Raw genomic sequence first — 280,914 nt, 5'->3', positions numbered from 1 at the left:
TAACACTATAGATGAACTCAAAATACAATGAGAATCTGTTGGTATAGAAAGTAAAATTGAATTATTTAATCCTCTGTCACCCAGGTCTGGGTTTTTAGAATTTATTATATTCCATTTGCAATTAGACAGTCTGTCCACCCCCATTCTCAATGTCTTATCTATTTGCTCGGGCAAAGCAGTCAGTTTTAGAGAAAGGATAGAAATTCTGTGTCTCTTTTGTTAGCTTGAAGATACAAAATGGAGTCTGGTCTGTTTAGCAATGACTTCAGAATATAAATTTTGTATTTCTATCATAGCACAAAATGTCTGCCGATATAAATACCCTGACAGTATATAATGAATGCAGTGCAGTGTGTGTATATGAGTGCAGTGTGTGAGTGTAGTGTGTATATAATGAATGCAGCGCAGTGTGTGTATGAGTGCAGTGTGAATGCAGTGTGTGTATGAGTGCAGTGTGTATGTAGTGTGTGTATGAATGCAGTGTGTGTATATAATGAATGAAGTGCAGTGTGTGTATGAGTGTGAGTGCAGTGTGTGTGTGTGTGTGCAGTGTGTGTGTGTGAGAGTGCAGTGTGTGTGTGTGTGAGTGCAGAGCATTGGTGGGGGTGGGCATTTTATTAATTATTATTATTTAATTATTATTATAATATATTTTTTTTAATGTTGTTATTATTATTATTATTTTTTTATTTTATTATTATTTTTTTTATTTATTTTTTCGTCCCCCCCTCCCTGCTTGTTAGCTGGCCAGGGAGGGGGGCTCTCACTCCCTGGTGGTCCAGTGGATGGGCTGTAGGAGGGGGGCTGTCAGGAAGCTGTAACTTACCTTCACCGCAGCTCCTGTCAGCTCCCTTCTCTCTCCTCCGTCCGTGCAGCTCCCAGGTCAGCTCCCTCTACAAAGTCTCGCGGCCGCGCGGAGCGTTGCCACGGTAACCCGTGGCAACGCTCTGACCCCGCGGCTCTCGCGAGAGTTGCAGAGGAAGCTGACCTGGGAGCTGCACGGACGGAGGAGAGAGAAGGGAGCTGACAGGAGCTGCGGTGAAGGTAAGTTACAGCTTCCTGACAGCCCCCGGTCCTTGTCTGTATTATGGCAATGAAAATTGCCATAATACAGACAACTGACTCGAGTATAAGACGAGTGAGTGTTTTTCAGCACAAAAAATGTGCTGAAAAACTCGTCTTATACTCAAGTATATACGGAAATAAGGAAATAAAATCACCCTGAGTGAGGAAGTAACACTTTTCTTTTGGAATTCTATGATCTACAAATATTTCCAGCATGGCTTCTCTGGGACACATGGAGAAATTTGATCTGGCTAATCCAGCCTCATGGGACTCATATGCTGACAGGTTAGTGTTTTTCCTGGAAGCTAATAAGGTGGTGGATGCTATTCAGAAGAGAGCTGTGTTACTGAGTGTTATTGGATCCAAGACTTTTGATACTGTCCGCTCACTGATATCTCCTGCTAAACCACAAGACTACTCATTTGAAGAAATACTGGCACTGTTAAAAAATCATTTAGCACCCACCCCATCTGAAACAGTGAGGCGTTTCCATTTCAATAGACTAAATTAGAAACCAGGTGAAAGCATTGCAGCATACATTGCAGAACTGCGCAGGCTCTCTGAAAATTGCAATTTTGGTGCCAGCTTAGAATCCTTGTTAAGGGACAGGCTTGTGTGTGGGGTGCAAGATTAAGCATTGCAGAGGAGACTGCTTGCAAGACAGAATGTAACTTTTATTATTGCACAAGAGGAAGCGCTTGCAAATGAGGCTGCATATGTCCATTAAAAAGAGATACAATCCTCCTCCAGCAAAGAGAACTCACCTGACATAAATCTAGTGAAGAAGACTGATGTTAAATCAAAAGACTTTTCACCATGCACTGATGTCACAGCTCCATTTAAAGGAACTTGTTATAGTTGTGGTGGAAAACACAGGCGTAATACATGTCGTTTTCTAAATGCAGTTTGCCACACATGTAAATGTACAGGTCACATATAGACAGTTTGCCAAAGACAAGCCAGTGGAATTCAGACCAAATATAAGAATGTGAATCAAATACAAACCACAGCGCACTCTTTTAATACTCCACATACCATTTCAGAAATGACTGCAGGTGTTTACTCAAATGACTATGTGAATAAAGTGGAAAATTCGCCATCATGACTGAAGATTTACACTGAAATTGTGCTGCAAGATGTTCCGTGCAAAATGGAAGTAGATACTGGGTGCCCCTATTCTTTGATTTCAGAAGAGACATTTACATTGTTATGGCCTCATAATTCTTCTTCAATAGTACCTTGTGATATTCATTTGGTGGACTACAACAAACAGGCTGTGGATGTTAAAGGGGCTTGTTTTATACCAGTAAAATATGGTAAATTCAGAGGACACTTACATTTAATAATTACTAAGGGACAAAGAGCAAGTTTGCTAGGTAGAGAGTGGTTTGAACCCTTAGGAATTTCATTAACTGGAGTTAATGTATCCACAGATATTCTACAGAATGTGATTGATAAATTTAGTGCAGTTTTTGAAGAAGGTCTTGGCCTGTTTAAAGGCCCTCCTGTTTCTTTTGTATTAGATTCAACAGTACCCCAATTCGTATGAAGCCTCGCAAAATTGCACTAGGTCTCAGACCAAAAATAGATGCTGAGATTACATGTCTTGTGGAACAAGGTATACTTGAACCCGTAACACACCCAAAGTGGTGTACACCCATAGTTCCGGTCATGAAACCAAATGGGGATGTCGGAATCTGTGCTGACTACAAATGTACAATCAACAAAGCGTTGCAAGAGCATCCCTATCAAATTCCAGCTGTTAATCATATTCTTACTACTTTGGCAAAAGGAAAAGTATTTGCCAAGTTGGTTATGGCTCAAACCTGTGGATGATGAGGCTGCTGATGCACAAATGATAACACACAAAGGAGCTTTCCGAGCAAGACGTTTGCAGTTTGGAGTTTCCATTGCTCCTGGCATATTCCAGAATTTAATAGAGGAGCTCTTATCTGGACTTCCAGGTGTAGTGCCTTATTTTGATGACGTTCTTATTGGAGCAGATTCTATACAGTCATTGGCTGCACAGCGTTTTATAACGTTTTCTTGATGCTGGTCTTAAACTTAAAAAAGAAAAGTGTGTTTTTGGTGTAAGCAGCGTGGATTTTCTTGGTTACCGAGTTGACGCACAGGGCATTCATCCAACTGATTCTAAGGTTCAAGCTATCTACAGAGCTCCGGTTCCAACAAACAATCAAGAACTGCAAGCTTTCCTAGGGTTGCTTAATTTTTACCATTCTTTTCTGCCTGATAAAGCCACTGTTGCTGAACCTCTGCATCGTCTACTAGATAAAGATCTTCGATGGAAGTGGACTGACGTTCATACTACCGCTTTCAGCGCTGCAAAAAAACTGTTGTCTTCTGACAGTTTGCTTGTACACTATGATTTGGAGAAACCGCTCAACCTCACCTGCGATGCTTCTCCGTATGGCATAGGGGCTGTATTGAGCCACACTTTGAGAAATGGGGTTGAGGCTCCTATTTTATTCACAGACTTTATCTACTATAGAGAGGAATTACGCCCAAATTGACAAGGAGGCTTTAGCTATTGTGTCCGGTGTAAAAAAGTTTCATGATTATTTGTATGGGCGGAGGTTTACTATTATAACAGATCATAAACCTTTACTGGGTCTGTTTACCAGCAATACTCCCACTCCTCACCACGCATGCTCAGGTGGTCCCTTATGCTGAATGCCTATGATTGTGAGTTCAAGTATCGTCCTGGCAAGGATATCACACATGCTGATAGATTAAGCCGATTACCTTTGCCTTCTCCTGACTTCCATGTTCCTCCTATGTCTGAGGTCCTCATGTTGGAATCCGTTACATGCAAGTGACATTGCTTGTATGTCTGCCAAGGATCCTTTGCTGTCCCGTGTGCTCAACTGGGTTTGGAGGGGGTGGCCAAAATCAAAAGTAGAAGACAAGTTCAAACCATTTGTAGTGCGCCAACATGAACTATCTGCCTATAAAGGGGGAAACAGAATTGTAATTCCAAATGCAGGACAAGCTCGAGTATTGCATGCTCTTCATGAAGGACATCCTGGAATAGTTCGCATGAAAGCTTTAGCTTGGTGGCCTAAAATGGATGAAGTTATTGAAAAGTGGGTGAAGAACTGTGTACCATGCCAATCCACTCGTCATGCTCCACCTAAAGCCTCAGTACATCCTTGGGAAGTGATTAGGTCACCTTGGTCCCTTTTACACATAGATTTTGCTGGCCCTTTTCACGGACAGATGTTTGTTTTAGTTGTTGACTCCTTTTCAAAATGGTTAGAAGTTGTTCCAGTTACATCTGCTACCTCAGTCACAGTCATAAAGATTCTAAGGAGGCTGTTTGCTACACATGGGTTTCCAGATGCAATTGTGTCTGATAATGGAACACAATTTACCTCATCAGAATTCAAAATTTTCATGGCAAGTAATCTTATTCGACATGTTACGATTGCACCATTTCACCCATCGTCAAATGGTAAAGTAGAGCGTATGGTTCAGACTACCAAAGACTTATTAAAGAGAATTATTGAAGGAGATTGGAATCGTAGACTTCTGCAACAACATGTGACACCTTGCTCAAGCACCGGTAGTAGTCCAGCAGACTGGCGTCTTAAAACTTGTCTGGATCGTTTACATCCTGATTTGACAACTGAGTTACAAGAGAAGCAAGAATTGCAAGTCAATAAGAACTATAATGCTTCTACTGTGAGAGTATTTGCACCTGACAGTGCTGTCTATGTCAGGAACTATGTTTCTGGGCCTAATGGATACCTGCAAAAGTACTTGTGGCCACAGGACCTTTGTCATACAAAGTACAAATTCCCTATGGTAGAATATTACGAAGGCATGTCGATCAGATTCGGGAACGGAGTGATGAGATTGTGCCTGCTGCCGGTCCCAGTCATACTGGGTTTTCTGTGATACCAGATGATGTTGAACCACTGGATGATACAGGTCTCAGTTCTCCAGGAGTTGTTGTTGAAGAGCCAGTTCTGTGTGGTCCATCTGACAGAGCACAGGAAGAAGGGATGGGCACAACTGAAGGTCCAGGTGAAGCAGTTCAAAACATGGTTTTGGTGCGCCCAAGACGAAATATTAAACCTCCCAGTTATCTCAAAGACTTTGAGGTCTAGGGGGGAGGAGTGTTGTGTATTGGGGTTTATGCAGTCCACCTTCCAGTAGATGGCAGCATAGTGAAGTTGCACAAGATGCACTTGTTCTGTTGTTAGTCTCTCTTGTGTTATGTAATCATGTGTGTGTCTGAGAGCCATTTTGTGAATATTTACCATGCTAATACACTAAAGTGTGTGAAGGGGCAGTCTGTGTGTGTGTGTGTTTGTGAGGAGGCAGTGTGTTAGGGGGCAGTCTATGTGTGAGGGGGCAGTGTGTGTTTGTGTGTGAAGGGTGCATAGGGTCTATGATGTGTGTAGGTGAGTGAGATGTGAAAATCTATGTTAATGTCTCCCCCTCCCTACTTCTTACTTTTTACCAGGGAGGATGAACATTATGCTGGTGGCATGTTCACTCTCCTGTCCTCCTGTGAGCACCGTACTGTATCGGAGCGTTGCCATCGCGGAAAGAACACAGAGCCTCCCAGGCCCTTCTCTCCCTCTGCTGAAATGAAGTGCCAGTGTAGCGGGCTGGTGAGGGAGATCTTTGATCTCCTCACCAGCCCGAGAGGGCTTACAGCAAAGCTGGCTCTGCATGGGCAGGCAGGGGAGATGAAAGGGTCTCTCTTGACGGCTTTGGTCCAAGGCCATCGAGGCCCACTGGCCGTTTTCTGCAGAACCCACCACTGCCCACCTGAAATCCCAAACCGTAGGGACTAAGTTGACTAGCCCTGCATTGCATAATGCCTGCTAACATTTGAAATTGACAAAGAGGGTCAATTTAATTTTAGGGGTGTGGCCAGGGACCAGCTTTTATGAGAAATTTTAAGTGCCTTACTATTAACAATTTGTGGACCTAAAACATATAGAACAAGAACATTTTATCTTATTTACATAGACTGCTTTCTGAACACAATTTTTTTTAAAATTTCTTTATTTTCATTTTGACATATGTAACAGCATTACATTTTACAGTGGCTTGTATGTTGGTCGAGTTACAGCATGGGTATACTGTGCGCATTTCTGTAGGAGGTCAGTAGTGTTGTTTACATTATTACAGTTGTCTTGCTGAACATTGTCAATTTTTCTATTATATCATAAAATTAACACTAACATAAAATTAACATATATAATAATGCCTAATATAACATCACATTTCCGTTAAGTGCTTGAGGGCTGATAAAACGTGTGGTTGTCTATCGTCTCGACAAGGTGAGCTTGTATAAGAGTGCAGATGATATTTATGCGATTCAGTGCCCCGTCTGGTTTGGGTTTCTTTAACTGGTTGGCTTTGTTTATGCCTACTTTGGGGTGTAGGCCCTTATTCCCGTTCTTGTCATTTTGGGGTCTTTCCCGGGGCTGATGATGTTGTGTGTGATTGTCCCCAATGGTCTGCTCGCCTTACCCGTGTTAGGCTGGCGTTTGGGTAGGGTCTCTGTGCGGATCATCTCGTATAGCCTAACAGTGTTGGTCATATATGGGTTCGTTTTCTTAGGTGTGTCTTGCTGTTTCAACCTATCAGGGCCTCACTCTTTCGTATAGTGAGTGTATTCTACCCATTTGGAGGGGATGGGGTTGCACTCCGCTTGGTAGGTCATGTGGGCGCTGTTACCTTGTTTGCTTTGTTATTTTTGGTGTGGGTAAGGGCGGGGGGAGAGGGGCAAAGTGAGGGGGAATTGGGAAGGCAGGAGAGAGAAAAATAAAATAAAAATAATAATAATCTGCTGGGGGGGGGGGGGCGCGCGGCGGGCCCTGTCTCTGTCCGCTCCCTAATCCCTGTCCCTGTGTGTTTGTGTGGGTCTCAGTCATTCATGTACTCTTCACAAGGTTGCCAAATTTTTTTAAAATGTTTTTTCTGTGTTCCTGCTTTGGGCTGTGAGTTTATCCATTAAGTATGTATCTTTGATCTTCATTATAATGTCATTTTCTGTGGGGACTGTGGGTGTCAGCCATGCCTGGGCTAGTGCCCTTCTGGCTGGTAGAGTAATTTTATTGAGGAGTTGTTGTTCTTTTCTGGGGAGACCATCTATGGGCCTAGACAGCAGGACGGACCATGGGTCCTTTTCTACCTGTCGTCCCATGACGTTTGTCAGTAATGTCTGAACTCGTTTCCAATATCCGTCGATAACGGGGCATTCCCACCACGTGTACGAATGTTCCCTTACTCCCGCATCCCTTCCAACATGTGTCTGTCATGGTTTTTCCCATCCTATACAGTTGGACTGGTGTGGTGTACCACCTCATCAACATTTTATATGATTCTTCCTGGTGTAGCACACAGATCGGTGTCTTTGCCGTCGCCTCCCATATGTCCACCCAGTCCTCCCCCTCAAGCTCACCTCCCAGGTCCCTCTCCCATTGGCTAATGTAGTTGGGGTCTTTGGTGTTTTTATCTGGTGCACTCAGTTGCGCGTATATCATTGTAATCAGTCCCTTCTGTTCCGCTTCTGCGTTACACATTTGTTCAAAAAATGGCATTTGGGTTTGTGATGCTCTTTTGACCTCAGGGCCGTTGGCAAAGTTTTTAAGCTGTATGTATCTGAATACGTCTATTGTGGTCAGGGGTGCTAGGGTTTTCAGGTGTTCGAACTTTTTAAAGGTCCCCTTGTCGTACAGATGAGCATATCTCTGTATCCCCGTGCTCTCAATGCCCTGGAAGTCTTGCACGCTCAGCCCTGACTCAAATGCTCCGTTGTGTAGGTACGGGGTCATCGGTGATGGTGTATGTTTTAAGGCGTGTTTGTCAACCGTGAGGTTCCAGATTCGTATTGAGTTGAGTATCGCTGGGCATGTGGTGCGGAGGGGTGGTCTGTCCTGCCTGGGCACCCAAATCCAAAATTGTGGTAGGTCAGTGCTCATCAGTCGCATTTCTGGCTCTACCCACCTGTGGGAGCCCACCCGGGAGTGCCAGGCTACCACCTGGGCAAGTTGTGCAGCCAGGTAGTAACAGTAGAGATTTGGGAGTCCCAGTCCTCCCCTGGTTTTTGGGCAGTACAGTACCTGTCTGGCTATGCGGTGACGTTTTTGTGCCCATTTAAAATTATCAATGGTTCTTTGTAATGGCATTAGATCTTGCTTGGTTACTTTGACAGGTAGTGCCTGAAACAGAAATAACAGACGCGGGAGCAGTGTCATTTTTATGGCGTGGAGTCTGCCTATCCAGGAGATTGTTTTTTCCTGCCACTTGTCTATGTCCCGGCACAGTGATTGTATACTGGGTGTGTAATTTTCAGTGTATAATTTGTCCGGATCTGCAGTGAGCCTGACGCCCAGGTATTTAATGTTGGTTTTCACGATCGCAAGTGTGTGGTCTGTTCTTAGGCGCTCAATCTCCCTTGGGTCCATTCCAAGGGGCATAGCCACCGATTTTCCCATATTAATTTTGTATCCCGATACATATGCGTATTCCTCTAAAAGGGACAGGAGCCGAGGGAGCGAGTGCTGTGGGTTGGTCATCGTGATCATGATATTTGTGGATTTCTCTATCTCTGCTGCCAAAAAGTGCCTGACCTCCGCCAGGGATTGAAGGATTTCTCCGTGTGTTGCCTGTTGTGGTTGGTGGCCGTGTTTCTTGGCCTCCGTGATGGATGGAGGGTCCGCGCTCTCCAGGCCGGCGCCATCTTTAGTTGTTTGCGGCCTGTGTGTGTTCAGCATGTCCGCCACCGACGGGGTGCCCTCCTTCGTTTTTTTGCCGTATTTTTTGCCGTATTTTTTGTTTGTGGTCGTAGCAATCGCCTTCCCTTCGTCCTCGGGGTAGGTTGTGGTTGTGTTCCCAGGGGTAAATCGCTGATTACTGTGTGTTTGTGATCGGTCGGGGTGCAGAGCTCAGACCCTAAGCTGCCATCTCTTTCGGCATCAAGCCATGCCCCCTGAACAAATTTTTTGTATTTTAAAGACATATTACTGCAGGGCTCGACAAATCCCAGGTGTTTGTCAGCCCATTCAGCGGCTATGGAAGAACGAAAGTGGCCGACCGGCTGTTTGAGAATGGAAGCAGAGACAGTGAGGGACGGCTGATTTCTGTGCTCTTCTAGCTCTGCACCCTTGCGCACTCTGCTTTAATGCAGAGAGCTGGGTTATAACGTCACTGCGGCCAAGGCATCACTAAATGGCGTGCGTAGAAGCAGAGTAAGAAGAGCTTGTAGATTACAGCAGCCCCACTGTACTTAAATAAAAAAATAAAAATAACAACACTCTTTGAGTGCACGAGAAAATGTGTGTGTGGCTGTCAGTGTTTGACTGTGTGTGTATGTGTGTCTGTCAGTGTGTGACAAATCAGTGAGTGCATCTGTTTAGGTGACCAGCCTTTCTCCAATCGCATGGTAATTGTGTTTTTACTCACCTTTTTTCCCTGCCTCCATGTTTGAGATCATCAATATTGATGATCTCAGATAATCCAATGCTTTCCCATAGGAGGCTATTGTATATGTGCGGCAAAACGCTGCACCGGTCAAATCTTCTCATATAGATGCATTGAATCAATGTACATCTATGGGGAACGTTCTGCACCTCCACACAGTGAGTGGAGAAACTGAACACTATGCAGCACTGGACTAGGAAGCACTTCTAGTGGCCGTCCGAGTTAATGTCACTAGGCAGTGTATCCAGGGATATTGATTATGCAGAAAAGACTCCTATTGTTAACATGACAATGGATGATACTCTTAGAATTTTTGGGAACCTATCCAACATTCGAAAGAACATAAGGAGACATGGACCATTAGCTAGAACTGACAGATGGGAGTCACCGTGTAAAGAATTGTGTAATCCTGTATTACAGGAAGAGCTCCCAGGACAGGGACGTGCTTTAACAGGTGCAGAGGAAAGGAGACTGCTACGGGAAGAGATAGCTGTTGTTAGCGACATACTGAAACAGACACTTAACAGAGGCACTGTTATTACTGCAATCCCTTATGGACTAGGAGCTCCTGTAAATTACGGTATTCCTATGTCAAACATAGGACCCACAATAGGAGAATCCTCTACTAACTTGAAAGACATACCACTATGCCTAAACAACAGTATAAACTATTTAGATGGGGTTTATCCAACACCCTGACCAACAAAGAAAAAAAAAGGCTTATCAATGAATTCTTACCACAAGGACTTTTAATATCTTTAAAAGATTCTAGAGATTGGAATTCAGTGATAAGATCACTTTATGGTAAAACACATGGCACTTTAACTCTTTCATCACTTTCTGACACACAAGTTATTAAACAAAGTGACATTTTAGCTGCATATTTATTAGGATATACATCTACAGGAAATAATCATGATATGGTATGGGAATGCCTAAAACCTTCAGTAAAAGGTCAGGGATTAATTATTGATATGGAAAGACCAGTTAAAGCATTGCCAGCACCAGAGAGACATTTGAGAATGCCAGATATTTTAAAACTAAATTATATTAATTTAGGGAAAGAGTTAAATTGAGATAATGATAAGAATTCCAAATCCAGAAAAGAGGCTAAAAAGACTAAAGTTTCCAATGGAAGGGGAGGAAGATTTAATCAACATAGGAAATCTTCCTCATCATGAAGGATTGCAGGATGAACGTCTGACAGACCCTCTACGCAGTATCGGGAACAGACTAAAGAGAGCAGAAACAATAAGTTGAGGGATTCAATACAACCTAAACCAATTTCAGGAGAAGGACAGAGAAGCCAGAAATGTCAAGAAAGATATGGTCCATTATAGGTAGACCTGAGGAGAAAATATAGAAGTAAGGGAGCCACAGGTGTCCAATTTAAACATAGTGAAGTTGCAACACCTATCACTTTCCCAGTTGCTACAAAGGGGGTAGGGAAGGTGAAGCCTGTAGATCTAGTTCAGGAGGAGGAGGCAGAATCATCTTCTGAGCAAGAACGAAGTCTTCAATCAAGATTGTGAATATGAAGGATACTCAAACAGATGTATCTCTAGTACAAAAATGTTTCTCACTTTAAGAATCACAAGGAAATATAATTAAAACTTAGGACGGTGAAGGGTCATATTGTTCTTTTTACACCACTTTGAAAATGAACTGTCAAACTCTATCTTTAGAATTAGTGGAACACCCGAACTTATATTTTCCTTTTCTTATTGCTTATAAAGATATAGCACATTTTGTAAATAAATTGCTCAGAATGCACAAATTTAATTAACTGTAAAAATAGATATAGATGCAAGAACAACTTAGAGAGAATGCAGTCCGTACACCACATAAGTTGGAGACATGCTTAAAAACAAACATACTAATTTTCCAGCAATGGCATGATCACACAAGACATAGGATGGGTATCAGCCATCACATTGCTACTGGGACTTTAACTCCCAAAAAATCAGGAACAGTATAGGATTAACTACCTGGCTGTACCCAGGGCCAGACTCGGGATACAAAGCAGCTCTGGAAAAAAAAAAAAAAATATATATGCCAGTCCCATAAGTCATTGTGCCATGTAATGTGTGTAATTATATATATATATATATATATATATATATATATATATATATATATATATATATATATAAGATTCCAGATAGCACTCCCAGGACTTGTCAAAAAGTAAAACTTAGCTTTTATTTAGCTTCAAAAAAATGAGTCCTGATGAAAGTTTGTGTATAACAAACTGAAACGTTGATTGTTTTATGTGAAGCTAATTAAAAGCTAAGTTTTACTTTTTTGACAAGCCCTGGGAGTGCTATCTAGAATCTTTTCTATGGATTTGGCTTGACAAGCACCAGGCAAGTATTTGGATATGTGGAGTGCAAGGTTCTTTTTCTATTTTATATACATATATATTACACACAATACATATATATATATATATATATATATATATATATATATATATATATGTATACACACACAAACAAGACAAAACCTCTTGCACTCCTACTTAAGAAATGTAACCAGGTGCCAGGTCCCAATAATATATAAATCAAAAAAGTATTACAGGCACTCTTGGAATAAATTCATCCAGTTTATTTGTAGGTAGAACCAGTCTTTTACGTTTCAGCTTCCGGTCGGAGCTTTCATCAGGACACACAAGGCATAAAACATTGCAAAAGACAAACATATATAAGACATCTCATCCAATAATCACTCACCAAATCAGCTGTAGCTCATCGCTCCTCCTGCACGGCGTGTACCCGGCATCACAGCGCATGTGCCGAAGCAGTCCACACTTCCGCATCATGTGATGGAGGGTGTAGCGGAGTAGAGGTATGATCCAAGGTATCTCCGCTGGTAGACAGGAACAGCAATCCAAGACAGGTACAAGACAGGTAGCGTAATTACAATCCCTTCCCTCCAAGAACTAGACGACACATAGCTTGGAGGTCAACTGTCAGCTTTATTCACACATTTGCTTTTATGTCCTTTTCCCATGCAAGGGAGGTAACTTACAGTATCCAATCACATCGTGGTCACCTCCTCTCCCTCTCCTCCCCTTAGATTAGCACTTAAACTCATTAGTGGGAACAGAGTTTTCCCCAGTTTCTGGATGTCCCCTAAATACAGGGGGTACGGAGACAGACAAGGGGTCTGTTCTGGGTGAGCAACATACTCAAAATTCACCCAGATCAGACCAGGGGTTCGGGAGTTACAGACAGTTAAAGTTTTGACCGACCGCAGGGATTCGGTAGCCGAAAACAGCTCCATGGATTCTGGCCCTGCGGTCGGTCTATTTCAATGAATAAAAAGTACCGAACATCTTAGCCATCCGGCTCTAATTCTACGTTCGGATGAATCCCCTAATCTGGGGGATGCATCCTACCGAACGGCGGACCGTTCGGTAGTTTGAATCGTACGTTTCTGTGGTCCTGGAGGTCTGAGCGGTGTCTGGGTAGTCGAGCGTCCGATTTTAGTTCCAGACGCTCGACGACCAAACACCGCTGTTCGGGAGTTAAGATGGCCGCCGCCACGTGTGCGTTATGCGAACGGCGGCCACCCACGAACCCAGTTACGGATATTTGCAACATTGTTGCCTTCCATTAAGGTGAGGCACACGACCACAGCAGGGTGGTCTTTCATTCGGTACTTCAATCGGTTCCCGAACCGGCTAAGAGTTTCTGGTTCGGGGACCGATTACATTAACATGCAGTTCAAATACAATATAACATTTAGTGTAACAGTCTCTTGTGGCTGCTTCTGCCACAGAGGGGGGGCCATATGTTAATCCAGGAGGCGTCATAGTATCCTAGCAACCTCCGATACGATCGGCCATGGTTGCTACTATGTAAACAGCCACCGGTAGGAGAAAATCTCCTTTCATAAATAACGCCACCCACTTCATAACGTAGCGGTCGGTTGCTATGACAACCGGCACTAGCCGTGTCAGCAGGAGTAGATGAGAACGAGCAGAGCCAAGACATAGTCTATGTTTCAAACTAAGGGGAACTATCAATATGTGACACATAAATACAAAACAGAAAAATGATTAATGAAAAAGTGAACATAAACAATTTAAACTGACAATCATGCAGTGAGGTTATCACACAATTAGTTAACTGTGCCCAGGGCCGGCCTTAGGCATTTAGACGCCCTGTGCGAAAAATCTTCACAGCGCCCCCCCGTCATCCATGTATGCTGTAATGTTTGTGTTGTCTGTGTATGTGATAGTAGGTGTGATGACTGTGTGTGATATGTATGCTATGTGTGATATTTGTAATGGGTGTATTAACAGTGTGTGATATGCGTGTATTGGTTGTATGTGACACACACACACACACACACACAGAGTCAGACGGCCATACACACACACACACACACACACACACAGGCAGACAGTCATACACACACACACAGACACACAAAGGCAGACAGTCTCACACACACACACACACATACACACACAGGCAGACAGTCAGTCATACACACAGACACAGACAGTAATACACACAGACACACACAGAGGCAGTCAGTCATACAGACAGTAATACACACAGACACACACAGAGGCAGACAGTAATACACACAGACACACACACAGTCATACACACAGACACACACAGAGGCAGACAGTCATACACACACACACACGCAGACAGTCATACACACAGACACACACAGGCAGACATAGGCGTGCGCAGCCTATTGCATTAGGATGTGCACCCTAAAGCACAAACACACGCCGCGTGTATATGTATGTGTGTATATATATATATATATTTACACACACACACACACTGCTGTGTGTGTGTGTGTGTGTAAGGGCGCTGTGTGTGTGTGTGTGTGTGTGCTGTATGTGTGTGGGTGCTGTATGTGTGTGGGTGCTGTATGTGGGTGTGGGTGCTGTGTGTGTGCTGTGTGTGGGGGGGTGCTGTGTGTGTGGGTGCTGTATGTGTGTGTGCTGTATGTGTGTGCGTGCGCTGTATGTGTGTAGGTGCTGTATGTGTGTGTTTGCGCTGTGTGAGGGTGCTGTATGTGTGTGGGTGCTGTATGTGTGTGTTTGCGCTGTGTGAGGGTGCTGTATGTGTGTGGGTGCTGTATGTGTGTGTTTGCGCTGTGTGAGGGTGCTGTATGTGTGTGGGTGCTGTATGTGTGTGGGTGCTGTATGTGTGTGTGGGTGCTGTATGTGTATAGGTGTTGTGTGTGTGTGTGCTGTATGTGTGAGTGCTGTATGTGTGTAGGTCCTGTGTGTGTGTGCTGTATGTGTGTGTGCTGTGTGTGTGTAGGTGCTGTGTGTGTGGGTTCTGTATGTGTGTGCTGTATGTGTGTGCTGTATGTGTGAAGGTGCTGTATGTGTGTGTGTGCTGTGTGAGGGTGCTGTATGTGTGTGTGTGCTGTGTGAGGGTGCTGTATGTGTGAAGGTGCTGTATGTGTGAAGGTGCTGTATGTGTGCTGTGTGAGGGTGCTGTATGTGTGTGTGTGCTGTATGTGTGTAGGTGCTGTGTGTGTGGGTGTGTGTGCTGTATGTGTGTGGGTGATTGTGGGGGGTGGAGGTGACTCAATATCCCCCTCCCTTCTTACCTTATGTAGGGAGGGGGGATTCTTGTTCCTGCTGCCTTCCCTGGTGGTCCAGTGGAGGTGAGGTGCCGTTTAGTTAATATCCCCCCTCCCTTGTTACCTTATGTAGGGAGGGGGGACCATGCTACCGCCATCCCTGGTGGTCCAGTGGAGAGTGAACTCTACCCTGCGGGGCTAGAGTTCACTCTCGCGAGATTTGAGCGTTGCTGCGGCAACGCTCAAATCTCGCGAGAGGAACCCGGCGGAGCTGCTGGCAAGAGCTCCGCCGGTCCTAACCTGCCTCCCTCCCTGCCTGTGGGTCGGTGGGGAGGGAGGCTGAGAGCAGAGCCGACGCTCGGATAGCGCCGGCTCTGCATGAGCCGACAGCAGAGATCCTGAGATCTCCCCTGCCGGTCTCAATACATAGGCGTGCTGCGGGGATTAGGGTGTGCCCAGGCACACCCGGCACACCCCGTGCGCACGCCTATGCAGGCAGACAGTCATACACACAGACACACAGAGGCAGACAGTCATACACACACACACAGACAGTAATACACACACAGAGGCAGACAGTCATACACACAGACACACACAGGCAGACAGTCATACACACAGACACACACAGGCAGACAGTCATACACACACAGAGGCAGACAGTCATACACACAGACACACACACACAGACAGTAATACACACACAGAGGCAGACAGTCATACACACAGACAGTAATACACACAGGCAGAGAGTCACACTCACCTGACAATCACTCATTGTGGAGGCAGTGCAGCTCCTGGTGACTGTTTGGTGGGGAAGCAGGGACTCCTTCCTGCTTCCCCTGCATCAGTTTTCCGGCGCTTTTAGCTCCGCCCCCGCCGCACGGTAAGCTCCGCCCCCGCCGCAAATTTAAAAAAAAAAAAATTTTTTTTTTTTTAAATCCCGGCCGGCTGTGCGGCCGCACGGCGCCCCCTGCTCCATGGCGCCCTGTGCGGCCGCACAGCTCGCACACCCCTAAGGCCGGCCCTGACTGTGCCACTGAAGTATAATCATAAGTGAATCTATTATACTATCATATAGTGTTCTGAGTTTAATTCTGAATATCAATATATAATTACCTAAAAAAAGGAGATCCCTAATATAAAACAATCACAAAATATATGTATGAACCTACTATAGATTACATAGTGTATATCCCTATAATTAATAGGTGTGATAAATTATTATTCTTGTGATAATGTGTTAATGGTTAAGGAAGGGTTATTTGATGTTTAATACAACCCCTCATATAGTGCAATCTAGATATTCTAGATGTGATATAGAAAAAAAATCAAAAAAATTAATTAACTTAAAAAGACCCCTGTCTGCCCTAGTGTTTATGCATACAGCTGTTGATGAGTGTTAGGTTGCCATACTTTACAATATTATAAATGCATAGACTAAATTCATAACATAATAATTTTAAAATTAATTTTAAAACTAAAGAAAAGTTTCTCCAGGGGATCATCGCCAGGGATCATCTTCCCTAGTGAGGTCCCTATGGAAAAAAACATTATTTCTTTAGACTCCAATAGATTCGAAGGATATAGTGATGCAGTAGTGGTTAAAAATTTATAGGAACGAAATAAAGGAACATTTTTCATTTAGGCCTTTCGGGGCCAGCGTGTCCAACTCCAATATCCAATAAGTCTCTCTCTGTAAGAGAAGTTTTCCTCGATTTCCCCCTCTCGCCGACGATGGGATATGATCAAACGCCACACACCGCAAAGCAGAGAGTGGGTGTTGCTTTTCCAAGAAATGTCTGGCCACAGGTTTGTCCGATCTGCCATCTCGATAGGCAAGACGGATATTTGACCTGTGGCCTCTGATTCTCTCGCACAGAGCTGTCTCTGTCTTTCCTATATAACTCAGTCCACAAGGACATGTGAGTTTATATATGACAAATTATGTGCGACAGTGTATCCTATGAGCAATCTTATACAATTTCCCCGTATGTGGGTGAGAAAGTGTTTTGGATGGAATTATATGCCCACAGGTTACACACCCTAGGCATCTGATACATCCATTGTTTATCTTCCCTCTTTGAGGGACTATAACAATGGATGGGATCTGTTTTCACTAATAAATCCCTTAAATTCCTATTTCTCTTGTAGCAGAACATAGGTTTAGATGTAAATTCTTTTGGAAGCGTCGGATCTTGTTGTATCATATTCCAATTCCGGCTAATGGACTCCGTTATTTCCTTACTTGCGGAGTGTAATTTCATGGGAAATACTACTCTAGTTACTGTTTCCTTTGGAGGAATTCTTCCCTTGTTAGAATATTGTTGCTTAGCTTGACATAGAGCATTTTCCAATAAAGGGCGTCTGTATCCCCTCTTAGCAAACTTTGCGTACATCATTCTTAATTGTTCTTCCCGTTGCTCTTCTTGAGAGTTGTTCCTATATACTCTCAAGAATTGAGAGAGTCGTAATGATTTTTTCAAATGTGGCGGGTGGAAACTTTCGGCATGCAGAATGGTGTTCCGGTCCGTGGGTTTAGTGTACAATTTGTACTCAAGTTTGTGATTGATAATAGAGAGTTCTATGTCAAGAAATTGGACATTTTTCGAATCTATGTGTGAGGTCACTTTAATCGGTGTCGGTAAGTTATTAACATATTCAATCAGTGTGTCCGCTTCTTCACGTGTTCCATTCCAGAGTATTAAGATGTCATTGATGAATCGATAATATTGTACTATTTGGTTCTGGTATCGTGTCAAAATGTATTTCTGCTCAAAATCAAACATGAACGTGTTGGCATACATGGGGGCCATCGCTGCCCCCATAGATGTGCCTGAGACTTGTAGGAACCATTGGGTCTCAAACCTGAAATAGTTATTTCGTAATGCCAATGACAACAATTCCATTGTGTACTCTATGGGAGGTCCACAGTAATGTGCAGAATTGGACAATAATTGCCTCATGGCCTCAATACCCTCTTCGTGCGGGATAACAGTGTATAAACTGTTGACATCCATAGTAATGAATAACCCATCAAATTCTTCTATTTGTCTCAGATTATGTATAAGACTGTTTGTGTCCTTAATACATGTTGGAATCGCAGTGACTGGTTGTTTAAAAAGATGATCAAGATACTTGGCTATGGGCTCCAAGATGCCATCCACTGCCGACACAATTGGTCCACCTGGTGGGTTGGTTGGATTTTTATGGATCTTTGGAAGCGTATATAGCACAGGAGTACGAGGGTGCGTTTTCTGCAGATATTCAAACAGATCCGTTCCAATAAAACCTGCCCTCAATCCAAACAGGAGTGTTTCCTCAATTTTCTGTGCAATATCGCTAGTCGGATCTCTATCCAACAGTTGGTAGGTTGTTTCTACTGCCAGTTGTTTATGGATCTCACTCGCATAATAGGAGTAATTGAGTACCACTATACCCCCACCCTTATCTGCGGGTCGAATTATAATTGTTGGATCTGACGCCAATCGACGCACCAGTGTATGTTGTTCCTTTGTAAAATTCCAATATAGTGGTTTATGTTTCTTTAAGGCATCCAAGGTCTCATTCTTCACAGTGGATAAAAATGTTCTGATCGTGGGTTGGTTTGTTGGAGGATCGAATTGGCTAGGTTTTCGAAAAGATTGTTGGTTAGGTTTCAAATTCTGATCTCCAGGTTTTTGATTTTTATTGAAGAAATCTTTCAACCTAAGTGTACGGCCAAATTTATATAATTCCACGTTCCACTGGAAATGGTTTGGAGCCTTGGTAGGTATAAATGATAGTCCCTTATTGAGAATGTCCAGTTCCTGATGATTAAGTGGTCTATCCGATAAATTAAAGACGGGGATTATTTCCGAACTGGTGGTTTCCCTCTGAGTCCAGTGGGTCCGTCCTTTTTGTCCCCTTCTAGTGGCAAATCTTTTTCGTTTTTGTTTCTTGTGGAAATTCTCTGTGGAAGTATATTTTCCGAACGTACCTCCATTTCTAAAAAATCCCTTGGCTGAGTTAAATGACGTCCTTCTTTTTCTGACCCTGATTCACCTGAGGTGACATCTATTGTCATAACGTTAGGTTTGATGATTCGTTTTCTAAATCTTCTTGGGCGAGTGCGTTGTTCTCCCGACAACCATCTATAGACAGTGTGCTCAGAGTAGTCTTGTTGTATACGTTCCATTTTCTGCCTTTTAAACTTTATCAACTGATTTTTATATTTTAGCAACTCCTCATTAAGTTTAAGTAGCATATTAGTTCCTTCCTGGGAGTTTAATAAGATTGCCTCCTCACTCTCAAATAGTTGAATTTTCTTACGGATTTCCATGAGATCTTCTTTCACGTCCTGTATGGTAATCAACATCAGATCCAATGAGCACTTATTGAGTACAAGGGTCTTGCATACTTTAGATTTCATTCTGCCAATAGTTGGTATATTATGGACTCGAAAGCCCCTTGGTATTTGTTTGGCCCTATGATAATCAGATAAAAAGAGTCCGTGTAGGTCCAAATCTATTTCTTTCTTTTTAAGTTTCAAAAGTTTAAAGTATACATCACGTGTAGTGGTTGTGGTAGGTAAAGTCAAACTTGTTGAGTCCCATAAGATTTCATCAGCCTTTTCATTAGAGAATTGAAGAGTATTTGCCTGGGTTGCATAGGCTCCTGAGTCTTGGAGAAAATTATCCATAATCAGGGGATACCACTTTAAGAGAAAAAAAACTTTCAAAACAGCACTTGAGCAAAACAAAACCAGTTCTTAATCCTTCCCTCAGGGGGTACCACTTTAAGAAAAAAGAAACTTGTCAACCAGCACTTGGTCAAACAAAAATACTTTATATCCTTCCCTCTTCAATATGGAGTTAGTAAAAAGTTATCCACTTTTAAAAATTAAAAATAATATGCTTTATTGGTATGGTATTGTTATTGGTATTGACTGGTTCTACCTACAAATAAACTGGATGAATTTATTCCAAGAGTGCCGGTAATACTTTTTTGAGATATATATATATAGCGAGGGCTTGCACTCCTGGTGTAATCCTGTGGTGCCGGGTGCTGGTCTGGCAAGGATCATGTAGTCATAGCAGAAATGACCGCACTCCAAGGACTTTATAGAGATTTTCAAATAAAATTTAACTTTTATTCAACCCATTTAAAAAGTCAACGTTTCAGCTCTCACATGTTTTGTCCTAATGAAAGCTCCATGTGGGAGCTGAAACGCTGACTTTTTAAATGGATTGAATAAAAGTAAAATTTTATTTAAAAATCTCTATAAGGTCCTTGGAGTGCGGTCATTTCTGCTATGTATGAAGTTGGCTGCACTCCGGTCTTTAAGATTTCAAATATTTATTGAATCAAAGAAATAAAAATGATCAACGTTGGACTTTCCTCAGGATCAAAACATACAATGCATACACATAACAAACTGCTGTAATATATACACCCGTACATAAATAAAGTAATTTACTCACCCCAGCTGTCATGCATCACTCCCGGCATCTCCCAGTGTGCACCACGCATGCGTGAACGTGCTCCACCCCCTGGCGGCCGTGATGACGTGTAGCCGTCTATTCTGTTACCATGGCGACGCGGGATACCGCTATGTCGCCATGGCAGCCTATAAACAACAATCTGCTTTGGTATTATGGGGGAATTATATTTACAGACTCATGGACATTAAAGATCATTTGAAAATATGTAAATTATCAAATAAACATTGTGTTGTATTTAAGTTCTAGCATCATTCTCTGTATCCACAAACAAGCTTAATAACTGCTCTTAAAGTGAAAGGACTCTATATACATGTGTATATTTAAATTCAATGATAATAAAGTGCATATACCGTGTTTGTATCATCAATCTGATATTACTTTCCATAAAGTGCCTTAGTGCTATGTGCTACTAAACTGAATTGCTAATTGAAGTACTATATAGTGAAAAATTAGTGATTAGATGTAAACTTGTATCCTAATTATTATAAAGTGCAATCATATGCATTTTATCGAGAAGTTTAGTGAAAGTGGTCTATTAAAGTGCAATGTGTCTATGTTTAAGTGATACTGATTTAAATTTATATACAAATTTCAAGAATTAAAACATATAACGCTATATAGTGAATGATAAAAAAATATTCTTCAGAACAGAACAGTTCTTCAGAACTGAATGATAAGGTATAGTCTCATTTAGTCCCTTAGGGGCTACTGTATCCAATTCGTGCATCCAGTAGGCTTCCCTGTTGAGCAGCATTTTGCGCCTATCACCACCTCTTCTTGGTTGAGGGACGTGGTCAATTCCCACAAATTTTAAAGATGCCAAAGGATGTTGTAATTGCAGAAAGTGTTTTACAACTGGTTTATCCGAATGTAAGTCTCTGTACGCCAATCTTGTGCATGAGCGTCACTTACATTAGTCACTTACTAACTAATGCAGTTTCAGTGATTTTCACCTTTCTGATATAAGAAAGGTATTTTAATATTGAGAGACCATATAATTTAAGGGGATACTATAGTCACCAGAACAGCCGCAGCATTATGTAGTTGTTCTGGTGAGTATAATCATTGCCTTCAGGCATTTTTATGCAAACACTGCCTTTTCAGAGAAAAGGCAGTGTTTACATTGCCTCTAGGGCAGGCATAGGCAACCTTCGGCACTCCAAATGTTTTGGACTACACCTTCCATGATGCTTTGACAGTATTATTGGTGTAAGAGCATTATGGGGGATGTAGTCCACAATATCTGAAGTGCTGAAGGTTGCCAATCCCTGCCCTAGGGACACCTCCAAGTGGCCATTCCGCAGATGGTCACTGGAGGTGCTTCCTGGTTCAGTGCTGCACAGTAGGCAGCAGTGCCGTTCAGGGTCTCCACGCTCTGCATGGGGACGCTGAATTTTCCTCATAGAGATGCATTGATTCAATATGGGGAAGCATTGGATTGGCTAAAAATCGGCAATTCTGATGATGTCACCAAGGGGGCAGGGCCATCACCGGTGGACCCGTGGAGAGCTGAAAAAAAGGTGAGTTTTAACCCATTCTGAGGGGGCTAAGGGGGGCGGGGGGTGGGCAAAACACCTAAGTGGTGGGTGGGTTTTTACTATAGGGTCAGGAATACATATTTGTGTTCCTGACCCTATAGTGTTCCTTTTAACCCCTTAAGGACCACACTTCTGGAATAAAAGGGAATCATGACCTGTCACACATGTCATGTGTCCTTAAGGGGTTAAAGGAACACTATAGGGTCAGGAACACAAACATATTCCTAACCCTATAGTGTTAAAACCACCATTTAGGTGGCTTGCACCCCCTTAAAAGGTAACAAAACGTACCTTATTTCCAGCACTGTGCATGTCCGCCGGGGCTAGCCCCACCCCCTATCCGCCTCTGCTGACATCATCAGAATTTAAGATGTTTTGCAAATCCAATGCCTTCCCATTCTATGAAAAAGCAGTGTTTGCATGAAAATGTCTGCAGTGAATGATTATACTCACAAGAACAACTACATTGAGCTGTAGTTGTTCTGGTGACCATAGTGTCCCGTTAATTTATTTCTACTGCTATATCTGATTTGACAAGTATAGATGAGGAGCCTTAAGCAGTGATATTGCTAAATCAATTAACATCCATGATATTAATGCTTAGTAATAATAATGTTGACAGTAGTTTGTTAACCCCTTAAGACCGTAGCCAAATGTACAAGTTGTGATCAAAATGTAAACAAAACCTGGCATTTGCATTATATGTCTGTCCAACCGTAATTCACCTCTTTCATATTAAATGCACCCACACTTATTATATATCTTTTTATTCAGGAGAAACAGGGCTTTCATTTAACATCAAATATGCAGGTATGGAACATCATTTAATATAAATAAAATATTTAAAAAATGGGAGAAAATAAGATTATTTTTTAAATTTTCTTAGTTCTACGTGACATTTTAACTGTGAATGTCAAAATACTGTTTGCTTTTACTGCAATAAAATACACATATTTGTATTCAGCGATATCTCATGTGTAAAACAGTACCCCCTATGTACAGGTTGTATGGTGTTTTTGGAAGTTACAGGGTCAAAAATAACGTGTTACATTTTTAATTTTTTTTACATTGAAATTCACCAGATTGGTTACGTTGCCTTTGAGACCATATGGTAGCCCAGGAATAAAAATTACCCCCATGATGGCATACCATTTGCAAAAGTAGACAACCCAAGGTATTGCAAATGGGGTATGTCCAGTCTTTTTTAGTAGCCACTTGGTCACAAACACTGGCCAAAGTTAGTGTTAATATTTGAAAATGCGAAAAACTAATTTGAACGCCAATTTTTGCCAGTGTTTGTGACTAAGTGGCTACTAAAAATTCCCTTTAAAAGGGCTGCCAATACACTCCCACCTTACTGTTACTGGTCTGGCGAGTCTGAAACGTTACTTCCGGTTCAGACCGCCATTTTGGATTTCCTCTTACCTGTTCCATGTTGTCTCCTGGTCCTGTGCTCTCCTGCGTTGTTCGGACTCTCCAGGGCTCCTTTTCCCGCCGCCGACATCCGCACAGCTTTTCCGGTACTTGCTGCCGCTAAAAAAAACGTAAGTTGGGCCCGCCGTAAAGCAAACCGCTTCATATTTACGGCTTACAAGGCGGAGCCCCATTCGCATTCAACCGCATTCGGTACTTCTTTCGTTTAAATCACGCCGCTCAGCAATGTTATCACTCGTGTCATTTAGCATTGAACTAAACGAACGCTGCATTCGGCCATACACTTAGCAATTTTCTACCCAAACTAAAACGTATCCATTTGTATGTAATCACACTCCATTTAAATTCGCGCTTTACTCACGAATTATACACGATTCTGCATCCACTTCTTAAGGGGAATTTCGCCCCCTACCGGTCAAAAACGATATTACACCCAAATTTTCTATAAAAAAAAAATAAAATAAAATGCTACACTTAGAGTCCTGATTTTCTGACATCTTCCCACGGGTTTCCTTATCAGAGATTCATATTAAAATTTGGGGACCCTGAGATCGGTATAATTTATACTTTATTTATAGGTTGGTAACATTGTCATATGATTCATGGATATGACTATATAAACATATGATATTAGTTAAATATATAATTTACTCTCCTAGGTTTAGTCATTGGAATGGTAGCTTTTACAAGCAAGAAGCTGGTCAATTTCTCTCGGTTATATCTCCTCTGCAGTTTATCGGGTAGGTTCTGGTTCTAAGGTCCACGATCTGGCCTAACCACTACCCCATATTCAGATATTTATTTATCATCTTATACCCACAGGTCAACCACCCGACAATATCACAGTTACTCTTCATTGAGAGATCAACCTGACTCACTTTTTCAGGTACTACGCCAGAATCCACTATTTCCTAAAAAATCTCTGAGGGGTACTGGTCCTAGGTTAGGTGGCCCAATTAGATAAAATATTTTCCGGTCTTAATCCATAGGCTAGTGGTCCCGCGAGGCCAACATCCCCAACCTCATACTCGGAGGTAATACTTCCCTCGGGCCAAATCATAGCTAGCCGCCTCGCAACAATGCACAGAGAGGGCCTCACCTGTCACTCCCATTCTTTCTTATGCTTTAATTGACACCGAGAGGCCAACACCCCGCCACAACGTTCGGTGGCCTCAAACTTCCCCTCGGGCCCACGCATAGATAGTGCCTCTCAAGCCGCTTGGCAACTAGCAGGGACTCATCTGTCACGCTCAAAAGCATAATTGTTTCACCACTTGGTATTTAGCTAGCCCACCAGTACCCACCCATTTAATTTCATGTACAAACCAACAAACCACAGCATTTTTCACCTAAACACTGACCCCTATCGATCATTCGGTATACTACATGCTTCTTAGACATTTTGCTTTTCATGTACAAACCAATAAACCACTGCATTTTCACCTACACAGTGACCACTACTGGTCATTCAGTGTACTACAGGCTTCTCAGACATTATTGCATTTCATGTACAAACCAACGAACCACTGCATTTGTGCCTACACACTGACCCCTATGGGTCATTCGGTGTACTACAGGCTTCTCAGACATTATTGCAATTCATGTACAAACCAACGAAACACTACATTTTCACCTACATGCTGACCCCTACTGGTCAATGGGCATACTACAGGCTTCTCAGACTTTATTTCATTTCATAAGCAAACAAACTAACTACAGCATTTTCACTTTTATACTGACTCCTATCTGTCAAATGGTATACTACAGGTTTTTCAGACATATGGTTATTCCCCTCATAACATTCCCACTATAATTATAATTACACAATAACACTTCCTTACAACTCATGCTTGCTATGATATAATCATTCTGGAATACCTGCCTACATAGGCATTTAGTTACATTTACTGACAATACGCATACATTTACCCAAGAATGCACATACTATTTAAAGCACTATGCAGGATTCCAGAGTCTAATACAGTATATTTGCATGGTTGCACGCTTAAATATAAGTCCTTCCAATGATGTATTTTTACATATTAGGTTATTCAGCTGCTAGTCATGGTTCACTACACTCATGTTTCGGGGTACAGTTGTATTCCATATCACACCTGATATAACACAAGTTAATTTCCTTCAAACAGGGGCATTAACAAGCATACAATAAACATTGGGACGGATCACTTTGCTCTATTAAAGTTGCATAACACACATATGGGTATACGCTTTTAAATGTCTAGATTACATTTTCATTATTTTACCCGTCCGGGATACAGGTATTAATAACCCTTGCGACCAGTAAGGGTATCTAATCATACTACCAGGTACATACACCTGCTCATGTGGTATATACATACATTTTCTGTTTCTCCCTGGGTATATCCTTAGCGTACTGGCAATTAGGGACTATAGGTTTCCAATAGGTATTCTCCTTTCTTGGCATCTACGCCTGTCGTATAGTGGTCCCGAGAGGCCAACACCCCGCCTCAACGCTCGGAGGCAAACACCCATCGGGCCACTCGTGAGATAGCCGCCTCGCATGATATATAGAGAGGGCCTCACCTTTCACTCCCTTCCCCTTTTTTCTGGTTACAGTCACCGAGAGGCCAACATCCTGCCACTACGTTTGGTGGCCACAAAAAATCCCCTCGCGCCACTGCATAGATAGAGCCTCTCATGCCACTTGGCAACTAGCAGGGCCTCACCTGTCACCAAACAAAGGATTAATTGTTTCGCCATGCGGCTTTAGCTAGCAAGCCAGTACTAGCACACTGTGTGTTCATATAATAATGGCTATCTTCATGGTTTAGTATGTATCAAGCAGGTGGTAAGGATTTCTCTCTACCTAACACTCCAGCTAGAGTCAACACACTTTCACTTGGAGAAGATGTTGCTAGTCCCACACGACAATTTTGTCCCAACACAGCGGACAATCACGTTTCAGGCTCTAACACCTCTGGTAGTACGTAGAGAACTATCAGAAACAAATTGGGTTGTCTCATTCTCTTTGGCAAATCCCAGATTTGCAACAATTTCCATGTTGGCACATGTAGTTTCAGTGCATGCAGACTGTTGCAGATATGTTCTCAATATGTCAGGGCACATGCAAACCATGTGTCCCAATAAATGTACCCGGAACCTTATTTCACATATGTAAACATAATGCATTTCCAGTACTGTCTAACTCATCACCCTTCCAGACATTTAGTCAATTTCTTAACCTACGATTTTAAAGGCCTTCCGTACAGGTATTACCATATACTCTTGGGGGAATCTAGAATGCCATAACTTGCAGTCATCACAGCAGCATCCAACTGCGGGCATTACACTCATGGCCCAAGAAATGGCAGGAAAATTTCTACCGGGGCCTCTCCGATCTACACCATTTAAAGCATGGCGCAATCCCGTTGGGGATTGTCACAGGGAATCTTCCCTCACACTATAACTAATCACAGACTTCTCTGCACCTCACGTCTCTGCTACCCCAAGTCTCAAACTCCCTCATACCCTCCGAGGAGTTTTCATGACAGTATGCCATCATTGTTCATACCATTATTCAAGAAATTCATCACCGAATTCCACATCCGCGACAGGTTCACGTTAGAATCCATATTGAGTTTCACTTCTTTTTGCCACATTAACCTTAAACTATAATTTAACACGATAAAACTGTACCTGGTATTCAACATCACATGCTTATCCAACAACCCAACGCTACAGGTTTCCTGTCCTCATATCAAATTAAGACAATACTTAAAGACATTAAAATGGGACGCACATGTCCCCTCACAAAGACTACCCATAGACAACAACATATTCCTTTCACTAATCATTTATTAGATTCTTCTCCTTTTGAGCCCATAACTAATATGGTAAGAAGACGGCTATATATTTAGCCTTCAAGGATTCCTCCAACCCAACGAATTCACGACTAAGACCATTACAACCCCCGACTACCTAAGAACTATGGTCTTGCAAACATAACGACCGTTACCACTAATTTTAAAACAATCAAACCAACGCCATAGGTCATACTGTTACAATCCCCTTGTCTCCTACTAATAATAAATGGTGCCCTGTACAAGTTTGACGCTTATCTTCTTTCACTCCACAACAACATTTACAACCTTTGCTAGAACTGCATGGTAACATTCTGACTACAACAAAGTTTATGCTTTATGTACGTCTACTATTAACTAGGCTTGGCCTAAACCCCAATCATTTCTCAGGTCATTCTTTCCGAATCGGGGCAGCATCTACAGCATCTGCTAATCACATACCCCCGCACATTATCAAGACAATGGGACGCTGGGAATCCTCAGCTTACACACTCTACATACCTAATCCTGTTAAAGAATTAAGACAAGCTGTAACGGCTACCCAGGTAGAGAGAGGGTATCTGCCGTTGGAGACGTCCTTTTTCCTGCAAGCTGCTGTGGAGAAGTAAAGCTGGTGTAATCCCATCCACGATATCCAGAGAGAGAGTCAGGTTCAGCTGAAAAAGAGCAGAGTAATATTCCCAAATAATCCCCTTCCAATAACGAGACGAGGCTACGTTTTGAAGGGTCAAGAAGAACTGAGGACTGGGACACCCAGTTTAGGGGAACAACATGTCCAAATTTCAGCTCATTCGGTTGAGGGGTTCGGGAGTTATGGGTCTTTGAAGTTTTGACCGACCGCACGGATTTTCTAGCCGAAAAGAGTTCCACAAGTTTTGGCCCTGCGGTCGGTCTCCGTTCGCCTGTTAAAACTCCACGAAATCCTTGTCATCCACAACTATCTCGGTGTTCGCTGAACTCCCCATAGAAGATTAAGTGTAACTACCGAACGGGCCGTTGTTCGGTAGTTCCAGCACGAAGTTCTGGGCGCATGGAGGTCTCAGCGGTGTTCGCCTGTTTGCGTATCCGTTTTTAGTTCCATGCGTTCACAGGCAAACACCGCTGTTCGTGCGTAAGATGGCCGCGAACACGTGTAAGTCCCGAAATGGTGGCCACCTATATTTTACACACGGAGTTCGTGCTGAATGATACGAATGGCTGGGAACAAGCTGGGAGGTAAAATATGCTTTTATTACACATCAAGGCAGTCCGGTGTTCGGTAGAAATATACTGATAAAGAAACGAATCAAACTACCGAACAGATGATTTATAATGCAATTCACTGTCTTATTCCACAGGGCTTAGGGGATGATGAAGTTCTGTTACACTGCTCCCCTTTTGTGGAACACCCCGGCAGACCTGGATTGATCCTTTTCGGGTCAACTTGGGGCTGTCCGGTCAATTGTTAGGGCAAAAGTTCAGTTTGTCTGGACAGACCATCGGCATTCCCATTAAACTTGCCAGGGCGGTATTGAATGGAGAAATTATATGGCTGTAGTGCTAGACTCCATCTCAATAAGCGTCCATTATTTTCAGCTACTCTGTTCAGCCATACCAGGGGATTATGGTCGGTGATTAGGGTAAATTCTTGTCCGTACAAATATGGGGTAAGTTTCTTTAGTGCCCAGACCAAGGCCAAACATTCTTTTTCCACTGCCGCGTAACTCACTTCTCTAGGTAACAATTTTCTGCTGAGATACGCGACAGGGTGTTCGCCCCCATCTTCTCCGATCTGGCTTAGAACTGCCCCCAGTCCATACATGGATGCATCTGTATGAACGACAAATCTTTTGTTAGGGACGGGGCAGACAGAACAGGTGCATGAATTAGAGCATTTTTTAGGGCTTGAAAGGCGGTTTCACAGGCGGGAGACCACAGGACTATCCTAGGCAAGTTCTTTTTGGTTAAGTCTGTCAGGGGTTTGGCGATGGCGCTATAGTCAGGGATAAACTTCCTATAGTATCCTGCCGTCCCTAAAAATGCTAAGACCTGAGTCTTGGTGTGGGTTGTGGGCCAGTTAGCTACAGCTTCAACTTTAGCGGGTTCTGGGCGCTGCTTCCCACACCCCACCCGGTGTCCCAGGTACTGGACTTCGGCCATGCTGAAGTTACACTTTTCTGGTTTCAGAGTCAGGCCTGCGGCCCGAATCTGATCCAGTACAGCCTCTACATGCCTCAAGTGTTCTCCCCAAGTTTCGCTATAGATCGCAATGTCATCCAGGTACGCGCAAGCGAAATCCTGGAAGCCATCAAGGAGGCGGTCCACTAAGCGCTGAAATGTAGCTGGGGTGTTTTTCATCCCAAATGGCATGACCTTGAACTGGTACAAGCCAAATGGGGTGACAAAGGCCGACTTAGGGATAGCCTCCTTGGCCAGGGGAATCTGCCAATATCCTTTGCACAAATCGATGGTGGTCAGATAACGTCCCCTGGCAATACGATCTAATAGCTCGTCTACTTGTGGCATGGGATATGCATCTGTCACGGTTCTGTCATTGAGACGTCAGTTATCGACACAGAACCGGGTGGTCCCGTCCTTTTTGGGAACTAGGTCCACGCAGGGCCGGCCTTAGGCATTTAGACGCCCTGTGCGAAAAATCTTCACAGCGCCCCCCCCCCCGTCATCCATGTATGCTGTTATGTTTGTGTTGTCTGTGTATGTAATAGTACGTGTGATGACTGTGTGTGATATGTATGCTATGTGTGATATTTGTAATGGGTATATTAACAGTGTGTGATATGCGTGTATTGGTTGTATGTGACACACACACACACACAGAGTCAGACGGCCATACACACACAGGAAGACATCCACACACACACAAGCAGACAGTCATACACACACACACAGGCAGACAGTCACACACACAGGCAGACAGACACACACACACACACAGACACACACAGGCAGACAGTCAGTCATACACACAGACACACACAGACAGTAATACACACAGACACACACAGAGGCAGACAGTAATACACACAGACACACACACAGTCATACACACAGAGGCAGACAGTCATACACACACACACACACGCAGACAGTCATACACACAGACACACACAGGCAGACAGTCAGTCATACACACAGACACACACAGACAGTAATACACACAGACACACACAGAGGCAGACAGTAATACACACAGACACACACACAGTCATACACACAGAGGCAGACAGTCATACACACACACACACACACGCAGACAGATACACACACAGACACACACAGGCAGACAGTCATACACACAGACACACAGAGGCAGACAGTCATACACACAGAGGCAGTCATACACAGTCACACACACAGAGGCAGACAGTAATACACACAGACAAACACACAGAGGCAGACAGTAATACACACAGACACACAGTGGCAGACAGTCATATACACACACACACACACGCAGACAGTCATACACACACACACACACACAGACACACACAGGCAGATAGTCATACACACAGAGGCAGACAGTCATACACACAGACACACACACACACAGAGGCAGACAGTAATACACACAGACACAGTGGCAGACAGTCATATACACACACACACACACAGTCATACACACACACACACACACACAGGCAGGCAGACAGTCATGCATACACACACACACACACACAGAGACACACACAGGCAGACAGTCATACACAGGCAGACAGTCATACACAGGCAGACAGTCATACACACACACACACAGACAGTAATACACACAGACACACACAGAGGCAGACAGTCACACACACACACACACAGACACACACAGGCAGACAGTCATACACACACAGACAGTAATACACACAGGCAGAGAGTCACACTCACCTGACAATCACACAGTTACCTGTGGAGTTCATTGTTGAGGCAGTGCAGCTCCTGGTGACTGTTTGGTGGGGAAGCAGGGACTCCTTCCTGCTTCCCCTGCAGCCGTTTTCCAGCGCTTTTAGCTCCGCCCCCGCCGCACGGTAAGCTCCGCCCCCGCTGCAAATGTAAAAAAAAAAAATAAAATTTTTTTTTTTTTTTTTTTTTTAAATCGGCTGTGCGGCCGCACGGCGCCCCCTGCTCCATGGCGCCCTGTGCGGCCGCACAGCTCGCACACCCCTAAGGCCGGCCCTGGGTCCACGGGTCACCCCCAGTCACCCCCAGTCTAGGTCCACGGGTCACCCCCAGTCTTAACATCGCTTGGATTTCCTTCCTCATCTCCTCTTTTACTGCCTCAGGGATCCTATAGGGAGTTTGTCGGAGAGGGGTTTGTCCTGGGGTTTCTACATAGTGAGTTGCTAAGGGAGTGTACCCGGGCTCCTGGGAAAACGTCAATCCTTTCTCAGTTAGTAACTGTCGGATCTGCCCCTTTTCTGCAGGAGTTAACCGCTCCCCTAGCTGTATGGTATTGAGCAGGGTTTTAGGTTCCGAGTCAGCTAATAGGTCGGGTATGGGTAAGCTGTCAGGGTCTTCAGTGGCTGGGATACATATGGCGGCTATATCCTCTGGTCTTTCCTGATACTCTTTTAATAAGTTTACATGAAAGGACTTCTGGATCCTTTTTCTTTGCTGCTGGCAATTACAAAAGTAGTATCGCAGACTTGTGCTACTACTTTGTAAGGGCCCTGCCAGGAGGTCTGGAGCTTATTCCCTTTGACAGGTCTAAGCACCAGCACCTTCTGGCCTACTTGGAACGTTCTCTGGTGGGCGTCCTGATCGTGCAAATGTTTCTGACGACCCCGGGCCGCATGGAGATGGTCCCGTGCCATCCGGGCTAACTGTTCCATAAGGTCCCGCATTTCCAGCACATATGGTACGATGGGAACACCTTCGTGTTCTGTCTCTCCCTCCCAGTGCTCTCGGATGAGGTCGAGAGGGCCTCGTACTCTCCGTCCATAGAGCAGCTCAAAGGGAGAGAACCCTGTGGATTCCTGCGGTACCTCCCGATAAGCAAACAGGAGGTGCGGCAAGAATCGCTCCCAGTCTCTGTATTCCGCTGTAAAGGTCCGCAGCAATTGCTTTAGGGTACTATTAAAGCGTTCACAGAGACCGTTAGTCTGAGGGTGGTACGGTGAACTAAGCAGGGTTTTAATACCACAGACCTTCCATAACTGCTGGGTTAGGTCTGCGGTAAACTGAGTCCCTCTGTCAGACAAGATTTCCTGAGGAAAACAAAAGAGATAATACTCGAAGAGGCTGGAATGAACCAGACTAGTCGAGTATATTCCTGGAGAGAAAAACGATAAATAAATCAATGAATAAATGAATAGATAATTAAATAAATAAATAAATAAATAAATGTATATACAGAATTGCTACCGTGTACTCTGAAATAGGATCGGTAGATTAAACCAACACACAGTGTTATCTAGCCTTAATGGCTCACCTCCATTAGTTCCCTAGTTACCTAGTATCCTAATCACTCTCACAATCACAGCTGGATACTGACTTTAATCGGCAAATTAGCATGGTCAAGTCCAGTGGATTAGAGTGTAAACCATAGGTAGTTTGTCAGATAGCTGACCCGGGTATTCAAGAGAGGTCACTAAAGAGTCTAATATATGGGTAAATGCCGTGTGGCTATTCGTTGATGCCAGTACAGACAGAGCCTAAAATATTACGGCTACGGGTAACTGGTTAGATCAAACATACGCCCAAATACGGCCTTTGCAATGGCATGTAATTGCACCTATACCTAGTAGCTATTGAACTATAGTGCTAACCTTTGTGTGGTTATCATAGCTATAGAGAGGTTCAACATGCTTGAAAAATTCTTGCCATACAACCCAGAGGAAATACCTGGGTAGACTCCAATGTACAAAGTGACCAAACAGAGAAAGGAGGTGAAAGATATAATTAAAGTGCCTCCATGTGCAGAACCATACTTAGAATGTTGGTTGCCTGCACATGGTGATAGATAGCTAAGGGTGAAAACAAAATGTGTACGTGAGAAAAGAGCCCAAAGAGCCCGACGCGCGTTTCGGTGCTGTCTTGCACCTTCGTCAGGGGCTGACTGGAGACTAGTCCATAGTCTCCTTTTATGTGTAGTCAATCACTTAGACCTCTAGGCTGTGTCCAATCAGAAAGCCGGTAGTCCGATCATTCCGGCGCCAAAAACCCCCACGTGGTGGTATGTAGATGAGCTGCCTCCTTTAGCCAATCCCATGTCAGTGTTGATCTATCTCGGTAACAGCCTGTATTAACCCTCTCAGTGCTGGGTTAATTCCCTGATACAGAGGTGGCTGTGTAGCGACATTACAGTGAATACTGGGACTCACAAATCGTAACTCTGGGAACATGGTCGGTTCCGTTCCTAGAATATGCATATAGATTCTGTATCTTAGCATTGTTGCTAGAACCCGAGCATGAAAAAATGATATTTATCATCCCAGAATGGATAGAAAATAGATGTTCTTCATAAAGCCTAAACGTAAGAAATAGAAGAGGATGGGTTATATGTGATAGAGAAGTGCCCTGTAAGCCCTATTTAGTATTTGCGACAATGTAAGTTGAAATCACCTTGAGGAATCTGTCAGCGATATGCCCAGTCCTGTTCACTAGGAGAGGAAATTATTCTGGGCCGAGTGGATTAACCATCTGGGTGCCGCTTGGATATTCGTCAGAGCGACGGCTTCCAGGTAGCGAGTAGCATAGTCCACTACGGTAAGAATATATTTCTTACCAGAGGGACTGGGGTTAGGTAGGGGTCCCACTAGGTCGACTGCCACCCTGCTAAATGGTTCCTCGATCACAGGCATAGGTGACAGTTGAGCTTTAGGGTGATCCCCTCTCTTCCCTACCCGTTGGCATACGTCACAAGTACTGCAGTAACGTCGCACATCCTTCGAGACCCCCGGCCAAAAGAAGGTCTGCGTGATCCTGAAGGTGGTGCGGTTACCCCCTAGGTGCCCTGCCAACGGAATGTCGTGGCCAATTCGAAGAAGTTCTAACCGGTACTTTCTGGGTACCACTAGTTGGCGCTTCTGCGAAGGGACACAGCCTCTCTTTCTGCCTTCAGTCAGTCTGTACAGCCTGTCCCCATCCCATATAAAACTTTCCCGTTCATCCCCTCTACTGTCCGCTAATTCCCGATACCTTTGGAGGGTGGGGTCCTCTCTAGTTTCCCTCCCAAACTCCTCTGGGGTGTCCCAAGCTATGGGTCTTCCTATCGTAGTGGGGTTACATGTGGGTGCTTGGCTTACCTGGGTCTCCCGGCCTGTGTTAGGATCATCTGTGACACGGGTCTGTGAGCGGGTGGTTACGGGACAAGCGGCAGCAGGTGTAGGCAAATAAGCTGAAGTCAAAGGGCCAATGTCGTTGCCCAACACGACCTCGGCAGGCAGGTTGTCCATAATGCCAACTGTGGTCTTCCCCGATCCGACTCCCCAGTCTAAGTGTACTCGGGCGGTGGGCAAGCGAAATACAGCGCCCCCTGCGACCCGAACAGCAACGGTGTGAGTAGACACATTCTCCGGCTTTACTAGATGCTTCTGGATCAAAGTGATGGTAGCCCCGGTATCTCTTAGGCCTTGTGCTATTTGTCCATTCACCCGAACCTCCTGACGGTGATGTTGCCGGTTATCTGGAGAAGCAGCTTGTATTGGATCTGCTTCATACAAAATCCCCAGACATTCCTCAGGGCCCACCTCGGTTTCTAGGCAGTGAGCCGCAGAGGGACATGATGCAGGGGCCTCTGTGTTGGGGGTTGTGCGTCTCCAGTTGTTGTTGTTAGATCTTAGGGGACAATATCGGGCAATATGTCCTGTGTTGCTGCAGTGATGGCACGTCACCCTTGACAAATCTCGGGGGTAGTTGGTAGGTCCCTGAGGACGTGGTGGTCCTGGTGGGACTGGGGCCTGAAATTCTGGGCGTGAGACGACGGCTGGGGTGCGCGGCTCTGCCTTATGAGCTTGTCGTGTAGTACCCTGGCTTACTTTCCTTGTCTCGGCATATTCATCGGCTAGCCGAGCCGCCTCGTTTAGGTTAGCGGGGCGACGATCTCGTACCCAGTCTTGTATGTCCGCAGCCAAATCTTGGAAGAAATGTTCCATTAGGAACAACTGTAATACTTCCTCCCCGGTGTCGGCCTTGCACCCTTGGACCCAATGTGATGCCACCCTTTGTAGTCGGTTGGCCCATTCCATGTGGGAGTCCACAGCTTTCTTTTTGGACTCCCGGAAACGGCGACGGTATGCTTATGGGGTCACAGCGTACCTGGTGAGCAGTGCCTCTTTAACCTTTTGATACTGCGAGATCTCTTCTGTAGTAAGTGCTCGGAAAGCCTCATTGGCTTTTCCTGATAGTTTCCCCGCCAGGATAGTGACCCATTGCTCCGGCGGTACTCGGTGTAGTGAGCACTGCCTTTCAAAGTCAGCCAAATACCCATCAATTTCTTCTTCACTTTCCACAAAGGTTTTAAAAACAGTAAATGGAATTTTCTTTACCGCAGCATTGGGTGGAGGGGTAGGAACTGTATGTGTAATGGGCTGTCTCGCTCTTACCAGTTCCATTTCTTGTTCCCTCTTGGTTTGTATCTCTTCCCTTGCTTCCCGGAACAGTTGATTTGTTAGTTCCGCGGACGTGACTGGATACAAAGATAATCTCCGCTGTACAATCGCAGTAATTACATCGTCCTCGCTGATGGGTGCCATGGGCTCGGTTACTTCCATGGACCTATCCATCTCGTCCAGCTCCAGCAGGTCAGCTATCAGCTCCCTCTGTGGTCTGTTGCTGGCACTCCTACCACGACTCTCCAATAAATCCTTTAGTGTGGGCCTTTTCAGCTTGGCATACTGAGACTCCATTCAGCACTTGTTCTTTGGATAAAAGGACCATCCCGCCGCGGCCACCAATGTAACGGCTACCCAGGTAGAAAGAGGGTATCTGCCGTTGGAGACGTCCTTTTTCCTGCAAGCTGCTGTGGAGAAGTAAAGCTGGTGTAATCCCATCCACGATATCCAGAGAGAGAGTCAGGTTCAGCTGAAAAAGAGCAGAGTAATATTCCCAAATAATCCCCTTCCAATAACGAGACGAGGCTACGTTTTGAAGGGTCAAGAAGAACTGAGGACTGGGACACCCAGCCTGCTTTTTATTACACAAAAGTACACACAGGACACTCCCAGGGGGAGGTTGAAATTAACCAATCACATACATGGTACCACCCCCACTTCTCCTCCCCTCAGATAAACACATAACATAATTATAACATACAGTATTCTACCCAAGTTCTGGATGTACCTCAAAACCAGGGGGTACACCTTTAAGCACCGCTTGATAGTTCTTGTTTAGGGGAACAACATGTCCAAATTTCAGCTCATTCGGTTGAGGGGTTCGGGAGTTATGGGTCTTTGACGTTTTGACCGACCGCACGGATTTTCTAGCCGAAAAGAGTTCCACAAGTTTTGGCCCTGCGGTCGGTCTCCGTTCGCCTGTTAAAACTCCACGAAATCCTTGTCATCCACAACTATCTCGGTGTTTGCTGAACTCCCCATAGAAGATTAAGTGTAACTACTGAACGGCCCGTTGTTCGGTAGTTCCAGCACGAAGTTCTGGGCGCATGGAGGTCTCAGCGGTGTTCGCCTGTTTGCGTATCCGTTTTTAGTTCCATGCGTTCACAGGCAAACACCGCTGTTCGTGCGCAAGATGGCCGCGAACACGTGTAAGTCACGAAATGGCGGCCACCTATATTTTACACACGGAGTTCGTGCTGAATGATACGAATGGCTGGGTACAAGCTGGGAGGTAAAATATGCTTTTATTACACATCAAGGCAGTCCGGTGTTCGGTAGAAATATACTGATAAAGAAACGAATCAAACTACCGAACAGATGATTTATAATGCAATGCACTGTCTTATTCCACAGGGCTTAGGGGATGATGAAGTTCTGTTACACAAGCTTTCTGTGACTTATCTAAATAAAGAAGTTGGTTACCGTATTATGTCTTATGGTATTTTAATTTTTGCCCACTTTTATTACAGACCTACTGCTTTGTCGGTTCCGGCACACCACAACCGACTGGTTCCAACTCATTGATGTTATGGTTATTATATGCTAGATTTCTGTATACGGCTATATTGCCCCGACCACAAATTTAAGGGCTTGGCCTGTAGTTGTGGGAGGGGCTTGAATTCCCTTTAAAAGGGCTGCCAATCCACTCCCACCTTACTGTTACTGGTCTGGCGAGTCACCCCACCCACCACTCCCTCTATTCATAAACACCCTCTAAGTTAGGCCCACTTTTATTACAGGCCTACTGCTTTGTCGGTTCCGGCAAACCACAACCGACTGGTTCCAACTCATTGATGTTATGGTTATTATATGCTAGATTTCTGTATACGGCTATATTGCCCCGACCACAAATATATATATATATACACACACACACACACACGTATATAGATATAGAAATTATTTCATTCTACATGTATTTTGATATCAATATATATATTAATTTTAAAATACAGTTAGAACGAAATTACACATGTATATATATTTAATTTATTTATTTTTTAAATTTTATTATTTAACGTATTTACATATTTATTTGTTATTTAAATATAAATGTATATATATGTAATCAATATCATATAATTATGTATATATTAATATTAAAATACACGTAGACAGTGTATGTATGTGTGTATATATACTTGGATTTTATATATATATATAAAAATATATATATATATATGATCTAAGTATATATTATTTATTTTTACATTGAATTAACATTTTTATTTTATTTTCAGACAGCAGGGGGAGTACCTGTCATTACAGGCACTCCTCCTGCTGGCAATGCCTTGGATGGCTATGCGATCACATGGCCCATGGGGGCCGAAGAGGTCGGAGTGGGACTCCCTGGGCTCCCAGGTGAGTCTCCATATTGCGATCGCCGGTGTGGGATCGCCGGCGACCGGGTAAGTACATAAGATCGCCATCTAAATAAGGACGGCATAGAAAGCCCTTCGGTCTTAAGGGGTTAAAAGGGACACTTTAGTCACCTGAACAACTTCAGCTTAATGAGGTTGTTCAGGTGAGAATTATAGTTCCCTGCAGCCTCTCATATGTAAACACTGTATTTTTTGAGAAAATACAGTATTTACATTGAAGCTAGGAACATCTCCAGTTGCAGTCACTCAGAGTGAATCAGAGGGACTTTGGAGTTGATGGAGGCATAGTATGCCTCCATCCACTCAGATCTGCTGTCAGCAGAGCACAGGGCAGCACTGTGCACAGCATCCTGGGATTCAGTATCTCCTCCCTCTGCATGCAAACACTGAACTTTCCTCAGAGATTCATTGGTTCAATTCATCTCTATGAGGAGATGCTGATTGGCCAGGGCTGTGTTTGAATCATGCTGGCTCTGCCCCGATCTGCCTCCTTGTTAGTCTCAGCCAATCCTATGGAGAAGCATTGTGATTGGATCAGGCTACTACTTTTGATGTCAGCAGACAGCTTTTTTTTTTTTGAGGCAAACAGCATGCAGATCTACAGCTTCAGACTTGAATACAGTAAGATTTTGCTATATTTATGGATGCATGAGGGGCCCAGGGAGGTGGTAGGGGGGGGGGGGGGGGGTCAGGAATACATGTTTGTGTTCCTGACCCTTTAGTGATCCTTTAAGTATGGATGTGGATACTAAACAACTTGGTTTAAATGACAGGCAGTCTAAAATACTGTTACATGTATCAAAGCTAAATGTTTTAGGTACCGGTCTCAAACTGGTTGCAGCAATAATAACGACCCATCAATTAGTATTACAATATCAATTAGTATTACAATATTACAATATTCTGATTACGGGTTGGCTATACCATGACAAATTCTAACTGAGCATAACTAAGTGTGGTGACAATCTAAACATATACAGGCTCGCCTGGAGGCAGGTATAATAAATAAATTGTAGGCATTACTCTTACTCAGAAATTCCCCTCTTCCTCAGGTGGGAAAGGGTGGGAAAATACCTCCTGTCATTATTAAAATTAAGATTATAAGTACACTAGCATAATCTTCAATTTTATCACATGACAGGAGGCTTCCTATTTTGCATTTTTTAACGCTGTTGTAAGAGTGCCATGGCCGCACCGGGGTTCGGGCGGAAGTAGAATTTGCGGAACGTGGATTCTCTTGACCAGTTCGCAGAGCGTAGGATATCAGATAGCGATGCACCCGCCGCAAAGGCTGAGGAAGCCGCCGCGCCGTGTACTAAATGGGCCCCGAAAGAAGCGTCTACGCCTGCTAGAGACAGTATCCAACGAACCCATCTGGCGAGGGTGGTCACTGAAATGGGAACGTGTGGTCTAATGTATGATACCAGGAGTTGGCCTGAGGACGAGGTTCGAATCGGCAGCGTAACCTCCACGTACCGTCATAGGGTGGAGACGACGCAGAGTTGTGGATCCGAGGTGAAGAAGAAGGGGTAGAAAACCGACGTAGAGTCCGATTTTGTGTGACAGGATACTCGGGGGCTGTTGTAGTCGGATGCCCCTTAGGAGTCGACACACCAGTGGGAACGTGACCCACCGAGATAGCGGAACGGACTACATTAAGTGATCTGTATGATCGCCCTGTCGAGAACAGGTGAGATAGAAAGTTTAAACCGGCTGGAATAGTGGATTGAGGTTCCGTTCCATGCACCAAGTGGACCAGGAATTCCAAGCAGATAGGTAGCATCTTCTGGTTCCTGGAGCCCATGAGTCCCATAGGAGGTCCCTAGCCACCTGCGATAGTTCGCCGACTTGCCAGGCACCCTGGAAAGAGTCCAAGCAACCAGAGTGAGTCGATTGTCCAGAATTAGCGGGTAAAGATTGCCTTTCGGATCTGTGAGGAAGAACGGATGATGAGGTTGTCCCCTCCATAAGGGAGTGATGAGCAATAGAGAGACATGTTGACTTTTCAGGTAGTGGATGGTCCTTGCTATCATGGCAAAGGGAGGGAAAGCGTATGCTCCCGTGATCAGCCACGGTTGTAGGAATGCGTCTACCGCTTTGCTCTCCGGATCTAGGAGCCAGCTGAAGTACACTAGTGTTTGCCTGTTGTTGCATGATGCAAACAGATCCAGGTGGAACGGACCCTGGTGTTCTGCGGTTGAAAATCTGTGGATCCAGTCTCCAATTGCTGGTGTCTCGCCAGTGGTGTGAGAACCAGTCTGCCGTGAGGTTCGTCTCCCCTGGGAGGTATTCCGCTTTGAGGGAGATGTTGCGGGGTAGACAGAAGTCAAAAATCTCTTTAGTTAATTCTGACAGGAGACGGGACCGGGCTCCGTCCAGGCGATTGATGTAGCGGACTGCGGAGATGTTGTCCGTCCTGAGGAGGATGCAGCAGTCCGTCTTGTCTTTTGCCAGGCTGCGGATGGCGAAGGATCCCGCCAGAAGCTCTAGGCAATTTATGTGCATGTTGAGGTCCTGGGAGGTCCAGGTGCCTCCTATCGGACGTTTTGTTCGTCTGATCGACATCCTCTATTCATTTCCTTTAAGGCTCCTCATCAGCCGGTTTCGACACCGACGCTAGCGCGTTGGATTTGTTGGCTTTTATCCCTAGCGGGTATAGACACGTCTATCTTCACGCCTCATTCTGTACGGGGTGCTATGGCCTCGAAGGCATCTACAGTTGGTTGCCGTCTGGAGGACATCATGCGCGCAGCGGACTGGTCTCGAGAGTCGACCTTCAGGGACTTCTATTTCAGACCAATTGAGCACATCGCATGTTTTACTAGTAACATGACGTAAAGTCATGATTTTATTAAAGACACGGAGGCGAGTATTATTCCCTCCCACCCTCCCGGTGTGGGGTCTGCGAGTGAGATGCGTTTTGGACTATTCAGGTAGGTTGCATATTGGTCCATTTTTTGTGGTTTATTACGTATGCCTATTATGATAGCTTGATACTAATCATATTTAGTATTTTCAGATTTCAGTTCATTTCTGTGAATGACCAACAGTTTTTGACTGGTAAGCACACAGTTTTGAGTTTGGTTATTACCATATTTCTCTCTCTCTTTTAGCTTGAAGTTATTGGAGTGCTTCCGTTTCCTGTTCTGACTATGTTGTATATCGTTCGTCTTAGCTGGTCTTCGGTTTTCGCAAAGAAAGAGGAGGATTGTGGGAGACACAGGCCTTATATAGTCACTTCCTCTGTTATACTATTGGTTGCCTGTGTACTTATACAGTTTTTTCCTTTCATTTTGATAATATTTATATTCCTCTATCTTTGCTGCTGAGGAAATAAAGAAAGAGTTATGCATAATACTCGCCTCCGTGTCTTTAATAAAATCATGACTTTACGTCATGTTACTAGTAAAATCTGGGAATTGGTAAGTAATACATATTGTACATGTGATAGATTCTGCAGGACATGTTGCTTTGTTTAAATATAAAGGGACACTATAGTCACTGGAACAACTACAGCTTATTGTATTTGTTCTGGTGAGTAGAATCATTCCCTTCAGGCTTTTTGCAGTAAACACTGTCTTTTCAGAGAAAATGCAGTATTTACATTATGTAACTTACCTTGGTTGGGAGTCTGTAGCGCAGATATATGCTCACCCTTGCAATTAAACACAGGTCACGGTGGTCAGGGAAGAACTCACCTGGCCTGTGAGTCTGTGCACAGGGGCTGTGCAGGATGATGCTCCAAGTCGCAGTACAGATATGGACATAAACAGGAGAATCGTTGCGGGTAAGCCAAAGGTCAGTGGGTGCCAGAAATCAGGATAAACGAGTAGAGAGGTAAGTTTCAACCCTGTTTAAGGGGGAGAAAGGGGGGGGGGCAGTCACCTAACATGTGTTTTTAACACTATAGGGTCATGCACGTTTGTATTCCTGACCCTTCAGTGTTCCTTTGAGTTATTACAGCCTGTTTGCTACAATTAAAAAAGTATGGAAAGTAATATAGATCTACCCATGTGATTATTGATGATTTAAATAAAATGTTTAAACAGTATGATTAGGAGTTGATTTACACATTGGAGACACTCATACGTGGATAAAGACTGTAGGTAAGATAAATGTATATCTTACTACATTTTCTATCATAATTAGGAGAAAAGCTTGAAAATATAGATAGTGGGTTACTTAGGGGGATATGAAGTTTGTCTGGACTTATGGGTTATGCTAAAACAATCATTATGATTACTGTTGGCATCATTATTGTATTTGCAGATTAATTGGAAAAAGATAGACCGGGCATATCTAAAAGTTGGATAAGATAATGATTGATTAATTTTCTAAAGTTTTCTGATTCTGATTAATGAATGATTAACTTTGATATAATTGTAACGAACAAACGGGAGAGAACTGGAAGCCTGAAAGGAGCACTCGAAGGAAAGGGGTTAACCCTAGGGGAACTACCAAAGTAGTATGAGAAGGAGAGAGGAGGTTGAGTGCCCTAAATTAATTAATACATAACCTTTAATATTATACTTAAAATGGATGTGGAAATCGCCACCATAAAGGTTAATAAACTTCTCAAATGCTATCTATTAGATGTATCGGTGTTTCAAGGTAAAGCAACAAACAAAAAAGGTAAAGCAACAACAAAAAAGTATCCAAAAAAAAAATATATATATATATATGTAACGTTTCCCTGGTAGGGTGAATAAAAGAGGACCTGTTCAAAAGTTTTCAGTGTCCTCAATACAGAAATCTATTGCGCAAAAAAAATTTTTGCCCAATGAAGAGACATAAGTAAGATTGTATGCTAGAACCTCCTAGATGACGGCAGCAATACAGTTACTTATTCACACTGACATATAGGCTAGTATAGTGCACTAGTGCAGCTTCAATCTAATGACTAGGTAATAGTGAAAGGCTGAGACCTCCGAAATGGAGATCGCTAATCTGCCCGACGCGCGCGTTTCGCCCGCAGCTCATCAGAGGGGAGCCGATGTGCGGGAACTGGACCGATATTTAAAGGTAGGTGACGTGAAATCATTGGTGGAGTTCGTGAAAACGTCATACGTTATTAGCCTATCATGGTCAGGCTGAAGAGTGATGTAACTGAAAGGGATTAGAATGGAACCAATTAACCCCTTGTGGGTGTAATGATTCGGAGACTCAGATCACGGAACGAGAATACTTATAAGCCTGACGGTGAAGTAAACCCGGTAATGTCATTGCTGCAGATAATGTGCAAGCGAGAATAAAAATATAAAAATATATATTATTATGGCCCGTCCTGGGGATAGGTGTGATATAGAATGGGCAATATTAAACAACTGCTATTGTGCAGTAAAGGACGAGTATATTAATAGAGACTTTAGTGGACACAACAAGTAAGAACTCTGAGATGCTCATATGTTGAAAGGGTCCAATTATAGCAAAGAAATATGCCAATTTAGAGCTGGGTGGATGTCTGAATAAGTCGGGCATGTAGTAGATATGTAAAAAATCTCAGTGCGAAAATGCCGAACAGACTTTTGATGATGTAGTCACTGGTATTATCCTGTCCTGTGAGTAAGTGTCACCTCCATTGGTCGAACAGACCGTGAATGACCTCAACACGGAACAAGATGTTTAGGGTGTGGAGAACCAAGCGGGCTAGTGGATGAATGGTGTGAAGTTGAATTCTTCGTTCATGCCCCCTGGGGTTAGAGTTCTGAACTCATAGATCCATTTGGACTCTTTTTGGAGGAGGGTTAAGTTGAAGTTACCTTTCCTAGAGTTCAAAGTGACTTTCTCTAAGGCTTGGAAGGATAAGTGATTAGAATTGCCATCGTGAAAGTGGCGAACATGATTCGCTACAGGAGTACTTAAATTCAGATTGGTAACAGAATTGACATATTGGAGAATACGTCTCCTAAATTCCTGATACGTTTTCCCAATGTATTGGGTACCACATGAGCATGTTATCACATAGATGACTCGGGTAGTGCTACAGTTAATAAAGTGGTGCACTTTAAATTCTTTTGAAGTTTGACTGCATCTCACCATTTTCGAGGTTTTGATGAATTGGCAAGCCTTACAGTGGCCGCATTTGTGAGTCCCCATTGGTGCAGTCAGCCAATTTTTTGTGGGTGTCTTTCTTTCCAAATGGCTGTGTACCAATAGGTCTCTAAGGTTTCTTGATCTACGTGCCGTGATGTTTGGATAAGGAACTAAGTTGGTATCAAGATCCTTGTCGTATTGCAAAATTGGCCAGTGTCGAGTAAAGATGTCTTTAATGGGTTGCCAATTGGCATCGAAAGTGCCAATGCATCTGATCATTTGCTTTGTGGAAGTAGGTCTTGTAGACCTGAGGCTGGTGCTTCTTGCTTGTGTTAGAGCTCTTTGGAAAGCTTTTTTAAGGATCCGGTTAGGATATCCTTTGTTTTTAAACCGGATTCGTAGTTTGTTGGCCTCAGATCTGAAGGACTCGTCACTAGAGCAATTTCTTCTTGCTCTCAGGTACTGGCCATATGGAATCCCGGCCTTAAGCCGGTGCGGATGGAAACTTTGCCAATGTAAAAGGCTGTTCGATGCAGTACTTTTTCTGAAAAGTTCAGTGTCAACTGTTCCATCGAGGTTGAGTAGGAGCCTAAGGTCTAGGAATTCCAACTGTGTCTCGTGGATCACATATGTCAGTTTGAGTCCAATTCGATTGTCATTGAGCTCATTTACCATGTTAGTGAAAGTGGGGATAGAGCCAGTCCAGAACAACAAGATATCGTCGATGTATCTAATCCATTTGTGGATATACTGATGGTACTGACTGATATCTTTAAGTGTTGTTTCTTCCCACCACCCAAGATATAGGTTCGCATAGCTGGGGGCACAAGCTGTGCCCATCGCAGTGCCAACTAGTTGCAAGTAGTAGGTGCCGTCAAAAACAAAATAATGATGGGTTAGGACGAACTCCAAAATTTCTAGTATGAATTCAATTTGATCTGAATTATATTTACTGGATTTGAGTAAAAAGTAGGATGTAGCACACAGGCCTATTTCGTGTGGAATGTTGTTATACAATGATACAACGTCTAGACTTGCGAGTAGAGTGTATGGTGGGACCACTAGGTTTTCCAATATTAGCAGTGCTTGTTTGGTGTCCTGTACGTGTGATTCCAAATTAATGACAAAAGGATGGAGTAGTTTCTCAATAAATTTGCCGACTTTTTCTGTCAGGGAGTTGTTACCGGAAATGATCGGTCTGCCAGGAGGATTAGTGAGACATTTATGAACCTTCGGAAGGCAGAAGAAAGTTGAGATAGTTGGATAGTTGTTAGGAATCATGAATTGAAATTCTTCCTTCGTAATTATATTCATTTCCAGTGCTCTGGTTAACATGGTTCTTAGTTCAGTGAGGAACAAGCTAGTTTGATCCTGAGAAAGTACTCTGTATTGATTGGTATCTTTCAAGTGTTCCATACACATGTCAAGGTACATTGTTTGATCCATAAGCACTATATTCCCCCCTTTATCAGAAGGTTTTATAATTAGTTCTTTGTTACTAGTAAGTTCCTTCAGTGCTTCCCGTTCTGCTCTGGTTAAGTTATCCCTAATTTTATCAGGTGGTGGAAGTGATTCTAAACATTTCGTTGTCATCTGGACGAATAAGTCCACGCTTGATATTTCTTTAAAATTAGGGGTATACCAGTTCAGAGGTTTGCAGTTAGTGAGAGGCTGTTTGTCATCTTGTTCCTCAAGGAGGGACACCATTATTTTGAGGTCTTGATATTCCTCATAGGTGAGGCCCAAATCTTTGGCTAACTTGTTGTCTTTTCTTTTATGGGTGACACTCAAAGCCAGTTTGCGTCCAAAGAGATTTGTATCTTTCACCCAGTCAAATTTGTTGGTAGTGGGGGATGGAACAAAGGACAACCCTTTATTAAGCAGAGATGTGTGCTTGTCTTCCAGATTAAAGGTAGATAAATCTATAATCAAATTGTCATCCATTATGTTATAGTTCATTGGTTTTTGTATCCCTCCTTGTTTATTTTGTACCCCCATCTTTTCCTGTCTCTGAGTTTGCCCCGCTGGGGTTGGGGCCAGTCCTGATCTAAAAAAGACGCTCCTGATTGAGAAGGTGTAAATGTGATCGGTGTGTTGCTGATCGAATCTGGGGGATTGGTGGGTTGAGTATCCGGAAAGGATACCGTTTTTTCGGCTGGTTTTAAGATGCTTTTCCTTCGTTGGAAGTTGTAAGTGGTTCTGGTGGTGCTTCTGCCTCGCCTTTGAGAACTAGAGTCAGAGTTAGACCAGTCACTGTCATCTGATGTAGAATTATTTTTGCTACTGAATCTTTTCCTGTAGTTATATCTTGGCCTAAAGATAGTACCCTCCTTGAAATCCTTGTGATCTCGTTGATACTTCAAGTGTTTCTTTTCCCTGATATGTTTCTTAAAACTGTCCAAATTATTGTTTAATTTAGTCTCCATTGGTTTAAAGTCAGAGTGAGTATGAAAGACTTTAATATTCTTGATTTCAATTTGAAGATTCTGATTGACAGTCTCGAGATGGGATTCCTCTAACTTGATTAGAAATTCCATTAATCTAATAGAACTGTCAATTAGAATATTGTTCCATTCTTGGATTTGAATATCGGTTTTAACTTTCTCTGGTCTGGAAATGTCGGACCTAAGCCCTCTAGGGACTAGCTTGTCCTCGACATATTTGCGTAGGCTAGTGATTTTCCAGTGTCCTTTAATCTGTTGTTTGTACAAATCTTGGATATCAAAGAAACTTTCATTAATATCATTTGAATTGTGTTTGATTAAAGGTTCAAGGGAAAAGACATTATCGATGTCTATTGTGCTTAAATTAGGATTAATGACATTACTCAGATAAGAGGTCATAATCACAGTTAGGTGACTGATCTGTTTGCTTCCGGGGAGTGTGTTTTTAACACTATAGGGTCATGCACGTTTGTATTCCTGACCCTTCAGTGTTCCTTTGAGTTATTACAGCCTGTTTGCTACAATTAAAAAAGTATGGAAAGTAATATAGATCTACCAATGTGATTATTGATGATTTAAATAAAATGTTTAAACAGTATGATTAGGAGTTGATTTACACATTGGAGACACTCATACGTGGATAAAGACTGTAGGTAAGATAAATGTATATCTTACTACATTTTCTATCATAATTAGGAGAAAGGCTTGAAAATATAGATAGTGGGTTACTTAGGGGGATATGAAGTTTGTCTGGACTTATGGGTTATGATAAAACAATCATTATGATTACTGTTGGCATCATTATTGTATTTGCAGATTAATTGGAAAAAGATAGACCGGGCATATCTAAAAGTTGGATAAGATAATGATTGATTAATTTTCTAAAGTTTTCTGATTCTGATTAATGAATGATTAACTTTGATATAATTGTATTATTTTATTGTGAAGGTAACATTTTTATTGTTAATACATACAGGTTTGAAATAACATGAAAACAAAATTTCTAGGATCACAGTACTTTCTTCTGTCATCGACTATTCTAGGATCACAGTCATTTCTGCTGTCATTGACTACCCTGTAGTTTTGGTGTAGTGACCAGCAGATGGCGGTCTTTGGGACACATAGCTGGATTTATACCATATTTACTCGAATCTAATGCGCCATCGAATCTAATGCCCACCTCAATTTTTGAAACTGAAAAATGTTTTTGCTGGCGACTGCAATCCGCATTTATACAAAAATATACTAATATACAACATCATCACCAACATACAACATACAATGAAAAAATGTATTGCCATATACTATAGTAACATTGATAGTATATAAATTTTAGTGTTACATGTTAAGTCTTTTCTTTCTTAAGCCTTCTTTCAGGAAAAAAAATTGCCTTCGTGAATTAGCTGGAACTAAATTAGCCTGTGTGAATTTGCCAGAATGCAATTTGTCTTAATATTTCGAATTTGACACTGAATGTAATGCGCCATCAAATCTAATGCGCATTCAAATTTTGGAAATTGATTTTCAAAAAAAGGTGCATTTGAGTAAATACGGTATATTCCGGATTCCATTTGAGTGTTTAGAGGGAGTTTAGAGCTGATGAATAAAGTGAAAGACACCTTCTAAGCAGTGAGAGAGGCCTGGGATTGAAGTCTGCTTGCTATACTGCTTAGAGAAGTGCTAGAGTATTTTAAAAGTGCATTCAAGCAGAAATCTGTAATCAGCCCAGGATACAGAATTGTTTGTAACAGAGATTGCTGTGAAAAGGGAAGAAATATTAGCAGCAGTTAAAGTGGCACTGTCATGGCAACATCAGTTTTTTTGAGTTTTTTTTAAACACTGTTGCACATAAAAGGCTTATCAATAAACTGTAATCTTTGAGTCTAGATTTTAATATTATTGAATGGATTAGGCAGTGACAGGTGACAGGCAACAGAGGTTGTAGTCACTCAGCCACTGTCTAACCCATTCAATAGAGGATTGTAGTCAATGGAGTATATTCGAAGCAAGGTCTAGTTACCAGTGGGGTTCTGTACTTGGATCCATTTACTTCAATATTTTTATTAGTGATTGTAACGGACCGTTTCACTTACAAGAGGATAAAACCCAGTTTAGGCGATATCCCCCTTTTCCATAGACCAGCAGCTACAGCAATCACCAATCTCCCGAACTGCAAACTGTACGAATTCTGGAAACTCCCGAACTGGAAACACACGAACCCTGGAATCAGCTGAACAGGAAAGGCATACAATCCGCTTACACTCCTGGCAGTCAGCATACAATCCCATTCCCCCAAAAACGAGACGACACATCGGTTTGAGGGTCAAGCAGAATCTGAAGTCTGGAACACCCAGCCTGCTTTTTATTACAGTTGTGCACATACAAGACACACCCAGGGGGAGGCATAAAACAACCAATCAAGTAACAGTACAACCCACACATCCCCTCCCCTCAGATAAGCACTTAACATAATAATTACATACAGTAAAAATACAGTTTCCACACATACTCTGTAACTTTAAAACCATACATCACATTCACATAAAAAATACATATCCACAATCAATCCATTCAGGGGAACAACATATTAAAAAATGGCATGAATTAGACCAGGGGTTCAAAAGTTAGTAAACGTATCTTTTGTTCCCCCTGGCTGGCAGTATTTTAATCTGGCTCAAACAGTAAAAGTAAAACATCCCCACAATGCATCCTGGCTTCCTCCCTTCTGCCCTGGAGATAATTGGAGAAGTAATCCAATTATCTCCCAGGTCAAAGACAAAACTCCATTACACATGTGGGGACCTAAATACAGGATTATGTTTTAAAATATATAAAGTTACTTTTTATACATCAAACACAGACATGTAACATATCCCCAGATAGCTCAGGTCTGCGTGCACATTATTAGGTGAATGGCACGCAGACCACACAAATACAGTTGAATTGCCATGGAGCCAAAGTCTTTCCCATAGTCTTTCATTATATGAATAGGCTCCATGGCATAGCTATCTGGGGGTATCACTGCTCACACAGGGCAAGTACCGAATGGCCCCACTGTGTTTAAAGGGCCAGAATGAGTGACATGCACTCTGTTAGGGCCGAATACGTTTTGTAAAAGGGCCCAATCTCCCAGGGCCATAGTCCAAAGGCAAGAGGCGGGCAAGCAGCCCCCTCCAAGGACACGTGGCGAGGTCGGTTTCGCCACACTTCTCCCCTTTACCCCCCAGACTAACAGGGTATCTGACCTCCTGCCGGTCAGTGCCCTGGTTAGTCCAGCAACCCACCCACGAAGCACAAACAGCAGTACCTCCCACCCACAATAAATGTTTACTCCACCTGGATAAAGTAGCAGCTTGTCCAGGTTCAGGTTCCTCACCACGGCTGTGCGGGGAGCTGGTAGACTGCCTTGGTGGGTTGCTGAGTGGGCAGAGACCAGCGGTACTCTGCCCTGGTGCCAGCGCTACCACTGAAGTAGCTTGATTGGAGCCTGGTTGTGGGAGGGGAGACCGACCGTCTCCCCTCTGGGTACACAGCTCTGGGACTGGGGGACAGGACCAACCGTCCCTACCCCTTGGGCTGTAAGTGCAGAGACTACGGTCCCATCTGCACAGTTGCGGGGCTCAACATCTCCCCTTGGTGGGTTAGGCTGCCGCTGGAGAGAGGGTGTAACAAGCTCCTCTCTCTGGACTGTCAACTGCCGCTGGGGAGAGGGGTTAACAGGCTCCTCTCCCTGACACTCTCCCTGCTGGTGGAGAGGGGGACCAGCTGTCTCTTCTTTCATTATTTTGTCCTGCTGCTGGGGTGTGAGACTGACGGTCTCTGCTCCCTGCAGGACACACTGCCGCTGGGGAGGAAGGACGACACCTTCAGCTCCCTGGGGTACACACTGTCTTTGGGAAGGAAGGATTGCACCCTCAGCTCCCTGGGGTACATACTGCTGCCGGGGAGGAAGGATTGCACCCTCAGCTCCCTGGGGTACACACTGCCGCTGGTGAGGAAGGACGACACCTTCGGCTCCCTGGGTTACACACTGCCGCTGGGGAGGACGGACGACACCATCAGCTCCCTGGGGTACACACTGCCGCTGGGGAGGAAGGACGGCACCTTCAGCTCCCTGGGATACACACTGCCGCTGGGGAGGAAGGATTGCACCTTCAGCTCCCTGGGGTACACACTGCCGCTGGGGAGGAAGGACGGCAGCCATCCAGTTAGAAACAGTCAGAGACACTAGTCAAGAGGGACGGGGAGAGATCAGGAGAGGACAGGTAGATTTGCGTGTCATCTGCATAGAAATGATATTGGAAGCCAAAGGAGCTAATGAGTTTATAATAAGTACCTGCGCAGGGTCAAAGGACCTGGGACACTGTTCCCAGATCACTTCAATGAGCTGAAGTGGTGTGGGTACCAATAGTGTCCTTTTCTATCCAAGAACCCCATTTTTCATCTAAACCAACCGATTTCAGTTTTAATAGTAACCTTTTGTGTGGAACTATATAATTTTTTTTACTTTTCAGCAAGGGCATCTCCTGCATGTTAGTATGGGGTAATTCTGGAATAAAAATTGAAAATGTGGAAGGGAAAATAAATGCATCATCCAGTCAAATGGCAAAAGGGTGGTCTGTGGGAACCATGGTTCTTGCCACATCTCTCCCAAACAGTTTGACAAAAAAAAAAAACAAAGGGCAACCATCCCAGGCTCACAGTACCCTACCTGACTCTCGAGAACAGCAGAACACACTACTTTAGACACTGAACTAGACCTGACGACAACAGACACACCACGCCAAGGGGGTTACTGAGGTTCCCACCATGCTGACGCCCTGCAAGCTATAACATGGCTCCATGTTTACAATTCTTGTATTGTTACTATATAATGAAAACTCAAATAATTTACTTCTAATAAACAGAAATTTACAAAACGAAAAACAAAGGACGTCAACCCATTAACTCATCATTACTAGTTTATTGGGTGCTGTAGAAGTTACTAATCCTGAGGAAGTCACTTCCATGACGAAACGCGCTGGACACCGACTATCGACTACTTTGTTGGACTTTTATTTTATTCTCATTTGTTTTTATTTTCACTTATTTTATTTATTATATTGTCCAAATCCTTCACTCAAATTGGAAGTCCACACTTGGTCCACTTGTCAGTGGAGACAAGCCTGTCTTTTTATGCTTATGTAAGTGCAACCTGTAATTAAATTTTTTATATTTTAAACAATTTTGCACTATTTTGTCCCTGTCCTTTTTTGGAGGTTCGTGGCTCCCTCTGATAAAGATCTTCACCATTCTATGTACCCTTGAGGGAAGACAAGCACATTATTCCTTACTTCTTGTAAGTTCTCTAACTCGTGGAACTATTTATATTATCCTTATGTACTTCACCATATACTGCTCTTTCTATTTCTAGATTTATATTGTGCCAGATTGTGGATTCACATGTTGTATTGTTGGCTATCAATCAGACAACTGGTCCTGTTACTTACTGGTAGTTTATCTCCTTGGAGCTAAACTCGAGAGGCAGCAGTTGCTCAGAGCACCTACCCTGCAAAGGTTTCTCATTGAGCTGCATTGAGAAGTCTGTGATTGGACAGCCACAGAAAGTCTGGGTGGGAATAAATTATTACAAAGAGCCTAACCAAAGCACACTAAGCAGCTAAAATACATATCATATTTAAAAGAACTCTGTAAATAATAACCTTACATTGTCCTATTTAAATGTCTTAATTGTTACTATACATTGTGCAACTAGAAACATTTATTTATTACATATATTTAGTACATATTTTATATTAAAGGAACACTCCAAACACCATAAGTGTAAGTGGTCAGGGCCAGTGCAAGATCATTTTGCGCCCTATGCAAGACAAGCTACATGCACCCCCCACCACCACCACTCCTCCCACCCCAAAAAAATGAAATATGCCAACTTTGTGAGTCTCTTTCTCCTCCTAGCCCATTTGAGTGTATCTTTCTCCCCCAATTCCATTTTGTTTCCCCTTTTCCCTTCCTCAGTCCCTCTGTGTGTCTCTTCCCCCCAGCACCTTAGTGGGTCTCTTTCAGGGCCGGTGCAAGGATTTTTGGCGCCCTAGGCAAAAAAAAATTTGCCGCCCCCCCCCCATATGTCCTGCCCACCATGTGACATCACAATGCCCCGCGCATATGCTCTGCCATATGGGCCAACGCCAGTCTTCACAAAGGGTCTTTTATCTGAAAAGACAGTGTGTTTACATTAAAAAGCCTACAGGCACAGGCTATAGACACCAGAACCACTACATTAAGCTGTAGTGCTTCTGGTAGCTATAGTATCCATTTAATGTGAGGTAAATTAGAGATTAGTGCTACTAATAATATATTGGATTGCCTACTTACCACCAGATGAGGACAGGAGGCTGATGATGGGCTCAGTCTGGCTCCACAGGTCTGGTGTAGAAGAGGCTCTCTGGAGACTGTTTTTAACAGTGCTCACAACAATTAACGAACAGGAAGCAGCTCCATTTTGTAGGGCCCCTTACACAGCTCAAGGTCTGGGCCCCCAGGGGGCATACGCCTACAATGCCCACCCATAAATCCACCTACATGGCCCATCCATGAGTTGGGGATTTTTTATGTGTGCAGTTTGTGTAAGGTATGTAGTGTGTTTATATGGGATGTAGTGTGTGTTTGCGTGTAAGGAATGCATTGTATGTTTCTGTGTGTGTGTGTAAGGGGTGCAAGGTTTGTTTCTGTGTATGTAATTGAATGCAGTGTGTGTCTGTAAGGGGTGCATTAATTATGTAAGAGAACGTAAGAACGTATTGTGTGTGAGTAGGAATGCATTGTATGTTTCTGTGTGTGTGTGTGTGTCACTTAATGCTCTCCCTTGGCCCCCTGTCCCTCTGCAGTCCCCCCTTGGTGGTCTTCTCACTCCCCTCTCCCCCCCTTAGTGGTCCTCCCTCTCCCAAACCCCTTAGTGGTCCTCCCTCTCTCAAACCCCTTAGTAGACCTTCCCCTACTCCCACCACCCCCTTAGTGGTAATCTCCCCCCCCCCTTAGTGGTCCTTACCCTCCTTCCCTCTCCTTAGTAGTCCTCCCTCCTTACCCCCCTTTGGTGGTCCTTCCCCCCCTTAGTGGTCCTCCCTCTCCCAAACACCTAGTGGACCTCCCCTCCTCCTCCCTCAGTGGTCCTTACCTTCCCACCCCCGTTCCCCCTGTGTTCCTTCACCCCCCTCCCCTAGTGGTCCTGACTCCCCCCTCCCCTAGTGGTCCTTACCCTCCCCTCCCCTAGTGGTCCTTCCTCCCTCCTCCCCTCCCGTAGTAGTCCTTACCCTCCCTCCCCTCCTCTAGTGGTCCTTCCTTCCCCTCCTCTAGTGGTCCTTACTCTCCCCTCCCCTAGTGGTCCTTATCCCTCCCCCCCAGTGGTTCTTACCCCAGTGGTCCTTACCCACCCCCAGTGGTCCTTATCCACCCCCTCCCTCCCTCCCCTAGTGGTCCTTATCCCCCCTCTCCCTCCCTCCCCTAGTGGTCCTTATCCTCCCTCCCCTCCCCTAGTGGTCCTTACCCCCCCTCATGATCCTTACCCCCCCTGGTCCTTACCCACCCCCAGTGGTCCTTACCCCCCTCTCCCTCCCTCTCCTAGTGGTCCTTATTCTCCCTCCCCTCGTGGTCCTTTCCCCCCCTCATGGTCCTTTCCCCCCTCATGGTCCTTACCCCCCCAGTGGTCCTTTCTTACCCCCCTGGTCCTTAGCCCCCCCGGTCCTTACCCACCCCCAGTGGTCCTTACCCCCCCTGGTCCTTACCCACCCCCAGTTGTCCTTATCCTCCCTCCCCTCCCCTAGTGGTCCTTATCCCCCCTCTCCCTCCCTCCCCTAGTGGTCCTTATCCCCCCCTCTCCCTCCCTCCCCTAGTGGTCCTTATCCCCCCCTCTCCCTCCCTCCCCTAGTGGTCCTTATCCTTCCTCCCCTCCGCTAGTGGTCCTTACCGCCCCCTAATGGTCCTTACCCCCACCCAGTGGTCCTTACCCACCCCAGTGGTCCTTCCTTAACCCCCTGGTCCTTAGCCCCCCCCCGGTCCTTACCCACCCCCAGTGGTCCTTACCCCCCCTGGTCCTTACCCACCCCCAGTTGTCCTTATCCTCCCTCCCCTCCCCTAGTGGTCCTTTCCCCCCCCCCCTGGTCCTTACACCCCCCCAGTGGTCCTTACCCACCCCCAGTGGTCCTTATCCCCCCCTCTCCCTTCCTCCCCTAGTGGCCCGTTATTCCCCCCCACCCCCCCCTCCCCTAGTGGTCCGTTATTCCCCCCCACCCCCCCTCCCCTAGTGGACCGTTTTTCCCCCCCACCCCCTCTCCCCTAGTGGTCCGTTATTCCCCCCCCACCCCCTCCCCTAGTGGTCCGTTATTCCCCCCCCACCCCCCTCTCCCCTAGTGGTCCGTTATTCCCCCCCACCCCCCCTCCCCTAGTGGTCCGTTATTCCCCCCCACCCCCCCTCCCCTAGTGGTCCGTTATTCCCCCCCACCACCCTCCCCTAGTGGTCCGTTATTCCCCCCCACCCCCCCTCCCCTAGGGGTCCGTTATTCCCCCCCACCCCCCTCTCCCCTAGTGGTCCGTTATTCCCCCCCCACCCCCTCCCCTAGTGGTCCGTTATTCCCCCCCACCCCCCTCTCCCCTAGTGGTCCATTATTCCCCCCCACCCCCCTCCCCTAGTGGTCCGTTATTCCCCCCCACCCCCCTCCCCTAGTGCTCCTTTATTCCCCCCCACCCCCCTCTCCCCTAGTGGTCCGTTATTCCCCCCCACCCCCCCTCCCCTAGTGGTCCGTTATTCCCCCCCACCCCCCTCCCCTAGTGGTCCGTTATTCCCCCCCACCCCCCTCCCCTAGTGGTCCGTTATTCCCCCCCACCCCCCCTCCCCTAGTGGTCCGTTATTCCCCCCACCCCCCCTCCCCTAGTGGTCCGTTATTCCCCCCCACCCCCCTCTCCCCTAGTGGTCCGTTATTCCCCCCCCACCCCCTCCCCTAGTGGTCCGTTATTCCTCCCACCCCCCCTCCCCTAGTGGTCCGTTATTCCCCCCCCACCCCCCCTCGTGGTCCATTATTTCACCCCCCCTCCCCTAGTGGTCCGTTATTCCCCCCCCCAGTGGTCCGTTATTCACCCCCCCTCCCCTAGTGGTCCGTTATTCCCCCCCCACCCCCCCTCGTGGTCCGTTATTCCCACCCCCCCCTCCCCTAGTGGTCCGTTATTCCCTCCACCCCCCCTAGTGGTCCGTTATTCACCCCCCCTCCCCTAGTGGTCCGTTATTCCCCCCCCCCACCCATAGTGGTCCTTACCCTCCCCTCCTGCCCATGTAGCGTGGCCGGGCGGCGCGGAACCCGGGACAGGAACCTCTGTTTCCTGTACCCGGCCGCCGGCGGACTGACAGGAAGTGTTCACTCAGTGAGCGCTTCCCTTCAGTCCGCCGGCGGCCGGGTACAGGAAACAGAGGTTCCTGTCCCGGGTTCTGCACCGCCCGGCCACGCTACTTGGAGAGACCGGCAGGAGGGAGCGCTCTGCGCTTCCCTCCTGCCGGTCACTGAAACCCGGCCGCCCTCCATGCAGCAGTGCTGCGCCGCCTGGGGCTTGTTAAAGCTCTCAGGCGGCGCAGCATGAGGAGGCACAGCGGGGACAGGGATCCGGCGCCCCCTGGTAAGTTGCGCCCTAGGCGGCTGCCTAGGTCGCCTTACAGGTGGCGCCGGCCCTGGTCTCTCTCTCTCTCAGCCCCTCTGTGTGTCTCTTCGCCCAGTCCCTTCTGTGTTTCTAGTTGTCCATCCCAGCCCCTCTGTCTGTCTCTATATCCCTTCAACCCCATTGTGTGTCTCTTTTGTCCCCCAAGCCCCTCTGTGTCTCTTTTGTTCTCCTCAGCCCTCTCTGAGTCTTTTTGTCCTCCCAGAGATCCTCTCTGTGTCTTTTCTTCCCAGAACCTTTGCGTGTCTCTCCCCCCCTACCTCCCCCACCCAGCACCCTTTGTGTATCTCTCATCTATCCCCGGCCCCTTTGTGTTTCTCTTTGTCCTGCCAAGCATCTCTGTATGTTCCTGTCACATATTCATCCGCTTATAAAAATGTGGTTAATGACATTTACTGTCCACACAGGAAAAGTTGTGCCGAGCAGCAACCTAATCCACAGAAGGGTTAATGCTGAGCAGCAATTATGGACGTCCGAAATACTTCTCCATTGTCTCCAGGAGAGAGGGCTGTGTAAAACCGGTCTGAGCCGGAAAGCCATGCTGGCAGGGGTTTTTAAAAGATACTTTACTAACTTTTGAACCCCTGGTCTGATTCATGCCATTTTTTTAATATGTTGTTACCCTGAATGGATTGATTGTGGATATGTATTTTTATGTGAATGTGATGTATGGTTTTAGAGTTATGAAAGTTGGGTAGAAAGTATGTTTTAACTGTATGTGTAATTGAGTTTCCTCTCAGGATAAGGGGAGGGAATATGTGGGATGTAACTGAGATGTGATTGGTTGTTTTATACCTCCCTGTGGGCGGACCTGTATTTGCAACAACTGTAATAAAAACCAGGCTGGGTGGGCCAGCACCTGAGTTCCTGCTTAACCCTCAAAGTGAAGTGTCGTCTCATTATTGGTGGAGGATTTATTGTATGCTGTTCCAGTTTGACTGCTAGGAGTGTAAACCTATTCGTATGGTTTCCTATTCAACTGTCTACAGCATTCATATGCTTGAGAGGATTTATACGCTTCTCTGATTCGGTGGTTGTGTGAGTCTGCCAGAGTGCTTGGAGTCCTCAGGAAACGCTAGGAGCATCCTTCAACGGAGGTACCCAGTCGGGGTGCCAGGCGATCCGTTACAATATTCACCTCCGGGTGCCTTCTATGAAATTGGCTCCCCGCTTTATTGGTCCTTATCGTATTTTGCATAAGGTTAATCCTGTTTCGTATACCTTAGGTCTTCCTAAGAATCTGCGTATTCCTAATGTCTTTCACACCTCGTTGTAGAAGCCTTACGTACGCAACCGCTATACCCGGCATACTCCTCCTCCCCCTCCTGTCTCTGTGGAGGGTCATGAGGAGTTTGAAGTTTCTGCTGTTCTTGACTCTCGTTTCCTTAGAGGTCGACTTCAGTACCTGGTGCATTGGAAGGGCTATGGGTCTGAGGAGCGCAGTTGGATTTCCGCTGAAGCTGTTCACGCTCCTTGCCTTGTGCTTTCTTTCCATTCTCATTTTCCTGCCAGGCCTGGCCCTCCCCACCCGGAGGGCGTATACTCAGGGGGGGGGTACTGTAGCGGTACTTACCCTTTCCAGGGGCCGGCCGGGGTCCTCTGTTCGAGCCGCGCGCGGTCCTGCAGCTGCACGAGCCGCGCGCGGCTCATCCAACGGCTGGAACAGGAAAGCGGGCAGTGACCGCGAGAAGCGGTCACGTATCCCGCCTGACTCTAAGAGCGCGCCGCGGGTCTCGGACACGCTCTTAAAGGGACAGTGGGAGCCTAAATTGGAAAAGGCCTCCCATTGGTCCCTGTCATGCCACACTCCCCATACACTTACCTTTTGGGGGCATGGATATGGCAGGGGCCAATCAAAATAGATGTTTAGTTATATATACTCACCTTTTTCCCTTAGTTCCTTGCCCTATTGTGGTTTCTGTTTCAGTTCCCTTTAGCGCTTGTTGTATTCAGTTGTGTTCCTTCTGTCACGATTCTGGAACCAAACACGCTAACAGGTCACAGAGAGGAATTATGCTATACCGGTCCTTAGAGTGGCCGGGCTAAGCACACTAAGAATGGTCAGGAGACAAGCCAAGTAAAGGGAGCCAGAAAACGGGAGAACGAGAAACAAGCCAAGGTCAAAGGAGAGGAGAAGACAGGATAATCGGAATAACGAGCAAAACAATCAGTAACCAGAGAGCAACACGAGAAAACTGCACTACAGGTATCACAAGACCACAACAGGGCACTGAGAGACAGGAAAGGTAAGTATAAATACCCTAGGTTTAATTCTGATTGGATAACTTCCAATCAGAATTAACAATCACACGTGGGAGATATCTACGCCTCCCACTGTGATTGTGGTACTGTTGCTTTAACGCCGGGTCACTCACGTGACCTCGGCGTTTGCATAAGTTAACGACCTCCCAGCGTGCAGCGTTATACAGGCGTGGAGGATGCGAGCGGCGAGCGGCGGAGAGGAGACGCCGCTCGCCGACAGGTAGGAGGAGGAGAGACCGCGGGCGGCGATGGACTGAGGGTGAGAGCTGCAAGTTGCGTGCAGCCTCCCCTCTTAGCCGCCCGTGGACCCCTGACATAACCCCCCCTCGAGGACCGCCCAACGGGCGGGAAGCCGAAGGCTTCAAAGGAAACCGCGCATGAAAGGAGCAGATCAAAGAGGGCGCGTTCAAGTCAAAGGAAGAAACCCAGGACCGCTCCTCAGGGCCGTATCCCTTCCAATCAACCAGATACTGCAAGCGACCCCGAGAAAAATGAGAATCAAGCAGAGCAGCCACTTCGTACATGTCACTAGAGACAGCACGGAGGGAATCCAGACGCCTGAGAGGACCAGAGAATCGATAACAGAGCAGGGGCTTCAAAAGGGAGGTGTGAAAAGTGTTAGGTATATGCATGGAAGGAGGCAAGGCCAGGGAGTAGGACACAGGATTGACCCTACGCAATACCTTGTAGGGGCCAAGGAACCTGGGCGCGAATTTCATCGAGGGGACCCTGAGGCGGAGATTCTTAGAGGACAACAAAACCCTATCACGTGGGACATAAGAAGGAGCAGCAACTCTACGACGATCAGCAAATGTCTTCTGAGTAACAGCCACACGAGAAAGAGTAGCATGGACCTGATCCCACATCTTCCGTACGGAGGTGAGGTGCTCGTCCAAAGCGGGTATTCCCTTGTCGGAGAATACGCCGGGAAGGACAGAGGGTTGGAACCCATAAGCAACCAAAAAAGGACTTAAGCCAGTGGACGAATGAGTCACAGTGTTCCTGGCGAATTCAGCCCAGGGAAGGAGGTGAGACCAGTTGTCCTGGTGTGCATTCGTGAAGCAGCGTAAATATAACTCCACAGATTGATTCGCCCGTTCGGCAGCTCCATTAGATTGTGGATGATAGGAGGAAGTAAATGACAAGGAAATCCCCATCTCAGCACAAAAGCCCCTCCAGAACCGAGAGACGAATTGAGGACACCTGTCGGATACGATATCCTGTGGTATACCATGCAAGCGGAAAACCTCTTTGGTAAATACCTGAGCCAACTGAACCGCAGAAGGTAGTTTTTTAAGTGGAATAAAGTGTGCCATCTTAGAGAACCTATCAGTCACAGTCAAAATTACTGTCATTCCATCGGATGAAGGAAGATCCACAATAAAGTCCATGGATAAGTGGTCCATGGTTTCTTGGGTACGGATAGAGGCATTAGGAGTCCGGGGGGTTTAACAGTAGGGGACTTACACTGTGCACAAACACGACAAGCCTGCACATAATCCACTACGTCTTGCTTAAGTGAAGGTCACCAAAACTGTTGAAGGAGACCCTTGTATGTTTTGGTAACCCCTGGGTGACCAGCCGTTTTGGCGGTGTGAAATAAAGCTAACAATTTCTTTCTATCTTTTTCTTTCACATATAATCTATCAACAGGTGTCTCAGAGGGTGCTTGGGTTTGGTATGCCTTGATACCATCAAGGAAAAGGGACGAAATAACCAAACGGGTAGCGGCTATTATCTTAGACGTGGGTACAATGGGTTCAGGAGTGGGGGCAATAGACTCCAAAGGTTTGTATTGTCGGGAGATAGCATCAGCCTTGACATTACGATACCCAGGCCTATATGTGATAATGAACTGAAAGCGTGAAAGAAATAAGGACCATCTGGCTTGACGAGAGGACAACCTTTTAGCATCAGCTATATAGGAGAGATTCTTATGATCAGTTATAACCAGGATTTTGTGTCTGGCTCCTTCTAATAAGTACCTCCACTCTTTAAAAGCCATCACAATAGCTAATAGTTCCCTGTTCCCGACGTCGTAATTCTTTTCCGAATCAGATAGTTTTTTAGAAAAGTAACAACAGGGATGGAGGGGTTCGTTATAGGATAGTCTTTGGGATAATACAGCTCCTACACCTGATTCTGAAGCGTCTACTTCCATTACAAAGGGAAGGGAAGGATCGGGATGGTGTAGCACAGGGGCAGTGGCAAATGCCTTTTTGAGAGTCTCAAAGGCTTTAATGACTTCAGGAGAGGAAAATGGTGATAGCGTGATCCGTAGGCTTGGATGGCCTTGGGAGCGCTAAGGGGTAGTTCTGCAGAAGTTGTTCTGCCTTAGGTACCAATCTTAAAAAATAACTTTATTATGGGCATCATAAACCCTGAAAAATGAAAATAAAACTTAATGCACCAACACCACTAAGGATAAAATATTGGGGGTGGGGAGGACGATATAATCTGTGGAAATATCCCAGATCCAAAGGTAGTAATGCTAATGGAGTCTTAAGGGAAATGAGACTGCGTGACAAATAGCTATGTGAGTATCACAAAATGTCACAAATGCAGGGTAATCCCAAGGCTCCAAGAAAAGAGTGAGTCCTGCAGTAGCAACTAAAGTGTGATTCAGTAATTGCATGAAAGAGGAGTATCCCTGGGATAACAGCTGTATCCCTGCCACTTCATACAATGAGCTAGTGCACAGTGAAATGGATCTATCTGTAGAGATCCTACTGTGTATACAGAGCTCATGTGATGGCTGTGGAACAAAGCAGATACTCTTCTAGAATCACACTGCTGGCTGGTTCAATCACTTGATAGAGTTTGCAAGTGTATCATATACTGAATACCGTTGTAGAGAACCTGCTGTGTATGCAGGGCTTGGTACAAATCACCTCTCTGTGTTGCTGTAAAGGAAAAAAGGATTCTACTCTGAAAGCATACTACTGGTTCGTTCTAACTGATGGTTAGTTACCAAAGCTGCCCATTCCCCCTACACCAAAGTTCACATCAAACGTGCATAAGCTAAAAAAACGGACCTAACGTACGTTTCGGCGCTGCCAAAGCGCCTTTGTCAAAGGTAAACCAGGTACTGAGACAGTTGGCATTTACGTACGCCCTGTGAACGGTCCAGCAGCCAATCATAGTGAGAGGTGTGACTCCTCTATGCGCGCCGAGCCAACACGCTGTGCGAGCTGTCAGTCAGCATGTACGTCCGCCCACGTGGGTGTAGACGGGGCGGGACCTGTGAGCGGCGAAAGTGTCGGCAGAGAGAGTGTTATTATTAAGTGATAACACTGCGACCCATCTTACGCGAGTGCGATCTTTTGTAATCCCCTGACAAGCACCATTATGTGTAGGGAAGTGGTATGATCGCACAAGCTAAGTATAGTGATACATATCATGTCAAAAGAGTCTGGGATGCCCAAATGAAGTGCATGAGTATCAGTTATCATCTAGATGGATTATATGGAGACTAAGCTGGAAATTAAAGGCATCCTCCCCTAACAGTCACCATTATGTGTAGGGAGGTGGAATGATCGCACCAGCTGGGTATATTGATACATATCATGTCAAAGAGAAGTACATGAGTATCAGTTATCATCTAGATGGATTGTGTGGAGACTGAGCTGGACATTAAAGGCATAGAAGCCCTATTTGAATGTTGAATAGGACTTAAAGAGAGCTGTGCAGAGTTATTCAGGTCTGAAGATACATCTATGGGAACAATTCCATCCCACTATAGATGATGAGTGCCAAAAGATGAAGTCTCACCATTCATGGTCCATTGTGTAAAATCACTACAGACTAAATTTTACTTAGAGAAAAGAAATATCCAATTGATGTGCTCAGTCAATGTATGATCTATGGTTGTATACTGCTGCTGGTTTGGTGGTACCTGGTTAAATAGGGATCATAGTGTATAGAAAGAAATGATTAAAATAAAGAGAGACTTAAGGTCAGAACATTACAGCACATTGACTATATACATATTTACAGAGATAGAACATCATGTGTCTATAAAAGGGGTGAAGGTGAAGCCTTCATTCAGACCTCTGGGGGCTAGCGTGTCCAGCTTAAAAATCCAGTAGCATTCCCTCCTTTTGAGGGTCTGATCTAGGTCACCCCCTCTTTTGCCTAACTGAATTTTTTCAATGCCCGCAAATTTTATGCACTTTGGGGTATCAATATGATTGTTTCTGATATGCCTGGCCACTGGTGTGTCCCTATTGGAGGTCACGGAGTGGATGTGTTCCATGATACGTCTTTTGAAGGGGCGTATAGTCTTGCCCACATATTTCATGCCGCATTTGCATGTGAGTAGGTAAACCATACCAAGGGTGTTGCAATTGAAGAATTGTTTTATGGGGATTTCTATGGAGTTGCTAGAGTCAAAGATAGTTTTTGATCCTTTTGCTATGTGTACACATGCGACGCATCTTCCACACTGATAGGTGCCTTGTATCTTCATCCAGGTGCTGTTTTTCTTTTTTGGTGCCAAAAAATGGCTGGGTACCAATATTTCTTTCATATTTTTACCCCGTCTGGCTGTTATTGATACTTTGGTAGTAATTACTTCCCTGAGATGTGGATCCTCAGTAAGTAACGGCCAGAAACGCCCCATCACCTTCTTCACTTCATTCCATCCCGCATCATAACTTGCTATGCATCTTATAGCTTTCTTGGGGTCCTCTTTGGGCTTATTGGTGAGTAATTCTTCTCGTTCAAGGTTAAGTGCTCTCTGATAGGCGTGTTTTAGGCACCTATTCGGATATCCTCTCTGTTTGAATCTTTTGCGCAAATCTGCGGCCTGGATTTTGAAGTCATCAATGGATGAGCAGTTCCTTCTTAATCTCAAGTACTGTCCCACTGGAATTCCTCTTTTGAGAGGGATAGGGTGGTGGCTCTCCCATCGTAGCATGTTGTTTGTAGATGTGGGCTTACGATAGAGGGTAGTCTCTATACCAAGGTCCTTGGTTATCCTTAGAGTGCAGTCTAAGAAGTTGAGTGTCTGATCCCCAAATTCCATGGTGAATCTTAAGTTGAGATTGTTCATGTTTAGTGTTTCTACGAACGTTTCAAAGAGTGGTTGGGTGCCTGTCCAGTTTACCGGTTTACCTACTCACATGCAAATGCGGCATGAAATATGTGGGCAAGACTATACGCCCCTTCAAAAGACGTATCATGGAACACATCCACTCCGTGACCTCCAATAGGGACACACCAGTGGCCAGGCATATCAGAAACAATCATATTGATACCCCAAAGTGCATCAAATTTGCGGGCATTGAAAAAATTCAGTTAGGCAAAAGAGGGGGTGACCTAGATCAGACCCTCAAAAGGACGGAATGCTACTGGATTTTTAAGCTGGACACGCTAGCCCCCAGAGGTCTGAATGAAGGCTTCACCTTCACCCCTTTTATAGACACATGATGTTCTATCTCTGTAAATATGTATATAGTCAATGTGCTGTAATGTTCTGACCTTAAGTCTCTCTTTATTTTAATCATTTCTTTCTATACACTATGATCCCTATTTAACCAGGTACCACCAAACCAGCAGCAGTATACAACCATAGATCATACATTGACTGAGCACATCAATTGGATATTTCTTTTCTCTAAGTAAAATTTAGTCTGTAGTGATTTTACACAATGGACCATGAATGGTGAGACTTCATCTTTTGGCACTCATCATCTATAGTGGGATGGAATTGTTCCCATAGATGTATCTTCAGACCTGAATAACTCTGCACAGCTCTCTTTAAGTCCTATTCAACATTCAAATAGGGCTTCTATGCCTTTAATGTCCAGCTCAGTCTCCACACAATCCATCTAGATGATAACTGATACTCATGTACTTCTCTTTGACATGATATGTATCAATATACCCAGCTGGTGCGATCATTCCACCTCCCTACACATAATGGTGACTGTTAGGGGAGGATGCCTTTAATTTCCAGCTTTGTCTCCATATAATCCATCTAGATGATAACTGATACTCATGCACTTCATCTGGGCATCCCAGACTCTTTTGACATGATATGTATCACTATACTTAGCTTGTGCGATCATACCACTTCCCTACACATAATGGTGCTTGTCAGGGGATTACAAAAGATCGCACTCGCGTAAGATGGGTCGCAGTGTTATCACTTAATAATAACACTCTCTCTGCCGACACTTTCGCCGCTCACAGGTCCCGCCCCGTCTACACCCACGTGGACGGACCTACATGCTGACTGACAGCTCGCACAGCGTGTTGGCTCGGCGCGCATAGAGGAGTCACACCTCTCACTATGATTGGCTGCTGGACCGTTCACAGGGCGTACTTAAACGCCAACTGTCTCAGTACCTGGTTTACCTTTGACAAAGGCGCTTTGGCAGCGCCGAAACGTACGTTAGGTCCTTTTTTTTAGCTTATGCACATTTGATGTGAACTTTGGTGTAGGGGGAATGGGCAGCTTTGGTAACTAACCATCAGTTAGAACGAACCAGTAGTATGCTTTCAGAGTAGAATCCTTTTTTCCTTTACAGCAACACAGAGAGGTGATTTGTACCAAGCCCTGCATACACAGCAGGTTCTCTACAACGGTATTCAGTGTATGATACACTTGCAAACTCTATCAAGTGATTGAACCAGCCAGCAGTGTGATTCTAGAAGAGTATCTGCTTTGTTCCACAGCCATCACATGAGCTCTGTATACACAGTAGGATCTCTACAGATAGATCCATTTCACTGTGCACTAGCTCATTGTATGAAGTGGCAGGGATACAGCTGTTATCCCAGGGATACTCCTCTTTCATGCAATTACTGAATCACACTTTAGTTGCTACTGCAGGACTCTCACTCTTTTCTTGGAGCCTTGGGATTACCCTGCATTTGTGACATTTTGTGATACTCACATAGCTATTTGTCACGCAGTCTCATTTCCCTTAAGACTCCATTAGCATTACTACCTTTGGATCTGGGATATTTCCACAGATTATATCGTCCTCCCCACCCCCAATATTTTATCCTTAGTGGTGTTGGTGCATTAAGTTTTATTTTCATTTTTCAGGGTTTATGATGCCCATAATAAAGTTATTTTTTAAGATTGGTACCTAAGGCAGAACAACTTCTGCAGAACTACCCCTTAGCGCTCCCAAGGCCATCCAAGCCTACGGATCACGCTATCACCATTTTCTAGTCTATGTACAAACACAAGAGTTATCCCCTATCAGTTCTGCAGACACACTCTTGTTCCCACTAGCTGGGAACCTCAGCACTTCGGTGCTTCCTTTTTTTCTAATGACTTCAGGAGTCCAAACCCTGGGGTGCAAACCCTTTTTAGTCAGTTTAGTGATAGGAGAAATGACTGGTGAAAAGTTTTTAATAAACCTGCGATAATAATTGGCAAAGCCTATAAATCGCTGTATTGCCTTAAGGCCTTGAGGAAGAGGCCAAGACAACATGGCTTCTAATTTTGAAGGATCCATGCTGAACCCCTGTTCAGAAAGGATGTACCCTAGGAATTGTACAGATTTTTGATCAAATAAACATTTCTCTAATTTACAATAAAGACCGTTTTGTAGCAATCTCTTAAGTACCTTCCTCACATGGGCATGATGAGACTCCAAATCAGGAGAATATACAAGTATATCATCGAGATAGACCACGGCACAGACGTGTAGTAAATCTCTAAGGACATAATTTATGAGGTCCTGAAAGACAGCAGGAGCATTACACAGTCCAAAAGGCATAACTAGATACTCGTAATGGCCACTGCGTGTATTGAACGCTGTCTTCCATTCATCATTTTCTTTTATACGAACCAAGTTATAAGCCCCCCTGAGGTCTAGTTTGGTAAAATATCTAGAACCTTTGACACGGTCAAACAACTCAGTAATGAGAGGGATAGGATAAGCATTTTTAACTGTTATATTATTCAGGCCCCTATAGTCTATACATGGCCTCAAATCGCCCTCTTTCTTGGCAACAAAAAAGAAACCAACACCAGCCGGAGAGGAGGACCTTCTGATAAAACCTTTATGTAAGGATTCCTGTATGTACTCCTCCATGACCTGGTTTTCTTTCTCAGAAAGTGGGTAGACCTTGCCCCTAGGAGGCATCGTTCCAGGTAACAGGTTTATGGCACAATCATAATCCCGGTGTGGGGGTAGTTTATCAGCTTCCCTTTTTTTCAAAGACCAATGCGAGGTCTGCATACACAGGAGGGACAGAAACAGAAAGTGGTTTAGCTGTAGGCACATTAAGTAAACAAACGGGACGTAAACGGGCCATACACTCTTGTTGACAGGATTCCCCGCAGGAGAGTATATCTAAACAACCCCAATCAAGTACCGGTTTATGCTTAACTAACCAGGGGAAGCCCAGTATGATGGAAGCTGTAGGGGAGTCAATTATTTGGAAGGTTATCCTTTCTTTGTGTAAGGCACCCACGGCCATAACCATTTCTTGGGTCTCATGGGTCACCAGAGGTTTCTCAAGTGGTCTACCATCTATGGCCTCAACGGCCAAGGGTGTGGCCTTTTGGATCAGATTCAAGGCTGCGGTTTTAGCAAAGTTCTCATCGATAAAGTTGTCTGCAGCACCTGAATCGATCAAGGCTTTAGTTGTTACAGTGGTTTGATTGACCTAAAGAGTAACCGTAATGAATGGTCTGGAGATGGACACATGAGGGGAAAAACCATAACACCCGAGGCCGACCCTTCTCTAGGCCTTAGGTGCTGAAGTGTAACGCTCAATTGTTGATAAGATGGAAACAACTGCAGATTTCTGAATTTGATAACGTTTATTACTTTAAAATAAAAAAGATAATCAATTTTGAACTGTCTCTTTAATTCCTGGCAGGTTATAACCAGCAGCGGTGTTTGAAGTTGTTTTAGGATAAGGTAACTTTAACACAACCAGCGAGAAGTTCCAAATTAGGATGCAGATAATTAATAAGTGGAGCAGAATGCAAACCACTTAGATTAGAGATGGTTTTATATTAAACTTGAGCCAATCTGGTTTACTTAACTTATGAAGGAGAGATAATCCAAATTGGTGATGGAGGTTCCACAGAGGATCGAGGTTGCAACAGGCAAGAGAATGTCCAGAAACAGTCCGAGGTCGTAGGAGAGGAGAAGGAGGGTAAATGATTAAACAGTCCGGGTCCGATACACAGTAGAAGTAAATATCCAGTTTGAAGTTCGCGGGAGCTTTCGAGTTGATCAAGCACTGTGGTGTTGGCGCGGACTCTCTATGAACCCTGGGAACGACCACGTCATAGGAGGGGGAGTGGCCGCGCTCCGAGAACCCGGAAGTCCACGGTTAGCGAATGCCGGAAGGTCTGACAGAACCCCCCTCATAAGAAGCAGCCACCGGATGCTGTCAACGAGGTCTGGATGGGTAGCGAGCATGGTACGCGTTGATAAGTCGACGAGCATGCACCGCGGAGGACGACACCCATGAGTCTTCGTCAACACCGTAGCCCTTCCACCGGACAAGATATTGTAAGGAACCACGATGGATTCGTGAGTCGAGAATCCTCTGAACCTCGTATTCTTCTTCACCTTGTACCAGAATGGGATCAGGAGTGGTATGAACATCCCTCATGAAAGGGTCGGAGTGGTGTGGTTTAAGCAACGACACATGGAAGACTGGATGCAGTTTCATGGTAGGTGGAAGTTTCAATCTAACCACGTTTTCGTTGATGAGTGACAATATACGAAAAGGGCCAAGGAAGAGTGAACTTAGTTTCTTTGAGGGACGGTTGGTAACAATGTTTTTTGAAGAGAGCCATACGAGATCACCAACCTTGTAAGTAGGGGAAGGTCGTCTACCAGTATCGAAAAACTTTTTCTGAGCAGATGATGCATTTTTAAGGTTATCACGTAACTTGAGGAAGAGGGCAGACATGAACGAGTTATGGTTGGAGACGTATGGATTAGAAGAAGGAAGTCCTTGATCGGGAAATGAAGAAGGATGGAATCCAAAATTTGAGAAGAATGGAGTCATTTTGCTACTAGCGTGTACCGAGTTGTTGTATGAGAACTCTGCCATTGGTAACCACGTGATCCAATCATCTTGTAAATGAGAGCAATAACACCGCAAGTATTGTTCAAGACATTGGTTAACTCTCTCTGTTTGTCCGTTGGTTTGAGGATGATAGGCTGAAGATAATTTACGTTGAATGTTGAGGGAGGAACACATCTCATTCCAGAATTTGGAGGTGAACTGTGTTCCTCTGTCTGATATGATTTCTTCAGGAAGACCATGGAGTTTCACGATGTTGTTGATGAATACTTTTGCAAGTTCAGATGAAGAGGGTAATTTCTTTAAAGGAATAAAATGGGACATCTTGGTGAAACGGTCTACCACCACCAGAATGGTGGTATGATGTTGCGAAGGAGGGAGTTCTACCAAGAAATCCATTGAGATGGACTGCCAAGGTCTTTCTGGAACAGGTAGGCTCAGTAATTGACCGAATGGTGGATGATGGTCAGATTTTGATCTCAGACAGGTTGGGCAGTTTTTGACATAAGATTCTATGGTTCTGTCCTGGCGAGGCCACCAGTAATATCTTTTAGACAGCTCCAGTGTTTTTCTTGTACCAGGATGACCAGCCAGAGGGGAATCATGAATCAAGGAGAGTACTTTATTCCTAAGCAAGGGAGGAATGTATAACCTGTCTTTGAAGTAGTACAACCCGTCCTTTTTTGATAGATTGTCTTGTTTGGGAAGTTCAAGATCTTCTTCTTTAAGATGTTTAATCTCATCAGTTAATGACGAAATAATACCTATGATTTTAGGAGGTTGAGTTTCGTTTACAGGAAGATCTTGGTGAATTCTGGACAGGGCATCTGCCTTTTTATTTCTGGATCCAGGTCTGTAGATGATTTGAAAATTAAAACGGGAAAAGAAAAGATTCCAGCGTACTTGTCTGGCAGAGAGTGTTTTGTTGGAATGAAGATATTCAAGGTTCCTGTGGTCGGTATAAACAATTACAGGAGTGCGTGTGTCTTCAAGTATGTGACGCCAGTTTTCGAATGCAGCTTTAATACTTAATAATTCTTTTTCTCCTACAGGATAATTGCGTTCAGCAGGAGACAAAGATCGTGAAAAAAAAGCTACTGGATGGAGAGGATCTTGAGGCGTTTGGTGTTGAGAGAGTACAGCCCCGATAGCTGTATCAGAAGCATCCGTTTCCATGACGTAGAGAAAAGCAGGATTAGGTAGTTGAAGAATGGGAGCACTTGTGAATCTCCGTTTTAATTCATCAAAGGCTGCTTGAGCCTCTTCGTTCCAAGCAAAGGATCGTTTACTGCTATTGAGCAGGTTGAGGGGATGAGCAACCTTAGAGTAATTTTTAATGAACTTCCTATAGAAGTTGGCAAATCCCAAAAAACGTTGTAAGTCTTTAGTATTAGTAGGAGTAGACCAGTTGACAATGCAATCTATTTTGGAGGTATCCATACTTATTGAATGAGGGGAGATAACATATCCCAAAAAAGTGATTTCATTGACTTCAAATATACATTTTTCTGGTTTTGCGTATAATTTGTGTGTTCTTAATCTGGATAATACCCATCTCACGTGTTTTCTGTGTTCTTCAAGGTTGTTGGAGTAGATGAGAATATCATCTAAGTAAATGATGACACAAACGTCTAGGAGATCTCGGAAGATATCGTTAATGAAATGCTGAAAGGTTGCAGGGGCGTTACATAGCCCGAAGGGCATGACAAGATATTCGTAAAGACCATATCGGGTTCTGAACGCCGTTTTCCATTCATCATTGGCCTTGATTCTAACAAGGTTATATGCTCCACGAAGGTCAAGTTTAGTGTAGATGGTAGCTGTTCTTAATCTTTCAATCAACTCATTGATCAGGGGAAGAGGGTAACGATTCTTAATAGTTATTTTATTTAAAGACCTGTAATCGATGATGGGGCGTATAGTCTGGTCCTTGTTTCTCACAAAAAACATGCTGGAAGCGGCTGGTGAACAGGAAGGTCTAATGAACCCCTTCCGGAGGTTTTCATCTAGGTATTCCTTGAGGGTTTTTAGCTCTGATTCAGAGAGGGGATAAATATGTCCAAAAGGGATAGGAGCACCAGGAACAAGGTCAATCGGACAATCATAGGGTCGATGAGGAGGAAGTGTCTCTGCTTCCTTTTTACTGAACACATCAGCAAACTCCGAATAGCTGGAAGGTATAGTGGATTCCCTAGTAACATGCAAAATGGGGATGTGTTGTAGACATGTTTTCTGGCAATATGCAGAGTTAAACGTGAGAGAGAAAGGAGCCCAGGTAATAAGTGGGTTGTGAGTCCGTAACCAGTCTATCCCCAATATTATAGGATAAAGAGGAGAATTTATGACATCAAAAACAAGAAATTCAGAATGGACATAATTAGTAGTAATCCTTAAAGGGACAGTTTCAAGGCGAATGGGCCCCGAGGAGATTAAGGAGCCATCAATAACTCTGACAGAGACGGAATTACGTTTTTGAACACAAGGAATTTTATTTTTTGTAACAAAGGATGAGTCCAGGAACACCCCATTAGCACCGGAATCAATAAGGGCCTTAGTAGTAATTCTTTCTTTGTCCCACTGTAATATGAGAGAGACAGAGGAGAAATGAGAGGTTGGTTTAGAAGGAAGTACACTCATTATAGTCGTGGTAGAACCATGCTTACCGCCTCTTGGACGTTTCAATAGGGGACAGTCTGGGACCACATGTTCTTGCGAAGCACAGTACATGCAGAGGTTCAGTTGTCTTCTTCTGGTTCTCTCTTCTGGAGTAAGAGGACTTCTCACAACCCCTATTTCCATAGGTTCAGCGGGAGTTATAGGTTTCTCCGGTGCCTTTGAAGAGGTGAAGGGTTTTTTCCATAGAGAGCTAGTGAGTGATTTCTCAGCTTTTCTTTCCCTAAGTCTTCTGTCGATACTGATTGACAGTTGAATAAGTGTATTTAGTGTAGTAGGTAGTTCAGTTCTGGAGAGCTCATCTTTGACAGCTTCAGATAACCCAATACGGAACTGGTTACGTAGAGTTATGTCATTCCACTGAGTTTCAGGTGCCCATCGTTTAAATTCAGCAATGTAATCTTCAACAGGCCGGTTTCTTTGCTGCAGTGTTCTAATGGTTAAATCTGCAGTCGCTTGTTTGTTTGGGTCTTCGTAAAGGAGAGACATGGCTTCAAAGAATTCATCCAGAGAATCCAATATGGGATCATCATTCTCAAGAAAGGAATGGGCCCAGGCCATGGGTTCACCTCTCAAAAATGAAATAACAGAACAGACTTTAGATCTTTCTGTGGGATATGATCGGGGTTTTAATGCAATCAACAACTTGCAAGAATTGATGAACTCTCGGTATTGGGACCTGTCTCCAGAGAATTTTTCGGGGTTGGAGACAGCAGGGTCACTAGCCGAGTGTGTAACTGTGTGAGGAGTATGGGTTTGCAAGTCCCTTACATAAGTAAGGATTCTTTCATTGGTGATCTGTAGATCTTGCATGCCTTGAGTGAGAGTATCCACCCTTTGGTTTAATCTGGTGATTTCAGAAGTGAGATCTGCTGTATCCATTAATTAGGCTTGATCAATCTGTAACGCTCAATTGTTGATAAGATGGAAACAACTGCAGATTTCTGAATTTGATAACGTTTATTACTTTAAAATAAAAAAGATAATCAATTTTGAACTGTCTCTTTAATTCCTGGCAGGTTATAACCAGCAGCGGTGTTTGAAGTTGTTTTAGGATAAGGTAACTTTAACACAACCAGCGAGAAGTTCCAAATTAGGATGCAGATAATTAATAAGTGGAGCAGAATGCAAACCACTTAGATTAGAGATGGTTTTATATTAAACTTGAGCCAATCTGGTTTACTTAACTTATGAAGGAGAGATAATCCAAATTGGTGATGGAGGTTCCACAGAGGATCGAGGTTGCAACAGGCAAGAGAATGTCCAGAAACAGTCCGAGGTCGTAGGAGAGGAGAAGGAGGGTAAATGATTAAACAGTCCGGGTCCGATACACAGTAGAAGTAAATATCCAGTTTGAAGTTCGCGGGAGCTTTCGAGTTGATCAAGCACTGTGGTGTTGGCGCGGACTCTCTATGAACCCTGGGAACGACCACGTCATAGGAGGGGGAGTGGCCGCGCTCCGAGAACCCGGAAGTCCACGGTTAGCGAATGCCGGAAGGTCTGACATGAAGTTTCCCTGCAAACTAGGACAGTTTCTTCGGAGATGCCCCCTCTTTCCACAATAAAGGCACAAGCCCTCCCTTCTGCGGTACGTTCTTTCAGCTTCAGATAAGCCTACAGCACCTAATTGCATGGGTTCGGGAGGTGGTTGATCAGGGGGAGGTAATGCTAGAAGTACTGGGTAAAGCAGGTAACCCCTGTGTATTCATCCTTCTTTGACTACGCCTCTCTCTTATACGGTTGTCAATTAGAATGATATAATCTATTACATCATCCAGAAGAACCCGCAATTCCCTGGATGCTATTTCGTCTAATATGTAAGCGGCCAAACTCTCCTGAAAAGCTGTTACGAGAGCGTCATTATTCCAAAGCACTTCAGCTGCCAGAGTGCGGAATTCAATGGTATAATCCGCTACTGATCTATTGCCCTGTCGGATCCTAAGCAGAGCTTTGCCAGCAGAAGCAACCCGGCCGGGCTGATCAAATGTACGTTTAAAGCTGTTAGAAAGTCTGCAAAGGACATTGGGGACATATTCTCCCACATGGGGTTGGCCCATGCTAGAGCTTTCCCGGACAAATGGTTGATCAGAAAAGCAATTTTGGTTCTGTCAGTGGGGTAGGAACGCGGATTCATGACCAAACGAATATCAATTTGGTTAAAGGAAACCACGGCACGATGCTGGATCACCGCTATAGCGCTGAGGTGGTGTCATGTGAATCACGTGAGGAGGAGCGGGTACTGGATCAGGACTGGGTTCTGGCCCAGCAGCAACAACTTCTTGAACGGCAGGTTGCAAGTGGGCAGTACGAGCCAGTATGGTTTGTAAAGCCTGGGCAAACTGATCCATACGATGGTCTAAACCATCCATTCTAGCCTCCTGATTAACTAGGAGCTGTGGAATGTCAGCTAGTTCCATTATGGACCTGTTGTAATGTCACGATTCTGGAACCAAACACGCTAACAGGTCACAGAGAGGAAGGGTGCTTTACCGGTCCTTAGAGTGGCCGGGCTAAGCACACTAAGAATGGTCAGGAGACAAGCCAAGTAAAGGGAGCCAGAAAACGGGAGAACGAGAAACAAGCCGAGGTCAAAGGAGAGGAGAAGACAGGATAATCGGAATAACGAGCAAAACAATCGGTAACCAGAGAGCAACACGAGAAAACTGCACTACAGGTATCACAAGACCACAACAGGGCACTGAGAGACAGGAAAGGTAAGTATAAATACCCTAGGTTTAATTCTGATTGGATAACTTCCAATCAGAATTAACAATCACACGTGGGAGATATCTACGCCTCCCACTGTGATTGTGGTACTGTTGCTTTAACGCCGGGTCACTCACGTGACCTCGGCGTTTGCATAAGTTAACGACCTTGCAGTGTGCAGCGTTATACATGCTGCCGCTGGGAGGCGTGGAGGATGCGAGCGGCAAGCGGTGGAGAGGAGACTCCGCTCACCGACAGGTAGGAGGAGGAGAGACCGCTGACACCTTTGTACTTGACCGTGGCTTTGTTTTCTGACTACGTTATATCTTTATCCTTATCTGTTCTGTTTGCCGGCTTGCTGTTTTCTGTGTACCAGACCACGGCTAGTCCTGGTTTACGCTGTCTCTTTGTGCCCCTGACCTCGGATCGTTCCTGACTCTGTACTTCTCCTATATACGTCGAGTCCGGCCACTCTAAGGTCCGGTAGACGTATCTCCCCTCTGTGTTGTCTTCTGTTTAGCTGAATCCTGCGTGTTGGGGTATATTTTCGTTACACATAGCTGCTTGCGAGAGGAAATTAGAGGAGAATGATCACCGCATGGATCAATTCGCTCAGGCTTTCAGTACGCTACCCGCTAGAACGGCGCATCTGCAGCCTGCAGCATCTCCTCCTATAGAACCTCTACCCTGTGTACCTCCACTCACTGTTACTAGGACTCCTAGCATCTCCTTATCACCATCCCTACAGTTTGATGGCAATATCCAGGAATGCAGGGGTTTTCTTAATCAGGTGGAGTACCATTTTGAGGCCTCACAAGGGTCGTTCCCCACGGACAGAGCAAAAATTGGTTATCTAATGAATCAATTAAAGGGCAAGGCCCTTGCCTGGGCTAATCCATTGTGGGAGAGTAATTGGAGCATTGCTCATAATTACCAGGAATTCCTTGCTGAATTCAAGCTCACGTTTGAGCCATTGGGTAGAGAGGATGACGCCTCCACTGCCCTAATGCACATCAGACAAGGTAACCGGTCTATCTCGGATTATGCTATTGAATTCCGTACCTTAGCTCTGCTGGGTTCACTACTATTTTCATGGTTGTAGACAGATTTTCTAAGATGGCTCACTTCATTCCTCTCAAGAAGTTGCCATCTTCGCAAGAATTGGTCCTAATTTTCATACGTGAAATTGTCCGTTTGCATGGCATCCCTCACAATATTGTGTCTGATAGGGGCTCTCAGTTCTGGAGGGCGTTCAGTATAACAATTGGGGATTGATCTCTCCTTCTCCTCCCCCTACCATCCACAGACCAATGGTACAGCTGAGAGGGCTAACAAGTCATTAGAAGTTTATTTGCGTTGTTTTATTAATAGCACACAGGACAATTGGTCCAAACTACTCCCGTGGGCCGAGTTCGCTAGAAACAATGCTGTTCATGACTCCTCTGGGCGCAGTCCATTTTTTTTTCAATAATGGTAGGCATCCTACGGTTCTCCCTGCAGTATTTTCTGATACTGCCATTCCTGCTCTGGATGAGCGTCTGGCCTCCATTCAGGATACCTGGGTTAAGGTTCAAACTGCTCTAGGGGCTGCTGCTGAACACTTAAAAACCGGTGGGGGACCAGGTTTGGTTGTCATCTCGCAACATCAAGCTTAAGGTCCCTAGCATGAAGTTTGCCCCCAGATTCCTTGGTCCCTATAACCTACAGTTATAACCTAATAACCTACAGTTGAATATGAACACCATAAGAAATAAAAGAAATGTGTTTTGCCTACTAACTCGTGTTTTCTTTAAAAATGGTGCATATGATTACCAATTCTCCAAGGGTATTCAAACTTCGATATATATATATATATATATATATATATATATATATATATATATATATATATATATATATATATATATGGTACTTTGACGTAGTTGGCAGGCTTATGCAATGTATGATCATATAATGTAACTAAACCCCTATCATTTTTTGCCTAGGTGAGATGTTTTTAAATAAAACTATTACAATCTCTAAGATTTGAAATCATTGTTTAGTGAATAAGCGAGTGCGCTGGATTCTGTATTTTGTATATTTTGGCCCCAGCAGCACCCTATAATGTATGCATGTTCAGGTGAGTGCAGCCCTCTTGGTTTTGTTTATATATATATATATATATATATATATATATATATATATATGGGAGTCTAGCCAACTCCTTGGTTTTGCACCCCTCCCTGTGACAGGTGCCTTATCCCAGGGCCCTATTTAGCCTTGTACTGCAGAGAGCCTTAGATGGAATTTTTTCCCCTAAGTAAGTGGGTTAATCTCATAAGAGCAGACATTAGACTGTGAGAGTAGGACCTGCCAAAGATGGGGTACATTGACGTTGTGGCAGGCTTATGCAATGTATGATCATATAATGTAACTAAATCCCCATTATTATTTTTTGCCTAGATTAGGTGTTTTTAAAAAAACTTTTAAAAACTAATAAAATCTGTCAACATTGAAGTTGCTGTTTAGTAGATAGGAGAGTGCGCTGGATCTTGTGTATTGTTTATTGTATAATATGGCCCCCAGCAGCACCCCATTTAAGCATGTTCAGGTGAGTGCAACCATCCCCCCATGTTTCATTTATATATATATATATATATATATATATAAAATCAGTTTTGGTTAGACCGCACATGAAAGTTCTGCCTTGCTGTGTAATACGTTGGCATGCTGTAGGAGGGAATTCTAAGAAATAAATAAAGGAGGGATTGTAACAAACTGCCAAGGTGACTAATTTTTCAAGAAGCACTTCTCATGCATTGCCCATTAAAATCATGTTAAACCGGTTCAGAGCTCTAGAAAATGTACGGATGAATAGTTTACAGAGCTTAGCAATCTATCAAATGCATTTGCTGTAAGGGGAACAAATTAATCATATACATCTCTTTGACAATCCCCTAGGATTCTCAAGGCAGGTTGACCGTGACCCATTTTTTATCCATGTTGTTAGATAAGAAGAAACAAGAACTCCTGTGTAAAGTCTCAGTTATGTTTGGAGCATGGGTTTTAGGGATCTGAAGTCCAAATATCAGCATTATACCTATGGCAGCAGTAATCTGCACTACAACCCCCTTGAGAGAGAGCTGTACACTTTAAAGGGGAGACAGCATGAAATGAGTATAGTATATTAAAATAGTGGAGGAGAGACAGTGGTGCCATAATTGAGGTGCAGACTTTGTTTTGTTTGTTTTGCAATGCCAATGTAAAGTTTAAAATGCAAAAAATATACTTATTTTAGGTTAAAAGTAGGGTTGCCACCTAGCTGGAATTTGAGGCTGTGTGGCTGGTGTTGGTATTGCAAGAAAAGCAGCAATGCAGAAGCCAGTATTTCTGACTGATAGAACTCTGAGAAAGGGAGAGTGAGAAGAGATACATAATTGCAGATATTGGAGTTACTCTTAGATTGATGTTTAACTCCACCCCCTTCCTCTTGTTTCATCTCCTCTCTGTCACACTCACACTCAGTGCTCTCTGAGTGTGCTGTAGCTGCCTGCATTCCGAGCACTGAAGAGGCGGAGAGGAGCTTTGTACAGCTCTGCCTGTCTGCAGTATTCACCCCCCTTCACAAACAGACACAGAGAGATAAAGTTCTGAGTAAGTAGTCAGGTATCTCTGCTGGGAGGTTTTATACCTGCTCAGTGGGAAGATGGGGACACTTAGAGACATAACAATTACTGTATGCCTGAGTCTCAAGATGTATATATCACAGTGTCTGTATGACAGTGTCTGCATGTCTCTGTATGACTGTGTATGAAAATGTATGTGTATAACCATGTCTGTATGTCAGTGTATGACTGTGTCTGTGTATGACAGTGTCTGGATGTCTGTGGATTACTGTATGTCAGTGTATGACTGTGTCTGTGTATGACAGTGTCTGGATGTCTGTGTATTACTGTATGCCTGTGTATGACAGTGTCTGGATGTCTGTGTATAACTATATGTCTGTGTCTTTATGTCTTAGTCTGTATATCTCTGTATGCCCAAGTCTGTATGTCTCTGTAAGACTGTGTAGTTATTTATTTATAAAATATTTTACCAGGAAGGATACACCGAGCATTCGCTTGTTATCAAGTATGTCCTTGCCCTACAAACATTCCATTGTTACAGTAGGGTACAATGTAATATTAAAATTACAAAATAATATTAAAATATAGATATATAAATTTAACACAGAACAGGTAAGAAAAATAATCAACCATGATTAAAGATGCATTCTGTATTGAGTTCTGTTGACAGAGATCTCACATTTTAGACTAGAGGAAGATTTAATTGTGTCCTGGAGGTTATTCCATAATTGTTTTGTAGGAAAATGAGTATCGAGCCACTTTATTTTTGTAAAATATTAAGATATGGGAAAAAAACGTAAAACTGGTGCTACTATCACTTAAGTGTGAATCACTCCACCACACGAAATACAAGTGCATAAACAATAAAAAGTTTTAGTGAGAGCACTCAATACATGCAAAAAGCTATATTACCAGTATCGTCCGGAGTAAATAGCTAAAACAGTAAAAATAGAGAGAAAAAAGAACATAGGGTAATATTGTTTACATTTATAATGTGACCATATATAATTGGTTACACTCACATGCTTCTGAGTCACTTATGTAAGCTGACAGACTAAAGGCTTTGGTTAGAGATGAAATCTTTTATGCTGGACCCCTTGTATTGGTATGCAGAGTATAGATGAGTTGTCCCTGGTTACCTCTGGTTGTCAGATTGAAATATTCCAGGATACCGGATCAAATTGAAATTATTTATTAACTCAAAACTCTAAAAACATATAAAATCAAATACAGGTAAAATTAGTCCATCTGAAGTACCACGACGCGTTTCGGCAGGAAAGCCTTTCTCAAGTGGTGTTATAAGTCCATCTCCAAAGTGCCTTTTTATGTTGTGTGAAATTTGCGCTCTTTCCCGCGTTTTCCGTGTTTCTATACTTCCGCTTTCGTCATCGGATGTCGATGGACGTGTCCCACACGTCATGACGTCATTCCGGCTTTGTATACCGGAAACATTAAAGCAGTAAAAGAGGATAATACTATTATACCTATTATTTTTAATTACAGTTCAAATAGTCAGCAACTACAAAAAATAATTAAGAGAAATTGGTATATTTTAGAACAAGACCAGGATATGCAACAATATCTAGGAGCCAAACCTAAAGTTATTTTTAGAGGAGCAAGAAGTTTTAAACAAGTTTTAACCTCCAGTTTTTTTTAAAAAAAGATGAAATTTTTTTAACTATGTTTAAAAGAGATAATGGTTTTTATTATTGTGGAACTTGTAAAGGTTGTATATCAAGAAACCACAAAAATAAAAAAGTTAGTGAATTCCATTCCTTTCATAACAAAAAATTATATGATATTAAATCTTTTATAACCTGTAATTCGAAAAACGTAATTTATATGATCACTTGCCCCTGTGGATATCAATACATTGGGAGAACATCTAGACAACTAAAAATAAGAATTCAGGAGCATATATATACTATAAATAGAAAATATACCCTACACAATGTATCCAAGCACTTTTTAGAAGTCCATGGAGGAAATATACAAGGTTTTGATTTCATAGGAATAGAATCTGTTAAAATCCATTGGAGGGGAGGAAATATAGAAAATCTCCTTAATAAAACTGAAATGAGATGGATTTTTAACATGGAAACTTTGTCTCCATATGGTCTTAATATTGATTTCGAGGTTAATTCATATTTATAAAACTTTTATTTTTTAAAACTCTTGTATTTTTTTTTACTTTCATAATATACACTTTTAATATAAGTTCTTATGTATTCATCCGTTTTTTATTAACTTAACATATATATGTTTTGGTTATTTAATTATATATGCTTTTATTAAAGCTATTCCCTTCTATTTAAAATATACTAGCATTCTTATTTCTCCTCCGATTTATGTATTTATTATCCTCCCTCTTAGAAGGTCTTATGTAAAGAATTCACAGTTTTTTAGGTATAAATGAACGTGCCAGAACAGACTGTAAAATAAATGTAATTCGAGGACTTTTAAAAATGGCGCTGATAATGTTTCCGGTATTCAAAGCCGGAATTGCGTCATGACGTGTGGGACATCCGGTGACGAAAGCGGAAGTATAGAAACACGGAAAGCGCGGGAAAGAGCGCAAATTTCACACAACATAAAAAGGCACTTTGGAGATGGACTTATAACACCACTTGAGAAAGGCTTTCCTGCCGAAACGCGTCGTGGTACTTCAGATGGACTAATTTTACCTGTATTTGATTTTATATGTTTTTAGAGTTTTGAGTTAATTAATAATTTCAATTTGATCCGGTATCCTGGAATATTTCAATCTGACAACCAGAGCTAACCAGGGACAACTCATCTATACTCTGCATACCAATACAAGGGGTCCAACATAAAATATTTAATCTCTAACCAAAGCCTTTAGTCTGAGTCAGCTTACATAAGTGACTCAGAAGCATGTGAGTGTAACCAATTATATATGGTCACATTATAAATGTAAACAATATTACCCTATGTTCTTTTTTCTCTCTATTTTTACTGTTTTAGCTATTTACTCCGGACAATACTGGTAATATAGCTTTTTGCATGTATTGAGTGCTCTCACTAAAACTTTTTATTGTTTATGCACTTTATTTTTGTATTGAGGTAGACTAAATAAAGTGTTGGTACTGGATTGGAGGTTATAGGAAGTGGGAACAGCTGGAAAGAGCATTTTGGTCAGGTAGGGTGAGTCTGGACTCCAGTGTTAGCCTTAGCTCATTTAGCATGTCACAATGGTGGGTCATGTAATTACATTGTAGCACAAAGCGGCAGAACGAGTTATACAATGTAGTACGCTTATGAAGGTGAGTTTGCAACACAGGTGCATACACTACATTAGCATTTGTTATACAATTTATTTTCTTACTGTGAGGCTTAGACAGGATTTGTTTCTGTATAGGGTACCTAGTTTTGGATAAAGTTTTAATGAGAGTGTTTCACTGTGGACTCCAAAGAAAGGAACAGACTGTGGTCAGTGTGGTATTTGATTTTGTTCTGAATAGAGTTGAGTGGACACCTGGATGTTCGGGTTCACCGGGTTCGGAACTCGAACTTGACCTGAACTTGACCCCGAACCCTGTTGAAGTCAATGGGGACCCGAAGTTTTGGGCACTAAAGTGGCTCTAAAAAAGTCCTGGAAAGGGCTGCAAAAAGGAAGTAAAATGGGGATAAGAGTAGGACAAGTGCCCTGCAAACAAATGTGTATAGGGAAATCACTTAAAATAACATAAAATTTATAAAAATTAAAATTAATAATCTTGAACTAGGAGGAGGAGGAGGTGGGTGTGGAGTAGGAGGTTGAGGAGGCGGTGACTGTGGCGGTGTTTTATATTGGGACATATAAAAAAGAAAACCAAGAATAAGTGCACTTGAGTATAACAATGGCTGGGTGAGGCCGGTATAAATGTCTATTCTGCACAAGGTACAGACAAGTCTGGTGGGATCCATGCCTGGTTCATTTTAATAAACGTAAGCTTGTCCACGTTGGCTGTGGACAGGCGGCTGCGCTTGTCTGTGATAACGCTCCCTGCCATGCTAAACACATGATCAGACAATACACTGGCTGCAAGGCAGGCCAGCACCTCCAACGCATAAAGGGCAAGCTCAGGACATGTGCCCAATTTGGAGACCCGTGGCAACGCTCTGACCCCGTGGCTCTCGCGAGACTTGCAGAGGGAGCTGACCTGGGAGCTGCACAGACCGGAGGAGAGAGAAGGGAGCTCATAGGAGCTGCTGTGAAGGTAAGTAACAGCTTCCTGCCAGCCCCCGGTCCTTGTCTGTATTATGGCAATATAAATTGCCATAATACAGACAATTGATTCGAGTATAAGACGAGTGGGGGTTTTTCAGCACAAAAAATGCTTATACTTATACCGTATATATCGAGTATATACGGTAATGTGAATTTTTCAAAGTGCGATGTAACCACAGTATTTGACGGTTCTATTTCACTCTCAGATATGAAGTGCACGCCCCAAATTTACTTTTTAGCATAAAAAAATGGGAATTAGTCAAACTGCAATGTCACAGCAGTATTTGACGGTTCTATTTGACTCTCAGATATGAAGTGCATGCCCCAAATTTACTTTTTAGCACCAAAAAAATAGGAATTTGTCAAACTGCAATTTCACAGCAGTATTTAAAAATGCCTAGATGTTGCCCACTGAGCTACCAGAACAGGATTAAAGTAATGTGCCTGGCACACATGCAGTTGCAAGTGCACTGCACTTGCAAAAATGGCAGCCGACACCCACCTAACAAACAGACTGATTGCTTATTTTTCTGTGGCACTGGGCTCAGGGCAGGGTACAAAAATGTAGTATAACAACCACAAAAATAATAGCTGTAATATGGAGCCTTGGGGAACACCACACGTGACTGGGAGAGGGTGGGAGGCACTGTTAGAAATGGATGCATATTGTGATCGACCTGATACATATCATTGAAACCAGCTTAGCGGATGACATTTTATGACAGTGTCTGTATGACTGTATATGACTCTGTTTGTGTGTCTGTGTATGACAGTGTCTATATGTCTGTGTCTTATGACTATGTCTGTTGTCATAAGATAGTTAAGGGAATAAGATCCACTAACTTGTGGCAATAATGGTAACTGATAATGTAGATTTAGTCGCTGTTACTGAGACATGGTATAATGAGAAAAACTACTGGGACATAGCAATGCCGGGGTATTCTTTAAATAGAAAAGACAGAAAAAGCAAGAAAGGGGGAGGAGTGACCCTGTATGTGAAGGATAACATAAAATCTAGTGCAGATAAATTGTTTACAGATACCAAGTATGAGCTCAGTGCGAATTAGTAAGGTACTCTAACACCCCGGTGGGGTCCCCTTAACCTTCACCAACAATAGAGCACACAAACAAGAAAATAAGGTGGAGTATCTTACATGCACTTATAAGATGATTCTTTACATAGGTACATTCCTATAGTAAAGTATATGGGAAGAAAAAATAGCAGATAATAGTGCAATATCACCTATACTGTTTATTCTATTATCCAAATGTTGTTCTAACGAATGCAAACTCAAGAGTGGAGCCACTATATACTGGGCTCAAATGTTTCGCCTTGTGGGGTGTATAGGGTCCACTCCCTCCTCTGTATTCCAGGATCCTTATGAAGGGTGATCACAGATATGCAGATGGAGTATAGTAAAGTGCTTTATTCTTAAAGTGCACAATAGAAGGTAACACAATAATAAAACAATAAAATGACCTTACAGTCTCTGCTGATAGGTCCTTAAAATATAGTCCTTGTAGTCCTTGTAGCAAAACGCGTTTTGCCCCTTCAGGGGGCTTCCTCAGTTGCTGATCTTCTTACTAAACCTCTGTTAGTCCTTTTAAATGCGATCTCTTACCGCTTTTTTCCTTTATATCTGGTCCCCATTATTTCCGGTTTCCGGTCTATGCGTTCCACCCTTGGAACGCATGAATGCCGTACATTGATTTCCTGTAAAATCTTACGTCCTCATCACTTCCGGCTTCGTATCTGTGCGTTCCACCATTGGAACGCATCGATATCTCGCGTTGATTCCTTCTTCATTTCTCGTTGGGACGCACTTTGCACTTCTCATGTGTAGCAGTTTCAATCTGTGTGCAGTCCCACTTATTTATATTTCGCACACAAGCGCTAATACTGTCTTTGTTTCTAATTATAATTGCTCACACATACGAAAAAAGGGGGGGGGGAAAGGGGAGAAGGAGGAAAAACATATCAATGTAAGAAGAGATACAAAAAAAATATATATTCTTAAATAATCTTAATCTCAGTATTAGAAGAGATACAGTGAAGAATATTCTTACATAAAAATATATTAAATATATATATTCTAATATAAGTCTTCTCCATCAAACTACATATTAATTTAAATAAGTAATTTAAAAATAAAAACAGGGAAAAAGGAAATAAATAAAATAATTTAAATAGATAAGATAAAATGTACCCAATAATGAATAAGAAGACATAAAAATAAGTTAGAAGTGACACACCTCAAAATCAGTATTAAGACCGCGTGGAGATAATGTGTTAAAATCAAATATACATTTTATTTCTTCTTTTCCCAACTTGCGTATATAGTCCCCCCCTCCCTCCCCCTCCAGTCCCTTTTAACCTCTTTTAAAGCACAAAAGAATAGTTCCCCTGGAATCTGATTGTGTACCATTTTAAAATGCAGCGGAACACTATGAATTTCCAACCCATTCTTAATATTTCTAATGTGTTCCGCTATTCTTATTTTGAGGGGTCTAATAGTTCTGCCTATGTATAGTAAATCACATGGATACAAGATATATATCACTCCTTTCGTGTGGCAGGTTAGATGATCTTTTATGCAATAGGGTTTCCTAATAATATGTCCTATATCTGTTAAATGCCTTTTTTTTTTACTATTGGTCGTTCTACAGGGAAGACACATTCCGCACCCATAAAATCCTTTCAATTTCTGTAAAAAGTGACTAGGTTTCTTTGGACTAAGATAACTTTTAACTAAAATATTCTTAAAATTATTTGCACCTCTATATATAATTTTAGGTTCAGATTGTAGAATCTTATTTAGGATAGGGTCATCTTGTAATAAATGCCAATATTTTTTGATAGTTTTCTTTACTTGTTTATTTCGTCCATTATAACTACAAATGAAGGATATGTCACTGGCATTTATCTGCTCTTTTTTGGTTTATATTTAATAAGTTCCTTTCTCTGTACTTTCCTTACTTCCTCAAAATTATTTTCTAAAACCTCTCTATTGTATCCTTTCTCTATAAATTGTTGCTTAATATAATTTGCTTGTTCCATATAGTCTGAATCTTTTTTGCAATTTCTTTGAATCCTTAGGAATTGGCCTCTGGGTGCGTTTTCAAGCCATGAGTTATGGTGACAACTATTCCTTTCTATATAGCCATTCGCATCTACTGGTTTAAAATAATTCCTAGTATTACTCTTCTCGTATTCTATGTAGATGTTCAAATCCAAAAAGTTTATCTCCATCTCACTACTGCAACTTGTTAGGTGGATCCCCCAATCATTAAGGTTGAGGTAGGTGATAAAATGATTCAATTCTTCTTGGTTGCCTGTCCAAATAAAGAAGATATCATCTATGAAACGGCAATAGGACACCAAGTTTGCCCCCCATTCATGGCCCTGGGTAACAAACGATTCCTCCCAGAAGGCCATGAATAAATTTGCATAACTGGGGGCAAACTTGGTGCCCATCGTCGTTCCACATATTTGCAGGTAAAAATCGCCCTCAAACCAAAAAACATTGTTGGTTAAAATAAGGAAAATGCCCTCTAAAATGAACTCAATCTGTTCAATTTTAAAATCTGATCTGGATAAGAAATAACGTACTGCTGCCATCCCTTTCTCGTGTGGTATTACACTATAGAGAGAGGTAACATCACAGGTTACTAATGAGTAGCCCTGCCGCCAAGTTGAATCTTCCAAGATTTGTAGGACATGTATCGTGTCTTTAAGATGTCTAAAGGTTCCAAAATAGTGTCTATACACTCCGATACTCGTGTAGAAATGGAGTCTATGCCTGATATTATAGGTCTACCAGGGGGCTTTGTGGCGTTTTTATGCTCTTTTGGGAGATGATAAAAAACTGGAATTTTTGGGTTGGCTACAAAAAGATATTCTGCTTCTTTCTCATTCAGTATCTTTAATTCCTTCCTTTTTCTATATATTCCTTGAACTTAGTGGTAATCTGCTTCAAAGGATTTTGTGTGAGTTTTTTGTATGTTGAAGAATCTGACAAAATTCTTATAGCTTCCTCTAAGTACTGAGATCTATTAAACATTACTACCCCCCTCCTTTATCCGCTGGTTTGACTACCAGGTCAGTGTTGTCTCTTATATCTTTCAATGCTTTCTTCTCTCCTACAGTTAAATTCTGTTGGTATTTATTCACTTTTGTAAATTTACCTACTTCTTTCATGACCATTTTTCGAACGTTTTTATTTCAAGAGAAATCAAGTGACGCGGGAAAAATTCTGATTTCTCTTTCAATGACGTATGTTGGTACTCATCCATATTCTCCTTAGGCACTTGTTCTATCTTATTATAAAAGAATTTCTTTAAACATAATTTCCTAATAAAATGATTCATATCTTCAAAGAAGTTAAAAGCATTAAAATCTGCAGTAGGAGCAAATTTAAGACCTTTCTTTAAAATACTTATGTGTTCCTTTGTTAATGGTTCATCTGCAAAATTAAAAATTCCATCTATACTGACGTTTTCCCTCTCTTCTCTCTGTGACTCCTTCCTATCTCTTCTCGAGTTTGCATTCGTTAGAACAATATTTGGATAATAGAATAAACAGTATAGGCGATATTGCACTATTATCTGCTATTTTTTCTTCCCATAGGCTTTACTATAGTAATGTACCTATGTAAATAATCATCTTATAAGTGCATGTAAGATACTCCACCTTATTTTCTTGTTTGTGTAACATAAAATCTAGCCTAATAAAATGTTAGTGAGGCGCACATAGAGTCTGTTTGGGTTTTGTCAGAATTTGGTAATCACACAACTCGTATAGGTGTGATTTATAGGCCCCCAGGACAAAGACAAGAGTTAGATAATCTACTAGTTGAGGAAATGGCTAAAATGACAATGAAGGGGGAAGTTAACATCTTTAATCTTCCAGATTTGAACTGGAAAACCAAAATAGCTGCTTGTGCCAGGAGCACACATATTCTAAACTCCTTACTGGGACTATCTCTAAAACAAGTTGTTGAGAAGCCAACTCATGTTAACAAATGGAGATTTGGTATCAGATATTACTGTAGGTGAAAGTTTAGGATCCAGTGATCACCAGTCAGTGTGGCTTAATATAAGAACAGTGACCGAGTCACTCCACACAAAAAAACTAAAGTTTTAGACTTTAGAAAAACAGACTTTTCTAAAATTAGAATGTGTGCAAAGGAGTCATTATCAGACTGGAGCTGTTTAAATGGAGTCCAAGAGAAATGGGATTATTTAAAAGTTGCACTACTGAAGGCAACAGAAAATTGTGTTCGGCTTGTCAGTAAGAGCAAAAAATGTAAGAAACCAATGTGGTACTCCGCAGAAGTGGCCAAAATAGTAAAAAACTAAAAGTTAGCATTTAGTAATTATTAAAAAAAAAACAACCAGTGAGAAACATAGACAGATCTATAAGATTAAGCAGAAAAAGGTTAAGCAAGTTATAAGAGCTTCCAAGTCACACACAGAAGGGAAAATAGCCCAGTCAGTAAAAAAGGGGACAAAACATTTTTTACATACATAAATGAGAAAGGAAAGTAAAACAAGGATTAAACAAGAAATGAGTGTCCTAACAATTAAACTTAACTTTTAATGATTCTATTAAAATTATTTTTGGTAGCTCAATAAGGATAAAATATCCAATATATATAGGTAGATATTCAAAATAATGAATAATAATAAAAAAAATACCAATGTGCTGTTACTGACTATTAGGTATCAGTAGATCTCATATACATTGTTTTAGAATCTTTTCAAATAGGTCGAGAAAGTACATCGAATTTATTCTTAGAACGCTGAACTTCCTTGTGCAAAGAATTGAGCATTAAACAGAATAAGATTCTCTTAAACTAGTGAATTAAATAGCCATAGATTCACCTTGTGCAATAAGTTAAGCACTAGATAAAATAGAATTTTCTTAAATTAGTGAGTTAAATAATCATAAATTCGATCTAAGGATATGAAATGAGATGAGTAGTGGGCGAAACGCGCGTCAGCGGCACTCAGGGACTTAGAGCATCTGACATCTAATATCTGTATATTCCATTTGAACGCAGCTCGAGCCCTGAGTATACATTCTCTTTATTGCTATTACAAATTTTGGAGGATTAGGGCTTTTTTTCTTTATTATGTCTGGCCATTTTTGCCATTGTCAATATGCACCTCTAATAGAAACCCCCTTTTCTCGGTTCCCACAGCAATAACGTTTTGTTTTTTGTTTTTTATCCACGGAGGAAATATAATAGAACCTCTAGGTGGATAATTCATAGTGCACTTGGAAAATTTTTTTTATACATCGCAAATAGATACAATTACGAACAGATGCTAACTTTTCAGTGCACTTTGATACTATTCATTACATTTCTATTTGGATATAAGAAATAAGAGATATAATGATCATTTAGAAGATAAATGAATAGTTTTTTTGTTTAGATTTATTAATGTGTGAGAGTGCAAGAGTGGAGACTATCCAAAATGAACCATTTAGTAGTTAACACCTTATAATTTGATAACTGCAAGAATAGTCTCTGCTTTGATCTACTAAATGTGTAAGAGTGCAAAAATTGTGACTATACCAAAATGAACTCTCTTATAATTTGGTAACGGTGGATTGCAAATTATATTTTGCTCCAAAAACCTGGGAAGTAGGTTTCTGAAAACTTCTGAACAGAACCTTTTCCCCTTTTTTCTTACTAATCCTTTTTGTTATTTTTCATATCCTTAGATCGAATTTATGATTATTTAACTCACTAATTTAAGAAAATTCTATTTTATCTAGTGCTTAACTTATTGCACAAGGTGAATCTATGGCTATTTAATTCACTAGTTTAAGAGAATCTTATTCTGTTTATTTTTTTTATAAATTCTTTATTTAAGTCGTGCATGAGTATAACAAACATGTGTGCGTAACCACAACGGTTGTCGTACACAGAGCATAAAATAAAGGATTGTAAACATGTGGTATTAGAGGCTAGGCACATTTTTTTTTTTTGAGAAAGAAGATAGTAACAATATTCTGGTCTAGGCTAGCTTTGTCTTATACATTGGTCAGAAAAGTGTCCCACTAGCGTGCTCATAGGGAATGTTTGCGGCTATAGTCCGTGCAATATTGCGCAAGGGTACAGACGTTTATGTATGCAAATTACAGAAATGCGTTTACTTTTCCCTGGTGGAGTAAGATAAACATAAAATAAAATAACAAGGTATAATAAAGTGGTGAGATTCCAAGGCGCTACTGGGGATAGACATGTAATCTGATTCCTCAACCTGGATGGTATAGGTATCTCTATGGGTGTTACTGGCTTTTATTCGCCGTTGAGACGCTACCAGTGATTTCTTGTATGGGTCATTATGTCTATCTCTTGTGTTAATTACGCCCGTTAATGACAGACTCGTGATCTATGGAAGTACTAGGCTGTGGACGGGCGGGGGGGAGGCAAAGTGGTCGGTAGACCTTCTTATTAAAAGGAGTGTGGCTAACATGCCAATATCTGTAGCAGCCTACTAACTTAACTGCGGCTGTAAAACATATAAATATACGTAACGGTAAAACAATTAAGTCCAGCATATCTCGGCTCAGGTAGTCACTGTCTCGATCAGGCCAGTCGTAGGACCGCGGGGGATGAAGGGCATCACTCTGTCAGGGTTCCACCTGTGTGCCTGTTTGGATGTGGCTTGTGCCAGGGCATTAGTCAGAGCGTCCTGAGGGAGTCCCAGTGTGGGGAGTAGCGTTGCAGCTTCCTGGAGGTCTCGTACTTCGTATGTGGAATCTCCATGCAGTATCATCAATTTGTGGGTCTGGTGCCATTTATATTTTAATCCACGGTTCTGCAGGAGTGTCGTGAGTGGTCTGAGCAGCCTTCTCCAGGCCAAGGTGCCCCCAGTGAGGTCTGCGTACATAGATAGTTCCATGGATTCAAATTTGTAGGGGGAATGATTTCTAGCTGCCGCCAGGACAGCAGTTTTGCCTGAGCTTTGCTGGAACCGGACAATCAGGTCCCGTGGTGCTACCGCTGGGGCCGAGGCCGGCTTTGGAGCTCGAAAGAAGCCGTCTATGGTAAGTGCTTTCGCCTGCCGTTGTGACAGTAGGGCCACCAGCAAACACCTCAGGAGGTGTGGTAGATCGGCCTGTGGGGTAGTGTCTGGTATGCCCCGTATTTTGATGTTGTTGGCTCGGCGTATATCCTCTAATGACGAGAAACGTTGTTCATGTTCGGCATTCTTTTTCTGTACGCTTATAACCTCCTGTTGTAGAGAGGTAAGTTGGTCCGAGCAGACAGTGGAGGCAGACTCTAATGCTCCCATGCGGCCTGTCAGGCCCTGTATGTCGTTGCGGAGTGAGGCTACATCCGCATGGATGTTCCCTTGGAGGTCTGCGAGAAGCGCCTTCAGTACCTCTGTTGTTACCGGTGAGGTATCCGCCTTTTGGACGGTTAGATTAGGTCTCTACAAGGGTGTGAAGTCTGCTGCATCTTCCCCTGAGGAGAAGTCATCAGATAAGTCGGAATAGTTTTCCGGATAGGCGGCCATCTTGGGCCTAGGGGCCTCGTGTGTCTGTTGCAGGAGATCCGCAATCGTAGGTCCCTGCCTCGGTTTTTCGGGTTTTATTTTCTTGCTCTTGCGCCCCATCGTGTTACGTTGTCGCCACTGGACCTCGAGAGGAGCCCAAAACGGGTTCAATCGTCTGTAAATGGTGATTTTTGGCCCGAAGATGCGGGAGCTCTTTTGACATGCGACTGTTCAGCTCGGCTGCTTGGCTCCGCCCCCTCTTATTCTGTTTAATGCTCAATTCTTTGCACAAGGAAGTTCAGAGTTCTAAGAATAAATTCGATGTACTTTCTCGACCTATTTGAAAAGATTCTAAAACAATGTATATGAGATCTACTGATACCTAATAGTCAATAACAGCACATTGGTATTTTTTTATTATTATTCATTATTTTGAATATCTACCTATATATATTGGATATTTTATCCTTATTGAGCTACCAAAAATAATTTTAATAGAATCATTAAAAGTTAAGTTTAATTGTTAGGACACTCATTTCTTGTTTATTCACTTTGGTCTATGGGATAACCCCTTAAAGAGTGTTCCTTCAGCTTCCCTTTTCTCTTACTTTTTTCTGTTTAAAACAAGGATTAGTTAGATTAAAAACAAAAGAAGGTAGGTATGTAGAAGAGGATAAAAGTCTAGGTGACTACCTCAATTAATATTTTTGTTCTGTATTTACAGATGAAAATGAAGGAAAGGGACCTCATTTAGGAAAAAGGACAAATTAGTTATTTGTTACATGTGAATTTAACCCCTTACTCACCGTGGACGTACAGGGTACATCAGCCAAAAACGGTAATTAACAACCGCTGATGTACCCTGAAAGCGATCGTGATCGCTTCCAGCTGCTCTAAGGGTATTCCATGATGCCTCGATATTGAGGCATCGTGGAATACCCCTCTACACTGCCAGGCACCCGAGTGATCGCTTTCCCGGAGCAATCACTTCCGGGTGCCCGCACATGGCACCAGGCAGTGTATAGCAAAACATCGGAAGTCTTCAGGCAGGCACTCAGTAATAGTTAAACATAAATAAATAATACAAAAATAACCCTCCCTCCCTCTTCCTCCCCATGTACTTACTAATCGCCGCCGTTCCCCCACCGACAATTGGTCGTCTTCTGAGGGGGACTGTCTGGGCTCAGCCCCTCTTCTTTGTAGGACCCCCAGGGGCCATTTGATCGCTCTAAAAGTGCGGTCACATGGCCGCAATAGGTGTCCACAGTGCTGCCAGCAGGGGGACTGCCTGAACTGACAGGCAGAGAAGAGAAACACAGACAGGAATCACTTATTCATATGTTTTAACATGTGATTATAATCTTCAATTAACTTAATTGGACTTAGGGTTATTTAAAGACTGCTGTTATGTTGTATCCCTTATGCATGATTAAAGGGAAACTCCAGTGCCAGGAAAACAATCCGTTTTCCTGCCACTGCAGGTTCCCTCTCTCTCCCACCCCCCAATTCCCGGTTGCTGAAGGGGTGAAAACCCCTTCAGTTACTTACCTGAGGCAGCGACGATGTCCCTCGTCGCTGCCTCCTCCTCCGCGCCGCTCCTCCAACTGACTCCACTGGCCAGGGAGACCTAATGCGCATGCGGCAATGCCGCGCATGCGCATTAGCGCTAGCCATAGGAAAGCATTGAAAAAGATTTTCAATGCTTTCCTATGGGGAATTGAGCGACGCTGGAGGTCCTCACACAGCGTGAGGAGGTCCTCACACAGCATGAGGACGTCCAGCGACACTCTAGCAAAGAAAATCTTTGCTATAAATCATGAAGTTCCCTCTAGTGGCTGTCTAGTAGACAGCCACTAGAGGTGGAGTTAACCCTGCAAGGTAATTATTGCAGTTTATAAAAAACTGCAATAATTACAGTTGCAAGGTTAAGAGTAGTGGGAGTTGGCACTCAGACCACTCCAATGGGCAGAAGTGGTCTGGGTGCCTGGAGTGTCCCTTTAAGGCTCTGTGGAGCCGAAAAGGGACGCACTTATTTTTTGGTGAGCTGGTGAACCCACAAATAAATTGACATTCATTACCCTGGAGTCCTGCCTGTGTTTCTCTTCTCTGATACTGCAATGGTGGATTTGCCAGAGACCCCAGCAGTCCCCCAGTAGCAGCTCTGGCCACCCCGGCCCTCCAGGGCCATGTGATCACCATGATCATATCGCCGCAATAGGACTCTAGGAGCTGCCAGCAGGGGGACTGTCTGAGCCGTCAGTCAGTCCTCCAGGCTGCTAAAAAGTAAAAAAAAAAAATGTTATACATATATTATATATGTATAATATATTATAAAATAATTAAAGCATTTTATAATGTATTATCAGTGGCGTACCTACCAGGGTCGCATGGGTCGCAGCTGCGACCGGGCCCCTCACAGCAGGGGGCCCGGCCACAACCCCTGCGACTGTGGGCCGCCTAGATGCCCCCCAGGCAGGCGGCAGAGTTCCTGTCAGATGCGGCGAGAGCTCTGCCACCTCGCGCGCCGTTTGCTGATGCCAGGAGCCGGGATATGACATCATATTTCAGCTCCCAGCATCAGTAGACAGCCTGCAAGGGAGCAGAGCAGAGAGAACCCTGCTCCCTCACTGCGTCTGACAGGAACTCTGCCGCCCACTGCACTGAAGCCCCACTGGACCCTTGAAACAGATCCACGCCAGCTCTCCAGGTAGGGAGGCTGGGTGGACATTTAATATTAATAATTTGTGTGTGTCTGTAAGTGTATGTGTGTGTGTGTGTGTGTGTATGTATGTGTGCCTGTGAGTGTGTGTGTCTCTAAGTGTATTTGTCTGTAAGTGTATTTGTGTCTCAGTGAGTGTAGGTGTGTGTGTGTGTCTGTGAGAGTATGTCTGTGAGTGAACATGTGTATATGAGTGTATGTGTGTGCGTCTCTACATGTGTCTGTATGCATATATGTATGTATGGGTCTCTGTATGTATATGTCTGCATGTGTATCTGTTTGTCTGCATGTGGGGGGCGGGGACGTGTGGGGTAGGAGGTAGATTTATGGGCGGCCCCAGTTCAATTTTCGCACCGGGGCCCCGTGGTTTCTAGTTACGCCTCTGTATGTTATACATATATAATGCATATATATGATTTTATTATAAGTGTACTTTAAGATATATATACTCATATATCTCAAAATACACTTATAATGAAATCATATATATGCATTATATATGTATAGTATATTATAAAATTTTGAATTATATTATACATATATAGAAAATAAGTGTGTGTGTATATACCGTGCTCACAAAAATAAAGGGAACACAAAAATAACACATCCTAGATCTGAATGAATTAAATATTCTTCTGAAATACTTTGTTCTTTACATAGTTGTATGTGCTGACAACAAAATCACACAAAAATTAAAAAATGGAAATCAAATTTTTCAACCCATGGAGGTCTCGATTTGGAGTCACACTCAAAATTAAAGTGGAAAAACACACTACAGTCTGATCCAACTTTGATGTAATGTCCTTAAAACAAGTCAAAATGAGGATCAGTAGTGTGTGTGGCCTCCACGTGCCTGTATGACCTCCCTACAATGCCTGTGCATGCTCCTGATGAGGTGGCGGATGGTCTCCAGAAGGATCTCCTCCCAGACCTGGACTAAAGCATCTGCCAACTCCTGGACAGTCTGTGGTGCAACGTGACGTTGGTGGATGGAGCGAGACATGATGTCCCAGATGTGCTCAATTTGATTCAGGTCTGGGGAACGGGCGGGCCAGTCCATAGTATCAATGCCTTTGTCTTGCAGGAACTGCTGACACACTCCAGCCACATGAGGTCTAGCATTGTCTTGCATTAGGAGGAACCCAGGGCCAACCGCACCAGCATATGGTCTCACAAGGGGTCTGAGGATCTCATCTCGGTACCTAATGGCAGTCAGGCTACCTCTGGCAAGCACATGGAGGGCTGTGTGGCCCACCAAAGAAATGCCACCCCACACCATTACTGACCCACTGCCAAACCGGTCATGCTGGAGGATGTTGCAGGCAGCAGAACGTTCTCCACGGCGTCTCCAGACTATGTCACGTCTGTCACATGTGCTCAGTGTGAACCTGCTTTCATCTGTGAGGAGAACAGGGCGCCAGTGGCGAATTTGCCAATCTTGGTGTTCTCTGTCAAATGCCAAACGTCCTGCACGTTGTTGGGCTGTAAGCACAACCCCCACCTGTGGACGTTGGGCCCTCATGGAGTCTGTTTCTGACCGTTTGAGCAGACACATGAACATTTGTGGCCTGCTAGAGGTCATTTTGCAGGGCTCTGGCAGTTCTCCTCCTGTTCCTCCTTGCACAAAGGCAGAGGTAGCGGTCCTGCGGCTGGGTTGTTGCCCTCCTACGGCCTCCTCCATGTCTCCTGATGTACTGGCCTGTCTCCTGGTAGCGCCTCCATGCTCTGGACACTACGCTGACAGACACAGCAAACTGTAATGCTTACATGAATTTAAATGGAACACAACTGCAGATATCTCAGGATTTAGATTAATGACTAGGATATTAGAGAATAACGCAGGTACTGTATCTTTAAGTGGATGTTTGTTAAACGGAGTAAGCAGCTTCTGGTATGCATGCAGTATAGCAGATAAGAGTTTGCCAGTTCATGGAAACGAAGCAATAAGAAATGAAAGTTGCAGCAGGTATGAATTCGTTTGGAGTTAGAGGTAAGCAGACTTGCAAGCAGGCAGTATCCTATTACGGTTGCAATTATAACTTAGCTTTTCAATGGTGGGAGTCCAGGTTTTCCTAAGTTCTCCTCCGGGGAGGGAAGAGGTTAAGCAGGAAGGAGAAGGTCCTTTTACAATCCGCGGTCGAGGTGAGGAGAAGGTGGGTGAACAGTTTCCAGTCCGGGTTCGATGCACAAAAGGGTTTAGAGGAATCTTGCTAGCCGGTTTTGATTTCGCGGTAACGCTTTTCAATAATCCAGCATCTTGAATCTGGCGCGGTCTTATTATGTAGCGTGGGGAGACCGCGTCAGAGAAGGGGGTGTGGCCAAGCTCAGTCTACCTGGAAGAGTCAATGTAACGGTAATGCCGGCAGTTAAGACATGACACAAACCTTCTTGCCACAGCTCGCATTGATGTGCCATCCTGGATGAGCAGTACTACCTGAGCCACTACCTGAGGACTCTGAGGTAAAGTCAACGGGCAGCTTAATTCAAGCTTTCCAGAAGAGAAGATCTGCTTCTACTATCTCTAATATCCTCTTCCAAGTTCTCAATCCAGATTTTCAAAGCCCTAGATACTGATGTGAGGGCTATTGCAGGATGAAAGCCTGTACCTGCTGCTACATTTGCTTTTGAAAGGTGTAAATCCATCTTTTTGTCCATTGGGTGTCTGAATAAGCCTGCATTGTCGACTGGTAATGTGGTGTGCTTTGCCAGTCTAACTACTGCTGCATCCACCTTCGGGGCATTATCCCAATGGCATGAGTAAGATTTCCCAAATGGGTAGAGGTTTGAGATTGTGCCTTGTGCTGAATTTTTTTTATCTGTAGTGGACCATTCGTCCTTAATCAATTCTTTGATAGTATCATGTACAGGAAAGGTTGCTCTTTTTCTCCTTAAGTCTGAGAAGTAACGATTGGAAGTTGATGGTTCCTCTTTAGTAGCTTCTTTAAGACTCCATGATTTACAGACTTTGGATATAAGATTATCTACTTGAGCTGGATCTAGGGAATCTGGGGGAGCCTGAGATTCTTCTTCTGAAGAAAATAATTTTTCTTGGTATGACTCCATATCCATGGATTCGTCTGATGAATCATCCTGGGAATAATCCAAAGGGTCATGGAACCTGGGTCTTTTGGTTCTTGTGCCTGCTTCTTTAATACTTTGAGATACCGCTTGTTTTATAAACTGCATAATACCAGTTGAAGGATTAGATGTTCTGCCTGCTTCCGATAAACACTCTGCACATAATCGTTTGCCTTCCAGCGGTCTTTTATCACAGGCTTTGCATTGATTCTTTTTTGGTGATTTTCCGTTGGATGAACTCGCCAGTTTCATTCCCGTAGAACTATCATGAGAGGGAAACATCTCATATTAGCTCTCATTTGTTTTAATTTGTAACATATTGAAACTGACAGAAATTATTAAAGTAATAACATGGCTTACCTATAACTCTTAGAGTGTGACCTATTTTTATATCCAGAGGAGTCTGAATCAGAAGAGACTGTTATCCTTTTTTTCTTTCTCCAAATTGGTATGAGAATAGCTTAAAAAAAGGGAATTGACATCAGTATGCAAAAGTAGAAGGAAAAAGAGAGAAAAAATATATATGTTTATACCCCTTAAGGACACATGACATGTGTGACATGTCATGATTCCCTTTTATTCCAGAAGTTTGGTCCATATGGGGTTAAAGATGTAACCCCTTAATGGGTTTTGAGGTGATGTCAAACTAATCTTATTGATTTTTGGGTAACTATTATTATTATTGATATTGATTGGGTAACTAAAATAATAGATCAGGGTGGTGCGGTAGACATTGCTTACCTAGATTTTAGTAAGGCTTTTGACACTGTCACACATAGAAGGCTTATCAATAAACGACAATCTTTAAGTTAGGATTCCAATATTGTTAAATGGGTTAGGCAGTGGCTGAGTGACAGGCAACAGAGGGTTGTAGTCAATGGAGATCCAGGAGGGATAAGCTAAATGGCAAATGATTTAGGTAAACTAGAAAAATGGTCAGAGCTGTGGCAACTGACCTTTAATGTGGATAAGTGCAAGATAATGCATCTTGGATGTAAAAACCCAATGCCAGAGAATTGAATATTTAAATAGAGTCCTAACGTCAACATCTGAGGAAAGGGATTTAGGGGTCATCATTTCAGATGGCTTAAAAATAGGCAGACAGTGTAATAGAGCAGCAGGAAATGCTAGCAGAATGTTTGGTTGTATAGAGAGAGATATTAGCAGTAGAAAGATGGAAGTGCTCATGCCATTGTACAGAACACTGGTGAGACCTCACTTGGAGTATTGTATGCAGTGCCGGAGACCAAATCTCCAGAAGGATATTGATACTTTGGAGAAAGTTCAGAGAAGAGCTACTAAACTGGTTCATGGATTACAGGATAATACTTACAAAGAAAGGTTAAAGGATCTTAACATGTATAGTTTGGAGGAAAGACAAGACGGAGGATATGATAGAAACATTTAAATATATAATGGGAATCAACACAATAAAGGAGGAGACTATATTTAAAAGAATAAGAACTACTATGATAGAAACATTTAAATATATAATGGGAATCAACACAATAAAGGAGGAGACTATATTTAAAAGAATAAGAACTACTACAACAAGAGAACATAGTCTTAAATTTGGGGGGGGGGGTTAAAAATAATATTAGGAAGTATTACTTTACTTAGAGGGTAGTGGATGCATGGAATGTTGGCAGGGGAGAAGCGTAGGCGGAGCCTGACCCAGCGCCAAGGGACATCGATTTTAACCCCTCCACCAACTTGGGATGGGGGGGTGGGAGGGAGAGGGGACCTGCAGTGCCAGGAAAACGGTTTGTTTTCCTGGCACTGTAGAGTCCCTTTAAGCATGCGTGAGATAGGCATAAGGCTATCCTAGACTTCAAGATAAGGCCAGGGACTAATAAAAGTATTTAGAAAATTGGACAGACCAGATGGGCCGAATGTTTTTATCTGCCGTCACATTATTTGTTTCTATGTTTCTTTGTTGTAGTGGACAACAGTTAACCCGACTGGTTACTTCCGCTAATTCCCTTCCTTCAGCCAGTTAGGAACCATGTAAAGTACCAATAACCCCATTTAACTCCCAGTAACTGGACGACACACAGTCACAAACATGCAAGGACACATCACAAGATCCTCCCCCCCAGGAGTCCTAGCACGGGAAGGGACTCTGCTCCTTTTGTCCCCACAGCCCACCACTAAACCTACAGGATTTCCTACACCAACTGCCAGAGGTCTTCTTCCCAAGAGCGTCTGTGCCTGGGAGTCAGGGCGCGAGAAAATGGACCATCTTTTTGTCTCCCAGGCACAGAGAAGCCTGCCTGCGGGAAAAGAGGGTCTCTTTGTCCCTCAGGCTCCTGAGTGCCCACCAAGCTCACCAGTGCCATAAAAGTGCCCACACTAATCTCAGGGACCCTAACTTCAGTCCCTCCATTGACTAGTCTCTGTTCGCAAGGTCCTTGTGTGAAATCCAGACAAGGGGGATGAATGCTCCCCCTAGCCGGCGTTCATCTATACGAATGGCGGCCACCCAATGAAGCACTCATTAATTACTTCCCTTGCGGTTTCACACCTATGTTGCGAGTTCTGATTAATTGGTGTGAACGTTTTAATGGGGCACTGGGGAGGTCCTCGTTTGGGAGATGAACGAATCGGGAAACAATCCACGAAGGCTCACCCAGGGAAGCACTCATTAATTGTTTCCCCTACAGTTTGTGGTTTTGACACTTATGTTGCGAGGTGTGAACATTCTAACCTAACATTCTAAATGAGGGATTGTGGTGGTCCCCATTCGGGAGGTGAATTAATTCCCTTCACGGAAACACTCCCGAACGGGGAGCGGGCACAATATCACATGTAAAAGAGAGGGAAAACCCACGAACAGGCAGCGGTTCCGCAACATATGTCACTGTATGTCTGTGTCTTTATGACTGTGTCTGCATGTCACTGTATGGTTGTATGTCATTGTATCACTTTGTCTGTATGTCACACTATTATTGTATGTCTGTGTAGGACAGTGTCTGTATTACTGTGTCTGTATGTCACTGTATGTGTGCATGCATCTGTATGACAGTGTCTGTGTGTCTCTGTATGACAGTGTTTGTGTGTCTTTATGTCTGTGTCTGTACGACAGTATACCTGTATGTGTAGATTGTATGACTGTGTGCCTGTATTACTGTGTTTGTTTGATTGTGTGCTTTTTTAAATGTTGCTGTAATAGTCTCGGAATGTTTTGGCTATATCTTCTGTTTTATCATGGCGCACGCCTTCTGACGTCTTAATGTTTGATATGTATGTTTTTTGGTGTTTGTCTTTTAGTGCCCTGGCTAGGTATTTCCTGCTTTTGTTACCGTGTGCGTAGTATGTCCCTCTGGTCAATTGAATTGCTCTATGGGCCTTCACTAGAAGGAGGTTGCATAGTTCCATTCCGAGGGCTGTTAAGGTGTTGTATGTTTTGGGTGAGGAATCAGATTTATGTTTCAATTCTACTTTGGAGATTTCATTTGTGAGTGACTGGATTTTAGCTATTCGTTCTTTTTTAATGCGTGCTCCCCATTTGATCAGGATGCCCCGTGATATGCCTTTGTGTGCTTCCCATACCCACGTGTCTGCAGTGCCCCTGTCTGTGTTTTCTGAGAAGTATTTGGGAATGGAGTCATTAAGGTCCAACAGGGACTCATTGAGACGCCATGAGCTGTCCCGTGCTCCCGAGTCTATGAGGGACAATGTAAGAAACACCGGGGCATGGTCAGAACAAGTGATTTGACCTATGGAGGCTTCTTTCAGGAGTTGCAGGTGTCTGTGCCATATGAAAAACATGTCTAGTCTAGAGTAGCTATGTGCCACCTAAGAGTAGTATGTATAGTCCCTCTCTTGTGGGTGTGAAATTCTCCAACAGTCCACTAGTTGGTTGGCATGTAGTGTCCTTTGGAAGAGGGATCGTTGGTGATGTTGAGTGTCCTTACTTGTTGTGGACAGGGCCGGACTGGCCTACCGGGATACCGGGAAATTTCCCGGTAGGCCGCCAGCCCTGGGGCCGCTTTAACATTTGGCTGCCCTGGGACCGCTTTAACATTAGGCTGCCCTGGGTCCGCTTTAACATTTCTGTTACCCTATGCGGCCGTGTGGCCGCAGCCACACCTGAGCCGGCCGCTGCTGCTTCCTGTCAGCCGCTGGATGTGAGCGGCAAATGACGACATGACGTCACATCCGGCGGCTGCGCGGCGGCGGCTCTACTGAAACTGCATCGCGGCCTTTTTTCCCTGAGCTGTTGGAACTTGTAAAGGTAAGTCATTAATGTATTGGGGAGGGGAGGGGTGGTCATTAATGTATTGGGGAGGGGAGGGGGGGTCATTAATGTATTGGGGAGGGGGGGTGGTCAGTAATGTATGGGGGAGGGGAGGGGGGGTCAGTAATGTATGGGGGAGGGGAGGGGGGTCAGTAATGTATGGGGGAGGGGAGGGGGGTCAGTAATGTATGGGGGGTGGTCATTAATGTATTGGGGAGGGGGGTGGTCATTAATGTATTGGGGAGGGGAGGGGTGGTCATTAATGTATTGGGGAGGGGAGGGGGGTCATTAATGTATTGGGGAGGGGAGGGGGGTCATTAATGTATTGGAGAGGGGGGTCATTAATGTATTGGGGAGGTGGGGTGGTCAGTAATGTATGGGGAGGGGAGGGGGGGTCATTAATGTATGGGGGAGGGGGGTCATTAATGTATGGGGAGGGGAGGGGGGTCATTAATGTATGGGGGAGGGTGGGGGTCCATTAATGTATTGGGGAGGGGGGGTGGTCATTAATGTATTGGGGAGGGGAGGGGGGTCAGTAATGTATTGGGGAGGGGGGTGGTCAGTAATGTATGGGGGAGGGGGGTCAGTAATGTATTGGGGAGGGGGGTGGTCAGTAATGTATGGGGGAGGGGGGTCATTAATGTATGGGGGAGGGGAGGGGGGGTCATTAATGTATGGGGAGGGGAGGGGGGTCATTAATGTATGGGGGAGGGTGGGGGTCCATTAATGTATTGGGGGAGGGGGGGTGGTCATTAATGTATGGGGGAGGGTGGGGGTCCATTAATGTATTGGGGAGGGGGGGTGGTCATTAATGTATTGGGGAGGGGGGGTCATTAATGTATTGGGGAGGGGGGTGGTCATTAATGTATTGGGGAGGGGAGGGGTGGTCATTAATGTATTGGGGAGGGGAGGGGGGTCATTAATGTATTGGGGAGGGGAGGGGGGTCATTAATGTATTGGGGAGGGGGGTCATTAATGTATTGGGGAGGTGGGGTGGTCAGTAATGTATGGGGAGGGGAGGGGGGGTCATTAATGTATGGGGGAGGGGGGTCATTAATGTATGGGGAGGGGAGGGGGGTCATTAATGTATGGGGGAGGGTGGGGGTCCATTAATGTATTGGGGAGGGGGGGTGGTCATTAATGTATTGGGGAGGGGAGGGGGGTCAGTAATGTATTGGGGAGGGGGGTGGTCAGTAATGTATGGGGGAGGGGGGTCAGTAATGTATTGGGGAGGGGGGTGGTCAGTAATGTATGGGGGAGGGGGGTCATTAATGTATGGGGGAGGGGAGGGGGGGTCATTAATGTATGGGGAGGGGAGGGGGGTCATTAATGTATGGGGGAGGGTGGGGGTCCATTAATGTATTGGGGAGGGGGGTGGTCATTAATGTATTGGGGAGGGGGGGTCATTAATGTATTGGGGAGGGGAGGGGGGGTCAGTAATGTATGGGGGAGGGGGTCAGTAATGTATGGGGGAGGGGGGGTCAGTAATGTATGGGGGAGGGGGTCAGTAATGTATGGGGGAGGGGGTCATTAATGTATGGGGGAGGGGAGGGGAGGTGGGTGGTCATTAATGTATTGGGGAGGGGGGTGGTCATTAATGTATTGGGGAGGGGAGGGGTGGTGGTTCATTAATGTATTGGGGAGGGGTGGTGGTCATTAATGTATTGGGGGAGGGAGGGGGGTCATTAATGTATTGAAGAAGGGAGGGGGGCTCAGTAATGTATGGGGGAGGGGAGGGGGTTCTGTAATGTATTGGGGGAGGGGGGCAGTAATGTATTGGGGAGGGGGGGTCATTAATGTATTGGGGGGTGGTCATTAATGTATTGGGGGAGGGGAGGGGGGGTCACTAATGTATTGGGGAAGGGAGGGGGGCTCAGTAATGTATGGGGGAGGGGAGGGGGGTCTGTAATGTATTGGGGGAGGGGGTCAGTAATGTATTAGGGGAGGAGGGGTCAGCAATATATTAGAGGAGGGGGTGACAGCAGTATATTAGGGGAAGGGGGTCAGCAGTGTATTAGATAGGGGGGACGGGAAAGATCTGACTAGGGAATTTGAGATGAGGCAATGATTATATTTGTGACATTTATATTTGTGGCCCAATGAATATTATATATATATGTGTGTGTGTGTGTAGAAGGAAATGTAAATAGAGGGGGCTACAGGGGTGAGGGAATTATATTTGTAATATATTTATTAGGAACTGTGGAGGGAAGGGGGTTGGATGAGAGCATTAAATATTATAGCATTAAATATTATAGCATTAAATATTATATTTATGGGGCAGGAACTGTATTATATATTTTTCGTTTAGTGCAGGGGTAGACACTCCCTTTGTTTTTTTACTACATCTCCATTAAGGCTTGCAAAGCATCATGGGAGGTGTAGTCCACAACATCTGGAGTGGCAAAGGGTGTCTACTCCTGGTTTAGAGCATAGGTGTATAACCATTTGGCTTCCCCAGGCCAAAATAACCCCTTAAACTCTTAAAGGATCACTATAGTGTCAGGAAAACAAAGCGGTTTTCCTGACACTTTAGTGCCCTGAGGGTGCCCACACCCTCAGGGTCCCCCTCCCGTGGTGCTGAAGGGGTTAAAATCCCTTCAGTTACTTATCTTAATCCAGCGCCAGGCTTCCTCGGCGCTGGTGACCTCTCCTCCCTGTCTGACGTCAGCTCCCCGTCCGACGTCACTGGAGCTGAATGCGCATGGCTGCGCACGCATTCAAAGTGTCCATAGGAATGCATTTCTTAATGCTTTCCTATGGACGCTCTGCGCGATGGAGGCGAAATGTGCCTCCAGCGTCGCAGATGCGCCTCTAGTGTCTCTCCGGAAGACAGCCACTAGAGGCTGGATTAACCGCAAATGTAAACATAGCAGTTTCTCTGAAACTGCTATGTTTACATGTGAAGGGTTAAAACCTGAGGGACATTGCACCCAGGCCACTTCTTTGAGCTGAAGTGGTCTGGGTGACTATAGAGTCCCTTTAACGCTGTTACGGCGTTATATGCCGTCCGCATTTTAATGGGCTGTTAAGCTGAATTCTGATGACTCCGCAATGCTATGGGGCTGGTATGTAATTTTTTCCAGGGCTGGTTTTCATACCCAGTCCGGCCCTGGTTGTGGAACTGTCTGTGGAGAGGTCTACGACTATGTTCCAGTCCCCCCACAGTACCACCACTCCCTCTGCGAATTTCTCCAGTTTCCTTAGACATAAATTTATGAAGGATACCTGTTTGGTGTTGGGTGCATAAATTGTTGCTAGTGTGACCAGCGTGTTATTCAGCTTACCTTTAACAAACAAGAATCTCCCTGTGGGGTCTGACTTGGATTCACTGTGTGTAAAGGGTCTGCGGGATCAGAATGGCCACCCCTCTGGATTTGCTTGTTGTCGTTTTATCTCCTGCACTAACACTGTACGTTTTTCGGGTGTGTTAAGTCCCCTAACATTTAGGGACTTAAGTCTTAAGTCAGCCATTTGTAGATAAGCGTGTCTGGGTGTGTGTATTGTGTACCTGTACCTGGTTGAGGAGGTGGGAAGGGGGAAAACGGAGGGTATGTTTAAACTTGGGGAACTATGTACATAAAGCATGTATGGCACATGCCTTGAGCAGATGGTGTCTAGCACACAAAGGATCAAGCGGATCCTGTGTGCTCCCTATGACACCTCTTGGGGGGTTAAGTGGTCCTGGACTGTCAGGACCTAAGACCTGTAATCTATGGCATAAATCATATTTAACAATTTACATCATTGTTACTGTTAGCTTATGTTATCTTGGTTGCAGGTATCCATAAGTATAGTGATAAAGATCAGTTCCCGGTTCCCGTGTGGCCGAGACCCAGGCCCTTGGGGGCACAGATCACGTCCACACGGAATTCCGGCAGCATCGATGTGAATATATACATTAAGCAATTTAGAACGTGTGACATGGCATTAATGAAAAGTAAATACAAGGTGTAATGAATAACAAATAATAAAAACTGGCAGCTACATACGTTCACAAGCGACTAAAATTGAGTGATAGCTCAAAAAATAAAAGAGTATGTGCGCTCAGAAATAAATATTTAGAAAATATATAAGCTGTATTTATTGAGGTAAAACTCATATACGATAAATATAGTTAAGATAAATCAAAACAAACACTAAATAAATAAAAATAGAAATAAAAATCACAGTGAATACATGAACCCACTAATATAGATAATGTACCAATGAACTTTATATTATAGGTATATCTATAGGAACCCACTATTGTAAGGGTGTACCGATAAACTATATATTACAAATACATAGTATAAAGAAGAGTATCAAAACAGCTGCCTAAAAGGTAACACAGTATAAGTGAAAAGAGAAATCACAAAAGATATATGTGAAACACGAAAAAATTTATAAAAAACAATAATAATAGTACCTGCCTCGGTGTGGGCCCCCCACCGAGGTATATGTAGATGGAGATCGATACTTGAAGAGAGAACCAAATAAAAAATGATAAATAAAATATATAGAGGAGGGTGGGAGTTCTGTGTGACAAGCCTCCGACCCACTCCAAAGGGGATCCGTCAGAAACCGATGATATGCACCGCGGTCGAGATCTTCAAAAAAGACCGCGGTGTAATTAAGGCAGACCACCCACAGATGCTGCTGGTAGATCACACATGAGCTGGAAACATATACCGCGGTCGGAATCTTCTCAAAAGACCGCGGTACAGTTGGATGAAACAGCTAAAGGTATCTGTAAGTCCTCTACTTCCAGGGGTCAGGAGTGTGTAAGCACTAAGACTCTCACTCACCAAAAAAGTCAAAGACACAAATACAAATAAAAATAAAAAAATTGAAAACGACACTCAAAGGCAGTCGAAGGATACCAAGTGTGTCCAGTAGCAAAGTGCAGACACGTCTACGCGTTTCATCCCGCCCACGGGACTTTCTCAAGACTGGATAGCTGCAGAAAAACCTGATTTAAATACCTCCAAGGTAATGAATCAATTAAACATGTAAAAACACCCTCAATTAGGTAAATCAATCAAATATACTTAACAAAATCGCAAAAAAATAATAATATAATACACATCTGTGAGTGAAAGGTAAAAATACACTTTCCTCAAAAACAAATTAATGATATATAACAGTTAGGCACTAAAATGTAATTAACTAAACAAAATAATAAGCAAAAAATACAAAATTATATATAAATGCATAAATGGTCGATCACAACACCATTTAAAGGGACAGACCTCATTCTTCCAAAATGTAATTGGAGACCCTTAATAAAACTTGGGAGGTCACTAAGAAATTATTAAACATATTGACATGAGAGATTATATGAGATAATAATTTCCCCACTAGACATGAATGAAAGAGAAACTCAGAGTGGACTAGGGTACTTGTCACTCATTGGAGCAAGGGAGTAAAAAGAGCATGGGTACTTCTGGAATGTCACTACCAGTGACCAAAAAACAATATATATATTGATAAAATAAAGGAGAGAACAGATATCCCCACCAAACATAAATGTGAAGAGAGCCCAGAATAGACTAGGGTACTTATCACCCAAAAGGCAAAAAAGAAGGGTGAACATGGATATATCAGAAGAGCTCTAACTCTTCGTTCAAACCATTAGGTGTCATGGTATCAAGCCTAAAAATCCAAACTGACTCGGATTTCACCAATTCTCTTTTCCTTTTGGCGTCATCTTGGTAGGGGGGAATATGGGTTATCCCCATCAGCTGTATACCTGTCAGGATCGGGACAGGGATCCAACACGCAGAGTACAGACAGTAGAAAGGTACGTATACCGGACCTTAGAATGGCCGGACTAACGTACGGAGATAGAGAGAATGGTCAAAGACAAGCCGAGGTCGAGGGAACGAGAAGACAGGTAAGCGAGGAACAAGCCGAGTCAAAGGGTAACAGAGATAAGCAGAGTAATACAAACAAGCCGGGTCGGAACCAAAAGGATAACTGGAATACAAGAGCGCTGGGTGACTAGACAGGCTAGAACCACGACAGGGCAATGAGCAAATGGAAGAAGCACTGTTAAATACCCTGGCTCAGGAGAGTAGACACGCCTCCGACGAGTCCTGATTAGTCTCCAGACAATTGAGTGACAGGTCGGTCCGGGTTGGCGTCATGACGTCGAGTGCTGGGCGTCGTGTTACAAAAGGAAGTGGATCCCTCGCGGCCGGCGTGTAAATGACCGGAAGGACCGCGAGGAACGGAGGAAACAGCCCTTCTGGACGGATAAACTTCTAAGTCTCTGCCTCTCTCAGAGGTAGAGACTTCAGGTACCCTGACAGTACCCCCCCCTCTCAGATACGCCCACCGGGCGGAAGGAACCGGGACGAGATGGGAAGCGGGAGTGAAACGCCCTGTGGAGGCGAGGAGCATGAACATCCTCTTGAGGTACCCAACTCCTCTCCTCAGGACCATATCCTTTCCAGTCGACCAGATATTGTACTCTCCCCCGGGAGATTCGAGAATCGATGATAGAGTTGACCTCATACTCCTCCTGACCCTCCACCTGAACAGAGCGAGGAGAGGATACCGTGGAGGAAAATCTGTTGCAGACTAGCGGTTTCAGCAATGAAACATGAAAGGAGTTAGGGATGCGTAAGGCAGATGGGAGAGCTAGACGATACGCAACTGGGTTAATTCGAGTCAGAACCCTGTAAGGTCCAATATAACGAGGAGCGAACTTCATGGAAGGCACTTTTAAACGAATGTTTCTAGTACTCAACCATACTCTATCGCCTGGAACAAAAACCGGAGCCGACCAAGGAATCAAACCGACCCAATCGTCCTGGTGTTCGGAAACAAAACAACGTAAATATTGTTCAATCTTTTGGTTGGTGCGTTCAGCAGCTCCGTTAGACTGAGGATGATAGGCGGAAGAGAAATTCAATTTGATACCCAGTTGAGAGCAGAAGGATCTCCAAAAACGAGAAACAAATTGGGAACCTCTGTCAGATACAATTTGGGAGGGTATCCCATGTAAACGAAAAATCTCCCTTGCGAATATCTCTGCCAACTCGGGAGAAGACGGAAGTTTAGGCAGAGGAACGAAGTGAGCCATCTTGGTGAATCTGTCAACCACGGTGAGGATAACAGTCTGTTTTTTAGATATAGGTAAATCGACAATAAAGTCCATAGCCAAACAGGACCACGGCTTTTCTGGAACCTCTAAGGGATGCAGAAATCCACATGGAAGCGTATGAGTTTGCTTGGTCTTAGTACAGACCTCACACGCACCGATGAAATCTTTGATATCCCTACGTAAAGCAGGCCACCAGAAGTCTTTAGAGATCAAAGCGCACGTCTTGCGAATGCCAGGATGTCCAGCCACCTTGCTGTTGTGGAAACATTGTAACAGTTCCAGTTGAAGAGCAGGAGGAACGAAATGTCGACCCCCGGGAGTCTGTTTAGGGGCTAGATGTTGCAGCTTTAAGATCTCGGCAAGTAACGGAGAGTGAATCCTGAGATTCGTGTTAGCGATAATATTGCATTTCGGAACTATAGAGGAAAGAACAGGTTCGGATATAGTAGAAGGTTCATATTGGCGAGACAAAGCATCGGCTTTAGAGTTCTTAGAACCAGGTCTATAAGTAAGCACATAATTGAAGTGGGTCAGGAATAAGGACCAACGAGCTTGTCTGGCGGACAGTCGCTTAGCCTCCCCAATATAGGACAAGTTCTTGTGATCCGTTAAAATGGTAACAGGATGTAAGGTCCCCTCCAATAAATGTCTCCACTCCTTTAAAGCCATAATGACCGCTAATAATTCCCTGTCACCGATGTCATATCTGCTCTCAGGGCCAGACAGTTTCTTGGAAAAAAAACCACAAGGGTGTAGTGGTTTGTCCACCCCTAACCTTTGTGACAGAATAGCACCTACGCCTGTCTCAGAGGCATCGACCTCGAGTAGGAACGGCAGAGTCGTATCAGGGTGGACTAAAATTGGAGCAGAGGCAAAAAGTTCCTTGAGAGTCTTGAAAGCAACGAGAGCTTCAGTAGACCAAGTCTTAGTGTCAGCCCCCTGTCTGGTCATATTGGTAATAGGCGCAATAATAGAAGAGTATCCCTTAATGAAGCGCCTATAATAATTGGAGAAACCAATAAACCTCTGAATAGCCTTGAGTCCCTTAGGCAATGGCCAATCTAAAATAGACTGGAGTTTGTCGGGATCCATCTTAAAGCCTTCCCCAGAAATCACGTAACCAAGAAAGTCTATCTGAGACTGGTCAAAACTACATTTCTCCAATTTGCAGTATAACCCATGTTGAAGAAGTTTGTGTAATACCTTTCTGACTTGTCTGTGGTGGGTCTCAATCTCTCTAGAGTGTATAAGTATGTCGTCCAGGTACACAATAACACAATCATGTTGAAATTCCCTGAGAACTTCATTAATCAAATCCTGAAATACTGCCGGTGCGTTACAAAGACCAAAAGGCATGACCGTGTATTCATAATGCCCATAACGGGTATTGAACGCTGTCATCCACTCGTGTCCTTGCTGGATTCTCACCAAGTTATATGCCCCTCTGAGATCCAACTTGGTGAAAATTTTAGAGCCCTTTAGGCGATCAAACAGCTCGGTAATCAAGGGGATCGGATAGGCATTTCTGATGGTTATTTTATTCAAACCTCGGTAATCAATGCAAGGTCTTAGGGAACCATCCTTCTTTTTAACAAAAAAAAAACCAGCCCCGGCAGGAGAAGAAGATCTCCTAATGAATCCTTTGTCTAGATTCTCCCGAATATATTCCTCTAGAACTGAATTCTCTTTGGTGGATAGAGGATATACATTGCCCCTCGGAGACATGGTACCAGGTAGTAGATTAATTTTACAATAAAAAGTCCTGTGTGGAGGTAGAGTATCAGCATTCCTTTTGTCGAATACTGCTTTTAAATCCAGGTACAGAGGCGGTATCTGTAAATCTGTAGACTGGGTAGAACTACCTGGTATGTTAATTACACCCAATGGAGAAACCCTCCGTAAACACCTCTCCTGGAAACCCTGGCCCCATGAGAGTATCTCCCCTAACTCCCAATCAATAATAGGGTTATGTCTCTTCAACCATGGGTAACCCAGGACTATGGGAACAGAAGGGGACGAAATAAGCATAAGCGATAAGTTTTCCTCGTGTCAGATACCAACAGTTAAGTTAACGGGTATGGTTTCACGAAAGATAACAGGCTCAAGTAAAGGTCTACCATCTATGGCCTCAACGGCCAAGGGTGTATCCCTTAACTGGGATGGGATAGTGTGTTTAGTAGCAAAGGCCTGGTCGATAAAATTCTCAGCAGCTCCGGAATCTATCAAAGCCATGGTCTTTAGTACTCCCTTCTCCCAAGTTAAAGAAACTGGTAGCAGAAGCCTGTGATCTTTATAGTTATGAGTAGAGGACAAAATAGAAACACCCAAGGCCTGTCCTCTAGAGAAACTTAGGTGCGGGCGTTTCCCGAGCGATTAGGGCAATTCAGGCGTAAGTGACCTCTGACTCCACAATACATACACAATCCCTCCCTTCTCCTGTACTGTCTCTCCTCTTCTGAGAGGCGAGTATTGCCTATCTGCATAGGTTCAGGAAACAGTGAGGTAGTGGAATCAGGGCTTTGAAATGCGGGAGCTAATTTAAAGGAAGGTCTAAAGTTCCTCTCTCGAGTGTTCTGTCTCTCTCTTAAACGCTCATCAATACGAGAAATGAACGAAATTAAATACTCCAAATTTTCAGGAAGCTCTCTAGTAGCAACCTCGTCAAGGATTACATCTGATAGCCCGTTCAAAAATACATCTATATAACCCTGCTCATTCCACTTAACTTCTGCCGCCAAAGACCTGAACTCTAGTGCATAATCCACAAGTGTTCGGTTCTCTTGTCTCAGGCGCAAAAGTAATCTAGCTGCATTGACCTTTCTACCAGGAGGGTCAAAAGTTCTTCTAAAGGCAGCTACAAAGGCATTATAATTATATACTAACGGGTTATCATTCTTCCATAATGGGTTGGCCATCTCAGAGCTCTCTCAACGAGTAAGGTGATAATAAATCCAACTTTCGCCCTATCTGTAGGATAGGAGCGAGGTTGTAATTCAAAGTGGATACTGATCTGGTTTAAAAAACCACGACACTTCTCAGGTGAACCACCATAACGTACTGGTGGGGTAATACGGGAAGAGGCACCTACAGTGGCTACCTCTAGGCCTGAACTCACAGAGGAAATAGAAGTAGTACGCGTCTCCTCTGGTGGGTTATTGGCTCGAGATAATAACGCCTGTAGTGCTAGGGCCATCTGATCCATTCTGTGTTCCATGGCTTCAAACCTAGGATCGGAAGGACCAAGCTGACTGTTTGTACTTGCAGGATCAATTGGCCCTGTCGTAATGTCAGGATCGGGACAGGGATCCAACACGCAGAGTACAGACAGTAGAAAGGTACGTATACCGGACCTTAGAATGGCCGGACTAACGTACGGAGATAGAGAGAATGGTCAAAGACAAGCCGAGGTCGAGGGAACGAGAAGACAGGTAAGCGAGGAACAAGCCGAGTCAAAGGGTAACAGAGATAAGCAGAGTAATACAAACAAGCCGGGTCGGAACCAAAAGGATAACTGGAATACAAGAGCGCTGGGTGACTAGACAGGCTAAAACCACGACAGGGCAATGAGCAAATGGAAGAAGCACTGTTAAATACCCTGGCTCAGGAGAGTAGACACGCCTCCGACGAGTCCTGATTAGTCTCCAGACAATTGAGTGACAGGTCGGTCCGGGTTGGCGTCATGACGTCGAGTGCTGGGCGTCGTGTTACAAAAGGAAGTGGATCCCTCGCGGCCGGCGTGTAAATGACCGGAAGGACAGCGAGGAACGGAGGAAACAGCCCTTCTGCACGGATAAACTTCTAAGTCTCTGCCTCTCTCAGAGGTAGAGACTTCAGGTACCCTGACAATACCAGATGGATTATTCTCGTGGAAAATAGAGAAATGGCGGGCTACTGAAGACCTAGTATCATTACGAATGATAGCTGTTCTATGCTCACGAAATCTACATTTTAGGGGTCTTGTGGTTTGGCCCACATATTGACGCCCACACGGGCAAGTTAATAGATACACCACAAATGAAGTGTTACAAGTGATTTCAGATTGAACTGAAAAAATTACATCAGAATTCTTAAAGGGGCTAAACGTGGAGCTCTGATAGCAAATAAACTTGCATGTAAGACATATATTACGACCACAACATTTATTGGGAACACCTTCTTTATACACCGCTTTGTTTATTTCACTGATATGGTGTGACCCATCTTTATGTACCCCTTTATTTTTCTCACTAGAATTATGTAATTTGGAGGGGCCAAAATATTCTTTAGACTTGGGGCCTTTTTGAATGTAACCTTTGGGATTTCAGAGATACAAAACGATAGCCAAGGGTCCTTAATTAGAATAGGCCAATACATATAAAATATATTAATGATATCGTCAAAACCTTTGTTAAACGTGGTAGAGAATATAGGTGTAGAACCTTTTCCCACCTCTTTGGTACTGATATTGTACTTAGCTCTTTTCAATGTGGAGACATGGGATTTTCCCAATAATTCAAGGATCATATAATGCTCATTTGTGTGGAATATATGTTCAGGGGTCGATGATGCTGTCAGGGTCAAATTTGAGTGGCTCAAAACTTGAGACCTAGGCTCAAGTGTATGGTTAGAACTAAGCACTTTCATATAGGCCTTCAACATCTTATTGGGTGGATAAGATTTTTCTATAAAGCGCTGACACAGCTTCAGGGACTCTCTCTCATAATCAGCCGCAAATGTACAATTTCGCTTGATTCTGGTGAACTGCCCTAGGGGAATGTTCTGGATCCAAGTAGGGTGATGGCCACTGTTGGCATGTAGGTAACCATTCACATCTACACTCTTTAGATATGTTTTGGTGGTAATACGCCCTTCAGAACCCGTAAGAGATAGGTCCAAGAAATCAATAGTGGACTTATGTTTCTTATATGTAAAAGAAAGGCCCCAACGGTTACCATTGATATAGGACATAACATTTTCCACCTCATTCCAATCACCCCTCCAGATAATAAGGATATCATCGATAAACCTACGATAGAGAGCGAGTCGCTCCATCCAATATGGTTCATTGAGTATCATCAGCTGTTCCCAGTGACCCATGAACAAGTTGGCATAGGATGGAGCAAAACTCGCCCCCATCGCAGTACCCTTAGTTTGGAGAAAAAACTTGCCGTCAAACTCAAAATAATTGTGTGTTAACATAAATTCGGTGAATCTGATGATATATTCGGACTGTTGAACTGGAAGGAGAGGGTCTGATCTTAAATATGATGAAATGGCTTTTAGACCCAAAGTGTGGTCAATATTGGAATAGAGTGCTGCCACATCAATTGTTAGCCAGCAGTAGTGTTCTCGCCATTCTACTTCCTTGACAATGGACAACACATGTCCTGTGTCCTTCAAGAATGAAGGCAAATGTGGAACGTATCTCTGCAGATGTAAATCTACCCATTTTGAAATGGGTGATATCAGTGAGCCCAGGCCCGATATAATGAGGCGCCCCGGTGGATTCGTGAGGGATTTGTGCACCTTGGGGAGATAGTAGAAAATGGGGATCTCCCCTTTGGCCGAGATGAAAAAACGTCTCTCTTTTTTGTCAATAGCCCCGTTCAAATATGCTTGTTCTATGAGCTCTCTCAAATCCCTCCTAAAATGTGAAGTGGGATCACATGTCAGAACCTCATAGTAGTCTGTGTTACCTAGAATACGGTCAGCTTCCTTTAGATAATCCACTTTATCTAACAGGACAATACCCCCTCCCTTGTCCGCTCCTTTAATAATTAGATTATGGTTATTTTTCAAGGTGGACATAGCTGTTAATTCCGATTTCTCCAAGTTATTACAGACGTTCGCTTTTTTCTTTTTGAAAGTATTGCAGAGAACCTTCAACTCCTTTAGGACCAACTCATAAAATAGTTGAATGTATGGACCTTTGTCCGCCTGGGGGTAAAAAACAGAAGGTGGTTTAAGTCCAGATGGGATATTCGCCTCTAGAATATTTAATAGATCCTCATTAGGATCTGGAACATCTTGTTCCTCCAAAAGGGAAATCAAATTATAAAAAATGATTAATGGCATTAATGAGACATCAATAGTGTGTGCCAAGGAGGCATTGTCAGCAAATAAAAAGGATATGGTACGTTTTCATGGCGTTCTGTGTGTTGCGCTCCTTGGTGTCATTGTAAGTTCATTGCCCGATTGGGCTCGCTTTGGTGTCCATGTTAGATTTATTACATATTAACTATGTTACATATACAGGTATTGCATATTAACTGGTCAATGGAAAGAGTCTCACATCAGGGCATTTCTTTACCCTCGGGTGCTGCACATGGTCATGTTAAATGTCTGGTAGAATGGAAGAAACATAATGAGGTACGAGGCTAAATCATTTTTTTGAAAACACAACATAATTAATTTCCACACTGCATATTCTGACACATCTCTGTAACAAAGTGTAATCATGGCAGTGGTTTCCAAATTATGTGTAAACAGAATATGGGCAGGATTTAACCAGAGAATGTTCATTGTAATCTCTTTCAGGTTGTAAATGAAGAGATAGTCGAGACTATGAGCTCCCAGATGACAAACCTCCTTGACAAAACTGTGGAAGACACTCTGCAATCATACACTAGAGACAATGTTGCCTCTGTGCCAGACAAAAAGCTCAGGTCAGGCCTTGGTGAATGAGGGAAAGTTTTATCTAGACATGTTTTATAGTCTACAGTTAGTTATCTTTAAGGTTATATGCAATAACTATAGAAATAGAATCCATTAAATGGCCTATTCTTACAAACCCTTAATGTCCTATGCAAATCTATCTTAAATTGTGTTGTCTTTATGAACATTTGAACATTATATACGTACCATCTAGCAGTAAAATTGGAATTTGGTGTGCCTCTGACAGTTTTACTTTTTAAAGTGGTTCCTAACTCCTGGGTGGAAGCCAAAAATGTAATATTAGTGGAGGCCACATACTTGAAAATACACTTAATATTCATCAGATCTCAAGCAGTTACCTACCAGATGTGGAAATTCAGTTTGGTATTTATCCGAATTTTGATTAAACAAAAAGTGCAATGGTTGGTACGATTTTGTTCATTCAGAATTTGTTTTACCGCTTACATTTGGCATCAATTCTGAATCACTAATTTACAGTTTGAGTTGTTTTTTGTTAAATGAACACTACGGCCCCTTTTTAATTTATTGTAGGGCTTCCTTGAAAATTCCAGTTTGAACTAAACCAAAATTTTGATCGGTATAGTCTTCATTTTGACAACCCCAATCCTGCTCAGCCAAAAAAAGTGTGGCTTGGACTAATCCTCCAGATTTCCCCGCATCCAAGCCAACGGTGGATGAAAATTCACCTGGTACAATTGCGCAAGTTCCATGGTTATCCATACTCCCAAATATTTCAGTGAAGACTCCGATTATTGTAAGGACTGCCTTCGTTGAAGTTTCCTCGGCTGGGGCTTAGGAATGGAAACATTAAGTACTGTAGATTTTGAAAAATGTATTCTAAAGTTTAAAATGGAGCCATATGCTTCAAATTTCAACATTATATGTGGCAGTGAGGAATCTGGGTCAGTTACAAAGAGTAGTGGATCATCTGTACATGCCACGACTAAGAGCTTGGTTTTACCCACTAGCAGCCTCTTGACTCATTCTGTGTTGAGGCTGGTTCGGGGACAAGGACAAAGAGCAAGGGCAACAATCAACATCCCTGTCGGGTACCATTAAGAATCAGAAAAGACTCTGTGGGCATCCCATTGGTACAAATTCTAGCAGTATGGTATAAGTGGACTTAATCTATCCCAACAGGTAAGGACTCATGCTCAGGATTTGCAAGCGAGCAAATAGAAAATCCCATCTGACTCTGTTGAACACCTTCTCTGCATCAATGGTTTGCCATAGAAGGCTCTCTGACACCAGCTGTGAGTGATGGAGAAGGGCTAGTGCCCTGATGGTATTGTCCCATGCCTCTCTATTGGGGATAAAACCCATCATGGTGGACCAAGCTTGTGAAGTATTGTTGCAGTTTCTGAGTCATTTCCGGGTCAGCGGAGATCACATGTCTCTATTAGATGACGTCTTTCCGGTTTTACCGGATGATGTTCATTATCAATGCGCATGTGCGCCGAAGAATGTAAACAAATGTCCGGATAACTTCTCAGACTCAAGGAGAATTAAAATAAACAACATATAAAATTCATATAATATCACTCATTGTTCAATAGAAATATATGTATTAAAATATATATATAATCCAAAAATTTAGATTAATAAGGATCAAATAAAATCAATGTAAAAGGGGGGAGAAGGAGGAAAAAAGGAGAATACAGGTTAAATAGATAAATAATAAATTATAATAAATTCATAAAATTGGTATTAATTTGCATACCTATTTAAAAAGCTAATTCATATAAAAGATAAAATAAGTGTAAATGTATCATAGGAAGGAAGTTATCTCAAAGTCCACATTTAGACCATCAGGGGTTAAGGTATTGAGGTTAAACGTCCACCTCATTTCTGATTTACTTAAAATTTTCTCCTTACAACCTCCTCTCCAATGGACTTTAATTGTTTCTATTCCTAAAAATTCTAAGCCTTCTGGGTTTCCTCCATGTTTTTCGGCAAAATGTTTCGATACGCTATGATTCATAAATTTATTTTTAATATTATTAATATGTTCACCTATGCGTATCTTAATTTCCTAGTTGTCTTACCGACATATTGCTAGCAACATGGACAGGTTAATAAATATATAACGTCCATTGTTTTACACGTAATTAGGGTTTGAATTTTATACTCTTCATTTGGAAATTTTCTAGATGAAAAGACTTTAACATTTCTATTCGGACTATGTCTTAATTTGCACCCTATACAATTATTACAATAATAAAAACCTTTATATTCATCTAAAAAAATGAATGTTCCTCTTCTCTTTTTCTAAAAAACTATTTGTTAAGGGCGGAGCCTGACCGCGCAAGTGAATGGCAGCCTAACTCCTGAGCTCTGCCGAGGCCTAGCCCGAATCTAAAGCAATCTTTAGCACTTGAGCCCCCTCAACCCCCTAAAAACCCTCTCCTGTATACCCGCACTCACCGCCTCCATGGGCGGGGGGAAAAAAAACGACAATCCTCTGTGGCACCAATCTTCCGACGGACGAAAGAGAAGGCCCAGACGCCAGCATCGGAGCACTCACAGTCGGAATCCAAATCAGAAATGAGCAGCCAAACTCCTTCAGAGAGAACGGAGGCCCCTCTCACCCGCAGAAACATGCGGGGATTTCTGGCGGACTTTCGCAAGTCGGTAGCGGAGGAGCTGGACAAAAGGCTCAACCCCATACTGGAAAGCATGGCGGACCTCTCAGCCCGCGCCCAAGCCACAGAGACCAATATGGCGCAGGTGCAAGACAAAGTGCACACACACGACGGGGTACTGCATGACCTCAGAGAGCAGATGCGCATCCTGGAAGATACAAACAAAGACCTCAACAACAGAACATGCTGCAATAATATCCGGGTGAGAGGAATCCCGGAATCAGTAACCGCCGAGCTCCTCACGGAAACCCTAAAAAACGTGTTCATACACCTCCTGCCCGAGGCCACGACAGCAGACCTCCATATGGACCGAGCACACCGGGCACTGACGGCCCTCAGCATGAATTCTGCCACCCCACGAGATGTCATAGTGCGTATGCACTTTTACCATGTAAAAGAACGGATCATGCGAACCGCCAGGGAGACCCCCATAGAGGTAGAAGGCGCGCCGGTACAATTATACCAAGACCTGGCGCCAGCCACCCTCAAGAGAAGGCGGGATATGTGGCCTCCTACCCAACATCTTAACCAACATGGCCTCTGCTACGCATGGGGTCACCCCTTTAAAATCATCGTCCGTAACAATAGCAGATTCCATACCATAGTGAGACCGGAAGAAATCCCGGACCTCCTAGACCAACTAGGCCTTCCTCCTCCACCGGAGCTGCCCCGCATCACTCACAGCTCCACAGCACACCAAGAGCCGACCCACAACCTCCCTGCAGGGAGCAGAGTCCGCCTCCACCCGAATACGGAGCAACGACACCCTGATGCAGCGCTCCCGTAAAGCGACAAACCCGTCAGAAAGCTCACCCACCACAGCACCCACACAGGACCTTCACAACACACCAACCAACCAGCAACGAAAGGGCCGCAAAACACCTGAAGCACGCTACAGCACCAACGCAGAAGCACAGACGTATTCACCAGACCTCTGCCGAGCCACGAACCTCTACCACAGCACGAACCTCCCCACGAACCAGCGGGAAGAGCACCGAACTGATCCCAGCCAGCTGGAGAGCACATGAGACAAAGAGAGTCAGTACTTGTCAGGGACCAGGAACCAGACAGAGACAGAAGTAGATGCAAACACACCTTTATTAATAAATAACAAATAATAAACAAAAGCAAAGTCCAGGAATCAAGCAGGGGTCAGTCACCAGAGCGGGTAGTCAGACAAGCCAGGATCAGGAGCACGGAGAGCAGCGGAGTCAGGAACAACGCCGGAGTCAGGAACCAGGAGCAAACAGGAAACACAGGAACAAGGAGACTTCTGGGGAACAGGAAACCATGCAAGGGCAAGGAGGTTCTGGGCTTAGCTGCTTAAATAGGCAGAACTGATTAGCAGCAGGGTTGATTACTACTCACAGGTGAGTAACCGTGGCAACGAGCAGAAGGAGCTCATAGTGATTGCAGCTGAAACTCAATCACTGAAACAGAAAAGGGTTGCTGTTTAAAACAGCAAAGAAACTCTGACAGTACCTCCCCCTCAACGACTCCCCCCATCTCTGTTGGTGGGTCCGGGCTTCATGGGGAAGCGGGCGTGATAGGAACGAAGGAGGGATGGTGCATGGACATCAGAGGCTGGAACCCAGGAGCGTTCCTCTGGACCGTATCCTTTCCAGTGCACCATGTATTGGATCTGTCCTCTGAAGACCCGTGAGTCAATGATGCTGCGTATTTCATATTCCTCATGATTGTCAATCAGAACAGGACGTGGACGTGGCACTGAGGTGGTGTAGCGATTGCAAACCAACGGTTTCAAGAGGGAAACATGGAAAACATTTGAGATGCGCATGTTAGCAGGAAGGTCAAGTGCGTAAGCTACAGGGTTGACCCTTCGAAGAATACGAAATGGCCCAACGTATCGGGGTGCCAGTTTTTGTGAGGGAACACGGGTTGCGGGAAGACAGCCAGACCCTCTCTCCGACCTGATAGGTAGGTGCAGGAAGGCGTCTGCGGTCGGCCGGTAGGTGCAGGAAGGTGCAGGAAGACAGCCAGACCCTCTCTCCGACCTGATAGGTAGGTGCAGGAAGGCGTCTGCGGTCGGCCTGGAGTTTGTAGTTCTGCATTGCGCGTTGCAAAGAATTCTGAACCTGCACCCAAGTGGAACGGAGTTCCCTGAGATGTTCCTCCAATGCCGGTATCCCCTGTGGCAAGAACGTATCAGGTAACATGGACGGTTGAAACCCATAGTTTGCCAGGAATGGGGATAGCCGGGAGGAGGCATTAATCGCACTATTGTGGGCAAACTCCGCCCAGGGTAGCAGATCAGACCAGTTGTTCTGGTGGTCAGAAATGTAGCAACGCAGAAACTGTTCCAGTGTTTGGTTAGCTCGTTCCGCTGCACCATTGGATTGCGGGTGGTAGGCCGAGGAGAAGGAAAGCTGAATTCCCATTTGCGTACAAAAAGCTCTCCAAAATCTGGACACGAACTGGCTACCCCTATCTGAGACTATCACTTTGGGTAACCCATGCAAACGAATGATCTCCCGAGCAAAAATTGTTGCAAGTTCCTGGGAAGTTGGTAGTTTTTTCAAGGGAATGCAATGCGACATCTTCGAGAATCGGTCAACAACCATGAGAACGACTGTATTGCCACGGGAGACCGGAAGATCTACGATACAATCCATAGACAAGTGGGTCCAGGGTCGTTCACCATTAGGTATGGTTTGCAGGAGACCCACTGGAGGGCGTCGTGGGGTTTTATTTTGAGCGCACACAGGACAGGCAGCTACAAAAGCGGTGACATCCGAACGGAGACTAGACCACCAAAATTGCCGGGAGACGGACCAGATCAACTGGTTTTTGCCTGGATGTCCAGCTGCTTTGGGGTCGTGGTATGTACTCAATAGTTTCGTACGGAGGTTAATAGGTACAAAACAACGGCCATTAGGTTTCTCTGGAGGAGCATTACTTTGTGCAGCCAGAATCTCCTCGCCTAGGGGTGAGGTTAGGTTAGTACGGATGGTTGCCAGTATATGGTCCGGAGGAATCACAGGAGTAGGGTTTATCTCCTCTCTAGATGGAGGGAAGAACTGTCGAGACAAGGCATCAGCCCGAATGTTTTTAGTACCGAGCAAGTAAGAAACCACATAATTGAATCTTGATAGGAAGAGAGCCCATCTAGCTTGCCGGGGGGAAAGTCGCTTAGCTTCAGAAAGATATGTTAGATTCTTGTGGTCTGTGAGTATGAGGATTGGCACTGAAGTACCCTCAAGAAGGTGCCTCCATTCTTTGAGAGCTAAAATTATGGCTAGAAGTTCTCTATCACCAATCTGGTAATTGCATTCCGCCGGGTTCAATTTCCTCGAGAAATACTCGCACGGATGCCTGGAGCTCTCTGGGTTAGGACGTTGAGACAGGAGGGCGCCCACTCCTGTCTCAGACGCATCGACCTCAAGAATGAATGGTAAGGCAGGGTTAGGGTGTGCCAGTATAGGAGCAGCAGCAAAGGCGACTTTGAGAGACTCAAAGGCAGTAATGGCTTCCTGTGACCAATGCTGTGGATCAGCATCTCTCCTGGTCATGTCCGTGAGAGGTTTAACCAAGGAAGAAAAGTTGCGTATGAACTTCCGATAATAATTGGCGAAGCCCAGAAAACGTTGTATAGAGCGAAGACCCGTAGGTCGAGGCCATTTTAGTACAGCCGAAAGTTTCTCCGGATCCATAGAGAATCCAGCATCTGAGATAACATATCCCAAGAATGTGACCAAAGGGCATTACTAGGTATTCGTAATGGCCGCTCCTGGTGTTAAATGCGGTTTTCCATTCGTGGTCCTCTTTTATCCGGACGAGATTATATGCCCCTCTCAGATCAAGTTTGGTGAAGACCGTTGCTCCCTGGAGGCGGTCAAATAATTCAGTGATTAATGGAATGGGGTAGGCATTCTTAATAGTAATGCGATTGAGACCCCTATAGTCGATACAGGGTCTCAACTCGCCATCTTTTTTCTTTACAAAGAAAAAGCCGGCCCCGGCAGGAGAAGATGACTTCCGAATAAAACCCTTAGACAGTGCATCGGTAACATACTCCTCCATGGCTCGATTCTCTGCTACAGACAGTGGGTAAATCCGGCCCCGGGGAGGATTGGTACCCGGTTGGAGTTCGATACCACAGTCATACGGACGGTGTGGTGGCAGAACGCTGGCTTGACCCTTGTCAAATACATCTTGGAATTCTTGGTACTCAGCGGGTAAGGAAGAGGCAGAACATGCGCCCAAAACTTTGACCGGTTTCTGGAGACATTGCTGGGACCATGATAATATCTCAGCTTTGCGCCAATCAATTGTGGGGTTATGCTTCTGTAACCAAGGGTATCCCAAAACAACCTGGTAATATGGAGAGGAAATGACCTGGAATTGGATCGTCTCATGATGTAGAGCCCCTACAGCCAGAGATATGGGCACGGTTTCTTGGGTCACGTGGGTTGGCTGTATTGGTCTGCCATCGATGGCTTCGAAGGCTAGTGGGAAGTTGCGAGACTGTAAGGGTATAGAGTGCTTTGCTGCAAATGCACAATCTATAAACAAGCCTGCGGCCCCAGAATCAAGAAATGCCCGGGTTTCAATGGATGAATCAAGAGAGGATAACAGGCACCAAGGGTTTGCGCACACATATCTCTGGGTCTGCAGAAAGACCACCCAAGATCTGCCCCTGACAGTATCTTGGGTGCGGGCCCTTTGCCGGACGAATCGGGCAAAACTTTAACACGTGACCGTGGTGTCCGCAGTACAGGCACAGACCCTCCCTCCTCCTAAAGGCTCTCTCCTCGACCGAGAGGCATGAGAAGCCTAACCGCCTTGGCTCCACACAGACAGAGGACTCAGGACCAAGAGGCATGGGAGGTGAGGGAGGTTCGGGTGGGCAAGAAAAGCTCGGTGCCAAATTTACAAGAGGCCTCCGCAGGCGCTCCTTGGATGAGGATCTCTCTCGGAGTCTGATGTCAATGAGGGTGACAAATGATATCAGTTCCTCGAGATCTTTAGGTAATTCTCTGGCTGCAATCTCATTTTTAAACACATCGGAGAGACCCTGTGCAAAGGCAGCCACGAGAGTCTCGTTGTTCCAGCCACCCTCTGCTGCCATGCTACGGAATTCACTGGCATACTCGACAATAGTTTTTGTGCCCTGAGCCTTAGACATGAGTAGTTCGGCAGTAGGGGTGGAGCGAGCTGGAATATCAAAAACCCTTTTAAAGGACGCAACAAATTCAGGGTAATTGTAAATAATAGGCCTCTCTGCCTCCCAGAGAGGTTTTGCCCAAGCTAGGGCCTTTCCAGACAGCAAAGAAATCATGAAGTGAACTTTGTCACTGTCTGTAGGAAATGCCTGGGGCAGGATTTTAAGGTATCCTTTAACTTGATTTATAAATTCTCTGCACTGAGCTGGGTTGCCCCAGAATACTGAGGGAGCAGGACAGACCCAGTCATTTCGCTAGCCGCTACAGGTTTGGAGGCTACAACCGGTGCTAGAACAAGAAGTGAGGCAGAGGCGGCCGCAATCGCAGGCTGGCCGGGTACTGGATCCAGATGGGCATACTGGTCCAAATGGTGGTTCTGCTGGTCCCACTGGATAAGCAGGTTAGGTATAGGTGTCTTGCCTGTACCATCTGTATTCATGGCCCTTGCGTAATGTCAGGGACCAGGAACCAGACAGAGACAGAAGTAGATGCAAACACACCTTTATTAATAAATGACAAATAATAAACAAAAGCAAAGTCCAGGAATCAAGCAGGGGTCAGTCACCAGAGCGGGTAGTCAGACAAGCCAGGATCAGGAGCACGGAGAGCAGCGGAGTCAGGAACCAGGAGCAAACAGGAAACACAGGAACAAGGAGACTTCTGGGACAGACCGGGACACCTCACAGGACGGCAGAAACCCCCGTACAAGGCCCACAAAACCGGGGACACCCAGACCCAAGGGCGACACACGGAGAGGAAAGCACTTCCCGGGAGACGGGCCCATCACTCCACGGTACCGAAACCTGACAACCCCGGCGACACCACTAGACCAGGGAGCAAAGACCCTAACCGCTCCCAAAAGGGGAGACGGACAGGAGACGACAACACAACCAGGGCCGGTCTTAGGCCTTTGGGCACCCTGTTCGAAATCTTCACAGCGCCCCCCCTTCCTGTCCCCCCGTTCCTCCTCCCCCACTCCTTCCCCCCTCCTTCCCCCTTCCCACACACACAAACACACGCAGGCAGTCACACACAGACAGCCACACACAAACACACACACACACAGACATAGAATGTGACGGCAGATAAGAACCATTCGGCCCATCTAGTCTGCCCAGTCAGTCACACATAGGCAGTCACACACACACACACAGGCAGACAGCCAGACAGCCACACGCACACACACAAACACACACAGGCAGGCAGCCACACACACACACACAGGCAGGCAGTCACACACAGACAGCCACACACAAACACACAGGCAGACAGCCACACACACACAGGCAGACAGCCAGACAGCCACACACACACACAAACACACACAGGCAGGCAGCCACACACACACACACACACACACACAGGCAGTCACACACAGACAGCCACACACAAACACACAGGCAGACAGCCACACACACACACACACACACACACACAGGCAGACAGCCACACACACACACACACACAGGCAGACAGCCACACACACACACAGGCATACAGCCACACACACACACACACACACACACACACACACACACACACACACAGGCAGACAGTCACAGACAGTCACACACACAGACAGACAGTCACACGCACAGTCACACACACACACACACAGGCAGACAGTCCCACACACACAGTCACACACACAGACAGGCAGACAGTCACACACACAGGCAGACAGTCACACACACACACACACACACTCACAGACAGTCACATACATACACACACAGACAGTCACACACACACATACACTGACAGTCACACACACACACAGAGACAGTCACACACACATAGACAGTCGCACACACACACACACACACACACACACAGGCATACAGTCACACACACACACACAGGCAGGCAGACAGTCACACACAGGCAGACAGTCACACACACACACAGGCAGACAGTCACACACACACACACAGACAGTCACACACACACAGTCACACACACAGACACACAGTCAAACACACAGACACACAGGCAAACAGTCAAACACACACACACACAAACACACACACACACACACACACACACAAGCAGACAATCACATAGTTACCTCTGTTCCTTGTGGAGGCAGACAGGCAGTGCAGCTCCTGGATTCTGGTTGTTGGGGGAAGCAGGGACTCCTTCCTGCTTCCACTGCAGCAGTTAGACAGCATTTTAGCTCCGCCCCGGCACACGCTAAGCCCCGCCCCCGCTGCACGCTAAGCCCCGCCCCCGCCACAAATTATTATTTTTTTTAATTTTTTTTATCCCGGCCATGTGTGAGCTGTGCGGTCGCAGGGCGCCCCCTGCTCCATGGCGCCCTGTGCGGCCGCACAGCTCGCACACCCCTAAGGCCGGCCCTGAACACAATGACCCGTAGAGCTCCCCCTCCCCCGAACGAGGCAGACCGCCCATACCCCCACGAAGACAACAGTGGACAAAGGGAACAAAAACCCAAAGCCAACACAAACTGATGGGATAGCGGGTAGAGCAAAGGGGGTGAAAAAAAAAAGGGCCCCCACTAGACGGCCCCACTGGAAACGACTCCATACCAGACCGTACCAGACCGTAAAACTACACGGCGAGGACACAACCCGAGGCAAGAGGGGCAATAGCTAGACCACCACACAGACCCGCCACAAGAGACTCAACCTCCGCCATCACGGCACGAGAAATGAGACCCCCCCCAAACGACGGCCTCGCAGCCAAACATGGCAAATACACGCAGCACTACGGCGAGCACATACACCAACATCTACACCACCCACAAAACAGAAGACACCCTAAGCAAACACCACACCTACCAGCATGACTTTGAGAATGGCACGAACCGACCAGAGGAAAGGATACCCACCGGACATTCCCACCACCTACACAGAGATAACCGCGCACGGCCCAAATGAGCACCGCACACATAGCCACATGACATAACCGTTACACAACATAGTCTGGAGAAAACACATAGATGAGAAGATGACGCAACAACTACCCAGACCACTAACACACCGATAACACACTCACCAAAGGTTACACCGCAAAAAGTTAACGCAGAGCAAAGTTATAGCAGTTACTGCCGCTACAGTTAAAGTTAAAAGTTAAAATACAAAAACAGATATTCCAAGAAGGAACGGACAACTTATGACGCTCCAGCCGGAACTAGCCTAGACAAGAGACCCACAGCTAGAGCACCACAGTCCCCGAGCACCCCCGACTTGCACACACCTCCTGTTCTACAGCCATCTCCTTCGGGACCACTATAAGGACCCCCGACTTGGGGAAGATGTTCCCCTCCCAACTGGTAACTGGCCAGAGAGATAAGCCCAGTTTACCCCTAACCCACCCCAGGGACCCGCCGCAGGGAGCTGCTGCGTCCGCACAGACCGGGCCTACCCCACTGTAACGGCACCCCCAAGCATAAAAGGGTTAAACCGCCGTTTAGTAGATCTTCCCTTCCAGAGACACAGGCACAGCTACTGTAGACACCAATCCACCGAACTGAACCGAAACCATACGAATTTTGTAAACAGCCAAATAGGAAAAAACATCCCCTCTGCCTGTGATACAATTACCTTACACAATGGGTAATGTAATTATCACAAGCAGAGAAATACAGTTTTTCCACATTATTCATAACTTTGATATTCATAACTTTGAAAGTATGCAGCACATTCACATAAAACTTTTCAGAATCAGCATACTCCAAATACAAATATAAGTCAAAATCATACAAATTGGTCTAGTGGTTCAAAAGATAGATTGTAGTCCTTTGTGACCAAATGAAGCATGGCTTTTCTGTCCAAAACCAGTTCCACAGAGTCTTCTATCCTGGAGATAATTGGGAAGTAATCTAATTATCTCCAAGGACAGAGGCAAAACTCCATTGAGCACATGGCAGCAAAAGACAATACAATACATAAAAATATATAACTGTGCAGCCATTGCATAAAACAGGTACATTCAACATATCCCCAGATAGCTCAGATCTGAGCGCACATTATTACTGAATGGCTCTCAGATCACACACATACAGTTCAATTACCATGGAGCCAAAGTCTTTCCCATAGTCTTTCATTATACGAATGGGCTCCATGGCATAGCTATCTGGGGTATCACCGCTCAAACAGGGCAAGCAACGAATGACCCGGCTTTCGTGTCTTTGCAGGGGAAAATCAAGCTTTTTAACATGGGGCCATAGTCCAGAGGCAACAGGCGGGCAACCAGGCTCCTCCAATGCAATGTGACGATATTGGTCTCGTCACACCCCCCTCTAACCCCCCAAAACACCCACACCCGGTAGACACCTGCTAACGGACGATAACTACACCACCCCCACCCCCCCGGGTGACAACTCGACCCACTGATTCCCACCCCCCGACTCTGCACCCATGAGTAGAGGCACCACCATGGAGCCCCCTAACCTAAGACTACGCCTCACCTCCCTCAACGTAAAAGGACTGAACACACCGGGCAAACGACATGGGATATTGAAGTGGGCCAACCGCACGGGCTCCGATATTATACTAATCCAAGAAACCCACTTTACAGACCAAAAACACTTCACACTAGCCAACAGAAATTTTAAAAGATACTACTTCGCCAATTCCCCGGCCCTGAAAACAAAAGGAGTAGCCATCCTCCTACGCAACTCATGCCCATTGGACGGCATTCAAGTGATCAAAGACCCCAGTGGACGATTTCTATTCCTCTCAGGTCGAGTGGGATCCACTCCACTGACCATCGGCTCCATATATGCCCCAATACCCCGGACACCTTGTTTTGGGAATCCCTCCGAACCCATATCGCCAGCCTAGAAAACAAACACGTCATTCTCGGCGGCGACTTCAACGCGACACAATCCCCAGCTACGGATCGCAAAGACAAATTACCGACCACGAACAGAAACGATAAGCTTTACGCTAGCTTCCTCAAATACATGGCCCTCATAGACGCCTGGAGAGCACACCACCCTTCATCCAGGAACTACACCTTCTACTCTCACACGCACAGCTCCTACTCCAGGATCGATAGCTTCCTGACCTTGCAGGCAACTCAAACATGGGCGGTACAAACAACCATAGGCAACATAGCATGGTCCGACCATGCAGAGGTCGCATTGACCATCCAAATCCCCCAACTGTCCTGTGTGTGGCGCTGGCGCCTCAACCCATGGATTCTCCGGGACAAAGCGACCATACACGCGGTGACCGTAAACATAAAAAATTACTTTGAAATAAACACAACGACTGACGTGTCCCCAGCAACAGTGTGGGCAGCCCATAAAGCTGTGATCTGAGGGAAATTGATAGCGATAGCTACAGCAACAAAAAAACAACGCCTAAAAAATCTAACCAACGTGCCAACAGAACTGACGAAACTAGAAAAGCTCCACAAACAAACCCCGTCGGACCAGCTCCTAACCCAGCTCACAGCTACACTACACTACACAGCTAACTAATCAGGCAACTTTCGAGAACAGACTTGGCAAGAAACCTCATGTGGACGAAACAGAGGTTCTACGAGAAGGGAAACAAAGCCGACTCCCTCCTCGCACATTGCCTAAAGAAACGTCAAGACACAAAGAGGATATCGAAGATTCGCACCCGCACTGGGGAAATCACAAACAAACCGGAACAAATAGCCTCTGAATTCGTACAGTACTAGTTAGTTAAAGGTCCCCTCCTCATTGTTTTTAGGGTGAGGGGGGTAGGTAGGGAGATATTATTTTTTGTGGGGGGGGGGAGGGGTGACTAGGGTCCACCCCCCTTTGTATTTAGGGCCTCCACCCACCGCTCAGGGGTGGGGGCTGGGGGGGGGACAGTAGGTCCCCCCTTATTTTTAATTTTAGGGCCCCCACCCACCGCTCAGGGGTGGGGGCCGGGGGGGACAGTAGGTCCCCCCCTTATTTTTAATTTTAGGGCCCCCACCCACCGCTCAGGGGTGGGGGCCGGGGGGGGACAATAGGTCCCCCCCTTATTGTTAGTTTTAGGGCCCCCACCCACTGCTCAGGGGTGGGGGCTGGGGGAGGACAGTAGGTCCCCCCCCCAATTTTGTTATTTTTAGGGCCCCCACCCGCCGCACAGGGATGGGGGCCGGAGAGGGGAAAGGAGAGTAGGTCCCCCCCTCATTATCTTCATGGCCCCCACCCGCCGCCCAGGGGAGGGGGCCTGGGGGGGAAGGAGAGTAGGTCTCCTCCCCCCCCCTTCAACCACTATAGAGGCCAGAAAGAGTCCCTGTGGGTCCTCCTCTTCGGGCTTCAGCTGTCAGCTCTAGCCACTCCCACAGCAGAGCTGACAGCCTCAGCACACAAAGCGCGTTCACAGTGCTTTGTGTGCTGATAGCCCGTCTGAAGTATTCACCCATGCGTGAATACGTCAGACGTGAATGAGGCCTTTTTAGGGCCTCTGAACTCGGAAGTCCCTCTGGTGGCCGTCTGATTGACTGCAACAAGAGGTGTTCCAAGCTTCCAATGTAAACACTGCATTTTCTCAGAAAATACAGTGCTTACAAGAAAAAGGCTGCAGGGAGCTGTAGCACTCACCTGAACAACCTCATTAAGCTGAAGTTGTTCAGGTGACTATAGTGTCCCTTTAATTTCTTAGATGTGCTTATAACTTTTTTAGATCTAAACGATCCAATTGTAAATAATATGAAAAATTGATATGTTCTGTAAGATAATACTCACACTTGATAGGTGAATCACTTTGGATAGTAATAATGAGTAATAGGGAAAATCTATGTATGAAAATAGTTATACTTGAAGGGTCAATATTATTGATTGTATTTGCGAATAATAGATAGGTGTCTCTATACACAATTTAAGGTTTTACAACATTTGATAAGCACTTTTTCACTAGCTAAAAAAGAAAGAAAGTTAATAATAAAGGTTATTTGTTCGGATTTCTCACCATTTGTTTTAAATATTACTATCAAATTTATCTCGGTTAATATCAGAAGACTGTCAAAATCTTTATAGATCTGTACGATCCTAATGTAAACAATATGTAAAATTATATCTCTCTACAGGTTAACACCTACACTTGTTAGGTCAACATCTTGGATCGAAATAATGAATAACAGATAAATGTATCCGTTTTTTTTTTTTATGTGGTTTCTGCTTCTCCCCCACGCTCTCTTTGTGCTTATATAAAGGTACAATTGATAACTGGTTAACTAATTGGATGAAAGATAAAAATAGGGGGTGAAATTTGTGAATGCTTCTAGTCTAAGTTTATAGTATGGGATTAATCTCTAAGGGATTGTGCTGCACCTCCTCCCTTCGGCGGCTGCCCCTCTTTGTGTAGTTTTGCTATATTGTTTTCGTATAGCTCAATGAGCTCTTATGGATTGAATAGAACTTTGTTCTTGGGTAATAGTTTATTCTATGTATTTATGAGACCACTTTTTGGTCCTTTTTGGTCCTACACTCTGGGGTGATTATTGTATGGTTTTTTTTCAGAGCAGGAGAAGTTTAAATAAAATTGTTATATTATTTTTATGTTAAAGTTATTATCCTTAAACGTACAAGGTTTAAATACCAATAGCAAAAGAAGCAGATTGTATAATTCTTTAATTGAACAAAAAATCCAAGTGGCCTTTATACAGGAAACCCACTGGCTTCGGGATTCTCAACAAAAATGGGGAGGTACGAAATTTACAACGATTATTCAGGCCTCTTTAGTAGATAAAAGAAAAAGAGGGGGTAGCAATCATCTTTAAGAACGATTTAAAACTCAAAATCATCCACTTAGAACTAGATAGGGATGCCCGATATATTATTTTGGTGTGTAACATAGACAACAGGATATATACCTTGGTTAATATATACCTTCCTAATGTAGATCCCATGGCTACATTCTCACGTATAATGGGAAAACTATCCAAAATTATCAAGGGATCATTAATTATTGCGGGTGATTTTAATTGTGTTGCCGACGTTAAACTTGACAATACATACATCTCACCCAATCCTCACGATAAAAAACCTCTTAAACAAGCCAAAAAGTTACAACATATTTCCAAATTATATAATCTCTATGACGTTTGGAGAATATTCCATCCATCAGAGAGAGACTACTCTCATTTGTCTAACGCTCATAATACCTACTCCCGGATAGACTACTGTTTTATCAACGCTAGCTCGATCCCCCTCTTTAAAAGAGTAACAATTAAGGAAAATCCCTGGTCCGATCACAGTTTTATTTTGATGGAATTAGGTTACAATCAACCACCAGGTAGAACCACGTGGAAATTGAATGATGCACTTATTAAAGATGTTAAGAACAGGGAGGATCTGACAAAACTATTAACATATTTTTGGGAAGAAAATTGCTTGGTGGATACTTCCCCAGCGATCAATTGGTGCACGCATAAATCCGTTATGATACTTAATTAAACTGGGTCATATTAATAGGAAAAAAAATGGTGTGACTTTGTCTGACTTGTACGGGAGAAAGTTTTACTGTGTGGGGGGCAGGGGGAGAAAAGGCTACAGTGGGGGGGCAGGGGGAGAAAGGGTTACAGTAGGCAGGCAGGGTTACAGTGTGGGGGGCAGGGGGAGAAAAGGCTACAGTGGGGGGAGGAGGACAGGGAGTGAAGGGGTTACAGTGGGGGGATTAGGGAGAGAAGGGGTTACAGTGGGGGGGGCAGAGAGAGAAGGGGTTACAGTGGGGGGCAGGGAGTGAAGGGGTTACAGTGTGGGGGGCAGAGAGAGAAGGGGTTACAGTGGGAGAGGCAGGGAGTGAAGCGGTTACAGTGGGGGGAGGGGGCAGGGAGTGAAGGGGTTACAGTGGGTGGGTAGGGAGAGATGGGGTTACAGCGGGGGTAGAGAGAGAAGGCTTTGCAATGGGGGAAGGATGCAGGGAGTGAAGGGATTACAGTGGAGGGAGGGGGCAGGGAATGATGGGGTTACAGTGGGGGGAGGGGGGTAGGGGGTGAAGGGATTACAGTGGGGGGAGTGGGACAGGGAATGATGGGGTTACAGTGTGGGGACAGGGAGTGAAGGGGTTACAGTGTGGGGAGGCAGATAGAGAAGGGGTTACAGTGTGGGGAGGGGAGCAGGGAGTGAAGGGGTTGGGGGGGCAGGGAGTGAAGGGTTCACATTGTTCTGGGGGCTGTCCTACCTTTAATAAAATCCCTGGTGGTCCAATGTCTCCCTGGTGGTCCGGTGGGTTAACTCTCCGGTCTGCAGCTCCGCCAGGTGCAGAGCTGCAGACTGTGTGATAGAAGTCTCGCGAGCTCCCAGAGTGTTGCCATGGTAATGCTCTGTGTGCTCGCGAGACTTCTATCACACTGTCTGCAGCTCTGCACCCGGCGGAGCTGCAGAGTGGAGGTGCTGGGCAGACTGATTGGAGGGAGCCCGGCGGCATACAGGGCAAGGCGCCGGGCCCCCTCCTGGTGTCGGGCCCACAGTCACGGACCAAGAGCCCGACTAATCAGTCTGCCTTCCTGAGTACCCGGCGGCCCTGCATGTGTGGGTCAGTGCGACACACTGGGAATCGCCCTGCGACCCACCAGTGGGTTGCGACCCACACTTTGGGAACCTCTGGTCTGTGTAATGCTTATAAAGGACCAGGTTTGCCCCAGAGTCAATATTGGGCAGGACAAAAGACTCCTCCCAATGGGACATAAATAAATTAGCATAACTTGAGGCAAACCTGGTCCCCATCGTTTTTCCCCTGGGTTTGTAAATAAAAATGATTCTCATACCAAAATTTTTTTATTTTTTAAAATCTTGTTGATCCTTTATTCGATCCTTATTAATCTAAATGTTTTAGATTATACATGCCTGTATATATATTTTAATACATATATTTCTATTAAACAATGAGTGATATTATATGAATTTTATATGTTGTTTATTTTAATTCTCCTTGAGTGCGTTATCCGGACATTTGTTCACATTCTTTGGTGCACATGCACATTGATAATGAACATCAAACCGGAAAGACGTCATCTAATAGAGACATGTGATCTCCACTGACCCGGAAATGGTCCTTACAGAAGTGACGTACCCGGACATGAGAAGACACATGGAGGAGAAGAGAAAACGCACCCTTTTCAAGATATTTAAGAACTGTAAGTCAAAGATAACAAGAAGCACTTTGATAAAGACTTTTGGTCGAAACGCGTTAGTGTGGTTGTTTTATGAGAGATCCTGTATGTGTTGCTGTTTTTATCGGATTCCATTAAAGTTTTGTTCCTGTAACCACCCCTACATCTGGTGTCTAACTGGGAAACCTAAGGGAAGTGACAATATTCAGGGGAAGATCCATACATCGATTTCCAGCATCTGATCTCGGCAACCACTTGCATATTTCAAAGGCGCTGATAGTCTGAGCCTACTTTTAAATGGCTCAGCACCACATGAGTGGGATATTTTCCTCCTTTATTTGTATTTTGTTACCAATACAGGCTATACTATTATTGGTTATTTTGTAATGTTTTTAGGCTGTACTCAGCTATATGGTAACTTGCATGTTTTTATGATACACTGTTTTATACACTATTTTGTATGCTCTCACCTAACTGTTTATTCACTCATTGGGGAATACCTGAGGTAAAACCCTCATCCCTACTATTTCCATTTAAAGTTCTCAACTAAAAAGAACAGTCTCTCATGTAACCCCCTTCCCTCCCTACACCACCCTCCCATCTTAATTGCTTGGTGTTTTTTCTTTTTCTTTTTTTTTCTCTATGAAGAGACTGTGCAATGGAATTAAACTTTTTTTTTGGTTGTTTTTTTTTTCACTTTCCCAAAAAGGTGGCAACAATGTTGACACCGTGAGATATTGAGTAACTAAAGTGATATTTTTCAATTGTAGTGCAAATGTACAAATAAACAATTTTGTGATAAAAAGAGAGGAAGCCTATTATGAGAGTAAGCATAAAACATAATTTGCTGCAATGATTGCAAAACATGTGGGTTAGCAGGCAGCCAGCAACCTTTATGCTGTATACAAAACCTTGAATGAACAAACTGTGGAAATTTACTCTGCTTCCTCCCTCCCTTTCCAGGTTCGAGCCATGTTATCCCCTTACCCTGATGTTCTGTATATCCTGCCAGTTTTCATTCTTTTTTTTGCCTTACTCATGTAGCTAAATTCCCGTGGGTCCCCACGTCAGTATTTTTTGCGTGTATTTGTCCTACCCATAGCCTGTATTGTCTCCTCCCCTTCCTATAACTTGCCAATTACCCCCTCCTTGATCCTTCCCTCTCAACCCTCATTGGTGGTAAGCCCATCTCTAATCTGAGAAAGCAATCCAACCCGAATTCCCAATCCACCCCCCCAATCCTCCAGGTGCCAGTCATGTAAGATGTTAGTAAGGCCTTGCATGGTGCAAGTATCACATATCCATTTTACAGATAAAGTGTTCATGGTGGCAAGCTGTGACCCCTGTCACATGACCGTCTTTCAGCAGCTATTGAGCCTAATGCCAAGTTGTTGGTGCTCCACAAAGCTAGGTAGGGGAGCATGACTAGTGAGTGACCTATGTTATAAAGGAAAATGGTGATATCACATCTCCCGGTCTCTACTCCACTACCCAAATCCGTATGAGATGTAACGTCCTGCCCTCGAACCCCAAGGTAATTCCCCACACTGGGCCTCCCATAGAGTGTGGAAGTAAGTCTAGGCATGAGTAAATAAGATGTGTATTTAAACAAAAAAGGATAGAGCTTCAGATCTACAAAAGGAATACAAAACAGAATAATAGTGTAACACTGTTTGATAATTCCTGTATTCCTTTTGTATTACAACTATTCTGTTTTGTATTCCTTTTGTAAATCTGCAGCTGTATCCTCTTTTGTTTATACATACACACGTTATTTAAAGGGATTATTGCTGGGATATTCCTGGAGGAAGCTGTCACCAATATCCATTGAGAGAAGTGCTATCCTTTCAGTTTTCCAAAACATTGGCATTAAGTGATTATCTTTTTGCATATACACTATGAGTAAATAAGAGCCTGTAAAGGCCCACAACCAACACATATCTTACAATAATCATATCCATCATCCATCGGGGTAGGGCACCAAGTCTCAGTTGTTAAGCTATTTTGTGACACACAGGAAACCTACATAGTATACAACCACGGATAGCTCTGATCCAAGCAACCATGACCCATGCTGGCAAAATAACACCCGGATCCATAAAGGGATGACAAATCACCACCAGTGTAAAGTTTTGACTGTCCGCACGCGTGGAATATGCCCAAAAGTGTTTCAAAGCAGTTAGGGCTTTGTCTCCCCCTGGCTTTCAGGAAGCAATTGGTCCTTTTAGTCTATATTACATCTCCTCCAAATAGCTCTCTCTTGGCAGAACCTTAGAAATGTCTGGAACCATATTTTTCTTTGATCACTCTTCTATACCCTTTGATCACTGTTCTATACCCTAAAGGTATTGGAGCCACTGAAGTTTAAAGTGATTTTTACCTGTTACAACTCATTCATTCCTGGTCATCTTCTATGGCTGTTTAGCTATTTCTTATCAATATATAATGTTATATAAAAGTGTGGTAGTTTTTTGGTGGTTTTTTATGTCCCACAGAAATCTGTGGGTTGAAAAAGCATATTTGTATAAAATCTAATGGGAAGGAAAATAAAAGAAATGAGAGGAGAGTTGTTCACCACACAGTTAGGAGGTGTAACGGAACTCCCCGTACTCCGACCGAGTACCTTCCGTTGATGAATGCTCCCTAGCCTGCCCCGAGTACCACAGGCACTGCACCAGACACCACAGCCACCGCAGACTCCACAACCGCCGTAACTTAACTGGAGTCTCGCCGTCTTCGTCCACCCTGGATCAGCCTCTGTCCTCCAGGAGAGCGTATCAGGAACAAGCTCTTAAAAGAGCTAAGTGATTACAGCTCAGGGGAGTATGCCGAGCATAGCAATCCCCAGTGTGAATATAGCTGTCCCCTCCAATCACGAGACAAGACTACGTGTTGAGGGACAAGAAGATCTGTGTTTAATTAGCACCAAAGGGCCTTCTTTTATGGAGGTCTCACACATACAGGACCACCCACAGGGTTTTGCAGAACAACCAATAAACACGTAGTATACAGTATAAACACTCCCATCAATTACACACAAACCTTCCCCTCTGCCTGTGATACAATTATCTCAACACAATAGACTAATTTAATTATCACAGGCAGAAAATATACAGTTTTTACACAATTCTTATAACTTTAAAAGTATACATGCAATATTAATAAAATATATTTGAAATCAGCATCCTTTAAATATAAACATACTCAAAAATCATAAAAATCCGTCCAGTATTTCAAAAGTTAGTCGGATGTCCTTTATGACCGACCCCAAGCACATTTTCATGCCCAAAACAGTTCCATGGTATGGGCTGTGCGGTCGGCCTACTTTTCACATTCAAACGAGAGTTCGAATCTTCGATCAGGACTTAGTCTCCAGCCGCAGTGTCGAAGTGGATAAAAAGGTACGGGTCAGCGGTGTTCGTGCAATTGGGTAGCCGAAAACAGTTCCATAGATTTGGCTGCACACACCACTGACCGCGTTCGAATTAGTTAAAATGGCTGTATCCGAATTGCCAATTTAAAGTTGCAAACTGCTCCAAAGTAATTAAAGGGCCAGAAACAGCATTATAAAAATCCATTATGCCCAAATCAGTTCCTTAAAGGGCAATACATCCCAGGAGCTATAGTCACATGGCAGGAGGCTGGCAATCAGTCCTCTCCAATGCCCAGTGGCAAATGGCAGTTTGTCACAGGAGGGTCTTCTGATTTCCTGGAAAGACCACCAAAGTCATCCAGGACTGAATGAAGGGGTCTTGATGCAGTGGTCCTGCTATTTTAACCCTGCAAAGTAATACATAGTGGTTTTGTAGAATCTGCAATGTTTACGATGCAGGGTTAAATACACCTTTAGTGGCTGTTTTCCTGACAACCGCTAGAGGCGTTTCCTCCAGAACAGAACACAACTTTGTCCTGGAATCAAGTGCTGCTGATAGGAGCCTGGCTCTGTGCTGTGGATGCATAGTGGATGCATTCTCTAATCCAATGCTTCTCTACAACAATCATTGGGCAGGATGACATCTTGAAATGAGGTGAGTTATCTTTATTAAACTTGAATTTCACTGTGCAAAAGGGGGTTGGAGAGTGATCACACAGTTATAAAGAAACCTATTATCCTGAAACAACAATTTTTTTTCCGGAACTAAAGGTTACCTTTAAAATTTAGGTGATTGATTGCCCCCCGGTGATGACGTGATCACGTGAGCGCGTCACGAACGCACGTCGAGAGGCGGATCTATGATGAGCAGACGAGGGCATGGTGGAGAGAGATGAGGGGAGTTGAGGACGGACGCCGAGAGACGGGAAGCGGATAGTCCAGATCGATAGTCCAGATCGATTTGGCAGCTTAAATCCCTCGAAGATAATCTATAACCAGAGGTCTAAAAGAGAATCTCAAGCGACCATAAAGGAGAAAGGGGAAAGAAACCAGGATCGAAAAGGAGAGATTAAACCTACGGCTCAAAGATAAGAGCACATTAAGCTTTATTAAGAGGTCTATTGAGAGGAGGTCTAAGTCTGGGAGCCGAAGGTTCTGCCTGTTTTGTTAGGAGTATAATATGCTGAAGATATAATTAATGCATATATGCATAATTAAGTTCAGAAGTGTTGCTCAATAGAACTGAATGGTTAAAACTGTAGCCTCATTTAAGAGGTGGGCTAAGACTGGGAGCAAAGGGTCTGTCTGTTTTTTCAGGAGAGTAATATTCTGAAGATATAATCAGTGCATAATTAAGTTTAATAGTGTTGCACAAGAGAATTGAAGACACTGGTTAAAATTGTAGCCTTATTTAAAGGAGAACTTTTCCTTTCAAACATAGATAGGAGCTCCAAAATGGCGTCTAAAAAACAAATAAAAACCAGAGACAAAAAAGATGACTCCCAGCCAACGAGATTATCGGGGTTTTTCTCACCAAACAGAGAAAAATTGGGCCCTAAAGATAGCGACACGATATATCAAGACCAGAATACACAAACAATAAGCACTCATAATGCAGAACAGAAGAATTATGTCTCTCAAGACTTCCTGGTGACCAAGCTGGAGGAGCAAGGGACACTTATAGCCAATCAGATCACCAATAGTCTGAATATAATTAAAATTGAGATGGAGAGAATGAACACAAAACTAAGCTCCGCATTAGAAAAAATTAACACATTGGAAGAGCAAATTAACAATCTGCAAACAGATTATATCCAAACAGAAGACACTCTACAGCAAATTAACTCGAAGATTAGAGACTTGGAGGATCGGTCAAGGAGGTGTAATGTGTGATTCAGGAACATACCGGAATCTGTAACTCAAGATCAATTAAAAGATTTTTTATTATTATTTTTTCAAGAAGCTGGTTTTCAGAATGAAGCTCAAGGTCCCATAATAGAAAGAACGCACAGATTAAGGAAACCTAAGGAGGTCCCGTCCCACCACCCAAGAGATGTTATTGTCTGTTTTTTTTCCTATACATACAAACAACAAGTGTTGAATCTGCTGAGAAACAAAGATAATCTATCTGAGAAATTCAAAGGTATTACCACATTTCAAGATCTCTCAATTCAAACTCGACGTTGGAGAAAAACCTTTTATCAAGCGCTAGAACCATTGAAGCAAAACAATATGAAGTATAAATGGGTACAACCATCTAAAATAATTGTGTGGTGGGAAGAAAGATGGAGACCATTTACCTCTGCTAAAGACCTAGAAGATTGGACTAAATCGTGTGGGCTTTCACAATCGAAAAGATCCAACTAATAATTAAGGGACTAATGAGAATGTTGTGTTTTTTTTTTTTTTTTCTCTCTCTCTCTCTCTTCTCTTCTGCCTCCCGGATACGAAGTAAAGGGGTATAACCAGGAGAAATATTGAGATCCGGGAAGACAGAAGTGGACTATGGTTATCAGTTAATATTCTAGAAGTTTTGTCTACAATGTATATAATCCTAAAGATAAGAAAGCTTTTTTTTTTTTTTTGGGTGAATATAACACGATAATGGTACTTAAGGATAAACTAAGAATTAGCAGTAATTAGTAGTAACTATAGAAGGTTAGAATAACATTTAGGAGTGTTTTGAGAGAAGTAGGATGAATGAATAATTAATATTATGGCACAAGTGGGTTTAATACAGTAGGATAATTTAGGCTAAACCCGGAATCATTATAGATAGAGTTAAAGCTTCCTAGTAGAGAAACAGTCACAATAAGTAAGATAGGAGATAATAGTGTGTACAAAGAAGGGAGAGGGTTTATATTGCGTCATGGGAGGCTACGACACAAAAAGTATTGAAGGGAGAATTGAATATGGGTGTCTATTAAAGAAATATATAAAATTGTCTCCAGTAGAATATAGTCACTATAATGTATGGGTTGTAATAGAATGTGTAAATTAGCACAAAGAAATAGTCACTAAGATCACATTGAGAAGTAATAGTTAGTATAAGGTCGTAAGAGTATTTATATTTTGGTACTGGTTAACACATTATAAAAAGGATATTAAAAAGATTAACTGGAAAAAAGCTATCACCAAAGAAGTATAGATAAAGGTCTCTAATTAGAGAAAGAGTTATTAGAATTATATTGGGCTGAAAAAGCTTGTAGAAGTTAGCATACTGAACAAAGGCATTAGAAATAAGGAAAATCCATGAAAATTTATACTGTTGAATAAGGATAACCAAGGGTTAATTTTTTTTTCTTCCCCTGTCTCTCTTCTTCTTTCCTCTCTCTCGCTGGTTTCCTCCTGGTCGATGCCCTAGGATGCCGACCATGGATCTGCCTGATGCTTTTATTAAGCATAAGTCTCGGAGTAATTGGATACCCACGAGACGGGGTCTTTCCACAGAGGTTAGGTTTAGTCCTTTGTGAGAAAGGTTTAGGTGAGGGACTAAAAGATGTCCCAAATTTTTGTAATGTTGTGTGTCAAATTTATGTGTTATCTGCGGGGCTTTAAAGTCAGGAGGTGGGAAAATAGAAGGAGAGGTTTAAAATATGGTTAAGTTTATGTCTGTAAATGCTCAGGGCCTGAATACGATGTATAAAAGATCTCTGCTAAGAAATCAAATGATAAAAGAAAAAATCGATATTTGCCTAGTTCAAGAGACCCACTGGAGGCAAAATGAGAAACTAACATGGGGTGGAAAGAAGCTCCCAATTATTTTACATGCTTCTATGAAAGAGAAAAAAAAAGAGGAGTTGCAATGCTAATCTCAGATAGGGTTAAGTGGGAGTTACTTTATCAAGAATTAGATAAAGAAGGAAGATTTATGATTTTGGTATGCTTGATAAATGAAGTTAAATATACCATAGTTAATATATATTTACCCAATGTAGCCCCAGTTTCTCAACTGAATAAAATACTAAACAAAGCAGAACGAGTTAAAACAGGGATATATATAGTTGCAGGTGACTTTAATTGTATATTAGACCCACAAAAAGACAAAAAACTGTTGAAAGGGAGCGTTATGAACAAAACAATTATAAAAAATGCTAGCTCACTGATTAATACTAAAAACAAATTTGATTTATTTGACGTCTGGCGGCTTCAAAATCCAGAACAAAGAGACTACACCCATCTTTCTAGAGTTCATTTTACATACTCAAGAATTGACATGATATGGGGCAATTTAAATCTGGTGAATAATTTAGCAAAAATAATTATAGTAGAAAATGTATGGTCTGATCACAGTATGTATATATTTGTAATAAAAGATAACCTGATAGCTAGAAATAATACAACGTGGAGATTAAACAATTATCTGCTACATAATAAAAAATGCAAGTCTAAATTAGAGAGACTGATAGTCTGCTTCTTTAACCCCTTAAGGACACATGACGTGTGTGACATGTCATGATTCCCTTTTATTCCAAAAGTTTGGTCCTTAAGGGGTTAAGGAGAACGACCCATCGGATACATCAAACTTAAATAATTGGTGTTCTTTTAAAGCAGTTATGAGAGGTTACCTTATAAAGTTAAATCATGAAGTTAAAATTAAAGAAAAAAGATTGGGAGACCTCTATATTGAATTATATCGACTAACCGAGGATAATAAAGAAGACCCTACAATAGAGAAAGGAAGACGAATAACAGAGGTTCAAAAGAACATTACACAGTGCTTGAACATTAAAATAGCAAATAATGTCAAAAAATTAAAAATGAGATTTTACTGTAGAGGGAACAAAACAGATAAGATGTTAACTAACAAGTTGAGGAAACAGTACGCCAACGCTCGGATATCTAAGATAATATATAATCAAACAACTTATACAAATCCAAGCGATATTGGTAACTGCTTTAGAGAATACTATAGTATATTATATAATATCCCTGACGAAGTCTGTATAGAAAAGGCTAAACAGTATCTGACTAGTACAAACTTATCAAAAATAGATCAGACTCAGAAAGATAGTCTCAATAAGCCGATTACAGAGGCGGAGGTTATCGCGGCTATATCGAAAACCCAGAAACTAAAAACACCCGGCCCAGATGGATTCTCCAATCTGTTTTTCCATACATTCAAATCTATCCTGAGTAAACAACTGGCACTAGCATTTAATAACGCGGTTCAAATAGGAAGTTTTCCGGAAGAGATGACAAGAGCAAATATGCTCCCCATCCTGAAACAGGGAAAAGATCCAACTGCCGTGGCTAGCTACCGCCCCATATCATTAATCAATTCTGATGTAAAAATATTCTCATCTATTTTAGCAGACCGTCTTAAGAGTATTATAAGGGCATTAATCCATAACGACCAAATTGGTTTTATACCAGAGAGATGGGTGGGCTCCAACTCAAGAAGAATTATAGATATCATAGATAATGCTAACAAAAAACGTATCCCTCTTATGACTTTAGCAGTCGATGCAGAAAAAGCTTTCGATAGGCTGAACTGGAAGTTTTTAGAATTATCTTTGAAAGCATATGGAATAGATGGCTGGATGTTAAGAGGCATTATGTCCTTATATAAAAACCCTACAACTAGAATAGTAGGCCCAAACGTTTGCTCAAACTGGGTATTAGTAAATAATGGGGTGCGACAAGGCTGCCCACTTTCACCATTATTATATATTCTTTCAATAGAACCTTTAGCAGAAAATATTAGGAAAAACGAAGATATAAAAGGATATAGAATAAGGGATAAAGAATTTAAAATCAGTCTCTATGCGGACGATATCTTGTTATCAATTACTGATCCAATCAGGTCCTTGAATTATTTGATGGAGGAAGTTAGACTGTATAGTCAATTAGCCAACTATAAGTTAAATAATGAAAAAACAGTAGTGCTGAGTATTGAACTGGATAAGAAATCAAGAGAAGCAATTAGTAATAAATATGCATTCACATGGGCATCGCAGAAATTCAATTGCCTAGGTATATCCATCACAAAGAATATAGAGAGAATGATGGAAGAAAACTTCCTAAAGTTATTAAAAAGTACAAATGTATTACTTAAAGAATGGAGAAATATGCAAATCACTTGGTGGGGCCGTATTAATGTTATTAATTCTTACATTATTCCCAAATGGAATTATTTATTTCAAATGATCCCACTTAAGATTCCAGATACCTGGTTGACGCTATTACAAAGCAATCTAGAAAACTTTATAAATAAGGGTAAGAAAAATAGAATTAACAGAAATATTCTTTCTTTGAAAACTAAGGAGGGAGGCTTAAACTTCCCCAATATAAGAGTTATGTACTGGGCAAATGTGATTACTCGTATATATAGATCCCAGACGGGGACAGCTAAAGAAGAAAGTTGGTTTAATATAGAAATGGAAGATCTGAGATTAAAACATCCTGAGGGTCTGATATGGAATACAAAAAATGCGGATAAAATGGGGATTGATATTAATAATAACTTGATATGGGCTCAAATGCTGCCTGTTTGGGAGGAAATCAAAAAGAAATTAGACCTTAGGTACGCAATTATGGACACGGCAAATCTGAGGATAGTAGAAGCTAATATGACAGATTTGTCCCTATATGCCTGGAGAGCACAGGGAATAAATAAAGTGTCACAGATATTATCTTCAGGTAAAATAATGTCTTTTGACTCTATTGTGCAAAAGTATCAACTCTCCCAACGAGAGAGGTTTAACTACCTGAGGTTTAAATACTTTCTGGAGAAACATCTTATCAGAGAGTCTGGAAAAGCTCCCACTCTGATAAAATTCATATTCTCAAATCAGATTGTTCCTAAAGTCCTAGCTAAAGCCATAGATGTAATTAGAAACATTAAGGAGGTATCTAGCTTCCCTCAGAAGAATAAATGGGAAAAAGATCTAAATTGCTCTTTGGATTACCAAGATTGGTGTAAAGCTATAAATAATACTCGCAGTCAGGTCCAATGTTTAAATCTATTAGAGACCCATTATAAGGTCATTTACAGATGGTATTTAGTCCCTAGTAAGCTATCTCAGATGTTTCCAGGAGCTACTTCCAGATGTTGGAGATGTGACAAAGAGGATGGATCATTTCTCCACATATGGTGGAGTTGCTCAAATATTCAGATCTCAATTGAGAGATTGATAAGTTTTATAAAAGACATAACAGGAAAAGCTCTAGATAAGAAACCGGAGGTAGTTTTGTTGCATATGCACTGGCCGAATATGCCACATACAGTCAGATGTTTTATAATTCACTGCTTTATTGCTTTTAAAATTGTTTTGGCACGAAATTGGAAATCCAATCAAGTATTATTGTGAGATGACATTAAAACTCAAATCAATCTTCAGGTGAAGATGGAAAGAGATTTAAGTATACCATACCTGAACTCCCCAAAAAGATTGGATTTATGGCAAAGCTGGGTTAATAAATTAGAAATTATCTCTTAATCTAAACTGGAATATATTGACCTGTACTTACCTGATTAGCAAGAGTCCTGAGCACAGATAGATCTCTCTCCTGGCCCATTCCCCGCAGATAAGGGCGTAATAAGTCATGTGTCTGTCTATTGAGGTTTCTGAATGTTGTGACTATGTAAGGGTGTAAATTGATCTGTGTTGTATTGTTGGTCTTTGTATTGTATTGTATTGTTTTTTTTTTTTTTTTTTGTCAAAAAAGAAATAAAAGAATTTATAAGAAAAAAAAAATAATTTAGGTGATTGGGAGTGAAACTATAATTCCTAAAGAAAATATGTACAATTAATATTTAAAGGAAACAAACATGGCTGAGATCATTTAATACTTGCTTGTGCACATGCAATGGCAAATTATAAAACTTACCAGGAAAGGTTAAAGGATCTAAACCTCTATAGCTTGGAGGAAAGACGAGACAGGGGGGATATGATAGAAACATTTAAATACATAAAGGGAATCAACACAGTAAAGGAGGAGACTATATTTGAAAGAAGAAAAACTACCACAACAAGAGGACATCGTCTTAAATTAGAAGGGCAAAGGTTTAAAAATAATATCTGGGGGGGCGTGGCCTGGCAGCGGAACGAAATGGCCGCATAAACCTTCAGCTCCTCCGACCAAGCCCGAAAACCGCGAGAAATCTGCCGCCTCACCTCGTAATGGGGAAACACTCCAGAGCGGGGAGTACCCCTAAACCCTCAGGGACACGCCAGACACAACTGCACGCCTCAATGCGGCAGTTTCTAGCCGCGACACCGGACCCGACATCCCGGGCGGCATCTGAGGCCTGCACACAGTCTGAAGCCTCTACGCCTACCTCACAGTCTCCAGACAGAGAAGAACACATGGCAGCCCCACCACCGGACTCCTATAGCGTTTGTCAGGGCACACAGGGCGCTGAGACCCAGAGGCCCGCCGGAGGCCCCCCCAAGGGATGTGATCTGCTGCCTAGAGGTTTATGCGCTGAAGGAAGAGATACTACACGAGGCCCGCAACAAAAGAGAAATCGCACGCAACGGCCACCAACTTCAACTGTTTCCAGACCTTTGCCCGGTCACACTGGGGTACCGCAGGGCTCTGAAACCACTGACCAGAGCACTGACCACCCAGAACATAAGGTACAGATGGACATTCCCGACAGGCCTAATTGCCAGTACTACAGGCGGCCCTAGACAGATCCGTACAGAGCAAGACCTGAAAGACCTCACGGAAGAACTCCATTTGCCCCCGCTACAGATGAACTGGCCGGACCCACTGGACTACTAAAACAGCCCACCACCACTACAGCGAGGACAGCCACAGCCACAGCGACGGCAGAGAACCCGGACAGAAACTGTGCGGCCGGCCGGGGCGACCCGCTAGACACGTCAAGCGAACCTGAAGGCGAAGAGGGACCGGTTGAACATGTAACTATAATTGCAACCACCTGGGCCCTAAGCCACACAAACACGTAGACCTTACACAGAGACACCATTTCTCAGCCTCCGCTGGGAGGGGAGAAGGGAGGGGAGAAGGGCACAGCGGGACATGAAGGGGACTTGATCTCTTGTAGGGGCTCTTCTTGAAAAGGGACTACTGGGGCCTGGACAGATCTATGGGACAGCATGGTTGATTTGGGGAGGAGGGTATGGAGGGAGGGAGGAGAAGGGAAGAGTAGTTTCCCCCCCCCCCTGAAGTAGTAGACCTGAGAGGTCAGCAAAGAGGCCGCCACCTAGTCACAAGCCACCCAGACAAGGGGACCCCCATCCCCCCGCCCCCCATCCCCCCGCCCCCCCCCCCCCCAGGCCCCCATTGCCCGGGCCCTCGCCACCAAATGAATCAGCGAAAGTTACAAACCTGCCCCTGGGGACGAGAGGGAACGGCTAATTAGGAGACCCGCACGGGTAATACCACCGGGGGGGAAATACCCGATAGATAAGGCCATACCTACGTGGCTGACTGACCCACGGGCCAGGATGAGGGGAGACGGCGAGGGGAGCTAGCAGAGAAGAAAACACGTATAACACAGTATCTAGAATCACGCATAGGCACTCGCCTAACGCAAGAGGCAAGCGCGGAGCTAGACGAACCAATCACAATACAAGAATTAGCAGGGGCCCTTAAACAAGCCAAACAGGGCAAGAGCCCGGGACCAGATGGCCTCCCAATTAGGTATTATAAATCTTACTCAGAGCTCCTCCTCCCACGCCTCCTGGCAGCCCTCAACACGATCTGCGACGGGGCCCAAATCCCACCACAGTCCCTTGAGGCGAACATCAGTTTAATCCCTAAGGAAGGGAAGGACCCTGAATCATGCGCCAACTACCGGCCAATATCCCTGCTCAACTGCGACCTTAAACTCTTCACCAAGATACTGTCGCAGAGATTACAGACCTACCTCCCGGACCTGATCCATAGAAATCAGGTGGGTTTCACCCCACAACGGGAAGCGAGGGACAATACGACTAGGGCACTTGCCCCGATCCACGCCGCAACAACCAGCAACACAGGCCTTCTTCTGCTCTCAACAGACGCAGAGAAGGCCTTTGACAGGATATCGTGGGATTTTATGTTCCATGTGTTAGAGCAGTTGGGGATGGGTCCATTTATGATGACCTGGGTCAGAGCGCTCTACTCCAAACCGACGGCGCGCGTGTGCGTAAATGGAGCTTTCACCAACTCCTTCCCTATACAGAACGGGACCAGGCAGGGCTGCCCCCTCTGCCCCTCTTATTTGTATTAGCCCTGGAACCATTTCTGACCTCGATCCGAAACAACCCACTCATACCAGGGCTGGAAATAGGGAAGAAACGACACTCAGTAGCAGCATATGCTGACGACTTGCTATTTTTCGTCACCAAACCAGAAACCACAATGCCAGCAATACTGCAGGAATTTGACATATATGGAGCACTGTCGAATTTCAAGATAAACTTCTCCAAATCCACAATACTCAACATATCAATCCCGCCACGCAAAGCCACGACACTGAGGCGGGAATTCCCGTTCCAGTGGTCAGACGCCTCCCTGCGATATCTGGGGGCAAAGATCACGAGAGACCTCACCCAGCTATATGCAGCCAACTTCCAACCGCTGCTTGACACCTTCCAAAAAGACCTCAGGGACTGGGAGCAGGCGCGGCTTTCATGGTTCGGGAGGGTAGGGGTTCTTAAGATGAATATCCTGCCGCGGATGTTGTACCTGTTCCAGGCCGTCCCCTGCGTCATCCCAGAGGCCTTCTTTGCCTCCCTCAGGTCCATGGCCCTCAGATTCGCCTGGCACAAACTAAAAGCACGAACAAAACATGATATACTCACACTACCAAAAGAGAAGGGAGGGCTAGCCTTCCCTGACTTTAAAAGATACTACTACGCCTCGCACATTCAACGGGTAGTAGAATGGACTAAATCGGGAGTGCCCAAACCCTGGAAGGAAATAGAGACGGCGCAGATAGGCAGACCCATATCGATCCTCCCTTGGCTAGACCACCAACAAGGCAGACGACTGGCGTCCCCACACCCCCTTATTAAGGCCACGATACAGGTGTGGCACAGACTAGCCACACCACTGACACTTACCACCACACCATCCCCGCTACTCCCGCTGACCCATAACGAGACCTTCCCTCCGGGGAAAGAACCGAAAGCATTAACCAGACTTCTGAGACAAGAGATCCCAAGACTCCACCACGCGACCACCAACGGCCAACTCAAATCCCTTGAGGCAATGACAGGGAACGTACACAACTCATTTATGCTACAGTTTAGATATCGTCAACTACTCACGTTCACACAAACACTACTCCGCACACAAAACGCCACCAGACCACTGACGGAATTTGAGGGACTCTGTATGGACCCCGACCCCCTAACAAAGGGCCTATCCACACTCTATGGTATGCTCATGCAGCTGAGGAGAAGACCGCCCCCGAGCTTCATGGGAAAATGGGAAGCGGCGCTAAGCACAACCTTCACACCTACCCAATGGGACAAGATGTGCACACTCACATTACACTGCGCCCCGGCCAGTGGGACACAGGAGACGGCTTACAAAATACTGAGTCTATGGTACCGCACCCCATATCAAACGCACAAATATGACCCCACGACAGACGACACATGCTGGAGATGCACAAGTCACACAGGGACCTACCTCCACATATGGTGGGACTGCCCAATCATTCAACCATACTGGGAACACATATACAAAATCATTAAGAGATTAGCAGACACCCCACCACCAAAGAACCCTGCTGCATTCCTTCTCAACCATACCACGTCCAAGGCATCATCATACAAGAAATCCCTCACGATCAGAATCCTTAATGTGGCTAAAAGCCTCATTCCAGTATACTGGAAAAAACAGACCGCCCCCCCGATGGCAACCTGGTTCCAACGCATGGAGGAACTCAGAACGCTAGAGGAGCTCACCCTACAGGCAGAAGGGAAATCACAGACGTACCAGACGACCTGGACACACTGGATTGTGACAACTGGAAAACCGGACTTCCAAGACATGATACACTAAACCTTACAAACACAGACCAGACTACTGATGAATTGAAAGAGACACGAAACTTCCGGCTGAAGTGGTAGAGGTTAACACTGTAAAGGAGTTTAAGCATGCGTGAGATATGCATAAAGCTAACTATACGATAAAGCCAGGGACTAATGAAAGTATTTTAAAAAATTGGGCAGACTAGATGGGCCGAATGGTTCTTATCTGCCGTCACATTCTAATTGCCTCATTGCAAAAATCAAGTGCACCCAGATTACGTTAATTGAGTGTCTCTTAAAAGAGAATACAAAATAAAGAAAGAATGAGATACTGATCCATAGAGAAAATTCAAAATGATCCTATGTGTGATGGGATGGTCTAATATTGCAACACTGTGTCCTGATGACCTCTAGTGTTAATAGGAATGGATGGTTTTTCAATGGGTATGATATACCGTTGTTAGAAGACTTTTTTACAACCTGAATTCTTCAGGTTAACTAATATTGAACATTCCACCACTGATCGGTATGAACATACAGAAATGATGTTTATTCATAGCATTTTGTTTTCAGGTTGTGAATAAACTGTGAACATTTCATGGCAATTTTGTATTTCAGAAATGAAGATTCTGGAAGAGGGAAAATATTCAAGGCACGTGCTTCACTGCTGGAGTAAGTAGAGATTTTAAAGGGACACTACAACTTCCGATTCTTTGTAATTCATAATGTAAAAAAAAAAAAAAGCATAATACATACAAAGATACCACTTGGATTTTGTATATCAATTTGCAGCAAATTGACAGGCTTTACAACTCCTACAAAAAAAAGTATTCGTATTTTATTTTATCCTGGAGTTTTAAGATATTGTGTTTTTAAGGAGACAGGAACAAAGTACCTCACTGATCCATAATCCAGGCAGAGAGCATAACGTTTATGAGTTTTGGAGTGGCTCTTTAAGGAAGGTTAACTACCAGCTAAAGGAATTTTGAACAAAGAACCAACCTATTGTTTTAAATGCCATTTTAAATCATATCTTTTTCTAACAAATTTCTCCTGCTTTACCCCAAACCTTGGTAGTGACATTCAATATTCAATATTACTGCAAGCTGAATATAGGTTGGCATTGGTTTGTTAATACGTTAAATTGCATGATTTAAATACAAATATGATGCTAGATTGCATCCTATAAAATGTAACTGTTTTATATATATTTATTATATATTTAGTGGAATCTTGTAAAAAAATTTGTAATGCGGAATATTAAAAAGCAACTTTAATTGTTTTTAATATTAAAGGATCACTATAGTGTCAGGAAAACAAAGCTGTTTTCCTGACACTATAGTGCCCTTCAGTTACTTACTTTAATCCAGCGCTGGGCTCCCTCGGCGCTGGTGACCTCTCCTCCCCGTCCGACATCAGATCCCCCATCTGATCAGTGGAGACGAATGCGCATGCCCGGTAAGTGCCGAGCGCACATTCAAAGTGTCCATAGGAAAGCATTTCTCAATGCTTTCTTATGGACGCTCTGCGCGATGGATGCAAAATTTGCATCCAGGAGGGGGCGGGGCCTGACAGCCAAGATGGCCGGATGTGCTCTCTGAGAGCTCCTGCACCAGCGGGCATATTAAAGATGATTCTGTATAACCACATACTGCCAGCAGCACACGGAGCCCATAGAGAGATGCAGCACGACACACGGAATGGAATGATGCCGGTCAAGCACCGACAAGCAACGCTAAAACCTGAACCGGCCACGCGGCCTGCACAGAAATGGAGCCTGAGGCATGGGAGAGGCGGCCGATCTCCCGGCACGGGCCCCACTCGTAAGCAAGAAGCGGACACTGCCCCGCTGCCCCCACCTCTGGACCGGCGGGGGATATCCCGGTCCTCGCTGGGGACAATTACCCCCACCACTCGGCTTCATCAAGCGACAAAACCAGCGGCCAACCAAGCCTGTCAGAGCCCAAGCAAGATGGCGGCTCAAGCGAGACCCGCGACAAAACGCGCCCTCACTAAACCACCTACACTAACCCCTGAATCTTTTCATCGGCTTTGCACCAACTTATGGGCAAAATATTGCCTCAAGGGTCGGTCTTTCCAGCTAATAGTGAAGGGGACGGCAGCATCGATTCGCCCTGCCACCCGGCGTGGCCTGTGTAGCTACTCAAAACGCGCCCCTAGAGCGGCCTTCAGACAGAGACTAGGCCGGAGACCAAGATGGTGGGAAGCGAGGACAAACTCTGCAAGCACCCACACTTACCCTCACACATCGCTGAGCGGGACCGCCAAGCAGACCCAATCCACCCACCACTCAGCGGCACCGACAACCGCCGAACATCGCAGATTGCAAGCCACAGCCTGTTCGGGGCTGTCCACTGCTCGCAACCAAGCCAGATGCCAGAACAGCAAGATCCCAGCCCTCACCCAAGCCTGGAATAAACCGCAGGGCGAGAAACTGAGGGGTTGGAGCCTGCCGCAAACCATCACGCGGGGTCGTAGTGTGAACTACCCCCTGAAGCACACCAGCGGCATCGGTGCAGTTTTCACCCCATGCACTGGCATCGGCTGAAGCTGGACTCAATCACAGGTCTGGTCCCTATCCTCTTTTGGGCTAAAACCTAGTTTGGACTACACCGCCACCCTACGCTAATGTGCTAGTTTTAACCTAACAAAGCACTAACCTGGACTTGAGTTCTTACCTTTTATTCAGTTTAGCAGTTAAAGGTGGCTAATTATCAAGTAAGTGACTGCACCAAACTCAAACGTCAGCTAATATAACCTGTTAATGTTCATACTGTATGTTGTTCTCTGGCACATATGCCCATGCAGCCTCCCACCGCAAGGCATTGGTTAAGCAGCCTACAGAACCACTCACACCCCGTAACTGATGTTAGCGATAACCACACAATATGAGACATTAATGTCTTTCAGGGGCTTATTAATAGAAGTTACTTTACACTATACCACACTAGAAATGTATAATTAGTTTGGTTATACCAATATCTTAGTGCCACTAACATTGAGACCGATGACATATCTGGCAATATGTTAAATGCACTTTCAACACATATATTATTCCACTCCTTAACAATGGAGGATCAAACCATGTAGCATAAGTTGCCCACTAGCCCACTGTCGCCTGATTCAACTGGGCCCTAGGTTATTGTGTTCTGAGAACCATGCCTCCACATAGAGCATCATAAGCCTGACATCTAACCCGACCCCCAATGTCTTAGTTATATACTTAACCCCTTAAGGACCAAACTTCTGGAATAAAAGGGAATCATGACGTGTCACACATGTCATGTGTCCTTAAGGGGTTAAGCTTGATAAACTCGTGACTCCTATACATACCTACCTAGCATGCTCCAAACTGTATCCTATCGTATTTAAAAATAAAAATTGTGCACTGTTCCTATATACCCCATTGTTACCTATGTTTTGAACTACGCAAGTGGAATGCCTTTGGGGTACCACATGCCTGTATGTTATCCTAATATGAACTGCAAAAAAAAAAAATTTAAAAAAAAAAAATTTGCATTAAGCGTCGCAGCTGCTCCTCTAGTGGCTGTCCGGAAGACAGCCACAAGAGGCTGGATTAACCCTGCTATGTAAACATAGCAGTTTATCTGAAACTGCTATGTTTGTATCTGACGGGTTAAAACCTGAGGGACCTGGCACCCAGACCACTTCATTGAGCTGAAGGGTGACTATAGTGTCCTTTAACTTTACGTGAATCCCTGGTGATTTTCAGCACTAAGTATTAACATGCAGTATATAAAGTTGAAGTATCATCAATGTTTAGGATGCTGCCAATACACACAGTATCTGCTCTTATGTCTAACAATACAATATCTGTTATTTGCTATTTTATCTCAGTGAACTGATGGAGGTGGAACACTTTCGCACTATTTATAACATGTTTACTGCAGCATTTTGCGTCTTTATCAGCACTGTGGCTGTGGATTCTATTGACCAGGGCAGGTAAGAGACACATTTCAGAAAGTGTTCTTTAAGAGTAATAGGGTGAATAAGGCCAAAATTCTTTAGGACTCTTAAAACTGGGCCCCAAGTAGTGTTCGCAGGAAGGCACGTTTCCCAGATGTTATCGGTTGTTACTCTCTGTGTTGTCCAGTACATGGACAACTAGGTGACACTAACAGGGTGATTTACTAACAGGGTTATCTGAAAGTGAATTTCAGATTGAAGGACAAAGTAGCTGAACTGAAAATATTGCAGATTTTTTCCAGTTTGGCTATTTTGACCTTAACCCCTTAAGGACACATGACATGTGTAGGCAGACAATGTAATAGAGCAGCAGGAAATGCTAGCAGAATGCTTGGTTGTATAGGGAGAGGTATTAGCAGTAGAAAGAGGGAAGTGCTCATGCCATTGTACACAACACTGGTGAGACCTCACTTGGAGTATTGTACGCAGTACTGGAGACCCTATCTTCAGAAGGATATTGATACCTTAGAGAGAGTTCAAAGAAGGGCTACTAAACTGGTTCATGGATTGCAGGATAAAACTTACCAGGAAAGGTTAAAGGATCTTAACATGTATAGCTTGGAGGAAAGACGAGACAGGGGGGATATGATAGAAACATTTAAATACATAAAGGGAATCAACACAGTAAAGGAGGAGACTATATTTAAAAGAAGAAAAACTACCACAACAAGAGGACATAGTCTTAAATTAGAGGGACAAAGGTTTAAAAATAATATCAGGAAGTATTACTTTACTGAGAGGGTAGTTGATGCATGGAATAGCCTTCCAGCTGAAGTGGTAGAGGTTAACACAGTAAAGGAGTTTAAGCATGCGTGGGATAGGCATAAGGCTATCCTAACTATAAGATAAAGCCAGAGACTAATGAAAGTATTTAGAAAACTGGGCAGACTAGATGGGCCGAATGGTTCTTATCTGCCGTCACATTCTATGTTTCTATGTCATAATTCCCTTTTATTCCAGAAGTTTGGTCCTTGAGGGGTTAAACGTAAAATTCACTTTGAATTCTCACTTTAGTAAAATGTCTAGCATAAGAAACCCTGTACGAACGAACACCTGTGACATGGTTATTGGTTAAAGATCTGCCCTGTATATACAGTTTTAATCAAAGTTATTCAACCCTCATAAAAATCAGGTTTATTGTAAAAATGTACAGACTTTCAGCTGTTTGCAATTAACAGATTAAAACAAAAGCAATTGAAATAGCTCAACCCAACGAATGATTCAAGTGGTTTCCCCAAATTCAACTGAAAATGCAACTTATAATGACTTCTCCAGTCTCAAAATTATTCAACCACTTCATGGCAGGAATCTTTAGTACTTAGTAGAGGAATCTTAGCCCATTGCTCATGACCAATGGCCTCCAGTTCAGTAATATTTGTGGGTTTGCGTGCTGCAACAGCCTTCTTCAAATCCCACCTGATATTTTCTATAGTGTTCAAGTCAGATGACTGTGATGGCCACTGTAGAGTTCTTCAGGACTCCTTCTGCAACCTAGCCTTGGTGGAATTTGAGGTATACTCTGGATTTTTGTCTTGTTGGAAGGTCCAATGATACTCAAGCTTCAGCTTTCTTACTGATGGCATGATGTTTTCTACTAGTATTTCCTGATACTTGAATGAATCCATCTTGCCCATCACAAGCTGCAGCTTTCCAGTGCCAGGGGATCCAAAGAAGCCCCAGAGCATCAGTTAGCCACTACCATGCTTAACTGTAGGCATAGTGTTCTTTTCAGCGCATGCATAATTCTTCTGCAGATCCATTTGGCCGAAAAGTTCCAGTTTTGTTTCATTTCTGCACAGAACAAAATCCCCAACAATTTTTCTTGGAGTTCTTGCATGGGAACCTTCTGCATTTGATACGCACCTTCCTGTGCTCACTGAAACCTAAGTGCCTATTGTCACAAATTCTTGCTGCAGGTCTTTTGCAGTAACTCAAGGTTTTTCACAACCAGGTTGCAGCGATTGATAGCTTCCTTTTTTATGCCCTGTCCATGTAGAGCATGGTTCGTCAACCTGGTCCCTACCGCCCACTAGTGGGCGTTTCAGGATTCCAGGTGGGCGGTAGGGATTTCCAGGTTGATCGGGCGGGCGGGTGCGAGCCGGCGGTACCCGTGCGACTGGGTACCGCCGTGACCATTTGCGGCTCCGGCCCGCCCGGTAAACCGCCGGGGCCGCCTTCCAAAGTGTCCATCGGGTGGCCCATGCTGTCAGGGCCACCCGATGGATGCGGATTGTAAGGGGGCCCGGTCAGCGCTGGGCGCTTTAACAGCGCGACCGGGCCCCCTGTGATGACATCAGAGCTGGGAGGAAGTGATTCCCCGGTCACTCCTCCCAGCTAAAACTGAGAGCCGCGCGGGAGGATCACCAGGGAGTCAGAGTGGGAACTCTGACTCCCATCCACCTGAGCCACCACTGGACCCCAGGGAAAGTCACCCTCCTGCACCTTAAAGGTAGGAAACAGGAGGGTGACTTAAATATAATGTGTGTGTGTGTCTTTGTAGGTATGTCTTGTGTGTGTCTTTGTATGTATGTCTTGTGTGTGTATGTGTCTGTCTGTGTATATGTGTGTGTGTGTGTGTCTGTATGTGTCTTTGTATGTATGTCTTGTGTGTGTGTATGTGTCTGTCTGTGTATATATGTGTGTGTGTGTGTCTCTGTATGTATGTGTGTCTTGTCTTTGTATGTATGTCTTGTGTGTGTGTCTGTCTGTGTATATATGTGTGTGTGTGTCTGTATGTGTCTTTGTATGTATGTCTTGTGTGTGTGTATGTGTCTGTCTGTGTATATATTTGTGTGTGTGTCTGTATGTATGTGTGTCTTGTCATTGTATGTGTGTCTTGTGTCTGCATGTGTGTGTGTGTCTATGTATGTCTGCATGTGTGTGTGCATGTCTGTGTGTCTGTTTGTATGTATGTGTCTTGTGTGTGTGTGCCTGTCTGTGTCTTTGTGTGTGTATGTATGTGTGTCTTGTGTGTCTGTATATGTGCCTGTCTGTGTCTGTATGTATGTCTTGTGTGTGTCGTATGTGTGTCTGTATGTGTCTTGTGTGTGTGTATGTGTCTGTCTGTATGTATGTGTGTCTTGTCTTTGTATGTGTGTGTGTCTATGTATGTCTTATGTGTGTGTGCATGTCTGTTTGTATGTGTGCCTGTTAGTTTGTATGTATATGCTGCGAGACTAAATATTTGATATCTGGTTCGATTTTCGTAAGGAACAAACGAAGGTCTCTTTCAGTGATATTCAGACGACTTCTCTGTTTGCGCATAATATGATTTCTCATTTGTGCGTCAGCTCATCTCCTCTCCCTCCTCAATTCCCCTCCCCACCTTTTTTTCCCCTTTTTTCTATTTTTTAACCATCCTTATAGCAATGCCCAGTAGGAAGGCTGAGCTAGGTAGCCCACTTACTATAGTCCACTATAACATACAGACACACACGCACAAGACCCACACACACAAGACCCACACACACAAGACACACACACACAATACACACACACAAGACACACACACAAGACACACACACAGGACACACACACACAGGACACACACACACAGGACACACACACACAGGACACACACACAAAGACATAGACAGGCACACATACGTGTGTGTGTGTATGTGTGCCTGTCTGTGTCTTTGTATGTGTGCCTGTCTGTGTCTTTGTGTGTGTGTCTGTATGTTATAGTGGACTATAGTAAGTGGGCTACCTAGCTCAGCCTTCCTACTGGGCATTGCTATAAGGACGGTTAAAAAATAGAAAAAAAGGGGAATAAAAGGTGGGGAGGGGAATTGAGGAGGGAGAGGAGATGAGCTGACGCACAAATGAGAAATCATATTATGCGCAAACAGAGAAGTCGTCTGAATATCAGTGAAAGAGACCTTTGTTTGTTCCTTACGAAAATCGAACCAGATATCAAATATTTAGTCTCGCAGCATCAACCTCAAGGATCTCATTAATCACTAGTAAAGGTAATTTCAATTTACTTTATTGTTTTCTCATTAAACGTTATAAAGTTAAAAACCTTATAAACCTGCATTAAGTAGAAATAAAAAGATAAATGTACGTACATTTATTTTTTTTTAAAACACCCCCCTTTCTTAAAAATATTCTGCATTTGCGCGAAAACTGGTGGGCGGTAAGGAAATTTTTTCAACCAAAAAGATGCATTAGTGGGCGGTAGGTAGAAAAAGGTTGACTACCACTGATGTAGAGTAACCACTGTTCTTTCAATTTTGAACTTGCAAACTATGCTGCCAAAGGTGTAGCTAGGAACATTCAGTGCCTTCTGCTATCTTTTTGTATCCTGCTCCATGTTTGTACGAAGGCAATGATCTCTTCTCTAAACTATGTGGACCATTCTTTTGACTTGGTCATATTTCTAACGTACAGTCAAACACTACACTCAACAAACCCCTAGCCAGTTCAGGTAGTTACAGCATAGTTCAAGTGGTCCAGTCAAGCACACTTGAGGCAACTAATGAAGCCCTTGGTGATGTTCGGTCCGCCCCCTATTCGTCATCATTGAGTAAACTTTGACCCTGTACCTCACAGTCAGCAGACACATTCCAGCCAATCAGCAGCAGACCCTCCCTCCCAGACCGTCCCACCTCCTAGACAGCATATAATTTAGATTAATTCTGAAGCTGCATTCATTTTTTTTATTATTGTTTTTTGTGTTTGTGTTTATTATACTTTATCCTCCATAGCCAGTAACCTGTGTTTATTATACATTATCCCCCCATAGCCAGTAACCTGTGTTTATTATACATTATCCTCCCATAGCCAGTAACCTGTGTTTATTATACATTATCCCCCATAGCCAGTAACCTGTGTTTATTATACATTATCCCCCATAGTCAGTAACCTGTGTTTATTATACATTATCCTCCAATAGCCAGTAACCTGTGTTTATTATACATTATCCTCCCCATAGCCAGTAACCTGTGTTTATTATACATTATCCCCCCATAGCCAGTAACCTGTGTTTATTATACATTATCCCTCCCATAGCCAGTAACCTGTGTTTATTATACATTATCCCTCCCATAGCCAGTAACCTGTGTTTATTATACATTATCCTCCCCATAGCCAGTAACCTGTGTTTATTATACATTATCCCCCCATAGCCAGTAACCTGTGTTTATTATACATTATCCCTCCATAGCCAGTAACCTGTGTTTATTATACATTATCCCCCCCCATAGCCAGTAACCTGTGTTTATTATACATTATCCCCCCCCCCATAGCCAGTAACCTAAAGATTACTTAGTATTAGTAAATAATATGCCCCTACTCGCTATACCGCGAGTAGGGGCATGTCTAGTAAGCCGTGAGCAGCCTGCACACTGTAAAAAAAAAACAACTAATAACCTACCCCCCCCCTTGCGTGGCTGGTGGGGGCCCCATAAATAACAATAAGGGGGAGGGACCTACTGTCCTCCCACCCTGGCCCCCACCCCTGAGCGGTGGGTGGGGGCCCAAAATAAAGATAGGGGGGGACGACCTACTGTCCTCCCCCCTGGCCCCCACCCCTGAGCAGTGGGTGGGGGCCCTAGATAAGAATGGTGAGGGGGGACCTACCGTCCTCCCCCCGGCCCCCACCCCTGAGCAGTGGGTGGGGGCCCTAGATAAGAATGGTGAGGGGGGACCTACCGTCCTCCCCCCGGCCCCCACCCCTGAGCGGTGGGTGGGGGCCCTAAAAAAACAATAAGGGGGGACCTACTGTCCTCCCCCCTGTTCCCCACCCCTGAGCGGTGGGTGGGGGCCCTAAATAAAGATAGGGGGACGACGACCTACTGTCCTCCCCCGGCCCCCACCCCTGAGCAGTGGGTGGGGGCCCTAGATAAGAATGGTGGGGGGGACCTACCGTCCTCCCCCCCGGCCGCCACCCCTGAGCGGTGGGTGGGGGCCCTAAAAATACAATAAGGGGGGGCTACTGTCCTCCCCCCTGGCCCCCACCCCTAAGCGGGGTGACCTACTGTCCTCCCCCCTGCCCCACACCCCTAAGCAGTGGGTGGGGGTCCTAGATAAGAATGGTGGGGGGGGACCTACCGTCCTCCCCCCCGGCCCCACCCCTGAGCGGTGGGAGGGGCCCCTAAAAAAACAATAAGGGGGACCTACTGTCCTCCCCCCCTGGCCTCCACCCCTGAGCGGTGGGTGGGGGCCCTAAATAAAGAGAGGGGGGGACCTACTGTCCTCCCCCCGGCCCCCACCCATGAGCAGTGGGTGGGGGCCCTAGATAAGAATGGCGGGGGGGAACCTACCATCCTCCCCCCCGGCCCCCACCACTGAGCGTTGGGTTCGGGCCCTATAAAAACAATAAGGGGGGGGACCTACTGTCCCCCCCCGGCCCCCACCCCTGAGCGGCGGGAGGGGGCCCTAAATGAACCCCCCCAATCAAGTTGAGTAGGGGTCCCAAGCCCCTAGTCAACCCCCCCACCCAAATCAAACTATCCCCTACCTACCCTAAAAATAGTGAGGGGGGAATAAAATAACTAACCTGTAAAAAAAAATTAAACTTACCATTTGACGTCTTCTTTTTTCTAAAATCTTCATTTTTCAGCCCCAAAAAGGCCAAATAGAAATCCATCATACCAGTTGAACTTAAAATAAAATAAAAAACCCGAGCGCAAAAAAAAAACTGATGAAAAAGAAAAAACCCGAGCGCAAAAAAATAATCCATCTTTACCCATGGAGGGCTCCGCGCAAACTGAGCTACGCAGGGCGGGGGAAGGCTTATAAAGCCTTGCCCCGCCCTGCAATTAGGCTAAGAACACTCTGATTGGTGGGTTTAAGCCAATCAGAGTGCTCTTTGTCATTTTACACAGCGTGGGAAAGTTCTTTGGAATTTTCCCACGCTGCGTAAAATGACTGTCACGACTAGTAATGTGGTCCAGCACGCAGAAACTATGTAAACATATACATAAGTAAGAAAAGGAAAATAATAGGATAGAGCGTAAACCGGACCTTAGAATGGCCGGACTAATACGCTAGAGACAGAGAATGGTCAAAGGGAAAGCCGAGGTCAAGGAAGCCAGAAAATACTCAATACCGATTAAACAAGCCAAGTCAGGGAAACCAGAGATCAGAATAACCAGGGAAACGCCAAGGATCAGGATACCAGGAAATCAGAAACACAGAATTAGCACTTTCAGGAAACCAGGAAACTGAAACCACGACATGGCAAAGTAATGGGGAAAGCTAGGGGTTTAAATACCCCTCTCTAGGCTATGATTGGTCAGAGGGCGACCTCTGACCCCAAAACGTGCGTGTGCGTTGACGTCGTGACGTCACGCACACGTTAGTATAATTTTCGGGGGCGGAGCCATGTTTGATTCGGGCGTGATGCCCGGAAGAACGGAAGGAGCGGTTCCCGGCTCGCCGACGAGCAGGTAAGCTCGTGTTGTCGGCGTGGCCGTGCCGGTCGGGCACGGCCGTGAGGCTCGGCGGGCCGGTAACCGCAACAGTACCCCCCACTCGAAGACCGCGCACCGGGCGGGAAGGACCCGGCTTAAGAGGAAAGCGGTTGTGAAACGACCGGATAAGACGGGGCGCATGGACCCGGTCAGCAGGAACCCAACAACGTTCCTCGGGACCATAACCCTTCCAGTCAACGAGATAGGACAAGACACCTCTGGATAATTTGGAGTCCATGATAGAATGGACTTCGTATTCTTCTTGATCACCCACCACCAAGGGCGGAGGAGGAGTGGCTAACCTGGTGTAGCGATTGCAAGTAAGGGGCTTGAGCAGAGACACATGGAAAGTATTTGCAATTCTCATATGAGCCGGAAGTGCCAAAGAATAGGTCACTGGATTAATACGTTGGGTAACTCGAAAGGGACCTATGTACCGAGGGGCAAATTTCATGGACGGGACCTTAAGCTTGATATGTTTTGTGGAGAGCCACACCCTGTCACCTGGAAGATATACAGGATTAGCGCCCCGTTTTTTGTCAGCTTGGGCCTTTCCTCGTAATGAAGCTTTCTGCAGAGCTGAATGGACGGAATCCCAGGTGTCATGAATTGATTCCAAACGGGTGTTCAAGGCAGGAATTTCCGTGTCTGAGAATTCAGAAGGAAAAACAGCGGGGTGATAACCCTGATTTACAAAGAATGGACTGTGATTAGAAGATTCATGAGTGGCGTTGTTCCTGGCGAACTCAGCCATGGGTAAGAGCTCATACCAGTTAGATTGATTGGCATTTATAAAGCAACGTAAATAGGCTTCTAGAGACTGATTCGCCCTCTCTGCTGCTCCATTAGTTTGAGGGTGATATGCCGACGAAAAGGAGAGTTCAATGCCTAATTGCTTACAAAAGGAACGCCAAAACCTAGAAACAAACTGGGTACCTCTGTCAGATACTATGCTTTTAGGTACACCGTGCAACCGAAAGATCTCTCTCAAGAATATTTGAACTAGATCTTGAGCAGATGGTAATTTTTTAAGGGGGACAAAATGTGCCATCTTTGTGAACCTATCGATAACCATAAGGACTGTATTAAACCCGTTTGAACTGGGTAGATCCACAATGAAATCCATGGCTAAGTGGGTCCAAGGAGCATTGGGTATGGGCAGTGGTTGTAAGAGTCCAGGAGGCGATCTAGGAGGAACTTTAGAAACGGCACATATTTGACATGCCCCAACATATTCTTTGATATCATTTCTAAGAGCAGGCCACCAAAACCTCCGGGAGATGGCAGAGAGGGTTTTGTGAACTCCAGGATGGCCTGCTGTGAGGTTGTCATGGAACAAATCTAGTACCTTCTTTCTAAACTGAGGTGACACATACAGTTTGTCCGGAGGTTTTCCCACAGGTGCCTGAGTTTGATCCGCTATTATGGCACAGAAGAGTGGAGAAGACACTTCGGTAACTGTAGTGGCAATGAGGCATTCAGGAGGTATAATAGGATATATCACCTGTTCCGGAGCTTCATCTGTCTCAAACTGCCTAGAAAGTGCATCTGCCTTGGTGTTTTTAGTACCAGGCCTGTACGTAATTATGAAATTGAATCGGGAGAGGAACAATGACCATCTAGCCTGACGAGAGGACAGTCTCTTAGCGTCCCCGATATAAGCCAAATTCTTATGATCCGTAAAGATCAAAAGTGGCTCTTTGGAACCTTCTAAGAGATGCCTCCATTCCTTAAGGGCAAGTACAATGGCCAAAAGTTCCCTATTCCCTATGTCATAATTCTTCTCTGCAGGTGTGAGTTTGCGAGAGTAAAATCCACAAGGATGTAAAGGTGTATCAGGACTTTCTCTTTGAGACAGAATGGCTCCAACTCCTGTCTCTGATGCATCCACCTCTAGGATAAATGGTTTGGTTGGATCAGGATGGGTCAGGACAGGTGCTGAGGAAAATAAAGATTTTAACAATTCAAATGCCTCTCTTGCTTCTTTGGGCCAAGATGTACAATTTGCTCCTTTTTTGGTTAAATTGGTTATAGGGGAAATCACGGAGGAAAAACCCTTTATGAATTTGCGGTAGTAATTCGCAAAACCTATAAAGCGTTGAGTGGCTTTAAGGCCCTTGGGTAATGGCCACTGTAAGACTGCCTCCAGTTTACGGGGATCCATCTGGAAACCAGACGGAGATATAACGTATCCAAGGAATTGTATCTCCGTTTGGTCAAACTGGCATTTTTCCAGTTTACAGTAAAGGCCGTTCTGTAACAGGGTTTTCAGTACAATTCTCACATGTTCGTGATGTGTCTCTAGGTCTGGGGAATAGATGAGAATGTCATCCAAGTACACTAGAACGAACATGTGAAGGTACTCTCTTAGGACATCGTTAATAAAATCCTGGAATACCGCTGGAGCGTTACATAATCCAAACGGCATAACCAGGTATTCGTAATGTCCCATTCTGGTGTTAAATGCGGTCATCCATTCGTGACCGTCCTTAATCCTGACTAGATTGTATGCGCTTCGGAGATCGAGCTTGGTAAAGACTCGAGCTCCCCTCAATCTGTCAAACAGCTCTGATATAAGGGGAATAGGGTAGGCATTTTTTATGGTAATCCTATTCAAACCCCTATAATCAATACAAGGGCGTAGGTCTCCTTCTTTTTTAGAGACAAAGAAGAATCCAGCCCCGGCTGGTGAGGAGGACCTACGGATATGACCCTTTCTGAGAGCATCTTTAATATATTCCTCCAAACAAAGATTTTCCTGGGGGGACAAGGCATAGACTCCTCCCTTGGGAGGCATAGTCCCTGGTAATAAGTTTATGGTGCAGTCATAAGGTCTATGAGGAGGTAACCCTTCTGACTGGACCTTGTTAAATACCTCTTTCAAATCTATTTACTGCGGTGGAATTTGTGTGGTCAAGGGAGGTGCAACAGGAACATTAATGGTACCAATAGGTTGTGGGATTTGCTTAAAGCAAACACCTTTGCATCTCTCACCCCAACTCACAATCTCTCCTTCAATCCAATCCAAACGTGGATTGTGTTTCAGGAGCCAAGGGAAACCGAGTATTATCGGAACTGTAGGTGAAGATATGATTTGAAAGGTCATTTCTTCAGAGTGGAGAATACCCACTGAAACAGTGATTGGCAGAGTTTCGTGTGTGATGAAAGGCTGGGTAAGAGGCCTTCCATCAATTGGTTTCTCTTTATGTCTTAAGGGCAGGAGATGTTTTGCAGAGAATTCTTTGTCTAGGAAATTCTCCGCTGCCCCAGAGTCAATCATAGCCTCACACTGAACAGTAGTGTTCTTGAAAGATAAGGTTACTTTGACAAGGAAACGGTTCTTAGTCAATTTAGGGGACATATACATCACACCTAAGGTCGGTCCCCGTACGTGCCTTAGGTGTGCAAGTTTTCCGGCCGAACCGGGCATGACGATCTTAGATGTCCCTTCTTGCCACAATACATACATAACCCCTCGTTACGTCTGTGTTGTCTCTCTGCCTCAGTGAGTTTAGCGCTACCCAATTGCATGGGTTCAGGTTCTGGAAGAGGCGTTTGGCTACTCACCACTGGGTTAGAGAAACGAGGGGCTATGGACAAATTAGAACGTCTGTTACGTTGTTTGTTTTTCTCTCTCTCTCTGAGCCGGTTATCAATGTCTATCATGTATGCAATAAACTCATTAAGATTAACCGGAAGGTCTCTAGCTGCAGTCTCATCTTGTATACTCTCAGCTAGACCCTCAGAGAAAGCAGCCACCAGACCACTATTGGTCCAATCAACCTCAGATGCTAATGTCCTGAACTCTATTGCATAATCGGCTACAGAACGACTGCCTTGCTTGATTCTCATAAGGGCTTTGGCAGCATTCTTCTCCCTGCCTTTAGGTTCAAACGTAGCCTTAAAGGCCGTAAGAAAAGTATTGTAATCACGGGCTACTGCGTCACCACTTTCCCATAAGGGGTTAGCCCAGGTCAAAGCTTTTCCAGTTAATTGGTTCATCAGATAGCCTATTTTTGATCTATCTGTTGGGAATGAACCTGGGGAGGCCTCAAAGTGGTATTCAATTTGGTTTAAAAAACCTCTGAATTCCTTAGAATCACCTCCATAGCGAGGGGGCGGTGACAAGGTTATGGATGGTGGTTTATGTGGTACGGGAACCACTACAGGTGGCGGAACCACAGGTGGTACCGGAGGGACCTCTAAATAGGCAGTCCTCTGGAGCAAGGTCTGAAATGCCTGGGCAAATTGGTCTAACCTGTGGTCCATATCCTCCACCCTACTCTCACATGCGATCATATGCTTGCATAGTTCTGCAGGATCCATGGCCATGTCGTAATGTCACGACTAGTAATGTGGTCCAGCACGCAGAAACTATGTAAACATATACATAAGTAAGAAAAGGAAAATAATAGGATAGAGCGTAAACCGGACCTTAGAATGGCCGGACTAATACGCTAGAGACAGAGAATGGTCAAAGGGAAAGCCGAGGTCAAGGAAGCCAGAAAATACTCAATACCGATTAAACAAGCCAAGTCAGGGAAACCAGAGATCAGAATAACCAGGGAAACGCCAAGGATCAGGATACCAGGAAATCAGAAACACAGAATTAGCACTTTCAGGAAACCAGGAAACTGAAACCACGACATGGCAAAGTAATGGGGAAAGCTAGGGGTTTAAATACCCCTCTCTAGGCTATGATTGGTCAGAGGGCGACCTCTGACCCCAAAACGTGCGTGTGCGTTGACGTCGTGACGTCACGCACACGTTAGTATAATTTTCGGGGGCGGAGCTACTCTTAGGCGCGACCACGTGGTCGGCGCCATGTTTGATTCGGGCGTGATGCCCGGAAGAACGGAAGGAGCGGTTCCCGGCTCGCCGACGAGCAGGTAAGCTCCTGTTGTCGGCGTGGCCGTGCCGGTCGGGCACGGCCGTGAGGCTCGGCGGGCCGGTAACCGCAACAATGACACAGAGCACTGTGATTGGATGGCTTGAAATCCATCCAATCAGAGTGCTCTTTGTCATTTTACACAGCGTGGGAAAATTCCAAAGAACTTTCCCACGCTGTGTAAAATGACAAAGAGCACTCTGATTGGCTTAAACCCACCAATCAGAGTGTTCTTAGCCTAATTGCAGGGCGGGGCAAGGCTTTATAAGCCATCTCCCGCCCTGCGTAGCTCAGTGTGCGAGGAGCCCTCCATGGGTGAAGATGGATTATATTTTTGCGCTCTGGTTTTTTCTTTTTTGTCATTTTTTTTTTTTTGGCGCTTGTTTTTTTTTATTTTATTTTAAGTTCGTCGGGTATGATGGCTTTTTATTTGGCCTTTTTGGGGGCTGAAAAATTAAGATTTTAGAAAAAAGAAGACGTCAAATAGTAAGTTAAAATTTTTTTTACAGGTTAGTTATTTTATTCCACCCTCAATATTTTTAGGGTGAGGGGGGTAGGTAGGGGATAGTTTGATTTGGGTGGGGGGGGGGGTGACTAGGGGCTTGGGACCCCTAGTCACCTTTATTGGGGGAGGGGGTTTCATTTAGGGCCCCCACCCGCCGCTCAGGGGTGGGGGCCGGGGGGGACAGTAGGTCCCCCCTTATTGTTTTTTTAGGGCCCCCACCCACAGCTCAGGGGTGGGGGCCGGGGGGGAGGACGGTAGGTCCCCCCCACCATTCTTATCTAGGGCCCCCCACTCACTTCTCAGGGGTGGGGGCCAGGGGGAGGACAGTAGGTCCCCCCTCTTTATTTAGGGCCCCCACCCACCGCTCAGGGGTGGGGGCCAGGGGGGTGAGGACAGTAGGTCACTCCCCTTATTTTTTAGGGCCCCCACCCACCGCTCAGGGTTGGGGGCCAGGGGTAGTATGTTAGGTCCCCCCACCATTCTTATCTAGGGCCCCCACCCACTGCTCAGGGGTGGGGGCCGGGGGGAGGACAGTAGTTCCCCCCTCTCTTTATTTAGGGCCCCCACCCAACGCTCAGGGTTGGGGGCCGGGGGGAGGATGGTAGGTTCCCCCCCACCATTCTTATCTAGGGCCCCCACCCACCGCTCAGGAGTGGGGGCCGGGGGGGGACAGTAGGTCCCCCCATATCTTTATTTAGGGCCCCCACCCACTGCTCATGGGTGGGGGCCAGAGGGGACAGTAGGTCCCCCCCTCTTATTGTTTTTTTAGGGCCCCCACCCACCGCTCAGGGGTGGGGGCCGGGGGGAGGACGGTAGGTCCCCCCCCACTATTCTTATCTAGGGGCCCCACCCACCGCTCAGGAGTGGGGGCCGGGGGGAGGTCAGTAGGTCCCCCCCCATATCTTTATTTAGGGCCCCCACCCACTGCTCAGGGGTGGGGGCCAGGGGGGAGGATGGTAGGTCCCCCCCACCATTCTTATCTAGGGCCCCCAAGCACCGCTCAGGGGTGGGGGCCGGGGGGAGGACATGCATCAGCTATGTAATTTTCCATGGGAGTTTTGCCATGGTTCCCCCTCCGGCATGCCACAGTCTAGGTGTTAGTCCCCTTGAAACAAATTTTCCATCACTATTGTGGCCAGAAAGTTCGCCTGCCTATTGAAGTCTATGGCGGTTCGCCCGGTTCGCCCATTCGCGAACATTTGCGGAAGTTCACGTTCGCAAACCGAAAATTTTATGTTCGCGACATCACTAGTCAGGAATTCTGTTCAGCAGGTTGATTAATTCTGAGACTAGAGAAGTCATTATAAGTTGCATTTTCAGTTGAATTAGGGAAAACCACTTGAAGAATTTACCATGTTGAGCTATTTAATTTGCTTTGAGTTGTTCATTGCAAACAGCTGAAAGTCTGTAAAGTTTGACAGTAAACCTGATTTTCAATGGGGGTTGAAATTTTTTTTTACAACTGTAAATATGTCCTCTGTTACAAAATAATGTCCATCATTGTTCAACTGACTTGTGTTTCTTCCTTGCTATGACAACTTTAATTACTTGAGCTATGTAATATCAGGTTTAATCTACATTTCATGTAGTAACGACTAACCAGCATACTCTACTACAAATAAACATGATAATAAACTAAATAATTATAATAATAATTATAATAATAAATAATAAAATAATAATAATAATAATAAAAAATAAAATAATAATAATAATAAAATAAACAGAGGTAGTGAACCTGGTCCCTACTAGGCAGTTTGGGATTTAAGGTGGGTGGTAGTGGGTTCTGCAAAAAAACCCTAGTGGGCCTTTAGGGCTGAGGAGCAAGACCGGCAGGGGAGATCCTTTCATCTCCCCTGCCGACCCGTGCAGAGTCAGCCAGCCTGGCTGTAAGAACTCTCAGTGAGGAGATCAAAGATCAAAGATCCCACTCACTGGCCCGCTGGCACTTCCAACAGAACGAGCAGGCTGGTTGGAGCGTTGCTGCGGCAATGCTCCGATACAGTGCTGTGCTGCAGGATAAAGTGAACATGCCACCACTGGACTACTATGGTTTGCAGCATTATGTCCCCCCTACCTGGTATAAGGTAAGAAGAAGGGATGGGGAGACATTAAGATAGTTTTTCACATTTCACCCACCTACACACAGCATTGACCCTATGCACCCTTCACACACAAATACACACTACACCTCACACACACAGACTGCCCACCTCACAGACACACACAGACTGCCCCCTCACACACACACAAACACACACACACACACACGCACGCACTGCCTCCCTCACACACGCACTGCACCCTTCAGCCACACACTGCACCCGTCAGCCACGAACAGCAACCTTCAAACCCACACAGCAACCTTCAGACCCGCACAGCAACTCTCACACATATACAGTACTCCTCACACACAGCACCCTTGACACAAACAGCATTGGTGGGCGGTAAGGAAATTTTACCATCAACAAAGATACAAAAGTGGACGGTATGTATTAAAAGGTTGACTACCCCTGGTTTAGACAAAAGAACTGATACTTTTAAAAGCCTGTTGGAGTGCTGAATACAGAGGTAATGGGACCGGTACAGGCATGTTGGCCTGATCTCTAAGCTAAACATATAGAAGAAGGTTCTGTACACCAGCCAAATTCAAGTTAATCTGTGGATTATTGTTATTCTGCCTATGAAGTGTTTCTATCCCAGAGGAGTCTTGAAATACTAGTGGAAATTTGGGGTTGATAGTAGAACATAATTTGGTGTAAAAGTGAATAAATAATCTTTATCTGTATTATTTTTTTTTTTATATATTTCAGATTGGTTTTAGAGTTTGATTTGTTTTTTTACTCATTTGGACAGCCTAGTACCGTGGTATGGTCATGGACCTGTCTCTTTATCTACACTCTCTTGGTGCCCTACAAAACCTTGCACCTCTGGGGATCTCGCTTTTCCAAGTCAAAACATCCATTCCTGCTGTCTGCATCTGTAATCAGCATTTTTGGTATCTGTCAGTTTTGTGTATTGGGTATTTTTCCAACATACATTGTGCTACATTACAAACTTCCTCCAGCATCCACCATGATAGTGACCTTAGAACAGGTATGAAAACATACGCACATTTTTTTTTACTTCCTTTTCTCCATTACTCACCAGTGACTGTTCTACTTGAAGTAAGTACAGTAAAAGAAGAAAGTGCAATGTGGAGCTTACTCTGTAGGCAAGTGTTTTTTGTTTTATTTCCCATTGGCCCACCAATTCATTAAAGTAATGTTTACAAACTGCTGACTACATTATATTGTAAAAGCTAAATGTCTGTAATTAAATTATGTTTTTCCATAGATGTCAACTGTCTTTAATTAGACAATGTCCACAAATAAATGCAAAATAATTCATCTTCTATCTTTTTCAGCCAAATATAGCCATATGCAGATTAGACATGTATGTATATGTATTATTGAACTTGCCTAAGTTTTTTAATTTTTATATTCTCCTGTAACTTTTATGAGTATCGGAAGCGGGTTATATTCATAACCTATGAATAGCTTTGTTGCTCGGTTTGTCTGTTGCCTAATTCTCTGATAACACAAAAGTTCTTAAAGTAAAAAAAAATGTAGATAAGTTTCTCATCTCACAGCCCTGTGTCTACCATCAATCTTCCTTTTTTTTAGCATTTACACTTGGTTTTTCAATTTAGGTTCGTTTTCTGATGAAGAGCTACTCCTTTTTACGAGAGACTGTTCCATCTGTGATTCGGAAAGAGAGTACGTCATGGAGAAGGGAGGGCTTGTCGTTTGTAGGGAATATAGATTTATAGCAAACTAGAATCAGTGGAACAATATAACATTACATAAAATGTCCTAAGGAAACTGTGGAATCATGGAAACAAATATACTAATTATGGTATAAAAGTGGAAAAACTTCAACAAATTAGATATATGTATGGGGCTATGTAATGTAATATATCTATATAAAGCGAGAGAGAGCTAGGTCCAACTTGAGACATGATGGTAACCCACTAGTCATTTTTCTATTTGCAGTATGGGGAGTTTTATTCTGTCCGGCTTCTAGCTATACTGTGTATATTTTAGTGTTTGACACCTAGCTATATGCTCTAAGAAAGACTGCAATTTCCAGACCAGAACTCTTGCCAAGCTGTCAAGACTTTACAGTCAGTTTCTGGTCACTTGTTTATTTGGATCACAACCAATTCTATGATGTTGGAAAAAAAGCTGTCTTAAAAAGTGTCCATTGCTAAGGATAGTCTGAAACACTATGCCGGTCTGTACTGCATGTCAAGCTGGGAACTCTAGGAAAGTCGTGGAACATGATTTCTTAAGTTTCTGTGCTCAAAGTCCAATTTAAGGCCTGCACCAACATGACCTGATACTCAGCAATATTTTTTGTGTATGTTCTGTTGTGTTTGGTCTCACCATGAACCTGATACCATACTTATGACGCCCACATGGCCTTAGCTGTACAGTCCATGGCTGGTTTCTAATTACTGGTCCTTTTGGATCACAAGCCATGCTATGGTTTAAAATTATCCAAAGTACAACACCAGATATGAGGGTGATTCACAATATATATAGTAGCGCTCTTAATATAGATATAATACAGAGCTCCAAGTGACTTTCTGAATGCTCATTAAAATCTGCAATTCTGTGACTTCATACACATCCCCAACACTGTTTGGTAACATTGCGACACACTGCAATTTCTATTGTACTCCTTATGCTGTTAGTGCCTATAAACTCTTCTATCCCTGGAGGGTCTCGCAATACTAGTGGGAATTTGGGATTGGTGGTAGAACATGGTTTGATGGTAAATATTTAGTGGAATAAAAAATAATTGTCGAAGAGATTACCTGATTTCACAAATTTAAATACTGACCTAAAGTAATCTTTTTCCACTTCAAAAAGCCGTCTTTCTTCGTCTTGTAGGGAATCCGGACCAGCTTCCCAAGCTTTCAAGTTATCTCTATTTTCTATTCTGCCCAACGCTAATATATAGAGACAGCTACCCAAGGTAACACCTCTGGATGGCTAGGTAACGATATTGTAAACTGTTATGATATGTAACTCTTTGTTATAATGTTCCTTTTACTGTTATAAAGCTTTGTAACTCATAGGGTGATAATGATCATAAAATGTAACCTTAATAATGTTGATCGAGAGAATAACTCTCTGTCTAATAACTATTTTTTTTATTTGATTTTTTTTAAATATAACTTTTTTTGAGCAAAATGTAATTTTGTTTTCTTTTCTTATGATAATTATATGGGATTTAGTCGAAATGATGGATCTCAATAGTCGGTTGTACTAACATTTTAAAAGAAACCATCAAAGTATTATTTTCTTCTATTTCACATGTAATAACGACTTCTTCGTGTATCTATTTAGAACCTCTTATATCAGATGGAATTATGTGGTTAAGAATTTTGCTCAGGTATGCTCCAAAAACTATTTCCATCCACTACCACTTTAAATAATTATTTTTACCCATGCTTAGGTTCATTGTCTTACTAAGTATTGAAGTTTGTCTGTGCAAGTTAAAGTACATAATATACATAATATACATTGATTCTTTTAGCTAAATGAAAGAAATTGATGTCATCGCAACTATGTTAGTTGATAGGAGACTTTACTTAATTACAATGTATATTGTTTAAAGTCAACACATAAACAATGCTTTTTTATATACACGTCTGTGTGTGTGTGTGCACACACACACATCTTTTGCATACCCAATGTTCATGTTTTGACAATTTTTTTTTTACTTGTTTTGTATAGTTTTATAATAATGTTTTATAATATGTTTTTCTTTTACTTCTAGTTCCTGGGTGGTCTGTTTTTTATGTCTTTCACCTATGTCACATTGTGGATTCCTGTCTTCACTAATGTGAGCAAGCAGCCATTGAACAAAAGGACTATGGTGCTATCTGTTTTCCATGCTACCTTACCTGGTAATGGGTTGCTCATAGTCAGGTTAATAGATTGTAAACAAATGTGCTATGTATAAAACCTCTGGGTAACCATGGTTTGAAAGATTGCCATTCCCTCTGGGCATTTATAGGCAAATACAGAGAGTTTATTAGAAGCATAGAATGTTTCTATGAGAGATTTAAAATGACAGACAGACAGGAAGAAAAGAAAACAGACAGAAATGCAGACAGAGAGACACACAGAGGCACTAGGCTCTCTCCCCAGGCACAGACTCTCTGTTGGACAAACTGGACAAATGCTCGGACCAACAGGGGAGATTAGAGGATCTTTCTGGCCAGCCCATGCATGGCCTGCACTATTTGAGCACCTCCCCAATGGTGGCGTTATGAAGCAAGTGGGAATATCAAAGATCTCCCTCACCAGCCTGCACTGTATGATGCCAGGAAGAGGGAACCCAGTGTTTGCTTTTTCTTCCCTCTGTGGCCCAAAGTAAGATACAGGGAGGAGGTGAAAAACATTTTTGAAATATGTGATTAAAAAATATATATATATATATGTTTTCAATACAATCTCCTACTTTCCACCAAAGAGTCAATATACCCCCACATTCTACAGACACACACACAACAGCCTACATCATATCCCCTCAAAACACACAACAGCCAATAACCCACCACACATACACTAAAGCTCGATGTACCTTCCACATACAACCTACAAACAATATCCCCTCAGAAATACACAATACAGGCCATATACCCCAATCCCCCAAAACAGACAATACCCACAATACAATCATATTCTACAACATACACTACAGTCCCAATCTACACAATCGCTATGCCCTTCAACATGGGCTGCTTTGGAGTGGCATCAAACTGGCATGTCCACTTTGGGGAAATCTTATCCCAGTCTGGCTTGCGTTATCCATCTCCAAATTGCTAATGTCTCAATGATCTCTCTCGCTCCCACATATTCTTCTTTCCTCACTCTGCCTTTCCTTCCTTGCTCCCTCCCACTCATGCTGTCTTCTTCCTTCCTTCCCTCACACCCTCATTTCTTACCTTCCAACATAACCTGGTACAAATTTATCCAGAAAACACCCATGATGTTGGGTAACTCTGGACTCAAGAAGAGTCATGCTTTTCCAATCAGGACAGGAAAAATCTTCTGAGGAGGAAACATCTGGAAAGCCATGAGTTGGAGGACTGCACTTTCCTCTGGGCATTAAGAGGCAAATTTAAGTGACAGAAGATCATACAGATGGAAGGCAAATGGGAAGGAAAGAAAACACAGACAGGAAGGCAGACAGAGAGATATATAGACACTAGGCATCTCCTTACCTATCCCCATCCAAACTTCCCAATGTAGCAAGCACAAAGCTTAGAATGATGTTCATCCCCTTTTGAAGAAACTACAATATTTGACAAAGGGTATACAAATAGACAAAATATAATGCTCCCCTTCTAGAATTTCCATTGCTTCAGATCAGATCGAGGTTAATCCAACTCCAAGTCTTTGGACATATCCAGCTGAAGCATAGATCTGTATGCCATTGAGATAATGACACCCATAGACACACTGTGTCAGTCAGTCACTGTGTCAGAGCTTTGGATATAACTAGGAGAAAATAGAATGTTCAGGCAGCTATAGTTACATTTATGACATCACCTATTATGACTTCACTGCTAAGGATCACTTTTATTTTGTTACTATATCCACATTTATACTTTAATTTCCAGCAGAGTATTAGCTCGTTAGCCCACATCTTGAGCCTTTATCGTCTCTCTTTCCATTCCCCATGCAGTCCTTTTAGATTGCCTCTCATGATTCTTCCTATTTTTCTAAATGGTTTCAATAATTAGAAATGAGTAGTCAATCAACAAGCAAATTACCAAATTTTACCTATAAAGCTCAAGTTGGAGAACATTGAACTTACTTGTTTTCAAACGGTTTTGGTTTTTTTGGTTTTAAAAGTGCAACACCACATCTATATATTCCCCATCCACCCCAGATCATGCATTCTGGACCCTTTTCTCTATCCATCTAGCATCACTCGCTGCAACACACACGGTAATAGGAGGAGACTGTAATGCAGTCTATCCCCCCCCAACGGACAGGTCTAGGTTGGGGGGATTGTGGCCATCCTCAAATGACCCTCTCATCTCCCAATTCCTGAGCTCGCATACCCTAATTGACATCTGGTGAGCACACCCCTATGCTCCGAGCCATGTCCGACCTCGACTGCTTATAACACGTTCACAAACGAAACCCGACCCCTGCAAACTTAGAACAACTTAATGCCACCAGAGAACTCCTTAACCCCTTAAGGACCAAACTTCTGGAATAAAAGGGAATCATGACATGTTGCACATGTCATGTGTCCTTAAGGGGTTAAACAACTCTCACTAAAAGACATGGCGAAAGCCCTTCTCTGGACAAAACAAAAATATTATGAGAAAAGTAATAAGGCAGATACCATGCTAGCCCGCAAACCTAAACGCACCATAGAATCAAAGAAGATCTCTAAAACATGCATTGCGGACGGCATCCTAAGCGATGACCCAGTGAAAATTGGCGAAGTCTTCCAATCCTATTTCGCAAATTTATACAATCACACCCCACATCCCCAAACAGACCGCATACATACTCTCACCACTACATTCCTCCAAAAGCTTCAACTACCCATACTCTCCAACACAGCAAAACAACTGCTCTCCACCGAAGTCACCGAGATAGAGTTGGCAGCGGCTCTGGGTTGCCTTAAACCCAACAAGTGCCCTGGCCCGGACGGCTATTCAGCACTATATTATAAGTCCTTTAGCGACATATTACTACCCAAACTTGGTAAGGTCTTTAACGCCATATTGACAGGTGACACGCTCCCACCTGACCTGGTGCAAGAAAACATCATACTCATACCCAAGCCAGGCAAATCCCATGAGGACCCAGGTCACTTCGACCAATTTCATTACTCAATGTGGACATCAAATTGATGGCCAAAATCATGACAGCATGACTGAACCCAATAATGGAAAAGTTAATACACCCTGACCAAGTCGGATTCATCCCCAACAGACAGGTATCTGACAACACCCAATGAAACATTGACCTGATTTGGTACGCCAATCGTAGAGAATTGCCGCTGGCCATGATCTCCCTAGATGCCAAGAAGGCCTTTGATCGCCTTCTCTGGCCTTACTTAAGCACGGTCCTAGACCACTTGGGATTTCCAGCAGACTTCCAGGACTTCCTCACCGCGACATATCGGTCCCCGCAAGGCTACCTACTGCTTCCTAGCATCCCACCATTCTCTTTCCCAATCCACAACGGGACACGTCAAGGATGCCCACTGTCTCCTCTTCTCTTCGCCTTGTCAGTAGAACCCCTTTTGTAAGCGATGCGGGAATCTCGGGAACTGAAAGGAATAACAATCAGGGGAGAGACATTTAAAGAATCAGCATATGCAGACAATATTCTGCTGACAATAACTGAGCCAGAAACCTCAATACCAGCCTTATTACACCTCATGCAAACCTACTCCATGATATCGTGATATAAACTTAACGCCATGAAATCGGACCTAAAGCCCCTCAATATACCCAAAGAACGTCTGAATAACCTGAGTAACCCCTTTCCCTTACATATAAACCCCAAGGCAATCACATACTTGGTTGTGCAACTCACCACAGATACTACCTCCCTATACACAGCTAACTACAACCCACTCATACTTGAACCACTGGAACTTGAACCACTGGAAACCCATGAGCATCTCATGGATTGGAAGAGTAACATCAATCAAAATTAACCTCCAACCCAGATTCCTCTACCTCTTCTAAACCCTCCACATTCCCAGCAAAACAACAGATCTCTGTCAACTATAATCAGCCATAGATACGCTCATCTGGAACGGTCACAAGCGACTGGTTTGCCGAACTACACTATACGTCCCTAAACGCGCAGGAGGTTTGGGACTCCCCAACCTCTTACACTACCGCCAAGCCACCCACCTTACTCAACTACAAAACTGGCACAAAACACAGGGTGAATCTAGAACACTCTATCTTTGGCTGGGACCACTCATCACTCTATATATGGCTTCCAAAGCAATACAGACCCCTACCCCACCGTCACATCCTCAACGATCCCATACATAATCGACCTCTGGGACCGCTTACGAGACAAATACGACCTATCCTCAGGCATATCACCCCTAACCCATATACTCAGAAACAATATGTTTGCTCCAGTACTCACCCCAAAGCACTACGCTCACTATGAACACCGAGATATCACGAGACTGGGACATCTATACACAAATGGAGAACTAATCACATTTTCAGGCCTCCCAAACCTTGAAACCCTGACTTCTTTTGACCACTTCAGATTTCCTCCAACTTCGCCTCCCCTAAGGCAGTTCGACTAGTGGCAACATCCACCCCCATGGCCTTCGAAAGAGACGGCCTCCTAGCACCAGCTAGAACGGGCCAAATTTCTGACCTTTACATTACACTGGCAACGAGCCACACGCATCTCACTTTACCATACATTAAAGCATGGGAAAAAGACATGGACCACTAAATGACCCCATGGACTGGCCCGAAATCTGGGACGCGATCCCATCCATTACCATCTGTGTCACCCATCTAGAACAAGCTTATAAGATGCTGTTCAGATGGTACTTAACCCCTCACCGCTTAGCCACCATGAAATTAATACCTTTCAACCTCTGTTGGAAACAATGTGGAGAGACTGGTACCTTCGTCCACTGCTGGTGGACCTGCCGGAAGATCGTTCCAGTCTGGAAAATGGTGGTGTCTCTACTATCCAGACTTCTTAGCAGACCTTTCCCACTGGAGCATTGGGCCCTTTTACTGTCAAAACCAATAGAACCATTCATGAGAAATGACTATGCGCAGGGCAATGGCAGAAACATGGGCCACCCCTAACAACCCCATGTCCCACCAAATAAAAAAGAAAATCCACAACAGCCTAGCAATGGACAGACTGACCACCCAGGTTCGTGAGTCCCTAGATCCTTCCATAAGATATGGGACATCTGGCGACATGGAGATATATCCCTTCCGTGGTAACCACCTAAATCTTAAATATTGACTGTGACGGACCGCCTGGCACTCTGACCGGGTACCTCCAGCAATCTCTGCTTCCTATTACTGATGAGTACCGTAAGCACTTCTCTGGAACACCAGAACTACCGCAGATCACACGAACCGCTGCAGCTTGGTTGGGGTCTCGCCATCCTCCACCCACTCTAACACACACACACACTAACACACACACACTAACACTAACACACACATACACTAACACACACGCACTAACACACACGCACTAACACTAACACACTAACACACACTAACACACTAACATGTTTTTTAAATTTAATCGCCCAGCCTCCTTACCTTTTGGAGTGCTGAGGGGATTCCCTGGGGTCCAGTGGTGCTGCTGGGCTCCTGGGTGGCCGGTCTTGCGGGCAGGTTGGCTGGCGGGCGCGCGAAGGAGCACTCTCCCCGAGTGCTTCCTCTTCAGCTCCCTCGCACGTCGCGTAGGGATGCCGGCGCCGGAAGATGATGTCATCTTCCGGCTCCGGTATCAGTACGGTGCGCGAGGGAGCTGAAGAGGAAGCACTCAGGGGAGAGTGCTCCCTCGCGCGCCTACCAGCCCACCCGTAATACCAGGGCCAGCTTTGGGGGGGCCGTGATGTGACCAGCTCCTGGGCCAGTGGGTACATACCGGGTCGCAGGGGTTGCAGGGCCCCATGGTGGGCCGGACCCAGTCGCAGCTGCGACCCCTGTATGTACGCCACTGGGTTCAGGGGTTCAGGAATTTCCTGGAAGTCATAGTTTTGACCGACCGTGCACATGGTCCTTATGCCCAAAACAGTTCCAGGGAATTAGGGCCAACGGTCAGTCTCTCTTTATGGAGTACAAAAGTACATACATCACATAGATAGTTGCACCCCTGCCACATGTGACTGAGGCAGTTTGGAACTCTGTTCCAGCTGCCCAATTCCAACCCTGTGCAAAAATAACAGAATCTCCATTCTATTAAAACCCTCCGTTCAATAGTGGTCCATTTTTATTTAATCCCCTTCGTCCTCTGTACACCCCTACTGCCGTGCAAGCACGCATGCTCTGAGCCAGGGCAATGGTTCAATCAAATGCTTCTGAGAAGGATAACAGTAGCTCTTTAATATTATATTATTAAAAAGAGGTTGGAGCACGAATATAAATTAAAGTTGTTTTGCCTGCTAAAATAATTATTCCATTCTCACAGACAGCAGACAGAATTTTTGACGATTGTATTTCAGCAATAGTTTCTACTCTTCCTCTCTGAATCAGCGTTGGAGGGTTTGAAACGTGTCACCTCTGTGAATTCTCTCTTGGTTTTTAATCCAGACACCTACATTATACAGCCTTTATTATGCCAGTAGAGTTATTCTTCCACTATTCTATCTATGCTTTACCTTTTTTTGAGGCACCATTTCCTCTTTAACATATTCCCCATCATTGTGAGAGGCTGGTACATTGCGATTGGAGGGGTAGCCGACAATGACCATTATCAGGATCGATGTCAGCCACATACTTTGCATGGGGCATCATACCTTGGATTTCCTTACAGACAGGCCTGCTTATTATCCTGAGTTTTAGGACTGTCATTGGGTAACAGCATCAGTAGGTGGATTTGAACCTATTTCAAGTCGTTGTTGTTGTATCCTACATAAGGGTGCAGTGTCATTGGGTCAGTGGATGATTACATTGGGTTAAGTGGGTAGATCTCAAGAAGTCAGGGGGGCAGCGCCCCACTATCTTTAAACTTCTCCAGCTGCCACTGTGCACCAGTGTTTCTTTTATCATATGTTTTTGATAATAGAAGCTAATTTTTCACATGTCACATTGTCCCTCTTACTGTCACAGGCACCTTTATTCTACTGAGTTCGTTCTTTGCCATACTGCACTGCTGGTTAAATGCCTTTGCAGAGATGTTGCGCTTTGCAGATCGTATGTTCTACAAGGTAATGTGACAATTACTTATTTCATTTTCTTCCAAATACGTCAAAATCTAATTTTATTTTAATAATATATGTATATGCACTGATCTATGTTACTTCCTCTTATCTAGGATTGGTGGAATTCAAAATCATTTTCAAATTATTACCGCACATGGAATGTCGTTATCTATGATTGGTTGTATTATTATGTTTATCAAGACATTCTATGGGTAAGCATTTCAGGTGGCCCCTGACCAATGTTTTGTTCTCATGATTTTTTGTTTCATGTAGTAAGAAAATAGCTTAGGAGGACTAGAGCCAGACAAACTCACACCTAGACCAGTGTCAAGATAAACCTATAAACCACACTGTGGTATGAGTACTTTTTTTTTCAATTTTTTGTGGTCAATGTAGGATGTTGCATTTACTGTGTCTTTAATTTAATAAATTAAAGTTTTTCAGTACAAACCAATTTACACGTGTTTTGTATTTTATTTTCTTATAAGATAAAAAAAAGTTAATATACAGCAAAAAATATTCCTTATCCCGTTGAAGAATTGGACTCTTCATAAAAAATGGTTATATTACTTTATTGGTTTATCTTGACAATGGATGTGGTGTGAGATGTTTATGCTTTTTTCCGTCTGAGCTATGTTCTTACTACAGTAAAATTCAGGTTAAGCCTTAAGCCAACATTTAGTCCATTATATGTACAGTGTACTAATTTGTATTTCTTTTTCAAATCTGGACTTTTCATCTATATAAACTTTTTTGTTTCATGTTTGGTAATAGCTCTTTCTTCATTGTAGCCAGTTAATATCAGACCACAAACAAACGCATTGCTGTAGGTCTAGGTGAGGTTAATGTTAATGTCAACACTGACAGTAAACTCAATGACTTGTGTCAGAGTGTGAATTCAATCTATTCAATTGTGTGACTGTTGATAGTCTGTATGCCCCCTTTGTTGCATTTAGTTGGATCTCCCTCAGATGCTTTTGTATAAAATCACAACCAAGATCCAATCTCATAAGCACATAGGCAAAGCAATATTAACGCATCCTATAACCATTTACATGTAATGCATTCAAAAGCAAAATGCAGGTTGGGGTTGGGTACCAATCCTTCTGGAACACTGTTGTAGGTCTTGGATATAGAAACCCAGTGGATCTTTTAGGTTAAAAAATAAAATGATAGTTTTAGAATATCTCAGTAACTGTTTATTAAGCAGACCATCTCCTTTGCAGCTGTGTAATCGTCGGTTCCGCACAGGAGCAATGCTGGCTGTATTCTTCATGTCGGCCATCGTACACGAATATGCCTTAACGTTGTCACTTGGTTATTTCTACCCGGTCATGTTTTGCTTGTTTGCCATCTTTGGAGGTAATGGCTTCACACGTTCAAGACTTACAGGTTCTATCTTTATGTAGAAATAGTGTTAGATTCCTATTGTTTGAGCTCCCACCCATTTCTCTCTTTTTATTTTATTTTTTTTCAATTTGGGCAACGTAAACACTTGTTTCTCAAAATAAATGAGCCAAATGATGATCCTTTAAATAAAAACTTTCTTCCAAATACATGGGGAAGAACATAGTGCAAACCCCTGTGATCAAGTTAATCCAATGATCAGTGCTGTTGCTCAGTTTAGTTGCCCAGAAGAAATATCTAGAGAAATAGAGAGACAATTTGTACATTTTGGAAGATATTGTAACACTTGTTCCTTTGTTCATTGTAAAATCTCAAAAGGTTATCCTGAAAAAACAAAACCTGATACTGAGCCATTGCTTTTAAGCAATCAACAAACAAAAAATTCTGTCAAATTACTTTTTAGTTAAGTTATTGTCTTTTTACATAATTTGTCCACCTTATTCTGCAAATGCACTACCAGATCCCACCAAGATGAAACCTGTAACATCTGGAGCTTTCCAAAGTATTTTATAGATTGTCATAGTGGAAATCTTTGTGGAGTAAGCCCTTATATTTTACATTTTGCACAGCTGATGGATGTCTGTCCAAACCCCAACAGGTTCTTAAATCTCTTTTGTAATAATTTATTTTATTTTTGGTTTTCTTTCACACCCAGTCGTCTTCAACTTCTTCATTAATGATAATCTTACAAGCCCATTGTGGAACGTGGTGGTTTGGACCTTCCTGTTTATTGGCCAGGGTATCCAGTTGTGTCTATACTGTCAGGAGTGGTACGCACAAAAACACTGCCCTCTCACTGAGGTATGTATAACAAAGGAAGCACTGGAGATTTTTAGCTTATCTTCGATCCAGCACTGTGAAGGTGTTCTCCTCTAAAGTATTTGTCATTTATTTGTGCTCTAGGGTACATATAGTTCTTACATCTAGATTAAACATAAATTGTATAACAAAACAATCCTTAAATAATCTTAACATGCTTAAATCGAGTTGACCATTTAGATGGGTCCTACATGTTGCCATTTTGGATTTGTTAATTTAAATAATAAAATAATTTGAGTGATACTAATAGAGATCTGTCTTATTCAAAAATACATACAATACAAGCCTGCTGCCTCAGGACTATGGCCCCTATGTTAAAACTTTTATTCCCCCCTGTAGAAATGCTTGTTCGTGCTTTTCTGCTATGGTGTTCGGTAAATTCAATTTACCTAACAAACGTACGAATGACCGGACCAAATGGGTATGGAGTGTGCAGGCAATTGACCTCCCAGAAGCTGCGGTTAACTGCAGCATAATTGACGAACGCTAGGTGGCCGTCTTTGTATAGCCGAACACGTGGCGGCGGCCATCTTAAACCGTCGAACGGCCAGCGGTGTTCAGCTACAAAACTCTGGAACTAAACACCGCTGAAGCCGCCGACCTCCCTTCTCCGGTATCCATTCGTTTATACGAACACTGGGCCGTTCGGGACTTTGGCTGGGTAAACAGTGTTATCCCAGATAGCTATGCAATGGAGCCTATTTGTATAACAAAAGACTATGTGAAAGACTTTGGCTCCATGGCGATTGAACTGTATGTATGTGATCTGAGTGCCATTCGGTAATAATGTGCGCTCAGATCTAAGCTATCTGGGGATGTGTTGAACATGCATATTTTATTCGGTAGTTTTAGTATTATGTATTTTTATGTCTTTTTAGTAACATGTGTAAAATGGAGTTTGTGCTCTTTCCTCGGAGATAATTGAGTTACTTCCCAATTATCTCCAGGATAGAGAGGAGGGATTACAATGTGGATGTGGGAGTGTTTACTGCTAAACTGTCCTGATTGGTTAATGTCCAATATGTGTCCCAGTTTTCCATCAGGTCCCCTAGGGGAGTGTCCACCTGGTGGAAGACCTGCATAAATACCGGGCAGGTAGCCCACATTAAACAGATCAACAAAAAACACAAAGTGTGCTGGCACTCAATTACGTAGGGTGCAGGTATTCGAGGTTAACCCAAAACCAACCTCCTAATCACAATCATAAATATGAATATCGCACTATTCATATTTATTTAAACAGATCAACTGCTGACCCTCAATACGGAGCCTCGTTTCGTACTTGGGGTGGTTATTCGTATGGTTTTACTATTTGGCTGTCTGGAGTGTAAACCTATTCGTATGTTTTTTCCTGTTCGGCTGTTTGGAGTATTCGTATGGTTTGGAGCATTCGTATGGTTCTTCCTGTTCGGCGGATTGGTGTCTTTGGTAGCTGACATTGTATCTGGAAGGGGAATATATACTAAACGGCTTTTAACCCCTTTTATGCCTGGGGTGCCGTTACAGGCATTATATGCCGATACTTTGGTTGGATTAGATATTGGGCATGTATGTGCTGAGGAATATTGCCCAAAAAATATTAGCTGTGAATAAGAAAACTATGTTATGAATATAAATGACAATAATAATAATTAATTGCCAAAATATGTTGGCTCTGTGTTTGGGGTTTGTTTGTGTGTATGGGGGAGACACTTTTTTTCACTTTTTTTAAATTGTTCTTTTTTTTACCTGGTTTCATATTTTAAGTTTCTACAATTTGAAGGAAGTCTTGGTATTATTTTACATTGAAACTGCAATTGTTGGTAGATACTGTATTTTCACTGATGTTTTTTCTCTTCACAGAAAACATTCTGGGGATTGGTGACTCCTCGTTCTTGGTCATGTCAGATATAGTTAATTAAGATTGGACTGTTTAGCGTTCTGTGAAACGTTGAACACATATGTGTTGCATTGGAAATTCTGTAATACTACATGGCTAAATATGGATGTATGTGGCTACAGCATCCTTATCCTCTAGATGTAATCTGTACTGTTGTAGAAACCAAGCAAGCAACATTGTCCAGATTTCTATGTGACTATTTCTATGGACTTTGAAGAGACTTTGAGTTTGTCTGACACCAGAGTGCTGTCATTTACACAGAATGCAGAGTTACAGAGTTGTTCTGCTTCATGGCCGCATACCTCATGGAACCTGGTACTACCAGGAATTATATGAAATAACAATGTACCATATTACAATGTATCTGAAACAAATGTCTTAATAGAATAACTGGCTGATCTACACAAACAAACTGATGTTAATTAGACTTCTAATTTTTCTTCCTAAGCCAAAAGTGTTGGTTCTGTAATGGAGATTGTGTTGCTGTTGGATATAAAGGCTTATTCATCTAGAAATCATTATGTACACCTGTCCAGAACCCTTTAAGGTGGGCAGTTGGCACAACTGATAATGGCTATCCCCCTAATTTCTCCAAGTTCATGTTGTGCTCTTCTTTCCCAGTCTCTCTTCCTTCTAATTATTTTTTATATGATGTTTGGGCCTCATATTGCTAGTGGAACAAATGCCCCCACTGTTCATGGATAAAGAAGAAATTGACTACAACACTACAAGTCTATTATAAAGTAGGTTAACCAAAGCGCAGTAAGACTCTGTACTCTGTATCTTCTGTTTATTCTAATTAAATAATTTCTCACTCTCTCTGTTGATAAGTATTGCCATGAGTTTATCTAGCTAGCATCAACCAGCAAACAATAATAACATGCTCTTTCTATACATCATTACTTGTATGGTGAATTGTTATGCTGTTAATTGCATGTATATTAAGATTATGTTATGCCATTTCATTAGGAGCCATTTTAATAACAAATTGTGTTCACATTAACTCAGTCTAAATGTATAAAACAAAGTGCATATATTGGCCAATTAAAGGACTGTGGTGCAATAAATTACACATGCTTTGTTGGTCTTTTTGACAGGGTAATGGTTGCTCTGGGACATTGCTAGTATTTAGTATTCTTCCTAAATTGTATCGTTTAACAATTCCCACCCATTGACTTGCTATCTGTTTCTTCAATATTTGCTAGTAGGCTTGCTAAGTTAGTGTAAGAGCAATGGTTGTCAAATACAAATACACAATTTGCTTCAATACATTTTAGTGAACAAAGTCTCAAACAAGTGGCAAAATATAAAATACACAAAAAATAAAGTATAACCACTATATGCAAATGTCCAAACGCCTACTAAATAGTGTACTCTCCAAACACCACAAACAAGAAAACATGCAAATAAGTAAGATTAGAATATATAGGGGCAACACCTCCCAAGTGATCACAATGATAAGGGTGATACAACCTTAATATGCGAACAGAATTAGTAGCTTTGCATATCTAATGGAAAAACAAACTGGACATAGTGTAATTAAAGGGACACTCCAGTGCCAGGAAAACAATCCGTGTTCCTGGCACTGCAGGTTCTCTCTCCCTCCCACCCCCCATCCCCGGTTGCTGAAGGGGTAAAAACCCCTTCAGTCACTTACCTGAGACCCCCCGCCAATGTCCCTCGGCGGTGGTTTCTGCTCGCCGCCGCTCCTCCTCTTCCTTAAGTCAGCCAGTGGACGAGACTGATCCCGCCCGCTGGCTGAGGATGCTTTCAATGCTTTCCTATGGGGAATTGAGCGACGCTGGAGGTCCTCACACAGCGCGAGGACGTCCAGCGACGCTCTAGCACAGAAAACCTGTGCTATGGAGCAGGAAGTGCCCTCTAATGGCTGTCTAGTGGACAGCCACTAGGGGAGGACTTAAACCTGCAAGGTAATTATTGCAGTTCTAAAAAAACTGCAATAATTACACTTGCAGGGTTAAGGGTAGTGGGAGTTGGCACACAGACCACTCCAATGGGCAGAAGTGGTCTGGGTGCCTACAGAGTTCATTTAAGTAATATCCCAATAAACACGCAATATGTAAGTAGCACTCACAAGAGAATAAATAGAATCGGGCCCATCATCCTTAACTCGGGTATATGAGCTGAATCTTCTCTGAGATGTGGATAATTTTCTCAAACTTCAAGAGAAAGCAGAAAGCAAAAATAGTGCAGATGGTAGGTATAAAACACATGTTCATTAAGATTGCACGTACAAAATAGACGATAAAATAGGCATGTCTCCACTTCCAGTGAATCTGGATGCTACTGGTGATGAACTTGGAATAAGCCAGACAATAAAAATAAATAAGTGATTCTCCAATGTCTATATCCAACACGTTTCGTCTGTATGGACTATCCCCCTCTTTACTATGCTCTATTTAAATAGGAGAGATGATGATGTTTGGATTTCGTTCACCTGCGTCTTGTGTACGCCGCGTGCGTTCCATGATGGAATGTTATGATGTTTCTGGAATGTTATGATGTTTCCACCCTACATGGACTGATGAACCCTAGAAACTGGATTGACCCTGCGCAGTACCCTAAATAGACCGATGAATTTGGGCACCAGCTTCATAGAAGGGACACGGAGGTGCAAGTTTCTAGTAGACAGCCAAACCCTATCACCAGGTACAAAGCAGGGTGCTGCAGCCCTATGGCAATCAGCGAACCTCTTCTGGGACTCGGCTGCCCGAGAGAGAGCTGCATGGACCTGATCCGACATTTCCCACAGAGCAGCAAGGTGGTTGTCCAAAGCGGGTATTCCCTTGTCGGAGAACACACCGGGAAGGACGCTGGGTTGCACACCATATGCCACCTGGAAAGGACTTAAGCCAGTAGAGGCATGAGAGACTGTATTCCTGTCAAACTCAGCCAATGGGAGAAGGCAGGACCAATTGTCCTGGTGCTCGTTAACAAAGCAGCGCAAGTAAAGTTCCAGAGACTGGTACACCCTTTCAGCAGGACCGATTGACTGTGGGTTGTAGGACAAGGAAAAGGACAAAGATATACCCATTTCTGCACAGAATCCCCTCCAAAACCTCAATATGAATTGGGGACCCCCGTCAGAGACTACATTTACTGGTATACCATGTAGCCTGAACACTTCCTTTGCGAAGACCTCAGCCAGTTGCACAGCAGAAGGGAGCTTCTTCAGCGGAATGAAGTGACCCATTTTGGAGAATCTGACAGTCACTATTAAAATGACTGTATGGCCTTCAGAGGGGGGAAAGTCCACAATAAAATCTATGGAGAGGTGTGTCCAAGGAGTCTTGGGTACCAAAAGAGGCATAAGAAGATCTGGTGGCTTGCTTGTAGGGGATTTAGATTGAGTACAGACTTGGCAAGCCTTAACATACTCCTAAATATCCTGTCTAGCAGAAGGCCATCAAAACTGTCTTCTTATGATTTCATATGTTTTGCTGATACCTGGATGATCTGCTGTCTTTGCCCTGTGATATAATGCCATAACTTCTCTCCTGCCTCTTCCCTGTACGAACAATAAATCAGTGGGTGTTTCGGGTGGTGCTTGGTTTTGGTAACCTTTTATCTTATCGAGGAAGAGGGAGGAGATCACGAGGTTGGTAGCGGCAACAATGTTTGCGGGAGGGACTATGGGTTCAGGGGGAGTAGGATCAGCTTCTAATGGCTCATGTTGCCTGGATATGGCATCAGCCTTGGTGTTGCGATATCCATGTCTATACGGTTTGGTGTATTGGATACGTGATAGGAACAAGGACTACTTAGGAAGATAGCCATCTGGCCTCTGTTATATAGGAGAGGTTTTTATGTTCTGTAATAACCCAGATAGAGTATCTGGACCCCTCCAGGAGGTGACTCCACTCCTTGAAAGCCAAAACTATGGTTGACAGTTCCCTGTTTCCTACATTATAGTTCCTCTCTGCATCTGATCATTTCTTGGAGAAATAACAACACGGGTGGAGAGAATTGTTGTTTGTCTTCCTTTGGTAGAGGATTGCACCAACCCATGACTCAGACGCATCCACTTCAACTATGAAAGGTAGTGATGGGTCAGGATGGTGCAAAACAGGGGCTTACTTTAGCGTTTTGAAGGCCGCAAGAGTCTCGGGACCCCCATTCATGTAGGTTGGTACCCTTTTTGGTCAACTTGGTAATAGGGGCAACTATGGAAGAGAAGTTCTTTATGAACTTTCTGTAATAGTTCACAAAACCTATCAATCTTTGTATGGCTTTAATAGCCTCCAGGTTATTCGGATTCATACTAAACCCATCCTCAGATATGATGTAACCCAAGAACTGCACAGAGGTCTGGTCGCAGAGACACTTCTCAAGCTTGCAATAAAGACCATTGTCCAGCAGTTTCTTCCATACTCATCTGATGTGTTTATGGTGGGTTTTAAGGTCTGGGGAATGAACAAGTATATCATCCAGATAGACCACTGCACATACATGCAGGAGATCCCAGAGGACATAATTAATAAAGTCCTTGAAGACTGCGGGAGTGTTACATAGGCCAAAAGGCATTACCAGGTATTAATAGTGGCCACTACTGGTATTGAAAGCAGTCTTCTACTCATCCTGTTCCCTTTTCCTGACCAAGTTGTAAGCCACCCTAAGGTCCAATTTAGTATAATATTTAGAGCCCTTCACACGGGCAAAGAGATCCGTAATAAGCAGAATGGGATACGCGTTGCATACCTTGATCCTGCTGAAGCCCCTGTAGTCGATACGGGGTCTCAGATCATCCTCTTTCTTGGAGACAAAGAAAAAGACAGCACCTGCCGGAGAGGAGGATTTCCTAATAAAACCTTTCCTAAGGGATTCTTCGATGTACTTCTCCATACTCTTATTCTCCAGCTCCGAAAGGGGATATAATCTGCCCTTGGGTGGCATGGTCCCTGACAGTAAATCTATGGCACTGTCATAGGGACGATCTGGGGGGAGTTTGTCAGCCTCTCTCTTCTCGAATACTTGTGCCGGATCCTTATACTGCAGAGGCACAGAGGTAGAAAGAGGAGGGGCTGAAGGCAGGTTCAAGGCACAGATTGGATGCAGGGTTTGTAGGCAGTTTACTTGACAATAAGTACCCCAGGAAAGGATATCCATGTTAACCCAATCGATAACAGGATTATGTTTTTCCAACCAAGGGAAACCAAGGACTATAGGGCATGATGGAGAACATAAGACTTGGAACGTGATTTGTTCCTTATGCAGGGCACCTACGGACATACACAGTTCCTGGGTTTTGTTTGTAATTTTGGATATTGTAAACAGTCTCGAGAGTCTCAACCGCCAAGTGTGTGGTTTTCCATATCACAGTCCGGGCAGAGATTTCAGCGAAAGACGGCTGCACCTGAATCGATCAGAGCTGTGTTGGTGATGGTATTACCTTTTACAAGCAGCTTGACTGTTACATATAGTCTAGTTGAGTCACCTTGAGGGGATAATGTCATAACACCCAAGACCAGACCCTCGGGGGCGTGGCCTGACTGCCGATGGAGTAGGACACACGCTGCTCGAGCTCCTAGGCCCCAACCCGTAAAGCACGATATCACAGCGCTTCTAATTGCCCCAATGGGGAAGACTAAATGCCCAGCTACTCCTGGGCCAGTGATTGCTAACGTTACCCGCCAACAGCCAGGTCCTATGGATGGATACTTGTCCACACCGCGTGGCCTCCGCTGCCTGGGGATGCGGATACGCAGGCACCCTCCTCCCCAAGCTCAATAAGCAGGGCAGACTCACCAGGAGGATCAACGCCGGGTGGCACACTCTCCCAGATCTCGGCAGACATAGCAGCAATCTCCATGAGCATGTTGACACGGGCCGACAAAAAATAAATGGTGTCCGAACTCCGGTCAATTATACGCGAAGAGATCACGGCGGTCCGGAATGACCTATCAGCCCTTGAACAGAGGGTAAATGCCCTGGAGGTCGAAAGATTGCAGACCACCCAACACCAACAGGCCTCCGACCTCGCGGCAACGAGGCAAGGTAACATCCTCTTAGATTTACGCCGCCAGGTCGAAGATCTCGACAACAGAGGCCGCCGGAACAATATTTGGATTAGAGGTATGCCGGAGGCCAAGGACAAAGAGCCGAGGGAACTCCTGATGGGCTTATTTACTCAACTGCTGGGGGACAATGGCCCTTAGGAATACATGGCCCACCCCCGGCTCTGGAGGCCCCGGGCCATATCTCGACAACTGCCGAACACACCACATCATCGAGACCTGGGCTGCACGAGACTCATGGCTGGGGTATGTGTTATATGATTCCCCGCCCCCCCGGACCTGTGTCTCAACCGGCGACCAACTTTTAGGTTGGGAGGGGTATGAGTGCATGGCTGAGACACGGTGAGGTGAGACGGCCACTGGGTTTCACCAATCCCGCTTTGAAAAGCAGATGCAAAGGTACCCCGGGGTTTGGGAGGGGGACAGGATGGGATCTGGGGGACTGGGGACACTGCCACTCCACGTGGCCCAGAGCCTTATCACCACACATGAACACAACATAAAGGGGTCCAGGGCCCCGAACATTAGACATTTGTTTACACGCCCCCCCATGTTGGTTAAGGGGTGAGCTGTGGAGTGATGTGCATGGTAGTTGGCGGGAGGGGGACATGGGTAAATATGTGCTACCATGTTTTATTATGATGCTGTGCAGGCCCCCAAAACCTCTGCCCCCCATGTACTAGGCAAAGCTTGCCCCCGATGTACCACAGGGGGCTCCACATAGGGCTCCACATGGGGCCGGGTTATGAAACAGGGGAAAGCACCGGATGCCGGGAGGGACCCAAGGGTGCTGAGGTTGAAGTGAGACACAGACAGGCATGGGCGGGTGGTCCCCTTGGGACCTAATACAAGCTCCTAACCTAAAAACACACAGACACAGACCATCTAGGGGGCTGCAGCTAGAGCCAGGCCCAGACAGACACAGGCTGACGTCCTCCCCCCCATTCCAACTTGACTCCATCACTCGTAATAGCACCTCTGCGGGTTGGATGCCACCGGAGGTTAGAGAACCGCGACTGATCCTTCACATCGGTGACTCTCACGACCCCACCTACAATAGGCCCTACCTGTAATTATAACCAGGGTTCTCTGGGACGGGCAAACCCCCTCCCCCCATTGAACGACTTCCTCCGGTCCAGGGTTGACTTCGCAAACACGACTGATTGCCTACACCCCCACCTGCTCTTCATATCCATCCCCTGCTACCTACCCTTCCCTTTTTTTCCCCCCTCCCCCACTCCTCTCCTCCTTGGAAGCCAAGATGAGCCATAAACTGTACCAGCTTACGTACTGGTCCAACAACGTCCACAGACTTAACGTCCCTGAAAAAGGCTTGCACCTACTTAAACGGCTGTGGTCGGCGAAGGCGTCCGTAGTGTTCCTGCAGGAGATGCATTTTAAAGGCCAAGACGCACCTAAACTAGAAAATAATTGTTTCGCGCTGGGTTACTACCCAAACCACCCAGAAGCCAAATGGGCGGGAGTAGCAATTCTATTTTCCCACACGACCCCCTTTCTCTGCTCGGCAACATTAATTGACCCCAAGGGGAGATAGCTATTCGCCAAGGGCACTATTGCAGACCACACTTACACATACATTCGCGTACATATACAGCCCCAACAAAACGCAACATGTCTTTTTGTCTTGGACGCTAGCTAGACTGAAGACATTCAGGGAAGGCCTGTTGCCGAGGACCTAAATGTCCCACTAGGTCCCCGCCTAGATACGTCCAAGTGCGGACCCTTTCTATTGCCTACAATCGATCCTGCAGTCACTGAGAAAGTTGGGGCTAGTGGATTGCTGGAGGGTGGTGCATCCAAACGCAAGTGACTATACATATTACTTGGTCGTTCATTCACACTACAACCGGATTGACTACATACTCATGGCACAAGAGTAGTTAACCCTCCTCTTAGACGCAGACATAGGGATCAAGACTGACTCGGACCACGCACCAGTGACGATTAACACTGCCTCCCCTTTATTCAAACCTAGAGACCGACAGTGGAAACTTAACAAAAGCCTACTCGACGACCTAGAACTTACTACCACGACAGCCCAACACTGACGCAATACTTCAAAACCAAAAAATCCCCTGAGGTGTCTCCACTGACACTCTGGAAGGCCCACAAATGTATAGTCCGGGGTCACTTCATTAGGGAGAGCACCCGACAGGACAGGACGCACCGCATAACTGACCTGACTAAACAAATTGCTGACCTAGAACACACACATAAACATACACTAGATGACGGCGACTAACTATGACTCACCATAGCCCGCAGAGACCTCAGGAATGTCCTATCCCAGGGGCACCTACTCGCGATGAGGAAATCAGCAAGGTACTTTTACGAACACTCCAACAAAAGTGGGAAACTACTAGCAAAGATGCTTAAGGAGAAAAGGAGATGACAGCATGTCCACAAAGTCCAAACTAAAGGCAGAGGCATCACCAGGGCCACGGTAGGTGTACTGGAGGCATTCCGGGAATACTACTCAGACCTATATAACCAAACGCAATCCACACAAACCACGATCGCACAACACCGTGCACGCCGAATTGCGGAATATCTAGAGCGACACGTCACCCGAAAACTGTCCCCCGAGACCGCTGAGGAGCTTGAGCATCCCTTGACGATCGAAGAGCTTGCCAATGCAATAAAGCTTACCAAACCCCACCGTGCCCCAGGACCGGATGGGCTGCTGATTTCATACATACACGCTTTTCAGGATCTCTTACTGCCGAAACTCCTGGCCAGCCTGAACTCTGCGAGGGCGGACGATTCCCGACAGATACGCTCAGCGCGGTCATCTCGATCCTCCCCAAGATGGGCAAGGACCTCACCAACTCCTCCTGCACTCAATGCCGACCTGAAGCTCTTCACCAAAGCCATGGCAATTAGAGTTTCCCAAATCTTGCCGGACTTAATACACCCAGAGCAGGTTGGCTTTGTTCCGGGCGGGAGGCTAGGGACAACACTATCCACAGGGCTGGACTGGGAACTAAAATCAGCCCTGGAAAAAAATTCTAGACCAGCCCAATAATGCGTCGCGCCAGAATAGTGTGCTGATATAGAGGGTGAAAAAATAACTTGAAATTGAAAACTCTTACTCCAACGAAGGAACGCATATAGGGCTTCAAAATAAACAAAAGAGCGCCTTTATTTTAAGTAGACCTACATTTGCATATAATCAATGTTTCAGTACAACTACTTTGGCCTATTAAGGACATTTTAGTAATGGTACTGAAATGCTGAATGTCTGCAGTTGCACAACCAAAAAGATGAAGTGATCTGGTTAATTTTGAAGTTCTATGGGTGCGCTCTTCACTTTGAATATGTTATTGTGCATGAGTATGCAACTAGCAACAAGACAGGGCCAATACGTGCTCATTACATATATATATATATATATATATATATATATATATATATATATTAATGACATTTATGTGTGTATTATGCATATATAAATGTATATTACTATATGTGTAAATATTATAGGCATAATTATATGTTACTAATACACACATCAATATACATGCATATATATATATATATATGTGTGTGTGTGTGTGTGTATTACTGTCGGGATCAGATAAATTTACGTCTATTACCTTTACCTCGTTTAATGTATCTTGTCTCCAATTGTCTCCTTTTTTTCCTCTTACAGCGACCCATCTTTTACTTCATCCCAGTCCCTGGGTGTTTCTTTTTACCGTTCTCCATCCTCTGTATTTCTCTTTCCCCCCACTCCTTTTGTGTTGTTCTTAGCCCCAGCCACTTTGTCTCTTTCTCCCCTTCCAAATCTCATCTGTGTGTCTCTTTCTAACTCCAGACTCTGTGTGCCTCTTTCTCTTCTCCCAGCCACTCTCTGTCTCTTTTTCCCCAGCCCAGCGTTGCCTCCCACAAATCTTGTGTCACTTTGTTCCCCTTCCCTACTGTATGTCTCTTTGTCCCCCCAAAAAACCTTCTGTGTGTCTCTCTTCCCCATCTCCTCCCTGTGTCTCTCTTACCCCTCTGTCTCTTTGTACCCCCATCCCCTGTGTCTCTCTATTACCCCATCTGTCTATGTGTCCCCCCTTCTCCTGTGTCTCTCTATTACCCCTCTCTTTGTCCCCCCAACCCCTATATCTCTCTATTACCCCTCTGTCTCTTTGTCCCCCCTTCCCTGGTGTCTCTCTATTACCCCTCTCTTTGTCCCCCCATCCCCTGTCTCTATATTACCCAATCTGTCTATGTGTCCCCCCTTGCCCTATGTCTCTCTATTACCCCTCTGCCTCTTTGTCCCCCCCCCCAACCTGGTGTCTTTCTATTACCCCTCAGTCTCTGTGTCCCCCCTTCCCCTGTGTTTCTATTACCCCTCTATTTGTCTCCCCCTTCCCCTCTATTTGTCTCCCCCTTCCCCTCTATTTGCCCCCCTTTCCCCTCTATTTGTCTCCCCCTTCCCCTCTATTTGTCTCCCCCCTTTCCCCTCTATTTGTCTCCCCCCTTCCCCTCTATTTGTCTCCCCCCTTCCCCTCTATTTGTCTCCCCCTTCCCCTCTATTTGTCCCCCCTTCCCCTCTATTTGTCCCCCCTTCCCCTTTATTTGTCTCCCCCCTTCCCCTTTGTCTCCCCCCTTCTCCTCTTTTTCTCCCCCCTTCCCCTCTATTTGTCCCCCTCCCCTTCTATTTGTCCCCCCTTCCCCTCTACTTGTCTCCCCCTTCCCCTCTATTTGTCTCCCCCCTTCCCCTCTATTTGCCCCTCCTTCCCCTCTATTTGTCTCCCCCTTCCCCTCTATTTGTCTCCCCCTTCCCCTCTATTTGTCTCCCCCTCTTCCCCTCTATTTGTCTCCCCCTCTTCCCCTCTATTTGTCTCCCCCTTCCCCTCTATTTGTCCCCCTCCTTCCCCTCTATTTGTCTCCCCCCCTTCCCCTTTATTTGTCTCCCCCCGTCCCCTCTATTTGTCCCCCTCCTTCCCCTCTATTTGCCCCCCCTTCCCCTCTATTTGTCTCCCCCCTCCCCTCTATTTGTCTCCCCCTCCTTCCACTCTATTTGTCTCCCCCTCCTTCCCCTCTATTTGTCTCCCCCTCCTTCCCCTCTATTTGCCCCCCTCCTTCCCCTCTATTTGCCCCCCTCCTTCCCCTCTATTTGCCCCCTCCTTCCCCTCTATTTGCCCCCCTCCTTCCCCTCTATTTGCCCCCCTCCTTCCCCTCTATTTGTCTCCCTCCCTTCCCCTTCTGTGTGCCTGCTGACCTTGTTACAGGAGGACTGAGGGAGGGGGCGGAGCTAACTACCAAGCTCCCTCGCGGTTCCCATAATTCCCAGCATGGACACATCATAGAGTAGTGATTACTCTATGATGTGGCTGAGCTGGGAATTATGGGAACCGCGAGGGAGCATGGTAGTTAGCTCCGCCCCCTCCCTCAGTCCTCCTGTGCTGACAGCTATGCTGCTGTCAGTATCAGTGAGTGTGCTGCTGGATCGCTTAGGCGGCCGCCCGGCACACTCACTGATACTGACAGCTGTCAGCACAGGAGATGGGGCCGCCGGCCGCAAGGTGAGTAATCACCTCAGAGTGTGCCGCCGGACCGGCCACCCGGCGGCACCGACATGCGGCCGGCGGCCGCGGTTTTATTAAAATATAGGGAGCAGGGCTCCCTCTCTCCCTCCAGCCCCCCAGGTGCCGCGGCCCACCGGGAAATTTCCCGGTATCCCGGTGGGCCAGTCCGGCCCTGACTATCCATGCAGCCAACACGGGGCGTGAAATTGTTCTTCTCTCTACTGATGCCGAAAAAGCCTTTGACCGGGTGGACTGGACATTCCTGGTGGAGACGCTACGACACATGGGATTCGGCCGGAACATTCGCGCGTGGGTGGCGGCACTCTACACAACTCCGACTGCCCATATCCGCATTAATGGCGCCTTGACTAAGCTATTCTCCATCCATAACGGCACGCACCAGGACTGTCCCCTATCCCCCCTCCTGTTTGCCCTCTCTCTCGAACCCTTTCTGGAGGCGGTCGGACGGGATGGGGGTATTACGGGGTTCCGCATGGGCGTGTAACGAAAATATACCCCAACTCGCAGGATTCAACTTGACAAAAGACAACACATAGGAGAGATACGTCTACCGGACCTTAGAATGGCCGGACTCGACGTATATGAGAGGAGACAGAGTCAGGAACGATCCGAGGTCAAGGGCACAGAGAGACAGAACCGATAAGGATAAAGAGATAACGTAGTCAGAAACAAAGCCAAGGTCAATACGAAGGAACACAACTGAACACAACAAGCGCTAAAGGGAACTGAAACAGAAACCACGATAGGGCAGGGAGTAAAGGGAGAGGTAAGTTTAAATACCTTCAACTTATTCTTGATTGGCCCCTGTCATATCCACGGCCCCAATATGTGAGAGTATGGGGAGTGTGGGATGACAGGGGCCAATGGGAGACCGTTTTGATTTTCGGCTCCCACTTCCCCTTTAAGAGCGTGCTCGTGACGCGCGGCGTTCTCTCAAAGCTAGGCGGGACACGTGACCGAATTCCGCGGTCAGAGCCCGCCGTCATCGGCACTCTGAGTGCGCCGGGAACAGAGGACCTCGGCCGGCCCCCGGACAAGGTAAGTAACGCTACAGTACCCCCCCTGAGGACACGCCCTCCGGGCAGGTAGGGCCAGGTCTGGCAGGAAAACGAGAATGGAAAGAACGCACAAGGCGGGGAGCATGAACAGCATCAGCTGAAATACAACTGCGCTCCTCAGGCCCATAACCCTTCCAATGTACCAAGTACTGCAGTCGACTGCAGTCCCTAAGGAAACGAGAGTCAAGAACAGCAGAAACTTCGAATTCCTCATGACCCTCCACAGAGACAGGAGGGGGAGGAGGAGTATGCCGGGTATAACGGTTGCGTGTCAGGATCGGGACAGGGATCCAACACGCAGAATACAAACAGGAGATAGGTACGTATACCGGACCTTAGAATGGCCGGACTAACGTAAGGAGAAAGCAAAGAATGGTCATAGACAAGCCGAGGTCGAGGGTACGAGAGAGCAGGTAAGCGAGAGACGAGCCGAGGTCAAAGGACACGAGAGATAAACAGGAACGAAAGTACAAGCCGAGTCAAAACCAAATAGACCATAGAAATAAGAGCACTGAGGGGCCAGACAAGCTAGAACCACGACAGGGCAATGAACCATTACACACATACCTCTTTTATACCTTGGTTCTTTACTTGATGACTCCGCCCTTGCCGAGCCCTGATTCGTTGTTCAGAACTAGATTGACAGGTCGGGATGTGATTGCCGTCATGACGTCGGCTCCTGAGCGCCGTGTCATAAAAGGAAGCGGGGCTATCGCGGCCGGCGTGAGAACGACTATGAGAGCTGTGAGGATTGGGTGAATCAGCCCCCCTGAGAGGACGGCCGTTGGAAAGTCTAACCTCCTCCGAGGTAGAGACTTCAGGTACCCTGACATTGCGTACGTAAGGCTTCAACAATGAGGTGTGAAAGACATTAGGAATACGCAGATTCTTAGGCAGACCCAAGGCATACGAAACAGGATCAACCTTATGTAGGACCAATGAAGCGGGGAGCCAACTTCATAGAAGGCACCCGTAGGCGAATATTCCGCGTGGAAAGCAAAACCCTGTCCCCCACAACATAAGAAGGAGCCGCTCTGCGATGCTTGTCAGCCTGAGCCTTCTGGCGAGCAGTGGAATCCACCAAAGAACGTTGAACCTGCTCCCAAGTATTACGCAAACCAGCCAAATGCTCATCCAGAACTGGCATGCCCTGTGAGGAGAATGCAGCCGGAAGAACAACGGGATGCTGGCCATAGACAACGTTAAAAGGGCTTTTGCCGGAAGAATCATGAGTGGCGTTATTCCGAGCAAACTCAGCCCAAGGAAGAAGGTCAGACCAATTGTTCTGATGGTGGGACACAAAACAACGAAGGTACTGCTCCAGAGACTGGTTGGCACGATCTGCAGCTCTATTAGACTGGGGATGGTAAGTGGAAGAAAATGAAAGAGAAATACCCATTTCTGAACAAAAGGCTTTCCAGAACCTGGAAATGAATTGGCTACCCCTATCGGACACAATAGATACGGGAATACCATGCAACCGGAATACCTCTCTAGCGAAGATACTAGCTAGTTCCCTGGATGTGGGCAACTTGTGAAGAGGCACAAAGTGAGCCATTTTGGAAAATTGATCTACTATCATCAGGATAACTGTGTAACCATTCGAAGGGGGTAATTCAACAATAAAATCCATGGATAGGTTAGACCAAGGTCTCTCTGCAAAAGCCCACAAGGAACTCGAGAAGATTTCATACAGGCACAAGTAGTACAAGCACCTATATAGTCAGTGACATCTTTGCGTAAGGTATCCCACCAAAAATACTGAGAAACAGCTGACATTGTTTTGGAAATACCAGGATGTCCAGCAGTCTTAGTATCATGGAATAACGACAGAATATCCCGTCTCTCGGGAACATCAATGAACAATTTATCAATAGGCCTCTCGCTTGGTGCCATGCTTTGTTTTTCGCCTGTATGGCCTGCAAGAGGGATGAAGAAATAGACAAAATAGTAGTAGCTATTATTCTATCTGGGGGAATGACAGGAGTAACATCAATCTCCTGTTTGTCAGCAGTTTCGAACTGTCTGGACAGAGCGTCTGCTTTAATGTTACGATCACCTGGTCTATAGGTGATAATATAATTGAAATGGGACAAAAACAATGACCACCTAGCCTGCCTAGAAGATAATCTTTTAGCTTCACCAAGGTAGGCTAGGTTCTTGTGATCCGTAAAAATGAGGATAGGATCCTTAGTTCCTTCTAACAAGTGTCTCCATTCTTTAAGAGCTAAGATTAAGAGCAAGGAGTTCACGATTACCCACATCATAATTCTTTTCAGCTTTGGACATTTGTCTAGAAAAGAAGAATGGCTTTTCAGGCGATTCTCTTTGGGACAAAACAGCACCTACCCCGATATCAGAAGCATCAACTTCAAGAATATAAGGCAGTGAGGAGATAGGATGCTGTAAAATAGGTGCAGAGGCGAATGTAGTTTTAAGAAAGTCGAAAGGAGGGGCGGAACCTGACGACCAGCCTGAATAAACGCCATCTTACCCAGCTCCCAGGTTGCTGAATACAATCCTGGAAAAATCACCCTCTACAGGGGCCATCCACTAAAACAAAGTGCACACCCAGCACCAAGACATCGGGGCGAACAGATTGATGCCCTTTTTCCAAGCCGCCAAGCAGCCTAGGCCGCGGCGCAAAACCGCGGCCTACCGGGCCTCACCAATCCTCAGCCTCGAGGCATTTCTCGGTGGACAGAGAGCGGGTCCCGACTTCCCGGTTTACCCCCTGCAGGACTTACCTGCCATGGGCCGACGTACCCCCAAATCTACGGCTGGAGACCATACCCAAGGTAGGGACATTGGGGAAATGCTGCTCCGGCCAGCGCACACCGCGCCAGCACTTGTGAACCCCCCGCCAAACATGGCCCCCGTCCAGGAGATGGAGGGAGGGGAGGCATCACGCACAGAGAACCCCCAGGGGGGACCCACAAAACCCCCGGCCTCGCCAGAGGACTCAGCCCCCACTACTAAAGGGGACCTGAAAGCCCTCCTGGTAGACATCCAGAAGCTGCTGGCTGCTGATGTGGCCCTAATTAAAAGGGACATGCAACAGGCCACAGACCGTATCACAAACGCAGAAAAGGACATAGCTGGAGTACACAATACTATAACTACCCTGAAAGATTCAGTCCAACAGCTGCACATGGAACAACATGTCTTAGCAACCCAAATAATGTCCCTTGAAGACAAGCAACGCCGAACACACATAAAGATCCGCGGCATACCCAACACCATCACCACTGAAGAACTGCCGCACTACACGCGACGACTCTTGAATACCATCCTACCACCACCAGTAGCTAAGAAAATCGCACTGGACGGTATATACCGAGTAACAAGCTCAGTACGCATCACACCTGACACCTCCAGAGATGTCATCCTGCGTTGTGTAACCATACATGACAAGATCCAAATAATGACTGCCCTGAAAGGCAAAACGCCACTAGAATTTGAGGACGCAAAGTTATTATTTTTTCAAGACCTCACCAGAGCTACATTACTTAGACGCAAATCCTTCAGCCCAGTGACGTCCACCCTACGCAAAGCAAACATACCATACAGATGGGGTAACTCCGGCTCCCTGCTAGTCCATCACGCTGGGACCACTCACAACCTTACCTCCCCGGTGGGAGCCCCAACCTTCCTGTCTGCATTGGGACTGCAACCGAGCCAACCTCCTAATACAGCAGATAACCAAAATGTAACCCAGGACCCAGCAGCAAGCACCTCAGCCGGACTAATGGCGAACTGCCTGCAACGCCCGCACACCCGACCCTAATTTGGGACTGAGCCAGCCCTGCCTCCGAGCAACCATCAGGCTAACTAAACTACACAGACCAACTTCACGCTCGGACTAAGATCCAAACTAATCAAGAGTCTATAATGCTACCATGCTTATCACATATTGTATTGTTTGTACTTATTTACTCTAACTTTCTTTTTACCTTTCACTTTTGCTTTCTAGTATGCTCACTCAGACAACACACCCAAACCCCTGGGAAAGATACCACAACCCCCAAACAAAACAGGGTCCACACACCTCTCTCACTCAGCAAGCCGCTGGCCCTTAGGACCCAGGCAACCTGGCAATAAGAGGCGCCTTCAATAACCCCCCTCCCCCCGCCACTACTATAGGGCAGGGGCAACACTAAGCGTGCCAGGCAACCACCAGGACACCAAATGGTCCAACATCCACACAAACATCACATAGTACCCAAAAGGTACGCACACCCTGGCACTATCTACGCATATAGATACCAACCTGAGACCACACAAACTAAGGCTCCTACGCAACACTGCGGCCTCATGCAACACAAAGGAGCATACTTCACACCTCAAGCCTGTAGTACCCCGGGAGTGCAACACACACCAACCACTAGCCTGCCGAACTCTAACTAACCCCGGGCTTGTCCCCAAACACGGTTTAAAATAAAAAGTGCTAGACAAACACATTTCACTGTATATCCTGAAACTAACCTTAAAATGTTATGGGAACACTTGTTACTGCTAAATACTTGCAAACTAACGATCTCATGAAATGCTGAATGTAATTCCTTGTACAACTGAGCACAGAAAAATAAAGAATAAAAAAAAAAAAAAGAAAGTCGAAAGCCTGAAGTGCCTCGGGAGACCAGACACGAGTATTACCACCCTTTTTTGTCATACGGGTGATAGGCGCTACAATAGAAGAAAAACCCTTAATAAAGCGTCTATAATAGTTAGAGAAACCAAGAAAACGCTGAATGGCTTTCAAACCTTGTGGTAGAGGCCACTCTATGACAGCAGAAAGCTTCTGGGGATCCATCCGAAAACCTTTGGCGGAAATCAAATACCCCAAAAACTGCACTTCGGATTGGTCAAATAAACATTTTTCTAGTTTACAATAAAGACCATTAGCAAGAAGGGTCTTCAGGACTGTTGTAACATGTCTGTGATGAGTGTGTAAATCTGTAGAATATATTAGTATGTCGTCCAAGTATACAATTACAAATGTGTGAATAAAGTCTCTTAAGACGTCATTAATGAATTCTTGAAATATTGCTGGGGCATTGCAAAGACCAAATGGCATAACAGTATACTCGTAATGACTGGATCTAGTGTTGAATGCAGTCTTCCACTCGTGGCCTTTCTTTTGTAAATTCTTTATTTTGGTGGTTTTCAGTGTATTAAAGAGGTAGGATTACAGAATAAAGATAAGGGGTGGGGTAGCAAACGTTGTAGTTACATTTGAGTGTGGTATCGTAACACATTGTAGGTCACATGACTTATTTACAGCACTTTTGTTTTTTTTTACATCAGGATCAAGGTGGTCTACATCTTGTGTGGCCTTCAGTCTTCCTTGGTCAGTGTCTGTGGGGTGTTGTGTATACGTGTCGTGGGTTAGGTGCTTTTCGGTGTTTCCAATTTTTCTGTCATCTTGTTTGGTTTAGGGGGTGTTGGGGTTTGCTACGGGAGGTGAGTCTGAGTTGGGTTGGGTTTTTAGGTTGTGTAGTTGGGGTACAATGGTTTTTGTTATGTTTTGATGTGGTGTTTAATTGAGCCTGGGTGGTCTTCCGTGTGGCCTAGTGCGTGGGGGTTGGTTGGGATGGAAGGGGAAAGTTGATGGGGTGGAGGGGGTGGGCCGGGTTAGGGGAGGTAGGCTCCCAGTCGGGTCGGTCGTTTATTCATTGTGGGGGGGAGGAGTTCTCTAGGGGGGCTGTCCTAGTCCTCCGTTCCGCCTTTTAGTTAAGTGGAAGAGGGTGTTTGGTCCATGGGTCCCATATCTTGTGGTAATGTTGTGTCGTGTCATGTAGCAGTGCTGATAATTTGTCCATTGCAATGGCTTTGTTCATTTTCGTGATCATAGTGGTTAGTTGGGGCGTGGTTTGGTTTCCCCATTGTTCCGCTATCGCTAATGCCATTCTTGCTATCAATTTGTTCTGGGCTCTGGTAAGGGGGGTGTGTGGTTTGGAGAGTAGCCACACCCAAGGGTCCTTTGGTATGTCCACATTAAGTATGTTGGATGCTAGTGTGGTCACTTTGTCCCATATTTGTGAGGTCTGTGGGCATTCCCACCAAAGGTGGATGTACGTGCCCTTGTGCCCACGTCCCTTCCAGCATGAATCCGTAGTTGCCCTGCCCATCTGTCTCATTCTCAGAGGTGTGAGGTACCACCTGAGTAGGGTCTTGTATGCCTGCTCCTTGTGGTTCACACATATGGTGAGTGAGGCCGTAGCCTCCCATATGTCCGACCAATCTGATGGGTCCTCTGGGGGGCCTATGTCTCTTTCCCAGGCCTTTGTGTATGTGAGGGTGTCGTCCGGGGAGTTGGCGTTTAGGAGGAGGTATATGGTAGAGATTTGTCCCTTTTGTATGGGTGCGTGCAGGCATGTTTTTTTCAAATTGGGTGGGCCTAGCGGTGGCAGCTGCCTTATTGTGTGGTTCCTCGAGGAAGCTGCGTATTTGGAGGTATCGAAAGTGGTCAAATGTGTTTAGTGGGGTCTGGTTGGGCAGGTCTTGGAAGGGTCGGAGTTGTTGGCCTTGGAAGAAGTGGAGGAATCTGTATAGCCCGTTGTCCTCGTATCTCGCGAAGTCTCGAGGTGAGAGGCCTGGGGGGAATTGATTGTTTCTCAGAATGGGTGTGGGAGGTGATGGTTTGTTAATTATGGGGTTCTTAGAGATTGTGGAGTCCCAGATTTGAAAGGATGTTGTTAGGGCTGGGGTGGTACTCGGAGCGGGTGGTCTGTCTTTCCAGGGCACCCAGAAGAGTAGTGAGGGGTGGTCTCGCCCCAGGAGGTCATGTTCCAGGTCTACCCATAGTTTGAGTCCCGGTTGTGCATGTAGGTTTTGTATTTGGGCTAATTGGGCCGCTTGGTAATAGTGGTAGAAGTTTGGGAGGCCTAGGCCACCGGTTCTGTTTGTTTTATACATTGTGGTTCTTTTGATACGTGGCTTTTTGTTGGACCAGATGAATTTGTCTGTGTTAGTTTGGAGTGTTTTGTCTGAGGGATCGTGTCCAAGTAGTCTCCGTCCCAGGAGGTGATGCGTGGCTGTCGCGGGAGTCCCGCTCGGTAGGCCCAAGGCACCTTGCGCCAGAGTTTCGTGCCCGACGGGCATAAAAAAGGCATCCACGGGTCCGGAATGTAAACCCCTATGCGAGGGTCTCTGTTCCGGCTCTGGTTGCTCACTATTGCGCCGTTTCTTGTCGATTTTTCGGGCGTGGTTCGAGGAGCTGGGTGAAATTGCGTCTGCTCCTGAACGCCGTTGGCTCTGACCCCCAAGTTTGGAGTGTTTTGAAGTCGTGTTTAGATATGGGTATGGGTAGGGTTTGAAATAAGTATAGGAATCGTGGGAGTAAGTTCATTTTTATGGAGGCTATGCGCCTTAACCACGATATGGACATGGGGCCCCATGTTTGTAGGTCTAGGTGTGCTTGGCGGAGTAGTGGGGTGTAGTTCAGGGCATATGTTTTATCGATGTCTGCTGGGAGGTGCGTACCTAGGTAGTGAATGCTTTGCAAGTTGTATCTAAATGGGTGGGTCAATTGTATGTGTTCGAGAGCTGGTTGTGGTATCCCTATCGGGAGGGCTTCCGTTTTTTCTAGGTTTAGTTTATATCCCGATAGGGTTGTGTATTTTTGCAGAAGTGTCAGTAAGGGTGGGAGGGATTGGGTGGGGTCAGTGATTTTGAGTAAGATATCGTCCGCATAGGCTGCTATTTTATATTCTTCATTCCTGACCTTGATACCTTGGATTTCTTGTTCCCTACGTATGTTTTGGAAGACGGGTTTGAGGGATAGGGCGAATAGGAGTGGGGAAAGCGGGCAGCCCTGTCTCGTCCCATTTTTAATTGTGAATTCTGGGTGTTTGGCGTTCGGTATGAGGAGTGTGGCCGTTGGTTGGGCATAGAGGGTCTGTAAAGCTTGGAGAATGGGTGGTGGGAATTTGAATTTTTGGAGGGTGGCAAATAAGAATGGCCATAGTAGGCGATCAAAGGCCTTTTCCGCATCCATTGATAAAAGAAGGGTTGGGATTTTCCTACTTTGGGCTACCCATATTAGATCTATCATTCGTCTTGTGTTGTCTCCTGCTTGTCTCGTGGGTATGAAGCCCACTTGGTCGGGGTGTATTAGTTTTGGGAGGAGGGGTTGTATCCGGTTAGCTAAAGTTTTTGTGATTATCTTTGTGTCCACGTTGAGTAAGGATATGGGTCGGTAGTGGCCTTGGTCTAGATGTGTTTTGTCGGGTTTCGGTATGAGGCAGATGTTTGTCTTGAGCATCTCCTTTGGGAGTGGGTCCCCCTGTAGTAGTGAGTTCCCTAGGGCTGTGAGGTAGGGTATATGAACATTCGTGTATGTCTTGTAGTATAGGCCTGTAAAGCCGTCAGGTCCAGGGCATTTGTTTGGTTTGATTGTTTTTAGTGTGTTGGCGATTTCTTCTGTCGTGAAGGGGGCTGACAGTGTTGCTATTGCAGTGTCTGTTAGGGATGGGAGGGGGGTGTTTTGGAGGTATAGTTCGATGTCTTGTTTCAGGGTTGGAGAGGGGTCCGGATTGTGGTCATAGAGCGATCTAAAGTAGTTAGAAAATATTGATGCGATGTAGTTGGGGTCTTTGTGAGTGTTGCCCCCCGGGGATTTTATTTCGGTAATCCGTTTAGTTTGTGATTTTTGGCGGAGTTTGCGGGCTAGAAGGGTGTCTGCCTTATTTGATTTCTCATAAAAGAGTTGTTTACTCCACTGGAGGGCTTTTAGTGAGTCTTTGGTCATGTATGATTTGATGGCTTGTTGATGGGTTTTTATTTGGGCTGATAGAGTTGGAGTGGGATGATGTTTATGTTGAGCATCAAGGGTCCTAAGGGAGAATAGATGGGCCTCGAGTTCCTGTAGTTTTAGCTTTTTGTGTCTTGTAGCTTCTGCGACCAGCTTGCCTCTTATGACGGCTTTGTGTGCTGCCCAGAGTGTTCCTATAGACGTTACGGAGTCTTTGTTTAACTCAAAGTATTCCTTAAGTGCGTCTTGTATGGTTTGTGTTATCTCAGGTGTATGCAGTAAGGTGGGGTTAAGACGCCACGACCACGATCTCGCCGTTTGTGGGATTGATAATGTGATGGATATCTCCGCATGGTCCAACCACGTGTTCATGCCTATCGATGTTGTGGTGTCGTGGGTGAGGAGTGAGGGGGAGACCAGGAACAGGTCGATCCTTGAGTGGGAAAGATGGGGGTTTGAGTAGAAGGTAAAGTCTTCTATTGTGGGATTTTGTAGTCTCCATATGTCCTGGAGGCCTGTTTGGAGTATAAAAGTCGAGAGTAGTTTATCGTTGGCCGACGTTTTGGGGATTGTTTTGGTGTGTTGTGAGTGGCGTTTACGGTCCTGTTGGGGTGCTGGGACTGCATTAAAGTCCCCTCCGAGGATTACGTGGTGGGAGGGGAATAGCTTTAGGTGTGCTCGTAAGGCTGACCAGAAGGGTGGGTCTGGGATATTGGGGGCATAGATAGTTGTTAGTGCGTATTTGTGTGTACCATGGTGGCCCGCTATTGTCAGGTATCTGCCCTGGGGGTCAGCAGTGGTTTGTTTAAAGCTAATGGGGCATGTGTTGCGAATTAGTATCGCAACTCCATTTCTTTTTCCGTTTGGGGAGTTTGCTAGATGACATTCCTTGTAATGCCTGTTTTTGAGCGGGAATGCCTTGCTGCATCAAAGTGGGTTTCCTGGAGGAATATTATGTCCGCCCCTGTTCTGTTGGCCCATCGCATTAATTGATGGCGTTTAGCAAGGTTGTTTAAGCCCTTGCAATTAAGGGAGATGCTTTTTAGTTTTCTCATCTCTGGTGGTCCATGTGAGTTGGGGTGTGGGTTTAGTAGTGAAGGAATTGGGGTTAGAGTTACCCCTCTTAGGTGTGCGGGCTACCCTTTGGGGTTGGGGTTTTGGTGGATAGGGTGGGGGGTAAGGGTAGTACGGTGTGGGTGTGTGTGTGGGTGTTTACCCTGGTCTTACTGTGATCTTGCCAGGTGTGGGTTGGGGTTGTGTGTGGTGCCTATTGAGGTTAAGTTGTGTGGGTTGTTTCCCTCGTGGGAAAAGTGTGGTTTAGGGTGAAGGAGAAAAAAGGAAGGTTTTTCACATCTCTGTTTCTCCCCCCCCTCCCTTGCACTGGGTGTGGTGTATCACTCACGGTTTTTGGCAGTTGAGTAGTCGTTGTCTGTGTTTCTCGTGGGTGGCTCTTGGGTTTGCGGTCTGAAGTTCGGTGGTCTGATGAGTGTTCTTTGTAGGCTGGTGTTGGTGTGTGGTGTATATCCTGCGAAGAGGTTTCATCTGGAAAAACAGTAGAAATCAACATATATACAGTTACATAATCATAAACATGTCTGATATGTGTGGTAGCATCCTTGCTTGTGCCCTTCGGGTCTCTTTGGGGTTATTCATTCACTTGCCGGTTGTATACCTAAGTCTATGCGTGTCTTTTTTACGCCCTTCCTGTTCCCTGTTACCGAGTGTAGATGTATGTTTTTGTATTCTTATGTAGTTGTCATGGTTGTCCCTCTCCCTCCCCCTTGCAGTGTGTGTTCTCCCCTCTCGTTGCCTTCCCATTTATGATATGGGGTCTAGGGGCGTGTGGAATCCTCTGTGTCTATGTCTACCTTCCCCTCCCTCCCTCCCTCTTTCTCTTTTTTGTTTTTTTTTGTGTGTGTGTTTCTATTTGGGATTCTTCTTGGTCTTATTTTCTGAAAGATAGGTGTTCGTCCGGTTGGGTACCTGTCCGGTTGGGTACTATCTATCTGTGGTGTGGGGGTCCTGGGCGCCCCGCTTACCGTGTGGCCATGTCTCCCTTTGGAGCGTCTCCCCCCCGCTATTGAATGGTTGGTGTTCTCCCTCTGTCAACCCCCCCCCCCCCGCCCTGAACGTCCAGGTACATTACGTATTGTCCGGGCAAGGAGTCCGTCATCTCAGAGCGGGGGGCGCAGGATGGGGGAAGCACCAAATGTTCATATTGTCCTGTTCCCTGCATTAGTTGTGGTCAGGCTGGACGTGTGGTATTCTGGGGTCTCTCATTTTCTTTGTATTTTGCGAGGGTGGAGCGTCATAATGATGTCTCTTCTCCGTTCTCTTTTCTCTCCGCTCTCTTCCGGTGTACGGGGTTATTCAGTTCGTCGGGGAGTTGCAGCTGGAGAATTCGGGAGGCGTCGGGGATGGTCAGTGGATTCCAGTGAGCCTTTGGGGGGGTAGAGGTGAGTCTTCGTGTATTTTTCATGGGCAAGTTTTGTCATAGGGTGCTGGTTTACACTTTTTGTGGGGTTGGTATCCGTGCAGTATACATGTTAGATTTCTGTTAGGTGTTGGGGAGGCTCTTTAGTTTTGCCTGTGGGGTGGTGGTATTTTCTCTGCATGTCTTCTCACCCCTCATCCCTCTATGTGTCACGATTCGGGGAACCAAACACGCTAACACACACACACACACACACAGAAAAGGTGCCGTACCGGACCTTAAAGTGGCCGGGCTAAGCACACAAAGAATATTCAGGAGACAAGCCGAGTAAGGGAAACCAGAAGACAGAATAATGAGAAACAAGCCGAGGTCAAAGGGTAGGAGAAAGTCACAAAATCAGATTAACAAGCCAGAGAGTACGTAACCAGAAACACAAGTACAGAAGCAATACTAGCAAGCAAAGACCACAACAGGGCAGGGAGGAACAGGAAAGGTAAGTATTTAAACCCTAAGGTTAATTCTGATTGGATAATTTCCAATCAGAATTAACAATCACACGTGGGAGATATCTAAACCTCCCACTGTGATTGAGGCACTGTGCCTTTAATGCCGGGTCAGGTGACTGACCCCGGCGTGTAATATATTGGGTGGTTTCCCAGCGTGCAGTGTCATGCATGCTGCCGCTGGGGGACGTGGAGGAAGACGCGGGCGGCATCCGAGGCTGGAAGGATGCCGCTCGCCAAACCCACGAGGAGGAGGGGACCGCAGACGGCTGGAGGGTGAGTACTGCGAGCGGAGTGCAGCCTCCCCTCACAGCCGCCTGCGGGATCCCGACACTATGTGTCATTCCTCTCAGTCTTCTGTGTGCATTCCCCTTCAGCCCTCTCTGTGCCTCCCCCTAAGCTCTTTGTGTGTCTCTCTCCCCGCACCACTACATGTGTCTCAATAACCTCCAGTCCCTCCATGTGTCTAATTAAACCCTCATCCCCTCCATATGTGTAATTAAACCCCCAGATCCTCCATGTGTCTATTTTGCCCCAGCCCCTTCTTAACCCCTATGTGTCTCATTAATCTCCCAGCCTCTCCAGCCTCTCCATATTTCTACTCAACCCCAAAGCTTCTCCTTAACCCCCATGTGTCTCATTAACCCCCAGCCCCTCCAAATTTCTCCATAATCCCATAGCCCCTCCGCGTGTCTCATTAAAGGACCACTCTAGTGCCAGGAAAACATACTCGTTTTCCTGGTACTAGAGTGCCCTGAGGGTGCCCCCACCCTCAGAGACCCCCTCCCGCCCGGCTCTGGAAAGGGGAAAGTGTTTAAAACGTACCTTTTTTCCAGCGGTGGGCAGAGAGCTCTCCTCCTCCGATCCTCCTCTTCTCCTCCCCGTCGGCTGAATGCGCACGCGCGGCATTCAGCCGGTCACATAGGAAAGCATTCATAATGCTTTCCTATGGACGCTTGCGTGCTCTCACTGTGATTTTCACAGTGAGAATCACGCAAGCGCCTCTAGCGGCTGTCATAGAGACAGCCACTAGAGGAAATAGGGGAAGGCTTAACCCATTCACAAACATAGCAGTTTCTCCGAAACTGCTATGTTTATGAAAAAATGGGTTAACCCTAGAAGGACCTGGCACCCAGACCACTTCATTAAGCTGAATTGGTCTGGGTGCCTAGAGTGGTCCTTTAACCCACCCAGCTCCTCCATTTGTCTTGTTAACCCCCACAGCCTCTCCTTAACCCCCATGTATCTTCTTAACCCCCAGTCCCGCCTTATCCCCCATGTGTCTCATGAACCTCCCAGCTCCCCAGCCCCTCCATATATCTCCTTAACCCTACAGGGCCTCCATGTGTCTCATTAACCCATTCAGTTCCTCCATTTGTCTTTTTAAGCTCTCCAGCCTCTTCTTAACCACCATGTGTCTTCTTAACCCCCAGTCCCTCCTTTACCACATGTGTCTCATTAACCGCCCAGCTCCCCAGCCCCTCCATATGTCTCCTTAACCCCACAGAGCCATCACACTGTCCTGATCTTAATATCGTCGAGCCACTCTGGGGAGATCTCAAACGTGCGGTTCATGCAAGACGACCAAAGACTTTACATGACCTGGAGGCATTTTGCCAAGACAAAGTTTTGGTTAAATAAATAAAGGAGGTATTGTAACAAACTGCCAAGGTGACTCATTTTTCATGAAGCACTTCTCATGCACTGCCCATTAAAATCATGCTAAACCGGTTCAGAGCTCTAAAAAAAAATGTACGGATGAATAGTTTACAGAGCTTAGCAATCTATCAAATGCATTTGCTGTAAGGAGAACAAATTAATCACATACATCTCTTTGACAATCCCCTAGGATTCTCAAGGCAGGTTGACCGTGACCCATTTTTTATCCATGTTGTTAGATAAGAAGAAATAAGAACTCCTGTGTAAAGTCTCAGTTATGTTTGGAGCATGGGTTTTAGGGATCTGAAGTCCAAATATCAGCATCAAACCTATAGTAGCAGTAATCTGCACTACAACCCCCTTGAGAGAGAGCTGTACACTTTAAAGGGGAGACAGCAGGAAATGAGTATAGTATATTAAAGGACCACTATAGGCACACAGACCACTTCAGCTTAATGAACTGGTCTGGGTGCCAGGTCCATCTAGGATTAACCCTGCCTGCTGTAAACATAGCAGTTTTAGAGAAACTGCTATGTTTACAAATAGGTTAATACAGCCTCTAGTGGCTGTCTCATTGACAGCGGCTAGAGGCGCTTCCCTGCTTCTCACTGTGATTTTCACAGTGAGAAGACGCCAGCGTCTATAGGAAAGCATTGAGAATGCTTTCCTATGGACTGGCTGAATGCATGCGCATTCAGCCGATGACAGCGATATGGAGGAGGAGAGTTCGCCGCCCGGCGCTGGAAAAAGAGGTAAATTTAACCCCTTCCACCCCCTAGAGCCCGGTGGGAGGGGGGCCCTGAGGGTGGGGGTACCTAGAGACCCTATAGAGCCAGGAAAACGAGTATGTTTTTCTGGCACTATAGTGGTCCTTTAAAATGGTGGAGGAGAGACAGTGGTGCCAGAGTTGAGGTGCAGACTTTGTTTGGTTTGTTTTGCAATGCCAATGTAAAGTTTAAAATGCAAAAAATATAGGAACTTATTTTAGGTTAAAAGTAGGGTTGCCACCTAGCTGGAATTTGAGGCTGTTTGTCCGGTGTTGATATTGCAAGAAAAGCAGCAATGCAGAAGCCAGTATTTCTGACTGATAGAACTCTGAGAAAGGGAGAGTGAGAAGAGATACATAATTGCAGATATTGGAGTTACTCTTAGATTGATGTTTAACTCCACCCCCTTCCTCTTGTTTCCTCTCCTCTCTGTCACACTCACACTTAGTGCTTTCTGAGTGTGCTGTAGCTGCCTGCATTCCGAGCACTGAAGAGGCTGAGAGCAGCTTTGTACAGCTCTGCCTGTCTGCAGTATTCACCCCCACTTCAACAAACAGACAGAGAGAGATAAAGTTATGTGTAAGTAGCCAGGTATCTCTGCTGGGAGGTTTTATAGAGGGAGAACATAGCTGCTCAGTGGGGAAGATAGACACTTAGAGACATAACAATTACTGTATGCCTGAGTCTGAATGTCTGTATGACAGTGTCTGTATGTCTCTGTATGACTGTGTAAGAAAATGTATGTGTATAACCGTGTCTGTATGTCTGTGTATTACAGTGTCTGTATGTCTGTGTATTACTGTATGTCTGTGTATGACAGTGTCTGGATGTCTGTGTATAATTATATGTCTATGTATGACTGTGTCTTTATGTCTGTTTCTGTATGTCTTAGTCTGTATATCTCTGGAAGACTGTGCATTTATTTATTTATAAAATATTTTACCAGGAAGGATTCACTGAGCTTTCCCTTGCTATCAAGTATGTCCTTGCCCTACAAACATTCGATTGTTACAGTAGGATAATATTAAAATTACAAAATAATATTAAATTATATTATATATTATATATTGAATAATATTAAAATATTAAAATATACATATATACATTTAACACAGAACAGGTAAGAAATATAATCAACCATGATTAAAGATGCATTCTGTATTGAGTTTTGTTGACAGAGATCTCTTATAGGATTTTAGACTAGAGATAAATTTGATTGTGTCCTGGAGGTTATTCCATAATTGTTCTGTAGGAAAATGAGGATCGAGCCACTTTATTTTTGTATTGAGGTAGACTAAATAAAGTGTTGGTACTGGATTGGAGGTTATAGGAAGTGGGAACAGCTGGAAAGAGCATTTTGCTCAGGTAGGGTGATTCTGAACTCTAGTGATGCCTTTGAGAAAGACGCTTGAGCAGAGCCGAAACGCGTTAGGCGTGATGACTTTGTTTATTTTATTTTAATCACTTCACCTTTTGGGGATCAGCACTTGTGTCTAGGGGGGGGTTAACCTTTCAGCACGTTAGTACAAATTGACGAGCTATTAGCTGTTAGCAATGTACTTTTACTGCAGGAAGTTTTTCTATAGAGTCTTTAGTTAGCATGATTCTACCTGTAGATTACTTCTAAGGAGCTAGGACTTTTTATCACTAAGACAGAGAAGCTTTGGGCAGGTTTGAAGCTATAGAGCTAATAGGGAAGTATGATCCTACCTACAACTAACTAATTAGTAGGAAGCACTTTTACCACTAATCATGAAGACTGAGAAGCCTTGGGAAGGTCTCTAATAGCTTGGGTGTACTATTCTATATATAGTATTGGGAAACACTACCTTAGTACCTTCTTCCATATTTAGACATAGCCAGATTCAGAATAAAGAGACTATTAGATCTGTGATTCTGCAGCTGCAGCTACTCTGTGGTCACAGTTAGCTGTGGCCCCTGAAGTGGTCAATTGGCGTTCAGATACATTAGTATCTTTCAGTTGAATAGGTTTCATAATAGCTCTGACTAAATACTACACTTTTTTCAAACTGACACTGAGACGAGGTTATTTGGGCTTATTAGCTCCCCCTAAGAGTTTTTCAGTTTTTCCTTTTTTTCTTACTTCTAGAGTGAGTTGTACTGATTCACTATTATTATTATTTTTTGTGTACTCTACCATCAATAAAGTATGTTTTTAGATTTATTTAGACTAAGACTCTGAGATACCCCCTTATGCTCTTGGGGCTTGTTTTCAGTCCCTTGAACATGTATTTTTTGTTTACTTAACGTTTAGTCAGGGTTATCCCCTATTTGGTTATTCTCAGGACACACACACAAGCGCCTGGCATAGGTGTTTGTGATTTTCTGTCCTTTTTTGAACTTTAGCATGTCAGAATGATTGGCCATGTAATTACATTGTAGCACAAAGCGGCAGAACGAGTTATACAATGTAGTAAGATTATGAAGGTGAGTTTGCAACACAGGTGCATACACTACATCCCTATATTTAAAGGGACACTATAGTCACCTGAACAACTACAGCTTAATGTATTTGTTCAGGTGAGATCTATAGCTCCCTGCAGGCAATCTAATGTAAACACTGTATTTTCAGAGAAAATACAATGTTTACATTGATTGATAGGAATACCTCCAGTGGCCGTCACTCAGACGGCCACTAGAGGGACTTCCTATCATGCAGGGCCCTAAAAAGGCCCTGTACATGTCAGATGTTTGAAAATACGTCTGACGTGTGCAGGAGAGAGAAGGCACTGTGTGCGCGCCTTCTCTCTCCAGCCTGTCAGAGAGGAGAGGGGGCGGGCAAAGACCGCGAGCTGAGCTGTCAGTCAGCTCAGCTCGCGGCCGCGCACAACGTGCGCATGCGCGGTAGTGCGCTCAGGACTTCAGAGGGTGGCATGAATGAAAGTATGTGTGCATGTGTGGCGAAGCCACGCATGCGCACAAGGGAGCAATGACGCTTCCAAATGGAAGCGTCTGATTGCTCCCTGCTCGCGTCCGCCTATTTCGTCATTTTGACGAAATAGGGGGCGCGGCTTCACGAGGCTCCCGGCGCTGGAACCAGGTGAGTAAAACTGCGTGGCTGCAGAGTCCCTTTAAAGGGAGCTCAATGAAGTAGTCTGGGTGCCAGGTCCCTCGTGTTTTAACCCTTCAGATGCAAACATAGCAGTTTCAGAGAATCCATACACACACACAAACTGCTGAGTCCATACACACACACATACTGCTGAGTCCATACACACACTCACAGACTGCTGAATCCATACACACACACAGACTGCTGAGTCCATACACACACTCACAGACTGCTGAATCCATACACACACACACACACACACAGACTGCTGAGTCCATACACACACGCACACATACACACAGACTGCTATGTCCATACACACACACACACAGACTGCTGAGTCCATACACACACACACAGAGACTGCTGAATCCATACACACACAGACACACACACACACACACATGCTGCTGAGTCCATACACACACAGACATACTGCTGAGTCCATACACACACAGACAGACTGCTATTTCCTCACACACACACACACACACACACAGACACACACAGACTGCTGAATCCATACACACACACACACACACACACACACACACACAGAGACTGCTGAGTCCATACACACACAGACAGACTGCTATGTCCATACATACACACACACACACACACACACAGACTGCTGAATCCATACACACACACACAGACTGCTGAATCCATACACACACACACACACACAGACTGCTGAGTCCATACACACACACACACACACACACACAGACTGCTGAGTCCATACACATACACACAGACTGCTGAGTCAGTGTCCTTCAAGCGGCTCTGTCAGGCCTACAGTGTGTGCTCTGCAGACCGGTGCCAGTGCACATTGCCACTCATATCTGGTGTCTCTATAGCGTGCATTTAAAAAGAAAAAAGGTTTCCAGTGTAAGCGAATAGCATCCAGTCAGTGTCCTTCAAGCGGCTCTGTCAGGCCTACAGCGTGTGCTCTGCAGAACTGTTCCAGTGCACATTGCCAGTTATCTGGTGTCTCTGTAGTGTGCTTTTACAAATAAAAAAGGTTTCTAGTGTAAGCTAATAGCAGCCAGTCAGTGTCCTTCAAGCGGCTCTGTCAGGCCTTCCTTCAGCGTGTGCTCTGCAGACCGGTGCCAGTGCACATTGCCAGTTATCTGGTGTATCTATACCGTGCATTTACAAAGAAAAAAGGTTTCCAGTGTAAGCTAATAGCAGCCAGTCAGTGTCCTTCAAGCGGCTCTGTCGGGCCTACAGTGTGTGCTCTGCAGACCGGTGCCAGTGCACATTGTCACTCATATCTGGTGTCTCTATAGCATGCATTTACAAAGAAAAAAGGTTTCCAGTGTAAGCTAATAGCATCCAGTCAGTGTCCTTCAAGCGGCTCTGTGTGTGCTCTGCAGACCGGTGCCAGTGCACATTGCCACTCATTTCTGGTGTCTCTATAGTGTGCATTTAAAAAGAAAAAAGGTTTCCAGTGTAAGCTAATAGCAGCCAGTCAGTGTCCTTCAAGCGGCTCTGTCAGGCCTACAGTGTGTGCTCTGCAGAACTGTTCCAGTGCACATTGCCAGTTATCTGGTGTCTCTGTAGCGTGCATTTACAAAGAAAAAAGGTTTCCAGTGTAAGCTAATAGCAGCCAGTCAGTGTCCTTCAAGCGGCTCTGTCAGGCCTACAGTGTATGCTCTGCAGACCGGTGCCAGTGCACATTGCCACTCTTATCTGGTGTCTCTATAGCGTGCATTTACAAAGAAAAAAGGTTTCCAATGTAAGCTAATAGCAGCCAGTCAGTGTCCTTCAAGCGGCTCTGTCAGGCCTACAGTGTGTGCTCTGCAGACCGGTGCCAGTGCACATTGCCACTCATATCTGGTGTCTCTATAGCGTGCATTTACAAAGAAAAAAGGTTTCCAATGTAAGCTAATAGCAGCCAGTCCAGTACTTCAAGCGGCTCTTTCAGGCCTACAGTGTGTGCTCTGCAGAACTGTTCCAGTGCACATTGCCAGTTATCTGGTGTCTCTGTAGCGTGCTTTTACAAATAAAAAAGGTTTCCAGTGTAAGCTAATAGCAGCCAGTCAGTGTCCTTCAAGCGGCTCTGTCAGGCCTACAGTGTGTGCTCTGCAGACCGGTGCCAGTGCACATTGCCACTCATATCTGGTGTCTCTATAGCGTGCATTTAAAAAGAAAAAAGGTTTCCAGTGTAAGCGAATAGCATCCAGTCAGTGTCCTTCAAGCGGCTCTGTCAGGCCTACAGCGTGTGCTCTGCAGAACTGTTCCAGTGCACATTGCCAGTTATCTGGTGTCTCTGTAGTGTGCTTTTACAAATAAAAAAGGTTTCTAGGGAGGCGTGGCCTAACTGTTCATGGAGACGGTCGCACACTAGGCGAGCTCCTAGGCCTGAACCGCCATAATTAGCACTACACCCTCATTTCACAAAGATGGTGCGGACAAAGAAGCACAATGGAGCTGGGAGCACAATACCAGGCTCACCAAGGAGATGCACGGGCACGCTGGACGACTTTATCAGCACCCCAGCGGGATCCCGAAACAGCCCGCCGTCAGACATCATGGCGGCAGTCTCGCCCAGCGCAACAAGCGGAGGAGACTCCATTCCGGACTGTGGACCAGACGATGCCCTCCATTCTATCAGGGCGGAACTCTCCCGAATCGGGAGCAACATGCTGACCAAGGCAGACACTGGGGCGCTCGTGAAGGAAATACGAGAGGCGGTCCGGGAGGACCTACAGGGCCTCCGCTCAGACCTCACCGCGCTGGAAACAAGAGTAGAAGCGGTTGAAGCAGAGGCGCGGCTCAGCTGCCAGCAGCACCGAGCGGCAGAGACAGCGGCCACCCGTCAAGGCAACATGCTACTCACCCTAAGGCGCCAGGTCGAGGACTTGGAGAACCGGAGCAGAAGACACAATATCAGGATCCGGGGCCTGCCAGAACCGGACACCGAACCCCTGGCGGACTCCCTGGTAATACTCTTTCGCCAGATCCTGGGCCCAGATGCACCATCCGACATCAACCTCGACCGGGCCCATCGAGCACTGGGGCAGGCCAGGCCGGACGGCAGGCCCAGGGATGTGGTGTGCTGCCTTCAATCCTTCCCACTGAAGGAGCAGATCATGCAGGCAGCTAGGACGCTGACAACCATCAAGTTCCGGGGGGCCGAGCTGGCGCTCTTTCAAGATCTATCCGGCCTCACACTTGATGCCAGAAGGGCTTTGCGGCCTATCACCACGGCCCTCCGCGACAAGGGAATCCCATATAAATGGGGATTCCCCTTCAGTCTCCAAGCCCGTCAGGGAACTACGTGGCACACGATTAAGATGCCGGATGACACAGCTCGATTTCTCCGTGCACTCCACCTGCCGCACACACGGATCCGCAACTGGCTCCTGGAGGAACCAGTGGGCCACAGAAGAGGCGAAGATGTGGGCCTACAGCCTTCCGCCACCAGCCTGAGCCGCATGTCGCCGCCGCGCCGCTGGGGAGGACCAGCGGGGGCGGAGGAGTAAACAGTGACTCTGACCGGTGCCTCCACGACCTCACCGCATGATTGAAGGTACCCCCCCCCCCCAAGTTCTGACACCATGGAGACACAAGACTGCCTATGTTGAGGCCTAGCTCCTAAACGCCTATATCTGGTCCACCTCCAAGGTACTGTTATCGTTTAATTTTGGGACCGTGAAAGGACACCTGTTTACACTTTTACACTAATGTTTCAATAGCCTACATCGTTTAATTGGAGGAAGGCAACTACCTATCGCTAATGTGGACTTTAAGCCAATGTATAGCACGATATATATCAAGCCTGCTGGCTCCATCTGCATGTTTCTGCAACCATTGCAAACTAGTCCATATACTCACACTTAGCTAGTAACCACGGACTAACCATTGCCTCAGCATGAGAATTGCATGCCTAGATAGCAAGACGTAGATTATACAAGACGTAGATTATACATATGTAGATATGTTTATATGTTTAATATGTTTAATATGTTATAGATGGGGGCGAAAGAAAAACAAAAAAAACAAAAAAACAAAAACTGGAATCTCACTAACTTAACTAGCTGAGAACCATTCATAGACATGATTGCCTATCCAGTTCATAATATTTTAAAAACAGGGTGTTGCCTACATGCCATAGTTATTTCAAACTGCACTATAGACACACGCTAACTACGACGAATAACCGTTAGGTTGAATGTCAGGAACCCGCTTAAATGCACTGATATGACACGATGTATAGCCTATGGGTAAAACTATAACTTGCTAGATGTTCTGACACCACGGCGGCACAAACCTATCTCGCCGCTAAACGCCTGTGTCTGGTCAACCTCCATGGTACTATCACCGTTTGCTTCTGGAACTGTGAGGGGTAGTTTGGGTTAGGTCTCCATGTTTACACTCAGGTTTATGTAGCCTAAAACGTTGATGAGCTGTGTCGCTACTATACGGCCAAGCCGGCAGGATTGGATGTAGGCACCTATCGCCAGTTTGGAATCTAAGTAAATGTGTAGCATGACTTACCCCAAGCCTGCAGGCTTTATCTAGGTATATACGCATATCTGCAAACACCGCAAACTTATCCTTATACTTACACTTAGTCCGCACCCACACACTAACCCTTGACCCACCAGGAGAATGTCATACCTAGACAGCAAAGCGGAGATTGTGCCAATGTTTAAGTGTTTAACTCCTACATGTCATGTTGTATACGGGAATAATAGCATCATAATCAACTTAACCGGCTGAGAACCATACATAGACAGGTTAGCCTATCTTGATCACAATATCTTTAAAATGTGCTGGTACCTACAAGTCTTAGCTATTTCAAGTTGTGTGGGACCTGAGTTCTTATGTGCCGCTGTGGCACGGCTCGATGTCTTATTACCGCAGGCACAACGAAACCCCCCCCCCCCCCCCCCCCCCGGGTACTGGAGATGGAGGACCTGCATATCACTTGGGTGTCGTGACACATGAATACATGGCCGCCTGGCCTTTTCCCCCCCTATGAGTCCGGCCCATAGAACAACCACCATGGCAATGCATAGAGGCGGGAGGTACACACGGGACACAGAGTACCTACTGGCATCTTTCTCTGGATCATACAAGCTAAACGCACTACAATAGGCTACATAGGAGGGTAGTAAGCACTCTCGAGAGACGGTGACGGTTGAAGGATGCGGACGACACACCGACTGGAATACACTAACACACCAGACCACACTAGGTACACAGTGTGACGGTTTCTGGGCGGTGACCACGCCCTAATAACAGACGCACACCTACATAGGTACACACGGCAGGATCTAGGGGCGCCCGGCACTCGCTGGATTCGCGGCCCCTAGGTCTGCCCAGTGCGTTGAGTTCTACACTCGACACCTCCCGAATCGGGAGAATCACACGGACCGGAGGGGTAGTGAGAGGTAGGAGGACTTACGGGACAGGCCGGACCGCGTAACCCAGACTTTACTCAGGTCGGGCGCCTCGCCGGGCTCCTCTCGCTCCCCTTCCCTTCCTCCCCCTAAAGCTTCCCGCCCCCCCCCCCCCCTTTAATTTTTTTTTTTTTTTTTTTTTCTCCTTCTCTCTCTCTCTCTCTCTCTCTTCCCTCTCTCTTCTCTTCCTCTCCGTCTCTTCTCCTTCCCACCTCGGACTTCCGGTAACATGGCCGGCAACTTCGCACCGGCAGAGATCAGCCTCTGGTCCCACAATGCCAGAGGTCTGAATATGCCGGAAAGGCGCTCTCATCTTTTACGCACGCTCTGGTCCACACGTACGTCAATAGCATTTATTCAGGAAACACACTTCCAGGGACATAACGCTCCGGCATTGCGAGACTCTCGCTTCCCTACCGGGTACTTTGCTAACCATCCACACGCGAAAAAGGCAGGGGTGGCGGTCCTCATTGCCCACACGATACCCTTCCAGAGCCAGGACGAGATGGCAGACCCGGAAGGCCGATATATATTTGTGAAGGGCACGATCGCTGGACAACTTTACACCCTGGCATGCGTTTACGCACCTAACACGGCGCAACATAAATTCCTGGTACGCACGCTGCGCACCCTGGAACGCTTTAGGGAGGGCATATTAATACTAGCAGGTGATCTTAACCTAGCACTAGATCCACGACTTGACACATCCCTAGGATCTAGCTCGCTCCCGGCATCTTACCAACGTAAAGCCCTAGCGGCGCTCAGGAGCTCAGGACTGGCGGACTCGTGGAGAGTAGCCCACCCAGCAGAAAGGGACTACTCGTATTACTCAACTATCCACAACCGTTATAGCAGATTGGACTACATTTTCCTTCCTGTAGAGTTCCTCTCGCTTCTGCTATCCAGCGAGATCCAGACGGCCACCTGGTCCGACCATGCGCCGGTCCGGACTAACATCGCCTCTCCGCTCTATAAGCCCCGGGAGAGACAGTGGAGACTCAATGAACAAGTCTTGGAAGAACTAGCAACGACCATGGAGATGAGAGACGCACTGCAGAAGTACTTCGAGGAGAATACCACCCCAGACGTAGCACCCCAGACGGTATGGGAGGCACACAAGTGCCTGATCCGAGGCTTCCTGGTGCGTCACGGCACTCACCGTAAGAAGGCCATGCGACAAGAGACCACGCAACTGGCGCTGCAAGTAGCATCCCTGGAAGCTCTCCATAAGACCACGCTGTCGGAAGACACCTATAAAGAACTCCTGGAGGCGCGACGGAACCTCAAGCAGCTGCTTTCACAGGGCCTCCTCCGGACCGTCCGCAAATCGCGTAGACATTTCTACGAATACTCTGACAAATGCGGGAGGCTCCTGGCCAGAAGACTGCAGCGGGAGCGGAGACTCTCACACATAACTAAAATTCGGGACCGAACCGGTACACTTGTTCAAATGCCGGATGGGATTGCGAAGGCCTTCCACCACTACTATACGGAACTCTATAATATACCAACGACCCAGGGGGCCTCTGCGCAGGCACGACGCGAGACCAAAATAGCATCCTACTTGGACCAACACGTGTCCCGGACCTTAACGGAGGATCAGAGGTCGGCATTGGAGGAGTCGATCTCCCTAGGAGAGCTCAAGCACGCCCTCAAGATCACCAAAGCCCACAAAGCACCAGGCCCGGATGGCCTCACCGCAGCTTACTATAAAAAATTTCAAGATATCCTGCTGCCACATCTACTAAGTAGCCTCAATCACCTGCTTGAGGGCGGCGCCCTCCCACGGGACACACTGGCAGCCACCATCTCGCTAATCCCAAAGGAAGGAAAGGACTTGACGAATTGTTCCAGCTACAGGCCGATTTCCTTACTCAATGCCGATCTGAAACTGTTCACTAAGGTATTGGCGTTGAGGGTCGGACGGGTGCTGCCGGATCTGGTGCACCCGGATCAGGTGGGATTTGTCCCTGGGAGAGAGGCGCGTGATAATACAATCCGAGCCCTCAATGTGATCCACATGGCAGGGGACGACCGGAGGGGGATCCTGCTCCTCTCGACCGACGCCGAAAAGGCGTTTGATCGGGTGGACTGGCGATTCATGCTGGCGACACTCCGTGCGGTGGGATTCGGACCGCACATGTTAACTTGGATTGCCTCCCTCTATACAACTCCCACGGCCCGTTTGCGCATCAACGGCGCCTTATCACAACCGTTCAACATCCGCAATGGCACGAGGCAGGGGTGTCCTCTATCCCCCCTCCTGTTTGCCCTCTCCCTGGAACCCTTCCTGGGGGCGGTCAGACGGGATGGGGGAGTGACGGGCCTCAACTGCCATGGCATGGAACAGAGGGTGGCGGCCTACGCGGACGACCTCCTCTTTTTCCTGGCCAACCCACTCGTCTCACTCCCGAACCTCCTCGCTAGGTTCCGAGAATATGGAACCCTGTCCAATCTAAAGCTCAATACTGATAAATCAGAAGCATGCCCACTCCATCTACCCACCTCGGACACAGCCCACATTCAAACGCAGTACCCCTTTAGATGGTGCGCGGACAAGATCAAATATTTAGGGATCTGGCTCACCAGAGACACGACTCGCCTTTATCAAGAAAATTTCATACCTATCCTCCGCACACTGCAAAAAGATATGGCGACCTGGGGTAGCCTATGTATCTCCTGGTTCGGGAGAATCAATGCACTGAAGTTAAACCTGCTCCCGAGACTCCTCTATCTATTTCAAGCGATCCCGATCATGATACCCAGAGCCTTCTTTCGGACGCTTAACACCAATATAATACGATTTGTATGGAAAACGAGTAGGCCCAGGGTTAGCGGGACGCTCCTGTCCCTACCCAAACGAATGGGGGGACTGGGTCTCCCATCCATAATACACTACTATAGAGCAACCCATCTACTACGTCTGGTGGACTGGCACGTCCCAACATCTGACAAAATTTGGCGGAAACTAGAAGACGACCAAACGAACCATAAACTACCGTCCGCGGTGTGGACGAGATACCCTCTAAAATGCCTCGCCACGACCCGAAACCCGTTTATCCGGGCCACGATGCAGATATGGATCACCACCCGACTGACAGACAGGCTTACCACGACGCCGGGCCCCCTGACGGCTATCACCCATAACCCGGAAATCGCTGACGGCCTGCGACCAGCAGACGTGACGGGTCTCGGGGGCATGGACTGGACTTACATGAGGCACCTATGCTCCGCGACAGGGCTGAAGCCACTCAGGGAGCTGGGACCGGAAGGCACCACCTCATTAATGGACAGATTCCGATACCTCCAGATACAACATTACTACCGAACCACGGCAGGCAAACACCTGTTTCACAGAGAGCTCACCACTTTCGAACATATGTGCGCAGCCAGAGAGAGACCGCTGAAGGGGATCACCCTCCTCTACACCATGATGATCACGACCACACCACGGGCGCCACCGAAATACATGTCCCACTGGGAGCGAGTCACGGAACAGTCGATAACGGAGCAACAGTGGGAGAAGATTCATGTCCTCGCACACCAAGGCACAGTATGCTCAAAACTCCAGGAGCTTAATTATAAAATTATGGTCAACTGGTACAGGACCCCTGCAAGACTACACCGCATGAATAGCGAGCTCCCAGACACCTGCTGGCGATGTGGAGCCGAAGGGGGGACAGACATCCACATCTGGTGGTCGTGTCCCAAAATTCAGCAGTACTGGAAACAAATCCACTCCAAAATCACGAACATTGCAGAGCCGGAACTCCCGTTGCAGCCTCTGCCAATGTTACTCCACCACACCACACGCCCCATTGCCACCTATAAACGCTCCCTCACCAAACATCTGCTTAATGCAGCCAAGTCTCTCATCCCACTTAAATGGCGCTCGACGGAGTCGCCGACAGTGGAACAGTGGATGACCAGGGTAGAAGATATATATAGTATGGAATCCCTTACGGCATCGCTACACGGAACAGGAGACAAATGCGCCATCACGTGGCTCCCCTGGTGTACCTTCATGGCCCAGAGGCAGAACATGGCCGCAGGGACGGCTACCGCCTAGACGTCAAGATCTAGGGAGACACCGTATTTTTCTTCCTCTTTTTCCTCCTTTCCCCCCCCCCCCCTTTTTTTTTTTTTTTTTTCTTTTCTCCCTCCTCTGTGGCCCCGCTCGCCCACCCCGCTTCCCAGCCCCCCCCCCCCCCCCACTATTGGAGGGATAGGAGCCCGGTGGAGCCGAGACGGAGATATGGAGCGAGAGGGGAGCTCATGACCTGAGCAGACGTGAAAATGTGATCCGTGCGGTGGGGACAGGGTGCACCCGGTGGGGACACCTGGGATGGACGACTGGAACGAGCGACAGTAACTTATCGGGTAATCGCCCTGGACCTAACACGCACACAGCCCTGTAGTGACACGCACCAGGGAACGGCCTTGACACGTCCCAGTCGTCACCCACATACACCTGACGACGCTCCTCACCTGTGGCACGCTCGGGCCGTGGCGAGATCTCTCATCATGGGTGCACTCTTGCCGGAACGGTCGGAGGAGCGGCATCCCCTCCCCCCCTCCCCCCCAAGAGGGGGGGGGGAGGGGAGGGGTTAGATCACGGGGAGGAACACTAGTCCTACACACAAGCTGCTCACTAATCACCTGAACGAAAAAAATCTACCCCTGCACACACGGCCTCGGTCACTACCACACATGAACGCATTACTCCACAGGGATGGCACTTTCTATGGAAGGGAGAGGGGGCATGGAGGAGGGGGGAGCTGAGGGGGGGAGTGGATATGGGAGGGGAGTGAGAGGGAGAGGGGAGAGGGGAGAGGTGAGAGTGGGAGGAGAGGGGAAGGAAAGACACTAACATAGGAGAACATAAAAGAAAAAAGAAAGAACCTAGGATAACGAACAGCTAAATAATCCCTCAACCGAGAGATCGGCCGAACTCAATATTAAGACATATTACTGCGTTTTAGCTCCACATGTTTATTGCATTATATGATCTATGAGAGACTGGGGTTGATATGCAATGTACTAGACTACACCTGCTATGTATAATCTGTACTGTATCCCAATCTTCTTTCTGTACCCCATGCGATTCTGTACATCAATAAAAAATGATTGACAAAAAAAAAAAAAAAAAGGTTTCTAGTGTAAGCTAATAGCAGCCAGTCAGTGTCCTTCAAGCGGCTCTGTCAGGCCTTCCTTCAGCGTGTGCTCTGCAGACCGGTGCCAGTGCACATTGCCAGTTATCTGGTGTATCTATACCGTGCATTTACAAAGAAAAAAGGTTTCCAGTGTAAGCTAATAGCAGCCAGTCAGTGTCCTTCAAGCGGCTCTGTCGGGCCTACAGTGTGTGCTCTGCAGACCGGTGCCAGTGCACATTGTCACTCATATCTGGTGTCTCTATAGCATGCATTTACAAAGAAAAAAGGTTTCCAGTGTAAGCTAATAGCATCCAGTCAGTGTCCTTCAAGCGGCTCTGTCAGGCCTACAGCGTGTGCTCTGCAGACCGCTGCCAGTGCACATTTCCACTCATTTCTGGTGTCTCTATAGCGTGCTTTTACAAAGAAAAAAGGTTTCCAGTGTAAGCTAATAGCATCCAGTCAGTGTCCTTCAAGCGGCTCTGTCAGGCCTACAGTGTGTGCTCTGCAGAACTGTTCCAGTGCACATTGCCAGTTATCTGGTGTCTCTGTAGCGTGCTTTTACAAATAAAAAAGGTTTCCAGTGTAAGCTAATAGCAGCCATTCAGTGTCCTTCAAGCGGCTCTGTCAGGCCTACAGTGTGTGCTCTGCAGACCGGTGCCAGTGCACATTGCCACTCATATCTGGTGTCTCTATAGCCTGCATTTACAAATAAAAAAGGTTTCCAGTGTAAGCTAATAGCAGCCAGTCAGTGTCCTTCAAGCGGCTCTGTCAGGCCTACAGTGTGTGCTCTGCAGACCGGTGCCTGTGCACATTGCCACTCATATCTGGTGTCTCTATAGCGTGCATTTACAAAGAAAAAAGGTTTCCATTGTAAGCTAATAGCAGCCAGTCAGTGTCCTTCAAGCGGCTCTGTCAGGCCTACAGTGTGTGCTCTGCAGAACTGTTCCAGTGCACATTGCCACTCATATCTGGTGTCTCTATAGCGTGCATTTACAAAGAAAAAAGGTTTCCAGTGTAAGCTAATAGCAGCCAGTCAGTGTCCTTCAAGCGGCTCTGTCAGGCCTTCCTTCAGCGTGTGCTCTGCAGACCGGTGGCAGTGCACATTGCCAGTTATCTGGTGTCTCTGTAGCGTGCTTTTACAAAGAAAAAAGGTTTCCAGTGTAAGCTAATAGCATCCAGTCAGTGTCCTTCAAACGGCTCTGTCAGGCCTACAGTGTGTGCTCTGCAGACCGGTGCCAGTGCACATTGCCACTCATATCTGGTGTCTCTATAGCGTGCATTTACAAAGAAAAAAGGTTTCCAGTGTAAGCTAATAGCATCCAGTCAGTGTCCTTCAAGCGGCTCTGTCAGGCCTACAGTGTGTGCTCTGCAGACCGGTGCCAGTGCACATTGCCACTCATATCTGGTGTCTCTATAGCGCGCATTTACAAAGAAAAAAGGTTTTCAGTGTAAGCTAATAGCAGCCAGTCGGTGTCCTTTAAGCGGCTCTGTCAGGCCTACAGTGTGTGCTCGGCAGAACTGTTCCAGTGCACATTGCCACTCATATCTGGTGTCTCTAGAGCGTGCATTTACAAAGAAAAAAGGTTTCCAGTGTAAGCTAATAGCAGCCAGTCAGTGTCCTTCAAGCCGCTCTGTCAGGCCTACAGTGTGTGCTCTGCAGACCGGTGCCAGTGCACATTGCCACTCATATCTGGTGTCTCTATAGTGTGCTTTTACAAAGAAAAAAGGTTTCCAGTGTAAGCTAATAGCATCCAGTCAATGTCCTTCAAGCGGCTCTGTCAGGCCTATAGTGTGTGCTCTGCAGAACTGTGCCAGTGCACATTGCCACTCATATCTGGTGTCTCTGTAGCGTGCTTTTAATAAGAAAAAAAGGTTTCCAGTGTAAGCTAATAGCAGTCAGTGTCCTTAAAGCGGGCGTGTCAGGCCTACAGCCTGTGCTCTGCAGAACTGTGCCAGTGCACATTGCCAGTTGCCACTCATATCTGGTGTCTCTGTAGCGTGCATTTAAATCCCAAAAACTTTTTTCACTGTAATAGATTGAAGAGCAGTTAGTTGTCTGCCAGCTTCTGTGTCAGGCTCAGTGGATACTGTGCCCATTTGCCCAGTCAGTGCCACCACTCATATCTGGTGTGACTATAGCGTGCCTTTAAAAACAAAAAAAGTGTTTCACTGTACTTTTTTTTTTTTTTATTGCAAAATGCCAGTTTGGCATTTAATACAAAACACATCATTATTGATGAATAACACAAAATTATTAAACCTCCAGATATACAGGGGGAAAAAAAAAAGCAAAAACCAACGCTTTGTGCATAATTACACAGGCTTACAGGACGTCCTTCTTGTCTCTGTACTTAACTGCCAACAGCTCCTCTTGGTGCAGAGCTGAGGTCTCCCCCCTTCGTAGCCGGGTGCGTGCAAGTTGTCCTGGGAAACCTGTGCTGTTCTTTTTAATTGTGCCGCAAGCTACTGTATCAAAACAGTACAGTAGCTTGAACAAAGGGACACTTGTATAAAAATTGATAGCTCCATCAATCCATATCTGCCAAGTGACCCTATGTAGGGGGAACAGTCCCTATTCTGCTCTGTGTCAGTGTGTATCAGAGTTCCTGAGGACAGGTGTCAATCCATATCTGCCAAGTGACCCTATGTAGGAGGAACAGTCCCTATTCTGCTCTGTGTCAGTGTGTATCAGGGATCCTTAGGATAGGTGTCAATCCATATCTGCCAATTGACCCTATGTAGGAGGAACAGTCCCTATTCTGCTCTGTGTCAGTGTGTATCAGGGTCCCTGAGGACAGGTGTCAATCCATATCTGCCAAGTGACCCTATGTAGGGGGAACAGTCCCTATTCTGCTCTGTGTCAGTGTATATCAGGGTTCCTGAGGACAGGTGTCAATCCATATCTGCCAAGTGACCCTATGTAGGGGGAACAGTCCCTATGCTGCTCTGTGTCAGTGTGTATCAGGGATCCTTAGGATAGGTGTCAATCCATATCTGCCAAGTGACCCTATGTAGGAGGAACAGTCCCTATTCTGCTCTGTGTCAGTGTGTATCAGGGGTTTTGAGGACAGGTGTCAATCCATATCTGCCAAGTGACCCTATGTAGGGGGAACAGTCTCTATTCTGCTCTGTGTGAGGAGGAGGAACGGGAAATGAGTAGCTCGGCATCCAACCTTGTGCAAATGGGGTCTTTCATGCTGTCGTGCCTGTTGAGGGACCCTCGTATAAAAAGGCTGAAGGAGAACGACCTGTTCTGGGTGTCCACGCTACTAGACCCCCAGTATAAGCAGACAGTGGTGGAAATGTTACCGAATTACAAGTCGGAAAGGATGCAGGATTTGCAAAATAAATGAAAGAGTATGCTTTACACGGCGTATAAGGGTGATGTCACAGCACAACAGGAATCTAACAGGGGAAGAGGTGAAAGTCATCCTCCTCCTCCTCCCACGACCACGCCATATCTGCCAAGTGACTCTATGTAGGGGGAACAGTCCCTATTCTGCTCTGTGTCAGTGTGTATCAGGGATCCTTAGGATAGGTGTCAATCCATATCTGCCAAGTGACCCTATGTAGGAGGAACAGTCCCTATTCTGCTCTGTGTCAGTGTGTATCAGGGTCCCTGAGGACAGGTGTCAATCCATATCTGCCAAGTGACCCTATGTAGGGGGAACAGTCCCTATTCTGCTCTGTGTCAGTGTGTATCAGGGGTTTTGAGGACAGGTGTCAATCCATATCTGCCAAGTGACCCTATGTAGGAGGAACAGTCCCTATTCTGCTCTGTGTCAGTGTGTATCAGGGTCCCTGAGGACAGGTGTCAATCCATATCTGCCAAGTGACCCTATGTAGGGGGAACAGTCCCTATTCTGCTCTTTGTCAGTGTGTATCAGGGGTTTTGAGGACAGGTGTCAATCCATATCTGCCAAGTGACCCTATGTAGGAGGAACAGTCCCTATTCTGCTCTGTGTCAGTGTGTATCAGGGGTCCTTAGGATAGGTGTCAATCCATATCTGCCAAGTGACCCTATGTAGGGGGAACAGGCCCTATTCTGCTCTGTGTCAGTGTGTATCAGGGTCCCTGAGGACAGGGGTCAATCCATATCTGCCAAGTGACCCTATGTAGGAGGAACAGTCCCTATTCTGCTCTGTGTCAGTGTGTATCAGGGTCCCTGAGGACAGGTGTCAATCCATATCTGCCAAGTGACCCTATGTAGGAGGAACAGTCCCTATTCTGCTCTGTGTCAGTGTGAATCAGGGTCCCTGAGGACAGGTGTCAATCCATATCTGCCAAGTGACCCTATGTAGGGGGAAAAGTCCCTATTCTGCTCTGTGTCAGTGTGTATCAGGGGTTTTGAGGACAGGTGTCAATCCATATCTGCCAAGTGACCCTATGTAGGGGGAACAGTCTCTATTCTGCTCTGTGTGAGGAGGAGGAACGGGAAATGAGTAGCTCGGCATCCAACCTTGTGCAAATGGGGTCTTTCATGCTGTCGTGCCTGTTGAGGGACCCTCGTATAAAAAGGCTGAAGGAGAACGACCTGTTCTGGGTGTCCACGCTACTAGACCCCCGGTATAAGCAGACAGTGGCGGAGATGTTACCGAATTACAAGTTGGAAAGGATGCAGCATTTGCAAAATAAATCAAAAAGTATGCTTTACACAGCGTATAAGGGTGATGTCACAGCACAACGGGAATCTAGCAGGGGAAGAGGTGAAAGTCATCCTCCTCCTCCTCCCACGACCACACCATATCTGCCAAGTGACCCTATGTAGGGGGAATAGTCCCTATTCTGCTCTGTGTCAGTGTGTCTCAGGGATCCTTAGGAATAGGTGTCAATCCATATCTGCCAAGTGACCCTATGTAGGGGGAACAGTCCCTATTCTGCTCTGTGTCAGTGTGTATCAGTGGCTTTGAGGACCGGTGTCAATCCATACCTGCCAAGTGACCATATGTAAGGGGAACAGTCTCTATTCTGCTCTGTGTCCGTGTGCATCAGGGGCTCTGAAGACAGGTGTCAATTCATATGTCAAGGTGTCAATCCATATCCATTGTGCTTTAGGAATGTTAGGTGATTTCTGCCCTTTATGCATTAAAACCAGACTCTGCATCAACTGTGTAATTTTCCATGGGAGTTTTACCATGGATCCCCCTCCGGCATGCCACAGTCCAGGTGTTAGTCCCCTTGAAACAACTTTTCCATCACTTTTGTGGCCAGAAAGAGTCCCTGTTGGTTTTAAAATTCGCCTGCCCATTGAAGTCAATGGCGGTTCGCCCAGTTCGCCGGTTCGCGAACATTTGAGGAAGTTCGCGTTCGCCGTTCGCGAACCGAAAATTTCGGGTTCGCGACATCACTAGTACCGAACATTACGTTTTTTGGACCCCGGACCCGAACACGGACATATCACTGTATGTTTGGGTTAGAGTTCGGTGTTCGGCGATTTAATGGCACGTTTTGAAAGGCTGCAGGGCAGCCAATCAACAAGCGTTTGACTCGTGTGCCCTTAGAAGCCATCACAGCCATGCCTACTAATGCCGCTGATAGGAAAGAATTCTGCAAACTAGTACATTAGTAAGGTGGGGTGCACTTCATATCTGAGAGTCAAATAGAAGCTTCAAATACCGCTGTTACATCAGAGTTTTAAAAAGTCAATTTTTTTGGTGATAAATAGTACATTAGTGGGATAGTATATTAGTGGAGTGCACTTCATATCTGAGAGTCAAATAGAATCGTCAAATACTGCTGTAACATTGCAGTTTTAAAACTTAACATTTTTTCCGTGCTAAAAAGTACATTAGTGGGGTGCACTTCATATCTGAGAGTCAAATAGAAGCATCAAATACTGCTGTCACATTGCAGTTTGAAAACTTAAAATTATTTGGGTGCTAAACTGCTAAATAGTATTTTAGTGGGGTGCACTTCATATCTGAGAGTCAAATCGAAGCGACTAATAGTGTGCTTACAGCACAGTTGTAAAAATTCTAATTTTCTAGGTACTAATCTGCTAAATAGTACATCTTGGGGCCTGCGTTGCACTTCATATCTGAGAGTCAAATCGAAGCGTCTAATAGTGTGTTTACAGCGCAGTTGTAAAAATTCTAATTTTCTGGGTGCTGATCTGCTAAATAGTACATTTTGGGACCTGCTCTTCATATCTGAGAGTCAAATAGAAGCGTCTAATAGTGTGCTTACAGCGCAGTGGTAAAAAATCTTATTTTCTGGGTGCTAATCTGCTAAATAGTACATTTTGGGGCCTGCTCTTCATATCTGAGAGTCAAATAGAAGTGTCTAATAGTGTGCTTACAGCGCAGTTGTAAAAATTCTAATTTTCTGGGTGCTAATCTGCTAAATAGTACATTTTGGGGCCTGCTCTTCACATCTGAGAGTCAAATAGAAGCGTCTAATAGTGTGCTTACAGCGCAGTTGTAAACATTCTATTTGTTTTGCTGCTAATCTGCTGCTTACATTGGAGTTTTAAAAAGTAATTTTTTAATTTTTTTTGGTGCTAAATAGTATATTTGGGGTGTTCACTTCAAATTTACTACATCGGTCACTTGTAATATTGTTTCACACCTACAACACTTGTTACACAGATCTAAGTGATAGAAAACAGATTGATATTTTCTACACTAGCTGCTATATTTAAACCAGTTATCAATAGCTAAGAGGTACTTCAACAATATTGTAATTCTGGGCAATACCCTCACAAGTCAAACTGAGAGGTCAGTTTATAGGGAAAACTGTTGCCTGGAGGAAATTCTAAAACAATTTCCATATGTCCTTTGCAGACTTTACATGCTGGAAAAACACAGGTGCCACGGAGGGCAGGGTTGAGGAGTGGGTGGAAGATGATGTGGAGGATGATGAGGTCCTAGACCCCACATGGAATCAAGGTCATGCGAGGGACATGTGCAGTTTGGAGTAAGAGGCGCTGGTCGCACAAAGGCACCAGCACAGCATAAGAGGGAGCAAGGTGCAAAAGTGGAGCGGCCGTCCCCTACTAGCGTTCGTCGACATGTATTAGCTTGAGAATTACCAGTTATCCAAGTAATACATGTAGCGATCAACGGATCCATAATAGAGTTGAGCGAACCCGAACTGCAAAGGGTTCATACCAGATTTAACAATCCATTCGTAGTTTCACAGTGAGGTGGGCAGTCCGGTGACCAGGACCCAGACACTGTCTGGGCGGCGGTCGGACGACCGGGACCCAGTATGCCTGATGTTGAAGTTAGGAGTCACAGTGTGGAACAGATTAGCAGGGTCTGGTGCAGGGTAACCGCATGCCACCTGGTGTTGAGCACCAGCGTTTGTGCGGACACATACCAGGACTCTGATGCAGCTTCAGTAAAAAGAGTACTGGATACCAGAAGCCATCACCAGACTGATCCGCAACTTGGAACAGGATGTGACATTCACTGTAGCGGCTGTGCGTGCTTTTTGCATTGTCACCCTGCAGCTGCTCGCCTGTCTGCACTGCAGCATAACTTTGGCCTTCCCGCTCACCGCCTCATGAGACTGTGCGAGCAGCAGCAGGCAATAGTGGAGTTTCAGCTGCAGCACGCATGGGTCAGTGGCTCTGCACCAGACTTTCCTCCAATTAATCAGAGTTAAAGGATTTCAAGTGGACTCATTACAATTACAGGGCCTCTAAAGAGTCCTGTATTGTTATTTGTCGTCACTACCTTCCAGCGTCGGGAGTGGGTCATTTGCGCGCCTGCTGCCTTCCTTACATGTGGTAGCCATTTCTCAGGGTCCCTGTACGGAATGGAACCCTGATTCCCCATTACCCGTGGTCACCATGGTAGGCGCAGAAACTGGCATCGAAAGTTGATATGGATGACATACGCATGCAAAGTCGCCGCCACGGGGATGTGCTATTGGCCAGAGGTTCTCTAGAGTCAACAAAGTGCCTGCGCAACTATAATGTCAACAGCTACTCTGCGGAACAGAGTTGTCTTTTTTTATATGCCCCAATATTTTGTGTTGGCTACCTCATCCTCCTCCTCCACCGCCACGGTCACCGCCTCCTCAATCTATGGGTCACTTAGTATAAACTAGGTACACATTAGCAGAGGCTTGTGAAGGCCTTTTCTCCATGCATCAGGAGTTGAGCATTTCTCCATGCATCAGGACTGCAAGAAGTGCACCGCAGGCCGCAAATGTTTCTTTTTTTGTATGTCCCAATATTTTGTGGGCTACTGATACCAGAGAAACTGACGGAAGCCAAGCAGAGAGAGATGGACACAGGTTTCTTCAGGAAGGAAGAGATCTTTATTCGATTCACCGACCGGGACTCAGAGGGACTAATGTCACCAAAAACAGCTAAAATCTGAGCCCCGATCGTACAGTGTAGGCACCTTATATAGACATATAGCTCCTCCTATAATCAGTTCCACCCACACGTACTCTTACCCAATCAACAGAATAAAGACTAAATTCCTGTTTGACCACATGGCTTGCCCAGCACAATGGAGGAGGGGAATACTCGTATATCCTGTATTCCTGCACATGCTCCGTACACTACTGATTGTATCGTTGCCACGTGCAACCAACCGACCGATACATCAGCATATGCACGTGCACATACCACGTGGCAATCTCGGCCTACTAAATGTATTTTTACCGAGATTCCACCACACTACCACAATTAAAATAAAAAATATATATGTAAAAAACAGTGTTGGCTACCTCATCCTTCTCCTCCATCGCCACGGTCACCGCCTCCTCAACCTATGGGTCACTTAGTATAAACTAGGTACACATTTGCAGAGGCTTGTGAAGGCCTTTTCTCCAGGCATCAGGACTGCAAGAAATGCACCGCAGGCCGCAAATGTTTCTTTATTTGTATGTCCCAATATTTTGTGGGCTACCACAATAAAACACATCACTCACTAATGCCAGCTTGAAATGAAAACAATCAGCGCCTGCCGAACGCTCCTGTTTATGGTTTACTTATGTTTTGCTTATTTTTTGCTTCCTATGTGCTTCAGGCCTAAATGTTACTCAGATCACTGTCTAGCATAATACACTGAGGTAGACACATAGAATGTTTACACATAATCTTGCACATACTCTCGTTATAGACTTACGAAAATGCAACGACTATACATGCTATGCATAAATCTTTAACCTAGTATACTTAGTGAGTGCTACAATCGAATAATCGCATAGGCACAACTTGTTTGGACAGCCAGGATTAACAGCTTTGTAGAACCTTTGTTAAAAACGTCACCTACTTAACCTGTGTATCTTAGTAATATGCCAGTACTGTGGATAGTAATTGACACACATGATTGAGCCCGTTTGCATACTTACCCTACTGTACTGTTAAAGCTTCCCTGAACTAACCTGTTTATACTATAAAACTGTGCTACATAATCAAATACCCCGCATGTTAAGTGAGGAGAAACGCTTGGGGACTGCTCTTGGGGCACCTCGAACCTGCATGTAACGTTCATTTGCACTGCAAAAAAAAATTAAATTAAAATTAAAAAAAAAGTTAGCATTCAGTAAGTATAAAAAAAACAGAGTGAGAAAGATAGATAGATCTATAAGATTAAGCAGAAAGAGGTAAAGCAAGTTATTATAAGAGCTTCCAAGTCACACACAGAAGAGAAAATAGCCCAGTCAGTAAAAAAGGGGGACAAACATTTTTTTAAATACATAAATGAGAAAAGGAAAGTAAAACAAGGATTAGTTAGATTAAAAACAAAATAAGGTAGGTATGTAGAAGAGGATAAAAGGTCTAGCTGACTGCCTCAATGAATATTTTTGTTCTGTATTTACAGATGAAAATGAAGGAAAGGGACCTCAGTTAGGAAAAAGGACAAATGAGTCATTTGTTACATGTGAGTTTAACCCCATACAGACCGTGGAAATACAGGGTACGGCAGCCAAAAAATGGTTGTTAACAACCGCTGACGTACCCGCGGCCAAAATGAGCGCCGTCCGCGGCCTCTTCCTCCCCATGTACTTACCAATCGCCACAGTTCCCCAACCGACAATTGGTCGTCTTCTGAGGGGGACTGTCTGGGCTGAGCCCAGACAGCCCAACCTCTGCTCTGTAGGAACCCCAGGGGCCATGTGATTGCTTTAAAAGAGCGGTCACATGGCCGCAATAGATGTCCACAGTGCTGCCAGCAGGAGGACTGTCTGAACTGAAAGGCAGAGAAGAGAAACACAGGCAGCACTCACTTATAGATTTGTTTTAACATGTGATTAAAATCTTCAATTAACTTAATTGGACTTAAAGACTGCTGTTAAATTGTATCCCTTATGCATGATTAAGGCTCTGTGGAGCCTTACTGTCACAATTATTTTTTGGTGAGGTGGTGAACCCACAAATAAATTTACCTTCATTACCCTGGAGTTCTGCCTGTGTTTTTCTTCTCTGATACTGCATTGGTGGATTTGGCGATGTCCATCCTCTACATGGAGCGCCTCCTTGGTGGACGGCCGGAACATTCATGCGTTACCTGAGTGCAGGATATACTGTTTCTGTCTCAACTGACAGGCAGTCCCCCTGGTGGTGAAAAAGTAAAAAAAAAAAGTTAATTAAAGTAAAATAAATAAATTAAATAAATAAATAAAAAAAAATATATGGATATATAACATCATACTAAGTGTATTTTTCTATTAATATATACATATTTTAAAGGGACACTATAGTCACCCAGACCACTTCAGCTTCCGATGCAAACATAGCAGTTTAACCCCTTAAGAGCGCAAGGCATTCTATGCCGTCCTTAATTGGCCGGCTCTAAACGCCACAGGGCGGCATAGAACACCCTGGGCAGTCTTACCCCCCACGTGGCCGGCGGCACGTGGCCGCTGCAGATCGCGTCGAGGGGCATACCTGGTCACCTAGGCTTCCCCGCTGTGCCTGGGGACCGCAGTCTGCAGCTTCAGATCGCAGTGACAGGCTGTCACTGCGATCGGTATTTACCATGTGTCAGCCGATTTGAAATCGGCTGACACATGGAGCCGGTCGCATTCTCCTGCAGCAGATCACGGTCGGGGGACATGCCTGGCCCCCCAGGCAGTCCCCCTGCGGTCAGTGACCGCGATCTTCACTGTCAGGCTGCCATAGCCTGTCAGTGTGATCAGTGTTACTATGTGTCAGCCTATTGGCTGACACATGTAACTGCAGCCATTAGCCCCCTACAGATCGCAGTGGGGGGCATGTCTGTACCACCCAGGCACTCCCCCTGTGGCCAATCTGTAGGAGGTGATCACAGTGACACTGACAGCCAGTCACTGTGATCACTGTTAGTATGTGTCAGCCAATGATCTCAAATCACTGGCTGACACATTGTCTCTGCCCCTCTCCTCACCTCAATTCGATCTGAGAGAGTGAGGCAGAGAGATCGTTGTTGAGCTGATCCTGTGAAGAAAAAAGTTTTAATACTTTGTAAAATATTATTTTATTTAACCCTTTCAGTTCTGATCACAGCATTTAACTGTCATCAGCCTGGTTAGGGCATTTCGTACTTTTGTACTATATTTATTTATTTTTTGGGGTCAAAAAAAATTATTTCTAATTTTTTTTTTACCCTTTGTGTCAGTCGCAGCAACCCAAATCTCCTTTAACCCTTTCCCCACTGCCGTGATCACTATACTGTATAGTATATCTGCTGTACAGTACTGTATCAGTGATTACTGTGATCAGAGGGCTCTCTGATCAGACTGACCTTTTTTAGGGTTATTTTACAGTTAAAAAAATAACCCTTTCAGTGTACTGATTGCAGCTGCCTATACTGTGACCAGTACATTTATATTATTTTTTGAGGGCGGTAGTAGGTGTTAGGCAGGTAGATAATTATAAATTAATTAATTTGTCCCCCTAGAATGGCACGTCGCTACTCAGCCGAGGAGGACACTATCACTGCCTCTGACATTGAGCATCTGAGTGAGACCTCAAGTGATGGTGCCCCACCACCACTCACAAGAGGACGCTCAGCAAGCCCAATGCCAGACGGAGGCTGGGTGCCTCCAAACATGATGGCCCCCTAGAAACGACCCACTGTTTGACAGGCTCTATAAAATTTGGCCCTTTATCCAACTCCTGTCAGATGAATTTTCTGAAAATGATTTCCCTGATAAAGATATTTCAAATGACAAGTCCCTTATGAAATGTAAAGGTCGACTGCTATTTAAGCAACATATTCCATCTAAGCGGTCCTGATATAGCTTTAAATTTGATAAATTATGCGAATCCTGTACTGGTTACACATGGTCGTTTCGCATTTACCAGGGGAAAAATAGCCATCTTGACCCACCAGGATGCTCTGATTCTGTGGGTTCAAGTGGCAAGATTGTTTGGGATCTAATCCTTCCCTTGTTGAATAAGGGATATAGGCTATGGGTTGACAATTATTATACCAGTATAGAATTATTTAAAAATGTATATTGCTTTGAAACCCTAGGCTGTGGCACAGTGAGGAAGAATCGCAGGAGTTTCCCCCAAGCCCTGGCAAGAGGCAGAAGTAGTAGTAGAAGTTGCTTCAGAGATAGGAAAGATGTATACATGCTGTCTACGATGCACAACGAAAGTACAGTGCCAGTGTCTGTGAGAGGTAGCACTGAGCATCTGGAAAAGCCGAAGTGCATTGTAGACTACAGCAAGTTTATGGGGGGAGTAGACTTGGCTGACCAATGCATACAGCCCTATCTGGTGAACCGAAAAACTAGGACCTGGTACAAGAAAATTGCAATCTATGTGAGCCAGATTGCAATTTTCAATGCCTATGTCCTCTATACAAATTCACATTAAGCCTTTTGTCCCGTATGTTATTTACCCAGCCCCCAAACCCACTTTGGAATCAGGAGATCTCCAAAGACTTTGTGGCAAACACTTCCCTTCCCGAATCCCACCCACCCCTAGTAAAAAAGCTCCCCAAAGAAAGTGCCGTGTTTGCTACAAGAAAGGAGTCCCAAAGGACTCCAGTTATTATTGCCCAACCTGCCCATCTCTACCTGCCCTCTGCATAACAGACTGTTTCAAAGTCTACCATACAGAGCTGAACTTCTGAATCACTCTGTATGGGACTTTGGCAGTTTGTTTGCTTGATTTCCCTGGATTTCTGACCTCGGCTTGTCCTGACTACGCTTTGTAAGCTGCCTGTGCCGACCCATTGGCTTGTTTTACCGACTACTCTGACTTCTGGATTCCCCTGACCTTGGCCTGTCCCTGTTTACGCTAGCTATTCTAAAGTGGCTACACCAAACAACTCAAAATACTACATTTGGAGTACTTGAAATGTGACTTCCCAATAAAAAACTAATCACAGGGTTAATGCTGTGGTTAGCACTGAAAGGGTTACAAAAAAAATACCGTATTTATCGGCATATAACACGCACTTTTTCTCCCTGAAAATAGGGGGAAAATGATGTGTGCGTGTTATACACCGATATACCATATTTACTTACCTGTCTTGAAGCTTGGGCCGGTGTTTAGCGCGCACCGCGGTACTGGAACTTCAATTTCAGGTTCCGGCGGGACTGAAAGGAAGTGTGCACACTTCCTTTCAGTCCCGCCGGAAACTGGAACCTGAAATTGAAGTTCCAGTTCCGCAGTGCGCGCTGTGAAGCCGTCCCAAGCTTCAAGACAGGTAAGTAAATATGGGACATGGGGAGGGAAAGTAGCGCCCATGCTGTAGATATCAGCTTTGGTGGAGTGTCCTCTGCAGAGAACCACTTCCGGACGCGGCTAGTTGGGCTTACAATTTTCAGTTTCTATCACAATTCACTATTTAGTGAAGAAACCACCAGATCTTAATCTTGTTGGGACAAGGGGAGGGGGGAACACTATGGGAGGCGGGGAGAACACTATGGGATGAGGGGGTGGAGAATACTATGGGAGGGAGAATACTATGGAAAGGGGGGGACACTATGGGATCAGGGGGGAACACTATGGGAGGGGGTGGAGAATACTATGGGAGGGGGTGGAGAATACTATGGGAGGGGGGGAGCAGCATACTATGGAAAGGGGGGGAACACTATGGGATGAGGGGGGGAATACTATGGGAGGGAGGGGGGGAATTTCCTAGAATTTCCTTCTTAAAATGAGGTGCGTGTTATACGCCGGTGCGTGTTATACGCCGATAAATACGGTAGTTGTTTTTTTAACTTCTTAAACTTTTCACACAGTAACTCTCTATGTGATATCAAAGATCTCTCTGCCTCTCTCTGCCTTCAGATCAAATTGTGTGTGGGGGTACTGTTCTATTCCTGTGATATAATAAAAACCTGGGAACATGGTACATGTGGGTACTGTTATATTCAAAGACAGTGTTAAATAAAAAAAAAAAACAAGTCTCTCTATTGCACTAACAAATATCAGGATTATGACATTTCCAGCGAAAATGTAATTTATCTGATTAAAAAGACAAAAATCTAAGTAGAAATCGCTACATGGGCCCAGCATCTCTGTTAAAATGGCTAGACCAAACATCTCAAATTATGCCATTTGTTATACTCTGGGGTGCCTACTTTTGAAAATGGTATGCCATAACAGTGGAAATGTTATTACCCAGGCTGCCATACTCTCTGAAAAGCCACATAGGCCCAGAAAATCATTTTGACAAACTTACAAGTTAAAAGGGCATCTAATATATTTCGCCCTGTGACTTATCAGAAAAATCTGAAATAATGGTACATGGGGGTACTGTTATATTCAAAGACAGTGTTAAATAAAAAAAAAACAAGTCTCTCTCTATTGCACTAACAAATATCAGGATTATGACATTTCCAGTGAAAATGCAATTTATCTGATTAAAAAGACAAAATAAAAGTAGAAATCGCTACATGGGCCCAGCATTTCTGTTAAAATGGCTAGACCAAACATCTCAAATTATGTCATTTGTTATACACTAGGTTGCCTACTTTTGAAAATGGTATGCCATAACGGTGGAAATGTTATTACCCAGGCTGCCATACTCTTTGTAAAGCCTCATAGGCCCAGAAAATCACTTTGTCAAATCTCCAACTTTGTCTCCAATCTCCAACATCTACTATTTTTGTCCCCGTGACTTCCCCCCCAAAACAGAAAATCTAGTACATGGGGATACTCTTACATTCAGGAGACAATGTTAAATACAAATAGTGAGTCTTTGTTGCAATAACCCATATCAGGAATATGAAATGTCCGGTGAAGAGTGAGTTCATGTGTGTGAAAAAGCACAAATAAAGCTATAACCGCTATGTGGGCCCTTCATTTCTGATAAAGTGGTTAGACCAAACATCTTGCAATGAACCATTTCTCATACTCTGGGTTGCCTACTTTTGAAAATGGTATGCCATAATAGTGGAAATGTTATTACCCAGGCTGCCATGCTCTCTCAAAGGCGAGTAAGAAGACCCAGAAAATCACTTTGTCAAATTGCCAACGTTGAAAATGACATCGATATATACATGGGGGTACTGTTACATTCAGGAGACAATGTTAAATACAAATAATGAGGCTTTGTTGCAATAACTCATATCAGGAATATGAAATGTCCTGTGAAAAGTCAGTTCATGTGTGTGAAAAAGCACAAATAAAGCTATAACCGCTAAGTGGGCACTTCATTTCTGATAAAGTGGTTAGACCAAACATCTTAAAATGCACCATTTGTTATACTCTGGGTTGCCTACTTTTGAAAATCGTATGCCATAATTGTGGAAATGTTATTACCCAGGCTGCCATGCTCTCTCAAATGCGATATAGGCCCAGAAAATCACTTTGCCAAATTTCAATGTAAAAAAGCTTAAATGGATAAGCCGTATATATGACCCTGTAACTTTCCCAAGCCCCATAAAACCTATACATGGGGGGTACCATAACGCTGGTGAGACATCACTGAACAGAACTAGGAGTGTTTCAGGGCAGTAAACTATAAAGTAACAATAATATTATCAGTGAAAGTACAGTTTTTATGTGAAAAATGCAAAAAAACAAAAACGAACGCTAAATTTGGCTAGGGCTTGTGTCCATGTGGCTACTAGAAAAGAACTGGGCATACCCCATTTTGAATACCCTGGGATGTCTACTTTTTCAAATGGTATGCAATGATGGTGGTAATTTTCATTTCTTGGCTGCCATACGGTCTCAAAGGCAGCCTGGACACGGCAAACTAATCTGACAAATTTCAATGTAAAAAAGCATAAATGCATAAGCCGTATATATGACCCTGTAACTTTCCAAAACCCCATAAAACCTATACATGGGGGGTACCTTGGCGCTCGTGAGACATCACTGAACAGAACTAGGAGTGTTTCAGGGCAGTAAACTATATACGAACATAGAAACATAGAAACATAGAAACATAGAATGTGACGGCAGATAAGAACCATTCGGCCCATCTAGTCTGCCCAGTTTTCTAAATACTTTCATTAGTCCCTGGCCTTATCTTATAGTTAGGATAGCCTTATGCCTATCCCACGCATGCTTAAACTCCTTTACTGTGTTAACCTCTACCACTTCAGCTGGAAGGCTATTCCATGCATCCACTACCCTCTCAGTAAAGTAATACTTCCTGATATTATTTTTAAACCTTTGTCCCTCTAATTTAAGACTATGTCCTCTTGTTGTGGTAGTTTTTCTTCTTTTAAATATAGTCTCCTCCTTTACTGTGTTGATTCCCTTTATGTATTTAAATGTTTCTATCATATCCCCCCTGTGATATCCCCGAACAATAATATTATCAGTGAAAGTACAGTTTTTATATAAAAAATGCAAACAAAAAAAACGAACGCTAAATTTGGCTAGGGTTTGTGTCCAAGTGGCTACAACAAAAGAACTGGGCATACCCCATTTTGAATACCATGGGATGTCTTCTTTTTCAAATGGTGTGCCATGATGGGGGTAATTTTCATTTCTGGGCTGCCATACGGTCTCAAAGGCAACCTAGGCCAAGCAAACCAATCTGTCAAATTTCTATGTAGAAAATAAAATAATGGACAAGCCGTATATTTGACCCTGTAACGTTCCAAAACCCCATAAAACCTATACATGGGGGGTACTGTTTTACTCGTGAGACATTTCTAAATACAAATATTTATGTTTTACAGTATTCTGACATTAACAGTTAAATTGCCATGCTGAAATTGAAAAATAACATTTCTTATGTTTTAAAAAAAGTTTTTTAGATTGTATTCATATTAAATGGAGTTCCATATATAAATGTTTGTTATGAAATGAAAGCTATGTTTCCCCTGAACAAAATGATATATAATAAGTGTAGGTGCACTTAGTATGAAAGAGGTAAATTATTGGTGAACAGACATAAAGTAAAATTCTGTGGTTTTGATACCGGAGAAACTGACGGAAGCCAAGCACAGAGAGATGGACACAGGTTTCTTCAGGAAGGAAGAGATTCTTTATTGGATCACTGATCGGGACTCAGAGGGACTAATGTCACCAAAATACAGCAAGTTCTGAGCCCCAGACAATAGTGCAGGCTCCTTATATAGGCACATAACTCCTCCCATATTAAGCTCCACCCGCACATTCTCTTGACCAATCAATACAAATAAGAATTAACTTCCTGCTTGACCGCATGGCCTGTCCAGCACAATGGAGGAGGGGAATACTACATCCTGTATTCTTGCACATGCTCCGTACACTACTGATCGTATCTTGCCTCGTGCAACCAACTGATCGATACGTCAGCATATGCACGTACACATGCCACGTGGTAATCTCGGCCTACTAAATTTATTTTTACCAAGATTCCACCACATTCCCTCCTTTGATGCCTCTTGATATTTCACAATTACTTGAGGCATCACTTAACCTTAGTTTGCATACACCGCAAGTTACCTTGAACCAGACCAGACTTATCTTATGATGTGAATCTTCAACACTCATCTTCCTGCATTGGTTCTCCCTGATCTAGAGCCTTATATTTATAAATTGCCATTATCTGTGCAGCAGCCTTCCTCTCTGCTATATTTTCTATCAGGCTTTGCACAGACCTAACTACTAAGGGTATAAGACACGGCAGGAGTAGACACAACATTAAAATCAGTAGGACTCCACCTACCACTGCCTTAAGCCCTCCAAACCACTCATACCAACTACCAAACCAACTGCTTGGATTATACCCTTTCCATACCTGAGTAGGCACATGCGCTAGTTTAACCATATGGCTAGTGAGCTCAGCTATTGCTTGCCCTTCGTCATCTATTTGAAGACAGCAATTGCTCAGGTTAAACTTCCCACATACACCTCCCTCTACTGCCAAAAGGTAATCCAAGGCTAATCTATTTTGGTAGACTGCTGTCCTCATCCTGGTATTATGCTTCGCTAGAAGATTGAGTGCTTGTGATGTCTCGTTAGTAATGATCTCAACCACCGCCTGTAATCTTATAATACGGTTGAGCATATAAATAGGGGTTCTATAACCAAAGGTACCATCTTCTGCCCACGTGGCTGGCCCATAATAATCTATAATACGCTGGGGAGGCCATTCATTATCTTCCCAGGCGCCTATCTCTATGGGTCCCCTTTTCTTCCTATGATTCACATCATACACTTTAACACCTAAAGTCTCACCTGTTTCAATAGGTAACAAGAAGAAGGATGGTTTGAGCATACCCAACACACATGCCCCTTCCCAGTCCTGTGGCAACTCCGAATAGGCTTTCTTACCACAGATCCAGTACAAATTTGCTGGGGCTCTCCAGGTAGATGTGATGGATAGGTCAAACCACACATCCTTTAAATTGGCGTATCTAGCAAACGGGTTAGATGGTTCTGAGACATTTGAAGCCGACCACCAAGTTGTATTCTTTGTATCATCATCATAAGCTTTTTGCCCTAGACAAGTTAATTCTCCTACAGAAGTATTATACATCATTCCTTTCCTTGCTATGCAAACATAACCTATGATGGAGGTCTTTAATCTCCACTCAGATTTACCTCTAACACTCATATGATAATCGGCTTGTGTAGATATTAATTGGTCAACTGCCTCAGAAACGGACATTACCTCCTTTGCTTCCCAAGGCCATTGGTCTCCCATGTTAGTACCTCCACACACATAGCAGTTGGTAACATTAAGACTACCGGCAATACTCTCGGCTAAATCAATAAACAGGTTTTTAGCATTATGGGGGATCTTATTATCTATGCTCATCTCTTCATAAAAGGAATGGTATACTTGATGAGTCTGGGAGGATACCGTATCAGTCTCTATCCCTATAAACAATACTGTCCCAGGATCTAAACCCGTCCCATATATTTGAAACCCAAATAAATTACCATATTTATCTAAGAACTTGTCGGGGTTATTTATAAGTATATGGACTGGATTGCATCCCATAGACTTACAATATGGGCTGGTAGGCAACTTAGTCACAATCATGTCCTTGTCTACTGTCTGTCCCCAAGTTGCCCACCCCACACAAGACCAATATGGGCAAAAGTTATAATCTCTATTTGGGCATCTAGGACTCACATATTTATTTTTACTACTGGGACAAATATATTTATCGTTAGACCCATACGTCCTCTCCCATCTAAGATCCCCACATACATTCCACGGCTTTCTACCACTTGATATCGCCTTACACGCATCAAATAGCAGAACACCCGAAGAATGTACGGATTCTAATACCGTCTTATTAATTAGAGTCCCCTGAGGATCTCCATTCCTGAGAGTCAACCAAATTGTACGAGGTTGATACTCCGGACTGAAGCACTTAGGTTCTCCTACTCCTAAATGGCACACACTATATTCTATATTTAGGTATCTACATCTTGATACATCTCCTTTACACTCGTATTGTGAATGACAAATTAGGGTTTTGGGAAATATGGTTACCTGTTCTTGTAGTCTTAATGCATACCTCACAGCTAGGAGTGTCGGTACCTCTACCTTCCTGAATATAAAAATACACATATAAAAACATTATCATAAACACATCTTTCGTCGTCATCCTCAGTCTTCGTCCGTGCGAAGGCACCTCAGCTTCCAGGATGTAAGGGCTGCAGGGAATGGAGTTCTGCTCGTCTTCACAGGAGTCCCTTCGAGACTTTTCCTGGCTTATACCAAATCTCTGAAACAATAAAATTTTGTAATCCACAAAGTTCCTCGTCACTCCGACTGAGTCGTGCGTTTTAACCGGATCTTGCAGGGATTCTCTGGATCTGCTGTAACTTGCCAAGAATCGACTGCTGCTGGTTTAACCCTGGAGTGATGTATCCACGGAGTCACTTCGGCTACTTTTATCGCTGTAGGGGTAGACAAAAGAACAACATAAGGACCTCTCCACTTGGGCCCTAACGGTACATTATTCCACTCTTTAATCCACACTTGGTCTCCTGGGTGGTAACTATGAACTGGGGGATAAATATTCACAGGTAATCTATCTTGTACCCATTTCTGTACCTCCTCCATAGTCTTACCCAACTCTACAACCTGCTGCCGGGTAATTCCTTCTCCCAACTGACTCAAATCCCCCCTTAAGTTACCAAGTACGGGAGGTGGTCGCCCATACATGATTTCAAAAGGAGAGAGGCCCATCCTTCTGGTAGGGGTACTGCGGATTCGCAATAGAGCTATGGGTAAGAGAACGTTCCACTTAAGTTGGGTTTCCTGACACATTTTAGCCAACTGATTCTTAATAGTTCTATTCATTCTCTCTACCTTACCAGAACTCTGGGGTCTATATGCCGTATGAAGCCTCCACTTTATACCAAGCATATGAGTCAGTTGTTGTAGGCACTGATGAACAAAAGCTGGACCATTGTCCGATCCTATAGAGCAGGGTAGTCCATATCGGGGTATTATTTCTCGTAGCAGGAATCTCACAACTTCTCCTGCTTTCTCTGTACGAGTAGGACATGCTTCTACCCAGCCTGAATAGGTACACACAATTACCAGCAGGTAACGATGTCCACCCGATTTAGGCATCACTGTATAGTCAATTTGTAAATCGGACATGGGGAGTCCCCCCATAAACTGGACTCCTGGTGGCTTTACTGGTCCTTGTCTTGCATTATTTTTAGCACACGTTACACATCTTCGTACAATGGCCTGAGTCAAGTTGGACAATCTTGGTATGTAGAAATGTTTTCTGAGAGATTCTTCTGTGCTGTCTCTCCCAGAATGTGTCCCGTTGTGATAGTTTTGGACAATTTCTACCGCTAGTGATGCTGGAATGACTATTCTTCCATCTTCTAACTGATACCATTTGTTCTCCAAATACTTTCCAGGTTCAGTCTTTAACCACTCTTCTTCTTGAGCTGTATAAACTGGAGTCCATTGAGACAGTGGAGTTGGTATAAGAGCAGCTATATGCCCCACATACTCCTGTCTTCCCGATTCAGCGGCACGCTTAGCTGTACTGTCTGCCATCCGATTTCCTTTGGTTACATCACCATCTCCTCTCAGATGCGCTCGACAATGTATGATACCGACTTCTTTCGGCTCCCACACTGCTTCCAATAGTTGTAGGATTTCAGCTGCATACTTGATTTCTTTGCCTTTTGAATTCAATAGTCCTCTTTCTTTATACAAAGCTCTGTGGGCATGAGTGGTTAAAAACGCATACTTGGAGTCCGTGTAGATGTTCACTCTTAAACCTTCAGCCAATTGTAACGCTCGTGTCAGTGCTATCAATTCTGCCTTTTGTGCTGATGTTCCTTTCGCCAGTGGCCGAGCTTCTATCACCTTGTCTATTGTTGTTACTGCATATCCTGCATAGCGGATCCCTTCTTTCACATAACTACTGCCGTCGGTATAATATTGAACATCGGGGTTCTGGATGGGAAAATCACGAAGATCTGGTCTACTTGAAAATACTTCATCCATTACTTCCAAACAATCATGTTGACTTTCAGTAGGTTGTGGCAAAAGGGTAGCTGGATTTAAGGTGTTTACAGTCTCTAAATGCACTCTTGGGTTTTCACACAACATTGCTTGATACTTGGTCATACGGCTATTACTAAACCAATGATTTCCTTTGTAATCCAACAACGTCTGTACTGCATGCAGGACTCGTACATAAAGTTCTTGACCCAGAGTGAGTTTATCAGCTTCAGCTACTAGCAGGGCGGCTGCAGCTACTGCTCTTAGACAAGGTGGAAGTCCGCTGGCCACTGCATCCAGTTGCTTAGACATGTAGGCAACAGGTCTTTGCCATGATCCCAAGTACTGTGTCAATACTCCCACAGCCATTCTTCTTTGCTCATGTACATACAGGTAGAATGGTCGTGTGTGATCAGGTAGACCTAATGCTGGGGCACTCATCAAAGCCTTCTTCACATCTTCAAATGCCGTTTGCTGTTCTTGAGTCCATAAGAAGGGGTCGTGCTCTGTACCTTTGATAGCTGCATACAGAGGTTTTGCCAGTATCGCGTAGCTGGGAATCCATATCCTACAGAAGCCTGCTGCCCCCAAGAATTCTCGCACTTGTCTCCTATTCTTGGGTATCGGTATTTGGCACACAGCTTCTTTTCTCTCTGGCCCCATAATTCTTTGACCTTCAGAGATATGGAATCCCAGATATTTGACAGTTGGCAAACACAACTGAGCCTTCTTTCTAGACACCTTGTATCCTGCCTTCCAGAGAATGTGTAGTAGATCATGCGTTGCCTGCTGACATATTTCCTTTGTAACTGCTGCTATCAACAAGTCATCTACATATTGTAACAATACACACTCTCCTGGGATGGACTCGAAATCCAATAAATCTTGACTTAGAGCTGAACCAAATAGGGTAGGTGAATTTTTAAACCCTTGGGGCAGACTTGTCCAGGTCATTTGGCGTTTTGAGCCCGTTACAGCGTTTTCCCATTGGAAAGCGAAGATACATTGACTTTCTGCGGCAATTCTGAGGCAAAAGAAGGCATCTTTGAGGTCTAAGACTGTAAAGTAAGTAGCCCCGCCCGGAATTAAAGCAAGCAGGTTATATGGATTGGGTACAACTGGATGTATACTAACAACCGCATCATTGACTGCTCTCAAGTCCTGCACAGGTCGATACTCATCTGTACCGGGCTTTTGAACAGGCAGCAATGGGGTGTTCCAGGGGGAAGTACAGAATTTTAGGATACCATACCGTATGAACTTATCCAGATAAGATTGGATGTTCTTCTTAGCCTTCTGCGGGATGTGATATTGTCTTAGGCTCACTGGATAAACCCCAAGTTTTAGTTTGATTTTAATAGGTGGAATATTGCGGGCCAGTCCTGGTGGGTTGTTCTCTGCCCAAACTTGAATAAGGATTCATCACTCCTAGGGTTTTGGCTAGTCAACGCTGTATAAAGCCGCCACTCTTCTTCCTTTGGTACGGATAATGTCATAATACCTGAAGGTCCATTAAACTTTAAGGATGTTGTTCCATTTGGTAGGAACGTAATCTGCGCTTGTAATTTAGATAGCATATCATGTCCCAGCAATTGGACTGGACATTCAGGCATATAAAGGAATTGATGTTTTACTACGTGGCCTCCCAATGTACAGAGTCGACTTTTAAGAACCGGTTTTTCAGCACTTCTTCCAGTTGCTCCTATTACAGTAATAGTTCTTCCAGATGGAGGAGCAACTAGATTAGTCACCACCGAATGTTCAGCACCAGTGTCGATCATGAACGCACTCCTTTTTCCCCCTATTGATACATCGACCATAGGCTCCGCTCGACCAAGGGGGATGGAGCCCGGTCGGTATCAATAGTCCTCCATGACCGTGTCAGCCAATCCTACAAAGTCCCTACCTTCTCTATCGCGGGACCTTTGCGCTGCTGGAAAATACCTATCTTCCCTAACACTTCCTCTGTTCCCATTGCTTCCTCTATTACCATTACTCCCTCCGGGGCCTCCTCTACCTCTCGCTCTGCCTCTAAAGTTTCCGTAACCTGCCCTGGGTTGGTCTCTCTCGTACTGCTCTCTTTGTGGACACTCGTTCCTCCAATGCCCTTCTTCCTTGCAATACGCGCACTGATTCCTACTCAAAGGCTCCCTATTCCATCTACTATCGCCTCTATCTGGGCCCCGTCTATCTACGCCTGCGATCGCTACCGCTAGCATATCAGCCTTTTTACGCATCTTGCGCTCTTCCTCTTTCTTACTTTCTGTTTCCCTATTCATATACACTTTATTCGCTACCTCCATTAGTTGGGTGATAGACATTCCTGCAAACCCTTCTAACTTCTGTAGCTTGCGCTTAATATCTCCGTAAGCTTGGCTGACAAAGGCGGAGTTCACCATTCGGGAATTATCTGCGTCTTCCGGATTAAAAGGGGGTATACAAGCGGTATGCCTCCAATAATCGGTCATAAAAGACACTGGGCGCTTCATCACTTTTCTGAATCACCTCAACTGTCTTCGACATATTAATGGCTTTCTTCCCTCCGGCTTTCATGCCAGCAATTATAGCGTCTCTATAGGCTCTGAGTTGAACCATATCAGCACCATTTACATTCCAGTCGGGATCGGTGTTAGGGTAATGTGTTGCGGCCCATGCTGCTGGATTGGCTTGATTCAAAGCACGGGCTCTATCCTCTAGCGCTTTAATGGCCGCTTGATTAATCCTTGTCCTTTCCTCATTATTGAACAAAGTCATTAATAACTGCTGGCAATCAGCCCATGTCGGGTTATGTGTCTGAACTATCGAGGTGAACAGATCGGTCATAGCTTGTGGTTTCTCAGTGTACGAGGAATTGTGGGTCTTCCAATTCAAGAGATCGGTAGTCGTGAACAGGACATATACGAAGACTGGGTCAGCATGTGCCATTTGACCTGCGGCATCGATATAGGCTGACCCGGGATTCAGACGAAGAGGCATCTGATAATGTTTTAATTGTTGGGTACCGGTCAGTTGTCGGGTTAGTATGGGGCTACGTAGAGGGGCGTCAGTTAGAGGTTCCGGTCGGGGGGTAATAAAGCATGAGGATGTGGGAGCTTGGTTTTGGGAAAAGTTAGTAAATAGAACACTTCGAGCCGAGCTAGAAGAAGCTTGACCGGAAGTCTGAAGTGGCGCCAAATCAGGATATTCAGATCTAATAAGGGTTGGTTCTGGTTCCGGAAGGGGAGATTTAGTACGAGAGGGGGTGGATTCTGTGCTGGAGGAGGAAGCGGAAGTGGATGGGGGCAATGGGGGAAGGGGTGCAGGACTTCCTGCATTCGCGTCACTTCCTCTTAAAGGAAAGTAAGGGGACGGCAAAGGGATCTCGGACTCAGGGGGCGTGTCCAAAATGGGCCTAACACCAGTCCTAGTGGACAAACAAGTCCTAGCCACCATGAGGCGACATTGCTCCTCGTGGCATGTCTGAATCCATTTTGGCGAGTCATTTACGGCCTGTCTCCAACAATCAATATAAGGAAACTGCCCGTAAAGTTCAGGCCTACCCGATACAGCCACGTGTACGCGCTGTACCAGAGTTGGATCCAAACTGCCACGTGGCGGCCATGCCGCAACCAAAGTAGGCCACTCCCTAGTACACAAAGTGACCAAACGTACAGGAGACATTTTAACCCCCAAATCACATGTTTTGAATCCCTTTTTAAAATTCTTTACCATACAACCTAAGGGATCCGGAATCGTTGACTCCGACGCGCCCATACTTATCAATGGAACGTCGTTGACAACGAATACTATACACGCGTACTATTCAACAGTCACACCCGTTTCCTCTGGCAACAGCACCACGTGGTACGGTTACCAAGTGAAACGTACACAATAACACAATAAACACTCAGGGAATTCCCGTACACACACAGCTGTTACACCAGTCACTAGATAATCAATATTATGCCCTTTGGCGAAACTATACAGTCACCCACGCTATAATTCTCTATATATGAATTACCCGTCTATAACACACCCCAGTAACATCGTCTTTTACAAATAGCGGTTACAGTACGGTTAGCATAGGTCAAAGCACAATTTAAGGTCACAATACAATTATTAGTGATTATGGTGTTAAACATGCAATAGACGACAATGATTAGTACTTATATACAGTGTCAGTAAATATACAGGGTTATGGTACCGTGCACTATGATACAGCAACACACTATTAACACTCTCGCTAGACGGCTGAGCTCGCGCTATCTAACAAGATATACACTTTACTAAACAATCTTTAACACATTTACAATTCCCAACTAAACTATTGGCCAGTACCTTGAATGGACTACCTAAAACTATGTACACCCGTTTTGGTTAGCCACACTGCCCAAGCACCACATATAGCGAGCTAGAGGACCGAATTTACACAGGCGCCTCTTAGTCGATTACTATCAAAAATCTAGTGGGTTCCAAATTTACACGCCTTCCCACTTAGCCAAGATAGGTTGAGAGCTAGCGAACCGAATTTACACAGGCGCCGCTTAGTCTCCCGGTCCCTCCGACCTAGCGAACGTAATATACACCCTAGAACGCTAGTCTAGACAAGACACCGGTGTCCGGCTAGGGCTATTTACACCAGAACCCCGCCTGACTAACCAAATCAAACGGTCTGACTAAAGAGCGTTCGATTGAGCGGTGCGCCTTCGCTCCTTCCCTCCGACAGAGGGGGCAGATTCCATACACAAATAACCCCTTATGGGCCTACCGCACAATCGGTATACCCCTAGTGGGTCTGCCGTCTAAAACAGCAGTTGTCTTACCTCCTCGTTCCTGAACCTGAGTTCACACTCATCGACGGGGACACCCCAGCACTTCTTACGTAGAGGCCGATGATCTCCTGGACAACAGACCAGTGGCGCAGAGACGAAGGGAGGTCCACGCAGAAGTTCAGGGGTGCAGCGGTAGAGAACGTGGGCAAAGATAGACCGTCTCACGCCTCTTCCTCTCAGCTACCGTTGAACGATGAGCTTCCCGGCCAATGCACCAAATGATACCGGAGAAACTGACGGAAGCCAAGCACAGAGAGATGGACACAGGTTTCTTCAGGAAGGAAGAGATTCTTTATTGGATCACCGATCGGGACTCAGAGGGACTAATGTCACCAAAATACAGCAAGTTCTGAGCCCCAGACAATAGTGCAGGCTCCTTATATAGGCACATAACTCCTCCCATATTAAGCTCCACCCGCACATTCTCTTGACCAATCAATACAAATAAGAATTAACTTCCTGCTTGACCGCATGGCCTGTCCAGCACAATGGAGGAGGGGAATACTACATCCTGTATTCTTGCACATGCTCCGTACACTACAGATCGTATCTTGCCTCGTGCAACCAACTGATCGATACGTCAGCATATGCACGTACACATGCCACGTGGTAATCTCGGCCTACTAAATTTATTTTTACCGAGATTCCACCACAGTTTGTTTACATATTTTTGGGATCACGACTTGTACATTTGGCTGCGGTCTTAACCCCTTAACCCCTTAAGGACTGAGCCAAATGTACAAGTTTTGAACAGAACAAAACGTAAACAAAACCTGGCATTTGCGCTATATGTCTGTCCAACCGTAATTCACCTCTTTCATATTAAATGCACCCCACCCCCTTATTATATATCATTTTATTCAGGGGAAACAGGGCTTTCATTTAATATCAAATGTTTAGCTATGAAACATAATTTAATATGAAAAAAATGGGAGAAAATAAGAAATGTTGTTATTTTCTTAGTTCTACATGACATTTTAACTGTCAATGTCATAATACTGTTTGCTTTTACTGCAATAAAATACACATATTTGTATTCAGCAAAGTCTCACGTGTAAAACAGTACCCCCTATGTACAGGTTTTATGGTGTTTTGGGAAGTTACAGGGTCAAATATAGCGTGTTACATTTGAAATTGAAATTCGCCAGATTGGTTACGTTGCCTTTGAGACCCTATGGTAGCCCAAGAATAACAATTACCCCTATGATGGCATACCATTTGCAATAGTAGACAACCCAAGGTATTGCAAATGGGGTATGTCCAGTCTTTTTTAGTAGCCACTTAGTCACAAACACTGGCCAAAATTGATTTTTTTTTGCATTTTTCACACACAAACAAATACCAACGCTAATTTTGGCCAGTGTTTGTGACCAAATGGCTACTAAAAAGACTGGACATACCCCATTTGCAATACCTTGGGTTGTCTACTATTGCAAATGGTGTGCCATCATAGGGGTAATTTTCATTCTTGGGCTACCATAGAGTCACAAAGGCAACGTAAGCAATCTGGCGAATTTTAACCCCTTAAGGACACATGACGTGTCTGACACGTCATGATTCCCTTTTATTCCAGAAGTTTGGTCCTTAAGGGGTTAAAGGGACACTATAGTCACCTGAACAACTTTAGCTAAATGAAGCAGTTTTGGTGTATAGAACATGCCCCTGCAGCCTCACTGCCCAATCCTCTGCCATTTAGGAGTTAAATCCCTTTGTTTATGAACCCTAGTCACACCTCCCTCCATGTGACTTGCACAGCCTTCCATAAACACTTCCTGTAAAGAGAGACCTATTTGGGCTTTCTTTATTGCAAGTTCTGTTTAATTAAGATTTTCTTATCCCCTGCTATGTTAATAGCTTGCTATACCCTGCAAGAGCCTCCTGTATGAGATTAAAGTTCAATTTAGAGATTGAGATACAATTATTTAAGGTAAATTACATCTGTTTAAAAGTGAAACCAGTTGTTTTTTTCATGCAGGATCTGTCAATCATAGCCAGGGGAGGTGTGGCTAGGGCTGCATAAACAGAAACAAAGTGATTTAACTCCTAAATGACAGTGAATTGAGCAGTGAAATTGCAGGGGAATGATCTATACACTAAAACTGCTTTATTTAGCTAAAGTAATTTAGGTGACTATAGTGTTCCTTTAACCCCTTAATGACACATGACATGTGTGACATGTCATGATTCCCTTTTATTCCAGACGTTTGGTCCTTAAGGGGTTAATGTGAAAAAAATGAAACACAAGCCTTTTATTTGACGCTGTAACTTTTGAAAACACCATAAAACCTGTACATGAGGGGTACTGTTGTACTCGGGAGACTTCGCTGAACACTTATATTTGTGTTTCAAAACAGTAAAAAGTATTGCAGCAATAATATTGTCCGTGTAAGTGCTGTTTGTGCGTAAAAAATGCAAAAAGTGTCACTTTTACTGGCGATATCATCGTTGCAATACATTTTTCATTTTTCGAAACACTGATATTTGTGTTCAGCAAAGTCTCCCGAGTAAAACAGTACCCCCCATGTACAGGTTTTATGGTGTCTTGGAAAGTTATAGGGTTAAATATAGTGCTAGCAAATTAAATTCCCTATACTTTCGGCATGGGTTGTCAGGCAGGTCCCGCTAATTGTAATTAATTAGGATATCTAATTATGTAAAAATATTACATAAATATATGTGTAGAATTAATATATGTATATATATACATATATATATATATATATATAATTTTTTTAATATTTTTATTTATATATAGGTATATATATAGTGATATATACGTATATATTTATGTATATAGATATATATATTATTTCATTCTACATGTATTTTGATATAAATATATATATTAATATCACAATACAGTTAGAACGAAATAACACCCATCTATATATTTTTTAATAATTTATTTTTAATTATTTTTTTAATTTTATTTTTTAACGTATTTACATATTTTTTATATTATATATAAATATATATATATAAAACAATAATTATATATATATATATATATATATATATACTTAATCAGTATCAGTCTACGTGTAATTTGATATTAATAAATATCTATATATATATAATTATATATATATATTAATAGTAAAATACACCTAGACAGTGTATGTGTGTGTGTGTGTGTGTATATGTGTATATATATATATACTTAGATCATATATATATGATATATATATATATGATCTAAGTATATATATATATTTTTTTTTTTTTTACACTTATTTAACTTTTTTTTAAAATCTTTTATTTGATTTCCAGCCAGCAGGGGGACTGACTGTCATTACAGTAAGTCCCCCTGCTGGCAATGCCTGAGCCAGCTATCCTGGCCATGTGATTGTGAGGTCCTCGCAAGGACCTCACTCTCACATGGCCGAGAGGGCTGCAGGAGGCAGGATCTGCCGCGGGGGGCTCCCTGGAAGTCCCCCCAACCGCGATCACCGGCGTGGGATCGCCGACGATCGGGTAAGTAAAAAAAAACCAGAGGGCGTACTATTACGCCCTGCGACGTTTAGAGCCGCTTAGAATAGGGCGTAATAGGGGGGCACCCTCAGGGCACTATAGTGTCAGGAAAACCGCTTTGTTTTCCTGACACTAGAGTGATCCTTTAATATAAAAATACACTTAGAGTAAAATTACACACGCATATATATATATATATATATATTTATATCAAAATACACACACACGGGGGCGGAGCCTGACTACCGAGCGTTACAGACGTGTCTGACTCGAGCTCCTGCCGAGCGGGCATAATCAGGGGTGAAATCAGCGGCTATATAGCCCCAAAGCCACCCAGGGGTGCGCCACCCACGTCGGGGGTGCCCCCCCAAACCCAACGATACCACCCCGTTGCCTGTCGAGGGCAGGAGCACGGAGACTCGAATGCGGCCTACTGGGACTGCAGCCGGGGAGAGGCGGCCGCTCTCCCTGACGCGGAAGCCCTTAAGCGAAGCTACATCAACTCACCCCCCCCCCCTTTGGACCGGCGGGGGTTATCCCGGTCTCCACTGGTGACAAACGACCAGGATGGAAAACAAGTGAACCAGCCACACGACATACCGGGAGAACAAGCACACAGGGCACAACTAAGATGGCCGCCCAGCAAGGACATAGAGTGTGGAGCACCCGTGCCCAGCTACCCAGGTCCCCCCTGGAAACATTTGACCGGCTCTGCACACTCATCAGAGATACTCTGCATAGCAGAGGAGCCAGTCACTGCCAAGCAGAAAGAACAGTGACCTCGTGGATACGGCCTGCAGCACGACGCAACTACTACAGGCCGACACCACAAGCATCCAAGATGGCCGTTCGGCAACAAAGATACTGGCGGGCCCTAAGAAGGAGAACGGCGCCATGTTTACTGGGCGCACATTTCCACCCGCAACTTAAACCAATCGGGAACTCAAATACAGCAACGCAAAAGTCTACTACTACCGACGAAAATCCCGACAGGCCGCGCAGCAGGACCCGACTCAACCCAAAGAACAACGCCGCACAAGTAACCATGTGATTGCATGCTCCACGAGGCACCCTAGGAGCTGACCCCCAAAGCCGAGACACTGGAGGGACAGTTAAGGACGACACCCGGGACTTACCGGTGCTGGGTATTGGTTGAAGCGCCCACTATATCGCCCCACATGGGCATTCCAAGCCTGGACTGTAATAATATGTGTCATTGCATTATTCAATGCTCTACTCGGATCCAGGTTTCTTCATGCTAGCTTAATCTTACTAATATGCCTAGCGTACTGCCTAAGTAGAACCCTTATGTTGTGCCTCTCTGCTAGTGATACCACACTTATTTGTTTTATCTGTTTAAACTGCTAGATAGGCATGAACCTCACATATTAGCTTGCTGAACATTGTATAATGTTACCTCTTCAATCCTAATATTAGACTCTCAAGGCATTTATGTTATATCGTTAGCAAGTCACACGTGTATAACCTTAAGCATCACCAGCATAACTATAAGCGACTTTACCTAAGCAGGTTATTCTATATAAGCAAACTGTTAACTGTTAAGCGTATTATCTCTCCTGTTTCATATAACTACCTAACTATTGTTCTATCTGAAAAAATATGCACCCAGATAACATGTCTAGCTTGTATATCAGCTTTTCTATATACACTGTTATGTCTGCCTTAACTCATGACAAAAAAAAAAAAAAAAAAAAGAGGCTGTTTGTTCACGGAGCCTAACTTACTTAACTGCATTTAATGTTAACGTGCTGATTGCTCCTACTGCTATTTTCTGTTACCTCTTGTATTCTACTACTTAATCCCATATCTAGCGGTCCGTCTATACATGGACTGTAGCTGTCATAATCTTGATCTAGAGAGATCTCTAAATAAGCTTGTTTATATTCCTGTTATTCCTATTTAAAAAAAAAACAAAACATTGTGCATCCTAAACGTAATGCCTGTTTGCATGTAAACTATGTATCCTACACTCTCTTGTTCATTGCTATTGGGGCATAACAAGCCATATGTTATTCACTGCACTACAAAAATAAAGAATTTAAAAAAAAAAAAATACACACACACACACACACACACACACACACATATATATATATAAGCAGTAGTAGGAGCACTCGTAGGTCTTTTTTTTAAAGTGATTCCTTTATTGTGGTTACATATTCTATTACAAAGTCCCAATGCACAATGCTGGGGATGCACCTAGGCAAGACAACTCCCTTTATATATATATATCTATATATTTATATATAGATATATATATAATTTCATTCTATGTATATCTCCTTAACGACCGACAAAAAACGGTCGTTAAGGACTGCACAGATGTACCTAGTATGTTCGCGTCAAATAGGAGCCCTAGACTTACCTGGACCCGCGATCTGCGGGGATCACGGTCGGGGGGAGACTGCCGGAGACCCCAGCAGTCCCCCTGTAGCAGCTCCGGCCACCCGGCCCTCCAGGACCATGTTATCACCATGATAGGACTCTAGGAGCTGCCAGCAGGGGGACTGTCTGAGCTGTCAGGCAGTCCTCCAGGCTGCTAAAAAGTTTTAAAAAAAAATATGTTATACATATATTATATATATATATATATATATATATAATATATTATAAAATAATTAAAGCATTAAATGATTATAATATATTATCAGTGGCGTACCTACCACAGCCACGACCCCTGCCGCCTAGATGCCGCCCCCTCCGTGTTCTCCCTGTCATAGGGGGTCCCAAGAGGTGGCCCGCTGGACACCTAATGGACCCCCCTGGTGGGCGGCAGAGTTCCTGTCAGACGCGACGAGGGAGCTCTAATCTCTCTGCTCCCTTGCGCGCCATTTGCTGATGCCAGGAGCTGGGATATGACATCATATTCCAGCTCCTGGCATCAGTAGACAGCCCGCGAGGGAGCGGAGCAGAGAGAACACAGCTCCCTCGCCGCATCTGACAGAAACTCTGCCGCCCGCCGCACTGAAGCCCCACTGGACCCATGGAACAGATCCATGCCAGCTCTCCAGGTAGGGAGAGTGGGTGGACATTTAATATTAATAATTTGTGTATGTGTCTGTAAGTGTTTGTGTGTATGTGTTTGTCTGTGAGTGTGTGTCTGAGTGTATATGTGTGTCTGTAAGTGTATGTGTGTCTCTAAGTGTATGTGTCTGTAAGTGTATTTGTGTCTCAGTGAGTGTAGGTATGTGTGTGTGTCTGTGTGTTTGAGTGTGTGTGTGTGTCTGTGAGAGTGTTTGTGTCTGTGAGTGTGTGTGTCTGAGTGTTTGTGTCTGTGATTGTATGTCTGTGAGTGTACATGTGTATATGTCTGAGTGTGTGTATATGAGTGTATGTGTGTGTGTCTCTACATGTGTCTGTTTGCATATCTGTATGTATGGGTCTCTGTATGTATAAGTCTGCATGTGTATCTGTTTGTCTGCATGTGGGGGGGGGGGGGGGGGCGGGGACGTGTGGGGTAGGAGGTAGATGTATGGGGGGTCCCCAGTTCAATTTTCGCACCGGGGCCCCATGGTTTCTAGTTACGCCTCTGTATGTTATACATATATAATGCATATGTATGATTTTATTATAAGTGTACTTTAAGATATATACACATATATCTCAAAATACACTTGTAATGAAATCATATATATGCATTACATGTGTATAGTATATTATAAAAAATTTTAATTATATTATACATATATAGAAAATAAAAGTGTGTGTGTATATACACTGCTCAAAAAAATAAAGGGAACACAAAAATAACACATCCTAGATCTGAATAAATTAAATATTCTTCTGAAATACTTTGTTCTTTACATAGCTGTATGGGCTGACAACAAAATCACACAAAAATAAAAAAATGGAAACACATATATATATATAAGCAGTAGTAGGAGCACTCGTAGGTCTTTTTTTAAAGTGATTCCTTTATTGTGGTTACATATTCTATTACAAAGTCCCAATGCACAATGCTGGGGATGCACCTAGGCAAGACAACTCCCTTTATATATATATATCTATATATTTATATATAGATATATATATAATTTCATTCTATGTATATCTCCTTAACGACCGACAAAAAACGGTCGTTAAGGACTGCACAGATGTACCTAGTATGTTCGCGTCAAATAGGAGCCCTAGACTTACCTGGACCCGCGATCTGCGGGGATCACGGTCGGGGGGAGACTGCCGGAGACCCCAGCAGTCCCCCTGTAGCAGCTCCGGCCACCCGGCCCTCCAGGACCATGTTATCACCATGATAGGACTCTAGGAGCTGCCAGCAGGGGGACTGTCTGAGCTGTCAGGCAGTCCTCCAGGCTGCTAAAAAGTTTTAAAAAAAAATATGTTATACATATATTATATATATATATATATATATATATAATATATTATAAAATAATTAAAGCATTAAATGATTATAATATATTATCAGTGGCGTACCTACCACAGCCACGACCCCTGCCGCCTAGATGCCGCCCCCTCCGTGTTCTCCCTGTCATAGGGGGTCCCAAGAGGTGGCCCGCTGGACACCTAATGGACCCCCCTGGTGGGCGGCAGAGTTCCTGTCAGACGCGACGAGGGAGCTCTAATCTCTCTGCTCCCTTGCGCGCCATTTGCTGATGCCAGGAGCTGGGATATGACATCATATTCCAGCTCCTGGCATCAGTAGACAGCCCGCGAGGGAGCGGAGCAGAGAGAACACAGCTCCCTCGCCGCATCTGACAGAAACTCTGCCGCCCGCCGCACTGAAGCCCCACTGGACCCATGGAACAGATCCATGCCAGCTCTCCAGGTAGGGAGAGTGGGTGGACATTTAATATTAATAATTTGTGTATGTGTCTGTAAGTGTTTGTGTGTATGTGTTTGTCTGTGAGTGTGTGTCTGAGTGTATATGTGTGTCTGTAAGTGTATGTGTGTCTCTAAGTGTATGTGTCTGTAAGTGTATTTGTGTCTCAGTGAGTGTAGGTATGTGTGTGTGTCTGTGTGTTTGAGTGTGTGTGTGTGTCTGTGAGAGTGTTTGTGTCTGTGAGTGTGTGTGTCTGAGTGTTTGTGTCTGTGATTGTATGTCTGTGAGTGTACATGTGTATATGTCTGAGTGTGTGTATATGAGTGTATGTGTGTGTGTCTCTACATGTGTCTGTTTGCATATCTGTATGTATGGGTCTCTGTATGTATAAGTCTGCATGTGTATCTGTTTGTCTGCATGTGGGGGGGGGGGGGGGGGCGGGGACGTGTGGGGTAGGAGGTAGATGTATGGGGGGTCCCCAGTTCAATTTTCGCACCGGGGCCCCATGGTTTCTAGTTACGCCTCTGTATGTTATACATATATAATGCATATGTATGATTTTATTATAAGTGTACTTTAAGATATATACACATATATCTCAAAATACACTTGTAATGAAATCATATATATGCATTACATGTGTATAGTATATTATAAAAAAATTTAATTATATTATACATATATAGAAAATAAAAGTGTGTGTGTATATACACTGCTCAAAAAAATAAAGGGAACACAAAAATAACACATCCTAGATCTGAATAAATTAAATATTCTTCTGAAATACTTTGTTCTTTACATAGCTGTATGGGCTGACAACAAAATCACACAAAAATAAAAAAATGGAAATCAAATTTTTCAACCCATGGAGGTCTGGATTTGGAGTCACACTCAAAATTAAAGTGGAAAAACACACTACAGTCTGATCCAACTTTGATGTAATGTCCTTAAAACAAGTCAAAATGAGGCTCAGTAGTGTGTGTGGCCTCCACGTGCCTGTATGACCTCCCTACAACGCCTGTGCATGCTCCTGATGAGGTGGCGGATGGTCTCCTGAGGGATCTCCTCCCAGACCTGGACTAAAGCATCTGCCAACTCCTGGACAGTCTGTGGTGCAACGTGACGTTGGTGGATGGAGCGAGACATGATGTCCCAGATGTGCTCAATTGGATTCAGGTCTAGGGAACGGGCGGGCCAGTCCATAGCATCAATGCCTTCGTCTTTCAGGAACTGCTGACACACTCCAGCCACATGAGGTCTAGCATTGTCTTGCATTAGGAGGAACCCAGGGCCAACCGCACCAGCATATGGTCTCACAAGGGGTCTGAGGATCTCATCTCGGTACCTAATGGCAGTCAGGCTACCTCTGGCGAGCACATGGAGGGCTGTGCGGCCCCCCAAAGAAATGCCACCCCACACCATTACTGACCCACTGCCAAACCGGTCATGCTGGAGGATGCTGCAGGCAGCAAAACGTTCTCCACGGCGTCTCCAGACTCTGTCACGTCTGTCACATGTGCTCAGTGTGAACCTGCTTTCATCTGTGAGGAGCACAGGGCGCCAGTGGCGAATTTGCCAATCTTGGTGTTCTCTGGCAAATGCCAAACGTCCTGCATGGTGTTGGGCTGTAAGCATGACCCCCACCTGTGGACGTTGGGCCCTCATGGAGTCTGTTTCTGATCGTTTCAGCAGACACATGCACATTTGTGGCCTGCTGGAGGTCATTTTGCAGGGCTCTGGCAGTGCTCCTCCTGTTCCTCCTTGCACAAAGGCGGCGGTAGCGGTCCTGCTGCTGGGTTGTTGCCCTCCTACGGCCTCCTCCACGTCTCCTGATGTACTGGCCTGTCTCCTGGTAGCGCCTCCATGCTCTGGACACTACGCTGACAGACACAGCAAACCTTCTTGCCACAGCTTGCATTGATGTGCCATCCTGGATGAGCTGCACTACCTGAGCCACTTGTGTGGGTTGTAGACTCCGTCTCATGCTACCACTAGAGTGAAAGCACCGCCAGCATTCAAAAGTGACCAAAACATCAGCCAGGAAGCATAGGAACTGAGAAGTGGTCTGCGGTCACCACCTGCAGAACCACTCCTTTATTGGGGGTGTCTTGCTAATTGCCTATAATTTCCACCTGTTGTCTATCCCATTTGCACAACAGCATGTGAAATTGATTGTCACTCAGTGTTGCTTCCTAAGTGGACAGTTTGATTTCACAGAAGTGTGATTGACTTGGAGTTACATTGTGTTGTTTAAGTGTTCCCTTTATTTTTTTGAGCAGTGTATAATATAAATTGCACACAAAAAAAAAACATTTATAAAAATGCTAACTTTGGCCAGCATTTGTGACTAAGTGGCTACTACAAAAGACTGAACATACCCCATTTTGAATACCCTAGGTTGTCTACATTTAAAATGATATGCTATGATGGGGTTATTTCACATTCCTGGGCTACCATATGGTCTCAAAAGGCAACACAGACACAGCAAACCAATCTGGCAAACTGAATTGGGCAAACCCTATATTGACCCTGTAACTTTCAAAAACACCATAGAACCTGTACATGGGGGGTATTGTTATACTCGGGAGACTTCGCTGAACACAAATATGAGTTTTTAAAACAGTGAAACCTATCACGACGATAAAATCACCAGTAAAAGTGCAGCTTTTGTGTAAAAGAATGGAAAAAAACAAAAACACTTACTTTGGACACTAACATTTTGAATACCGTGGGTTGTCTACTTTTCAAATGGTATGCCACGATGGGGCTAATTTTCATTCCTGGGCTGCTATACGGTTTTAAAGGCAACATAGGCCCAGCAAACCAATTTGGGAAATTTCAATGTACATACTTGGAAAGGTGGAAAGTCCTACATTTGACCCCTGCAAGTTTGTAAAAAAAAACAACAAAAAAACTAATTTGCGGCAGGGCGGAGCTAGCACGTGGCGGGGCGGGGCTTAGCGTGTGGCGTGGGTGGAGCTTACTGTGTGGCGGGGCGGAGCTTAGCGTGCGGCGGGGGCCAGGCTGACTGCAGCATGGGAAGCAGGAGGGAGTCCCTGCTTCCCCAACACCCAGCCTCCAGGAGCTCCAAGGGATGTGGAGGTAAGAAGCAGGTCAGTGTGTCTGTGTGTGACTGCCTGTGAGTGTGTGACTGTGTTTGTGTGTGTGACTGTGTGTGTGACTGTGTGTGTGTGTGTGTGTGTGTGACTGTGTGTGTGACTGTGTGTGTGTGACTGTGTGTGTGTGTGTGTGACTGCCTGTGTGTGTGACTGTGTGTGTGTGACTGTGTGTGTGTGTGACTGCCTGTGTGTGTGTGACTGTCTGTGTGACTGTGTGTGTGACTGCCTGTGTGTGTGTGTGACTGTCTGCCTGTATGTGTGACTGTGTGTGTGTGACTGTCTGTGTGTGACTGTCTGCCTGTGTGCGTGTGACGGTCTGCCTGTGTGCGTGACGGTCTGCCTGTGTGTGTGACTGTCTGCCTGTCTCTGTATGTGTGGATGTTTGCCTCGGTGTCAGTGATTGTCTGCTAGGGATCGACCGATTATCGGTTTTACCGATATAATTGGCCGATATTCGGTATTTTCGGCAACATCGGTATCGGCCAATATAGATACCGATATTGCCGATAATACCTTCTAGGACCGCCAGGCTCATTACAAGCCCAGCGGTCCTGTGGGGGGGGGGCGGCAGGAAGCTGTTTCTTACCTTGCCAGCAGATCCTGCAGCTCCATGTCTAAATCTCGCGAGACCCACGAGATTTACACTGGGGAGCTGGAGGAGCTGCTGGCAAGGTAAGAAACTGCTTCCTGCCGGCCCACCCACAGTACTTAACAAGCCACTGACCCACCAGGGAATACTATATCCCCCTTCTCTGGTAAGAAGCATTGAGGGAGGCCTAAAAAAAAAATATTTTAAAAAATTCAAATAAGAAAATGCCCCCCCCCTCATTTTACACAAATTACATCACTACACAAATACACACACACACTGCATTACATATATACACACACACACACACACACACACAGACCCTGCATTACATACACACAGACTGCATTACATACACACACTACACAAACACACACACACTGCATGACATACACACACATACACACACTGCATTACATACACACACACACTGCATTACATGCACACACACACACTACACACACACACTGCATTACATACACACACACACTGCATTACCTACACACACAAACACTATACAAACACACACACACACTGCATTACATACACACAAACACTATACAAACATACACTGCATTACATACACATACACTACACAAACACACACTACACACACACACACTACACAAACACACACACACTGCATTACATACACACACACTACACACACACACTGCATTACGTACACACACTACACAAACACACACATACACACACTGCATTACATACACACAAACACTACACAAACACACACTGCATTACATACACATACACTACACAAACACACACGCTGCATTACATACACACACACTACACACACACACTACACAAACACACACACACACTGCATTACATACACACACACTACACAGACACACACAGACACACACACACTGCATTGCATACTCACACTACACAAACACACACACACACTGCATTACATACACACACACTACACAAACACACACACATACTGCATTACATACACACACTACACACACACTGCATTACATACACACACACACACTACACAAACACACACTGTATTATATACACACAATGCATTCACTATACACACTACACAAACACACACTCTGCATTCACTATACACACTACACAAACACACATTCTGCATTCACTATACACACTACACAAACACACATTCTGCATTCAGTATACACAATACACAAACACATTCTGCATTCAGTATACACACACTACACAAACACACACTGCATTCACTATATATACACACTACACAAATACTCACTGCATTCACTATACACACTACACAAACACACTCTGCATTCACTATATATACACACTACACAAACACTCACTGAATTCACTATACACACTACACAAATACACACAGCTCCCCTGTCTAAACACACTTCATCCACTACATGTGGCATGTATATTTTGTTCATTTACCTTTAGGATTAGTTTATTTTTTCAAAATGGTAAATGTACAGAATATCGGCAAGTTATCGGCTATCGGCCTGAAAGTTCACAGATTATCGGTATCGGTATAGGCTCTAAAAAATCAATATCGGTCGATCCTTACTGTCTGCCTGTCTCTGTATGTGCGGATGTTTGCCTCGGTGTCAGTGACTGTCTGCCTTTGTGTATGTGCATCTGCTAGTGAGTGAGCGAGCGAGCGAGCATCTGTGTGTGTGTGTGTGTGTGTGTGTGCGCGCGCATCTGCTAGTGAGGTAGCCTCTGTGTGTGCGGGCTTGCTAGTGAGTTTGTGTGTGTCAGTGAGATTGTCTGTAGTGAATCTGTGTGTTAGTGAGCACTTCTGTACGGAGCATGTGTGTGTCAATGGGCTTGTCTGTAGGGAGAGTGTGTGCGCATCAGTGAGCTTGTCTGTAGTAAGCTTGTGTGTGTATCAGAGTTTGTCTTTACTAAATTTGTGTGTGTGCCAGTAACCTTGTCTGTGTGTGTCATTGAGATTGTCTGTCAATGAGCCTATTTGTGTGCATCAGTAAGATTGTCTGTGTCTGCATGTGCGTATGCTTTACTGTATAATTTAATTACCCTGAAAGAACTAATATTTTGAAATAAAAGCTGTTGTACCTTGCACTCAGGCTTCAAAGTTGTGTGACCGGGTGCATTACCAGGGCTCCAGTATCCAGGCAATTGAAACAGTTGGCTGCACTCTCAGATTTCCTTAAAACATAACTTTTATTGAACTATTTAAGAGAAGATCAACGTTTCAGTCCCTCTTGTGGACTTTCATCATGATCCTGATGAAAGTCCACAAGAGGGGATGAAATGTTGATCTTCTCTTAAATATTTCAATAACAGTTATGTTTTAAGGAAATCCGAGAGTGCAGCCAACTATTTCAATTGCATATATATATATGGGGCTGGCATAGATTTTTTTTCCAGGGCTGCTTCGTATCCCCAGTCTGGCCCTGCTCGGGAGATTTTGCACATATTGGGGGTTTCTTTGTCAGTAAATCCTAACAGGAACTGAGAATCCATGCCTAAATTACAATGTGAGAGAAAAATAACACAAAAATATTACACTGGCCGGCTTCAAAAATGTCTCATATAGGACATGGGTGCATGATGACCAGCTGTAAAACTGGAATGCGCACCTCCAAATAAAGTATTTTAGCTCCAAGAGAACCAGACACACCTGTACATGGGTGGTATCACTGTACTCAGGAGATGTTACTGAACACATATCGGGGTGTTCTTTGGCAGTAATACATAACAGGAGCTGAGAATCCATGACTAAAGTACAATGTGTGTGAAAAATAACACAAAAAAATGATTACCCTAAAGGTTGACAAAGACTGGTGGTAGAACTAGTGCATGGAAAGTGTTAAAATACCCCTATTTGAAATACCCTAGGGTGTTTACCTTTCAAAAATATATGTTTTGATGGGAGTAAATTACATTGTCTGGCTTCAAAAATGTCCCAAATAGGACATGATGACCATCTGTGAAAATTCCAAGTTGGAAAACTGGAATGTGCACCCTACAAATAAGGTATTTTATCCCCCAGGGAACATGAGACACCTATACATGGGGAGTATCACTGTACTCAAGAGATGTTGCTGAACACAAATTGGGGTGTTCTTTGGCAGTAACCCTTAAAGTTTTCCGTACATATATTCTTAAATTGCTTTGTGTGTGAAAATTTATTATTATCAATTATTATTATAATTTTTTTAATTTGGCATAGATTGGTGGTAAAATGGTTGCATGAAAAGAGTAAAAATACCCCAAGTTTAATACCTTAGGTTGTCTTCTTTTAAAAAATATATACATGTGAAGGGTTATTCAAGGATTCCTGACAGATAGCAGTCTTACAATGTAACTTTCGTTAATTTTGCAAAAAAAATGGTTTGGATATAGCAAAGTACTTATAGCCCTATAACTTTCCAAAAATAGCTAAGAACATGTTAACATTGGGCATTTCTAAACTCAGGACAAAATGTAGAAACTATTTAGCAGGTTGTAGATGCGCAACAGATTTGGGGGGTCAAAGTTCGAAAAAAAATAATTTTCACATTTTTCATCAAATTTATATATTTTTTATAGTAAATTATATGATATGATGAAAATAATAGTATCCTTAGAAAGACTCTTTAATGGCGAGAAAAAAATGGTATATAATATGTGTGGGTACAGTAAATGAGTAAGAGGAAAATTACAGCTAAACACAAACACCGCAGAAATGTAAAATGAGCCCTGGTCCTAAACAGTAAAATTGAAAAGTGGTCTGGTCACTAAGGGGTTAAAGAGGAAGAGATTCTATTTCAACTGTCAAAAATAAAAAGACAAATAAATAGATGGGGTCTGATGGAATACACCAAAAGTTATTAAAAGAGCTTAGTGGTGTACTAACAAAAACATTAACGGATTTATTTAACCAATCATTTTTAACCGAAGTAGTCCCAGAAGATTGGAAATTAGCGAATGTTGTGCCCATTCACAAGAAAGGTAATAGGGAGGAGTCGGACAATTATTGGCTAGTAAGCCTTATTTCAGTAGTGGGGAAAGTAATGGAAACCATGTTAAAGGATTGTTGAACATGGAATTTCAAGATCAGAGATAACATGGGGTTTACTTCAGGGAGGTCATGCCAAACTAATCTTATTGATTGTTGGGTAACTATTATTATTATTGATATTGATTGGGTAACTAAAATAATAGATCAGGGTGGTGCAGTAGACATTGCTTACCTAGATTTTTGTAAGGCTTTTGACACTGTCACACATAGAAGGCTTATCAACTGCAAGTTTGGATTCCAATATTGTTAAATGGGTTAGGCAGACGTATTATATGTATATGTGTGTGTATATATATATATATATATATATATATATATATATATATATATATCTTGATAAAGACCCTGAAGGGTCGAAACGTTGATGTAGATTTGTGTTTAGACGATTAATACACGTTTGAAAAATCCAAGTGAGTGCTCCTGTTTTTTTTTTTTACCTTCATATCTACTGACCTGGAGGCACCCTGGTAATATTTTTACACATTATATATACTTTTTTTGGGTTGAGTGCCAGAGTCTGGTCTGTTATATATATAGATAGATATGCCATCGGAGATCGCACCATGAGAATAGAAGCCAGACTTGAAGCCACAACATCAGCGCACAACACGGCAATAGAACAAGTGAACCACTTGACAGCCAGGATGGCGGCAGCTGAATTAGCCATCGAAGACATGGCGAACAGGACACGCCGCAACAATTTGCGCCTCAGAGGCCTACCAGAAAAATCAGGGGCGGGCCCGGTGGCAAAAGTAGTAACAGCAATACTTAAGCCTCTATTGCCAGGCTTACCAGAACACATGTGGCACATCGAGAGGGCCCATAGGGCTCTATGAACCCGGAGACCGGATGCAAACATTCCGCGGGACATCATCATCAGATTCCTGCACTTCCAAACCAAGGAAGCTCTCCTCCAAAGGGGTAGAGAGGGCCCAATTACGTTCCAAGGCACCAACCTGGCTCTCTTCCAGGACCTCGCCCCGGCCACCTTACAACGTCGGAGGGAATGGAAGCCTATCACAGAGGCACTAAGAGCGGCAAACATACGCTACGCATGGGGATACCCCTTTAAATTACTAGCCATCCACAATGGCAAGACCCATTTCTTGCAGCCCGGAGAAGATGCAGCGGCGCTGTTCGCAGACCTGGGGATCCAGACACCGCCAAACCTGCCTCCTACGCTGAGCGGTGCAGCTGACTTGCAACTCCTACCAGGAGAATGGCAGACAATGGTTAAGCAGTGGTTAAGCTCCGGGAGGGATCACACAAATGGTGGCGGTGGACATCATGGGAGAGTTTTAGAGCTCCGGTATTTAAAAAAATAAACATAAAAAAGCTATATAAAAAAGTTATATATATAAAAAAAAGTATATATATATATATATATATATATATATATATATAAAGAGGAAAAAAGACAAAGGGGGGAACAAGAATTTTTTTAAAGTTGTTTAACTGTAAAGTGTATGATGTTATGCATGTTAGAATGTTATACGGGACACGACATAAGGCAGAGCATAATGGGCACTAGGGACAAGGTAATAATCGTCCGCATAAATTATAAAGTAGCCCTCCGATTGTACAAGAAGTTAAAATGCCACACTTCTTTGACGGGGCTTACGACAACAGTCACCCTTCGCAAAGGGCCCGGGCGATCTCTAGATGATACGAGCGTGGTAAGATACTTGCCCTCATACAGCCCACCTCCACCCAGATGCAGTAGGTACATACCCTCACCGACAATAGAGCACATGGGATAGGAACAACGGTGCTTTGGGCCATGATCCTGCCGGCATGAAGCCCGATAAACGTACACCCCACAATAGAAGATATCGCGGGAGCCGATGCAAACTAAATGATCCCTCCCGGAGCTTAACCACTGCATTTTCCAGATCCGATGGGGAGATAGGGGTAGGGAGACCGCAGGCATTGTATGCTGCTTATATGATCTATTTGGCCAAACAACATAGGATAGGGGATGCACTATTCATGTATGCTATCGCACTTTCACGTTACTTGAAATAGATAACATGTTCGTTAAAGATTACCTACTGTTAGACATATATACCAGGGCAACTATAGGTTCACCACACCAACGCAATAGCAAGTATAGGAATCACCTGACTCCACCACAAAGACACCCTACGCACACAGATGACGCTACATGATAGCCAAGGAAAGGAGAAAAAAAAACCTGGGGCATCCCCCTCCCCCCCCCTTCCCCTTCCCCAGGGGGGGCTGGAGTAAAGCCCTCATGCAGTGCAGTAGGCGGCCACACCTCACACACCCCGGCACTGCTTACCAACTTGCACAAAAAAACGAGTAGACACCCCCACGGTACAGGTACCCACATATCACATTCCCCACTATAGCGGGAGAATGGATTGGGGAACCGCACCCCACACTGGACTGGCGATTAGTAAGACCAGTCAACACTCTTACTTTTGTTTTCTTACCCTACCCTCTTTCTTATCCTTTTTCCGCCCCCTACTCATTCCATCTCATGCGTCAGGACTAAAAATAGGAAGGGGTCCTAGGGGGGAGACCCATAGACCCCCAGTAAGTAGACCCAACAAACAGGGCAAGAGACCCCTCGACTGCCCTACAGGAAACACACATAGGTAAACGTACAGCATTTAAACTGAAAGACCACACCTACCCCACACCCTATGAAGCTAGATCACTCTGAAAAGGTAATGGAGTAGCCATACTTATACATAATAGATGCCTGCTACAGATCCTGTCATCTGAACTAGACGAGGAGGGGAGATACATCATACTGACCGGAACCCTATACTCCCACCCGATCCATTTGATTAATATATACGCCCCTAATGCACCCGTAGCCACCTTCTGGGAAAACCTAGCTTTGAAAATGATGGCCTTACCCCACGGCGTGACCATAGTAGGGGGTGACCTCAATGCCGTACCGTGCCCTGCCGCAGATAGGTCGCAATTAACGCAGAAAAGGCCTTTGATAGGGTAGAATGGCCCTATCTGTTCGGCCTCCTAGAATACCTCGGATTCCCTGACTGATATGTGGCATCAATCAAAGTGATGTACAACCAAGCCTCAGCCCAAATTAAAATCGCCGGGACGGGACCTAAACCCTTCAAAATGGGGAATGGGACGAGACAGGGATGCCCCCCTGTCCCCACTCCTGTTCGTGCTCACACTTGAACCACTTTTACAAGCTCTACGTCAACACCCGCATATAAAGGGGATAATGGTGGGTGGCCAAGAGTTTCTTGTGTCAGCTTATGCAGACGATATTCTCCTGACCCTCACAGAGCCAAAAGAATCATTAGAAGCACTAATTCTTACTAGATTTGGAGTCTTCTCCGGCTACAAAGCCAACCAAGACAAATCCAGTGCTTTCCCGTTGGGAATGTCGGCGGGGGACGTGGCGGCATTGGGGGCCACTTACAACATACCCATAGTAAAAGACCATTTGAAATACCTCGGGGTACAACTACCAAGCGACCCTGATAAAATCTATCAATTAAATCACACACAGCTTTTATGAACCCTGATACGGGACATGGAAAAATGGCAGGATAGCCCCATATCATGGATAGGCCACCTACATACAGTTAAAATGAATATCCTCCCCCATATTTTATTCCTTTTTAAAGCACTGCGAGTAAAAATCCTAAAATCCGACCTGGCCCACTTACAAAAAGCCATAGGAAATTTCATATGGCAAAATCGTCGTCATAGGATTTCCAGGAATATCCTATATAGACATAAGAAAAGGGGCGGGTTGGGACTGCCAAACCTGTATTATTACTATTTGGCAGCTCAACTTGCGCAGGTGGCTATGTGGCATGCACCATTAGAAGAGAGGAGATGGGTGGACCTGGAGTCCCTTATGACTGGAGTAGACCTCCCGCAATATTATATGTGGGTTCCAAAGGAAGACAGACCTATCCTAAGATCGCCCTGCCCAGCCATCCTGAATTCCTTGAGAATCTGGGACGCTTCGGCAATTAAATTCAAACTGGCCTCATCCCCAACCCCCATTCTGAGAAACAGGGCATTCCCCCCCCCCCCCCCCGTATGTCTGCATGGAAGTTTAGAAACATAGAAAGGGTGGGTATACAAAGGATTTGCCACATGTTTAACAACGGTCAGCTGGTCACTTTTGACCACTTAAAACAAATAGCGCATCTAACTCCCACTGACTTCTTTAGGTATATTCAAATTAGGGACTTTATACAACAACCAAGAGTGCAACAGGCAGCTAGGAGTTCACAAACTTTCTTTGAGAGGATGTGTCTGAAGGAAACAGCATAACGAGGCCTCATAACTAACCTATACACACATCTATGCTCAGAAACACAAGAATGGGGAACCCTAACGTATACAGACGCATGGGAAAGAGATCTAGGGGAAGCACTAGAAGGAATAGAGTGGAGGGAAATCTGGGAAGATAACACCTCGGTTTCCGTCTGCGTAACCCTCCAAGAACAGGCATATAAATGATGTTTAGGTGGTACACCACACCAGTTAAACGGCACTGCATGAAAAAAACACCAACGGACACCTGTTGGAGGGGTTGTGGCCTACGGGGCACCTACATCCACATGTGGTGGAAATGCCCCCAAGCGCAATCCTTCTTTTTAAAAATACGCAACCTGGCACCAACTTTAAACCCCTGGACATATCTGCTTAATAGATCCCTAGAGGACTGGACAAGGAGGGAACAGAAACTGATCCATAAGATCACATTTGCAGCAAGAAGAACGATAGCACAGACATGGCTACAAACAAAACTACCACCAATAAAAAAGGTCATAGCCAATATAAAAGAGGTACACCTAATGGATAATCTAACCGCCCGACTGAGAGGAACCATACCCAGCTTTGACAAACTATGGGACCCATGGCACACTAGAGACCTCTCTGACAAAAGGATGCCCACCTGATCCCCAGTGTGAAAGAAGGAACCACGTAGGTCACTCTAGAGGGCATAGCTGTTCCCCCACAGAACCCCAAATAATAATGTCATGATATATGGGCCTGACACAGACCATATGACTGTTCCATTAACTTACTACCAGGCGCTATGCCACCTAAGGGAGCAGTCTATGCTCTATCTCCTCAGGAGAGTAGTGTAATAGAGGAATATATTAAAGATTCATTGAATAAAGGCCATATACGAAAATCATCCTCGCCTGCTGGTGCAGAATTATTTTTTGTATCTAAAAAGGATGGTGAGTTGCGCCCATTTATCGATTACAGGGCATTGAACAAAATCACCATTAAGAACGCCTACCCCATTCCTCTTACTGCTGAATTATTTGACAGACTCCAGGGCGCTAAAGTGTTTACTAAGCTTGACCTTAGAAGCACTTACAATTTAGTGAGAATCAAGGAAAATCATGAGTAGAAGACTGCATTTAATACCAGAAGTGGACACTATGAATATCTAGTGATGCCATTCGGGTTGTGCAATGCTCCAACGGTTTTCCAAGATTTAGTTTACAATGTACTCAGGGATTACATTTAGTCGTTTATCTTGGTCTATCTGGATGATATCCTTATTTATTCTCCTGACCTCCAGTCTCACCACGATCACGTTAAACAAGTTCTGCAAACCTTGTAAAAAATCCAACTTTATTGTAAATTGGAAAAATGTATCTTTGACCAGTCTGAAGTACAGTTTTTAGGATATAATATTTCTGCCTCGGGGTTTCAGATAGATCCTAAAAAACTAGAGTCTGTCCTACAGTGGTCTTTACCCACTGGGTTGAAAGCCATTTAAAGATTCATTGGTTTCGCCAAATATTACAGAAGATTTATACAGGGATTTTCTTCAGTAATAGCCCCCATCACCAATATGACACGCATGGGGCTAGTAGTACGATATGGTCTAAGGTGGCTATTGAAGCCTTTGAAACTCTCAAACAGTGGTTTGCCTCTGCCGACATATTGATACATCCTGACACCAGTAAGCCTTTCATACTGGAGGTTGATGCTTCAGAGACAGGGGTATGCAGGGCCGGTGCAAGGATTTTTGGGTACATAGGCGAAGATGTATTTTTCCGCCCCCCCCCCCCCCCATTCAAAAATATCATCTTCACCTATGTGCCTCTTAACCAGCCCTTCGCCCCGTCCATTATTGGTCCCCTCCCTTCCCTGTCCCTTAGTGTTCTTCTGACAGTCACACACACTCAATGACAAACACAGAGACTCACTGATCTGACACACACACACACTGATTGACAGTCATTGACAGACCCACTGATAGTCACACACAGACTCAATGACAAAGATACTCTCACTGATTTGACAGACACTCACAAACACACACTGACAGACACACACATACACTGACACACTCACATGCAACACTCATACAATCACTCACAGACACACATACACTCACTCACGCACACACTCACAGTCACTCACAGACACACATACACTCACTCACACAGTCACTCACAGACACACAGTCACTCACAGACACACATACACTCACTCACGCACACACTCACTCACACAGAGACACATACTCACAGACACATACACACTCACAGACACACAGACACTCACACACTCACTCATACACACACACTCACACAGACACTCACACACAGACACTCACACACAGACACTCATACACAGACACACAGACACTCACTCACACAGAGACACATACACACTCACAGACACACAGACACTCACTCACACACAGACACTCACACACACACACAGACACTCACACACACAGACACACACACACACACACACTCACAGACACACAGACACACTCACTCACAGACACACAGACACTCTCACACAGAGACACATACTCACTCACAGACACATACACACAGACACTCACTCACACACACTCACACAGACACTCACACACTCACTCACAGACACACAGACACACACACACACACACACACACACTCTAACACAGACACTCACACACACAGACAGACACTCTCACACACAGACACATCACATACATTCACAAATTATTTTAATAAATAAATAATATCCACCAGCCTCCCTACCTGGAGAGCTGGTGTGGATCATTCCCTGGGGTCCAGTGGGGCTGCTGGGCGGCGTGCGGCAGTGCTGCGATCAGGCGCGGCGAGGGAGCTCTAACCTCTCTGCTCTGCTCCCTCGCGCGCTGCCTGTCTGCTGATACCGCGGGAGCCGGAATATGACGTCATATTCCGGCTCCCGCGGCATCACTAGACAGCGCGCGAGGGAGCAGAGCAGAGAGGTTAGAGATCCCTCGCCGCGCCTGATCGCAGGACTGCCGCGCCGGGGGCGGAGATGGTGGCCGGCAGGAGGGAGAGCTTCCCTCCTGCCGGTCACTGAAATCTTGCGCCCCCGGAGCCGGTGCGCCCTAAGGCGGCCGCCTGTGCCGCCTTATGGACGCGCCGGCCCTGGGGGTATGGGCAGTTCTCTCCCAGAGGGAGAGCCAGGAAAAATCTGTTACATCTTTGTGGTTACTTTTCTAGAAAGTTGTCTCATGCTGAGCGCAATTACGATATTGGCAATAGAGAATTATTGGCCATTATTCTAGCTCTCAAGGAGTGGCGACATCTTTTAGAGGGTTCCAAGGACACCCTTTTGATCATTACTGATCACAAAAACCTGGCTTACATAGGAGATGCTAAGCGATTATCTTCTAGACAAGCTAGGTGGTCTTTATTTCTTTCTCGCTTTAATTTTCTTATCACTTACAGACCTGGTTCTAAAAATGTCAAGGCCAACGCCTTGTCCAGGCAATTTGATACTGAGGCTATACTAGAGCAAGAAACGTCCCATGTCATTCCCCCGGAATGTTTAATTTCGCCCACTGTCCTTTCATTGTCCTCTCCACTGCTTGGCTCCATCATGGAGGCTCAATCTCAGACGCCCTGCGGTAAACCTCATGACAAACTGGGGGTCAGGGTTAATATCATGAAGGTGTTTCACGACAATGTGTCTGCTGGTCACCCAGGTATTAATAAATCCACTTCTGCTATTATGAGGTCATTCTGGTGGGATTCCCTCAGGGAGGATGTTAAGGAATATGTGCAGGCTTGTTCTGTTTGTGCGGTTTCTGCATGGCATTCCTCACAATATAGTATCTGACAGAGGTTCTCAATTTGTGTCTCGGTTTTGGAGGGCCTTCAATAAACAATTAGGGATTGAATTTTCTTTTTCATCCTCTTACCACCCCCAGACCAAGGGTACAGCTGAGAGGGCTAACCAGTCATTGGAATTATATTTGCGTTGATTTGTTAATAGCACTCAAGACAATTGGTCCGAATTACTACCATGGGCCGAGTTTGCAAGGAACAATGATGACCATGACTCCTCTGGGCATAATCCATTTTTTGTTAATAATGGCCAGCATCCTACTGTCCTACCGGCTGTTTTTTTAGATACGGCTATTCCTGCTTTGGATGACTGTCTGGTTTCCATCCGTGATACCTGGGTTAAAGTTCAATCTGCTCTGGGTACTGCTGCTGACCGTTTCAAGCATTATGCTGATACACGTCGAGGTGCCAAGCCTGTTTACCAAGTGGGTGAGAGGGTTTGGTTATCTTCTCATAACATCAGGCTCAAAGTCCTTAGCATGAAATTTGCTCCTAGGTTCCTTGGACCTTTTCGTGCCCTTCATAGGATCCTGTTGCGTACTCTCTGGACCTTCCGGCCTCCTTGAAAATTCCTAATACCTTTTGAAGTGGATATCAATTCAATCAATTGATTATTTTTGTGTATCTGCCCCTTTTCAAATTGGTTATGGTGTATGCATGCTTTCCAAAGTAAATCACACCAGACACATGTTTCCCGGTTGATGAAATACTCAGGAATGTTTAATCAGGGGGCAGGGAGCCCCATATAAAGCATAAATACATCACATGCATAATTACAGATAACAGAGAAAAATACAACAATAATTGGCCAGGTGTTAAGTGACCCATTCAAAGCACGTCCCACTAAGCATAACATCATATGGTATCACTGCCGTCATGAAGCTATCCCCCGGATTCCAGCGCCATCTTGAAAAGGAGAGTGTTTAGTCGATGGGTGGGGTACTCCTGAGTGACATCTAGTGGCCATTTTAGTAATTTATTGAATAATACTGATTATGACTAAGTGGAGTAAATTGGCATTTTATTAAGCTATTTATTTTGTCCACAACACCTTTCATGTGTCCTTGCTCAAACCTCTTGTTTGCAATAAATATACTGTCTCAAGTGTTCCTCCTCCTCCCTTAGTTGTTTCTGGACAGGAAGAGTATGAGGTCTCCTCCATAATTGATTCCAGGTTTTCTCGGGGCACTTTATAGTACTTGGTGGATTGGAAAGGTTATGGACCAGCCGATCGTTCTTGGGTTCCGGCATCTGATATACATGCTGGCCGCAAGATTCGCTATTTTCACGCCAAATTTCCTCTTAAGCCTGGTCCTGCCCGCACGGTGGGCGTTCTTCAGGTGGGGGGTAATGTCACATATTTATCTGCTTATAAAAATGTGATTAATGGAATTTACTGTTCAGACAGGAAAAGTTGTACCAAACAACATTACTGTCCTGACAGGAAGAGTTGTGCCGAGCAGCAATCAAATCCACAGCATGGTTTGTGCTGAGCAGCAATTATGCAAATGGTAACCTTGTAACTGCCTTTGGGGATAAAGGCCGATTACACCCTATTAAATCCAGAGGAGGGGTATTTAGGCCCAGTTCTCCTCCTGCTCAGTGCCCTGTCGTGGTTTCCCTTGTGGTTGTCCGAGAGTGCGTAATTCTGGTAATTCTGGTTATTTGACTTTGGCATTGTTTTTGACTTCCCTGTTTTCTGGCATCCCTGATCCCTGGCTTTTCCTTATCGTTGTGTCTCTTTCTGTATCCCTTGACCTCGGCTATTCCTGACTATTCTTTGGTACGTTAGTCCAGCCATTCTAAGGTCCAGTATACGTTACCTATCAGTCCTCTGTGTTACACAATTCTATGTGCTGGATCATACTGTAATCCTAACACCGCCAAACTCACCAGTGCCATAAAAGTGCCCACCCTAATCTCAGGGACCCTCACTTCGGTCCCTCCATCGACTAGTCTTCGTTCGCGAGGTTCTAGTGTGACATCCAGACAAGGGAAGCGTCTCTTTGCGGGGGATGAATGCTCCCCCTGGTCGGCGTTTGTCTATATGAACGGCGGTCACCCAGGAAAGCGCTCATTAATTACTTCCCATGCGGTTTCACACCTATGTTGCGAGTGCGAATGTTCTGATTAATTGGTGTGAACGTTTTAATGAGGCACCAGGGAGGTCCTCGTTTGGGAGATGAACGAATCGGGAAACAATCCACGAAGGCTCACCAAGGGAAGCACTCATTAATTGTTTCCCCTGCATTTGCGGTGTTGACACTTATGTTGCGAGGTGTGAATATTCTAATCTGTAACAGATCGCCTGGCACCCCGACTGGGTACCTCCGTTAAAGGATGCTCCTAGCGCTCCTGAGGACTCCAAGCACTCCACCAGACACCATAACCACTGTAGACTCCCACGAACCGCCGCAGCTTGGTTGGGGTCTCGCCACGCTACCCACTCTGGACCCAAGACCAGGGTCTAGCTTCCAGTAGATGGACCTCTCAGAATTCCAAAGGGCAGGCACAGGAACAGCTCTTAGCAGAGCTCAGCAATAAAACCCTGGGGAGTATAGTGATTATAGCAATCCCCAGAGTGTAGTTCTCCAATCCCCCAAACATGAGTCGAGACTTCAGGAAGGTACAAGATGATCTGAGGTGCTAGCACACCCAGTCTGCTTTTATTTCCATCTTACACATAAAAGCCCGCCCACAGGGGCGGGGTAAAACAGCCAATAGCATAACGGTTACAACCCACAAGTTCCCTCCCCTCAGATAACCAGTTAACATAATTATTACAGCCAGGGAAAATACAGTTTTTATACATGTGCTATAACTTTAAAACCGTACATCCAATCTTCCCAAAAACCACATAGCCCACTTTAAACATACACCCTTCCAAAAATCAGCCAAATCCCCCCAGTGGATCAAAAGTTAGCTGGAAGTCCTTTATGACCGACCGCAAGCACAATTTCCTGCCCAAAACAGTTCCATAGATTTGGGCTGTGCGGTCGGTCAATTTCATGCCGAAAAAACGACTAAGTCCCATTTCGAACGGAGCTGCAAGTTCCGTATGGGAGAAGGTAAGGGTCAGCGGTGTTCGGCAAAATGTGTAGCCGATTTCAGTTCCACAGAATCTTTAGCATACACCGCTGACCGCGTTCGACTGAACAAAGATGGCCGCCGCCACGTGCAATTAACCGGCAGTAACCTCACAGCCTGGGAGGTAAATTGCCTGCACACTTTAGCTTCTGGGTGGTCCGCCTGTGTGGTACTTGGTTCAGTAAGCCCTATTTACTGAACCAAGTGGGGGGAAAGCCAGGAACAAGTTATTTTACAGGTCTGGGGACATAGTCTTAAAGGGGCATTGTTCAGCAAAGTCACAATATGTCCCCAGACGGTTCTTAAAGGGCCATACACACCAATAAAAGTCCATACGTTTTCAGGGGCCATAGTCTTAAAGGGTATTGTTACCCAAAGTCTCAATATGTCCCCAGACAGTTCTTAAAGGGCCAGCAGCAGTACAATAAAATACCATTCACTGTACTTAAAGGGCCAGCAGTCGCACAATAAAATACAATATGCCCCAAATAATCCAGGGGCCATAGTCAGCAGGTAGGAGGCGGGCAAACAAGCTTCTCCAGGGCCCAGTGGCGAGGTTGGTTTCGTCACATAATCTAACATTCTAAATGAGGGATTGTGGTGCTCCCCGTTCGGGAGGTGAATTCATTCCCTTTGCGGACACACTCCTGAACGGGGAGCAGGCACAATATCACATGTAAAAGAGAGGGAAAACCCACGAACAGGCAGCGGTTCTGCAACATATGTCACTGTATGTCTGTGTCTTTATGACTGTGTCTGTGTGTCTCTGTCTGTATGACTGTGTCTGCATGTCACTGTATGGTTGTATGTCTGTGTAGGACACTGTCTGTATGTCATTGTATCACTTTGTTTGTATGTCACACTATTATTGTGTGTCTGTATTACTGTGTCTGTATGTCACTGTATGTGTGCAGGTATCTGTATGACAGTGTCTTTGTGAATCTGTATGACAGTGTCTGTGTGTCTCTGTATGACAGTGCTTGTGTGTCTTTATGTCTGTGTCTGTACGACAGTGTACCTGTATGTGTAGATTGTATGACTGTGTGCCTGTATTACTGTGTTTGTTTGATTGTGTGCTTTTCTAAATTTTATTTTATTGAGTTTTTACATAAGTTATAGACAATGAAGTAGTTAATGGACAGGTATGTAAACAATGATGTAAAGTATAACCATACATGCACAATCAACCCAACAGCCTGTCAGGTGCACATAGTGTGTTAATGCTTCTGAAGTCCAATAAAGGTTTCATCACATTGTTAATGAGTAATGAAAGACTGTGACAACTCATGCCTTGCTGGGAGAACCAGATAGAAACAAAAGATAAACTGAACACAAATAAATAGTAGTTATGTTGCAATTGTGTATGCACCTATTGTATGTGGAACTACATTCTGTTTACAGTGGATGTGTTCGCTGTCTACTGATCGGTCTGTTTGTTTTTTCCTAAAGAGTAACCATGAGCCCCACGTGTCCTCGTATATGCCGTATTTCCGCGTTAGTAAAAATTATACCTATTCTAGAAGGTGTAGTGGTAAAGAGGAGGGTTTCTGGTTTCTAGGGCAGGGTAATTCCTGTCACCAAGTGTATCATTTTGACAATTCTGGACCAGTATTTGCTAATTACTGGGCAGAGCCACCATATTTGACCTGTTGTCCCTTTGGAATTTGAACATCTCCAACATGCTTCAGATGCATTACGTAGTTTTGACACGGTGTGATGCCACCTGGATATACTTTTATAAGTTCTTTCCTGAGTGTGGGAGCTCATGCAGGTTTTATGAACATTAGTAAATATAAGTTTCCAGTCATCTTGGGATAATGTGAGGTTGAGCTCTGTTTGGCTGAACCACTGCTTATCCTGTGTTTCCACTTATATTGTGTGTTTCCCCTTGTATTTCGTGTATTGTGCCCTGTTTCCCTGTTCAAGAGTGTCCATATGAACAGAACCCATTCGTCTCCCGAACGGTGACCACCCCGGTGCCCCATTAGAATGTTCACACCAATTACTTAGAACGTTCACACCAATAAAATAAGTGAGAAACCACAAGGGAAGTAGTTATTGAGTGCTCCCCTGGGTGGCCGCCATTTCGTATAGATGAAGCCAACCAGGAGGAGCATTCGTATCCCAAAAGGAGACGCTTCCCTTGCATGGTGTTCGCACAGGAACCTCATAAATGGAGTCCGGTTGGGGGAAATGTTCTTTTGTGTGGGTTCCTGTAGTTGGTGGGTATGCTTTTGGGACACTGGCTATTTTGGCGGGCTTTCTGTACCTGGGAGACAAAGAAACTAGATCCATTTTTCCCGCACCTTGGATCCCAGGCACAGAGGATGCTGGGCTGGAAACCCCTGTCTGTGTGGAAGACCCCTTGCAGGGGGTTATGCATTAAAGCCGTGTGTGGCACAAAACAATTGTGTTGTACTCCCAGAGCTGTGTGTCGTCCAGTTACTGGGGGAATATGTGTCTTTATACTTCAAGTGGTTCCAGAGTGGCTGAGGGAAGGAATTAGCGGAGGTAAATGGGCGGGTTAGGCATGGTCCGCTACACTCTGCTTCCCATAAGATAGCATAATTAGGTAGGGATGCAGCTCCTTCCCTTTGTAGTATGTTATAAATAATTGAGAGGTTATTTGTCTCAAAGGACCACTCTAGTGCCAGGAAAACATGCTCATTTTCCTAGCACTATAGTGCCCTGAGGGTGCCCCCACCTTCTCGCGGGCTGCTCCCTTCCTTTGGAATAGCCTGCCTACCGCCATCAGACTCTCCCCTAGTATTGCATCTTTTAAGAAGTGCCTTAAAACCCATCTCTTTAGGAAAGCTTAAGGCCTCCAAGACTAATCCCTACCTCACATACCTGTCTCTTGCCCTCTCCTAAAGGGTAGCCCACCTTATTTGATTACAAATTCCTGTCCTAATGTGTTTTACACCCCACCTCCTATAGAATGTAAGCTCGATTGAGCAGGGTCCTCTTTAACCTATTGTTCCTGTAAGTTTATTTGTAATTGTCCTATTTATAGTTAAATCCCCTCTCATAATATTGTAAAGCGCTACGGAATCTGTTGGCGCTATATAAATGGCAATAATAATAATAATAATAATAATAATAATAATAACAAAAAACACCAAAATACACCAAAAACAATAATGCACATACTCATATTCATACATCGCTGGTCCCAGCTGTGATCTCTGCAAATAGCGGAGCGATCGGATGTACAGAGCCCAAGAAATCTTTGTGTAAAGTCCGAGCTTGAGGCTCTGTACATACCCAAAAATAGTTCCACAGGATCACTTGGTTTAAGCCGGTGGATTCAACTTTCACACCTAAACCAAGCAGTGACCAATTAGGAGAAAGGGCGCGAACATGCAGTGACCAATCCGTGCTCAGGGAGGGGAGGAGTTGCAAAGTAAGCCCTCTAATTTGCGCCGACCAATCGGGAGAAATAGCGCAAACCAGTTTGAATGGTAGCTCCCTTTTCCAGTGGTCGGCATGGACTTCCAGGGGGCCAGCGGGACTCTGCGGCTGTGTAGCCGATGCATAGCTCCAGACGGTCGGCCAGGGCTCGCATCTCTCTCTGGTGGATATCTTAACTTAGGTAGCACCAGGGAGAGCACTCTTTGGGCACTTACTAGCCCGGACTCGTAGCTCCCAGGTGGACAAGCAAGGGGGCTGGGACAAAGGGATTGAAAGGATGGCGGGACGTGGGGTAGGTGGTGAGGGAATATAGTCTCTTGCGGGACACAGTTTGTTACAGCACTCAATGACAGCGTTTCGTCCCAATGTTAATATTTGTGCGATTGTAAATAGAAGGTTGCCAGCAAAGGCTTGATTGTGTGCCTTTTATGACTATGTGTCTATATGTCTTTGCGACTGTGAGCCTGAATAAAAATGTCTGTGTGCCTGTATGTTTGTGTCTTTGTGCATGCATGTTTTTTTGCTTGCATATCTATGTCTGTATGGCTGAAAGAGACAAACAAAGGGACTCTAGCAAAAGTAGGTGGCTCGAATAGTTTTCAATGATGGCTTAGTGGGTTTTTTTTATGACAGTTGCAGGAAAGGTATCAAGGTGCGGGCAGGGAAAGCTATTAACAGTTTATTTGATAAGTTTTCCTGAAGAAGTGAGTTTTCAATGATTTTTCGGTGGAATAGAGACTGAGCAAGAGTCTAACGGAGAAGGGAAGGGAGTTCCACAGGAACATAATGACACACTGTCACAAACACACACACAGCATACACAATCAGATATGGTATACACACAATACTACACCCACACTCTGACACAATATACTTGCTTACACACACTGATGATTTAGGGAACTTTCCTCTTCCAATTTTTTTTTTGTTTGTTTTTTGGCCCAGATTGATAAAATCTTGACGCAAATTTTAAAAATCCATACTGTTTGCCTATTGGCAGTTCTATCAGCCGGAGGAGAAAGAGCAAAAATCTGCCCAGCATTGCGAGGGTTAAAAGAGCATGATAGTCATCAGAACCACTACAGGTTAATGCAATGTTTCTGGTGTCTATAGCATGTCCCAGCAGGCTTTCCAATGTGAACACTGCCTTGTCAGAGAAAAGGCACTGTTTACATTACTGCCTTGGGGAGCCTGTCACCTAAATATTTAATCCAGCACTTTAGTGTTAGGAAAATATGTTTGTATTCCTAACACTATGGTGTTCCTTTAACCCCTTAAAGACACATGACATGTGTGACATGTCATGATTCCCTTTTATTCCAGAAGTTTGGTCCTTAAGGGGTTAAGCTGTCATAAGCCAGCTGCCACAAAAAAAAAGTAAATGAATGACTCTGGGAATTAATGTGACCCCGTATTACTATCAGTAGGATTTCAACTCTCTCAACCCACACCCAACATGTTGTGGGTGAGAGTATGTATGAGCAGCCAGAAAAGATTCACAGTTTAGTGAATAAACCCTGTCTGTTTTGGTGGAGTCCCTTTAAATACGTTTCTGTCATATTACTCCTGCATACACCACAGCTAAAAAGTTGTTTTTTTTAAAACTGATCTTTTAAAACAAATTGCTTAAGCAACGTGTTAGAGCAGTTTTTTTCTGGACATTCTTGCCTTTATATTTAATGGTCCTGTTTGTCAGATTGAAAAAGGGACATGGTTTAACCTTGCTTTGCCTCAGGTATTCCATAATGCAGCCTCTGGCTGAGTGTGATGGAAGCTGTAATCTAATTGTCTGTCTGTGATAAGCCTTGCGGAAGAGAAGCAAAAGACTGATGGTGCACACTACTATAATTACATCACATGACATACATTTGTTAGCTCATTCATTCAGGTGCTTTATAGCT

The 280,914-nt window shown here is 44.7% G+C and overlaps 1 protein-coding gene across 1 annotated transcript; it reads left to right on the top strand.

Annotated features, from left to right (window-relative positions):
* The first annotated feature begins 77,654 nt into the window (after nt 1-77,654).
* Nucleotides 77,655-182,438, top strand: LOC134570037 (sterol O-acyltransferase 2-like). Its single transcript, XM_063428478.1, has 14 exons — nt 77,655-77,790; nt 114,151-114,278; nt 148,094-148,147; nt 151,355-151,459; nt 167,108-167,390; nt 167,986-168,052; nt 169,232-169,316; nt 169,691-169,736; nt 170,124-170,253; nt 177,175-177,272; nt 177,380-177,478; nt 178,493-178,628; nt 179,329-179,474; nt 181,335-182,438. The coding sequence occupies exons 2-14, from the start codon at nt 114,178-114,180 to the stop codon at nt 181,383-181,385; spliced, it is 1,401 nt and encodes a 466-aa protein (XP_063284548.1). The 5' UTR covers nt 77,655-77,790; nt 114,151-114,177; the 3' UTR covers nt 181,386-182,438.
* Nucleotides 182,439-280,914: the final 98,476 nt, after the last annotated feature.

This window comes from Pelobates fuscus, chromosome 1 (assembly GCF_036172605.1).
Source record: "Pelobates fuscus isolate aPelFus1 chromosome 1, aPelFus1.pri, whole genome shotgun sequence".
Taxonomy (NCBI): Eukaryota; Metazoa; Chordata; class Amphibia; order Anura; family Pelobatidae; genus Pelobates; species Pelobates fuscus.
The sequence above is the reverse complement of the archived record's forward strand: the minus strand, read 5'-3'. Positions and strand labels throughout refer to the sequence as shown.

Bases quoted from the DNA above. Each gene is read 5' to 3' on its own strand.
- LOC134570037 (XM_063428478.1), top strand. From the start codon at position 114,178: ATGAGCTCCCAGATGACAAACCTCCTTGACAAAACTGTGGAAGACACT. The intron at 148,148-151,354 runs GTAAGTAGAGAT...ATTTTATCTCAG, and splicing joins GCACGTGCTTCACTGCTGGA to TGAACTGATGGAGGTGGAAC. The intron at 169,317-169,690 runs GTAACACCTCTG...GTATCTATTTAG, and splicing joins TATAGAGACAGCTACCCAAG to AACCTCTTATATCAGATGGA.